The 288,358-nt window shown below is 39.1% G+C and overlaps 5 protein-coding genes, 1 long non-coding RNA gene and 3 pseudogenes across 19 annotated transcripts in view; 7 read left to right on the top strand and 2 right to left on the bottom strand.

Annotated features, from left to right (window-relative positions):
• The window catches only part of ATP6V1A (ATPase H+ transporting V1 subunit A), a 57,206-nt gene extending 10,202 nt beyond the window's left edge, over positions 1–47,004 (top strand). The window contains exons 1-15 of one of the 2 annotated variants that reach the window (XM_045785158.2): positions 10,425–10,606; positions 16,758–16,852; positions 19,566–19,694; positions 21,647–21,861; positions 22,144–22,281; positions 24,491–24,642; positions 28,185–28,347; positions 29,102–29,210; positions 33,874–33,996; positions 34,091–34,205; positions 35,218–35,281; positions 36,662–36,865; positions 40,048–40,142; positions 41,474–41,645; positions 44,647–47,004. In XM_045785158.2, the coding sequence (XP_045641114.1) occupies positions 16,768–16,852; positions 19,566–19,694; positions 21,647–21,861; positions 22,144–22,281; positions 24,491–24,642; positions 28,185–28,347; positions 29,102–29,210; positions 33,874–33,996; positions 34,091–34,205; positions 35,218–35,281; positions 36,662–36,865; positions 40,048–40,142; positions 41,474–41,645; positions 44,647–44,739 (1,857 nt within the window). In that variant the 5' untranslated portion in view covers positions 10,425–10,606; positions 16,758–16,767 and the 3' untranslated portion in view covers positions 44,740–47,004. Of the gene's footprint in view, positions 1–10,424; positions 10,607–16,757; positions 16,853–19,565; positions 19,695–21,646; positions 21,862–22,143; positions 22,282–24,490; positions 24,643–28,184; positions 28,348–29,101; positions 29,211–33,873; positions 33,997–34,090; positions 34,206–35,217; positions 35,282–36,661; positions 36,866–40,047; positions 40,143–41,473; positions 41,646–44,646 lie in introns of those variants that run through there. The other variant, XM_045785157.2, reaches the window with a different exon arrangement.
• Positions 47,005–69,248: 22,244 nt separating this feature from the next.
• Positions 69,249–156,227, top strand: GRAMD1C (GRAM domain containing 1C). 5 transcript variants are annotated; one of them, XM_087861614.1, is made up of 19 exons: positions 69,249–69,384; positions 74,484–74,633; positions 87,713–87,797; positions 96,263–96,366; positions 96,973–97,068; positions 103,171–103,251; positions 121,099–121,217; positions 123,871–124,003; positions 127,134–127,299; positions 128,502–128,534; positions 133,686–133,823; positions 140,783–140,901; positions 142,306–142,448; positions 143,222–143,325; positions 144,650–144,826; positions 146,165–146,222; positions 148,637–148,747; positions 148,963–149,068; positions 154,414–156,227. In XM_087861614.1, exons 1-19 carry the CDS (start codon positions 69,358–69,360, stop codon positions 154,492–154,494), a joined length of 2,031 nt encoding a protein of 676 aa, XP_087717740.1. In that variant the 5' UTR covers positions 69,249–69,357; the 3' UTR covers positions 154,495–156,227. The 5 variants fall into 5 exon arrangements, with proteins under 5 accessions (XP_087717740.1, XP_045641109.2, XP_045641108.2 ...); XM_045785153.2 differs by lacking the exon at positions 128,502–128,534; XM_045785152.2 differs by lacking the exon at positions 128,502–128,534 and having other exon boundaries at positions 144,650–144,829.
• Positions 156,228–156,789: 562 nt separating this feature from the next.
• On the top strand, positions 156,790–169,047 carry ZDHHC23 (zDHHC palmitoyltransferase 23). Of its 5 annotated transcripts, none has more exons than XM_045785144.2 (5): positions 156,790–157,084; positions 157,689–157,871; positions 159,909–160,619; positions 162,370–162,537; positions 164,389–169,047. In XM_045785144.2, the coding sequence occupies exons 2-5, from the start codon at positions 157,711–157,713 to the stop codon at positions 164,654–164,656; spliced, it is 1,308 nt and encodes a 435-aa protein (XP_045641100.1). In that variant the 5' UTR covers positions 156,790–157,084; positions 157,689–157,710; the 3' UTR covers positions 164,657–169,047. The 5 variants fall into 5 exon arrangements, with proteins under 5 accessions (XP_045641100.1, XP_045641102.1, XP_045641098.1 ...); XM_045785146.2 differs by having other exon boundaries at positions 157,598–157,871; positions 162,379–162,537; XM_045785142.2 differs by having other exon boundaries at positions 157,598–157,871.
• An 821-nt stretch (positions 169,048–169,868) lies between these two features.
• CCDC191 (coiled-coil domain containing 191) lies at positions 169,869–251,916 on the bottom strand. 2 transcript variants are annotated; one of them, XM_045785140.2, is made up of 17 exons: positions 251,672–251,916; positions 249,259–249,297; positions 242,676–242,817; positions 238,572–238,715; positions 235,221–235,399; positions 233,528–233,751; positions 230,556–230,709; positions 219,314–219,504; positions 210,525–210,774; positions 206,170–206,627; positions 205,275–205,387; positions 203,213–203,295; positions 202,188–202,289; positions 187,540–187,683; positions 183,858–184,010; positions 183,196–183,341; positions 169,870–171,007 (listed from the first exon to the last, which is right to left on the bottom strand). In XM_045785140.2, exons 1-17 carry the CDS (start codon positions 251,762–251,764, stop codon positions 170,863–170,865), a joined length of 2,760 nt encoding a protein of 919 aa, XP_045641096.2. In that variant the 5' UTR covers positions 251,765–251,916; the 3' UTR covers positions 169,870–170,862. The 2 variants fall into 2 exon arrangements, with proteins under 2 accessions (XP_045641097.2, XP_045641096.2); XM_045785141.2 differs by lacking the exon at positions 251,672–251,916 and having other exon boundaries at positions 169,869–171,007; positions 238,572–238,710.
• Positions 187,679–193,226, top strand: LOC148110241 (tubulin-specific chaperone A pseudogene; annotated as a pseudogene).
• On the top strand, positions 193,610–194,770 carry LOC148110240 (ATP synthase peripheral stalk subunit b, mitochondrial pseudogene; annotated as a pseudogene).
• Positions 210,735–219,394, top strand: LOC123784048 (uncharacterized). Its single transcript, XR_006777373.2, has 3 exons — positions 210,735–213,565; positions 216,054–216,129; positions 219,331–219,394. It is a non-coding gene; the product is annotated as an uncharacterized LOC123784048 (long non-coding RNA).
• A 123-nt stretch (positions 251,917–252,039) lies between the features above and the next one.
• QTRT2 (queuine tRNA-ribosyltransferase accessory subunit 2) lies at positions 252,040–276,721 on the top strand. 4 transcript variants are annotated; one of them, XM_045785148.2, is made up of 9 exons: positions 252,040–252,164; positions 257,102–257,322; positions 258,079–258,134; positions 259,825–259,901; positions 261,449–261,661; positions 267,184–267,383; positions 269,795–269,946; positions 272,267–272,384; positions 274,639–276,721. In XM_045785148.2, exons 2-9 carry the CDS (start codon positions 257,123–257,125, stop codon positions 274,868–274,870), a joined length of 1,248 nt encoding a protein of 415 aa, XP_045641104.1. In that variant the 5' UTR covers positions 252,040–252,164; positions 257,102–257,122; the 3' UTR covers positions 274,871–276,721. The 4 variants fall into 4 exon arrangements, with proteins under 4 accessions (XP_045641104.1, XP_045641105.1, XP_045641106.1 ...); XM_045785149.2 differs by lacking the exon at positions 257,102–257,322 and having other exon boundaries at positions 252,054–252,164; XM_045785150.2 differs by lacking the exons at positions 257,102–257,322; positions 258,079–258,134 and having other exon boundaries at positions 252,054–252,164.
• Positions 263,886–264,693, bottom strand: LOC123784047 (large ribosomal subunit protein eL8 pseudogene; annotated as a pseudogene).
• Positions 276,722–288,358: the final 11,637 nt, after the last annotated feature.

Genomic DNA, 288,358 nt, shown 5'->3' with positions numbered 1-288,358 from the left:
TCATTAATTCAAAAGCAGGCTGACACACACCAAATTCTTTAATGGGATCCAAAGCAGACACTTACAGTACAGAATCTGCTCAGGTCCCAGCCTCGTGTACCTACAGTGCTCGAACATACCTACAGTACTAGAATGCAGATTTATGGTACTTGCTGTTGTTCAGCGGGATGTGAGTGTGTGTGTGTTTAAATATGATCTCATCCTCACCCAAAGATACTGTTGGATAACGAGGGTGGGGGAAATACCTATAAAGAGGCAGAGATAAACAGGCTCTCAGTTCTTTATTGTGAACTATTTCTACTTCAAATTAGAGCAGTATAAAACAATAGACAGTAACTCTCCCTCTTATCTTTATCCTCCAAATGAGTCATTGAACCATAGCAACTTTGATATCCAAAATATTAGAGCTTAGCCTGTGTCTTGGAAGACAAACCTTTCTATATCTCATATGTCAAAAATTCATTCAAGATAGGGTTAAGATTTTCCCAAATCTTCATCCAAGATACTGCTTTAAGTCCTGTTCTAAAAACATAGACGAGTAAGTACTTTGAAGGCATATCTGACTTCTGTATTCCTGAGCTGTTAAGTATTCCCAGGCTTTGCTGAGCTTGACAATATTGAAGTGTGCTCATACAGCCTTATCAGGAGCCACATCAATTCATTCTAAACAGACAGAAACTTGATTGGCTGTTTTCCATGGTTCCTCCTGTGATTCTCCTGGGGTTAAGATTCTCTTATGAGTTTCATAAGCCGTGTTGTCTTTTATAACTATTAGTCGACAAGTAAAAGCAAAAATGAATGTGATATATACTGTGTAAGCATTTATGCCCTATAGGAGTCATATTGCTAATATTTTGTGCTTTTGAAATAGTTTTATTGAGTATAATTGACATAATTGCACATATTTAAAGTGTACAGTTTGATGTTTTGATGTATGTATACACCTGTGAAACGATCACTGCAATCAGTATAGTGAACATGTCATCACCTCCAAAAGGTTTTTTCTCATGCTGCCTTGTGATTCCTTCCTTCCATACCTCCCCACTACCCATTTCCAAGCAACCATTGATCTTTTTTCTGTCCCTGTAGGTTAGTTTGCATTTTCTAGAATTTTACCTAAATAGAACCTTTTTTTTTTTGGTCTGCCTTTTACTTAGCATAATTATTTTGGGATTCTTCCAGGTTTTAAGCATTTCAGTGTTTAATTTTTTTCATTGCTGAGTATTATTCTGTTTTGTAACTGTACCACGATTTGTTTATCCATTCATCTATTGATAGATATTAGGGTTGTCTTTCCAGGTTTTGGCTGTTATGAATAAAGCTGCTATAAACATCCATATAAAAGTCTTTGGACATAAGTTTTCATTTTTTTAAAATTGTTTTTATTTTAAGGTATTTTTTAAAGATCTTACTATTTATTTTTTTTTTAAAGATTTTATTTATTTATTCAACAGAGATAGAGACAGCCAGCGAGAGAGGGAACACAAGCAGGGGGAGTGGGAGAGGAAGAAGCAGGCTCATAGCAGAGGAGCCTGATGTGGGGCTCGATCCCATAACACCGGGATAACGCCCTGAGCCGAAGGCAGACGCTTAACTGCTGTGCCACCCAGGCGTGCCAAGATCTTACTATTTCTAAGTAATCTCTACACCCACTGTGGGGCTTGAACTAATAACCCCAAGATCACAAGTCTCGTGCTCTACCAACTGAGCCAGCTAGGTGCCCCCATATGCTTTCATTTCTTATGGGTAAATACCAAGGAGTAGATTGGCTGGATCATATGTGGGTGTATGTTTAACTTTTTAAGAAACTGCCAAATTGTTTTTCAAAATGCTTGTATCATTTTACATTCCTGCCACCAGTATATGATAGTTCTTGTTCTATATCCTCACCATTTCCTATGGTCTTTTTAATTTTAGCCATTCTATTGTGTGTGGAGTGGCATTTTATTTTGCTTTTAATTTGCATCTTTCTAATGATGTTAAGCATCTTTCATGTAGTTATTTACCATCCATATATTTTCTTTGGTGAAGTATATGTTCAAACCCTTTGCTCATCATTTTAATTGTTTTTTTTTAATCCAGTGTGGGGAGTTTTAAAATATATTCTAGATATGTCCTTTATTACATTTATGCTTTGCAAGTATTTTTGCCCAGTCTGGGACTTGGCTTTTTTTCTAACAATATTTTGAAGAGCAAAAGTTTGTAATTTTCATGAAGTACAATTTATCAATTTGTTCTTTTATGGATTGTGTTTTGAGTATTCTATCTAATAAATCTACCTAGTCCAAGATCACAAAGGAAGTTTTATGGTTTTAGGTTTTACATTTAGGTATACCATCCATTTTTAGTTTATTTTTGTATATGCTACAAGGTGTGGATTGAAGTACCTTTTTTTTTTTTTTTTTTGCATTTGCATATAGACTTGTTCTACCACTTATTAAAAAACTAACTTTCTCCACTGAATTCCCTTTGCACTTTTGTCAAAAGTCAGTTGTCCACTTATATCTGTATTATATAGCCCTTTTGAGCTAATAAATGTTTATAAAATTTTAAATAATAATACCAGGAAGAATAGAGATTTTATCTATTCTTTGTAGAATGATTTGGTGTTCCAGCAATCATAATCAAAATAGCCATTAAAATTTCAAGATTTTCAACTTCTAACAAAAGTTTTTACATTAGAAGGTCATTCTGTGATGATGGTATTTGGTTTTAGCTTTGGCCTCAGCTAAATACTGGCTTTTTTAGATCTTGGCCATTGGGCATTAGGCCAAAATGTGTATTTAGTGCACTTCAAAGATGGTGTATCAGTTTTCACTCGGCAATGAATGAGCGTGCTTATATCCCACACAGCCTTTGCCAGTATTGTCACTGAGCGATATTTAGTAATTCTCTACTATGTGTCAGTGTGCTTTACTATGTAATTGGGGTACTCAACGAATGAAACAGGTATAGTCCCTGTTTCCCTGGCATTTGCAGTCTGGCAGTGGAGACAGACATTGAACAACTCTGTTCACAGATTTGTAATTACAGTGGTAGCAAGTATGACAAAGGAGCACTATTGAAGACTGAACACATGCCAGGAGGAACTGGAAGTTAATTCCTTAGCAAACCATACTATTGAAAACCTCCATCTGTGATTAAATCCTTCTCTCCCCACAGCCACTTTAGTTAAATAAACCCTGGTTGTTACAAATCATGGAATACTAGGCAAACCATTAGAAATGCAGCTTCTTGCCCTCTGAATTGGAAGTGTCTGTGAACTTTTGATTGAAGTCATACCTTTAAGTCCATGTTGTGAAGTGTTTTCTCACCTATACTAGGCAGCATTCTTTCCCACTTCTTTGCACACTTTATCCTTTAAGTCATATTTTCATTGCAGAGATTTTATGAACTCCTGAGTTGAAGGTGAACCTGTTTATGGTGATGCTTCTTTTAACATTGGGTTAATGTGTCTTTGTACACTTTGTAAACCTTCTATCTCTTCTGTTCCATCCATGAAATAAACAGATCTATTTGAATACATAAATATCACTTTATAATACAAATGTAATAGCATTTTCACTGCAACACTGTTGGTGCTGACTCTTCTATATACATTGTTCTCAGATATGTGTATTGCTTATATTTGGCCATGTTGGCTGTTTGTGGTATGTTTGCTTGGCTAAACAATCCAGAAAATTTCTCCTTAATTAACATTTCAAAGAGTGATACGGTAATTGTAGGCAGTTTTCAAGAGAGGTTTCTTATTATTTTGAGCAGTGGCCTTTTTTTTTTAAGTAGTTGAAAAATTTCTAGGTTGATTACTTTTAAAGGGGATAGTTCTCATACATGACTGCTGACATTTTTTTAAATTGGTACGGTCACTTCAGCCACAGTTTATCTGAGACAACCTATCCAAAAGCCAAACAGCCATTGCAGTGCTCAGAGGCCACGAAGGTTGAGGATCCTCTCAGAAGAGAATTTGCTAAGGACAGTGCTTGGTACTGTGAACTTGGACTTGCGGACTATTTAACACAAGAAATTTCATTATTATTAAATACACTGGGGTTTGGGGGAAGACTGTAAGATTTCAGATAAACTAACTTCAGTTTGTCATTAGATCTTAAAGATATTTCTAGTTTTTCACTTTTGCAGTGTTTAACACATATGTAAATAAATCCTTATCCATATGTCAAATATATTCCCAGAGGTACAATTTATAATCACAGGGTTTGAACATTTATTTTAAGGGCCTTGTTGATATTGCCAGATTGCTTTCTGTATTTCTTGAAAATAATAAACCCAAATTGACCTTTCCTTGATGGTTATAGGTCATTCTTATGACCCTTAATTCACAGTCTCTTTCATTATCTACTTTTTATTTATTCTTGGAGTATAGCTCTCTAATAATTTGGTGTTTTGTTACTTTAAATCTGTAGTAATCTAAAATATTAGGTAATAATTTTTAATTGTGCATAAATTGAGTCAAGACAATATGAAGGTCTCTTGAAACATGTAGAAACTTAAAGACAGTCATTTTAGCAGTTTAGAAATCTGTTTTTCTATTTCTTAGCCTTGGTTCTAACAACGATTGACAAGTCTGACCTCCTTCTGTATAAATATTATTGTCCTGTATTCAGTTCTGATAACGGTATATTATTGTTTCTAGGAAATACGTTTTTTTCCCCCACATTTTAACAACTGTGAAATTAATGCCTGTCCTGAAATTTCTGGAGTGTAATAGAAGAGTATGTTATAATTGATGGTATCTTAGATTAGATGAAATATGGCATTACTTCTAGGTAGGAGTGTGTCTGTAAGAATTGCTCTTATGAGACATCAGCATAAAGAGTATCATTATGGATCCTTAGTTGTTTGCCTTACCTCGGCTTCCCCTAGTCAGTAAGTTAAAATCAATAAAAGTATACTAGCAAGTGTAAAAAACAGAAATAGCAAAAAGTGGGAAGCTGTCTTGGTACCCAGTAAGGAGAATTATTAGGTAAGCTATGGTATCCCTTTAATGAAATATTTTACAGTTTGAGATGATACTTATGAATAACAATATGTGAGAATAGATTACAGTATTGATTATAAGTATGTCAAAAATTGTGAGGAAATAAGTCAACATTTAAGTGATGAGACTTGGAGTATATATTTTTTTAAGATTTTATTTGTCAGAGAAAGACAGAGGCAGGCAGAGGGAGAAGCAGGCTCCCTGCTGAGCAAGGAGCCCTATGTAGGACTTGATCCCAGGACCCTGAGATCATGACCTGAGCTGAAGGCAGACACTTAACCAACCACCTTTGAGTATGTTAAAAATTGGAAGCCTGTTGCTTTTGAAAATAAATTTTAAAGAAAAATATGTAATAAATGCTTATTTTCTTTACTATTTATATCATTTGGCTCTCTTGGCTTTTATATCCTAGATAAATTCAGGATATAAATCAAGGGACTTTCCTCAGGGACTCATTTTTTTCAACCTGAAATCGAGAAAATGTTCTAAAAATTCACAAAAAGTCAAATGGGATATTAAGGTCAGGTTCACCAGAACTTTTTTACACTCTAGTTTAAGTTTTATCTAAGAAGTAAGAAAAATAAGAGGAATTTCTCACTCAGGTACTATTTATATAGCTTCATTGTTCCAAATTTATGACAGTCTATTAACCAAGTTTCCACTACTATTCCCTGTTATTAACAGTAACAGAATTGGGTGTTTTCATTAATAGTCTTATTTGCTCCAAAGATGTTCATTTTCCACTTAGATGTGCCCATTTATTTTGCACTTCATTGCCCTTCTCTCTTCTCTTTTCTTTCTTTCTTTCTCTTTCTTTCTTTCTTTCTTTCTTTCTTTCTTTCTTTCTTTCTTTCTTTCTTTCTTTCCTATTATCAGTTGGTTAGGTTTGTATTATAAAGCTAGGCACTAGTAAAATATGGCATTATGCACTGTTCCTTAAGAATCTTAATTTTGGGGGACACATGGGTGGCTCAGTCATTTAAGCATCCAACTCTTGATTCTTGCTCAGGTCACAATCTTGGGATGGTGGAATCGAGCCCTGCACTGGGCTCCGTGCTCAGAGAGGAGTCTGTTTCTCTCTCTTGTTCTCTCCCTCTATCCCTCCCTACCCCTACCTCAAATAAATAGATAAGTCTTTAAAAAAAAATCTTAGTTTTTTGAGAGATGGATATTTTAGGAGCAGTCAATTCTTGGTCTACTATTTATTCTTTAGTTTGTGAATAATCTGTCACCTTTTTTTCATCTCCCTTTTGCCTGCATATTAACCTTTAACCTTTGTAATTCTAGTATAGAGTCAGTTACTAATGAAAAACAGGCAACTTTGGTTTTAAAAAAGAAAAGGTAATAGAGCTGTTGGCTGAAATAGGTCTTTTGAATTATTTGTTGTAAAATGCCTACATGTTAAAACCAGACTAAATCTGGTCTTCACCACTCTGTAGCTGTGTCGTCTTGAGTGGGTGACTTAAGTCTCAAAACCTATTTCCTAGTCAAACACCACTAATGTCATAAGGCTGTTAAGTATGTGCCCATTTTTTAACATAGTGCCTGGAGTGTAAATATGTGTGTAATGAATAGTTGATATTACCTATTTTCATTTTCAGACATTTTTATCAAATTACTGCTGTGCAAGGTACTTTGCTGTGTGTAGGGAGAGGCCAAAAAATAATAAACATGCTCCTTGAAAGCAGGGATACTGAAGTATATTCATATAATAGCTTACCATTGATCATAGGCTTCTAGCCTATAAATTCAAACATAGAACTTATAGAGTAAATACAGTATTTTGTTTTTTTTAACTAAAGCTTTGGACTATCACACTCTATAGTACAATTTTATTTATAAAAATTTGAAGTGAAAGGAATCTAATTGCTAATTTCTAGAAATGCTATAAAAATTGTTTGTGGGCGGGGCACCTTGGTGGCTCAGTCATTAAGCATCTGCCTTCGGCTCTGGTCATGATCCAAGGTACTGGGATCGAGCCCCGCATCTGGCTCCCTGCTCAGCAGGAAGCCTGCTTCTTCCTTTCCCACGCCCCCTGCTTGTGTTCCCTCTCTCGCTGTCTCTGTCTGTCAAATAAATAAATAAATAAAATCTTTAAAAAAAAAAAATTGTTTGCTGGCAAGCCTGTCAGTAAACGTATAGGTATGTAGCTGATAGTTTGAATTCTATTCCCCACTTAAGTGTCCACCTTAGCTTTTATATTTACTATTTCTTTTACAAGAATGCCTTTATTTTGATAAATGGAGGGGTGTAGTATGCATGTCCTCAAAAAGTTTTATTCCAATAGGAGTAAATTTTTCCTGATTCGGTTAATCCGGTTTGCCATCTGTGATTTTTCTGTACTTCTCTACACTTTGGTTCTCAATTTTGTCTGCACGTTTCCTTATTGTCCATCTCAGTAATTTTTGTAAGCTATTTAAGTAGTGACCTTATGTTTGCCTTTATTCTTAACTTTTTGGTCTATCCATTCTTATCTATCTATCTATCTATCTATCTATCTATCTATCTATCTATCTATCTTTTTATTTAAGTAGGCTCCACGCTGAGGATGGAGCTCAATGCAGAGTTTGAACTCATGACCTTGAAATCAAGACCTGAGCTGAAATCAAGAGCGGATGCTTAACCGACTGAGCCACGCAGGGGCCCCCATTCTCCTTTTTTTAAATAGCAATATGAAATATATATAATATAAAAATATTTATTCTTGAAACGTTTTCTTTTCTTCTTAGATTGGTTAATTTAGTAGACCAGTAAAAGCAACAGGGACCCAAATGCAAAGTGGCCTGTCTGCTTAGATTAGCGCCCTACAAGGTCCCAGGTTGGCTGTACATCTCGTGCAGATGAGCACATCGCAAGGGGAAAAACGTGTTTCTCATGGCCTGTATCTTTTAAAAGAGCAAAGAAATTAGGGGCGCCTGGGTGGCTCAGTTGGTTAAGCGTCTGCCTTCAGCTCAGGCCCTGATCCCAGGGTCCTGGGACCAAGTCCTGCATCGGGCTCCCTGCTCAGGGGTGAGTCTGTTTCTCCCTCTGCCTGCCACTCCACCTGGCTTGTGCTCTCTTTCTCGCTCCCTCTCTCAAAAAAAATTTAAAATCTTAAAAAAATAAAAGACCAAAGAAATTATTTCCACAAGCTTTCCAACGGACTTTGCCTTACCTCTTTACTGGTCACAACATCATTATATGCTCATTTCCAAGCCAGTTATTCTCAAAGAAACTAGAATTACCTTGATGGGCTTACCAAAATTGGAGCCAACTTAGGGTTTTGTTGGCAAGATAAAAATAGAAACTAGTTAAGCATAGTCATCTGCTGCATAAACGTTTCTAATGGAGTTGCTGGGTGGGTAGATTAAATAAAATGAGTGGGAAAGTGTTTCACAAAATGATGTAGTACTGTACTCTATAAATACTAGGTAGTGTTATTAGCTGGAATTCTACTTCTTTTATAACTTTTGACTAACCATAAGAATATCAAACAGATTTATGATGCCCTTTTCTAAGAAGGTAAACTGTGTACAAAATGAAGTATTAAGTGCCCCAGGATTTTATATGTAAATAATATTGTCCTGGAACCTTGGTATATAGCTCTTACATAACACCTCATACTTGCCCCCCAGGAACCCCTATTATTTCTGGAATGATGAAATTACTATACAGTGCACCAACCAGTAGCAATTTAGAGAGGACCTTGTAAAATGGAAGAAACAGAATTGGGCCTCTGGTGTTGTGATTTGCTACTGCAGTGTTCCGCAGCGTGGAGAAGAGACTGCTGACTCATTAGAGCAGATGGTTGCCTGTGCTAACTTTCTGGATTTTTCCCCTTCTACAGCAGGGTTTTGTTTTTAATTTTTTATAGATATGGGTGGAAAACCCTACAACTTGTCACTGTAGGAATTTTAGTTGTAAATTGCATTTACTTTTTATCCTCAAAGTAGAAATCAAACAAGTAAAGGCAAAGTTTTTATATAATCATTGAGTTGATTTCTCTGGGTGCAGCTATGTATGCCACATTGTTTTGAAGTTTTTTAAAGTAGGTATCATGCTTTTTTTAAATGATGGAAAGCAACAAGAATAAGTGTATATTGTAATAGGAAGGAGTTAATAAATAGCATATAAAACTTAATGTAGCATGAAATCATATGTTACTTTGGATATTATGGAGATTTGGGATAAGATTAACTTACAGTGTAATGTAACTTGCAATATAATTTGCTTATTTCAAGTTAAAATGTTTTGGGATGTTGTTGTCTTATACATCTTTAAAAAGCCTGTGCTTTTTCACGTAGAGGCATAAGCATTAAATAATGAAACGGAAGATTTTAGTGTGGAGTATTTTTATTTTCACTATTTTCATACATAACAATGAAGGGTGATTAATGGATATAAAGTAGTATGTTGTGTGACCGTGCTTATCAAACTGCTATGTGCTTAGTCTTTTTCAGTGATTAAGTCAATATAAGTCTATCTAACAAATAATTTTTATTTTACCTGTGGGAAGGAAGCAATTTCATATTTATCTTTTAAAACAGATACTATATATAATAGAGTGCAAAACTTACTTGGATTAAGAGAATGTACAAGAGCATACACAGAAATTTTTCTGGGGAGTACCTGGGTGTCTCAGTTCGTTAAGTGTCCAACTCTTGATTTTGGCTTAGGTCATGATCTCAGGATCTTGAGATGGAGCTCTGCATTGGACTCAGTGCTGAACGTGGAGCCTGCTTAAGATTCTGTCTCTCCCTCTCTCTGTGTGTCTCCCCTATGCCCCCCTCACTCGAGTGTGTGCATTCTCTCTCGCTTGCTAAAAAATGAAGTTTCCCTGCTTATAGTAGACTGCTGTAACATCCTGTTCTCTGTCAAGATTGGGAGGAGATAGAGGGGTATTTATTCACTGTTTACTTGTTTTTCTCCTACTGAGGTGCTTTGGTAAAAAATATTTGGAAGTACAATGGGAACCCTTATCTCAGTGCTGTGAGAATTGAAAATTTAATGTTCAAAAAAGCTCATTACCTTGGACCAGTCTATGGAAGTTTCTTAAAGTGTTTTTGAAGTGTTAAGAAGTTGGAGCCAAAAACTTCCGGACCTGCAAAACATATTTTCCAACTCTATCAGAAAAAGTACTTCAGAAGTTAAATAAACTCTTAATTGGGACTTCTTTTCCTATAACTACTGATGGTGGGTTCTATCTAAGTTATATGTTGAGTTCCTGGACGAAACTAAGGCTTTGGTTGTATGGGAACCTGACCTCTACGTTAGTTGCTTGACTTAGCCCAAGCATTGTCCTAAGTGCCCTACTTTCTAAAGCCACTTTTGTATTTCTTTCCTCCTTTGCAGAATAACTAGTTATAAGATAACTAAGAAAACAGGCCAAAGATCGTTGTGGTTCAAGTGTGAGTCTAAGTTTCATTATCCAGGGAGCAATTATTCACTTTATTCATTATTTGAGCATTTTGGGTTCTCTGGAATCAGATGCCAAGAGTCTATTGTATAAGATGTTTGTTGGGGATCAACACATGTGAAGGGAAGGGGGCAGACGCCGAATTGCGCACAGAAGAAGTTGAAATGCAATTCAGGTCTGGAAAAGCCTTAGCTGACCCTGTGGGGAGATCTGAAGTGAGTAGTAACTTGTGAAAACATCCTACATCCTGTTGACATGGCTGGGTCTTTATACCTGCGCTTTGCTCGGTCACCAGGTGCAGGTGGCCAGCGAAGGATGTGAAGGTGGGCCAGGCAGCTCTCTGCATCTGAGGCCAACCCTGGGGTGACAGCTGCTGGCTATCTGCTGACGACATTTTCTGTCCTTTTTTGAAGGGGAATCTGGATGTTGCTTCTCCCTGTCTAATTTGTTAACACTGTTGCCCTGAGGCAGAGACTGCTGTCCTTCCTACCGGATAGGATTGTTTAGATGCAAATGTTAGAAATCAGCCTAGTTAATTGAGGCAGAGAGTGCAGGGCTTAATGAGCAGAGGCATTGGAGTCAGACTGCTGAGATTCAAACCCCACCTGTAAAGCTTGCCAATTTTGTGATCTTGGGCAGTTACTTAAATCTCCATTTCTTGGGTTTCCCATTTGTAAAATGAAAGTGGTATTAGTGGGTATGAAGTTATTAAGTAACTATTCACTGAGTACTTATTTTCTTTGCCCAGGCACTATTTTCTTTGCCCTCGTGAAACTTGAATTGTAGGGAGTGACACATGTAATAAAGTGAATTAAAAAGAAGAATTATGTTCTTTCACGTAGTTAGTTATAAGTGCTATGAAGAAAAGCAGGGTAAGAGCATTGAGTATAATAATGGGATCGGGGGACTATTTATGGGAGTGAGGAAACTTTCCAGGCAGGAGCACACCAAGCAGAAGGGTCTGAGTTGCTGGAGCTGAGATTAAAATTTAACTGTGTTAAAACATATAAAATGGACAAAAGTCCTGAAAATTTTTTCATTTTATATTTTAAAAACTCAGTTTTAAAAGTTTTAAAAACTTTTCATAATTTTCTTATTTTGTCCTGAAAGATAGCTGGTTTGGGGATGTATTTAACCACTTCTGTGCATGTAACACAATGGTGTAGAAGAAGCTAAGTTACACATAATCATTATCATATATTTCTCCTCTTAACATTGACTTTTTAAAAAGTAGAATCATCTTGATTTGCTATATAAGAATATTAATCAGATGAATGCAGGTTTGTGGATCTGGTAAAAGTATCTAAATTTATAGAATTATTATTTAGGCTCTTAATTCTCTTACTAGTTTGATGTCACTGTTTCTAACGTCTGTTGTCTTTGGCATAAGTTAAATAATATATGCCTAAAAATAATACAGTTAAAAACTATAGAATCATTAGTTTCCATGGTGGCTAGGATTATTCAGCTGAGTGATAAATCCACAAGGCAGCTGAATCACGAATAACCCCTTTGATTTCCACTAATCATTGCTCATACATTTAGAGGTTCTCACTGTTGTTTTAAAGGGAACGTATATAAATACTTATTTTTAAAAATCAGAACAGATACCTGTATTGCCTTCTGAACTCTCTCCAGAATACCTTCATGAACCCTGGAAGATTTGAATCATCTATGAAGAAGCTCTACTCTAATGTCTCCTTGTTCATCCTTCAAGACTTTGCTTACCCTTTTCTAAATCATTCCTGTCCTGCCCAAGTCCAGGTTTGATGCCTTTGTTTTGTGCTCTTCCAGATCAGCCTGACAGCTCCTATGAGAGTATGTGTCACTTGTTATAACTACCTATTTGCCTTTTTATCCCACCAGGCCAGAAGTTCCTTGGGGGAGAGATTGTATCTTACTACTCCATTATATTTTATATTTTCAACCTGTAACACACAGCACCTGGCACATCCTGGATGCCTAAAATCTACCTAGTTTTAGAAAATAAAGTTACGGTAAAATACACTTAGTAGCTAAGAAAAAAACAGCCAAGTGACTAGATTTTGTTCAAGTAAAAGGAAGGTAGGAATATACTAGGTGCTTTTTAGAAATTAGGCAAGATAAGCTTGTATTAACAATACATTTAGTAGTCATTGCTTTTACTTTTCTGTTAGGCTTACTTTTACCTAAAAGTAAAAGTTACCATGCAACAACCCCATTAGATTTTACAGATGAAACTGAGGTTCAAAAGTTTGAAAGAATTTGATTTGCCTGAGGATATAATTTATAAATTCAAACTTAATCTGTCTGACTCAAAACCTTGTTTCAATAAAAAGCAGCCAGGACAGATGAAATTGTACTCTTCAGTTCTTACTTGTATAACATTTAGAATACTATTTTTTATATTATTTGCTCCCCTTTAAAAGAAACATTGAGGGGCACCTGGGTGGCTCAGTTGGTTGAGCACCTAACTCTTGATTTTGGCTCATGTCATGATCCTCTGGGTTGGGTCATAGGATCAGGCTGCACGGTTAGCGCAGAGTCTGCTTGTCCCTCTCCCACTGCTCCCCCCCCCGCCCCTCCCCGCTTCATATACTCTGTCTCTCAAATAAATAAAATCTTTAAAAATAAATAAATAAGACAAACATTGATATTATGAAATCCTTCCAGAAAAGAGTAGCCTTGGGAGAGAAAGATCTGAAATTTTTTTTTGAGAGTTAAAGGCACTACAGAGAATTTCCTTGGGAGAGGGACATCCTCTGTGTGGCCACAGCGGTTGGAAGAAATAGGGCCAGAGGGTAGAAACGATGGGGAAGTAGATTTATGTGGGATATAAGACACTAAGAGGAGATTTTTAAAAAACAGAATGGCTTTTTCAACATTGAAGCCCTGCTTAAATAGTGGTATTACTGATGAAATTCTTATAAGCATTTTACATTTCACAAGGAACGTTCAACAATTTGTAATTCAGTCGCAACTCTGGGATGGGTATTAGCATTATTCCTACTTTTCAGATTGAAGGTACAAAGAGATGATTTGTCCAGATCCTCCTGCATCATGTCACTGGTAGAACCAGGGTGTTCAAAGTCTGCTGACTCAAAATTTCATGCTGTTTCCACTTTGATAGGCAGGTGACCATGTATCATGCATGCTATGTAGGAAATACCCGTATTTGAGGAAGAGGTTAGACTGTTATTATCACGTTGTCTTCTGACTTTGAAAATCTCTTTTTCTGAAGATTAAAATTTGAACTTGTTTGTTACTACTTCTTTGAAGACTTTGCCCAGCCCATTTCCCAAATAAATGTTTGTCTTTAAACTTTGTTTTTTTCTTATTATCTAAGTGGTTTCTAGAAAAATTTGTTCTTTTTATAGTCCAGTCATTTGCAGTTCCATACCTGCTTACTTAGCAGTCCCTTCTGCATCTTTAGGAAGCCGGAAAATCCTAGTAAACCAATTTCCCCTTTTCTTTACTTCTTCCCTCAACTGCCCTTCTTCCAATTTAATTTTCCTGTTGAGAACACAAAAATCTTTTGTCTCTTTTATTGTGACACTTGTGACTGTGATATGTGGTTTATTTTTTTCTTTCTAATTCAATTCCATTGTTTCCAGTGGATTTAAGTATACTCCAACTTTTATCAATAAATTACCAGCCTTGGTAGTCTCTACCTTATCACCAAGGCCATCTTTAAGTTCTTGGTACTTTTCTTGACCCTTTGATCATATTCTTCTTACTTTCAAGTCTCCTCTATCTCCATGTGGTTTCCATCTCTGTTTTCACTCATACTTGTTTCTTTAATTACTTGGTTCTTTCTTGGTAGACTTATCTACCATTCTCCTTCTGAAGAGCATCAAGCCAGAACTCCACTGTTAATGACTTCATTGTTACACTCTCCTCCCCAATTCTTTGATAATCTTGGTTAATGGATTATAGATTGTGCCCTGTGGAGTATATGGTTCCATAGTGATCCTTCAGTGGCTCCAGAAAGACAAAAACACTACTCAACCCTGCCTGAATTAATCCCCAAATCTCAGGTTTGTTTTTCCTTTTTCTTTCTGTATTCTATCTGGACTCAACTTAGCCTCAGAACTTACTTTCCACCTACCTGTTCGCCTTACCTCATCCATATTGGTTTGCACTTCTCCCACATCTGAATCAATTTCTCCTCTGCTCCCAGTGTGTTGTTATTTTGGAAGGCGGCTGTGCTTACCATTATACTGCTAATGCCCAGTGTGTTGTAATTTTGAACACTAAAGTCATTTTGCTTTATAGTACATTTGTTTAAAGCCAGTGAAAACTCCTTTATTCACAATCTTTATTCCCTAAGTTCAACACAGTGCCTTTTCAAGGTAGGAGCTCAATAAACATTTAATAAGTTGAATTCCATTGACATTCAAGCCATAACTATTTCCAGAGCTTTTCAACTTCTCAGCTTGCCTGCATTCCCTCCCCTACTTAAATCTGTTAGTTGAATTAAACATCATCCTTCTCATAACAGTTTCCCCTTGGTTGTTTCCTATTGTTTATAGGCTTAAAGTCCACTTGGTATTCATTTCAAGACCCACACATTAGTCTCTCTACCTTTGCATCCTTATTTTTTGCTGTTGCCTTAGTATAAACCTTTTACTCCAGTCAGACTGATCTGTTAACTGTTCCTGCAAATTTTATTTCCATTCTTTTGTGCTTGTTATTTCCCCCACCTGGAATGCCTTTGCTGTCCTCCTTAGTTTGTGCTAATTCTACCTCACCTTCAAGAAGTCTTCCCTAAACATTCTAATCTTTGTACTTCTGGTAAATAAGTGTGTATTATTTGGTACTCAATTACTTATCGATCTGTTACCCTTACTTTATGGTTGTTTGGGGACATTATTAGCTTTTTATATGTACATATACTTTATCTTCCTTATTAAATTGCCAATAATTATTAAGTTAGACCAGCAATCAAAAATAAACTTTCTACTTTGGGATCTGCAACCAGTTTTCTGTTTGGACTTGAATATTTCATTCTTTGGGTTTTTGAGATTGCACACCTATAAAATAAAGAAGTTGAACTGAATTTCTTAAACTGTTCTGTGTTCTGCTTTAAAAAAAAAAAGAAAAAGGAAAATTGCTTCCAGAAAAATTATAAAGATAGATAATACATTAAGATTTTTTTATTATAAGATATAATTTGTCAGAAATGTTATAAAGATAGATAAGATATTGTAAGATATAGTTTATCAGAAAAATTATAAAGATAGATAATACATTTAAAATTTTTGGGGCGCCTGGGTGGCACAGCGGTTAAGCATCTGCCTTCGGCTCAGGGCGTGATCCCGGTGTTATGGGATCGAGCCCCACATCAGGCTCCTCTGCTATGAGCCTGCTTCTTCCTCTCCCACTCCCCCTGCTTGTGTTCCCTCTCTCGCTAGCTGTCTCTATCTCTGTCAAATAAATAAAATCTTTAAAAAAATACATTTAAAATTTTTTTATTGTAAGATATAATTTGTCAAATGGTGAAAAGTAAAGCAGAGAAGGAGAGAGGTATGTTGCAATTTTAAATAGGTGACCAGAGAAGCACCTCAGAGAAGGCGACATTTAGTAAAGACCTAAAAGAGGTATAGGAGTGGCTATCTGGGAGAAGAATACTCCAGGCAGGGGGATAAGTACAAAGATCCTGGGGCAGAATGCCTATGTTTTTGAGAGATGGCGAAGAGTTAAGTATGTGTATGCAGAATGATTAAGGGAAAGAGTAGCTGGAGAGGAGGTTAGAGTGGTAATGGCAGTGGGGACAAGATGTGTTGGGCTGGAAAAGCCATTGTTTATTATGCTCCTTGGTATTTTCTCTGGAGTACTTTGCATAGGAATATGTGATTTTGAATTTTAATAACTTAGACCACCCAGAAATGAGACACATTTTTTAAATAATTTTTATTTTGTTATATTAGTCACCATATAGTACATCCCCAGTTTTTGATGCAATGTTCCATGATTCATTATTTGCATATAACACCCAGTGCACCATGCAATATGTGCCCTCAATACCCGTCACCAGCCTATCCCAATCCCCTCCTCCTCCTCCCCTCTGAAGCCCTCAGTTTGTTTCCCAGAGTCCACAGTCTCTCATGGTTCATTCCCCCTTCTGTTTACCCCCCCTTCATTCTTCCCGTCCTTCTATTGATCTTCCTATTTCATACGTTCCATAAATGAGTCAAACCATATGATAATTGTCTTTCTCTGCTTGACTTACAGAAATGAAATACTTTTAAACAAATTTTAAGAATTTTATATTTTACTCTGAAGAAGTGGTAATAGCTCAAAAATAGACTGATGATGAGAGTTGACTACTTATGTCAGTTCTTTTGCTTTAGGGTTTGTAATTATAACTTTTTTTTTTAACCGTAGGTAAATTAACATGATGGATTTCTCCAAGCTACCCAAAATACTTGATGAAGATAAAGAAAGCACGTTTGGTTATGTGCATGGGGTCTCAGGACCTGGTAAGTAATATGTAATAATCTCAATAGTAAAGATTCCTAACTTCAATTAATGTCTTTTCAAGGTGTTTTAGGTAAAATACACAGGTTTCTGTTCACCCATATAAATTCTATTTGTCCCTAAAAGATTTCATAGTTGCTATAACACTGAGGTAATACCTCTATCATAAGATCTTCTCTGGCATTCATTATCTTAATTTGATAATTATTGGGCACTAATTTGTGATATCCTATTTATTATGTAAATGTATAATAGGTGTTCAGAGTTTTAGATATGTCTTAAATTTTTTTCGTTAAATTTGGGGTAAAAAGGCTATATAAAGTTTATAGATGTTAGTATGTAATACCTTGCAGATAATGGGCATCCAGTAAATATATGTTTATGTGGTTTGAACTTAAATAATTTTTTTCAGAGCATTTCTCAACAATATCATCCTTGGCTCTTTACATGTATAAATCCTTCTGAACGTTTATTTCGTATATTGCATAACTAGCTATCTGTGGGAAAGAAGTTTTATGACGTGAGAATAATAGAAAGCAGTTTAAAAACTTTGTTTATTCTGCCAAAACTTGCGGTACTGCATTTTAAATGATAAATCTCATTCTAGTATTCATTTTACTCCAACTGCAAAATATGATTCACAGTTTTCCATAGGTAAACCTGCTCATTGATTTATAGTTCTTAGTGCCATGGATATTTTTCCTTATGTCTTTTTATAAACCTCATGCTGTGGCTTTTTTGTTTTAAGCACAATAGACGTGATGACCCTTTTTTGGTGTTTATGCAAATGAAGTCAGTCAGTCACACTGTTTATTTCTCCCTACAAAGCTTCTACAGCTTAGAACTTGGTGTTTGAGCATGAACTCACTGGCAAAAATACATTTCACTGTTTTCAGTCTCTTGCCATTCTGAGAAACAGTTTTCCCTTTGATGATCAGAAGGGTCTTTAGGAAAGTTGGGCAACACTCAAGAACTTTTAGGGAAAAGACAAAAAAGAACACCATCAAAAGAGTTTAGGTAAAAATATTTTTCTGAAACTTGTAGTAAACTGCTCCTGGAACCTTTTTATTATTCTTAAGTACTTAATGAAATGGTAGAGAAGTGGAATATTTTGGGGTTTATGAAATATGACATAAAATTTTAGGGGCATCTGGGTGGCTCAATTGGTTAAGTGTCGAGCTCTTGATTTCGGCTCAGGTCGTGATCTCAGGGTTGTGAGATTGAGCCCAAAGTCGGGATCCGTGCTAGGTGGGGAGCCCGCTTAAGATTCTCTCTCTTCCTCTCCCCTCCCCCCTTAAAAAAATAATAAAATAAAATTTTAGTTGTCTCTATCATTTCAGTTCATCTTAACTATTCTTCTTATATAGTAGGTATAGAGGTAAATATTTATGAAATTAGCAAATCTTCATTATTCTAATCCAAGTTAATTAAATATTAATACTTTAATTGTTTCCATTTGAATATTACCCAATACATAGTTCTAATTAATTATATCAGAAGGCTAAATATTAAAAATACGGTTATTCCCACACATATCGGAAAATGTACAACTTTCCCTGCCTACCAGAAAAGTAACTTATTTACTAGACAGCATGATCTAAAATAGTAAGTAGAAATTCTGGTTCAGTATTCATAAGATATAGGGATTCTTAATCAGGACTTCACCCAGTGGTGATGACTGATTATAAAAATCCTTATGAAAGGATGAAAGATCTAATAAATAATAAATAAAATATATTTTATATATTTATATATATATAAAATAATAAAATAAAAATAAAAATAATTTAAAAAATTATTTTTTAAAGATTCTATGTTTTAGGTAATCTCTGCACCCAACATGGGGCTCGAACTCACAACCTCAAGATCAGGAGTTGCATGCTCTGCCAACTGATCCATCCAGGTGCCCCTGAAAAAAATTTTTAGATGCATATGTGAGTTTTTCAAGGTAGTGCTGTCATTAGTTTATCAAAGGGGTCCTTGTTGCAGTAGAGTTTTAAGAACCACTAATATGAAGTGTTAGAAATGAAATTAAAGATGTTATTTTAAATACTATTTCTCAAAGGAATGGTGACAACACAGCAAACTGATAATTGTGTGGCATTCTACCATGCTACTAGCTAAAGCTCTTGTTCCAATTTTAAAGTTTTTTTTATTGTTCACAAATCCATCATTCCATGTTTTATAGCAACTTGGGTTGATCAAAATGTGTCTCGGGGCGCCTGGGTGGCACAGCGGTTAGGCGTCTGCCTTCGGCTCAGGGCGTGATCCTGGCGTTATGGGATCGAGCCCCACATCAGGCTCCTCTGCTGGGAGCCTGCTTCTTCCTCTCCCACTCCCCCTGCTTGTGTTCCTTCTCTCTCTGGCTGTCTCTCTCTGTCTAATAAATAAATAAATCTTTAAAAACAAAAAAATGTGTCTCAATGCTGCTAGGTAAGATTTTACCATATAGAACTTCAGACTTTTTGAAAATAATTTTCATGTGTATTATGTAAATGAAATAAATAAGCTTTAGCCTAACAAATTTATTTTGTTTACCTGTATATCATATGCTAAAAACGCATATTTTCTTGAAACTGTATGTATGTTTCATAGCAGGTGTTTTATTTTTCTTAGTATGTGAGAGAGGTGTATTATTGTATTAATCAGATATTTCAATTATCTGTAACTATTCCCAGAATCTTAAATTACCAAATACTCATTTGTTCTTTTCAGTGGTTACAGCCTGTGACATGGCAGGTGCAGCCATGTATGAACTGGTGAGAGTGGGCCACAGTGAGTTGGTTGGAGAGATTATCCGATTGGAGGGTGACATGGCTACTATCCAAGTGTATGAAGAAACTTGTATCCTTTTTGGTTCAATGTCTTGCTACTTTCTACAAATCAGAATTTAAGGACTTATGGCAAAGGTAGAAGCAGCAACAACCAATAGTATCAAAAGCATGAAATGTTGGTGTTATAAAGAAACCTGATTTATAGAGGAATTTGAAGAAAGGTACTAGGAATGAATGACCTTATTTTAAGAAATTAGTATTCTCTTCTGAACTTTCATTGCTCTTAACTTTGAAGACTTAAGATAAAAACAAATGAACATGTATACTGTGACAACCCTCTCGACCACTGTCATCCTATATCTGGCCAATTTTCAAAACATACAAGCATGCACGCAGCCATTTTTATTAATTCCTTTTATTGTATATCCTTCTAGTTTGTTAATTGCATATATGAACCAATATAAATATGTTATTTTTCTAACCTTTTTTCCCAAAAGACCTCATATTATATGCACTGTTCTACACCTTGCCTTTTTTACTTAAAATATATGTATTATGGAAGATAGATAGATATGTGATAAAGTATAGGAAAATGTTAATGGTAAGACCTAACTGGTAGATAAAAGAATTCACTGTAGGGGCGCCTGGGTGGCTCAGTCCTTAAGCATTTGCCTTCGGCTCAGGGCGTGATCTCAGAGTCCTGGGATCATGCCTCACATCCGGCTCCTCCGCTGGGAGCCTGCTTCTTCCTCTCCCACTCCCCCTGCTTGTGTTCCCTCTTGCTGGCTGTTTCCATCTCTGTCAAATAAATAAATAAAATCTTTAAAAAAAAAAGAATTCACTCTAAAATTCTTTCAGCTTTGCTCTAGGTTTGAAAGTTTCATATTGAAAATGAAAATACATTTTGGAGATCTTTCTAGAGCAATTCATTGAAACTCCTATTTTTTTTTTTTACAACTATATAGAATTCCATCATATGAATATACCGTAATTTATTGATCTCTTTAATGATAGAAATTTTGGTTGTGTCTAGTCTATATATGTTATAAACAGTATTATAGTGTAACTGTAGTGTGAATTCATGGAAGTTGGATTCTTGGGTCAAGGTTTATGCGTTTTAAATTTTGATAGATTTTGCTGAATTGCCGTCAGTTAAAGTTGTACTGATTTTACTCCTGTCAACAAGTATGTGAGAGCACATGGTGTCAGTGTGTTTATTTGCAGGTTTTATTCTTTTCCTTTTCAAAACCACTTCTTAATTCTTAAGATTTTAAGGTTTTGCCCAGGTACTAATATCCTTTCTAGGGGACTGATATTCCTCAGTAGTATAGTTGAAACAATGCATTAATGATGTATTGCTTTTTTAGCTCTGTGGTTCCCAAACTGTGCAGAAGGCCCACTGGGCAGCTGCTGCAAACACATGTGATGTGCCAGGATATTTAAAATTTTTGAGGTTAACACAGGAATATCAGACATGTTGTCAGACATCATATGAACCAGTAGCTTCAGTTAATAGACACTTTTCATTATTTGGCCACACTATACTCTTGTCAGTGATGTCATGTCTTTGCAAAGCTGAGTGTTTGGTGATTGTTAAGCTAAAAAACAGGTATCATACAAAAATGAATGTGGAACAGGTGTTCAGTCTGATTCTAAGGTTTGAAAATTTTACAGTGCCCAATAGGCACATTTGAAGAACTGGTGTTACTTAAAAATGAAATTAAGATACCATTTTTTTCTTTCAATCTATCTATATATATATATATTCTTCTCTTAAAGTGACAGTTGTTAGACATACATATTTATTGGTTGGATAGAACTATTTAATAAATGGAATTATTAAATATATCTTTTGTCATAGGTCACTGTGAAAAAGTTAAACACTGAGGAGGTTGCAAACTAAGAAAGTTTGAGAATTTCAGCTCTAGCTTCTTAAGTATCATTTCCTGTTCAGCCGTGGTGTTTCCTTCTTATAGAGTCTCTAAACTTACATAGTGAGTTTTCCTCAACTACTGTTTCTAGCTGGTGTATCTGTTGGAGATCCTGTACTCCGCACTGGTAAACCCCTCTCGGTAGAGCTTGGGCCTGGCATCATGGGAGCTATTTTTGATGGTATTCAGAGACCTTTGTCAGATATCAGCAGTCAGACTCAAAGTATCTACATTCCCAGAGGAGTAAATGTGTCCGCTCTTAGCAGAGATGTCAAATGGGATTTTACACCTTGCAAAAACCTACGGGTATGTCTTTATAACCAAGATTTCTTAAGTTGGTGAAAGAATGTGAAATGGATGTTTAGTGAACTATTTTGTACTTTAGTCAAATAAAAATAGACCACAGAAGCATAGTTTAAATTTTTCTTTAAATCTACCAGAAGAATTATAGAACTAATATGTTTTATTGATAAATGAGGCAAATGATTTAAATAATAGCAGCAAGGATGAATCTACTTGACATTAATTAAACATTAAACAGCTTGATGTTTATTTGAACCTTAAACAGCAGATGCATTTGTTCTCTAGGTTGGTAGTCACATCACTGGTGGAGATATTTATGGAATTGTCAATGAGAACTCACTCATCAAACACAAAATCATGTTACCCCCACGAAACAGAGGAACTGTAACTTACATTGCTCCACCTGGAAATTATGATACTTCGGTAAGTATTTATAGTGTGGCCCTACCTGATAATTGTCCCATTTTAGTCCTGAATAGTCATAGAATTGATACTTAATGTGTAGGTTTTAAATGGTCCCATAATTTTTTTTTACCATGATTTAATACCCTTATCTATTGCAAGATGATTACCACAATAGGGTTAGTCAGCATTTCCATCAGAACACTTCATGTACTTAATTTGTGTTTAAGATCTACTCTGTTAGCCGCTTTCAAGTATATAGTACAATACTGTTAACTACAGTCATCGTGTTGTACGTTAGATTCCCTTATTCATGTTTTTTCAAGTTTTATTTAAATTCCTATTAGTTAACATACAGTGTAATATTAGTTTCAGGTGTAGAGTTTAGTGATTCACCAGTTACATACAACATCCAGCACGCACCACAGCAAGTGGCCTCTTTAATACACATCATCCATTTAGCCCGTCCCCCACCCACCTCCCCTCTAGTAATTCTCAGTTTGTTCTCTACAGTTAAAAGTCTGTTTTATGGTTGCTTCTTTTTTTCCCCCTGTGTTCATCTATTTTTCTTAAATTCCACATATGAGTGAAATCCTGTGGTGTTTGTCTTTCTCTGACTGACTTATTTCGCTTTTAGCATAATATTCTCTAGATCTACCTACATTGTCACAAACGGCAAGATCTCATTCTTTTTTATGGCCGAGTAATATTCCAGTGTGTGTGTGTGTGTGTGTGTGTGTGTGTGTGTGTGTGTACACATACACCACCTCTTTTTTATCCATTCATCAGTGGATGGATATCTGGACTCTTTCCATAATTTGACTATTATTGATAATGCTGCTATAAACATTGGGGTGCATGTATCCCTTTGAATCAGTATTTTTGTATCTTTTGGGTAATTACCTAGTAGTGCAGTTGCTGGGTTGTAATGTAGTTCTATTTTTAACTTTCTGAGGAACCACCATACTATTTTCCAGAGTAGCGGTACCAGTTTGCATTCCCACCAACAGTGCAAGAGGGCTTCCCTTTCTCTACATCCTTGCCAACACCTGTTGTTTCCTATAAATAATTTCTATAATTATTCTTTTTAAGATTTTTATATGATTTTATTTTTAAACTTGGGCTTGGGAATACAAAAAGCAGAACTTACTGAGGTTTTTTTTTTTTTTTTTAAGGGAAATCAATATGTAGTATAACATTTTCCTACCTTCTTAACTTATGCTACATTACTTAAAGCCCTGATTCTTTAGGCATAGAATAGACTTACTTTGATTTTAACTGTCAGTCTATATTTACATAATAAGTTGTATGATGGATTATATGAATTCTAACTATGGATGAGCTAGTTAAAACTTAGTCCTTTAATGTTATTGATAGTCACATCATATCAAATACAGTAGACTCATAATAGTCTTTGTGGGTATGAAGATAACTTTATTGAGAAGACCATTGTAACAAATAATCTGTTCCCAATAAAATGTGATAAAAGAATACTTTCTAATCATTTCACAAGAGTAAGTCTATTCTCTATAAAATATGGAGAACAAAAGAGTTAAGATTGGGATTCTGGGCAGTCAGCCAGCCTGACTCACTCACTACCTTAGAAACTCACACACTCCTACATGGAAGAAACACTCTGAAGTAGATAATTCAGATTCACGTATCAACAAAATTACTAATTTCTATAGGTCTGTGGACGTTGGGATTGTTTGTGAATAGTTGAAACCATCTCAGTGTTCATAAATGTTAGAGTATTACTCACCTTTTTGCTTTTGTAAATATTTAATATTCAACTTTATTAAGTATTTTAGGGTTCTTAATAGGTAAGTATTTTTAATTAAATCAGTATAAGAACATTGTAATAAAGTAAACAAAAGAAAGAGTACAAGTAAATTATGAAAGTTTTCATTTCTTCCCCAGTCCCAAGACTGTCTTCTATATCTTTTAAGACTTGTCCCTGTGCATATCCATATAATTTAACTGTTCCTCTGTTACTTGAAATACCTCTTTCTCAAAAACTTCTATATTTTAATTTTTGAAACAGTAATAAGTGCACCTGCTTAAAAAATGGGAACTGTATATAAAGATTTGCAATAAGAAGTACAGATCTCCTTCTCCACTTCCATGTACCACCTCTCCACCCCCAAGAGGAATCTGGGATTACTTTGATTTTAGAGGAAGGAGTGTTTATAAATTTGATTGTACTTAACATCCCGCTGTATTTTTATAGGATGTTGTCTTGGAGCTCGAATTTGAAGGTATAAAGGAAAAGTTTAGCATGGTCCAAGTATGGCCTGTACGTCAGGTTCGGCCTGTCACTGAGAAGCTGCCAGCTAATCATCCCTTGTTGACTGGCCAGAGGGTCCTTGATGCCCTTTTTCCGTAAGTTTGAGCTGTTGTCCTGTGCGTTTTTTTCGGAGGATTGTATGTGCTTATTGTTTCAGTGCTTTATAGATAAAGATTTCATGTGCTAATCCTATAATAAATTTTATCTAGAGAAATAATAGTGAACTAGTTAAATATATTCATATATTGCCAATGCTTATTATAGAGTCAAATCATTGAAGACTTATTATTTCACAGTTGGCAAAAGGAAAGTTTTTTTTTTCTAAAACTTCCTGAAAAAAATAAAATTTCCAGAAGAAAATCTGTGCCCAAAGATATAACTATCTTTATTAAGCTATCCTGGAATTAGTAGATTGGTATCACTGTAAGTCGATGGTTTCTAAAATCAGCGGAGCTCCCCATGCTGCCCAGGACTCTTTCTTAATTTCTAGTCTGCTCTTTGCCATTTTCTTCGACTGCTTAAAAACCTCTTTAATTCTCAGGCTTCGCCATACCCTGCTTTACTTTCAACAAATGATTTCATTTACTTCACAGACAAGACTGAAACCATGATACAGTAACTCCTTCAACCTTGATCACCAACCCACATATATACCACTGATCTCTGAAACCTACTCTCTCAGTTGTCTTTGCTGTTTCTCGTTAAGATCTTCGATCCTGTGACTTATTAGTCAGCACCTCCTGTTTCCATTATCCTTCAGTATATATGTAGCTTAAGCTTACTCGTCTGTCAATTTCCTGCGTATTTGCCAGTATACTAAATTTTCTTGTTTCTTCGTTTTTGTTACACCCACCTGGCAAAATCCCAACAGTGAATCAGTCCAACTATCCCCTTCTCCTAGGTCTACACACAGGCTGCTGAGAAAATCAAGCAAACAGTGCAAGTTAGTACCTCACTGCTGGGTCGCAGTCCTGCATTTCCCTGTTTACCATTTTCCTCCTCTCCTCAGCAGCAGTTTCAGACCTCTGCACCTGCGTCAAGGCCTCAGCTCCATTCTTCCTTCTTTGTTTGGCAACAAATGATCATGCTAGAGCCTTCACAGAGAAGTTAGAGGCCACCACATTTGAAACTCCTTCAATTAATGTACACTTCCATTCATTCCTTCTTCCTTTCCTCTTTCTGGAGTATATCCCACCTCATGTCTCCTCAGAGACCTCCCTTTAGGTTATCTCCCTTTAGGTAACCTTCAAGGTTATCTTCCCATTATCTCCCATCTATTGAAAAAATCTACCCTTCACCCTTCTCCCCTTTCTACCTTCCACTACTTGTCTTCTTATCTTCATAACCAGACCTCTTAAAAATAAATTGGCCATCTCCACTTTTCCCAATCTAACTCATGTTGCTCACCCAGTTGAAACTGCTCTCGTTGACATCATCATTCACTCCCATACTGATAATTCAATAAATAAGTTTAGTATTTCCTTAATTCCTACAAATTCGGATATTGCTTTCTACTCTTTCCTCCTTGAAATACGCTCTTTCTTTGTTTTTCCTATTAGCTTCTGTCCACAAGTTCTTATTCTCCATTTCAGGTCCCTTCTCCCTTAATTTTGATATTTCTTGGAGTTTATTTCACTCTCATGACTTAAATATTAAATATTAATATGATGACTTCCAAATCTATATCTTCCTCCCAGATCTCATGTGAGTTCCAGACTCACATGTTCATTTCTGTTCATACTTCTCCGTTTGAAGCCTTAGAGGTGCCTCAAAGTCAGTATGTTCATAGCTAAAATCATCATCTTACTCACCACTCTCTTCCTTGAAACTTTTTTGTTGCCTCTTTGAACAGATGTCACTGTGGTCCATCCAGTAGATGCCAAATCTAAAATCTGTGACTTTTCTCAATGATCATTCTTACGTGCCCACATCTAGTTATTGAACAAGTGCTTTTATTTTATTACCTGGATATTTTTTAATCTACATCTTTCATCCCTACTCCATGACTTTAATTAAGGATCCTACCCTAATTCCTGCAATAATCACATTTAATCAGACTACTTCTCTTCAGTCTTGCCTTCTTTCTAAATGATTGTCCATATTACATAACGATCCATCTAAAACACATATCTGGTCCTGCACTGTTTTGCTTGAAACCTCTAAGTGCACTTCATTGCTCTTAAAGCAAATACTCCTTAACTCCTTACAAAACCGTCTGTGATCTGGCAGTTGCTCACCTTCCAGTATCATCTCAGCCACTTGACTGCCCAAGCTCCTTGTATACCATCTTCCAGGCATCCTGAAGGACTTTTAGTTCCTTAGGCAGTGCTCCCTCTTGCCCCTGGGCCTTTGGGTATGCTGTCTCCTCTGTTTGGAACATCATTTCCCTTCGTCTTGCTAGTGTCTGTTTCCTTTCAGGTCTTAGCTACTGTCAGAAGGCTCTCTTAACCCCACTCCAATCCAGTGTCAGACTTTGCATCCCTTCCTGTGTTCTCCCATAACATTTTGGATGTTCTCTATGATAGCACTTTTTTCACGTTGAATTGCTGAACTTCCAAACTGGGTCTACCCAGCCCTGCCTCCCCACCCAAGTTAAAAGTGATTTGAGAGAGGTACACAAAGCCATTGAATGAATGGACATGCCCTCTTAGTTTATCGAAGTCCTGAAAAGTTTGAAGGAGAAAAAACTTTAATGCATATTAGTTTTATATTGAAGTCTATCTATCTTTATTATTAAGGCAGTGTTTCTGTGAATTTTATAACAAAACAGTATCACCAAGAAATTTTCCTTAGCATTGCATTTCATTTCTCCTCTCCACATCCTTCTGCTCTACATACACACTTAGCATGTGCACACACACACACGGACACACCACAACATGCACTTTCCTCTGCCTTTAAGGGTGGTTCATCCTCGGTGCCACTTTGTAGGGAAAGTTTGAACGTAGCTGCTAAATGGCTCTGTAATCACCAGCTGCCTCTTCATTTTACCCCACTGGAATGTGAGCTCTGTGTGGACAGAAACATGGCTGTCTTGCTGGTGTCTCTCCAGTATCTCCAAGCAGTGTTTAGCGCCTAGGAAGTACTTTATAAGTAGTTCTCAATGTGTAAAATGGGATTGACGATGACACCTTAACACGTCTTCGTTCATTAACCTTTATGGCAGGATATGATTTTCTTAGGTCTTATTTTTTGCCTCGGAAGACAACTTAGAAAAGTTGTTTAAATTTGTCTTTTAGCTTTAATTCCTATATTGTGCTTTCATGAACTAATTTATATAAGCATTTCAAAGATGATCATTAGTACTGTTTTATTTATTTTCATATTCCTTTTCCCCAGGTTTAGATTATGGCATAGATTCTCACTTTCCATCTATTAAAGATGGTAGAGATGGTTAATGATAATAAAAAAAAATACAGTTATAGGTATCAACGGGGGAGTAATTTTTGTATCTGTATCTGTATATCTATCTGTGTGTATATAGATAGATAGATAGATAGATAGATAGATATAGATACAGATGAAAGTATTTCGAAGTGTTTTCTTTCCTTAACTTGGTATTTCTGTGTCACTTATCTACTTTATTTGTTAGTATTTATTAGCAAGGAAAGTAATCTGCTTTGTTTTCTTCGCTTAGATGTGTACAGGGAGGAACTACTGCAATCCCAGGGGCTTTTGGCTGTGGAAAGACAGTGATATCACAGTCCTTATCCAAGTATTCCAACAGTGATGTGATCATCTATGTAGGATGTGGTGAACGAGGAAATGAGATGTCAGAAGTCCTCCGGGACTTCCCAGAGGTCTGTATATATAAAGCTTGAGATATAATTCTAGAGAAAATGCCACTAATCAACTTTCAGTAGCAATTAATAAAGCTTTGTGTTGGATCTGGAGCAATGCTCTCATTTGTCAAGGATCTCATTAAGGAATTTTCTAATTATATTTGTGATTCAATTTGTATGTTCAAGGAAAAGAATTTGAATTGATCAGTCAAATACTTTAAAGTTTCTTTTTGCGGTCTGGTGGTTTTCAGTTCTTAGGAGAAAGATAAAATAGACAAAGCATTTATGAATGGGAACTTTATATAGGTTTTATATGATCTAGGTTGCTAAACTAATATTCCTTTTTCCATAAAATCATGGATTTCATTTATGAACTAGAAATAAGGTCTTGGGGTGCCTGGGTGGCTCAGCTGTTAAGTGTCTGCCTTCAGCTCAGGTCATGATCCCAGAGTCCCGGGATCGATCCCCACATCAGGCTCCATGCCCACCGGGAAGCCTGCTTCTTCCTCTCACACTCCCCTTGCTTGTGTTCCCTCTCTTGCTGTCTCTCTCTGTCAAATAAATAAATAAAATCTTAAAAAAAAAAAAAAAGAAAGAAAGAAGGTCTAACTTCTTACAGTACAGTGGGGCAGGGAGAAAAGGTTAGAGTGATGGGAAATATTACTTTGGGAGAACTGAATATAAGAGGGATTAAGTATGGATAGTTGTAAAAAAGGGGACTAAAATGTTCTATTTGGAAATCAGAGAATCTAAATAGATTGTTTGTCTCTAGCTAACGATGGAAGTTGATGGTAAGGTGGAATCAATTATGAAGAGGACAGCTTTGGTAGCCAATACCTCCAATATGCCTGTTGCTGCTAGAGAAGCTTCTATTTATACTGGTGAGTATATGAATTGGAATAAAAGCAGTTTATATCTGGGGGCACAGTTGGTTAAGCATCCAGCTCTTGATTTTGGCTTAGGTCATGATCTCAGGGTCCCAGGATCAAGCATCAAGTTGGGCTCCGTGCTTGGTGGGGCGTCTGCTTGGGACTTTTCTCCCTCTCCCGGTACCCCTCCCCCCACTCACTCACCATCTGTTTCTCTCTCTCTCTCTCTCACTAAAATAAATAAATCTTAAAAAAAAAAAAAACGCAGTTTACATCTGTTCTTAAGTTAAAGCTAGCATGAATGTAAAATGATACATTTTCTACTACTGGTTTTTTTTTTTCTTTTTACTACATGTTTTACCATTGCTCTAACTCCAAATATACCTGTATCTCTGTAACTTGTATTATCAGTTTTGAATTATTGTGCTTTGATGGCTGGATATAAAAGATAAGAAAATCAGTGTGTTTATATGTATTACTTCCCATCTTTGTTCCCACTTCTATCCCAGCTTTTGGTACTCTTATTTCTACATTTTCAGGATTTATAATATTCACATTCTGTTGTTTAACCATATATACAATATTCATATTAGCCTTAAACCTAGAGTAAAATGGAGTCAGTCCACACAGCAGTCCTTTGGCTACAGTTTCTCCATTTGTTTCGTGCTTGTCTAAAATCTGGCTTTCGAAGTTTCTTCAAGAAAGGCTCAGAGAAACTACATTCCATGGATTCTTTTTTCTTCATAAGTTTTTTTTTTTTTCCACTGCCTTTAAATTTTCTTCCTTTTTCTCTTTTCTCTTTAAGTAATCTCTACACCCAACACAGGGCTCAAACTAATGACCCCAATATCAAGACTTGCACGCTCTTCCAAGTGAGCCAGTCAGATGCCCCTCCGCTGCCTTTAAATTTTAATAGTAGTTTGGCTGGGTATACTTTGGATCAATGTTTGTTTCCTTGAGACCTCTTATTCTAGCATTAAATGGTAGGGAGAGAAGGGCATCTGGGGGGCACAGTCAGTTGGCCTCTGATTCTTGATTTTGACTCAGGTTAATATCTCAGGGTCGTGGGATCAAGCCCCGCATTGGGCTCCACACTCAGCACAGAGTCTGCTTGGGGTTCTCTCCCTTTTCCTCTGTCTCCCCTGGTGTGCTCACTCATGTGAACTTTCTCTCTCTCTCTCAAAATCTTTAAAAAAAAAAAAATACCAGGTAGAATCTGAAGCTGACCTGCTTTTTTTCCTTTTATAGATGATTTTTCTTTTTGCCCAAAGGAATTTCTCTTTAAATTTAAAGTTTTATAACTTTATTAGGATATATGCCAGTATTGATAGTTTCGATAAATTTTTCCTGAAACGTACATACCTTTTCAGCCTATGAATGTGTCTTTTATTTTTTTTGAAAAATTTTCAAGAATTATTTCTGAAACGTTTTCTCTTATAGTTATCTTTTTCAAACTAGACATAGTGGATCTCCTTTGTCTATTTTCCACATGTATCTTTTTTCTCTGATCCTTTTTATTTAGCCTTTTGTCCATTTGTTCACACGATAATCAGAGTTTATTCTCTGCTTTGCTTCTAATGAAACCTTCATTTCTGTAATGGCTTTATTTTTTCTTCTAGCTCTTTGTTGAGTTCTGTTGGCTCATGAAACCTCTTTTCTGAGCTTACTGTATATTCCTTGAGATTTTATTTTGTGCTAGGATGCATTATTAACATTTTCTTTCATTAATTAATTGTGGTCACAGTTTTCATCTGTTCTTTGGCAGGTTCTTTGACCATCATTATATTTGCTCTTCTGTCTTTTTTCTTCTTGTATTTTTGTGTAGTTCCTCTACTGATGTGTATTATTGCTATTACTCACCTTGAGATGGGAGGGGGTGGCAGGGTTTCTTTATGGGAATCTGTGAAGTTTGTTATGGCATGGAGTTGTATAAGTAAGTTATTCTGCTCCTCTCTCCTGCCAGCGGAAGTGTACCGCTGCAAGGTCACTTACAATGAATTCTTTCTCTTCTACCCTGCCTCACCCACTTTTTGCTTACTGTAAAGGAGTGCCTACATGTGTTTTGTTTGTTGCCATCTCCCTGCTTCTCCTTGATGCCAGACTGGACCCGAGAAACCCTGTATCCCTTGTGCTGTGTTCCAAACAGAGGATTCTTGGTTTTGCCCTTGTTTTGCAGAAGCTTAATCTGAGATGTGCAGCTTCTGATGAATTCTTGTTTGGGTTTTACCTCATTTAGGTGGCTTTCCTCATTATTTTGTTGTAGGGCTAAACATGTCCCCTAGTTTTTGATAATAGAGTTTTTATATTTCTTGTTTTCCTTGTTTGGTGATTACTTGTATGAGAAGGGGAAAATGACATATTCATCTACTATTTTAAGATAAGAAGTCTTCTTTTAAATAGCTGCACAGTATCCCAGCTATATGGCTACATTGTAACCGATTTAACCAGCATCTTTCTGGCGGACCCTTGTTATTGATCGCTTTTTTGCTATCACAAACCTTGCATCACTAAAACATCCTCATGTGTGTTTTTATAGTTTCTTTTCATGTTTTGTGCATGTTTCTTTGTACATTTTTGTAAGGTACGTTTGTAGAAGTAAAATTGCCAAGCATACAACTGTTAACGTAGATTTTACATTTTGATAGCCCTTCAAAAGTGGTAAGCGTGAACAAGAGTTCTGTTTCTCCACATCTCCACCAGTGCCAGATTTTGTACCACTTTCTTAGGATAATTATCAAACACATAGACATTTGAAAGAACACTGCAGTGAACGCTGATGTTCTCAGCACCTAGATTTGACAATTAGCATTTGCTATCCCTCCTTTATTAGATACCTGTTCAGTCTGTGGTTCTTTCAGTGAGCTAGCATCTTTCCTGTCTGTATTAACCATTTGAAAACTGCTTTCTGTCCATGTTCCTTTTTTTTTTTTTTTAAAGATTTATTTTATTTATTTATTCGACAGAGATAGAGACAGCCAGCGAGAGAGGGAACACAAGCAGGGGCAGTGGGAGAGGAAGAAGCAGGCTCATAGTGGAGGAGCCTGATGTGGGGCTCGATCCCAGAATGCCAGGATCACGCCCTGAGCCGAAGGCAGACGCTTAACCGCTGTGCCACCCAGGCGCCCCTGTCCATGTTCCTTTTGGATAGGAGTTCTTTTTCATACCGATTTATAAAAGCTCTTTGAAATTAGTCTTTTATCTGTCATGAGTTGCCAGTGTTTTCCCAGTTTGTTCATCTGTTGATTTTGTCTGAGATGTTGTTTTTTTTCCCTTTAACTGGTAGACACTGTTATCGTTAGGTCTGTGAAACTCCTTTGAAGTTTACTCATGGGTATCTGTTTCTTCCACCAAGTCTTTCTAATACACACACACAAGCATTAATGAACATCACCACAGAGACTGAAAATGTAGCCATGCTGGTATAAGAGAGGACCTGATCCTATCATCAGATTGAAATACGTGATGACGAATGTGTTTTTTTAAGCCTTAATAATGAGAGGTGATACTTTTTGAAGACATTGATCATGGAATTATTTTTTTAGAAGCCTCAGGTATCAGTATTTCTTATTCTGAAAGATGTAATATGATAAATAGTAAAGTGCTGAATTTTGGGGCACTTTACTTATATATTACTTATATATTGTTTTACTTAATATTCCTCTGTTTCTTTACTGGTAAAATAAAGGAATCAGGGCATTAGATTTTGGGGTTCTTACAATGTAGTAACAACTATAATTTTCTAATATCTTAGAATGACATGGTACTTTGTACTCGTCAGAGGGCATTTGTACATATCATTTCATCTGGTATGTACAGATAGATGGAGCAGGAATTTAACAGAGTAAGAAACCACACTGAGAAATGAAGCTAGTTTGCTAAGGTTAATGACAGAACAGAAACTAGAACCCGGGACTTCTTTCTGTATATTAGGCTCTTCTAAATGGTTTACCGTAAGTGATTTAACAGAATGGAACCTGATATGCACAGCAGAATGATCTGGATAATTAAGATATTACTCAGGTTAATAACATTTGCTACTTTTGAAAAATAACCAAACAAGCTAATTAGTTGGGGGGTTTGGGTATGTGTATGTGTGATATGTAGATAAAAGCTACAGTGGAAATTAATTTCAGACTTAATTATCTCAACAAGGAATAGGGAAAAAGTCTTTTCCTACTTTTTAAAATGTGTATTATATTAGAATAGGCTACGGCAACAAATAAACCCAAACTTGTCATTGCTTAATATAATAGATTTTTGTTTTCAAGTGGTCAGGGAACTCTTTTTTTATTCTGTCATTCCGGGCCGAGACCCAGGCTGAAAAGTACTCTTCCATTTTCAACTCATGACTTTTCAGGGAACCTGGGAGTCCTCTCTATCTCAGTAAGTCAGAAGGAATAAAGAGCATGGAAGGGTGTGTGGCTTGCCTTGTGATGGAACTCATTACTTTGACTTTCATTCTGTCAGCTTGAGGTCAGTTACATGGTCATATCTAAATATTAAGGAGGCCAGGAAACATAATTCAACTGTGTGCACAAAAAAAGAGGGAAAACAGATTTTGGTGAACAGCTAGCAGTCTGCCTCATGTACTTATTGTTTTAAAGTTTTCTCAAGGGTGACAAAGTTAGGATTGTATATTGTAGAATTGTAACTTGCAATATTCTTCCCAATCTAGGAATTACGCTGTCAGAATATTTCCGTGACATGGGTTATCACGTCAGTATGATGGCTGACTCTACCTCTAGATGGGCAGAGGCCCTTAGAGAAATCTCTGGCCGCTTAGCTGAAATGCCTGCAGGTAAGTCTTTGTATTGCTTATCACGTAAGAAGGCTGATAGGATTTTTAGGACTAGCTTAGAATCTCTCTTAAAATTTCTCTTCGTTTTTTTCAGATAGTGGATATCCCGCGTATCTTGGTGCCCGTCTGGCCTCTTTCTATGAGCGAGCAGGCAGGGTGAAATGTCTTGGAAATCCTGAAAGAGAAGGAAGTGTCAGCATTGTAGGAGCGTAAGCACCTCAACTGTTTACTTTTCAAAAGACAAATTAAAAGTCATTTATTTTAAAGAGAAAAAATTCAGCTTCCTCTGAGGGTAGTAGTTCTTAACCAAGATTGCACTCCAGGGTCATCCAAGGAGCTCCTTACAGTGTATATGTTTAGGTTCTCTCTGCATATTCTGGTTATTTGACTTCACTGATTTATTATATTTAAGTCACAATGTCTTAAGAACTTAGAAAATTAGACATGTTAAGGGTAAGATTGTATCATGGTAAAAACAAAATGAAGATCCATGATCACTACATAAAGCCATACTTTGTTTTTAGAGCTTTTTCTTCCTTCCTGTTTCATCTTTTTGTTTGTTTGTTTTTAAAGATTTTATTTATTTATTCGACAGAGATAGAGACAGCCAGCGAGAGCGGGAACACAAGCAGGGGGAGTGGGAGAGGAAGAAGCAGGCTCATAGCGGAGGAGCCTGATGTGGGCCTCGATCCCAGAACGCCGGGATCACGCCCTGAGCCGAAGGCAGACGCTTAACCGCTGTGCCACCCAGGCGCCCCATCATCTTTTGATTATAATCATGAAACTGATTATATCTCTCATTTCTAGAACTAGAAGGTGTTCAATAGTTACCATTGTTATTTGCAACTTAGTACTGATTTTTATTAACATTTGTATGTAAGTTTTTCTTAGTTCTAAAGTTTAGTTCTAAAGGTTAGTTCTAGGGGCGCCTATTGGCTCAGGTCATGATCCCAGGGTCCTGGGTTTGAGTTTCGCCTTGGGTTCCCCGCTCAGTGGGGAGCCAGCTTCTCCCTCTCCCTTTACTGTCATACACTGCCCTCACCCCTCGCTTGTGCTGTCTGGCTCTCTCTCTCTCTAATAAATAAATAAAATCTTAAAAAAAAAAAAGGTTAGTTCTAAAGTTATTTACATTAATATTGACTTTTAAACAATTTTTATTTTCATATGCCAGTTACTTTTCTTAAACTTCTCTAATGACTTTTATTTTCCCTTTAAATTTAGGGTTTCTCCGCCTGGTGGTGATTTTTCTGATCCAGTTACATCTGCTACTCTTGGTATTGTTCAGGTACATCTTTTCCTAGGTAGTCAACTTCTGAGCTTTCCCGCCCCAGCTCTGCTCTAATGTCACCTACGTCATCGTGAAGTATTTAACTTACTCACTACAGGAAAGTCTGTTTTAGGAACATTCTTGTCACGGAGAGCTTTTAATACTGTCCATTCTTTCTTAGCTCTTTGCCTAAGATTTATAATAAACTTAATTTCTACAAGTGGAAAATACATCCAGAATAGCAAAGTTTTTTTAGTGTTAGAATAATATAGCCTTTAAGTGAGAGTAACCCTAGTTGTACAAACAAATAGGCCTAAAAATGCGTAATGGCAGAAACTCAGTAGAAGTTTCTTTTTTCTCATAGTATGGTTTAAAGCAGATGATCGTATCAGAGGGCGGCTCTTTTCCACTCACTGGTAATTCAGAGACCAGGGTTACTTCCAGCTTGGGGCTCCACCACCACCTAGCCTGGTAGCCGTCTGCATCTGGCTGACATGAGGGAAACTGGAGAAGGCACACCCACACTGTGAACTCTGGGTCAGATGCAGTCACCCCACTCATTCTGTTGGCCACACCCAGATGAAGCAAAGCTGGAAAATGTAGCTTCTACCTACGCAGCTGCTTCCCAGTGACAAGGCATGAATTGTAGTGGATAGCTAGTCAACTTGGCCATCAAAAGAAGCCTAAATGAAAGATGTATACAAATCAGGGCTATAGTAAAGAATAAATGTGATATATTCATAAGCGTGTGTATTATTCATGGGGGAAGAAGAGAATATTTGCTTGTGTTTCTGTCATGTCTGATAAAAAGAAATGGCAGAGGCTATATTTATAACTCTCAAGATGTTTAATCTTTGCTAACATTTTGAGTTTCAATTTCAGGGAAAGGGCAAGCAAAGTTAAGAATGCATAAAATAATACGTGAACATTTGGCCTCAGAAAAATGACTGTTAGATCTTATTGGATTGGCCCTTAATCATAGGGAGTTGAATTTAGTCAGAATGTTTAGAGATGTTTAATCAAAAGTGAAGAATCTATTCTATCTGAGTAAGCATTTTCTGGTTCCTCTGTTTATACGGCACCATAATAAATCTTCAGAAGAGTCCATTCATTTTTCTTCTAACTATCAGATTTGCCACACTATTAAGGAAATTCAGATACAGTTTGAATTTGATTTATAGATAATATCCATCCTGAAACTAAAAGGAATATGTTTTTTAATTGTAAGTTGTATTCTATTTCAATTATATGTGGGATAGACTAAAAAGATTGATAATTTGACCAAAATATTAGAATTGCATATTTAGGACAAACAAGTATACTTTAAGACTTAAAAAAAAATTTTTTTTTTTTTTTAAGAAAAATCATTGTATTTTGTTTGTTTTGTTTTTAAATCAGGTGTTCTGGGGCTTAGATAAGAAACTAGCTCAGCGTAAGCATTTCCCCTCTGTCAACTGGCTAATCAGCTATAGCAAGTACATGCGTGCCTTGGACGAGTACTATGACAAACAGTTCACGGAATTTGTTCCTCTGAGGACCAAAGCTAAGGAGATTCTGCAGGAAGAAGAAGACCTGGCAGAAATTGTACAACTTGTGGGAAAGGTGAGTGGTTAAGTCCCATGGAGGACAGGTCTGTGAGTTATATCGGCAGGTTGTAAGGACAGATAGAACCTTGGATATACAGATTCTTGCCTAGCAAAATGAGTACATATTAAATATTTTTTGAACTAATAGAAGTTTAGCTTGTCCTTTATCCAGCAGATATTTGAAGGTCCTATTTGTGTTATGGAAGGTAGAAAGATGATTATTGTTTTGATTATCTATTGTTGAGTAAGAAACCACTCCTAATACTTAGTGGTTTGAACAGTGTTTTACTGCTCATAGTTTTGGGGTTGATGGACCATTGAAATTCTTGCTCGGCCCCTCGTACAGTTGCAGTCATATGGTGGCTGAGGCTGGCATCATCTGAAAGTTTCTTCCCTCATGTGTTTAGTGCCTGGGCTAAGACGGCTAGAATAGCTAGGGGTTGGCTGGGCATTTTTCTCTCTATGTAGTGCCTCCATGTGACAGTTTAGGGCTCTCAGAGAGAGTAACTAAAAAGAGAGGAAGTGGAAACCAACAGCCTCTTAAACCTGGGCCCTAAAACTAGTATATCACTTCTATCTTACGTTCTGGTCAAAGCAGCCACAGATCTTGCCCAGATTCAAAAAGAGGGACTTGTACTTCAATATGGTCAATCAAAAGGAGTAACTAAATTATTAGGGCTTTGTATTCGTTTTGATCCTTTGTAGCACTTGGCATAGTCCTGGTTATACTGTAGATGAGAAAGAAACACTTGATTTACTTTTATTTCTTGAAATAGAATGTTCCCATCACCAGCCAAATTAGAGGTGGCATGGTTTGGATATATTATATTTTTGCAGGAGCACCAGGGCTAGGAATCAGAAGGATTTATAAAGTCACTTCCTAATTTCTTTTTCCACAAATGATAGTATTATTACATAGCTACCACATATCAAGTACTCATTATTTATAAATGAGTACTGTGGCCATAGGTAAGAGGAACTAGAAACAGAAGACTTCCAGAACCAGACAAAGAATATAAGACCAAAAAATCTCAAGCTAATTTTGTTTATGAATGTAGGTATCAAAAACCTAGATTCTGTAGGGTATTAAAAAGAATAAAATAATGTATCATGAGCAAGTAAAGTTTATCTCAGGAATGCAAATATGATTCAACACAGAAAATCTATTATTGTAACTCACCAGTGTAATTAATATAATGGAAAAAGGACATCTCAACCAATGTGGAAGAAATATTTGAAGTTGATTAGTTATTTATAATTGTTTGCTTTTTTTTCTTTTTCCTTTTTTTTCCTTTGAGAGAGAGAGAGAGCAAGAGCGAGCAGGGGGAGGGACAGAGGAAGAAGGAGAAAGGAGAAAATCCCAGGCAGGCTCCATGGTCAGCACGGAGCCCAACACAGGCCTCCGTCCCACAACCCCAAGATCATGACCCGAGCCGAAATCAAGAGTCGGTCGCTTAACCGACTGAGCCACCCATTGCCTGACTCTTGATTTCAGCTCGGGTCATGATCGCGGGGTCATGGGATTGAGCCTTGCATTGGGCTCCATGCTGGGTGTGGAGCCTGCTTGGAATTGTCTCTCTTCCTCTGCCCCTCCCCCACTTCATGTTCTATCTCTAAAAAAAGAAAAAAAATCGGGAAATTGCATACCATGGAGAATGATGTGGCATACAGCAACATGGATGGATCTGAAAAAGTGCCAAAGACACAAATGGGACTGCTTCACATAAAGTACTAATCCAAAGTAAAATACACATTTTACATGAATTTATGCACATAAAAGGTTACACATAAAACACATTTTAATACTTCCGTTTGAAGAGGGGATTAGGGATAAAAGGGAGTTAAAAAACAGGAGAAAGAAAAGAAAGAAGACCTGATCCTTACCTCTAAAGAGCTTAGTTGCACAGAGATGACAAATGACTGCACTTACCTTACTGGGCCTGTCTTTGCCACAATTTCCAACAAATCTTTACCGGCTAGGCTGTTTAGGCTGGTTCCCAAAGTGATTGCTTTTGAGACAGTGATACTTAAAGCAGCTCTAACAGCACTCAGACATAGAGAAGTACATGCTTACTATACTTTGCATTTACGTAATTTTTCTTTTTTTTCTTAAGATTTTATTTTATTTATTTATTTATTTTTTAATTTATTTATATGACAGAGAGATAGCCAGCGAGAGTGGGAACACAGCAGGGGAGTGGGAGAGGAAGAAGCAGGCTCCCAGCGGAGGAGCCCGATGTGGGACTCGATCCCGGAACGCCAGGATCACGCCCTGAGCCAAAGGCAGATGCTTAACGACTGCGCTACCCAGGCGCCCCCCTTAAGATTTTATTTTTAAGTAATCTTTACTCCCAACATGGGGCTCAAACTCACAACCCCAAGATCAAGAGTTGCACACTCCACTGACTAATCTAGCTAGGCACTCCATGCATTTACAGGGTTCTAAACACCATGTAATTTTTTTTTTAAAGTAACTGTTTCTGGGATGTATAGATTTTTTTTGAAACAAAACTCAAGACTCAGAATTCAAATAGTTAAGCTAGCAAGACAAGATGTGAAGAAAGAGTATCAAAAAAAGAACGTTAATCTATTTGTATACCCATGTTCGTAGCAGCACTTATTCACAGTAGCTAAGAGGTAGAAGCAGCCCACCTGTCTTTTGATTAATGAATGGATAAACAGAAGGTGGTGTGTGTATATATATGCCATGGGATATTATCCAGCCTTAAAAAGAAAGGAAAAATCTAACACATGCTACAACATGGATGAACCTGGAGGACATTATGTTAAGTGATATAGAGCAGTCACAAAAAGAGAAATACCATGTGATTCCATCTAAAGTAGTCACATTCATAGAAACAAAGTGGAATGGTAGTTAACAGGTTCTGGGAGAGAAGGAAAAGGAGGACGGCTATTTAATGGTTGTAGAGTGTCAGATTGGCAAGGTGACCAGTTAGGGAAATCTGTTTCACAACAATGCGAGTATACTGAGCACTCCTGAACTACACTTAAATGGTTAAGATAAAAAACTTACATGTTTTTACCACAATAAAAAAAAAGTCAACAAGCAGTTACGAAGTGAATTTGTTAATGGTAGATGATTGTGTGTTGATTATGTAGTTTTTGCTTACTTAATTGATTACAGTCACTGGTCCTATATTATGGAAGTAAATTTCTAAAAAATTTTTTTTCTTCTAGGCTTCTCTAGCAGAAACAGATAAAATCACCCTGGAGGTAGCAAAACTTATCAAAGATGATTTCTTACAACAAAATGGATATACTCCTTATGACAGGTAACCTATCCTGATTTTCCTTTTTTATTTGAGGATTTTCTATTGAGTTTTGAAGAAAGAGCTGCCTCCACGTTAGAAATCCTTTTTTTTTCCTCCTACAGACACAACTCTGACTAAATATATAGGTTTATTTTGTATTTTCATAACAAATATCTAACGATCTAATATGTCCCCTTATCTTTGATTTTGCTCATTTGTGCAGTTATGACAGTATTTTCTTCACTCATTTTCCAGCCATCCTTAATTAGATTAGATTGTGGCATAGGGTGTGGAGCCCGGGGATCATTGCCTCCTTCAGCTGCTTTTCTCACTACCTCCATCTTACAATTGCCCATGGCACTTCTACTCTTTTCCGAAGTAATTATGTCTTACTTTCCTGCCCCATTTCCCAGTAGTCCTAGTCTCTTTCTTTCTGCCATAGTCTCTGTTAGATGTCCCACTTGTGTCTATTACTGCTGTGGCTTCTTTAAAGTCTCCATTTCTTTTAAACTTTGATAAATTGAGCCCTTTCATCATAGGCTAGCTTTTCTCCCTCAAATCATATTTGGACTGAAGAGGGAACTGAACACATAGGAAAATTACCAGAATGTAGGACAAGCAGAAAATACGGCAATATAATCAGTAAGCCTCAAAAATCTATATCAGGAACTTAAGAAGTTCTGGCCACCCATACAAAGATAATTCAACCAAGGGAAAATTCTTCAGAAAGCATAATACAGAATGTACGTGAAATTATGTATGCAAGTGTGTTTAAATGTGTCGGAAAGTTGATAAGCATGCATGTGATCCGTGTTGAATATTAATTTGTGTGTCCTCATTATTAAAAGGTGTGGGTAAGTGAAAATGAACACATTAATGGGGGAAGGGACTGCTATTCACTTTGGGAAATTGCAGTTTTCTGCTTTTCTGTTACTCAATAAACCTTAACTCCACTATCACAAGGAGTCTTTGCAACTTGGTTATTTTACCATTTGGGTTACTCCTTTAACTACGCTGTATAAAAACAAACCTTCAGAGAGTTGTTAGATTATAGCAGTACTGTTTGATTTGTTCTTCCTCTTTGATTGTTTTAAGATAAAAATAAACATCACTCTTAAATAAATATCTCCATCTACCCATCCCCATATTCCATCTCTACCCAAAAGCTCTGGTCAGGTAGTTGTTAGTCTTTTCCACTTTTTTTTTTTTCCATTCATTATTATCATCCAATAAAGATAAGTAGTCTGCATCTTCAAATAAAGAAGCTAATGTTCTGGTATTTTATAGATGAAGTATGAACCTGCTTTGGATTTTATTTTTATTAATCATTTTGGTTTTCATTTATACACTAGGTTCTGCCCATTCTACAAGACAGTCGGGATGCTGTCCAACATGATTGCATTTTATGATATGGCCCGTAGAGCTGTTGAAACCACTGCACAGAGTGACAATAAAATCACATGGTCCATTATCCGTGAGCACATGGGGGAGATCCTCTATAAACTTTCCTCCATGAAATTCAAGGTATGTTTTGTTTCTACTTAACTTTTTTTGGTAGGAAATGTTTCTTTTTGTTTTTTTAACTCTTTACAACCAACCTATTTATTCACAAACCTGGTGTGTGAAACTTGGGTTTTTCATTTCACCCATGCTCAGGTTATGTAAAACCAGAAGAGACTGCGAATTTACATTCAAATAGGAATTCTAGAGATAAAAATTATAGTATGTCATGTCTAAAATAAATGCTGACATGTTTTCCCTTTTGTCTTAACTGCCAGGCAATTTAGAGCTAAAATCATGGCTGAGCGGCAATTATTTTTCCTCAAGTATCTATTACCGTCTTACCTCCATACCGTCTTACGCTGTTTACTTCTAAGTATCCTGTTACACATCATTTTTGACTTTTAGGTGGATTCTCAGTTTTTTTTTTTTTGAAGTACACAACGTAAATAGATAATTAAATGAAATTATCAGTAGAAGCTCGAATGTGTAAGATTTTTTTAAAATATTTGATCAGTTGGGTTGTATTTAATTATTTCTAAGTCATGACATCGAAGTATATTTACTAATCACCTATTGAGAAATTGAGAATGATTTTCTGACCATGTGTTATATATAGTGTTTGTTTACACTATAGGTTGAAAGTAAATCTGTAAAAATAGATACTCTATCAAGAATTTTAAAATAGTCACAGTCTTTGAGTACTGTCATTCCAATTCAAAACATATATAACCCAAGGAAATAATCAGAGATATTTTTTTTTGTTTAGTTGAAGTATAGTTGACACACAATAATCAGATTTTTTTATATGAGTGTATAAAAGATTATTAAACTTCTTAAATGTCATTCAAGAGGGAACAGGGTCAACAGTACGTTATGGCATGTACAATTATAGCAAGAATACTATGAAGACATTAATACTGCTTTTTTCAAAGAAAATCCAAAGATAATGGGGAAATGTTTATGATGTAATGAATGAAAATAATCAGGTTGCAAAAAAATTCCGTATGTAATTTGATCCAAATTTTATTTTTGAAAATTATGCATTCATATGGATAAAATATGATACACCCACACATACCATGGAGTATTACTCAACCATACAAAAGAATGAAATCTTGCCACTTGCAACGTGGATGGATCTAGAAAGTATGATGCTACATGAGATAAGTCAGAGGAAGGCAAATACCATATGACTTCACTCATATGGAATTTAAGAAACAAACAAGGGAAAAAAGAGACAAACCAAAAAACAGATTCTCATATAGAGAACAATCTGGTAGTTGCCAGAGGGGTGATGGGTAGGGGGATGAGTGAAATAGGTGAAGAGAATTAAGAGTACACTGTTATTGGGGCGCCTGGGTGGCTCAGTCAGTTAAGCATTTGCCTTCAGCTCAGGTCACAGTTCCAGAGTCCTGGGATTGAGTCCCATGTCAGGCTCCTTGCATAGCAGGGAGCCTGCTTCTCCCTCTGCCTGCTATTCCCCCTGCTTGTGCTCTCTCTGATAAATGAATAAATAAAATCTTTTAAAAAAAGATTAAAAAAAAGAATTACTGTATTGTACACCTGAAATTAATACAAAACTGTATATTAATTATACTGAAATAAATAAAATTATACATTCATAGGAAGAGGATACAAATATATGCAATAGGGGTGCCTGGGTGGCTCAGTCGGTTAAGCATCTGCCTTTGGCTCAGGTCATGATCCTGGGTTCGAGTCCTGCATCAGGCTCCCTGCTCAGTAGGGAGCCTGCTTCTCCCTCTCCCTCTGTCCCCCAGCTCATGCTCACTCTCTCTCACTCTATCTCAAATAAATAAATAAAATCTTAAAAAAAAAAAAAAAGTGGTGCTAGTGGACCTCCTCCTCTTATCCTGACCTGAGGGGAAAAGCTCTCTTAAAAAAAAATAAATTTAAAATAAATGAATGAATAAATAAATAAGAGATAGTAATATAGTGATGATTTCTAGTAGTGTGATTCAAGGTGGTATCTTTTTCCTGTTTAGGTGCACACTGTATCAAATTCATATCTCAGGTTTTTTTTTTTTAAGCTCTTGTTTTCTTTTTAAAGATTTATTATTGATTTGAGAGAGAGCAAGAGCACAAGTAGGGAAGGGGCAGAGGGAGAGAGAGTCCTCAAGCAGACTCCTCACCAAGCGCAGAGCCAGGCACAGGGCTCGATCCCAGGACCCTGAGATCACGACCTGAGCTGAAATCGAGAGTCGGCCGCTTAACCAACTGAGCCACCCAGGCGCCCCTCAGTTATTTTTTTATGCCATTAAATATTCTTCTGTAGCATTATTTTGTGGCTGGAGAGTAATATTTTTCTATTGTTAAGTATTTGGGAAATTTCCAATTGTTGGTATGGACAGCTTTGTTTATGTAGTTGGTTTTGTGTATTTTCCTATTACAGGTTCCCAGAAGTAGACCAATTCGATTAGAAAATTAAATATTTTAAAGTCTCTTTTACACATACCGCTCAATTAAGTTGTTTTCCATAGGGATTTAAAATGTGTTGCCTTTTAAGATTATTTTAGAAATTTTACTTCCCTGTGCCAACGTGATATTATGAGACCTTGAACAGTAAATTATGTTTTGACTAAATGAATTCCAACTATCATGTACATGCAGTAGAATGCATCTGATATGTGATACTGCATAATTTCCCCATATTTTGCATATTGTTGAGGACAAATCCATTGGTCTTTGAATACAGTTAGCAAGCCAAATACAAAACCAAACTTTTGTCTTTTTTTTTTAAATTTTGTATTTAAATGCAATTTAGTTAACATAGTGTATTATTAGTTTCAGGGGAATCAAAATTTTGTCTTCTTTCTGTTAGGTTGGACTATTCCTCCTTACATACATTTCTACTCTTAAAGGAAAATAAGGATAATTTTGACTCCTGCCTGCGTTTTGCCAGTATATCTCACTTAACCTAATACTCCAAATATGTTCAATATAAGTACCTGTTCTGAAAATTATTTTCCAAAGGTCAGTTGAGTTCTGTAATGTCTTTCTTCAGGATCCAGTGAAGGACGGTGAGGCAAAGATCAAGGCCGACTACGCACAACTTCTTGAAGATATGCAGAACGCATTTCGTAGCCTTGAAGACTAGAACTGTGATTTCTTTCCTTCCTTTCCTCAGCAAGCTCCTCTCGTATGTGTGTATTTTCCTAAATTTCTCATCTCCAAACCCTTTGCTTCTTTATTGTGCAGCTTTGAGACTAGTGCCTATGTGTGTTATCATTTGTTTCTCTGTTTATCTGGTAGGTCTTATATAAAACAAACATTCCTTTGGTCCAGTGTTTGAAGGGCCTCCATGATCCTTTCTCCGAAGTGGTGAATGTAGTAAATATGACATATAATGGCTACACTACTGTAAACTTGTCTGTAGAGTGACATGCCTCCTTGTCCTAGGTTTCCCTTTCCTCATCGCCATGAAATTCTAAACAGGACTACTGCATGTACTCTCTTTGCAATAGATTTGGAATGGAAGGCCAGATTTCTATATATTTTGACAGGTACTTTGTGAAATGACTCAATATCTGTGTGGTAAGGTTATTTGCAGCTTAGCATTTTGCTAAGTAACTGCTTTGCAGGATATAATTGCTTTTTTAAAAACATGAATGATTAATGTTCCAATTATGCATTGCTTTCCCCAGTGTAAATCAGGAATGTTTATAGGAAACTGTTGGGAACTCTACTGTTTTTAAAACAGGCATTTGTGGGACTCAGCACAGTATATGAATCAGTACCCTCTAAAAAAAAAGTGGAAAAGGAGCCAGGTGGTCAAACTTAAACATCATCTTGTTAAAGCATATTTTATTTCAGTATGAAAAATTCAGTATCAAGGACTATACTCCTACGTTACTAGGAAATTCTTTTTAAAATCACATTTAAAACAATCACCGGGAACTTGATCCACATCACACCCTTTTCTTTTCCTTAAACGTCTTAGAAGCCTGAGCTTCCAAGAATCACGTGGCAGTGTGATGGGCAGTAAAATGCCACAGAGAAGGTATTCAGTGTGGTTAAAGGCTGTTTGCACCATTAAGGACCAGCTGGACTGTAGTAATTCTTGGGGCCAGAGTGGCATTACATTTTTACAAGATAATGATATGTGTCATGTGTTGGTATGTTTGTTTGCTTAGTGAACTTTTGAACACCCAGTTTACCAGTTTACTGGCTCAAAAGATTTCTCGGAATATCTGTAGCAATAACAGCATAACAGTTTCCATTCTGTTTAATAGGGGCGAAATTAATTCTTACATCTGCTGATGACAGAATCTGGGTCATGTGAAAAAAAGATCATTTCATCCTGTCTTTTCAGTATATGTTCTAAAATAATAATTTCTGTGTCTGTATAAGGCACACTGCAGAACAGCTCTGAGAGCAACAGTTTCTCCTTAACTCTTTCTGACCAATAGTGCTGGCACCATTGCTTCCTCTTTGGGAAGAGGAAAGGGTATATGAACATGTCTAACAATCTCAAATACCCAAATAGCATAAATAAAGTATTTATTTTATGCCTCAGTATATTATTATTTAATGTTTAGGTAACATATTTCTTTTGGTCCGTTAAGGAAAGATGCCGTGAGTAGAGAATTCAGCTGTAGTTTGTTGAAATCCTTGCAGATTGCATGTTTTTACAGTGGCTTGCTATTCTGGGTAGATATTCTTCCATGCATCTTTTTTTTTTTTAACCTTTCCGAATATTGGAAGATAAAAATTATGCAGTGATTTGTTGAGATGCGGACTTAATGGTGCTGCTTTATCAGTTTGCTTCCAATGTGGCCTCCTACCCAGAGGCCCTAAGACCAGTGGAAATGAAAAGGATTTCAAAATGTTCTATTCCTACCTTAAACCTACCAGCAAACTAGGATTGTGATAGTAATGAATGATATGATGAAGAAAGTTTGACCAAGTTTGTTTTTGTTGTTCTGAATTTACAATGTAATTCCTACTCCCTTTTAAGAATGTTGATGTATGGGTGTGAAGATGCTGGAGATGGAAGATGCTCTGATATTCATTGTAAGTGTCCCTCCACCTATATGTTGTAGAATTTCAAATTGGTCACTGATTATATTTCTTTGGTAAGAATGTGTTAAAATTACCACAATCTTTTAAAAAGATGATGTAGTTCTATATTTATTGTGCTATGCCTGGTCCTAAGTGGAGCCAGTTAAACAAGTTTCATATGTATTTTTCCAGTGTTAAATCTCACACATTGTACCCTTTGGAAATTTCCTTCCATCTTGAAGAACGAATAGAAGAGACCATATATATTGCCTCCTTATCCTTGAGATTTCACTATCTTTATGTTAAAAGTTGTGTATAATTGTTAAAATCTATGAAAGAATAAAAAGTCGATTTAAATTAACATTTTTTTGTGTGTGTGTATATTTGCTAGAAAACCTACCACCTATTTGTATTTTGACTTACTGTTTTCAGTATGAACTTTAAAATTTTTCGTTTCTCCCTTTCTTTATAGATTATTAAGATCATGAAATTGAATTGGGGCCCTCACGATAGACTGCAAGAAGTCCTATAATCATATACCAGTATGATTTGGAAGTGTAGTACACAGCATCCCATGCCATCCTGAATATTACTTTAAATTGAAAAGGTGAATCGTTTATAAAAATGCACTTATAAATTAAAGGATATCAGTGGTACTCATTTCTATTTTTGACAAATGAACTAAAGTCTTGTGATTCATGATTTTGCAAGCCAAATCATTAAAGATCCAATGTAGCAACATGTTACTTGGGACATATTTTATTTCTTTAAATGTATTTTTAAAATTTCCCAGGGAGTAAAGAGGAGTGTGAAATGAACCACTCTGTATTAGTATATTACTATCAAGTGTCAAAGTTATATAGAGAAATACTTAAAAATTCATAGGAAAGCTTATTCATTATATAATGTTTGGGTAATTTTTAGTCCGCTTGGTAATATCCCAGTATCACTGGGTTATTCTTTTAATGTATTGCTATAATATAAAAGCACAGGGAAGGAAAGCAACTTTCCCAAGTGGGCTGTGATAAAATGCCACTGAAGTTGTTCTAAGGGCCCCTCTTAGTTTGTGTTACCCCAGAAGTTAACTCTGAGACAAGTAGTTGAGTACAGGAAGTTTATTTGGGATGTGACCTCAGGACACACCCATAGGGGAGTAAAGACAGAATTGAACGAAGCCAATAAAAATTCATTATTAAATGATATAACACTTTGGACTATTAAGCACAACGCTGCTGTGGAGTTCTGGGAGCAGCCGAAGACTATGCACCTCAGTTATCCCACCTGTGGTGCAAGAGAACTGGAGTACTTGCCTCCATCATTGATTGACAGCCAGCTCGTCAGTCATCCAGTGAAGGCTGTTCCCACAAAGACGGAGAGTCAATGCCCAGCACTTGCATACAGGTAGATGGGGCACTGGTGGCCACAGAAAACCCCGCAAAGAGATTTGGGTGCAGGTTGTTGGGAGGTTGGGCTGGTGTGCAGTGAAATGGTAGTCACGGTCAAGATTTAGGTGGGACACAACCAGCAACTGCTTCAGACTTCTCAAGAACCCAGGGCAAAAAGCTCATTCAATCAGTAACCGAAAAGCCATTGTTCTACAAAATAAGGAAGCACCCTGTAAAAAAATCTGGACACTCCTTGAACCCAGGCAGCCTGATGCCAGAGAACATACTCTTAATCAGCACACTACATTCTGCCTCTGTATTGGAAGTTTCTAGAAGAGAAGATGTTCTTTAAACAGCAAACAGTACACCTATTACGGTTATAAATAGGCAGGTGTGGGGTTTAATACTTCTGCAATAAAGCAGCATCTTAGATTAATAAGGATTTGGGTCATGTATTCCAACCTTCTCGTTAACACAGAAGAGGAAATTGAAGTCCAGAGAGGTTGACTGATTTGCCTTATGCTGTACTGCCACTTAGCTGAAGTTCAAGCCTTCTGATTTCTAGTGTCTCTTTGTACTAAATCATGTATGTACTACATACATACATACATACATATGTATGTACTTTTCATTCAGAACCGGGAAGTTGGTTTGAATAAATGTGACATAAAAAGACAGATACACCAGAAGAAAAGTGGGGAGAAATGACTGGCTGAACAAGGTAGTCATAGACAGTGTGATGACTCATTTTAAGAAGAAGGAAAACATGACTGAGAAACAGAGTTTGAACCAGAGTTTAGGGAGGTGAGTCTGGAAATAAATAACCATTTTTTTCAAAATTACAAGAAGTCATCAAAGTATGGAGGAACAAGAACAATTAATGACAAATACCTTAAAAGGACTTGTATTCAGGGGCGCCTGGGTGGCACAGCGGTTAAGCGTCTGCCTTCGGCTCAGGGCGTGATCCTGGCATTGTGGGATCGAGCCCCACATCAGGCTCCTCCGCTAGGAGCCTGCTTCTTCCTCTCCCACTTCCCCTGCTTGTGTTCCCTCCCTCGCTGGCTGTCTCTATCTCTGTCGAATAAATAAATAAAATCTTTAAAAAAAAATAAAATAAAAGGACTTGTATCCAGAATGCATAAAGAACTACACGTCAAAACAAAGACAAAACAAAAAAATGACAGATTTTGGTAGATAAATGGGTAAAAGACCTGACAGGCACCTCACAAAATAGCCCATTAATATATGAGAAAAATGCTTCTAGTCACCAAGGAAATGCAAATTAAAATTACAATGTGATAGCATTTCATACCCACTAGAAGGACTAAAATGGAAAGAACAGAAGCCAAGTGTTGCTGAGGACGAGGAGCAGCCAGAACTGTCATACGTGTGGGAATATAAATTTGTACAATCAGTTTGGAGAACTATTCTGGTAGTATCTACAAAGTTGAATTAGGAATACCTAATCGCCTAGGAATCCCATTCATAGGTCTATCCGATTTCTACAACAGAAATGAATACATATATGTTCACCAAAAGACATGGACCAAGATGTTCATAGCAGCACTATTTGTAATAGCCCCAAACTGAAAACCACCTAAACGGTAGTTTGGAAGAACGGACAGGAAAATTGCATGTTCACACGATGAAACAGTATATAGAAATGAGAGTTAATGCAGCAACATGTATGAATCTCACAAATAATAATGGTTAAAGAAGCCAAACCAAAGATCACACACTATATGATTCCATTTATATAGAATTCAAAGCCATAAAACTAATACGTGGTGTTTGAAGTCAAGATAGCAGTTACACATGGTGGGGAGGGGGATATTACAGTAGGAGGCTAGCATATGGGGGATTTCTGGGTGTTGCCGCTCTGATTCTTGTGGGTCCTGCTTACATGGGTGTGCTCATTTTGTAAGAATTCACACACATGATTCAAGCACTTTTCTGTACCTATGTCATATTTAGTAAGTTTACCAAAAGAAAAAAACTTAACACTGAAGGATTTCTATTTAGTTAAAGTAGCTTTGTTGGGCTCCACTTAAAAATTTTTTAAAAATTAAAAATTAAAAAAAATAAAGTAGTTTTTCACTGAGAAATGTTTAGAGGTGGTTTTAAAATGCTTTTAAGTTCTACCTAATAATCAAATCATGTTTTTGTTTGAATTTTAAACTTGCACTTTTCTAGAAGCGGTGATAGATTTGAATTTTTCAGTTCAGGAACTCTCAGTTCTCTTTGCGACCAGTAATTTACTTTGTCAAACAGGTGACCAGGATTTGGGGAATAGTCCATTCATAGAGCAGCGAAGCTAATGAGACCACACAGACATGCTACAGCGAGTCACAAGTATGTGTTCAGACGTCCATGAATACATATCACAGTCCTCCAAGTAGCAGTGGACGACTATAAAAAGAAGGTTTGATGTTTTAAATAAGCATATGTGTCTTGATCAGCTGTTTCTGAAACCTGAAACATATGGGGCTGTATTTATGATAGATTCCCAGACCCACCCTAAATGGACTGAATTGAAATGTATTCTAGGGGAAAGGTACAGGAGTCAATTTAACAAACATCCCAGGTAATTCTTAGCAGGGGGCAAATCTCGTGAAACAGGTATCTTAGTCAATGCTTAGACCTGAAAGGTAACAAAAGAGACTAAGTAAGTAGCCTCCAAATGTTAACTAGTTGTGCCACAATCTCAGAGTTACAAAATTTTACTGAACCATGTATCCTATTTAAGACATCCCTCGTTACTGACCTTAAACACTGCTGTGCTGATTTACATGTATTCTGACTGATTTAGATTCTGAATAATCTGACAGGAGGACAAAGTATTCCAAAACCATGGCATTTGAACAGTAGTAATTGTTATATGTACGGATTTCAAGCAGCATCGTTAACAGTATTTACTGAATAGACGGGCAGTTTCTCTTCTGCCCATTTCTTTATATGCAGGCAAATTCAAAAAGGAATCAAAATTCTGTGACATATTTGAATTTTGTCATACACAGGCTTAGTTTGTGAATATAATTACAAAAGGTATAATTTAGTTCCATTTTTTAAAAACAGCATTTGTCTTGGGATTCAAATTCTTCTTTAAAAAATCCATTAAGATAATTTTTTAGGTTGATTTTTCAACCGTCATCTGAATAGCTCTTATACTAGTATAACTTCCAAATAGCTAATAACATCTAGCATTTACTAGATGACTTAAAATTGCACTAAAAGTTTTGGATACCCTGTATAAAAGCCAAATTGCCTTCAATCACATAAAATCATATTCGTGGCCTTTATTTTTAAGTTTCGTGCCTTATTTTAAAGCCATTATGAAGACCTTTGATACTTGTCCTGAAAACACGATTTAGGACCGTATTTCCTCAAGCGTGGCATTGCAGGTTAGATTCTCTAGAGACAAGCTGAGATGGAGATGGGGGTGCAAGTCGTTCCTTCGGAATCGACATTGAGTAAAGAAGGGGCAAAACAAGGTGTGCACGGTGGAAATCAAAATACAAAGCACGCCTGACAAAGACTAGGCCACTCCCGTGAGGAAGCTCTGGAGCAAATCCCGCCAATCACAGTTGACACGCATCTGGCTGAAATGGCCGACCCTTATTACTCCTGCCTCCCTTGGACTCCAGGTTGAGGCTGCCCTGTGAGGACATAATCTCAGGTGAGGTGGCATCTGCAAACCTGACCCAGAAGGAGCTCACAGCAGAAGGCTGTCCACTGAACACTCCTGGCAGCTGGTCAACATGTTACATGCATGGCTTTCCTTGAAGGGAGATCTGCACAGCACAGCTCTGTCCATGAATTGGTTTTCAGAGAAAGACATGAATAGCATACATGCCAATGTACAGAGGTGAACTTTTAGTACTTCATATCCAAGGCTTCAAGGATTTGCTTAGGGAGGTAGCCAAACAGTAATTATTAAAAGTGAGTTATTGTTAAAGAAAAATATGAAGTATAGAAAGTTCTACACAGTAAGAAGATGCAACAAAAATCATGAAGGTGGTCTTCAGAAACCACAGCAACACTGCCTGTAAGTTAGCAGCCAGAACGACTGTTGTAGTGCCTGTTAAAATAGAAGTGCTTGCCAAATACTTTTTAAAAGGACCCTGAATGTTGGCTTGATTCCACATAGAAACTCATCATCAAACGCAAAACTCTCCAGATGTGACATTCAAAAATAATAAAACATATTTCTCAAGGTTGGAATCATGTGACTGTTAACTTACTCAAAAAATTAAAATTAAAAATTAAATGAAATAGAATAACTGAACAAGACACGATTTCAAATAAATTTTTTCCTGTAGGAGCACTTATCGCTACTACCTTGTTTAAACTACTTGCAGGTAAGCTTGAGAGTTCACTCTTAGAATGCTCTTTTTAATAACCCTAATTAAATAAATCCCTGTTATTTACAGAGCTGCTCAAGTAGGAAATTGCACAACGTACTTCTAAAGCTGCTTTGTTTCTTCAAGGTGTCTTTTTGGGCTTCCCAACGGGAATTATGCGTGTGCCACATTGCCTGTATTTTATCCCAAATTCAGTGATCAACTTACTTGGACCCTCAAGGCATTGATTAGATTATAACTTTAGTTACAATTCTTTGCCCATAAAAAAAATGGCCTATATAGAATCACTAAGTTGTATACCTGAAACTAATATAATGCTGCATGTTAATTATACTTGAATAATTTTTTAAAAATGATCCATGTCGCTTTACCAAATCCTCAAAATATACGTTCATGAGAAGATTAAACTAACCCTTGAAACTTTGTAAACAGAAACACAATCCATAGAGTCTATATATTGAGCAGAAAGGGAGAGATGCACCTTGATTTTACAGCAAATTGGGATGAAGTATAAATCCTGTCAATTTAAATGTTATGAACTGAAAATTAGATACTTCATTAAAATAATTTGCTCCACACATGACAGGAACAATGGGCTTGCTTTTTTGAGAGAAGAATTCCTGAATGACAGTGACAATAATATGTTTAATTAAATGTATATATATGTGCATTTCTTACTAGAGCTTTAAACCACGGCTGTTTTCAATATCATCCCCATCATCCATTGCTCCTGTTCCAGTAGGCTCTTGCCCCTTTGTCTAAGAGCAGGGACAAAATATCATGGTCAGTGAGAGCATAAGATCTCAAGTTAGACTGTATGGTTTTCAAATCCCAGCTTTGCTACATACTAGCTGTGCAACCTTGGGCAATTAATTTAACCTCTCAGTTTTTTGGGTTTTTTTTAAAGATTTTATTTATTTATTTGACAGAGAGACAGACAGCCAGCGAGAGAGGGAACACAGGCAGGGGGAGTGGGAGAGGAAGAAGCAGGCTCCCAGCGGAGGAGCCTGATGTGGGCCTCGATCCCAGAACGCCGGGATCACGCCCTGAGCCGAAGGCAGACGCTTAACGACTGCGCCACCCAGGCGCCCCGAACCTCTCAGTTTTCTTATCTGTAAAATAGGGATGATAAAAATATCTGTTTTAGTTAGGATTAGGTTTAACTTGAGTAACAGAAATCCAAAATAATGTGGTTAAAATGAGGTCAAAGCTTATCTCTTTTACAAAAATGTAAGCATCCCAGGACTGGTAAAATGGATCATGACTTTCAGGTACTCAAGTTTGTTTGTTCTTCTCCATCCTCAGTACATGTCTTTCATCCTCAAGTCTAAAATGGCTGCTCCAGCTCCTGCCATCAAGCCTACAAAGCATATTCCATCCATCAGGAATAAGAAAAACATCCTTTTCCGACATAAAACTGGCCCATACTTAGTTACAAGGCCATATCTATCTGCAAAACAAATTGGAAGATGTAACCTTCATTCCAGGAAGCCATGAACCACGATCATGACTTTCTCATGATGGTAATCTCATCATCATCTCAAAGATCAGTTTCTTAGTAATGGATGATGGTGGCATCATCCCTAGGGATGTTTGGGAAATTTATGAAGGTCTTTAAAATGAGTCACAGTGAACATGTGTGTGTGTGTGTGTGTGTGTGTGTGTGTGTGTTTGTGTGTGCCCATGTGCATGTTTTGAATGGGGACTTCTTTGCCAGTGGCATTTAGTGGGCAGGGCCAAAGACACTAGATATTTTGAAATGTGAAGGAATAAAAAGTCACCCTGTCTTCCTCATGAATCTCACATGTTCCACCAGACATTTACATAGGTTAAGCACTTGTTTATAATTATCTGTTCCTACATTAATAAAAGTTTTAAATTTAATATCATCAAATTTACTTATCCTTCATGATTGGGACTTTTTTGTGTCTTGTTTTGAAAATCCTGGAATTCATGAAGACATTCTCTAATATTATCTTCTGAAGTTTAAATTATTGGTCTTTCACATTTAGGTGTGGTGGAAGGTAGAAGAATCCAATTTCATTTTCCACAGGAATGCGTGATATTTGCAGAACCAGTTACTGTAAGCCCATCCTTTCCCCATGGCTATGCAGTATCACTTCTGTCCTAAATCAAGAGTTCACATAAGTGAGGAATTTCTGAGTTGCCTATCAGTTTTCATTGCTCGTAGTTGTCTATCTCTGTACTATTACTACTCTGTTTTTACTAATGCAGTTTTATAATAAATTTTGATATATAACAGAACAAATCTTACCACTTTGCTGTTCTAATTTTGGCTGTTCCTTGCAATTCTAGAATGAGATTATAATTTTAATTAGATGTCTAGTTAATCTAAATATTTTAGAAGATTTTATTTACTTATTTAAGAGAGAGAGACAGAGCGCGCAAGCGGGGGAAGGAGCAGAGGGAGAGGGAGAGGGACAAGCAGACTCTGCAATGAGTGTGGAGCCTGAAGTGGGGTTCGATTCCAGGACCCTGAGATCAGGACCTGAGCTGAAACCAAGAGTCAGACTCTTAACTGAGCCACTGAGTCACCCCTATATTTAAACTAAATTTGAGGGATATTTGACATTTTAAAATACTGAATATTCCAATTTATGAACATGCTACATGATTCCATTTATTTTTATCTTCTTTAAAGCTTCTTTATATCTATTTAAAAAATTTTTTTAAAGAAGTCCAGTACAATTCTTGTTAGATTTATTCTTAAGCATTTAATATTTTTATAGGCAATGCATGTATTTAGCTCTCTAAAAATATTTTTGTTTCAAAAAGACATAAGGAACAGGGACTTGAAGAGATATTTATTTAAATACCTATGTTCATAGCACCATTTTTCACAATCACCAAAAGCGGGAAGCAGCTCCAGTGTCCACTGGATGAATGGATAAATAAAACATGGTTTGTACATACAATGCAACATTATTCAGCCTTAAAAATGAAGGAAATTCTGATACATACTACAACATAGATGAACATTGAAGTTATTTTGCTAAGTGAAACAAGCCAGTCACAAAATGAAAAATACAACAGCATTCCATTGATGTGGGGTTCTCATAGTAGCCAAATTAATAGAAAGTATTCTGGTGGATGCCAGGAGCTGGGAGAAAGAGGTATGGGTATCATTGCTTAACGGGTATGGAATTACAGTTTGGGAAGATGAAAACAATTCTGTAGATGGCTGCACAACAACGTGAATGTACTTAATGCTGCTAAACTGTATACTTAAAAATAGTTAAAATGTTAAGGGGTATCTGGCTGGCTCGTTTAGTAGAATATCTGACTCTTGATCTCCAGGTTGTGAGTTCAAGCTCCATGTTGGGTGTAGAGCTTACAATTTAAAAAAAAAAGTAGTTAAGGGGACACCTGGGTGGCTCAATTGGTTAAGCGTCTGCCTTTGGCTCAGGTCTTGATCCCAGGGTCCTGGGATCAAGTTCCACATCAGGCTCCACGCTCATTGCAGAGTCTGCTTCTCCATCTGCCTGCCACTCCTCCCGCTTGTGCTCTCTCACTCTCTCTCTGACAAATAAAAAAAATAAAATATTTTTAAAAATAATTAAATGTTAAGTTTTGCATTTATATATGTTTTACCACAACAAAATTTTAAAAACAAAAAACAAACAAAAACAAAACCCTAGCATAAGGTATACTTCACAAAAGCAACTACTTTTTCTGTTTACTTCCGGAAATTTCCCATATACACAAATACATACTTAAAAACCTTCAGAAGCATAATATACATGTTATTATATATCTGGTTTCTTTTTTACTTAATAATACATGTTAGAGAGCTAACCATTTGTCTGCATAAACTTCTGTATCACTATTTCTAAAGACCTGGTATGTTGCATGGCTATGTCATTGTTTTATTTTTACTTATTTTTTATTTTAATTTTAAATTAAACTTTCTTTTAGATAATTGTAGATTTACATGCACTTGTAGGACATGATGTAGAAATAACATGTACCCTTTATTCAATTCCCCCCAGTGGTAACATCTTGCAAAACTATAGTATAATATCATAACCAGGATAATAGCATTGATACAATTCACCAGTCTCCTTCAGATTTCCCCAGGTTGCCTTCTCTTGGTGTGTGTGTGTGTGTGTGTGTGTGTGTGTGTGTGTGTGTGTGTATTTAGTTCTATGAAATTTCATCACATATATAGGTTCAGGTATCTACCACTAGTCAAGATACAGAACAGTTCCAACAGCACAAGGATCCCTGCTATTGACCTTTTGTAACCACACCTCCTTCCCTCCTACCATCCCTTTGCTCTCCAACCCATCCCTAACCCCGTATAACCACAAGACTCAATTTTTACAAAATTTTTTCATGAAAAATTTCAAATATTCAGAAAAGTGGAGATAATGGTATAATAAACTCCAGGGGTGCCTGGCTGCCTCAGATGATCGAACACTGGATCTTGGAGTCATGAGTTCAAGCCCCACGTTGGGGATGGAGATTACATTAAAAAATAAAATTAAAAACAACAACAATAAAAAGACTCAAGATGTCAGTTAACTAGGTTGAACAATTATTTATATTTTGCCACATTTTATTTATTATTTTTGCTGAACTGTTTTGAAGCAAACCATACCTGTCATGAAATTTCTCCACTAAATATTTCAAAATCCATCTGCAAAAAGTAAGGGCCTTTCTTTCTTTCTTCTTCTTCTTCTTCTTCTTCTTCTTCTTCTTCTTCTTCTTCTTCTTCTTCTCCTTTTTTTTTTTACATAACCACAATAACTGACAGTTACATAACCCCATAACCACAATTATCATGCTTAGCAAAAATAATTTCTTAATATTAGCTAATACACAGATGGTATTTACATTTCCCCAATTGTTTTTAAATAAATTCTTAGGATTTATTTTTTTTCAAATCAGAATACAGAAAAGATCCACACATCACATTTGGTTCTGATGCCTCTTTAGTTTTTTAAATCTAGAGTGGACCTCTTTTTTATTCATGTCATAGATTTGTCTTCACCCCATATTCTGGATCTAATTGCTTCCTCATGGATTCATTTATTTTCTTCTTTCATCCACTTCATTTATGCATGTCAGTATATATGGTATCTTTTTAAGTAAACTTCTCTTATTAAAGTGTACAAACAGAAAAGTGCAGCTTGGGTTTTCACCAAATGACCACTCATAAGTAAATAACAACCAGACATACAATCAGATCATTAGGGGCACCCACAAGACCCTCCAAGCCACCAACCCACCCGAGAGGTAACCATAATACTGAGGTCTAAAGACATGGCATTTACATTTGAATATTTTATGAATGGAATTATTAGAATGTTTCCCTATTATCTGGTTTCTTTCATTCCGAATCCTATTTGTGAGAAGCATCTGTGTTTTTGCAGGTAGCCATTATTTTATTGTTATTTTCATCCGTCTATATATTCAATTGTGTGGCTATATCATTATTTATCAGTCTTGCTGATAATAAATATTTGAGTTGGTTCAATTTGGGGACTACTGCATATAATATTGCTATGAGTATTCTTTTATATGTCTGTTGGTGTACATTTGAATGCATATTTTTGGCATAGCCCAAGGAGTGGAAGCACTATGACATAGGGTATGCTTATGTTAAAACTTTAGTAGTTATTGACAGTTTTCCAAGTGATTCTACCAATTTATTCTCCTAACAACAGCAAATGAGAATTCTAGTTCTCTACCTTCCATCAACACTTGGTATTGTCAATCTTTGTAATCTAATCCATCTGTGGGTAGTTGGTGGCATCTTACTGTTTTAATTTGTCTTTTTCTTATGGTTAATGAGACTGAGGGCCATTCCTATGTTTACTGGATGTATGAAATACCTGTTCAAGTAATTTGCCTATTTTAAAATTGAGCTGTCTTGCTTTTTCTTGTTGACTTGTAGTTGTTTTAGATTGTGAATGCAAGTCCTATGATGATTATGTGTTTAAACAAATCCTGTGTGTGTGTGTGTGTGTGTGTGTGTGTGTGTGTGTGTGTGTGTGTTAAAACTGATCATGGGTTTACATGTTGTCAGCCGATCTTGACTATAAGATTCTTATATTTCACCTAATGATCTTAGCAGCCATTGATGATTATTGCCTTGATCGACATTGCCCAATAGAACTTTCAGTTAATGGAAATGTTCTAAATCTGTGCTGTCAGTATGGTAGCTACTCAATCGAGCACTGAAATGTAGTGCTGTGACTGAGGAGCTGAATTCTAATATTAATTAGCTTAGACTTACTTATTTTTTAAAGGATTTTATTTATTTATTTATTTATTTATTTATTTATTTATTTAGAGAACATGAGCTGGGGGAGGAGCAAAGGGAGAGAGAGAATCTCAAGAAGACCCTGTGCTGAGCTTGGAGCCTGATTTGGGGCTCGATCCCATGACCCTGAGATCATGACCTGAGCCAAAATCAAGAGTCAGATTCTTTTTTTTTTTTTAAAGATTTTTTATTTATTTATTCGACAGAGATAGAGACAGCCAGCGAGAGAGGGAACACAAGCAGGGGGAGTGGGAGAGGAAGAAGCAGGCTCACAGCGGAGGAGCCTGATGTGGGGCTCGAGCCCATAACGCCAGGATCACGCCCTGAGCCGAAGGCAGACACTTAACCACTGTGCCACCCAGGCGCCCCAAGAGTCATATTCTTAATGGACTGAGCCACCAGGCACCCCTTAATTAATTTAAATTTAAATAGCAAATTGTGGTTAGTGGTTACTCTATTGGAGAGTACAAGTGTAGGCTCATTATTTCATGCTTGTGATATCCAATTTTATCATCCCTTCTACACTTGTTAGGTGAGATTCTTCTAGAAAAAAGGACATCCAGGATGGCTTTATATTAAATTCACAGCTTGAAGTTTCTTTGGACCAATGAGTGTGAATATGGTCTGCAAGACAGAATAATGTTTGGTTTATAATTACAAACTTTCACGTATGTGCTCCCCAACTACCTTCTAATTTCTTGTAGGTGAGAATATGGGATGGGTTTTCTTCAAGTTCACTCCCTGCTTTGTGGGAAGATGGTTCCCATTAGAGTCTCCACACTGGGATTTTGTCTTCTGTCATTCTCTTCACTGGGCCTTGAAAACTAAACCTTAGAGTTTGGCCAGGTTCAGGGCAAAAGCAGCTGCATTACTCAACTCATTTTTCTGTGTTCCTTAGACATTGGCCTGATAACTCTTATTATCTTGTCAGATCTCTGATGATTTGCAGAAGATTTCTGAAAATATCTTACGTTTTTAGTTATTCTTAGTGGGAGTTTTGTCCAATGATGTGGCCCACCTTATTTCCAAAACTAGAAATGGAACTCTGTCATGTATTCTTTAAACCTCACAACAACTTTGAGAAGGAGTAACTATTATTCCTCTTTTTTCCCCAGATAAGCAGATGAGGCACATAGAAGAAACTTGCACACGATCACACAGCTAGTAGACATTGGAGCCAGAATTTAAACCCACTTCTATTTGACTCAAGCCTTTTCCCTTAAACACCCAACTACATACATTATTTAGATTGAAGACTTCCAGTGGCTTTTATGAAAAGTAGTTTAACTTTTCAATTTTGCTTTTTAAAAGTATTAGATAACAAGGAACCCAGATGCTAAATAAAGAGATGTTTAAATACGTATTAACAGCTACTACCAAAAAAGTTCTGTAGTTAAAATACATACTTGAAGTAAATGGTGAGGTGTTAGGATAAAAGAAGAAAGAGCACAAATAAAAATAATATTTGTAGTTGTCCCAGTTGGTAAACCGGCCATAGCTCCTTTACCAGACCAACTGAGTGTTGGCAGCCAAGAACTCACAGCACACTTGTACTGAAACTTGCCCTCAACCAACAGGAAGTGGCCCATCTGGCAATGTCTAGAAGGCTATGGACTCTGTGTCCGTGCTCCCCCGGCCCCCGTACCCAGTGGTCACAAGCCAATATGAGAGTATTAAAGACCAATCTTCTTGCCTCAAGGAGACATGAGTCTGTGAGAACATTCATTCTCTAGAGCTCCCTGTGGAATCAGGCTCAACATCCCTCATCAGTGTCTCCTCTGCTTTCCTGCTTCCCTCACTCCCTTACACATTTCTTCAGAGCAGTACTCCCCTCAGGAAATCACTCACATGATTCTGCTCACACTCAGCTTCCAGGGAACCGAACTGAATACATTGCCTTCCATTTCCTCCCTCTGCTCCATTTTCTTTTCCACAGAAATCCTCACTGAGTAGAAATGACTGCATACTCTGATTTTTCCAGCCATGTTGAATATGGTCAGGCAAGCATCTTGTTCTGAGTTTTCACTAAAAGATGGTCTTGCAATTTTAGCCTTCAGGGTGTCTGGGTGGCTCAGTCTGTTAAGCGTCTGCCTTCAGCTTCGGTCATGATCTCAGGGTGCTGGGATAGAGTCTCACATCAGGCTCCCTGCTCAGCAGGGAGTCTGCTTCTCCCTCTCACTCCTACTCTCCCCCTCTCACTCAAATAAGTAAATAAAATCTTAAAAAAAAAATAAATTGTAGCCTTCATTTCAAGGGAATTGAGAATTCATGTCCACATCTTTTTCTTCTATATCTTTCTTCTGTTCTAGGATTTGAATCACATATAGATGCTATTTTACAAGGGGTGTACTTACTTTTAAATGCACCATCGTGTGGCCAAGGTAAGTTACGCACTGGTATTAGTAGTCTCTGCTTCCGACAAACATAGCCACACAAAAAATACTACCTATTTTAAAATTTGAATGTATTTATCATTGAGGTCTAATCTCAATGAACACAGTTTCTAGTCTTACCTTTAGTAGGCAGAATTAACACTTATCCATGAATTATAACTGCTAAATTGCAAATGATCTCACTAGAGATTTTTTTAAAAATGATACTCCTATGGCCTGTTAGATTCAATAAAATGGATAATGTAGTTTCTAAACATATCTGATTTTCAGGAAGAATATTATATGAAAGAAAACATTGTCTCAATATGTTTGATGATCTCTAAATTTAATTACACTATCAGTAGTGTGAAACATTTGCTTATATCTTTGTAAAAGCAAAGTGTTCCTATGCGAAATAGCAATGCTAAAACTGCGAAGTTATAGATGTGGTTAAGGCACAGGGATAGGAGAGGGGTGAGAGGGATGACGGGTCGAATTCAGTTATGTTTATTTATTTAACATCATAAGTTATAGTGCTCCATTAGATAATTAATATAAGGCATCCCATTTCAGAAATTGGCTCCAGGCGGATTTAAATAATTCACAGTTTAATGAAATGCAATCTAGAAACCCAATACCTTTAGCAAATGACGTAGCCAGTCTCTCAGTTTGCACTTCTCTCTTTTACCCCAACACTAGCTTCTATTTCACATGTATCCTTCACCTTGACCAGTCTCTAAAGTTGTTCTGTCCAGTGGATCTCTTCCTCCTCTCCCAGAAAATGTAATCTTTTCTTGGTCTTTAACTTCTTTTGGCTCTCTGTTAAACTTCTCTACTGGCTTTTCCCTAGTAGGTTAAAAATATATTCCAGCCACTTGCACCTTACAAAAACCATTCAAATCAAAACAAAAACTTTTCTGTCAATCTAATGTTCAATAAGCAACACTATAAATAAAAGGATAATTATTTCTGTTAATTGTTTTCTAGTTACTTAAAAATACCATGAAATAAATCATGCATATAGAAGAACATATAATATTTACATGGACAATTTAACAATATAGATATATATGTATCCATTACTCAGATTAAGAAATAGAATATTTAAGTATCATAGAAACCTGCCATGTCCGTCCATCGATTGCATCCATCTTCCTTCCCTTAAAGATAAACATTACTCTGACATCTGTGTTGACCAGTTCCTTCTTTTAATTTATAGATTTGCTGGGGACCTGGGTGGCTCCATCAGTTAAGCGTCTGCCATTGGCTCAGGTCATGATCCCGGGGTCCTGGGAGTTGAGTCCCGGGTTGGGCTCCCTGCTCTGCAGGGAATCTGCTTCTTCCTCTGCCCCTCCTCCCACTCGTTCTCTCAATCTCTCTCTCTCTCAAATAAATAAATGAAGTCTTTAAAAAAAAATTCATAGATTCGCCACCTACATATGTATCTCTAAATAATATATTCCGAAGTTTAAAACAAAGAAAAAGAAGAGAACAGCAGAGTAACAAGCAAGCAGCAAGCAGCAATCTTTCTGTGGGAGGGAGGATAGTGCTCCCACCATCGGCTAATGGCTTCCAGGAGAAAATCGACTCAACAGAGCCTACGGGTCATGATAGGGCCTCAGTTTCCCTGAGCATTTATAGAAATCCTTTCTAAGGAAGTCAATGGGCAAGGGTCTTCCAGCATCCTGGCAAGCATAGGGCTCACCATAATTTGGGCCCTTAGACCAGATACAAGACATTTAGCAAATATGTGGTAGGAGAGGGGTGCCTGTGTGGCTCAGTCCGTTAAGCATCTGCCTTCTGCTCAGGTCATGATCTCGGGGTCCTGGGATTGGGTCCTGCATCGGGCTCCCTGCTCAGCTCCCTGCTCAACAGGGAGTTTGCTTCTCCCTCACCCCCTCTTGTGCCTGTGCTCTCTCTTTGTGTCTCAAATAACTAACTGGAATTTAAATACAAACTTAAAAAAAAAATTAATGTCCTTATCCAAATTTTTATGAATTTTGCCAGGTGAGAAACAGAATGAGATTCTTCTTGTCACATTGTTTACATAGAGCTGACAACTCTTAATTGTAGCTGTCTATTACCAGCCATACTTTAACCCCAACTAGATTTACCGGCCTTTAAGCTTAGTATTTTTCACTTGTCTTTCACACTCGTATAACCTTACATTGCCTCTGACTCAGTTTGGATTCCATGGACAATCATTACTGACACACACGCATGCACACTCATCTCCCTTGCTCCCCTCTTGCTTTAGCATATTCGCCTGGTAAACTTCAACTCTAATGAAATCCAGCTCAGCCCTTTCTGTGATTATACTAGTGCAACTGCAGAAAAACACACACCTGCGCAGGCTGGTTTGGCTTTATTTTGACAGGTTGTAACAGTTCTTAATTTTATGAAATAAGGAAAGTTGAAGAGTAGTATAAAGATTTCCCATATACCCTTGACTCACATTCCCCAATTATTAACATTTCTGTGTTTGCTTTATTTGCTTAACTAATCTCTCTCTCTCTGCACACACTTTTTTTCTGAGTCATTTGAGAGTGAGTTAAACCTAAGTACATGACTTCAACATAAATAAATATACAACAGTATATTCCCGCAAACAAGGACATTCTCACTGTAGTATTTTAGTAATTTCAAAAATGGAAATTCATATTGAACAAATACTATCACCTCATCTGTAGACTTTATTCAAAGTTTTCCAGTTGTCCCAATAATGTCCTTTATAGAGAAAAAAAAATCCGGTTCAGGATCCAATCCGAGAGCATACCCTGTAGTTAGAGTTAGTTGCCGTATGTCTTTCATCTTCTTTAGTTGCCATATGTCTTTCATCTTCTTTAATATGGAGCAATAGTATACTTTCTATGGCTTTTAAGAGCTTGATATTTCTGAAGAATTTAAGTCAATTATTTGTAGAACGTCCCCCAACTTAAATTTGTCTTATGTTTTCTCTTGGTTAGGTTCATAGCATGCACATTTGATACTATCTGTAGTTTTGCACCTCACTTTTGTTCTTTAACAATATATTTTGTAGATCTTTCTATAATCAGCAAAGAGTTTCCTTATTCTTTTTTTTTTTTTGACCATTATTTCTTCAAATATTCTTTCTGTCTCTTTCTCTCTCTCCTTTCCTTCTGAGACGTCCATTGTATGTATGTTGGTCCATTTGATGGTGCCACAGATCCCTCAGATTCTGCTCATTTTTTCTTTCTGCTCCTCAGAAATGATAACCTCAATTGACCTATCTTTAAGTGTGCTGACTCTGCTGGCTCAAATCTGCTATTGAATCACTCTAGTGAAATTTTCATTTCTGTGATTGTACTTTTCAACTCCAGAGGTCCTATGTGGTCCCTTTCATAATTTCTTTATTGATAGTCTTTATTGGGTGAGACATTGTTCTCATAGTTTCCACGTTTGTATATAGTTTCCTTTAGTTCTTGGAGCATATATAAAATAGTTGATTCAAAGTTTTGTCTGTTCAGTGTCTGGGCTTTATTAGGGACAGTTTTGATTAACTTTTCCTGTACATGGGCCATGATTTCTTGTTTCTTCTTACAGAAGCCTTGTAATTTTTTTTGAAAACTAGACATTTTGAATATTATAATGTGGCTACTCTGGGAAATCAGATTGCCCCCCCTTCCCAGAGTTTGTTGTTGTTCCTCATTCCAGTACTTCTTGTTTTTGTTATTGTGATAAAAGATACATAAGGTAAAGTTACCATTTTACCCATTTTCAGTGTGCAGTTCAGTGCCATTAAGTACATTCATGTTGCTGTGCCATCGTCACCACTGTCCCCCTTCAGGACTTCTTCATCTTTCCAAACTGAAGCTCCATACCTCTTAGACAATAGCTCCCCATTCTGCCCTTCCTCTAGCCACTTGAAACCACCATTCTATTTTCTGGCTCTATAAATTTGACTACTCATAAGTTGAACTAATTTTGTAAATTTATGCTCTTCATCATGTGTGGCCATAGAAATCTCTGTTCTGTTATTTTAGTGATCAGCTAGTGATTTGACAGAGATTTTTAAACTCCAAAAACTGAAAGAAGGAAGGAAGGAAGGAAGGAAGGAAGGAAGGAAGGAAGGAAGGAAGGAAAAGAAAGAAAGAAAGAAAGAAAGAAAGAAAGAAAGAAAGAAAGAAAGAAAGAAAGAGAAAGAAGAGAGAGAGAGAAAGAAAGAAAGAAAGAAAGAAAAGAAAGAAAGAAAAGAAAGAAAGAAAGAAAGAAAGAAAGAAAGAAAGAAAAGAAAAGAAAGAAAGAAAGAAAGAAAGAAAGAAAGAAAGAAAGAAAGAAAGATCCATCCGTAGTCTCTGCAGGTGGTGCTTTGGCCTGCCTACAACATTCATTCTGGCAGTTTACAGCTCAGACTTGCTTTGCCTTCCTGCTGTGCAGAGCCTCATGGCAAGAGTTTAGGGCCTTCTTAGGTCACTTCTGTGCATGCTTCTGTGCATGTGTGTGACTTTCTAGATTCCCTGGAATTTGGAGGAGCTTTTCAAAGACCTCACTCCCCAGCCTTTCCTCCCAAACTTTTCAGATAGCCCACTGTTTGCCTCAACTGTTTTCCTTTGCTCCCAGTTGCAGTGGCTAATTCATTTGTTTGCTACCAGCCCTCCCCTTTAAGGTGTCTGTCCCATCCCTGCGAGAGTTGTGAGTTAGGTGAAATAAAGGCAAATCATTGAGTTGTCCTTCAGGGAGCCACCAGACAGGTCAAAGCAAGCAACCCCAATTCTTTATAAGTTCTGTGCTACCCCTTCCAAGGCTAGGAACTTGAACCAGGAATGTGGGCTGTTGTGGAGTGGGGGATGGTAGCAGAGTAAAAGAAAATGTCACAAAGCTCTCTTACTGAGACCCAGCTGGTTTTTGTTTTTTGTTTTTGTTTAGAGAGAGGGAGAGGCAGGGGGAAGAGCAGAGGGAGAGAAGAGAGTGAATCTTAAGCAGGCCACATGCCTAGCACAGAGCCCAATGAGGGGCTGGATCTCACAACACTGAGCTCATGGCCTGAGCCAAAATTGAGTTGGACGCTTAACCACTTAACCAAATGAACCACCCAGGCACTCCTGCCTTTTCTATGGTTAGGTATTTTAATAAATCATATGTAGAAGGTGGGAGGAACAAAGTGCAGTGAAAACTGTGACTGACAGAGAAGCAGCAGTGACTCCAATAGCCAGCACGGGGGGGTATTTGGTCCTTTTTGTGGTTTGAACCATGTCCACATTTTTTCTCTGTTGACATGATTATGGACTGGACTTATTTTGGTCTTGCTCTATCATGGTCGTAGAGTGGCTTTTTAAAAACACTGGTGTTACGTGTGACTTTTTGTGTTCAACAGACCACTGTGGCCTGCTAGGAGTACCTGCCATCTCCCGGCTGTCAGGGATTACTGAGAAGCGATCTCAAAACAACTTGCACAGACTCAACTCTTTGCATCTATTCACTTACCTGCCCTTGTGACATATATTCTTTGGTGATACTAAGGATGACCAGTCCACGTTCCTATTCTAGGCCCGCCCATTCATTTGCACAGCAGATCCTACCCCTTTATCCATTCAAGATCTTCACTCCAGCAGCCCTCTCTACCTCTCCAGCATCCGAAATTTTACTTCTCTATTGGATCACTCCCATGAGTATTCAAATATGCTGCTGTTGTTCCCATCTTAGAAAAAACAAATAAAAATTTGAAAATGAAGCAAAAGAACAAATCCTCCTTTGACCCTAAATCTCCCCTCTAGCTACCACTCGATTTCACTGCCTCATTTAGAGCAAGACTCTTCCAAGTAGTTGTTTATACATACTGCCTTCTACTCCCTTTCCTTTTCTCTTGAATCTCCTCTGTACCAAAATTGTTCTTGTTAAGGTCACTAATGATCTCCAGATTGCTAAATACAGAGCGATACAGAACTATTCTCAGTTCTCACCCTACTTGACCTGTTAGCAATATCTGACATCTCTGATTTTTTCATCCTCCTTGAAATACTTTATTTGGCATCAGGCTGAGGTTTTTACCTCACTGGCTATTCCTTTGTAGTCTTTGCTGTTTCCTCTTTATCTCCTCAACTTCTAAGTCTATATTTAAAAACTATGTCATCCTTGGGTGCCTGGTTGGCTCAGCTGGTTAAGCGTCTGCCCTTCAGCTCAGGTCATGATCCCAGGATCCCAGAATCCTGAATCAAGCCCCACGTAGGGCTCTCTGATCAGTGGGGAGCCTGCTTCTACCTCTCCCTCTGCCTGCCACTCCCCCTGCTCATGCTCTCTCTCTGTCAAATAAATAAATAAAATCTTTTTTTAAAAAATAAAATCTACGTCATCCTTTAAAAGTTGGGTCTAAAACCTAAATAATGATTCACCTAGCCCAACCCTGGATCGTTATTCTCATTTTTTTCCTCCTTTACAAATACTTTAAACCATTTAGTGGGGTGGCACTGTGAGGGGTTTTAGAATCTGAGCAGAGTAAGAAGGGTGTACATACAGAATGCAGTGACCACGATTCCCGGGCAACGGGTGTTAGGGTGGGATGGATGAAGAGGGAGTCTGTGCAGGGGGCATTTAATATTGCACATTGAAGGAGATATGGTAACAAATGGTAACATGTGATCTGGGGCTAGATTCTCTTACTACAGAGGATATCACTGGGATAATTGGTTGAATTTTAATGTAGTGTGAGAATTAGAAGAGAGTAATATAATATTAATTTCCCAATTTTGTTGGTCATATTATGATTGTTGGGGAGAAACACTCATCTCAGTATTCAGAATTGATAGGGCACACTGTTGATTATTTTCAAATTGCTCAGGGAAAAGCTTATTGTAACATATTTGCAACTTTTCTGTAAGTTTGAATTGTTTCAAAATTTAAAAATTTTAAATAGTTTTAAAATATTTTACATAATAACCACATTCATCTCGTACCATTAAAAAAATTTTGGCAATATTAAATTCTTTCAATCCAAAGTAGAGTTCTTGGCATGACTTCAATTCGAAAAATAGGCATTTTTGATTCAGCCTACTCTTGTACACAACATTGAAGGAAAACACAATTTATGCTAAGTTTTGCAGGACAAAGACAAGAGCATATCCCTTCTTGATTACCTTATTTGGTAATTATTCTTTAACATGTAATACATTTTTAAAAAATATGCAGTATCTGACTTTTCGTGAAAGTGGATTTGACTCTCCCTCTGCAACTTTACATTATGATTATTTTCAAACATACAGAAATAGAAAGAGTACAGCTGAATAGTGGTATACCTTCCACATAGATGGAATAATTGTTAACATTTTGCTATTTTGCTCTTTCTTCTTTTATCTATTGTCTTAGTTTGTATAGGCTGTTAGAACAACAGATACCATAGGTTAGGTGGCTTAAACAACAACATTTCTAACGGTTCTGGAGTCTAGGAAGTCCAGGCTTGAGACACCTGCAGATTCTGTGTCTGGTGGGAACCCACATCCTGTTCATAGACTGCAGTATTCTTACAGTGTCCACATATGGTGGAGGGGGATTACGTGTCAACATATGAATTTGGGGAGGACACCTTCAGCCTATGGTATCTATATTTGTTGAAGGATTTGAAATCAAGTTGCAGGCATCATGACATGTCACTCCTAAATACCTGAGCACGAATTTTTTGAGAATAAAGACATTCTCCAATATCTCCACAAAGTATTAGTTATTCACAAATGAATATCAATAACTTTATCCACAAATTGTAACTTCTTCCATAACACTAACTTTCACATATATTTCATATTTGATATTCCTCAATTGCTCTAGAATGTCTTTTATAGCTGTTCTTTTGGAAGGGAGGGAACCAGGCTCTGCAACACTCAATAGCTTTTAATGAGTAACTTCAAGCCCTTATTTGAAGGAACAAGACTGTCACGCAATTCACTATTTTGCACATTGGAGCAGAGTACGTATTGTGAGAAAGAGAGGGGAAGGGGTGCTTTCTGAAGAGTGACTTGTGCCCGGAAGTCATTTCACCACAGGCACGGGAGTTTGAGATTGGGAGGTAGGTAAGGACGGGGCCTCATCTTGATCCCTAGTAAGGACTGGACTCCAGGCTGACAAAGTAACATTACATCCTTACGAGTTAGCCAAAGGCAACTGCCGCCAGAGGGCGCAAGACACGCCGCCAGGACCCCAGGTGGCCCTCGAAGATCTGGCTGCGGGGGCGCGCGGGGCCCAGAGTCCAGAGCGCGCGCCGGGGAGGCGGAGTGGGGGTCGGCGCGGGGCGCGCGCGGGGCCGCCCCCTCCTCGCGCGGGGCGCGCGTGCGCGGTTCCGCTGCGGCGGAGGGAGCCGCGATGGAGGGCGCGTTGACTGTCCGCCAGGTAAGCGGCGCCTCGCTTGGGGCGGCTTCCCTAGGGTGGCTGGACCGGCAGTTTTCTTCACGATAGTGGTTTGAACCCTCTCAAATTATGATAATTAATTCCTCCCTTCCCTTATCTTGGTGCTCTTTGGAGTAATTTGGAAAGTTGTTACCGAGGAAACGGTTTCCTGTGCTTCCTACGAGCCTTCCCCTCCGGGCGACGGTGGAACATCTGCTTCTCTGTGGGCGCGGAGAGCTGGAATTTGGTTCCGAAAGTCCTAGTCCAGACGTCTCAGCCTCAGGCCCCACTGACCCAGGCTCAGTGGTCGCGATTCTGACCCAACATCGCGTCGATCCAGTCTCACCCGCTTCCCCTATCAGCTCTTGAATAAAGGGCCCAGAACTCGAGTTTAAATCACTGTGCTGTCAACCAAGCTTTTGGTTTCAACTAGTTTTGTTATTTGTTTACTGCCTTATTTGGTAAACGGAAGAACTTGCTGGTCAATCTTGGGGTGAAGGCCTACGTTTGTTGCAGGAGTACCTGCATTTCTGAACACGATGCTCATTACTTTTATATTGGTTGTGTGTATCGATTTTACTTTTAGAGAATTGCAATCAGTGCGATACCTTTTATTTGAGAGGCATTTTACAATTTACACAATTGTAGAGGCATTCAAATAATTGTTGAATGAACAAATGAATGTACTATTTCAATTGATTCTCAAGTCATTACTATGAAATAGTCATGATAGATATTAATGAACCCAATCAGTTATTTATTCACCCCAGTCGCTGCCACTGGGTGTTGAGATAAGATGGTGAGCAACAGAGACATGATCCCTGCTCTCAATGAATTTATAAACCAGAGAGAGTTATTACCCCTACTATAGAGTGGAGAAAATAGATTTAGACTAACTGCCAAGATCACACAATCAATAAGTTAAAGAGGTAGGATCCTATTGCAGGCACTCTATAAAGCCAGAATGAACCTCCCCCTACCCCCCCCCCCCCGAATTTGATTTGGGTATAGAATGATCACACACACACACACACACACACACACACACACACACACCATGAGTGTATGAAAAGGCTATTACTTATATATAATGTCTTATTAAATACTTACATAAGAAAAGTGAAGAGCAGGACAGCCTTCTCAAGCAGATCCAAAATGACTTAAAAGGGCAAGGAAAGGAAGCCAGATCTGGGTTTTTATTGAGGTTAAAACTGGGATCAGGGTGAGGGTTCGTTCCTCTGTGTGTACTAGGGTTTGCTTGGTTTGACGCTCTCACCCACACCAAAGGTAAGATCACCCATGCTTTCTTACCAGCTTGCCCATTTGAGGGATAGAAGAGGAAGAGGAGGGGCTTAATAGCTGTCAGCAGGCAAACATAAAAAAATTGAATGAGACTCCTTTCTATAATTCACCCCGCATGTTTGGCTAATGACTGAAATGTACTATTTTTCATTTAGTTTTTGAAGTTTTATAAGTAAGCCGTCATGAATGTCTATGAGGCCTGCAGCCTGTGCCCAGTAGGAAGATGAAAGTTCCATTGAATGCCTTGTTCAAGAGCCCAACCTTGTATTTTGAGAAATAAAATGAGTGCCTTGGTCACCGTTAGTAATGTCTGGATAGGGATAACAGGGATAGGAGTGTCTTGGTGAGGCCTTTTATTATGGCTTTTGTGTATGTAGAGACATGTGTGATCCTGATTTATTTTGAATATCTGTGAAACAAGAGATTTCCAGAGTTCTTTATCCCTAAAGGGTGCAGCTCTTAGAAAGTGCTCCAAGAGTCTGTAAAAATGTGCAGATGGAGCCCATTGTTGGCCCAAACATCCAGTAAGATGACTGTGGGAAGTTCGGCCAGTTGTGCTGACCTTTGGGTCCTTACCTTTATCAAGGACACCTTGGTTAAGGGGTGAATAGCAGTAAATATCTTGTGGGCTTCATTGTGTGTAATGGTGGTGATGCTGTCCACTGAGTGGAAAGTTTGTCTATCGAACTTCGGTTGAACTCAAGTCACTCCTCAGGTTTTCAAGGGGTCCAGAAAAGTGGTAACCTCTTCCAGCACATGACATCTGACAAAAGAATGAGGATGGGGGAGAGCATGTCCTCCTGCAGGTGAGATATGTCATGGGGCCCAGATTTGGTTTTATCCTGTAGCAAGGAGGCCTTGGTGGTTGTGCTGAGCTGCAAGGTGTTGCTTTTAGGACCCAAGGCATGAACAGCTGGGTGTGAAGGATCACAGGCACAGGTCTTGTAGATCTTCTGTTTCCAGGAGAGTCCTTATGCTGTCAGTAACTGCTGCTCTAATGGCATATACTGTAGGGCTAGGGAGATAGTTTCTTGCATCAGAAGCCTATGGACAACTTACAGACACTGTGGGTGGTCCAGAGACTCCAGGAATCATGGAAAGAAGCTGCTAAAGTCTCTATGGTGAAGAATTCTTTGTGTGTATGTGTGTGTGTGTTTGGGGGGGAGGGGAATAGCACTAATGGGAGTGTCTGTTATAATTTTGACAAGTATTAGAATCATTTTTGGGAGGGGTCCTTATTCAGCATGACTCATTTGCAAGTAACAGTGTAGATAAGCTTAAGTAAAATTTGTAAATGAGGAATGTATTCTCCAGACCCCCAAAATGCCTAGTAAGTGTTGAGCCTGTTTTAATGTTGTGGGTGCTGAGAGGGTTTTCTTGACATTGTTAGGGGTGGAGAGGCCCTTGGTTTACCAAATAATTTTCAGGAATTTATCTAAGGTGGCAGTCCTTATGCTGTGTTTGGGGCAATGATCCATCCCCCTTTCGTGAACTCCTTTGTGCATATTTGTATGTCCCGACTGAGTATCTCAGAAGAATGTCTTCAGAGGAGGATGTAATTAATGTAATGTCATACTTGTGCTCCTGGAGAAAAATGGATACAATTACGATATTGCCTGTAAAGTTTGCATGTGATGGCAAGCCTTTTGAGATATCCTGTACTAGGATACTACCTTGGCTAGCTAGGTAAAGATATATTGTGTCCCACTAGAGGTGAAGGCAAAATGTGACTGAGAGGTTATTGAAAGAGACATTGAATAGAATATTAGCCAATTTAGAATATCAAATATTTACCAGTTTCTAATTGGATAGAGTCAATAATTGCCATAGTACTGGGGACAGGGGCCTTCATGGATAAGAGCATAGTATCAAGGGCACAGTAATCAACTGTGAGGCACCATTCATTTTTCCAACTTTAATAGGCCACATTAGGCTGTTAAACGGAAAAGCTGTAGGGATAATCACTCTTTCACAAATTAGGTCTTATATAATAAATCCCAATCCTCGAAGGCCCTGTTTTATGTTATATTGGGTTGTATTTACTATTTTAACTAGGGGTTGGGGGGGTGGTCCATGGGGGTCCCACTTTTTAAAAAGCCATTTGTAAGCTCCAAAGACTCTACTTAAATTTTTTTAGGTCCGAGCATCCATTGCCAATATGGGATATTTTAGGGTGATGTGTACTATACCATATTACCAGGGAGAATTTAGGCAAGGCTGTACTTCTGGGGGTTAAAGTGATGCATACCTATTAATGGTCCATTTTATGTTGAGTAATTCCCTTAAGGTTATAGGAGGTGCCTTGTTTAAATTGAGTGGGATCTCCTGGTGTAGCTGTAGTTTGAGCCCAGTATTGATTAAAGCCATGAAAATTTGCCACTTGATACATTTCAGCAGATGTTGAAGTTAATTCAAAAACCTATGCTGTGGAGGTACAAAAGCCAATCTTTATCTTTTGTTGTATAAATTATTTTAATAAGTTTTGGATTTCCAATTAGGCCAAATTGTGGATTTCTGTTTCAGTTTTTTTGTTTGGTTTCTTTTTTGGATTGTTGCTTTGTTTGTTTCTTTGTTTCTCTTTCTCTCCCTTTTGGCAGTGTGTGAATATACTTCAAGTGGAAGGAGTCCTCTCTACCATTTCCTATCTATATATTTGAATCTCCAGAGATCCTCAAGTCAGTATCACCAGGGTTAGGGGCATGTGGTTATTTTATAGAGTTTAAAAACCCTAGCTTGGGGCGCCTTGGAGTGGCTCAGTTGGTTAAGCGTCTGCCTTTGGCTCAGGTCATCATCCCCAGTGTCCTGGAATCGAGCTCCCACATCGGACTCCTGCTCAGCTGGGAGCTTGCTTCTCCCTCCCTCTCTCCCTGCTTCTCCGTTTCTCTCTACCTGCAGCTTCTCCTGCTCGTGTTCTCTCTCTCTGTGTCAAATAAATAAAATCTTTAAAAAATAATAAATTAAAACCCTGAGCTAAGTTGAGTTTGCATTACCACTTCGCTGTGCCACATGGGTGCCATGGGTGGTGGATCAGGATTTTTGTTACAGCAGCGGCATAGGTGGTGGCAGCAGCAGCCCCAGCAGGGCAACAGCACGAACAACAGAGGTATTTAAGGGACCTGGCAAGCTCTAATTGTTCTCACAATGGCTGCTCCCTTCCCTCCTCCCAACCCTTTTCTCTCTTTTTTAGAACTCCATAATGACTCTTTCATGAGTGACCACCCACTGGGCCCATATCTTGCACAGGGTATACTCTTTCCCCCAGTGCTCCATAGATTGGGGGCCAATGCCTGATTCATTTTATTTTTAACTCTATTGTTTGTATAAATCAGAGTGAGTTTACCAACTTCCCACAAATGGTTAGTAAGGTTGCTTCCACTATCTTAGTATTACAAACATTGTTGACTCCATGTACACAGGGTTTTAGGCCTTACTAGGCATTGCAGATTACTCTCCACAAAGAGGTTGAACTAATTGTCATTCCCATTACACAGTATTTTTTGCTGTTTAATGTTCCTCTAGCTGACTATGAACTTCTGGAGGCTAAGGTTTTATTGTTTTAAGGTTTTATTCAGTTTTTAATCCCCAGTGCCAATTAAACTACCTAACAAGTAGAAGTAGTTGGACAGTATTTGTCACACGTGTAAATATATGAACTATAGAAGAAAAACATATTAATTACTGTTTTCTAAAAGCTTAAATATTGTTTTCAAGTTAATTTATCTAGTTTGAACATTAACTCTTTTCATTTTAAAATGAGCCTTTTTCAGTAAGTAATTTAAATTATTGATACTTGTTTCCAGGTAATAAACGAAGGGGAGTCAAGCTTTGCCACTGAGACACGGGAAGAATTAGAGGAGAATCCTAGTCCCGTTGTGGATGAGAATAATGTAGTTTCAGCAAGAAAACAGGGGCTAAATTTACATAACTGGAGTAGTGACTGGAGCTTTTGGGTAATATTTTTTCTTTCTTATATCTTCATTTTAATCCTAAATGCAAATTTGCTTTAAGTTTATAGCAATTTGTATAATATTTATTATATTGTCTTATTAGCTTCTAGATTTGAGATATTTACATTTTTAGTCCAGAGTCCAAGACATGTCTGACTATGCTCTCCTTTGGCCACTAGAATGCACTGTTGTCTGGTTTGTTCGAGTGGAATTGTCTGCTTCAGTTTCCCTGGGAGAAAACTACACCACAGAATTGGATTCCACTGACACTGTTGTTCACTGTATTGGCAAGACTAATGTTATGCAGAAACCATATTTCTAGATGTTACTGAAACATCAGCTATTTTACATAATTTTTATTTAAAGAATTAGTTTCGTTCCTAAAAGGAAGTTTAACAATGTTTGACCTGTGGTATATAATAATTATAAGACAGGTTTTATTTTTTTTTATTTTTTTTTTATTTTTTTTTTTTTAAAGATTTTATTTATTTATTTGACAGAGATAGAGACAGCCAGTGAGAGAGGGAGCACAAGCAGGGGGAGTGGGAGAGGAAGAAGCAGGCTCATAGCGGAGGAGCCTGATGTGGGGCTCGATCCCAGAACTCCGGGATCACGCCCTGAGCCGAAGGCAAACGCTTAACCGCTGTGCCACCCAGGCGCCCCATATAAGACAGGTTTTAAAGTTAAGAGTTTCACATTCTATTTGCACTGTACTTACTTGGTTGTATAATGTGAATATGGTTCAGGTTTCCCCCACTGTAAAATGAGACTCCAGCTTGTTGATTAGGTGTACGGTTTTTTGGTAAGAACAGAATTTCTATTGCTATATGAATGCTAGCATTTGTTATCTTAAAGGGCTCGTTCTAAATCTAGCAGTTCCTACGAGAGTTATGAGATATTTGACAGAATCTGGTATAATGCAACTATAAGTGAAATTTATATACGATTATAAGGCATTTGTAGTTCCAATATTAATTCATTAGAAAGCTGATCTCTTGACAATTAGGTATACTTGGTAGCAGAATTTCTTAAAATTTTAGAGTAGCCTAAAAAAGACATGATATTAACAGGTTATAAAGATTAGTGAAAGTACCATTATTCTGTTCATAATTTATTGAATCTTAACATGAATAACAGTTTTTTAATTCCTATTAAAAAACTCAATGTAAGTTTTTAAAAACCATATCCTAAGGCAAATGTTTAATTCTAAGAAATATACCAAATAACTACACATCCTGAAAATTATGTCATCTATATTGATTATATTATTTTTGGTTACATACAGAGAAAGTTTATGACTACTATAGTGTTTTGGCCCTTCTGCACTATGTTTTTTTAGCTTTGCTATAGATTGGAAAACCTTTATAGTTCCAAGAGCTATCTACAGGGCTAAAAAGCCACTGTGTTATTCTTGGCAGACTTAAAGCAGGAAGAAGGGTAAAGCAAGAAAGGGAACAAGCAGGGGAATGAGGATTTAGTAATAGGAAAGAGGAAGAAAAAGAGGTATGTGTTCTAGAGCTTTGCTACTACTCAAAGTGTAGCATGTGGGGCCAACAGACTTGGCATCACCTGTCAGCTGATTAGAAATGCAGTGTCTTGGGCCCAACCTCAGACCTACTGAATTAGAATCTTTACTTCACAAGAATTCAGGAGATTTGTATGAACATTCAAGTTTGAGAAGCACTTGCTTAGAGCGTTGAAAGTCTACTTTGGCTCATCTTAGGTCTCTGTGTTGATTACAAGCACTTTATTTTGAGGAATTTTTTTTTGAGGAATTTTTATATGTTTTCAAGCAGGGGGAGTGGGAGAGGAAGAAGCAGGCTCCCAGTGGAGGAGCCTGATGCGGGGCTCGATCCCAGGACCCTGGGATCATGCCCTGAGCTGAAGGCAGACCCTTAATGACTGAGCCACCCAGGCGCCCCCTCATGGAATAGATTTAAAGACAAATACAACATCTTAAAAGTTTTACTGACTTTCTCCCAGGTCACTTACCCAGAAACTATGCTATCAGAGCTGAGAAGCAAACAAAAACAAAGAGCCTGAATAGCTAAATCAAAGGTCATGCTGATGTATTTTGTGGAGGAGAATTCCTCAAGTATTCATTTGGAATATCTTTAATATATTTTTGACATATTTTTAATAAGCCTAAATTAGTTGGTTCCCATTTTATAGTTGAATAGAATATTGGAGATAGGGGAATTACTTGGTAATAACATATGGAGAGAAGGAAGAATTGGTATCAGAAGCTCAAAAAGTGTAGCAACCTGGGCGTCTTAATGTGGAGGCCAAAGGTCTATGCAGATTAGTTGGCTCTAATATAATACAGTTATTGCTAGAAGTGATGGTTAAGAAGTCTGCAAAATAATGCACTTTTTCTCTGCCATTTTAAATCCATCTACTTCTACCACTGACACCACCCTGTTGCTGCTTTCATTCTCCTGGCAGTAAAGTTGAAATTGAATGAATGACTGTGTTCACTGAGGGATCCAAGATCAACGCAAGAAAGACTAGTACCAAAGCAGGAAAATATTCGTGAGGCACATGACCTGGTAGTTAAGCAAAGAGTTGAAAAAGCGCCAGAGCCGTTTCACTGGAATACCCAAGGAATCTGGATTTGTGCCTTTACACTTATGGAAGGTTTCTACCAAAAGGAATTGATAACTTTTTAAAGTTTTGGTATTTAAGGAGTTAAGCGCCAGGGACCTGAAAAATTCACTGGTGTAGAATAACTCATATATTCTGGCCTGGCTAACTCAGTTGTTCCCCAGTAGTGAATTTAGAGGGCAGCGTGATATCATTAAGTGAACTGGAGATTGGGAACAAAAAGTGATTTCACTGTGTGGAACTCTTGAGTGTGTTGTTTAACCTCTCAGGTGCCTCACTTATAAAATGAGAGATTGGGCCATAGTATTGCAGTATTGGTGTGTCTTGAATCAATATGGGAAAAAAGGTGGAGGGGGTGTTTGGCTAGCAAGTGCTCATAATTTACATTCCTGGTAGCTGTGTATCAGTCATAAAAACTCTGGGCGTATACAGTGGGAGTATGTTACATGGGGGACACCTTTCCTTAAGAGTGGTAAAAAGGGTTGAAAAGTGCTGGATAAGAGAACCTTCTATTTGTAATATTGGAAAATATATTTTGATGATTCCCCAGAAATAAAAAAAATTGTGAAAACTTGACAAAAGGATGCAAGACAGTGAAATAGAGTTCATTAAAGGTTTTTTGTTGTTGTTGAGGCTGGTTTCTTTTTAGACCTTATCCATTTAATCTTGTGCTGCTTAACAGATTGGCTAGTGAGTGTCAGAATTTCTGACAGTAGGGCTTTGTTTTTTAAGTTTTATTGATTTATTTAATTCCAGGGCAGTAAGACTTTAATTTAAAGGAGTTTGATTAGGGTGTCTGGGTGGCTTAAGTCGGTTAAGCGTCTGCCTTCGGCTCAGGTCATGATCCCAGGATTTTGGGATCGAGTCCCACACCAAGTTCCCCAGTCAGCGGGGAACCGATTGCTCCCTATGCCTCTGCTGCTCCCCCTGCTGTGCTCTCTCATTCTCTCTCTGTCAAATAAATAAATAAAATCTTAAAAAAAAAAAAAAGGAGCTTGATTGAATCACCATAGACCTGATGGTGAGATCAACAGCTATAGATTTTCTATTTCAATCCTGTAATATAGAAATAGGAATCTTAGTTGTTGTATTTATTTTCTTTTTTATTTTAAAATTAAAATATTTAATCCTAGTATGTGGTAAATGAGTTTTAATAATAACTTTTAAGTCCTAATGTAAAAAAAATTATGTGAAAGGAAAAAAAAAACTTGAAATAAATTTAATGGCAAATAAATACTTATGCTTTTTTGCTCTTTAACTATTAGTAAAAATACATAGCAGAAACAACAACAACAAAACCAAACCCCAAAAACCCCACAAAACAAAAACTCTTCTTTTTTTCTCTAACTAAAATAATGATATATTCCAGGTGGATTAATGTCCCAGAGGAAAAGCATACAGAGATTTGCAACAGACACATTGATTTAATGTAACTTCTCTTATTGATGTAGGGCTAGTAACTATTGAGAGTAGAAAAAAGCCTTTGAGATTTTCTGTTCCTTATGTTTAGAAAATCACATACTCGGGTGCTTGGGTGGCTGAGTTGTTTAAGCGCCTGACTCTTGATTTCAGCTCAGGTCGTGATCTCAGAGTTGTGAGATCAAGCCCCACACTGGCTCTGCACTCGGCATGGAACCTGGTTAAGATTCTCTCTCTCCCTTTCCCTCTGTCCCCCTCCTACCCCCCTACTTGCATGCTCTGTCTCTCAAAAAATAAATAAATAAAATAAAAATAAAAAAATTTTTTGTTCTAAAACATTTTTTTAGAAGATTTTATTTATTTATTTGAGAGAGAGAGAGAATACATGAGCAGGGGGCAGGGGAAAGGGGAAGAGGGAGAGGGAGAAGCGACTCCCTGCTGAGCACAGAGCCTGATGTGGGGGCTTGATTTCTGGATCCTGGGATCATGACCTGAGCCAAAGGCAGATGCCTAACCGACTGAGCCACCCAGGTTACCCTATTCTAAAATAAGAATAAAACAGGTCTAGATTTTGAACCATTGTATATGTACAAATAATAAATACTATACTTATGTTTTGTTAGAGAAATATTTAAAGTTGAATTTTTCTCTATCATAATCAAGTTTTTTCTAATTATACAAGAAAGCAGAAGTCTTGACTGTACTTTATCATTGGCTTATAGCATGATCATAGTCATGTTATTCACAAGTAAACTTTTCTGCTTATAAGTGGGGGATAAAACTTGTCACAAACCTGATTTAGAGGTAGGTACGTTATGAGGATTAATTAATGTTGCACTGTTAAATAACAATAAAAAAACCCCAAGAGGATTAATTAGTGTGTTTGTAACATACTTTGGCAACTTTGGAGAGTCATTTTCCGTAATCATATGTTAGTCTTCCCCAACGTATCTTGGATTTATTCAAGCTAAAGGGTATTTTAGACTTTTACTTTGGTAACTGATAGAAAAGAATAAACTTATTTTCCAATTTCTGCTGGATTTGAAAATCACATTTTATCTAATTAAAGTTTAATTATAGGTAGATTTTGCTTGAAAACCTAGATATCTTAATACTTTTAGATTTAATTATAAGGGAATAGGAACTAACATTTCTGGCAATATGGAAAGGGGACCATTTAACTTAAAAGCTCTTCTGCTACAAAGTACCTAGAAATGCTGGATGAAATGTTACAAACATGTTTTTAAAATGAATGTCTGGGCTCACAAAATAGCAAGGGAAATACCCAAGGACTAAAAAAGAAGAGGGAACTGATTACCAGAGTTGTAAGTACATGAGGTAATGCTGAGGCAGCCCTGAGGAGTTTATTTGTTTCAGTAACGAAAGCTTTAATGGCCACAGTGGGATCAGAGATGATGCCTTGGACTTGTATGAATTGGAACTGGTAACTCTTTATAGAGCCATGACTCTTGAAGAGTTATACATTCTGTGAAAGGTAGACTAGAAAAGAAATTCACCTACTCCTGCCCATTTGAAGACAAGGAAGCTTACCTGCCTAAACTCGTGCTTGGAGTGGCGGAGGAGGAAAATCTTCTTGAGAGTACACAACTGTAGTCAATCTCTCATGATGTTTTGGGACCTGAATTTAATACTTTATGAGTGAGCAGAAGGAGATTCAATAAGTAGCATATTAGACCCTTAAAACTTAAGATAAAACTACCAGATAAAGACTATAAAACCATCATTTGATATTATTAAAGACTTAATAGAAGGAATTAAGCATGTGATAAATGAATACAACCTTTTTAAAAAAAAATTTAGATTGAGCAGGGGGAGGGGCAGAGGGAGAGGGAGCAGGAAAGAATCTTAAGCAGACTCTATGCTGCACACAGAGCCCAACACAGGACTTGATCTCATGACCCCCAAAACATGACCTGAGCTAAAACCAAGAGTCAGACACTTAACCGACTGAGCCACCCAGGTACCCCTGGATAAGACATTCTTAAAGACACCAGGCAGATTTGGGAAACAACCAAATACAACTTCTAGAAATGTGGTCATTGAAATAGTAATTTAAAAATTCAGTGGACATGAGAAATAGCCGCTAAAGAGAAAAATTAGTAAACTGGTATATGAGGAAATTGTTACACTGTGCCACTGAGAGATGAAGATAGAAAAATTTGAAAGAGAATGGCTTAAGTGATAAGGAGAAAAGTAGAGGAGCCCAATATGAATCTAATAGAAGTTTCAGAAGATCAGCATTAAAGCCATATTCAGAAAAGTATGCCTGAAAATTTTCTACTCTTGATGAAAGACCAGAATTAGGAAGTACAGTGAGTCTCTTACAGGATAAATGAAAAGACTATATGAGCAGAGACATTATTATCAAACAAGTGGCAAAGGTAGATAGATATACATGAATTAAGATAGGAATAGATTTTTTTAAAAAGTTTATTTATTTATTTATTTTTAGTAATTTCTATACCCAGCATGGGACCTGAACTCATGAACCTGAGATCAAGAGTCACATGCTCTTCTGACTGAGCCAGCCAGACACCCCAGGAATAGTAATTTATTAATTCATTTGAGTGTCTTCTATGCAGGAGGCTGTACTAAGTGTCTTTGCTGTCCTAGAGCTGATTGGGAGATGAATAGTATACACATAAGCAAATATGTAATGTATTTCTTTTGTTTCAAGTTTTTATTTAAATTCTAGTTAACATATAGTATAGTATTGATTTCAGGGGTAATTTAGTGATTCATCACTTACATACAACACCCAGTGCTCATCACAACAAGTGCCCTCCTTAATACCTATCACCCACTTAGCCCATCCCCTGCCCACCTCCTCTCCAGCAACCCTCAGTTTGCTCTCTATAGTTTATAAAGCTAATAGTCTCTTATGGTTTGCCTCCTCTCCCCACTCCCCCCCCCCTTTTTTTTGCAAATGTGTAAGATTACATCAGGTAGTGATAGAAGACAATAGAGGAATGTAAGGTAGAGAGAATCACATGGAAGGGAGTAGCATTTTTCAGTTAGGATGGTCTGGAAAAGCTTTTCTGAGGAGGTACCATTTGAGAAAGCCGTATATCAGGGACAAGGAAAGAACATAGATGAATCATGTGAGGAAGGGGAAAGGGAAGTGGTGTTCTATGGAAAGGCAAGAGGCAGAAATAAGATTGGCTTGTTTGACAAAGAGCTTACTGATGGGGTCAGATGTAGTGAGTGAGGAAGAAGAAAAAGGTCAAGGGTAATGATTCCTAGGTTTCTGATTAGTGCAACTAGGTGCATGGAAGCATCACTTAGGAGAAGAGAAAGACAGGAGAGAAGTAATTTTGGGGGTTTGGGAAATCAATTTGGAGATGCATATTTGATAAGCAAGTAGAAAAGTCTAGTAGGCTATTGCATTTATAACTTGAATCTCAGGAGAGAGATTGAAGCAGGAAATAAATTTGGGAGACTTTGAGTGTGGATGATATTTAAAGACAGATTTATAAAGATGAGATGAAATCACTTAGGGGAAAATATGGATAAAGGATGGAAATGGCCTCTCCAATGTTTAGAACCTCTCTCTGATGTTTAGGTGGTGGAGCAGGAACTAGCAAAAGAAACTGAGATTTGGCTAATGAGATAAAATCTTAGGAGGTGTGGCATCCTCAAAGGCAAATGACGGATGTCTTTTAAGGACAGAGTGGCCTATTGTGATAGGTAGAGTAAGGTGAGGCCTGAAAATTGACTATTGGATTTGCAAAGTAGAGGTTACTAGTGACATTAAAAAATACAGTTTGGGGGTGCCTGGGTGGCTCAGTCGGTTAAGCATCTGCCTTTGGCTCAGGTCATGATCTTCAGGTCCTGGGATTGAGCCCTGGGTCAGGCTCCTTGCTCAGTGGGGACCCTGCTTCTCCCTCTCCCTCTGCCCCTCCCCTCTACCCCTCCCTTCCTCTCTCTCTCTCAAATAAATAAATAAAATCTTTAAACATGTATACTTCTTTATTTTTTATTTTTATTTTTTTTAAAACATTTTATTTATTTATTTGACAGAGAGAGACGGCCAGTGAGAGAGGGAACACAAGCAGGGGGAGTGGGAGAGGAAGAAGCAGGCTCCCAGCAGAGAAGCCTGATGTGGGGCTCCATCCCAGAACGCTGGGATCACACCCTGAGCCAAAGGCAGACGCTTAAGGACTGCGCCACCCAGGCGCCCCTAAACATGTATACTTCTTTAAAGATGACAACATCAACATAGAAAAATATTTTGGAAAAGTAACATGACTACTAAGAAATTATCAATAAATTAACATTTTTAATAAATGACATAGAGAATATAGAAAATAACTGAAATAGTAATGTGTTATTGGGATATTAGTAAAGGCTTCATCCTAAGTAAATCCTTTCAATTATCTAGTATAATGAGAAATTTTAAAGATTGGAAAGAGCCCAGATATCCTTTGACAGATGAATAGATAAAGAGGATGTGGTGTATATATACCTAATGGAATATTACTCAGCCATCAAAAAATTGAAATCTTGCCATTTGGAGCAACATGGATGGAACTAGAGGGTATTATGCTAAGCGAAATAAGTCATTCAGAGGAAGACAATTATCATATGATCTCACTCGTATGTGGAATTTAAGAAACAAAACAAAGGATCATAGGGAAGGGAGGGAAAAATAAAACAAGATGAAATCAGAGAGGGAGACAAACCGTAAGAGACTCTTAATCATAGGAAACAAACAGGGTTGCTGGAGGGACGGGGTTGGGGGGATGGGGTAACTGGGTGATGGACATTAAGGAGGGCAAGTGATGTAATAATGAGCATGGGGTATTATGTAAGACTGATGAGTTACTGAACTCTACCTCTAAAACTAATAATACACTATATGTTAATTAATTGAATTTAAATTAAAGAAATCAAAAAATAATGTGGAGAATGACCTCTGAATCAGCTTTAAAAGCACTTTAAACATTTCTGCCTCTTATGTAGAGTTAACACATTTATTCTAACCCTACAAACTTTCTTTTATTTTATTATTTTTCTACTTTTAGTTTGAGATAATTTTAGACTCACATGCAGTTGTAAGAAATGATACAGATAGGGGCGCCTGAGTGGCTCAGTTGTTTAAGCACCTGCCTTTGGCTCAGGTCATGATCCCAGAGTCCTGGGATCGAGCCCCGTGTGGTTGGGTTCTCTGCTCAGCGGGAAGCCTGCTTCTGTCTCTCCCTCTGCCCCTCCCGCTGCTTGTGCTCTCTCTCATTCTCAGATAAATAAATAAAATCTTAAAAAAAAAAAAAGAAATGATACAGATAACCTGTACCCTTTGAATAATTTGCCCCAATGATAACATATTGCAAAAGTATAGTATAATTTCACATTGATATGACATTGATACAGAACATTTTCATCACAGCAAGAATCCTTTTTATAGACATAGCTTTTTTTTAGTGCCCCCTCCCCTTACTCAACCCTTGTCAACCACTAATTTATTTTCCATTTTTATAATTATGTAATTTCTTTTTTTTTTTTTTTTAAAGATTTTATTTATTTATTCGACAGAGATAGAGACAGCCAGCGAGAGAGGGAACACAAGCAGGGGGAGTGGGAGAGGAAGAAGCAGGCTCATAGCGGAAGAGCCTGATGTGGGGCTCGATCCCAGATCGCCAGGATCACGCCCTGAGCCAAAGGCAGACACTTAACCGCTGTGCCACCCAGGCGCCCCTATAATTATGTAATTTCAAGAATATTATATAAATGGTATCATACAGTATGTAACCCTTTCAGTTTTCACTCATAATGCCCTGGCAATTATTCTGTTTTGTTTTGTGTACCAAGAGTTCATTCCGTTTTAAAATTTGTGTGTGTGTGTGTGTGTGTGTGTGTGTGTGTGTATATGTGTATAAAAGTAGTCTCTATACCCAGTGTGGGGCTCGAACTCATGACCCAGAGATCATGAGTCACACATTCTTCTGACTGAGCCAGCCAGTGCTCAGTTCATTCCTTTTTAATGCTGTGTAATATTCCATGGTGTGGAAGTACCACAGTTTTAACCATATACCCATTGAAGACTGTCTGAGCTATCTTCAGTCTGGGGTTACGATAAATAAAACTTCTGTAGATATTCATGTCCAGGTTTTTGTGTGAACATAAGTTTTCCTCACTAGGGGTAAATGCCTTCGGAATGCAATTGCTGCGTCATTGATAGTTGCATATTTAGTTTTTAAGAAATTGCCAATCTGTTTTCCAGAGCGGCTGTACCATTTTACATTCCCACCACAATGTATGTGTGATCCAGTTTCTCCATATTCTTGCCTCCTTGCTGAGTGTTTTTATCATGAAAGGAGCCCTTCCATGTAAATTTTAGAATAATCTTGTGTCAGATATTTTTTAGGATGCTATTTTAATTCCTTTTGATATTTCCACTTTTGGTGCTCTTCATTTCTTCTTGTAGATTTGAGTTACCATACTGTAACATTTCTTTGCAGCCTGAAGTACTTCCTTTCGCATTTCTTTAAAGCAGGTCTGCTGTCTCCATTGTTTATGATGAGAAGTCGGAATTGTAGTGGTTTTTACCGTATGTTTTTACCTGTATTGCTGTTTTCATGTTCTCCTTTGTCTTTAAACAATTTAACTATGATACAGTTCTTTAAAATTTTGTTTAATTTTTAAAATTTTTCTAATTTTTAAATTTTTATCTATTTTTTATTATATATATATGTTTTAAGATTTATTTATTTATTTTAGAGAGAGAGCATGCACGTGCAAGTTGGGTAGGGGCACAGGGAGAGGCGGAGAATTTCAAGCAGACTCCCTGCTGAGTACGGAGCCCACTGTGGGGCTCCATCTCACGACCCTGAGATCATGACCTGAACTGAAATCAGGAGTCAGACATTTAACCAGCTAAGCCACAGAGGCACCCCAGAATCTCTCTTTCTCTCTCTCTCTCTCTCTCTCTCTTTTTTAAAGATTTCACTTATTTAATTGACAGAGAGAGAGCACAAGTAGGGGGAGCAGCAGGTAGAGGGACAGGGAAAAGCAGGCCCCCTGCTGAGCAGGGAGCCCGATGTGGGGCTTGATCCCAGGACCCTGGGATCATGACCCGAGCTGAAGGCAGATGCTTAATGACTGAGCCACCCAGGCTTCCCTCTTTTCTTTATCGTACTTGGTTAATTGAGCTTCTTTGATCTATCAATTAATGTTTTTCCTCAGATTTTGAAAGTTTTAACCATCGTTTCTTTAAATGTTTTTCTGCCTCCTTTTTCCTCCTTAACTCCCATTTCATGTATTTTGAATCAACTAATGTTTCACAGGCCTCCGAGTCTGTTCATTTTCTATAGTCTTTTTCATCTCTATTCTTCAAATTGGATAATTTTTGCTAATCTGTCTTTAAGTTCACTGATTATTTCCCTGCCATGTTGAATTTTTTGTTGAGCCCCTCTGGTGAATTTTTTATTTCTATGAATGTAGTTTACAACTCCAGAATGTCCTTTTTTTTTTCTTAAAAGAATTTAAAAAATGTATTTGTTGAGATTCTCTACTTGTTGAATCATTACTGTCTTATTTTCCTTCCTTTTTTTTTTTTTAGACTTTATTTATTTGAGAGAGAGACAACATGAGGAGGAGGGGCAGAGGGAGAGGGAGAGAGAGAATCCCAAGCAGACTCCACGCTGAGTGTGGAGCCCGATGCGGGGCTTGATCCCAGGACCCTCAGATCATGACCTGAGCCAAAACCAAGAGTCAGATGCTTAGCCGACTGCACCACCCAGGTGCCCCTTCCTTTAATCTTTGAGCATGGTTCTTTTCAGGTGTTTGAACAAATTTATAATAATTGCTTTGATGTTTTTGTCTGCTAAATCTAGTATCTGGGGACCCTAAAGACTCTATTGCCCTGCTTCTCTTTTTTTAATATGAGTCACATTTTTCTGTTTCTTTGCATGTTTCATAATTTTTGTTAAAAATTGTACAATTTAGATGATGTATTGTAGCAACTATGCATTCTGATCACATCCTCTCTACCCCTAAAGCTTGTCATTGATCATTTTTGTTTGTTTAGTAACTTGCCTAGAGTAAATCTCTGAAATCTATTTGTCCGGTCTCTGCTCAGCTTATTGTTGTTGTTGTTGTTTTTATTTTTAAGGCTGGCTTCCCAGTGGTCACCTCTTATGTCAGCTGGTGATTGGTCAGAAATTGTGCTCAAATGCATAAAGCCAGTAGTATTTTCCCTTCTGCTGAGAGATCTGTGTATAGTTTGGGGAATGCTTTCAATGTTCAGGACATTTTCAAGTTTATCTCAATTTTGATGTTTTCCTGAGACTTCTTAATATCTCTGGCCAGGAATGTGTGGATAGTTTGGGAATTCCCTACTCTCTGCTAGACATGCATGCAGCTTCTCTTTAGCCAGGAATGCATGGAAGGTTTATCAAGCCCATTTATGGCTGTCTCTCCTCCAAGATCTCCTTGTTAAGTCCCCTGATAATCTGCCAGTGTGCTTGTTTCTTGCCTCAGTTGAGACTGCAACCTCACACTCTTGCAGATAGCTTCAGAATTTTCCCTTTTACTTCTGGGCATAGCTTTTCTGCTCTCTACTCTGAATCAACTCAGCCAGCTCTGTCAGCATAGCTGCTAGGTTTCATGGCCTGTAGAACTGTCACATTGACTTAATAGATGGAGGAGGAAGAGTAATGGGAGCTGGCCAAGGAAACAGTGCCGCAGACTTCTGCTGCTCCTAAGTTCAGTAGATTTTCATGAGCAGATACTTCTCAGTTTATTGTATGCCTTTGGTCAGTTTCCAGTAATTTGAGATGATGTTTTTGACAGTTTTTTTCCAGCTGTATATTTGCTTTTGCAGAGAGAATTTGCTGAACTCCTTACTCCAACATGTTTGCTTCCTTTTGGTGGTTTTTGAAATGTTTATGTATGTGGTTTTTCATATAAAAACATAAAATAGTGCATACAAAGCACGTTATTTTACAGCCCATTTTAAATTTATTTTCTAAGACACTACATTTCCGTTAATCTAATGAAGATTATAATTAAATGGAAATTTAATCTTTTTATTGTTGCAGATTTCAAGTTCCACCTATAAAGACAGGAATGAGGAATACAAAAGACAGTTCACTCATTTACCTGATACAGAGAAGCTGATAGCAGGTAAAAAAGACAGGAAGTGGTAAAATACTATTTTACTACCTCATTATCAAAATAGAACTGGCGAGTGTCAATATTTGTAGAAAATTGAAGCCTTTTGCTAGACAGAAAATATTTTTCAAGATAAGCTCCATAATTAGACAATGTAAAACTAAGTTGTAATTTGGGGAGGAGCGATTTCTGACTTATAAAAATACTAAGTACTAGTTAAGAAAATAGAACTAAAAGAAAATTGTCATGATTTCTTCTGGTGCTTGTTTCATATGGTTTTGTAGGAAAAATTTTAAATTTGATGTTCAGTATATATTACCTTTCCCTGGAATAAAGGTACTCCTTAACAGATTATAGAGCAAAAATTTTATAAAATTTTCTAGGGCTATTATTATTTTCATGTAATCTTTCATTTCTTAGAAAGTTTATTTATCCTTTTAGTAAACTCTATACCCAACGTGGGGCTTGAATTCATGACCTTGAGATCAAGAGTCACATGCTCTTCCAACTGAGCCACCAGGTGCCCCTCATGTAATCTTTCAGATAGATTTTTTTTGAAATAGACTTTAAGAGGAAAAATTTAGCCATTTTTCTTATAAAAGTGCTTAATTTTTGATACAAGCTTAAGATAGATTCTTTGTAATCAGAATATAGAACTAGGTTTTAATTTTTTTTTTTAAAGATTTTATTTATTTATTTGACAGAGATAGAGACAGCCAGCGAGAGAGGGAACACAAGCAGGGGGAGTGGGAGAGGAAGAAGCAGGCTCATAGCAGAGGAGCCTGATGTGGGGCTCGATCCCATAATGCAGGGATCACGCCCTGAGCCGAAGGCAGATGCTTAACCACTGTGCCACCCAGGCGCCCCAGAACTAGGTTTTAATTTTAGTGTATATTTCATTTAAAACATTTATTCATAGAAATTTCTGATTTCTGGTACTGTTGGGCAATATTCAATAAAATGAAACTGAATTTCTAGGTAGTTCTGCTCGGTACCTAATCGTTATAATGAATTAAAACAGCTTCTAAGAACATTTGAAAGTAATGCATTCTCATGAAAAATATTCAAACACTGTATAAGTGCATATAATGAAAAGTGAGTGGTCCTTCTGACCAAGACCACTGCAACATTGTTCCTGGGCTATATAACCACTTTTAGTAATTTTTTTTGTATATTTCCAGAAATTTTCTGTAGGTATTTCAAGAGGCATATATGTATATTCCTAACAGAATTTAGATGGAAACATGCTGTGCTTACTCTTTGAACCTTGTTTTGAGCTCTTTTTATTAGCATTACTTAAGGATCCACTTCATTCTTTTAAAGCCTGCCCAGTATTCAGTTAAATGAACTTTGTACCATAATTTTTTTAACAAATCCTTTATTGATGGACATTTTGATTGCTTCTTGTCTTTTACTATTTCTGCTAATGTTACATTGAAACTTTTACATTTGTTTTGGCACACATGTGTACACATATTGTAAGATAAATTTTATGAGGTGGAATTGTGGCAAAAAAGTAATGAGCATTTAAAAAGTTTACTGTTGCCAAGTTACCCTCCAAAAAGGCTGCACCAATTTGCATTTTTATTAACAGTGTATGTAAGTACCTGTTATGTCACACCTCAGGAACTTTGCCTTAGTAAAATTTGGTAGGTAGAAATGGTACTTAATCATTGTTTAAATATGCATTACTTTAATTATAAAGGAGGTTGAACATCTATTCATATGTCTATAAACCATTTGTATTTCTTTTCCTGTGAACATTTCTCTTCATAAACTTTGCCCATTTTTCTGGTGGTTGTTTGTCTTTTTCTTAATTTGTAGTAGCTTGTTAGATGTTTGAATAATTAGATCTTTTTCATGTTCATTGCAAATGTTTCTTGCCAGTTTGTCACTTGAAATCAAATACTTTTCATGGAAACCTTTACAAAATTTATCATACTTGTCATTGCCATCTTGAAAGAATCTGATGATACAGTGATATATACTCATTATAAAACATTAAAGCTATGCAGAAAAATATAAAGAAACAAATTGAAAATTATTGGTAATCCTAACACCTACATATAATTTTGGTTAAAATTGTTTGGATAACTTTCTAGGTATTTTTCAGTGTGTAAATTTGCTTTCAAAAATTTACATTCTGTGGTTTTCTCTCACTGATACAATAAACCTGTTCATTGTATAAAATTTGGAAAATACAGAGTTTTACAAAGTCGAAAACTAAAACCACATATAATTGTACCAACCTACAGACTGAGAGAAAACAGTTGATAATCCCATATCTGATTTAAAAAAAACCCTTGTCTTTAGAATAAAACTATTCTTAAAAGTCAACAATAAAAACACAAACAACCCACTTTAAAAAAACATCAATAGACACTTTACCAAAGATATATATGGATGGCAAATAAGCATATAAAAAATGCTCATCATCAGTTATTATAGGGAAATGCACATTAAAGTACAAGTAAACTGCACGCTAATGAGAATTGCTAAAATTAACAACAACAAAAAAACTGACAACACCAAATGATGTTGAGGATGCAAAGCTACAGGGCTCTCATCCATTAGTGGTGGGAATGCAAACTGGTGCAGCTGCTTTTGATGGCAAGTTGGCAGTTTCTTGTAAAGTTAAACGTACATTTAACCATATGACCTACCAGTCCTAGTTATTTTCTCAAGCAAACTATGAACTTGTGTTCACAAAAGTCCTGTACATGATTGTTTATAGCATCTCTATTAACAATTGGGAATAACCAAGATGTCATTCAATTGGTGAATGAATAAACAAACTGTGGTCCATCTGTACAATGGTATACTACTTAGCAGTAAAAAGGAACAAGATGTTAATATACACAGAAACATGGATGAATCTTCAATACATTTTTCTTTTTTTTTTCATATTATTCCTTTATTATCCTTTTACTTTTTATTGGATCGGTAATGATGACCCCTTTCATTTCTTTTTTTTTCTTCATTTTTTAAAAGTTTAAATTCAATTAATTAACATATAATGTATTATTGGTTTCTGAGGTAGAGGTCGGTGATTGAAAAAAGCAAAATTCTAAAGGTTACATATTTGTTGATTTCATTTATATGACAGTCTGGAAAATGAAAATATATAAGGATGGAAATCAGATCTGTGGGCACTGGTGGGGAGAGAGTGGTTTTACAAGGGAATTTTTCCAGTGATGGAATGGTTCTATATAGTACTGTGGTGGTGGTTGCATAATTGCACGTTAAACCTTTTCAGAGGTAACTTTATTGTGTAAAAATTAAATCAACCAGGATATCAGGAGATCCCAGGTTGAAATGCCATTGTTAAAAAAAAGAATCTAACTGTATTACAAATGAATGACATAATTGCACTCAAGGGTGTATTAGCATATATACTTGTATTCCCTACCTTTGTCTGTTGCTAGGGCCTAGAAACAGTGATATCCCAGTAGCAGTAAGCATGTCCAGGGCCCAGATACTGGTCTCTAAATACCATTCCCCAATAAAAGGAATGAGAGCTCCTTGAAAAAATGGTCCATTCTGGGGCTAGGACAGTGAAAATACAAGATGAGTGACTGTGGCATATCTTATAGTCCTATAGTGCCAGAAAGTAACTAAGTGCTAAAAAAAAAAAAAAAGCCAACTTGAAAGAACTCCCAATGGTCAAAGACAAAATAATTTGAGCAATAAAATAAATAATGACAATATCAGATTATAACCTGAAGAATAAAATAAATATCCATGAGTCCATGTTGATATAAATGCTTGAATAATTTAATGCATGAGGGAAAAGACACAAATCTTCCTCCAGTAGTATTCTCAGGTAATTTATATGCACATTAAAGTTTGAGAAGCACTGATGTAGGATAACACTTAAGTGCCATACCTAAGGGTGAGGGCTTACTAGGTTCTTATTCTCTGTGCATATAGTAATGATGATGAAGAGGATCTCTAAAAGATTTTAACCAATCCATGTATATTTATACAAATGATCTCACCAGTGTGACCCCATGTGTAGCATCCAATATAGTGATAAACAAGCCACTAATTTCACTAAAGAAAACCCTTTTCTAATGTGTCTATGCTAATTAGCCAAACATTTGTTGTTGAACAGTAATAAAGGTAACAGAAGGGCTTATAGTAGCCCCTGAAGGAGTGTAGTCCTAATTAAATTGTTAGCTGACTTATTCCAAGTGTGAATCCCTGATTAGGACAACTAACTATCTCTAGAATATTTCTAAACATCTGTTTTAGCTGGAGTCCACATTTTCACTTCTAATATTCATTCGTGCCTTCTTTTTTTCTTGCTTAATCCTGGCCAAAGAAAATGTTATGTTGGGGAAATATGATCTAAAAAAACATATCCTACCCATCCAGAAAACTCCACAAAAGTAGAAAAGAAAGAAGACAGTTTTATTATTGAATAAGCATTCAACTGGAATGGGATGTGCATCACAGGTAATCTGTAAAAGAGATTGTGAAGAAAGAAAGAACTCTCACCCTTTTAAATGACCAAACAGATGCAACCCTTTACACATGTTCTAAAGATAAATGATAACTAGACCTCAAGTAAGAGGACTTAATAGTACTGTATATTACATATAGTTCATCATAAATTCACCTGATAATTGGGACTACTCTCTGTTAGTTAACTGGCTTTTTGCAAAGGAAAAATAAACTCATATCTTTATTACAAGAGTTAGTTTTGCAACTTGGAGCAAGATGCCCACGAAAGTGAAGCTCCTACCCCATCACAGAACCTGGGAGATAAGGGTGCTATTTCTCTCAATGTTTACATTTCAAAGAGATGACTACTAGGTCCTTGAGAAAACATTCCTGGGTTGTAAAACTGTCAAGGGTCTTATTTTGCTTTTAAAAAGATTCATGGATATCTCAAAGGAGCAAGAAAGAATTTACAAATTTTCTACAGAAAATAATCAAAGAGAAATGTAGAGGGAGTCTTTTTTCCCATTTTACATGAGGGAACATTAATTTTTTTCTTTTTCAATTTGTATGTACCTTTACAGTTGTCTCAAGTAAAAAGCAAACAACACAAAAAACGTAAAGTATAAAAAAGGAGAAGGGTTGGGGCACCTGGGTGGCTCAGTCCATTGGGTGTGCAACTCTCGATTTCGGCTCAGGTCATGTCTTGTGGTTGTGAGATCAAGACCTGCCTTGGGCTCCACGCTGGGTATGGAGCGTGCTTGGGATTCTCTCTCTTCTCCCTCTGCCTCTCCCCACTCGTTCTCTTTCTAAAAAATTAAAAAAAAAATAAGGAGAATGGTTTTTTTTATAATTTAAATATTAAATCTGAAAGCAATCCTAAAAATGTTGCTCCAGAGAGTCTTTTTTAAAGCAATGTTAGCACTACTGGGCTCCCAAAGATGATTGCTGCTAAAAAAGAATACTTTGGAATGTGTGTTTCCTGACATGATTGTTTAAAAACACATTCTTTTAATTCACTGTTATCTCCTTTATGGATAGATGATGCCTAAATTCTTTGATAAAACTATAAATAGGACATCTTGTTTATTTATTGTGCAATCTTACTCTAGAAGTATATGGTGCTGATTCACTCCATCTGTATTTCCATACTATTGATACATATTTCCACTGTACGCTTTGTTATGTTAGAGTTAATAAAATTGATCTTTAAGAATTGGAGCCATTCAGTTGTTCCAGAATTGATTATGTAATAACTAGTTAGTTGATGTTAACACACACATCAAAGTGATCTATGTTGCTTGGTTAATTTACTTAATTTTATTCTAACTTTCTAGTCACTACCTATAAAGTTATAAAATCCATAAAACAGTTTTTGATAAGCATTTTCTTATTCCATTCTAGATGAATCAGATTGTTTTTTGACTCAAATCAGATAGAATATTGGCTTCTGAAATAATAATTACATGTTTGCTTATCAGTAGGGAAATTGGGAGTTAAAAAAAAAGTAAAATCTCTTGGCTTAAAAAAATTTTTTTTTCATTTCCTGCATGGGCCATATTGCTAGAAAGCCATTTTATAAAAAAATTTTATTGAGGTATATGTTTATTCCAATAAAATATATCTGTTTTGGGGCTCCCACCCTTTTTTTTTTTTTTTTTAAGATTTATTTCTCCATCCTAGAGGTGGGGGGAGGAGCAGAAGGAGAGGGAGAGAGAAAATCATCAGCAGACTGCTCACTGAGCATGGAGTGGGACGTGGGGCTGGATTCCACCACCCCTAGACCATGACCTGAGCCGAAATCAAGAGTCAGATGCTTAACTGACTGAGCCAGCCAGGCGCCCAGGGAAACCCTTTTTTAAACCACTGAAAAAAGTCTGTCAATCTATGTCAAATAGTCTTCAGTTAAAAATAGTCCGGTTGTTTGCTATAGCTTTGAGCATAGTTAATGTAAAATAGTGCAGTGGTTCTCATAGTGTGGTCCACAGGCTAGCAATGTTGGTGTTACCTGGGATCATGTTAGACTTGAAACTCTCTACCCTGCTCCAGACATGTTTAATCAGAAGCTCTGGGGAGGGGCCTAGCAATCGTGTTTTGATAAGTCTGCCAAGTATTTCTGATCTGAAATGCGAGAAGCACTAAATTAATAAAATGTTTCAGTGGCTTAGATAAAAATTTCAGGACACCTCGAGGTGACCCTGAGCCCAATCCCTGTTTTAGAGATGCATACTAGTAATGAGTATCTTAATCTACTTAATTATTTACTAGGATTTTTGTTTGAGGGCATCTCAGTTTTGTTCCGCTGAAGGAAACATTTTGAGAGACTGAATTACTCTGCTCAATTTTTAGTATTTGCTTAGAAATTTAACATGATTAAATTTTTTTTAATGGTTTTTTATTATATTATGTTAGTCACCATACAGTACATCCCCGGTTTCCGATGTAACATGATTAAATTTAAATATTTTGAGGTTATACCTCAACATTTTCCTAAAATTGCTAATCACTTTATATAATTTTTAAAGTTATCAGTTAAACTAAATCTCTTCACAGTGATGGGGGAGCAGAAGGCAAGCTGAAGACAAAGCATAAGCTGACACCCTGCAACCTCCCTCCACCCCCCACCCCAGGGTGGGACATGTGTGACATTCTTCCAGGAATCTCCCAACTGTCTTACTGTTAATAGCTTGTTAGAGGAGAAAACAACCTTAACTTGACATTGTCATGGCCTGTCATGGCCTTCTGTATCTTGTAGGTATCTTGTAGGCCAGTCCTCTTTAACATATGAAAGTTGTTTTGAAACCTCCCTTTTCCTTACTTCCCCCAACTCCTGAGTATATAATTAGCCACCGCTCACAACCACCTACAGCAGCTCTTTCAGTCCTGTCCCCGTGCTTTAATATATTGCCATTTCACACCAAAGACGTCTCAAGAATTCTTTCTTGGTTGTGGGCTCCAGAACTTCACCTATATTCCCAAACCCCATCAACAGCAGCCTTTTATATCTTGAATTAGTGATAATTTAGCCATACTATTTACATTAGCCAAAGAGCCAAATCTAAATCATGGTATTAACTTACTGGTGGATAGTGGCATTTACCAGAACACTCATGATTTTGCTGGATTTTAGTGCTGAGGCAGAGAGGATCAACTTTCAAATTAACTTAAAATGTATAAAATTTTGGTGGTAATTATTGTCCCCTTCCTCACCCTTTTCCAATGTCTAATTAATCACCAATCTCCCATCAGTACTACCTCTTAAATATTTCTGAATCTAACTACTTCTTTCTCTTAATACTGTCATTTCTTGGTCTGAGCCATCATCAGTTTCCCCCTGGACTTCCAACTCATTTATATGAATCCAGTCTCACAGTATGAAAAAAGTAGTCTTTAATAATATACATCTGATCATTCCCCTTCCACTTAAAACTCATCAATGGCAAATAAAACAAACCAAACCAAAACAAAACAACTCATCAATGGCTTCTTGTAAAGTTCACAGTCTACCATAGCCTATGAACATTACATGATCTAGTTTCTCCAGCTTCTCTAGGCCAGAGTTCTTTGTATAGTTACTCAAATGTGCTTTTTCTTTCTTCCATGGGGTCTTTGCACCTGCTCTTCCTCATGGTCCAGCTGACCATTTATTGACATTTAGTTTTTAGTTTAAAGACTACTTTTTCTGGAAAACTTATTCTGATATACTCTCTCCCTGCCCAGTCCCCTCATACCTGTATCCTCTTTGTTATAGTCTCTCACAGCTTTCTCTACACTTTGATCATTATACTTATTTTTGTCTTTGTTTATTGTAACCTTTCCTTCTAGACTGTTCCGTGAGGGCAAGGTCCATGTTTGGTCATGCTAGTTTCCAGCAAAATATCTGGTGTATGGTGCCCAAAGTATCTGAATGAGTGATTGAATGAATAGCAAACTAATGAACAAAGAGTGATGACTTTTCATGTGTTAAAGTAGGATAAGATTATAAAGTTGCCAAATTTTTGTGAATAAGCTGTTCCTTATTCTTGTGTATCTAGATTATGCTTGTGCTCTTCAGAGGGACATTTTGCTTCAGGGACGTCTTTATCTTTCAGAAAACTGGCTGTGTTTCTATAGCAACATCTTCAGATGGGAAACTACAGTAAGATGTATTTGGATTTGATTTGTTGATACAAATAATTGCATAGGTAGAAATATATACAGTCCTCCTAAAAACAATATACTTTGGATTCCAAAGTAAATTTATGTATATTTGTGTATAATACTTATATATACATGTTGTAGATATATATACAATATATGTATATTGTAGAAGCATGTAATCTATTTTCTTAATACTTCGAGCTCCATTTGTACATATTTAATACAGTTGGAGAAAGAGATTTCAGGTTGAAAAAAGCTTGAACATACATCTATTTGACTGCCAAAATCATGTCGTATGTGACAGACTGTCTGAATTTTGTTTGTGTGTGTATGTGTTAATATGGAACACGAACACCCACATGTCTTTTCGCACTCTATCCTAAACTTAGAGATAAGAGCTGTGGAGGAAATTATTGGTGGGGGAGAATGTCTGACTGCTTACTCTGTTTTTCTCAGAGAATGCAAGCATGTGCTTATTATTATTAACTCCTTCAGGTTTTTCAATGGAATATTCTGGATTAGATTGATGTAATACTTGGTATTTTGTGCTGTATATGTTTCTGAAAAATCCATTTAATAATTTTTCATTCTTTTGTGTGTTTAGATTTGTATTGCATTAAAGAACATAACCTTCATGACTAAGGAGAAAACTGCTCGACTCATCCCAAATGCTATCCAGATTGTTACTGAGGGTGAAAAGGTGAAAAGCTTTTTTTTTTTTTTTTTGAAAAGCTTTTTTTACCTTTCCTTTATTATATTATGTGGAGATAGTCTGCATCATACTGATTCATTGGTGTTGGTAATTCTTCTTGGAGTTAGGAATTTGTAATAGAAATATATTTAATACTAGATTTCTGTATAAATACTGCTAATTAAATGACTGCTAACATTTTTTTCAACATGTAATCAATGTTTTTTTTTTATTAACTCTGCTAACATTCTTTGTGCTTTATAGTTCACAGAAAACTTTCCCCCGTATTTTTCACTTCTTCATTATAAGAGGTTGATAGGGTAAGCCTTAGCGAAACATCATTATTTTTTAATACTGTAATAATTCCATGATATTGTTCCGTCAATAATACCTGCACAGTAGCAACTAATAAAAACAAATGGTTCTGGTGAGCAGAGAGATTTGGGTAGCATATAAGTAAACACATAATCCCTATAATATTTTTTTAGGATGACAGTTATCTTTAACTGCCATTGTTTTTATTGTCTACCTATAAGATCTGCTGTTTTTTAGTGAGGATATATGAAGGATCTTTCTGAACCCACCCGGAAGATTGATTAGGGCTCTGTGTGTGACATTAGAAGTATAATGCTGAGAAAGAAAAAGCAAAAAGGAAGGAAAAGAAGGCAAGTATGGAAGAGAATGAGAGAGAAGAAGAAGGAAGGAAGCACAGAAGGAAAGAAGGGAAGCAATGAAAGAAAAAAAGGAGAGAGAAAGGAAAGAGAAGCAGGGGAGTGAAACACTATCATAACACTGAATCATTGTAATGATACTTTTAAATCTTGTAGTTTCTTTCAAATGTACTTTACATTTTATTTTTATTTTTAAATAATCTTATCCTTACAGAATACTTTCCGGTACAGTACAAAAAACTTTCCCCTCTGAACTATTTGAGAGTAAGTGGTCACTCTGTAGCCTGATCAGTCCAGATATCACCCCAGATATTCTAGCATGTATTTCCAACAAAGACATTCTCCTGCATAAGCACAACCCAGCCATCACAATCAAGAAGTTAACATTGATCATCACCACAGTTCAGTCCTCAGACCTTCTTCGATTCCCCCAGTTATTCCAATAATATCCTTTATAGCAAATAGACATAGTTTAGAAATAAATAATTACATTTAATTGTCATGCTCTTTAATTTCCTTATTCTGGAATAGTCCCTTAGTCTTTTTTTTTTTTTTTTTTTTTTTTTGACTTTTGAGCCCTGTAATCTCTTTTGAGATTACAGGTAAGTTATTTTGTAGGATATCCTTCAATTGTGTTTGTCTGATATTTCCTTGTAATTAAACTTAGGTTATGCAATTTTGGCAGAACTGACATGAAAGTGGTGCTCTGTCCTTTCCATTGCATCCTATCAGATGACCCACGATTTCAGTTTCTACCGTTACTGGGGATGTTCACTTGGATCACCTGATTAAGATGGTGTCGGCAAGACTTTACTGTAAAGTTCGTCCATTTTCTTTGTAGTAACATTTTGTGGCAAGCTACTTTGAAACTATGTAAATATACCATTCCTTCTCAGACTTTAAATTTATGCATCACTTACATCAGCATGTCCTTCAGTATGTTTTATTCAGTGAGTTCTAATCCATTACTATCATTATTTATTCTGATGCTCAAATTGTCCCAAATTTGGCCATTGCAAGGCCATCAGTGTCCTTTTGACTATTCTCAGCATTATTTGAGCATTTCCTTGCTTTTTGGCATGTTGCAGGCTTTCCCTGCCTCAGCCCTGGAATCAGTCATTTCTCCAAAGAGTTCTGATTTCATTTAAGGGGAGACTGATATTAGAAGCCAGTGTGTTTATTGCTATTGGGGTGTCACTATTTCTAAGCCCTCTAAATGGTCAGATTAAGGGTATATGTAATTATATATATATGTAATTACATATCATACACACATACATGCCCACTTGTACATTAGTGTCTGTTTACTTACCTGTCATAAACCATGAATTTACCTAATATCTCCAATTCCTAGCAAACACCACGGAGTTCATTTTTGTTTTCTCCTTTCTTATTTGTAACTCCCTTCCCTGACTGTGAGAAACCAGACTCCCATTACCCTCAGTATATTTACCTACTTGATCAGTTGGCTTCTATGTAACCAGTCTTCCTCTCCTTTGCCACTCCTTCCCCACATGGATGCCCCTTAAAAAAAAAAAAAAAGATTTATTTATTTATTTGAGAAAGAGAGGGAGTCTGAGCACAGAGCCTGACACAGGGCTTGATCTCATGACCTTGACATCACGACCTGAGCTGAAACCAAGAGTCAGATGCTCAATCAGCTATGCCACCCAGGCGCACCCCCCACATGGATGTCCTTTTACCTAACTTGGTTTCTGACACTTCAAGTCAGGCTGCTGCCCATTCCCTCATGACACAGATACTCTCACCATGTGAAAGCTTTCCTCACTCTGCTTAGGCTGACACCCCATACTAAGCACCTTCCCTGCATTCACTTTACCCTGTGGCAGGCCACCCATCTAAAGGGATGCCCTCCATTCCCTGCTTGTGCTTGATATTCTGTGACAGTTTGTCACTGTGTGTGGTCGCCCCCCTCACCCCTTCAGGCTCTGTTTCTCCAGCACAAAGCCACCCTCACGGACTCCGTCACACTATGTCACCCTCACCCTCTCTAGCTCTGACGTGCTTTTGTAGGCTGCCCCCATTCGTGGTCACATTCTTCACCATGCTTGAGTTCTGACCCCCATGCCAGGCTACCCCTTTACACCGTCACCCTCCGTTGGCTCTGACTCGTGCCCCTCACCCTGTTCTTGTTCTAACACCATGCTCCAGATCGCCCTCATACGTGGAGGCCCTTCTTACCTACTTGGGCTCTGACACTCCACATAGGGCAATCCTTCTATGTGGACAACCTCCTCTACTTTTCTGGTTTTGACATTGTTTTGGGCTACTGCAACTCTTTCTCCCTATCCTCACCTCTAGTGTGGATGCCTACTTTCTCTGTTCCACCAACAGCTTTAGGGCTGAACTGTTCAGGAAGGGAAAAGAGCTAAAAAACCATATTCTTAATTTTACAATCAATACATGAATACATTGCATTCCCTAACAAAATCATCAAACAATTCTTTTTTTTTTTTTAAAGATTTTATTTATTTATTTATTTGACAGAGAGACAGCCAGCAAGAGAGGGAACACAAGCAGGGGGAGTGGGAGAGGAAGAAGCAGGCTCCCAGGGGAGCAGGGAGCCCGATGTGGGGCTCGATCCCAGGACCCTGGGATCACGCCCTGGGCCGAAGGCATATGCTTAACGACTGAGCCACCCAGGTGCCCACTCATGAAATTCTTAAACTAACATCTTCCTTCTATGCCTATAATCCCTAATCCCATTGTTTTTCTAGAGGCAAACACTGTTATCAGTTTGGTGTGTATCTTTTCAGACTTTCCTCCTTTGTGTGTGTGTGTGTATATATATATATACACACACATATATATCTTTGTGTGTCTCTATAAATATATAGACATACGTATATATATGTATGTGTGTATACACATATATATGTGTATTTATATATACACACATATAGTTTTGCTTTGTCTTTGAAGTAAATGCTGTTTTATACATGTTGCTTTTCAGTTCTTTCTTAAAAAGAATTTAATATCTTGGGCAACCCTGTCGGGACCCCTCTCACTCTTGAGAGTTTTTTCTGTATCTTCACTTAATAAACTTCTATCACTCTGCTCAAAAAAAAAAAAAAAAAAAAAAGAACTTAATATCTCTTGGAGTCACAGCTTAGCACATATAGATGGAGCTATTTCTGTTTATTCATGTGCTGTATAGTATTTCATAGAATGAATTTACTGTGGTTCCCTTGACCATTAGTTCATTTCTAATATTTTGTTATTATTGACAGTGCTGCAGTGAACAGCCTGACCATGCCTTCTTAAGCCCAATGTGTGACTGTTTCTCACATATATAGTGAAATTTCAGAGTCAAGCATTTTAATTTTAATAATGATAACAACAACTAGCATTTGCTGTTTTAACACTGTTTAAAGTTCTTTATAGATATTTTCTCATTTAATTCTCACAAAAATTTGTTACTATAATTATTCTCATTTTTCTCAGATGAGGAAACTAAGGAAAAGAAAAGTGACCCAAAGTTGTAGAACTCAGTGGTAGATTGTATAAAAGAGTGGATAGAATTGATAAGTTATTTAGTTTAAGAAGTGGGAACTAGATGGACTAGGAGATTTTTCTTATCTATATATCTGAACAACAGGTTATAAGATTATTATAATACAAGAAAGCAAAACAGTTTGGTCTAAGAAAAGGAAATACAGGATAGTAAGTAGTCATCATTATTTTGTGTGTATAATTCCATTTGGAAAATCTCCTCCATATATCCTTGTTATGAAAAGTTTTGCTTTGTGGAGAGTATTACATAGCAACATTTCAATTTATTAATTGGAAAATAGCACTCTAAAATCTTTTTATGAACAGTGTAAATATCCAAAATATTATTTGTTTGACATTTTATTTAGCAAATCAAACATATAACTGAGCTTTCTCATCCCTAAAAATAACTACTCAGTCATGAAAAGTCACTAACTATGGGGTCGGAAGAGATGATACACTGAGAGACTGTATTTAGTGCTGTCACTTGTCAGATTTTCTCATAAAAGCCTATTTTAAAACGTGACTTTGCAAAATCAGTTAAATGCAGAGGAAGAGATAGGTCTAAAAGCAAACATAGAATTATAGATTGAAACATGCTATTTCTTTTTTATGGTATTCAAAGCAAAGTTAAGTTTTAACATGGGTGTTTTATATCTATAATTAGTAGAAATTAAGCATTTCTGGATTTTTTTAGAAGACTATGAAAGATGATATGATTTGAAATTAAGATCCTTAAAATAAATCAATCTCTGAAATCCACTTGAATTTTTTTAAGATTTATTCATTTATTTATTTTTAGAGAGAGAGAGAGTGCGCATGTGAGAAGGGGGAGGGGCAGAGAGAGAATCTTCAAACAGGCTCGCTGCTGAGCACAGAGCCCAAGGTGGGCTCCATTTCATGACCCAAGAGATAATGACCTGAGTAGAAACCAAGAGTCGGTCACTTAACTGACTGAGCCATCTAGGTGCCCCCACTTGTATTTTTTTTTATTCTTTATGTATACTTGGCTCAAATGGTCACCAAATCATGTCTCTTTGGAAAGTTCAGAATAAATAAAATTTTAATTTTTTCATAAACTTTTAAGATGATGGTAATAAATTATATGTACATAAATATTTACCTATTTCAAGCTCCTTTTCTGAGTAACTATTGATAAAATTGTATTTCCTGTAAGATAAAGTTTTTAAAGGTTTTATTTATTTTCTTTGAGAGAGAGAGCATGTGAGTGTATGTGGGGGGGGGGCAGAGGAAGAAGGAGAGAATTTTAGCAGACTCCATGCTGAGTATGGAGCCCAATGTGGGGTTCTATCTCATGACCCTGAGATCAGACTTAATAGGCTGAGCCACCCAGGTGTCCCTGCAGGATAGTTTTTTTTTTTTTTTTTTTTTTAGAGATTTTATTTATTTATTCGACAGAGATAGAGACAGCCAGCGAGAGAGGGAACACAAGCAGGGGGAGTTGGAGAGGAAGAAGCAGGCTCATAGTGGAGGAGCCTGATGTGGGGCTCGATCCCAGAACGCCAGGATCACGCCCTGAGCCGAAGGCAGACGCTTAACCGCTGTGCCACCCAGGCGCCCCCCCCCTTTTTTTTAAGATTTTATTTATTTATTCGACAGAGATAGAGACAGCCAGCGAGAGAGGGAACACAAGCAGGGGGAGTGGGAGAGGAAGAAGCAGGCTCATAGCGGAGGAGCCTGATGACTGCAGGATAGTTTTTAAAGACACCTTGTTCAAGCACCAATTACCTGTTTTTCTTCTATTGTAGCAAAGAATGAAACAAAAATAATATATGAAGTAGGCTATGGTGTCCTACTAGTTTGCTTTAACCATAGCAAGTGCCAACAGATCTTCATGACAAATACTCTTCCCCACCCCCACTTTTTTTTAATGACACTAAAATTATCTTACTATTTTTCTTTGCAGTTTTTCTTTACATCTTTTGGTGCCAGAGATAGAAGTTACCTCAGTATCTTTAGGTTGTGGCAGAATGTACTGTTAGACAAGGTAAGTGTTCATACCAGAGGCAGGTGCTTCTTATAATAGCATCCTCCCACTGTGTACCTCAACAGTGTTTATGAGTTGAATATTTCTGGAGTTTTATTTTTCTGGAGTTAATTTTGACTAGAGTATTCAAATTCCAAGATGAAACTTGAAGCAAAACAGAATCCATGGCTATGTTAAGATATTAGTTTTACAGTAAGTCTCCCCTTTATCTGCAGGGAATATGGTCCAAGACCCATAGTGGATACCTGAAACTGCAAATAGTACTGAACTCAATATAGATGCTATGTTTTTTCCTATACATCCATGTCTATGATAAAATTTAATCTATAAATGAGGCATAGTAAAATATTAATAAAAATAAGTAATAATAAAGTAGAATAATTATAATAATATACTGTAATAAAACTTATGTGAATGTGGTATCTCTCTCAAAATATCTTATTGTACTATCTATACTCATCTTCTTCTTGTGATGATATGAGATGATAAAATGACTGCATGATGAAATGAAGTGAGGTGAATGACAGGCATTGTGACATGTTGTTAGGCTACTACTGACATTCTGGTGGCATGTCAGAAGGAAGACAATCTGCTTCCTGACTGTGGTTGACTATGGGAACTGAAACTGGGGAAAGTGAACCTGTGGATAAGGTTACCCTGCAATCCCCAGGGTAACCACCAAAAAAAATAACTTTAAAAATATGGTAAATTAAAATGGGAATTAAAATGATACACTAGAACTATCTATTTAACATATAAGAAGGTGGTAATGGAAGACATAAGATACATAGAAAACAAATAGCAAAATGGCAGACATTACATTAAATCATTAAACATAAATAGATTAAGCACTTCAATCAGAAGGCAGAGATAGACAGAAAGAATGAAAAAAAAAACATGATCCGGGTATATGCTGTTGATATGAAACATGTTGGATTTAAAGATACAAACAGATGGAAAATACTGTACCATGCAAGTAGTAACCAAAAGACAGCTGAAGTGACTGCAGTGGTATCAGACAAAATAGATTTTAAGACAAAGATTAATAAAGACAAGGAATAATATTTTATAATAATAAAAGGGTCAATCCATCTGGAATTTATAACAATTATAAACTTATATGCACCTAATAACAGAGCCCTAAATTACATGAAACAAAACTAGCAGAACTGAAGGGGGAAATAGATAATTCAACAATAATAGTTGGAGATTTCAATACCCCACCTTCAATGATGGATGGAACAAGCACAGAGATCAACAAGGAGATAGAAGATTTGAACAAAACTGTAAACTAACTAGAACTGAAAGACATCTATGGGACACTCAAAGCAGAATATACGTCTTTCTCAAGTACACATGGAACACTCTCCAGACAGACCATATGCTAGGTTATAAAAGAAACCTTAATAAATTCAAGAGGACTGAAATAATACAATGGACTACAGTGAATGACATTAGAAATCAATAATAGAAATTTGGGAAATTCGTAAAATGTGAATATTAAGCAAAACATTCCTAAGTTACCAATGAGTGAACGAAGAAATCACAAGAGAAATTAGAACATACTTCGAGTTAAATGAAAACAAAAACACAACATACCAAAACTCATGAGGTGCAGTTATAGCAATGTTTAGAGGGGATTTTATAACTATATATACCCATATTAAAAAAAGGAATGATCTCAAATCAATAACGTAACTTTCCACCTTAAGAAATTAGGGCAAGGAAAAGAAACTAAACCTAAAGCAAATAGAAGCAAGGAAATGCTAAAGACTAGAAGAGAATGAATGAAATAGAGAATAGAAAAACAGATAATCAACAGAATAAAAAGTTTTCTTTGAAAAGATCAGTAAAGTTTAACTAGACTGACCAAGAAAAAAAGATTAAAATTATTAAATTCAGAAGTGAAACTGATAACATTACTACTGAACTTGCAAAATGAAAAGGGTTCATACTACTTTATGGACATTGTATGCCAACAAATTATTTAACCTAAGTGAAATGTATAATTGTGACTAGAAAGTCATAAACCATTGCAACTGACTCAAGTAGGAATAAAAAAATCTGAATAGACCTATAACAAGGAAAGAGATTGAATTAGCAATAAAAAAAATCTACCCACAAAGAAAAGCTCAGGCCCAGGTGGCTCCATTGGTGAATTCTACCAAATATTTACAGTAGAATTAACATCAATCCTTCACAGAGTGTTTCAAAAAATAGGAGAGAACACTTTGCAACTCAGTCTCTGAGGCCAGTATTACGCTTTGATAACCAAGTCCAGACAAAGAACATCACAAGAAACCTACAGGACAGTATGTTCACTGTGTTTATGTCATTTTGTCTGTGAATATCGACAGAAATCCTCAACAAAACCAAACCAATTTAGCAAAACAAATCCAGCAACATATAAAAACAATTATATGCCACAACTAGGTAGGATTTATACAAGGTAGATTGAACATATGAAAATCAGACAATGTAATACACTATATTAGTGGAATAAAGGACAAAAACCACATGATCATCTCAGTCAATACAGAAAAAACATGTGACAATACCCTTTCATGATACAAAAAAACAAAAACAAAAACAAAGTAGGACTAGCAGGGAATTTCTTTGACTTGATAAAGCTCACAGCTAACATAATGACAAGAGACTAATGCTTCCCCAGCTTTGGTTGGGAACAAGACAAGGATGTCCTTTCTTGCCATTTCTATTCAACATTGTATTGAAAGTTCTAGCTGGGGAAAATAGGCAAGAAAAGGAAGCAAAGACATCCAGATTAAAAATGGAGAAATAAAACTATCTCCACTAGCAGACAATATGGTTTCATATATGTAAAATTCTAAGGAAGTCAGTAGAAACCCATTAGAACTAGTAAGTTCAGCAAGTTGCAGAATATATGATCCAAATACAAAAATCAATTATATTTTATACAGTCACAATGAACAATCAAAAAAAAGTTCACTTATAATAACATCAAAAAGAATAAAATACTTGGGAATAAATTTAACAAAAGAACTTAAAGATGAACAGTGAAAGCTACTAAATATTGTTAAAAGAAATTAAAGAAGACAAGTGAAAAAAATCTCATGCTCATGGATTGGAAGACTTGATATTGTTAGGATGTGATACTCCCCAGATTGATCAGCAGATTCGGTGCAATCCCTATCAAAATCCCAATCGTCATTTTTTTTTTTTTAAGAAATTGAAAAGCAGATCCTAAAATTCATATGGAAATGCAAGGTACCCAGAATAGTCAAAACAGTCTTGAAAAAGAAGAACAAAATTGGATTAATTATTCTGTCAGGGCCTGCCATAACAAAATACTACAGACTGGGTGGCTTAAACAGCATACATTTATTTTCTCACACTTCTGGAGGCTGGAAGTCCCAGATCATGGAATAGGCAGGGTGAATTTCTGGTGAGACCCCTCTTGTTGGCTTGCAGCCTTCTCACTGTGTCCTCACATGGCTTTCCCTCTGTTCATGCTTGGTACCTCTTCCTCTTATATGAATACCAGTCCTATTAGGGTAGGGCTCCACCTTCACAACTCTGACTTAGCTCAGGCTGCAATAACAAAATGCTGTAGACTGGGTGGCTTATACTACAGAAATTTATTTCCTCGTAGTTCTAGAGGCCGGAAGTCTGAGACTGGGATTCCAGCTTTGGTTGGGTTCTGGTGAGAACACTTCCTGGCCTTCTCATTGTGTTCTGACACAGCCTGGAAGGAAAGAGAGAGCCGGAGCCAGAGCAGGAAAACTCTCTGGTGTCTTCTTCTAAGGGCACTAATCCCGTCATAAGAGTCCCACCCTCATTTACCTCATCTAAACCTAATTATCTCTCAAAGGCCCCACCTCCAAACACCATCACATTGGGAGTTAGGATTTCAACATATGAATTTTGAGGGGACACAATTCAGTCCATAGCAACCTCATTAACCTTAATTTTCTCCTTAAGGTCCCTAACTCCATATATAGTCACATTGGGGGTTTAGGGCTTCACATATCAGTTTTAGGGGGATGCAATTCAGTCCATACCATTGGAGGAGGTGTACTTTTTGTTTTGATGTTTACTACGGAGCTGCAAAAATCAAGTAGGTTTACTGGTGTAAGTCTAGACATATACGTTAATGGAATACAATTGAGAGTTCAGAAATAAAATCTTACACTTATCAGCCCTAATTTGATTTTTGACAAGGGTGCCAAAACGGTTCCACAGGGAAAGAAGTCTTTTCACCAAATGGTACTGGAATAACTAGATAACGCATACAAAAGAATGAATTTTGATTCCTACTTCAGACCATATATAAATATTAATTCAAAATGGACCATAGTCCTAAATGTAAAATCTTAAAGTATAAAACTCTCAGAAGAAACTGTAGCTATAAATCTTCATGACTTTTGGATTAGACAGTGGTTTCTTAGATTTGACACCAAAAGCTCAAGTGACAAAAGAAAAAAGGTAAATTGGATTTCATAAAAATTAAAAACTTTTATGCTTGAAGGTGTCCATCAAGAAAGTGAAAAGACAACTCACGACTGGGAGAAAGTATTTGCAAGTTATATATCTGATCAGGTATTTATGTCCAGAACATGTAAAGAACTCTTAAAACTCAACAAGAAAAAGACAAATAATGCATTAAGAAAATGTGCAAAGGATTCGAATAGTCATTTCTCCAAAGAAGATATACAAATGGCCAATAAGTGCATGCAAAGATGTGCAATGTCATTAGCCATTAGGGAAACATAAAATCACAAGAGATCCCACTTCACACCCCCTGGGATAGCTGAAATAAAAAGACATTAACAAACATTGAGGATATGGAGTAACTGGATCTCTCATACATTCTGGTGGGGTTGTAAAATTTTGAAAACTTTGAAGAACAGTTTGGCAGTTTTTCAAAATGTTAAACATAGTTACTGCATGACCCAGCAATTCCACTCCTAGGTTTTTATGCAGGAGAATTGAAAGTGTATGTTCACACAGAAACTTGCGCTTGAATGTTCTTAGCATTATTCGTAAAGCCAAAAAGTAGAAACATCCTAAATGTTCATCAACTGATGAATGATGAGCAAAATGTATATTCGCACAATGAAGTATTATTCGTCAATAAAAAGCAGTGAAGTACTGATACATGTTACAACATAGATGAATCGTGAAGCTTAATGGTATGTGAAAAAAGCCCGTCCCCAAAGAACATATATTGTATGATTCTGTTTTTATGAAATGTCCAGAATAGACAAATTCATAGAAGTAGAAGTAAATTTGTTTCTAGGAGGAGAGAGGAATGAAAAGTTGACTGCTAAATGGATTTGGGTATCTTTTGGGTAGATGAAATATTCTAAAAGTTGTGATAGTTGTACAACTGAGGATATGCGAAAAACTTCTGAATTGTACACTTAAAGTGAATTTTGTGGTATGTGAATTATAGCTCAATAAATCTGTTATTTTTAAAAAATGGCTTGGGGGGGGGTTGAGTTGAGATTTCCAGCTGATAAGGAAGTCTCCTTTGCTGCTAGAGCTCAAACACTGCAGGCCAGAACTTTACCTCCTCCTTTCTTCCCACTCTCCAGCTAAGCCCCTCACTGGAGTGGACAAATTGTGGCCTCTGTGGCTCTTAGGGTTGAATGGTTTTCCAACTTTGGGGCAGCTGCTGTGGTCAGGGACTTCCAAACAGTGCCCCGCTGGGATGCTTTCACTTTTCCAGAGTTCTGGGAACATGGAGAAGTGGCCTCGAAGTCCCCAGGTGGAGGAGAAAGATGGGAGTGGGGGTTTGCCAAGCCCAACCCCTCCTTCCTCCTTAAGGGAATAGACAAGGCTGGGAGTGAAGCACCATGTCAAAGCTTGTGCCACTCTCACGAGTCTTTCTGGGTGTTTGGGCACCCTGGCTCCTTGGAGCCCCATGCCCATAGTCCCGGCCTGGGCGATGCTTAAGGGTGGCGGGCCACGGGGTCCTGGGTCTGGTGGCCCGTGGCAGCCACCTGCAGGAGTACGGAACAGCTGCACAAAGGCTGGCTGTCCTATAGCTTTCTGCGTTACCCTTTCCAAGTTGTGCTGCGAGAAGCCTCTTTCCCGGCGTTAGGCCCGCTATATTCGGATGCTTTGTTACAGTTACAGTGGGCTGCTCCTACCGGCGTGGGCTGAAAATTCCAGTATTGCCCTAGGGACCTGGCTAATGCTACCCTCTAATGCCAAGTTTTTTGAGTGCTCTGGAAATCCCCCAGGTGCATTCCCTCATTCTAACAAGGAGCCAAAGACTGCTACTGCATTTGGTTTTGGACCTGATCTGAGCGTCCTCCCCAAATCCCATTTGCGCTTATCACAGGCAAGAAAGTTGGGATACATCCTTATGAAAACAAATAACTCCAGGGAAGTGATAAAGTTCAGGTTTACAGATGAGCCAAGGAAGAAACTGGGATCTGAACTTTAATAAAAAAAATTTTTTAAAAAGCTGTTTGGTTTTTAAAAGATTTTATTTATTTGAGAAAGAGAGTGTGTGAGAGAGAGCATGAACAGGGGGGAGGGGCAGAGGGAGAGAGAAAAGCAGGCTTCCTGCTGAGCAGGGAGCCTGTCGTGGGGCTGGATGTGAGGCTCGATCCCACTGGGACCAATACCAGAGGTGAAGGCAGATGCTTAACCAGCTGAGCCACCAAGGTGCCCCATCCTTCTAGTTTTTTAAAGCGATAAAGCCACACTTTGTGGCTTTTGTAATACTATTTAAAAAAAGCAAAAATCCATAAAATACACAGCATAACTACAAAATTCTTTAAAACAACACATCATTTAATAATACATCTTATATATATTAAATATAGTTTAAGAGAATTTAAGTTCAGAATATTATATTCATGTTTACTTGTAATTGGGAATCTGAGAGTAAATATGTCTAGTTAGCTTACTTCTTACATGAGAAGGCCTTAAAAATAAAGCACATTAATCTAGAAAAAAGATTAAGGTAAATATAACAAAATGATTTGTGTGTGTGTGTGTGTGTGTGTGTGTGTGTGTGGTGTGTGTTTTATTGATTTCTCCAATAGATCCACAAAAGGAAAAAAAAAAACTGGAGACAAATATGGCGTCTTTGAGAAAGAATGCTTTTAAAAGTACATATTTTTTCGGGGTGCCTGGGTGGCTCAGTCAGTTAAGTGTCTGCCTTCGGCTCAGGTCATGGTCCCAGGGTCCTGGGATCAAACCCTGAGTGGGGTTCCCTGCTCAGCAGGAAATCTGCTTCTCACTCTCCCTCTACCAGCCCCCCTCATGTTCTCTCTTTTAAAAAATAAAAGTACATGTTTTCATTCATAAGTTTCTCTGATGCATTACTTCAGAAAGAACAGTTTATTTCAGATATTTAACTTAGTTTAACATAAATCCTCATTGTTTAGACATGTGTTTAGCCTGTCACTATGGTTATTTGTGTGGTAATTTATAGCACTTCGGCTTAGTTCACAACCTCTGAGCTTAGTACCCTTTTTCTAGACAGCACATTGAGTATCTGGGATTTGTGTGGCCAAAAGACAGAGGCAGTTCCATTCTTTGATGCAAACAATGGATGGTTTCTGTCTTCTGTAAATAACTGTGCAACCATGGTTTTAGATAAGACTCTAGGCCCTTCCCCACCCCCAGCTGTTTTGTTTAGTTTAAAGCCCTTACCCCTTCCATGCTCTATATCAGAGCCAAACAATCTTCCACCTTTTTTTGTAAGGTCCACAAAGTAGGAATGACTTTACATTTTTATTTTATTTTTACTTATTATTATGTTTTCGGGGGGGGGTGAGGGGTAGAAGGAGAGGGAGAGAAAGAATATTAAGCAGGCTCCATGCCCAGCACGGAGCCCGATGTGGGGCTTGATCTCACTACCCTGCGATTGTGACCTGAGCCAAAATCAAGAGTTAGACAATTAATGGACTGAGCCACCTATGGCCCCTGGCTTTACATTTTTAAACTGTTTTTTTAAAAATAAAAAAAGGAATAATATTTCATGACAGAGTAATATTTCATGACAAATTCAAATTTCATGTTCATTAATAAAATTTTACCAAAACACAGCCATGCTAATTTGTTTGTATATTATATGGCTGCTTTCACACTGTAGCAGCAGAATTGAGTAGTTGCAATGGAGATCGAATGGTCCACAAAGCCTAAAATATTTGCTGTATAGACTTTCACAGAAAGTTTTTGACCTCTGAATAATACTACAGCCAAATTTATCTTTTTAAAAAAATGTATACCTACTAATATTAGCTTCCTGCTTAATACCCATCTCCCTTGGAATAAAAATCTAAAATTTTTTATAGGGACTCCATGATCTTTCAGCAGCCCACCACATCAGCTTCATCTCCGTACGTCTTCACTGTTCTTAAGTGTTCTGCCTTTTTTTTTTTCTTCTCTGCACTAGATCTTCAAATGCAGTCCTTGTTCCTGCTTCTTTTCCACCCCTAGTTTGAAGTGATAACTCATTCATAAAACTAAGTCAGGTCCATTCCTTCACCTTTCTATAACATCTTGCACTTTTTCTTTGTAACATTCATTACACTTATAATTCTTTGTTCTATTTCTGTTCTCCTTGCTTGACTATAAACATCTTGAAGGGGGCGCCTGAGTGGCTCAGTAGTTGAGCATCTGCCTTCAGCTCAGGGCGTGATCCCAGGGTCCTGGGATCAAGCCCCGCATCGGGCTCCCTCCTCTGCTGGGAGCCTGCTGCTTCTTCTCCCACTCCCCCTGCTTGTGTTCCCTCTCTCGCTGGCTGTCTCTCTGTCAAATAAATAAATAAATAAAATCTTAAAAAACAAACAAACCAACAAAAAACAAAACAAGACACAACATCTTGAAGATAAGAACCATGTCTGTCTTGCTCATTGTTTTATGTCCAGGGACAATTGCCGTGTTTACTGTAGCTGGTTTGGCATACCTCTGTATTTATTCACTATCGGCTGGCACTCTGTCAGTAGTGCCCTTTACTCTCAAAAGTGGACAATAAGTTATAGGGTTATATTATAAATAGCTGATGCTCAGTAAATACTTTTTGACTCAATTTAGTAAAAACTCAGTGATTTAGACTCCCGATAATCATCATATTTAAGTAACAACAACTTTTCACCTCTCTGCTCAGGGAAAAGGCAAATGATGGGGAGAAAACACAGGCATTTAGTTACAGAAATAGCATTCAAAGTATGCCCGAAGTTGAATGTTCATTTAACTCAATTTCTTAAACCTCTATGTGCCATGAGAACAAATGATTATCTTGAAACACTAAAGAATCTTTGGTTGCCAAAAGAATGTTATTTTCTGTATACTTGAATTATTAAGAAAACAAGATGTATATATACGGTTATTACTTTTAACAAGGCATAAAACTTAAGTTTTTTGTTTAAAGCTCAAATCTTAATCCTTTCATGTTTCTAGTGATATTATCATATTATTGGATTTAGGATTATTGATACAATACAGGTAGGATGTGTATAGAATCAAAATGTTCTTTCTGCACTATTTTTCTCTCAGTGAGATAATACTGGTCTGTCTTGCCAGTACACCAGGGCTGCTATGAAGCTAGCTCTTCATGCAAATTTAAGAGTACATTTGAGAGTGATTATTATTATTATTTCTTTTTCTTGAGAGAGAGAGAGCACGCAAGTGGGGAGAGGGGCAGAGGGAGAGAGAGAGAGAGAATCCCAAGCAGGCTCCATGTTCAGCATGGAGTCCAAAGTGGGACCCAATCTCACAACCCTGAGATCAAAACCTTAGTCGAAATCAAGAGTTGGACTTTAACTAAGTCACCCAGGTGCCCTGAGAGAGTGATTACAGAGTGATTATTTAAATCCCGTGCCTCTGAGAGCAGAAATCTGTGCATGTTTTAAATTCTAAGGCTTAAAGAGACAGAATGGCTTTCAGATTTATTCCCTAAGGGCAGAAGAAGGTACAGAATTAGGGATGAGGTGATGAGAGGTATACAGACCCCTCCCTCACCAAATTGTGAAACCTGTCATCCCAGCTTCTATTTTGGGAATTGCTAATAGGAGAATGAGAAAAGGGTGTCCTGTTCCTCAGGTGTGCTGGGGGAAAAATGGGTTTAAAACAGTTCATTGATTGTGTTAGTATATATAAAGAAGGAATATGTCAGTCTGAAGGGGGTTTGGCTGGACTTAGGCCAAGAATTTAGGATTTAGGGCAGAAAAATAGTCACAGAGGCAGACTGTGATCACTAGACAATGTACAGAGATGAATCATCAGGCCACACCAACATCACAGTCGGTCCTTGAAAACTGTCCACCTTTGCTCTGATTCTGTGCTTATCATGCAAATTTCCGATACCAATACCTGACTGCCAAGGTCTTGAGGCACCCTGTGTGGCAGAAGGAAAGATTTTGGGTGATTAGAAAGGCCTGTCCCCCTATCGTGCATTAGTGTATTTACTCCTGAGTTGAGTATATGCAGTCTGTGAGTTTGGCTTGTTAAAGTCAGCCACTCTGCAACTCCAGGGCTCTGACAGTTCTGAGGCCATTCTCCAAAAAGTGGTCAGTTTATGAAGTTAATGTCAAATTCTAAAACCTCGTGGAAGAGTGTCATCCAGCCTCCTTCAGACACCTCAGCCTTATCAAATCCACTTATTCTTTCTTGGGCCTTTCCCCAGTGATCGCTTCTTTTGGAATTACTTGGAAATCTAGAAGTGAAAGTAGTGATATTAATCTAGTAAGTGCAACATTCAAGCCTACCTGGAAAAAATAAATGTAAAATTGCTAACTATTTTAGTCACATTTTCTATATAATAGCCTGGTAATGGAGAAGTATTTGTATTCTTATATTCCCTCTTTTTTACTTTTTTGATTAATAGAACTCCTCCACCTCTTTTCCCTTGGTCAGTGAAGTGTCCTCCTTCTACCTGGTCATCCAAGCCAGAAACCTGGCTGTATCCTTGTTCTTTACCTCTTCTTTTCCAACCGTGTCCTGTTTTTTAGGAAGGCCCTCATCATTTCTACCTTGAACCGTTAGAATAGTCTCTCCTAACGATCTCTTTTTAACATTGTAATCTGTCCTTTAGATTGTTACCAAAGTGGTAATAGTTTTAAAAGTGTATCTTTCAAAAACATAGTTCTGAACTTTTTTACTTTTCTTTTCTTTTTTTTTTTTTTTAAAGATTTTATTTATTTATTTGACACAGAGAGAGACAGCCAGCGAGAGAGGGAACACAGGCAGGGGGAGTGGGAGAGGAAGAAGCAGGCTCCCAGCGGAGGAGCCTGATGTGGGGCTCGATCCCAGGACTCTGGGATCACGCCCTGAGCCGAAGGCAGACGCTTAACGACTGAGCCACCCAGGCGCCCCTGAACTTTTTTACTTTTCTTTGTGAAACTAGTAGGTGGCTTTTTATATTTTAACAGTGTAAACCCCATATTCTTCTTCAGCATGGCATACATGGCTCCTCATGCTCTGGCTGCTTCCCCCTTCCCCAGTGACTCTTTCCTTCTCCCGTCCCCTCCTTTTCCCACTGCCCGTGCTAGTCACGGTGAACTAGTTCACGAGGCTGTTTGACTCCTTAGCACACTTGTACTTGCCGTGTATGTGCTCCTTGTATTTGATCTGTCAGCAACATTCCACACGATACACTCCCTCCATTTTGAGCACCTTCTTCCCTTGATTTCCATGACATCATTCCTTCTGGACTTCCCTCTTATCTCCCTGGTATTTCCTTCATTCTTTTTTGCTGGCCACTCCTCTTCTACTGAGCCTTTGTGTGCCAGGTTTTCTTGGGGCTAAGTCTTAGGTTCTATATTCCTCCTTAAGCCTACTAAATTTACTGTGTAGTCATGGTTTACTGTAGGGATTTTTATATTTAGCAAAGGTATATAAAATCATTTCTAGTGTAGCTAATGTATATTTTTCTCATAGCAATTTGGTTATCATAGTAGAGTAAGGATATCTATCTACAGTTTCAACCTGTAAGAACTACCATAATATGTCAAAAGCACTAATTTTTAGACATTAGACTCTAGCCCCCATGTGTGCTTTCTACAGTTTGAGGGAGTAGTATTCTCCAGTGTCGCTCTGGTCCTTCTTTCTGCTATTGCATAAAATAATTAGGTTTTAGCAGCCCCCCAAAAACATATCCTTGCAGTTCATTGAGTAGCATTTGATATTGTCTACACACCTTACTAAATTAAACGGAATAACTAGGTAGAAATTGGGGCAAGCTGTGATTTTTCATTTAGAAGAAAATTTTTCTTCAGGAAAATAAATTGGAATTGGTAGATGAGACTCTCTGTAGTGTTTATTACAGTCCAGGTCCCTGCCAGGAAATTATTCTGAAGAAAGTAAAAAATATTTTTAAAGGAAAGAACTATTGAGTAATGAAGATGTAAACTTTTCAGTGATGAATGATGTGCTGAGTGCTTATTGGAATTGCTCAACCTGGATAGCTTGCTCGTCCTGCTATTTCCTGGCATTCCATTTATAATACTCAAGAAATAACAATCTTTGCAAGTTGTAAAGGGTTAATGCACAAGTCTGGTGGGACTGCTACATCGATACTGAAGAAGTGGCCTATGAAGAAGTAATAATGACATTGCCATAGTTGAACAGAAAGTGTTAGCATGCAGAAAAAATTTAACCCTTAATATATTTAATCTCTAAAATGAGATTAGAATAATATTGTGATAGGCATCTTACATAATTGAGCACAAATAGATATTTTCGTTGGCATTTTATTGTTTCTAATCTTGTGTGGAACAGAAGAAATTGAGAACTGTCCCTTTAATAAAACCCTGTTTACCTATCCTCTTCTAGTAGGAGTGGCTTAGGAACCTGTAGAGTGAGGTATAACTACCACTTCTGCATTCTGACCTGCAACCTTGGAAAGAGTGCTGATACTACAGACCAGGAAGTGACAAATAATGTGCTTTAAACTCAATAGAACATGTCTTTCATAAGGAAAAGCCTCTCATACCAAAATGAGAAGATTGAAGCAGTGATTTCACATAGTTGTCGTTAAGTATTTGGAACTCTGCTGCAGATAAAGACTGCAGAATACTTAGAATACGAAGCTTTCTGGGCCAGAAATTGATCTTCTGACTTTTGAGTCTTATCTGATTGCTACTTGGTTCATCTTTATTTTGTTGGAGTACTCTCTTCAGGCTGAACGGGACAGACCCTCCATTGTTTGCAGGTAGGTGGTCAGCCTTTGTTTAAAATTTAGGTTGTTTTTTAAAACAACCTAATTTTGAGAATTATTATTATTCAGAGAATTATGAATATCAGTCTGGGTATATGTTTCAATGTTTAAATATTTAGCACTACAAATAACCACATTTTTTGCGACTTCTGACTAACTTTGTAGAAAAAGTTATTTTTAACAAATTAGCAGATCTGTAACATGGTGAATTTTAAAAAAGATGGTTAAAAAAATGGTGAACTAAATGAGTTCTATTTTGTTTTCCATTATTTTATATATATATATATATATATACACTTTATATATATATGTATATGTATATATACACACACACTTTATACCTTTATATAAGGTGTATTTACCTTTTATATTTGTATATTTGTATATATAAATATATGCTTTATAAATACTTTATGTATGTGTTCATATATATATATATATACACACACATATATATAAACTAATAAATTAAAAAGTATATTACCCTATTTACTGTTAACTTCCTGATAGTATTTGATAATATATTTTAAACTTTAATTTATGTAGTCAAATAAAAAATTGTGTTTTGTTGTTAATATTTTACGTCTAAGTTTAATGTCTTTCACTCTTAGGAAGCTGCCTGAATATTTATCATTGGTTTATTTATTTCCTTTAGTGTATTTTTGGAATACTTTGATATTTATTATTTCAGAGAAGTTTTTATAAAAGGTTAACCTTCCATAAGTATATTGAAATATTTCTTGTTTCTCTTTATAAAGTTAACCATCCATTTATGACACTAGAAGTATTTCAAAGATAGTGGCTTTGAGAGACTGAGTTACTAATATGAGCTAATTGCTATTCACAAATGGCTTTTCTGGTGTGGGAGTCAGAAAAGAAATGTGTGGGGGTACCTTTAAGATCAAGGACAGTGGTTCCTTAACTTTCTCTGCCACCAGTGATCTTTTTTATTTTTCTTTTATGGACACTAATCTTCAAAAGACTTTGTCCACCAAACAAGTGGTGTATATTGAATAATAGAATGTTAGAACATTATCATTTATTAGACACACGTTATTTACAATGTGAGTTTCTTATCAGCCTTAGATAAAACTCTAGGCTAATGTAATTCAGACCCAAAGAGCCCTGACATTTTACTTAGCTTGAATAACTTTATTGTAGTAACTGTTTGGATATTTTTGATTTTTTAAAGTACTGATAATATCTGATTTTTCATCAATTACTCTTGTGGAAACCTAGTAGTATGTGTATGGCAAATTGAAAACTAGTGGTCTAGTGTAGAAATTTTGTTCTTAATCTCTTTGAGATTCCATGAAATATAATGAAGGTCATCTAGTGTAATGTAACAAAGATTCCATAGCCACCAGACAGGCAGAAGAAACAAGGAGAAAGAAAAAGGAAGTGGCATTTGTCAAGGGGAGTATCAGGGAGTAATTTAAGGCATATGTATGTTTTGGCCTCATTAAATCTCCCTATCTTTATTTTCCGACTTAAAATCTGACAAAAATTTTTTCGACTTAAATTTTTTACTCCAGTTAGGTCAATAAACTATTAACCGACTTCTAAACAAGTATTACCTGGGACACCTGGGTGGCTCAGTCAGTTAGGCGGCCAACTCTTGATTTTGGCTCAGGTCATGATCTCAGGGTCCTGGGATCAAGCACTGCGTTGGGTTCTGTGTTCAGTGGGGAGTCGGCTTGAGGATTCTCTCTGTCCCTCTCCCTCTTCCCCTCCCCCCCAACATGAGCATGCACACTTGCTTTCCTAAAATAAAAATTAATAAACCTTAAAAAGAAAAAGCAAGCATTACCTATGTTCTTTATGTATTTATTCTGTATTTGTATGTTGGTTTCCCTCTCCCAAAATTTCCTCATTTCTCCATTTTTCCTATTCATGTCCTTCCTTCAGCTCTGCTGAAGACCCTTCTCCAGTGTGTAGCTTTATCTGATCACCGTAATCCACAGTAATATTTCTTGCTTTTAGACTTTTATAGTATGTCGATTCTATCAGTACTTTAGTACTTAATAATATTATAGCCTGTCATATTTAACTTAAAAGTCTCCTATGTTTCTTCAACTATAAGTTGTTTGGGAGCAAAGAGCTTCACTTGTACATTATTTTTTTATTATTATTATGTTCAATTAGCCTACATATAGTACGTTAGTTTTTGATGTAGTGTTCAACGATTCATTAATTGTGTATAACACCCAGTGCTCTTCACAACACATGCCCTCCTTAATACCCATCTCCGGGTTACCCCATACGCCCCACTCCCCTCTCTTCTGTAACCCTCAGTTTGTTTCCTGGATTCCAGAGTCTCTCATGGTTTGTCTCCCTCTCTGATTTCTTCCCATTCAGTTTTCTCTCCCTTCCCCTGTGGTCCTCCGTGCTATGCCTTATGTTCCACGTATGAGTGAAACCATATGATAATTGTCTTTCTCTGCTTGACTTTTTTCACTTAGCTTAATCCCCTCCAGTTCCATTCATGTCGATGCAAATGGTAGGTATTCATCCTTTCTGATGGCTGAGTAGTATTCCATTGTATATATGAACCACATCTAAGAAGATCCATTCATCTGTTGAAGGACATCTCAGCTCCTTCCACAGTTTGGCTATTGTGGACACTGCTGCTATGAACATTGGGGTGCATGTGCCCCTTCTTTTCACTACATCTGTATCTTTGGGGTAAATACCTAGTAGTGTAATTGCTGGGTCATAGGGTAGCTCTATTTTTAATGTCTTGAGGAACCTCCATACTGTTTTCCAGAGTGACTATACCAGCTTGCATTCCCACCAACAGTGTAAGAGGGTTCGCCTTTCTCCACATCCTTGCCAACACATTGTTTCATGTCTTATTAATTTTTGCCATTCTAACTGGTGTAAGGTGGTGTCTCATTGTGTTCTTTTTTTTTTTTTTAAAGATTTTATTTATTTATTCAACAGAGATAGAGACAGCCAGCGAGAGAGGGAACACAAGCAGGGGGAGTCGGAGAGGAAGAAGCAGGCTCATAGCGGAGGAGCCTGATATGGGGCTCGATCCCAGAACGCCAGGATCACGCCCTGAGCCGAAGGCAGACGCTTAACCGCTGTGCCACCCAGGCGCCCCTTTTGTGTTCTTTTTTTTGAAGATTTATTTATTTATTTGAGAGAGAGATTGAGAGAACGAGTGGGGGGAGGGGCAGAAGGAGAAGCAGACTCCCTGCAGAGCAGGGAGCCTGAAGTGGGACTCGATCCCAGGACCCTGCGATCATGACCTGAGCTGAAGGCAAATGCTTAACCCACTGAGCCACCCAGGCACCCTCATTGTTATTTTGATTTGTATTTCCCTGATGGCTAGAGATGTTGAACATTTTTTCATGTGTCTGCTAGCCATCTGTATGTCTTTTATTGAGAAGTGTTTGTTCATGTCTTCTGCCCATTTCTTGACTGGATTATTTGTGTTTTGGGGGTTGAATTTGAGAAGTTCTTTATAGATCTTGGATACCAGCCCTTTATCTGTAATGTCATTTGCAAATATCTTCTCCTATTCTGTGGGTTGCCTCTTAGTTTTGTTGACTGTTTCCTTTGCTGTGCAGAAGCTTTTTATCTTTATGAAGTCCCAAAAGTTCCTTTTTGCTTCCTTGTACATTATTTTTTTCCTCCTTAGCCATCTAGTGCAGTGATACATGTATGGTGGGTTCTAAATAAATATTTGTTGAATGAATGAGAGAGGTAAAGAATCTTGCCAACAGTTGCCTCAGGTGTTATGCTGCCTCCCTCTACCTTGCTTAATCACATAATTAACTACCTAAAATATTTCTAAAAATCAGACCGTTGGTTATCATACTAGAATTGTTTTTGTTTTGCTATGTAATGCATGAATTTTTTGTATTAGATGATTTTAACTCTGATATGATACCTACAAAGAAAGAATAAGCTGGATTTTGTTAAAAATAAATCAAAGAAAATACTCTGAATTCTAGCCTTTTGCCTTTTATATTTTAGGAAAATATAACTTACAGTTTACTGATATATAATTTTTTAAAAAAGATTTTACTTATTTATTTGACAGAGAGAGAGCACAACCAGGGGGAGCAGCAGGCATAAGGAGAGGGAGGGGGAGAAGGAGAAGCAGACTCCCTGCTGAGCAGAGAGCCCAACGTGGGGCTTAGTCCCAGGACCTTGGGATCATGACCTGAGCCAAGGCAGATGCTCAACTGAGCCACCCAGGTGCCCCTGATATATAAGATTTTTTAAACGGTTGAAATACTCAGGTACATTATGGATTAAGAGGATGGTTCTGAATTAATAATTAGAACTCTGAATGTTGATCCAGTGGTCACGGTAGACTGGTTGGGTTATAGAATTTAAATTCCAGATTGGTGATTGCCAGATACCATGAACAAACTATTCTATGAAAAAACCATTTTAAACATCTTACTTCCCACTTACAGTAGTTATCCTGTTATACACTTTAAAATCAGCATTTTATCCACTCTCACTATCAACCCAGTTGGATAAGTTTTGTTTACCCATTTTTTACAGATACTGAAAACTGACATCTAGAGAGGTCAAATAACTACCAAAGTTACACATTTAGAATCTGCACAACAGGTCATTTTGACTTCAGAATTCATGTTTTGAATCACTATGTTATCCTATCCTGTATTTTCCAACATTCAGTGTAATTTTTTCTGTCATTTTAGAGCTTGACCAGACAGGAGTTCTGGCAACTGCTCCAGCAGAACTATGGCAATGAGCTAGGCTTAAATGCTGAAGAGATGGAAAACTTGTCTCTGTCGATCGAGGATAATGTGCAGCCAAGGTAGAGCAAAATGTTTTGAAATTTTGTGATTTATTAATCACTAATTCAAGCAGAATGATTTTAGACTGTACTAATTTAGAATTTCTATTAATTCATCCTTTGGTGGAATTTGCCTCTTTGTTCTCTGTAGCGGAATGCAGTGAAAGGTGAGGACAGTGAGTAGTTTGCTAAATTGGTAAGCAAATACAGGGCATACAAGGAAATGTTAATTTTGTAACTCTGTCATTTAGGATTTGCTTAAAGTGTGGTTTTGGTAAAGGTTTTTATTAAGGATCTGGAGAAGTACCTAGTGACATCTCTGATCTTATAGATAACAATAAAATAAATTAGCTGGTAGGTATTTTGAGAGATACAAAGATAATAGGTTTCCTCGAGGAAAACCTAGTGTAGTGCTTGACATGTAGTTGGCACTCAATAAATATCGAATGCATTAATGAAAGGAACTGATAGTATATGGGGAATGCAAATATTTATAATATGAGATTGAAATGATAAAGGCCAAAAGGAGCAATAGATAATGTGATAAAGAAATTCAGCGGCGAGAGAGATCATTTTTGACTGATGGGGATTCATTGGGAAGAGTGGACATTTTTATTAACCTGTACAAGTAAAAGTGCATTTTGTCCAATGGTAATTGAGGTCATAGCAATAAAAACAATTAGGGATAATACATTAAACTTCTATAGTAGCCACTATAAGTGAAAGGAGCAAGTCACTGAAGACCACATATTGTATGATTCCATTTATATGAAATGGAATCCAGAATGAGTAGAGCCAGAGAGACAGAAAGTGGATTAGTAGTTGCCAGAAGTTGGGAGGAAGGGAGAATAGGGAGTGATTGCTAATGGGTACAGGATTTTTTTGGGGGGGTGAACATGTTCTAAAACTAGATGGTGGTGATCATGACTGTGCAACTCTATAACCACTGTATTGTACACTTTAAATGGGGTGAATTTTATGGTATGTAAATTATATCTTAATAAAACTCTTACTTAAAAATTCTATAGCAAATAAATCTTAAAATAGTAATCTTTCAGAAATCTTACTGTGTACACAATTTTTCCTTTATTTAGGTAGCCTTCTAGCTATGCTGATCCTCTTTATACCATTTCAACTCAGCATCAATATTTTAGTCTCTTTTTTTATGTGGTTGCACATGCATATTTTATCAGTTTTCTGTGAAGTTAAAAATTTCCATTGTACTACTCTTCTTGTAAAGTTTACTAGTCTCTCTTAGGTATTGGCGCCGGGTAGAAAAGCAGTTGACGTAATGCAGAGAGCCTTGGACTTTGGTGGAGAAGATCTGGATTCTAGTCTGGACTTGGCCACCAAGTAGCTGCACAACCTCAAACAAATGTCTTAGCTTTCTGATCCTCGCTTTGCTCATCTCTGAAATGAGGCAGTTAAACTAGATAAGCGCCAAGGTCCCTGCCAACTTGAGGAGTTTCTAGTCTTTGAAGAAGAAATGAATGAATATTTTGGACCAGATTCTTTATACACTCTAAGGTACAGATTTTTGAAGTCACCAGGGAAGCTGTTGTTTTCTTCTGGTGACTGAGTGCTTTCTTAGAGAATATGTGGCCAGATCCTCATCCCCTCTTCTCCTTTCCCCTTTCTTCCCTTTACTGAAAGAGTGTATCTGTCTCAAACCTTTATTTCCTCGGCTCTTCTTTCTTCTTTATTTTCATTCTCTCCATCACTCTCCCTCATCCTTTTTCCTTTCTGTATTTCTCCACAGCTCACCCCCATCCTTAAAATCCTCAGCTGCTTGGCTAGTCTCAAGGGGCCATTTTTCTTGGTGGGTACCCTCAGCCCTGCCATTCTGCCTGGCCAAGAGTGACTTGGCGGCAGACCTAAGTATTATTTGGCTGGGGTAGAATAGGAGTGTTCCTTCCTCAGGGTAACATGGCTAAAGATGATAAGCTGCTACTTTATTTTAAAAAAGCTTTGAGTCTCTATGTAGCAAAGATTACATAGGAATAATTGCTTAGTAAGTTTGAGACCTGGACATAGATCAGTTATACTCCTTTTATGTTTCATAGATTGTCCTTTCTTTATGTTCCTTCCCGAGAGAGGAAAAGTAGGTGTCAGGACATTTGTTGTAGTCATGTTCCTATGACCATATGAAAGCTGTTCCTTAAACTTTGTTCTTAGGAAGGAGAAGAGCAAGAAGGAGGGCATGGACTGATTGATGGGGTCTGTGCTCAGATATCAGGAGCTCCCCCTTCTGGGAGGGACTCACCGCCTCAGCTGGAACTGAATCAGAAGGAAGATCTAAAACTGCCTTCTGGTGTTGACTGGCATCCAACCCAAACATCTACCCGGCACCTTTCAAAGCTTCGTGGTGGTCCATAGCTGATATTTAAACAAGCTATAATATTCATTGTATTAGTTGTTGTTACAACCGGTTGTACTTGGTTAATTTTTTAATGGTTTCTGAAATTTATAAAATCTCATGTGAGCATTTTCTGTTTTCAGAAATAAAGTCAATTTGCATGTGATTTAAGAAGATGGCCTTGTTATAAGTAGGGCTTATTTGTTACATTACAAAAAAATATTTGTTGTCAAAATGCTTTGTAATAGGGGAGACTAAGTCACTTATTTGTGTGGAATTGACCTTGATTATATTTCTATAATGATGTGTTTCTTACAGAAGTCCAGGAAGAAGTAGCTTGGATGACTGTGGGGAGAAAGATGAAAAAATTTCCAAGTCCATCAGTTTTACCCGAGAATCAGTTCATCGGGTTTCAGAAGCAGAGTCAATAGATGGAAATCCACCAAAAGGGGTTAGTGCATGATATCCCTTTAAAAATATATCTTATGCTGCCGTGTGTTAATCATAATGCAAGACCAAATAAAAATACACTGTACAAAATGTTTAAAAATTTAAGATGTCAGGCTGCTCCTTTGTCTTAGGAGAAAGGTTTTAAGTCTATAAGTAGTAGGGGTTATGGGAATAATATATGGTTTTGTTCAGAGCTGGATATGGTGCAGGATTATTAGACAGTTTCCTGAGCATTGGTCTATAAGGGGGATAGACATCATTAAAAATATAATAAGATAGAGGAGTTCGTAGTTAGCAGAATTTTTCTCAGATTAAGTGGTATGTGTGGTAGAAAGAACCTGTTTTGAAGAGGGATGAGAACCCTGTACTGCATGCTTGAGTAACAATAGGGCTTCTTACGTTGACCATGAAAGCAGGTACATCCAGTTAATTCATAGTTATTTAGTTTCTTCCTCTATTTTTTCAAGTATCATTATAAGCCCGTTGCTTTTTTTCTTCTTCTTTTTTTTTTTTTTATTTCAGTGAGTTTCTATCATTTGAGTCTTCTTTTTTTTTTTTTTAAATACTCAGTTTGTCTCCTCTGCCAACAGGAGTCCCTTCAGGTTGGCTTCTTATGTTTTTTTGAAATGACCAATAATCTTTGATTATTCCTTTCTTTCTAGCACAACAGTGTGTCCCAGGCACGCTTTGTACACTTACTGCCCCAGACTTAGTATCCACCATAGTTCTTAGTGAAGAATGGTATTTGGAGACCACATTCTGAGGCGGAGAGTGCTCCTACTGCGAGCTTTCCTTCTGCTGACTGGGGAGGAGAGTCTGGGCCACAGCTGAATTTCTTGGTTTAAAGCAGAGTGTTGCTTTCAAATCCTACCTCTGCTGCTTGCTACCTGAATGCCCTTAAAGAAGTTAACTTAATTGCTTAACATTTCTATGCTTTTGTTTTCTCAACTATAAGATGAAGACAATAAAACCCCGTAGGGTTTTTTAATAAGGATGAAATGAGTTAATATAGGTGAAAGTGCTTTGAACGATCCCTAACACACATTAAGTATTCAAGAACCATAAGCTATTATAATTGAAGGTGAACCTGCATGTAACCAGCAAGGGACCTTTGCTACCTTCTCCCATGGAGCTCCCAGCATCTGTGAATAAGTGTTGGGCAAACATCGAAACAAAATGTGTGAAGGCCACCAAGTTATCAGCTTGTTTCAGGCAACCGTCATGCATCTATCCCAGTCTGATTTTGTATTGTGGATTTCTTGCAAAACTATTCATCTGTAGACCCTTAGGAACTTACTCCTGGTACAAGGGAGCTGATTCTGGGTGCTAATCTCTTTATTTGTTCCATGCAGAAAACCAAACCACTCAATTTTAGGGAGGTAACAGGACAGGAGATCTCTCGCAATCTCCTGATCCTTTTGCAAAACCCTGACTTTGAGGACTGGCTTCTCAAAACCACTAATCTTGAGTCTTTCTTACTACTGCCTTGACAGTGTCCTCTGTACCTGCTCTTACGAGAGTTAATCCATTAGTTCTTGCTTCTATTTTTGTCCCTAAAGGATGTCATATTTCCTTTAAGGAAAGAGAATGGAATATAGAGGAAGACTTTAATGTTTTAAGATTGATCAGACATTTATTGATGTTTAGTATAGATGTTTTCAGGTTATGGAATACAAATAATATAGAAGTTCACTCCTTTTTTTTCCATTCAAGAACAGTATAGCAAGATTCTCAGATGTCAGCAAATATCATGTCACTTACTTTGTTTCATTTTTACTTCCTAGAAAGTTGGAAATAAAAAGAAGTGAAAAATAACATTTTTAAACATTTTAAAGATGAATTATAATTTTCTTAAGTTATAAAATTAATATTCTTGGGAAAAATTCAGGAAATATAGAGAAGAATGCAAAGAAATAAAAATTGTCCAGATGCCAACCACTCAAAGATAGTGACTGTTACTTTTCCTAAAAATATCTGTCCATATTCTTTATAATAGGAACCATACCTTAATTACAAACAACAAGAGAAATACGTGTGGAAACTTACTGTACTTAGCGTCTGCTAAAGAGGTTCTGGGTCAGCTAAGTAAGCATGCTGCTTTGTAGTGTAGAACTCCCAAATAAATCGAATCTCAATTTTAGCAGTAATCTCTGCTTAAAGAATCAGTCCTCTGACTAGGGTAATATAATCCTTTCATAAACTGTATCTTGGGTCCCACTTGTTATTCTGCTGTCTGAGTGGCCGATAGAAACCTGTCTCCTCCTTGGAGCTTCTGCCCTTCAGTGCTGCTCAAAGATCTCACAGAGCAGGAAGTGTAAGAATTAGAAATATGCTCTCTTTCATCTGCTTACACACAGATAATGCAAGAAGGTACTTTGTTGTATGGTTTATATTTTTACACTGTTCTCTTAAATCCAATTATAATACGATTCTACTTGAATACTAACATAGCAATAGCATTCAGACTTTAATGCCTAACCTTAAATGTATTATAGAAATGATGTATCTTGATTAAATCATCCCAGAAAGTATAGATAGTATCATATATTGAATATCTTTTAATGCCCAATTCCTTAGTCCCTTAACAGCAGAGCCAACTGTATTCTTACAAGTTTGTTATGAAATTAATGTTTCCTGTTAATCTAATCTCCTCTACTGTACTCTTGTGTGACTCTTATCTCTCTATTTTCTTTCCCTTTCTGCTGTAGTTACTGGTCTTGAGAATGGGGGAGTTCTTTTCCTTGAGATGATGGGGCAGGTATTGTCTGGGGACACTAATCGGGTTTGATTCCTCTCCCTTGCCCACTCCAAAGAACCTGTTGTTCCATTATTTTTGTTCTCTGCTCCCCTTTCCCTTCTGCTTAAGTGATTTATATGATGTTAACTGTGAGTTCTTTTTGTATGAAGTTCTTCATAAATCTATTGTTCATTACTGTGTAAGAAGATGACTTTAGAATATAAGATAACATTATTATTTATCAATATTTTATGGACTGTATTGGAAATGTGATGTACACATAACAAACATATTTTTCAAAGAGCTGTATTTCAAAGCATCTTTATTATTAAAGATCCCTCCTTAAAATCTAAGCCAGGAATCTGTTTTTTTAACTGGATTGTTTGCCTTTTAGGGGTTAGGGAAAGAGGAACCCCAAAGTGAGAAACAGATAAAAAAGAGTCCTTTACTAACTTCAGAAAAGAGGTTAAGTAGAGTGCCGTCAAAATCACTGGACTTGAATAAAAATGAATATCTTTCTCTGGACAAAAGCAGCAGCACCTCAGATTCTGTTGATGAAGGTAAAGAATTTCTTATAAATTTTAATAAAATTTCAGTTGTGTCTTTTAATGTTTATCTTTGTATTGGGTGAGTACAGATTGAGAATTTAGTTGCATTAGACACTTTCTCACTCTATAAAGAACCAAAAGAAAGGTGGAAGTTAGTAGGAAATAGGGGAAAGAAGCTGCTAGGTCTAACCCATATTCACTTTCAGAAGCCTGGAATTTGAAAATCTCCATCACATTTAGCTTTTAAAATTCCAAGCCTTAAGTCAATGAAGATGGCACAGCAGCAATGAAAAAGCAAATCTGAATAAAAATCTGCGTGGTGTTATAGGCCATAATTGTACTTTCTTTTAACTACTAAAAAAAAAAAAAAAAAAAAGAAAAGAAAAAAGGAAGGAAAAGAGAGAGCGAGAGATACAAAAGTAGAGAATATAATAAAAATAAAACCCAGTTGCTTAAAGGGATCTTTATAAGATATCATGTTCTCTCTGCCTTCTCAAAGTTAACACCTGGAGCTTGCTGTACTTATTAAGTGGGCAGTCTAAGGAATTTTTTTTTTTTTTTAACTGTAAGTTTGTTGACATCTGAAGTCAGTGAAACGGGGAGACATTGGGAAAGATACAGAGGAGTGACTACTTTCCAATTTCAGGAAAGGGAGCAATGCCAGTGAATTTTGCTCGATCTGCTTTCTGTCCAGCAATGCTCAGGATATTAGCAATGGGGACATTATAGTGGTTTGGATCTGTGGGATAGGATTGTATTTGCTAGTCCAGTATTTGTATTTGCTGTTCAGATTAGACCTGGTGTGGGAACCCCTGAAGCCTTTTCCTATAGTGAAATCCATGAAATCCAAATCCATGAAAACCAAAACTAAATCCAAATCAAATTTAAAATCAAATCCAAATCTAAAAGCAAACTAAGACCAAATCTATGAAAACCAAATCTTAAATCAACTTTGGTTTGGGAACACTGTAGCAAGTATCTTTAATGAAAACTAAATCCATTGCTCTTGAATACATAAATAAAAATTCAGTAGTTCCTAAAAATCACAGAATGCATTAAGAAGACAATTGTTGAGTTCTTTTGAAAAGATAAGTGAGAGTAAGTTTTTCAAAAGGATTGAGCTCCATGAGTGACTTAACTCTCTTAGTATCTTTACCATTCATGCTTTGGTATGCAGCAGTATGAATTAGTAATGGCTGAACCTCTGACTTTAGGAAGATCTACTCTGGCACCCAGTGGCCAGATAGGTAAGTGACACCAAAACAGGAATCTCCTTTCCTCCTCTTTCTTACCTGTTCTTTTATAAGAATGGTCCTTAAAAAGAAGTTTCCTTATTGATCCTGTCAACTTAACATTAATGATCAGCTTCATAAAGGATAATATTAAATCTCCTATAAGCTGCATTCATATCTAGAAATAAAGAATAACAGTGGTGTAGTTGCTGTATTGCATGTGAGCCCTGATGCCATTTCCTCCCTTGCTGGTGTCCCTTTAAAGACTGGTTTTACAGCAGTAAGACCTTACATGTAACATTTGGCCTTCTTTTGTGGAGGTGTTCTTTAAGGTGCATGGGATGACTTCTTTTTTCTTACTAGATTATCATTACATAACAAATCAAGTACTTCCATTGCTTTCGCTAAGCAGATTTCAAAATCTCAGGCTTATCAGACATATTAAGTGCATATTATAATGAATCTATTTTTTATTTTCTGGAAGTTGTGAGGTTATGAAGACACTTGAAGTCAGTGAACTGGGGAAAATAAGAAAGGTTAAAAGAAGTAAACCATCCCAGGAAATTTGTGTGTGGATTTAGAGGGAGTTAGGTAGATGGCAGATTATTTTAAGCCCAACATCATTTTATTTAAAATGACAGTATTTTGATCTACCATTGTGAGCACTGAGTGAGAAAATGAGAGGATTTCCTTCTTTCCTCTTTTCTGCCACCTATAGATTATAATCTTTGGGAGGGGGGCACTGGACCATTTTGAAGTAGAGACTCCCTCTAGACCCACATGTCCCTGAGAGGAATCAGCAAAGCAGAGAATCACGAAATACCTCATGGAGGGACCGGAAACAACTAGGTCAGTCCTTTTGATGTGGAGTTTAACTGAAGCCCGGATAGGGAAAGTTAGCCTAGAATCTGCTTTGACCAGCTTCTTTTTTTTAATGTTCTTACTCTATGGTGGGCAGTTTAGAACCCACCAAGATTGAAGGGTGCCTTTTTGGGGATATTTCTGTACTTCCAGAAATGGGTTCTGGGCCGCCAGCTCCCCAACAAAATGGCTAAGCCTTGCTGTTTTAATCTGTTAAACCATATACGAACTTAACAGAAGAAGCTGTGGAACCTTGTTTATCTAGAGTGTTGTTGCTGATAAGCTTTCTTCAGCTTATGAACTATGTTCCCAGTTTTGGGGAGGAGTTCAGAGCCTGTGAGAAAGTGCTAGGGATTTCCTGGCTGGTGAAGATGAGTTGACACAGTGTAGCCACATCTACAGGTATAAGGAAATTATGGCCATGTTTTCGGCCACAGTAATATTTCTGTTGCTGTTAGAATTTACTTCTTTCACCTGCCCTGCTCTGTCATGTCATGGATAGTCTGTGAAACATCTGCCCCAGGAGGTAGAGCCTCGAGTGGAAGCTGACAAGCTGGCTGATGGCATGAGACACCTGGGCTGTGTCATGACAGAGTTAAGTTTAATTTTATATAGCTGGGATTAGAGCGTGTGACAGGATTCCCTAACCAAAGTCACTTATGTTGAGAGTGGAAGCTAAGTCAGGCAAAGGTTAGGCTGGGAGAGGGACACATTAGAATAGCAAAATTGGAATCCATGACCTGTAGCTAACAGAACAAGATGAATTGGAAAGTCAAGCAAAGAAAAACAGGAATCACATATCAGGTGATGCTTATTAATTACTGAAGGTGAGGACTAGTAGACCTCTGGAGAAAGCTGAGAAAAAGCCATGAAATAGTCTAACACATCAGGGAAGCAGCCACGAAACTAAACCAGGTAACCCTGACATAGTTACCCGAGTCAGGTTTTTGAACAACACTCTCAAATTGAACTTGGGTTTTCAGATGCAAACAAAGCCCTCAATTTGAGTCAAGAAGACAGTAGGTCACCAGTTTTTAGAAGATAGAATTATGTGTCCTTAGTTACTCAAACTCCAAATCATCTGCTGTTCTTGCATACCTACCTCTGAAAACACTGTCAACAGATATTTTATTCCTTTATGCCCATGTCCTTCTCATATTTATTTGTCTCACTTTTCCCATCATTTCTACTGGCCACTTTCAAACCGATAGGTTTGAATATTTTCAATTCAAGAAATATTTCTTCTTTATTAGAAATAGTAACTTGCTATCAGGTTGAGTGGTGTTTCTTTCCCTACTTGAAATACCACTTGCTAGCTTCATATGTTACAGCAATATTATTGGTGATGTTACTTGGACAGGAAGCTTTAAAGCACTGTGAATGTCATAATTAATTTCAAGTGGAAATAGTTTATTTCATGTCTTACTTCTTTGAATTAATTTACATATAAAAGATATTATTAATTTCCAGTAGTTGTACCACAAATTCTATTTTATCAGTCATAATACAGAACAATTTATCTAAAATGGAGTTTAAGTGAAATATGAAAATACGTTAAAATGTTTATATGAGTGTACTTTTCTTAACTTCATAAATGCAAACAAGAAACTTACTTTTGAAAAATTACAGTTTGAGAACTCCTTAGAGAAATGATTGCTTCTAGGGCTGAGGTGGGGATTACAAAAAATGAGGCTGGAGTTTTTTGTAGGGCCAGAAAGAAAGAAATGCTTAAAAAAGAAAAAAAAAGAAAGAAAAAGGAATATCAAAAGGGCATAGGAGTCAACCTGAAAGAGCTCCTAATGGCCAAAGTAAAAAAAATTTGAGCAACAAAATAAGTAATAATAGCACTGGATTATAACCTAAAGTATAAAATAACTCTTCATGAGTCCATATTGATATAAATGATCAAATAAATATGTAAATGGGGGAGAAAGCACAAGTCTTCCTTATAGAGTTTCAAATAATATACATACTTCCACTTCTAGGAGGTGGAGCTTAATTCTTCTTCCCTTGAGTGTGGGCTGAACTTAGTGACTAACAAGCAGAACGTGGAAAGGTGAACGTGGTAACTTCACAGTGGAAGAACCTGCCAGACGCCACCTTAACCAAGTAATCATGGTTACCATTATAAATCACGCTGATAGCCCGGATCCCCTGAGTTTGATGAGAAGGGCACCTCACCTATGCGGGCATTCTTCCCCAAACCCACAACCCCAGGCTAATTGTGAAAAAACAGATAAGCCCAAATTGAGGGACATTCTACGAAATACCTGACCAGTGTTCTTCAAGTGTGTAAGGCCATTAAAAAAACAAGGAAAGAACGAGGGACTGTTACAGTTGGAGGAGACGAGGGAGATAAAACAGCTAAATGCAATGTGGCATTTTGGATTGGATCCTTGTACAGAAAAAGGACATTACTGGGAAAGGGTGGGAATAACACCCACCTTCATTAATTGTAAATCAAAAATTATTCCAAAATAAAAAGCTAAAAAACATGATTGTAAAATGAAAGTCCTATAAATAAAAATTGATCCTAAGGTACTTTTTTTTAGCATCTTCAGTAGTTATTCAGAAATAGTTATTTAAGAATTAAAATGCCAAGTACATAATGTATACAGTTGTTTAAAATTGACATGGTCCCTACTCACATGGAACTTAGACTTTTATGCAGGAGAGGCAATAAACAAGTCAATAAGCCAATAAAGATATAATTACAAATTGGGATAAGATCTGTGAGGGAAATGAGCAGGATCAATAGAATCATCTATACTTCTCTGCTTTCTTTGTGAATGTATGAATTATTTTTACAATGAACATATATCTATTTCGGAAAAAGCTATTTCTCAAGCCCAATTGGGAAGTTATCTCACAAAACCTTAGCACATTACCTAGTGTCAGTGATTTATTTCTACTCCAAAGGAGCCATTATTTGAAATTGCCGTGACTAGCTTCTGCCTGCTCATGGTATTGCTGCAGGGACAAGGGAAATCAGTATCTGCCTGATTGCCCTAAGTTCTTTGCACCTGTAGTAAAATAGACACTAATCATTTAATGAGGAAGAAAAAGCAATAGTAGGGATGAAGGCAGAGCTAGAAGAATTGTTCTGATTCTTAGACTCCTGCCTTTACTTGACCAGACTGCTTCCCAATGGCTTAATATTGACAGATGTTCTACACAGCTAATTCTTAGAGCATGATACCAGTAATATGGGGAGGTTTTGTCACAGGCTTTATTCTGTACTGATGGAGCATAATCTTTGAGATAACAGGTAATCCCAGTCCTGAAATCATTAAAATTTCATATTGGATTGCTTTACTCTATTTCCTTTACCAGGCTCTTATTCCTGGCTGTCTTTTTCCTTCTCTTGCTCTCTCTTTTTTTACTCTTCTCCTCCCCTCCCCTCCCTTCCCCTCCCCTTCCCCTCCCTTCTTCTAAATTAAACTCCTGGCAGTATAAAATAGAAGTTAAGTTTGTGCGCCCTGGAGCTGCAGTGAATTCAAGTTCCATTTCAGTCACTCACTAGTTATGGAGCTTTGGCAGTTCCGTTCCTCAGTTTTCCTCATCTATACGATGAGATGATGATAATACCACCCATCTCCCAGGATTGCTGTGAGGATAAGATGAATGGATACTTGTAAGGTGCTTAGTACAATGCCTGACTTATAGTAAGCACCATATAAACATGGGTTCCCAGAAAAATGTAATATTCCATTACTTAGCTTTGAACAATACTTTTCAGAAGGATTTCTTAGTTCTTTTAATGTGTGGTATTGAGAATAGGTTGTGAATACAGTGCTACTTGTCTTGGGGCAGTCAGCTTTAAATCAGGCTGGAAACATTATTCAGGCTCCCGAGTTAGTGAGTGCAGCAGATGTGAGAGCCATTCGTGACTTAATATTTACTGAATGTATGAGCATTCAGAAATAGGACCTGCCAATTGCTGTGGTAGATACACTCCTATGTGTCCCAGTACTAATCTTGTTACTTTTGAAATTCTCTTGAGTAGATATATTATGGGAGTTTGATATCACTCAAGTTAAATATTTCTATATCTTTTGGGTTTTGATGACTGAGATAGTGATCATAAATAGTTTAATTAGATACATATTATGTATACTTATATACAGTACCTATGTATATAATGCCAATTTAGAGTTTTAATAGTGTTTGGGAATGTGCTGATCATTGTAATCACATTAAAAACCATTTTGTGCCAAAACAAACAAAACAAAATCTTTAAATTACCTTTCCTTGGTTTCTTCCCTTTCAGTCCTATGGTTTTTTTTTGTCTGTTTGTTTCCCCAGAAAATATTCCTGAGAAAGATCTTCATGGAAGACTTTACATCAACCGTGTTTTTCATATCAGTGCTGAGAGAATGTTTGAATTGCTCTTCACCAGTTCACGCTTTATGCAGAGATTTGCCAATTCTAGAAATATAATTGGTTGGTCTTGTGTTTATCTGATGATAAATATGGGAGAATTTTATTATCCTTTAAGAGTTGAGCCTATTTTATGTTGTCGGGGAAAATTAGGCTTTGGTTTTATTTTGGTGATATATAAACTGGTATTTAAGCATTTTGGTTAAATTTACATGTAAGCATTGATTAACTGTTCAGTTAGATCTTACCTACAATTAAGTTCAAACTCTTTGAAACTTAAACTCCGTTTATTTATTAATGTAGGAATTCGGTTGGATTGAACCTTATTTAAAGGGATTCCATTGTGGAACAATTGGATTCTGGTAGGGTATAAATTGGCATAGTCACTTTGCAAAATGGTTTGGCAGTAAGCTGAATATAAAAATTCTCTCTGACTCAACAATTCTACTAGTAGGTATGTATCCTTCAGAAATGGATACATGTGTACTCTGAATGCCATGTACTACGGTGTTCGTGGCAGCGTGTTTATAATGGTCCCAAAACAAAAGAGCCCAAATATCCACCCATTACTAGAATGGATAGACGAATTGTGTATGTTCACACAAAAGAGTACTATATAGCAATGGAAAAAAGCAAATTGCTGCTACTTATAACAACATCAGTAAATCTCACAGATTTAATGTTAACCAAAAGAAGCCAGATACAAAAGAGTACATACTATGATTTCTTGATATAAATTTCAAAACAGGCAAAACTAATTTATGGATACAGAATCAGCATAGTATTTACTGTGTGGAGAGTTGAGTGGTTAAAAAGTGGGAGGGAACTTCTAGGATGTTGGCAAAATCTATCTTGGTCTGGGTAGTGGTACACGTGTGTGTGTGTGTGTGTGTGTGTGTGTGTGTGTTTTGTGCAAATTCATGGAGCTATACACTTCAGATTGCAGTCTCTATGTTATAGCTCAATGAAAATACAAAAAAAGAAAGAAAGAAAGAAAAGATTCTAGTTAGGAAATTAGTTATACTCATAAAAAGGATTTCATTGCTTATGTATTAAAACTACTATTTTGAGGGGCGCGTGGGTGGCTCAGTCGTTAAGCGTCTGCCTTCGGCTCAGGTCATGATCCCAGAGTCCTGGGATGGAGCCCCGCATCGGGCTCCCTGCTCAGAGGGAAGCCTGCTTCTCCCTCTTCCACTCCCCCTGCTTGGGTTCCCTCTCTCGCTGTATCTTTCTCTGTCAAATAAATAAAATCTAAAAAAACAAAACAAAAAAACCAAACAAACAAACTTTTATTTTGGTAAACATCTCAGATAAGCTCATAGTTAGTTTGAAACTGATTTTATCCTACATATTCCAAAGTATTTTATAAGATTTGGGAGCACATGGTTTAGCTTGCTATGATTTTATATAGCAAACAGTAGCAGCAGAGAGTCATATAAGTCGAGTCATTTGGTATAGTCAAAGAGGAAGTTATTCTACAGTCAATTTAAATATAGTTCATAATTGAGCCACTTTATTAACCATTAAATATTATGGCTTTATGTGAAATTTTTATATAACTACAAATTCGTAGATTATGTCATTGATATAGATTCTAGGTACAAAAAATATTTTTTTCTTATTATCCAGAGTATAGCGAAGTGATTTCTCATTGATAACTATTGAGTCCTGTGATTATGTGAAGAACTTTACGTTTGAAAAAATCATTTTTTTCTGTTCTTTTAGTTTTAAGAATGTGGAATATTTGAGGGATATAAATTTTCCTTTTCCCTGAGTAGCTTATGTTTAACTATATCTCTTCTGAATCTATTTTGTATTTTCTTGCTATTCATGTCTGTCTGGAGAACTTGGTATTTCAGAAGAGTTGGATATGTTATTTTTCTTAATTTTCTAAGATGATGCCTGTTGATATTGCACTGCCATTTTTATGGCTGAAAAGGCCCAGGAGGAACTAGCTGGTACCAAATGAAGTTTGTTCTTTTTTTTTTTTCTTTCTCTTTCTTTTCTTTCCGTTTTGTTTGTTTGTTTGTTTGTTTGTTTGTTTTAAAGATTTTATTTATTTATTTGACAGAGATAGAGACAGCCAGCGAGAGAGGGAACACAAGCAGGGGGAGTGGGAGAGGAAGAAGCAGGCTCATAGCAGAGGAGCCTGATGTGGGGCTCGATCCCGTAACGCCGGGATCACGCCCTGAGCCGAAGGCAGGCGCTTAACCGCTGTGCCACCCAGGCGCCCCTGTTTTTTGTTTTTTAAATAGATTTTATTTATTTGAGAGAGAGAGAGAGAGCAGGAGCGGGGCAAAGGGGGAGGGAGAGAGAGACTCAAGCAAACTCCACACCGAGTGCAGCGTCCAACTCGGTGCTTGATCCCAGGACCCTGAGATCATGACCTGAGCCTAAATCAAAAGCAGGATGCTTAACTGACTGAGCCACCCAAGCGCCCCTGAAGTTTGTTCTTTGACTCACAACTGTATTAGGTGTCTGATATCAGATCTAGCTTTGATATGGATGATTATATTTGCTATCTGATGTTATTAGTGGCTTTTGGAAGTAAAGGCTTCTGGCTAATTACAAGTATAAACAATAATAGGAATGTTGTTGCTATTTAGACCTAGAATTAGTAAGAAAGTTTGCTCCCAAAGAGATAATTTGTTTATGATTGCACACCATTCTATCTTCTGAAATTGTTATCTGGTAATCAAAGTTCAATTTCTTGAGAATGGGTTTCAAAGGCTTCTTTTTATTTTTGTTATTTTTATTTTTTAAAAAAGATTACTTATGTATTTATTTGAAAGAGAGAGAGAGAGAGAACAAGCAGGGGGAGCAGCAGAGGGAGAAAGGGAAGCAGGCTCCCTGCTGAGCAGGGAGCCCAGTACAGGTCTTGATCCCAGGACTCTGGGATCGACCTGAGCCAAAGGCAGACACTTAACCAACTGAGCCAGCTAGGTGGCACAAAGGCTTCTTTTTAATAATATTAAGAAGTATTTATTTTTTTATTTTTATTTATATTTTTAAAGATTTTTATTTATTTATTCGACAGAGATAGAGACAGCCAGTGAGAGAGGGAACACAAGCAGGGGGAGTGGGAGAGGAAGAAGCAGGCTCCCAGCAGAAGAGCCTGATGTGGGGCTCGATCCCATAACGCCGGGATCATGCCCTGAGCCAAAGGCAGACGCTTAACTGCTGTGCCACCCAGGCGCACCCTTCTTAGGCTCAAGAAGTATTTATTTTTTAACAGAAAGATTTGTGTATAGTCAATTGTTTTAACCTAATTCCAGCACTAAGATGGTAGTATTGCATTTTTTTTAAATTAGGGAGCTTTTAAATAGGCATTCATTTAAATCTTTGTTACAGCTGTGTGACACTACTTCCATAATTCAAAACTCAGTGTTAAGTCTTTCTATTCAACTTTTTAATTTTGAAAATTGTAAATCTTCAGAAAAGTTGCATGAATAGTATAATAAAACCCATATAGCCATTCCCAAGATTCACAAATTTTTTTGTGGCAAAATGTACATAACATAAAATACACCATTTGAACCATTTTTAAGTGTTCAATCAGTGGCAATAAGTACATTCACATTGTGCAACCATCGCCACCATCCATCTCCAGAACTGTTTCATCTTCCCAAGCTGCAGCTCTACCTATTAAGCCGTAAGTCTCCATTCCCCCATCTCCCAGCTGCTGATGACCACCATTGCACTGTGTGTCTTTATGAATTTGACTTCTTTAGGTACCTCATGTAAGTGGACTCACACAATTGTGTCTGGCTTATTTCACTTAGCATGTCTTCAAGGTTTATCTGTTGTAGCATGTGTCAGAATTTCATTCCTTTTTAAGGCTGAGTACCATTCTATTGTATGTATATAGCACATTTTGCTTATCCATTCATACATTGAGGGAGTTTTGAGTTGTTTCTACTTTTTAGTTGTTGTGAATAATGCTGCTATGAACACTGATGTGCAGATATCTGTTTGAGTCCCTGGTTTCAATTCCTTTGGGCATATACCTAGAAGTAGAATTACTGGATCATAGGTAATTCTATGGTTAGCTTTTTGAGGAACGGCCATTCAGTTTTCCAAGCGGCTGCATCATTTTACATTCCCTCCAGCAATGCATAAAGTTTCCAATTTCTCCACATCCTTGCCAGCACTTGTTATTTTCAGTCTTTGTAATAACAGCCATCCTAATAGATGTGAAGACTCACCAGTTTTAAAACTATATTACATCAAAGGATTTGTAAAGTGTTCTACAATTTCTGCTTTATATTACTTTAACTCAGTATATCAAAATAGCGCATGTGTCCTTTGTATATTGTTGCCATTTTTCTTATAATTTCATCACCAATATTTTTCTGTCATGATGACCTTTACTTAGGTATTGGGGGCTTGATTATTCCAAAATATTGTTAATTATTTCATGTTCTGCTACATGATATTCAGTAGGATTGTTGGCAACATTGGTGACAATATAAGTGGAAGACACACTTTTATCCTTGTTAATAGTTCCTTTGTTAAATAGTATGCAGTTTTAACAGCAGAATTCAATGATATCTTAAAATTCTATTGCTAATCAACAATGGATTATTTGTATAATTTTTCTGAAACAGACTGACATATGATCAGAATAATTTTTTGAAAATTATTTTAGAACAAGTTTTGTATCTTCTTTCATGTACAACTAAATAAATTATTTTTTATAGCAAATCCTGTACGGTAGGGGTGCCTTGCTGCTCGGTCCAAAGAGAATGCAACTCTTGATCTTGGGGTCATGAGTTCAAGCCCCATGTTGGGTGAAGAGATCATAAATAAGTAAATAAATAAATAAAATTTTATATTTATATATATATATATATATATAGGCTATATCATAAAGCTTGGTTCATTTTTTTTTGATGATGGGTAATGGGTTAGATAAAGCCTTCTATATTTTAGGATGTTGACAAATAGCAGTCAAGCATACTACGTGCCTAAGTCCGTGAATGCTAACAGCATTAGGTGATTTAGTCAGATCTTTGAAAAGAGTTCATGATGCTGTTACCTGTATATTCCTAGTCTTTGGCTTGTTAAATGATCTTTGCTGAATGGTGCTATGTTCTAAAATACATTTCTGTTCAAAGCATGTTTTTACTGTGTTATTATTTTTTTTTAAATAAAGATTTTATTTATTAGAGAGAGAGAACACGCACATGCGGGAGGCAGAGGGAGAGAGAGAAGGAGAAGCAGACTGCTTGCTGAGCATGAGCCAATCCCAGGCCCCTAAGATCATGACCTGAGCCAAAGGCAAATAAATGCTTAACCCACTGAGCCACCCAGGCGCCCCTCACTGTATTATTAAGCAAATAAGAGAGAATTTTAACCAAGATCTTGGCATAAATACAAAGAGATTTTCTTATAGCTTTCTTAGTTTAGAAATGTTATTTAGTTATTTATATTCCATAGTCCCTTCCTTGATTAAATATTTTGACAGATAAGCCATTAACATTACATGATTTCTCATTACATGATTTCCTATTAACATGATTTTTCCACAAGTTGGGATCAAGGTCTTATTTTTTTTTTAAAGATTTTTTTAATTTATTTATTCAACAGAGATAGAGACAGCCAGCGAGAGAGGGAACACAAGCAGGGGGAGTGGGAGAGGAAGAAGCAGGCTCATAGCGGAGGAGCCTGATGTGGGGCTCGATCCCATAATGCTGGGATCACGCCCTGAGCCAAAGGCAGACGCTTAACCGCTCTGCCACCCAGGCACCCTGGGATCAAGGTCTTATTTTTGCATAATGGAAAATGTCTTTTAAGGTTTTGTCCTCAATAATGGAAATGTTAAAATGTTGTTCTGTTTGTGTTTGATAAGGCAGGTGCCTTTACTTCTCTTCCCAGGTACTGGGAACTTCAAAATGAAGACTACAGATGAAACAACTTTTGATTTTCTTTTCTAAAGAAAAAAAGTGTATTCATAGACCACAATTTAGAAGTAAATGGATTAAAGATGGGGAACATGTCACATACAAGAATAGTGCCTTACGTTTAATTTTATTTTCCTTTGATGTTGAAATGATAATACAATTGTAACGAAGTTAGGACTGGCCAAAAATAAAAATTGAAATAATTAAAAACTACTTCTTTTCATTAATTATCAGGGAAATGCAAATCAAAACCACAATGAGATATCACCTCATACCTGTCAGAATGGCTAGAATCAAAAACACAGGAAAGAACAAGTGTTGGAGAGGATGTGGAGAAAAAGGAACCCTTGTGCACTGTTGGTGGGAATGCAAATTAGTGCAGTCACTGTGGAAAATAGTATGGAGGTTCCTGAAAAAAATTAAAATAGAATTACCATATGATCCAGCAATTCCATTACTGGATATTTACCCAAAGAAAATGAAAACACTAATTCAAAAAGATATATGCATCCCTGTGTTTATTGCAGCATTATTTACAATAGCAAAGATATGGAAGCAAACCCAGGTGTCCATCAATTGATGAATGGATAAATAATGGTATGTATGTACGTGTGTGTGTGTGTGTGTGTAATGTATTTATATATATATGTGTGTGTGTGTGTGTGTGTATACGTATATATAATGGAATATTACCCAGCCATAAAAAAGGAATGAGATTTTGCCATTTCCAACAACATGGATGGACATGGAGGGTATAATGCAAAGTGAAATAAGACCGAGAAAAACAAATACAATATGATTTCACTCATATGTGGAATTTAAGAAAACGAAAAAACAAAGAACAAAAGAGACAAAAAGCCAGAGCTAAGTACAGAGAACAAGCTGCTGGTTGCCAGAGGGAAGGTGGGTAGGGGGAAGGGTGAAATACATGAAGGGGATTAAGAGTACTTTTGTCATAGGTAAAGTATAGATTATAGAATCATTATATCATGCACCTGAAATTAATATAACACCATATATTAATTATAATTAAAAAACAAACCCTACCTCTGATTCCATTTTAAGTCATACTCTTCAGATTTTTAGAACCAACTGTCTTTTTATGTTTGCTGTGATTAGATGTAGTGTCCACCCCTTGGAAAGTAGAACCTGGAGGTGATCAACTGAGAACCATGACCTACACTATAGTTCTTAATAATCCACTTACTGGAAAGTGCACCGCTGCCACTGAAAAGCAGGTATGTCTACTCTGTTAGTATTCCAAAATAATCGTATGTGTGGAACGAGAGAAGATGCCTGTCCTAGTCACCAGTTTACAAGACAATTTTAAGAAATAAGTGGCAAAAAAAAAAAAAAAAGGGAGGAGAAACCGTCAGATTAAAAGGAGACTTAAGAGGCATACCAACCAAATCAACTCAATCCTAATTCAAACAAACCAACTAAAAATATATTTATGAGATTTAAGGAATTACTAATTTTTACATGTAATAATGGTATTGTAGCTATATTTTAAAGAAAAGAGTATCTTTTAAAGAGACCCAATAAAGAAATTATAAAGAGATACACTGGCATATTTATGAATAAAATTATACTGATGTCTGGGTTATCCTGTAACAGCAATCTAGCCAGGCAGAGCATGGTGGTGGAGGGAGGAAATGTGGAGATGGGGTACAGATGAAGCGGGACTGGGCAAGAGTTAATGTTGAAGCTGGTTGATGAGTTTATGAGGGGTTTGTTATACTTCATTTCTATTCTTGTGTATGTTTGAACTTTTCCATAATAAATGGTTTAAAAAAGAGCACTCCTGGAATCTGATATACAAGATCACGTCTGGAGTTAGGGCCAAATAACTAGAGGGCTGCGGTGGTGTGTGGGAAGAGATTATAAGATACTTGGTGCTCTACTCAGTGGCCAGCATGGCACTGTCTTTATAGTGGAGTTTGTGTTTGACCAAATTGTGTTGAAGTAGAGTGTGTCAGTTCTGCAAATAGTTAGAAAATGTCTTAATATCTGAACTAGTTATGTGATTGTGGCTTTTATCCAGTGTTAAAAAGGACTTAAATTTTTTTTTCAAAAGATTTTCAAACATATAAGAAAAGTTTGGTATTTTGATATTGGAGCCTTTGATAACCTTGAAAAGCTGTGGTTAAAATGAGGAAGGATTGGCCAGCAACCACTCCAAATCCTGTTTAGGGAAAGCAGTGTGTTCTTTGGTTGTCCTCTTCCTTCACTCTTTTGGTGAAGGGTGATTGTTCCATTTTTAAGAATTTTGGGGTGGATCCTTGCTTCGTTCAATTGAATTTTGAATTGTTCCCGTATCAGGAACATTTACAATTCTTTATAAACTAATAACATACACAAAAGACTATATGGTTTCTCTCTCCTCCTCAAACCTAAAAGAAAGAAAAAATAATTGTACAATGAAATGAGAGGCAGCACATAGCATTATTTCTGCAGGCCCCATCTTCTCAGTTCATAGATAGCACAGCCAACATGGCGGCTCTCCTAGTGTGTATGGAGGCTTCTCATGTCTTTTATAATTTTTGAGAAGGAATTCTAGTTATATATATATTCTAAACTGGCAAGGAATTTAATGTATTAAATTTGAACATGCAACCATTTTTTAAATCTTATTTTGGCAGACGCTGAATAAAGAAAGTCAGGAAGCACGGTTTTATTTGGTAGATTCGGAAGTACTAACACATGATGTTCCCTACCATGATTACTTCTATACCCTGAACAGATACCAGATCATCCGATCCTCAAAGCAGAAATGCCGGCTGAGGTGAGCTATGGTATATAAGTATTTTAGTCACGTGAGGTGAGTTTATATTCTGGAACACATCAATCCTAAAATCTTAGTATCCTTACACAACCAAGCTTTATTCCTTGCTCAAATTACACATCCCCTCATGGTCAGCAGAGGGATGGGATTCCTCACGCAAGGCTGCATGCTGAGGAGTGCTTTACATCCTGGAGCAACATAATCCAGAATGTGTGTCGTTTCAGTTGCTACAGGAAGAGAGTAGTTGTAGAACTGGTTTCACGTCCAGTGGCCAGGACTAGTCACAGGACCCTATCTAATGTCAGGGTGGCTGTGAGATCTTGAGGAGCACATGGTGAGCACATTGCTGCAGTGGGAAATAAGAAATGGTGGTGCATCAAAGACAGTGATGGGCCACCATGTGCTTTGCCTGGTCTTAGCCAATGTAGTTATTTTCACCAATTTATGACCACTAGAGATTTTTTATAAAAGGCATTTAGAAAATTTAGAATTTATTTTGAGCCTTTATTGCTATTTAAGTTAAGAAAATTCAGGGCTAGAGAAAGAAAAGAATAAAATGCCAAGTACTTAGAAGGAATATTTCATGAAGTTATTAGCAGCATACAGCAATTTTTTAAGAAGTCATGATCAGTGAACAAATTTTCTTTTATAATCTAATGACTTTCAGTCTTTTTGGCTTTCCACTGAATATAATCTTACACTTAATTGCAATGTTTATAGAATTAAATTCTTTCCTTTAAATTAATATTCTTCTTTCCTCCTTATTTTATTAGAGTTTCCACAGATTTGAAATACAGAAAACAACCATGGGCCATTATCAAATCTCTAATTGAAAAGAATTCCTGGAGTTCCTTGGAGGACTATTTCAAACAGCTTGGTTTGTAAATTTCTTGGTTTATCTATTTTTGTAAATATAGTATTTACTAACAAAACAGATTGATTCTTCATTTCGGATGATGTTGGATTGACTCCTATTGAAGTGGTTCTAACTATACCCTACTTGGAATTTGAAAACTTTTTAATTTTCATTGATCTAACAAACACTTTTATTATGTTTGTTATATGCCAGAAGTGTTCTGTGTGCTTTATAAATATTAGGCCCTGGGGTAGGTATTGTTATTTTTTCCCCCATTTTACTAAAGAATAAAAACTGGAAGAGAGAGAGAGAAGTTAAGTGACTTGTCCAAGATCACACAGTTAGGAGTGATCACAGCCTCTTCAAAGAGCCAAGGAAGCTGACGGCAATGAGAGACTGTGTAACTTGATCACAAATACGCATTTGTGCTCCTTGGGCCCTCCCCCCTGCCCCCCCCCCCGCCCCCGCAATCCTTATGAATGCAGCTTCCCTGGGTTTATGGAAGCCCACTTAGCAATAGTAGGTATCATGTACATATATGGATTTGGTGGTGGTGGGTACTAGACTGGGGAAGTGATATAGTTGTTCTGTTTGGATATTCCTTAAAATAAAACATGAGAAAAAAAATATATATGTGAATATAATTAATTCTGATTAAAGAAAAGCTGGGGGTCAGACAGCTCAGGGTAAATTAAGTCTTCATCATCAAATTTGTTGAATATTTTCCCTGCTCTTTTCTCTTGGCTATTCATTATTAAACTCCTAATCAGGAGCAAAGAAAATGAAATTCAAAAATTAGTTTGGCCACTGGATAATGAGCTTCTAATAAAAAATCTGGTGAAGGAAAGGTTGAGACAAATGACAAAAATTAGGTTTTTAGGTTGTTTGCAGGTTTTCCTTACCAGTACTTACTTTTTTGCAAACCCTCATTGAAAACTAGAACTATTATATGCTACTTCTTCCTTTGTTATTGACAATCAAGTACCACAATCTATCTTGGAAATCTTTCTAATGATCCAATGTAAGTGGGTAGCCTGTTGTTTTTGTAGCTGAAATCATTATGTTAATATTTAATATAGCACATGGTGAATTTGCTCTGATGATCCCATCATTTATTAATACACATAATTCTTCCTAGAATAGTGAAGCCTCATTATAAGATCCCTTTACCCTCCAAAACTTTTTATTAAGAATAAGGTTTGAATCTAGGCCATAAGAACCTAAGTAATAGTTAAAGTTACCAAGGCTTAAAAAAAAACCAAACTAAAAACAAAACAACTCCTCCTGTCCCTGTATCTTATAGTTGAAGTTTCTCTACTGTCTAAAGATTTTTTTTCCTTCTTAGAATCCGACTTGTTAATGGAAGAATCTATGTTAAATCAGCCCATTGAGGACACTGGAAAACTTAGTGGCCTGAGAAGGAGAAGGCGAACATTCAACCGAACAGCAGAAACAGTTCCTAAACTTTCTTCTCAGCGTTCTTCTGGAGATGTGGGCTTAGATGCCAGAGGGGATGTTTCAGGTAGTTGTTATCTGGTAAACAGACATGGAAGATTTTAGTTTACTTACATGAAGCAGTATATGTGTCTTGTTTATAGACACATCGGTTAAGAGGTCTCCCCTTTTCCTCTCCTTTTCTGATAATGTTTATCAAACTCTGAGTTCCTTAAAAATAACTAATGTATAAGTGTAAAGAAGCAGTCACAAAATGGCAGGCATATGGCAAGTTGATGTATTTTATTGGGCCCAGGCGATATTTTAAAAATTGGACATTTATATATAAAAACTCTGATCTGACAGCTCTGCACTCAAATCCCTTCACAGCAACAATCAGTCGGAGCTTAGCAGTAGCTGCTCCAATGGACAGACCATGTGCGCCCCAAGTCAGCGGTACCTACCACCGTCCCCAGCTACTGGATGCTTCACTCATGAATTTTTTTTTTTTTAAGATTTTATTTATTTATTTGAGAGAGAGAGAGACAGTCAATGAGAGAGGGAACACAAGCAGGGGGAATGGGAGAAGAAGAAGCAGGCTCCCAGCAGAGGAGCCTGATGCAGGGCTCGATCCCATAACACCGGGATCACGCCCTGAGCCAAAGGCAGCACTTAATGACTGAGCCACTCAGGTGCCCCCACTCATGAATTTCTAACCTAGCATTTACAGACATTTAATTTCTACTCTTGAAAGTACTAAACTGATTATATGCTTTTAATCCTTATCTGCTCTCAGGTCCAGCCCAACAAATTGCAAAGATGGAATTTGACTTTTATTATTCCCACTCTTAATTTTGGAGACAATTTCCCTCTACTGTTACTCCCTCCCTCTCAGAACTATAAAACTGCCTTCCTTCTCATACCTCTACATTATCAAATCCTCTTCTAATTACATTATCTAATCCTCTTATATCTTAGTGTGAATGTTTATCTGCTATTTAAGGTTAATAATGATTTAGTTTTGGAATTTAAAAGTTTTGGCAACAGAGAACAGGTGAGGATGATTAAAAAAAAAATTTTTAAAGGAGAGAAGCAGTGTACATAAACCCAGCTCAGATATTATTTGCAGAGGTGGAACTTAGCTAGAGATCATATATGATGCGTTGAATCGCTTATTTTAGAGTAAATTAATTTGTAATGTAAGCCGAATTTGCAGGACTGATGTAGGTTTTCTTTTTGTAGATTTGTTTCAAATTAGTCAAGATATTCGAAATGCAAAAAGGGTGCTGGGATTTTACCCTACATCAAGTTGTCTTTACAAATCATGTAAAAATTTTCTTTTCCAGTTCTTTTCAAATGAAATTAAATTTTAACCAGTGTTAATCACAATCCTATTCTAATATATTTGTGTGTGTGTGATCTGCAGGAAAGAAAAAGGAAATGGAAAGCTGTAACATAGCCCTTATTGTGGTGATGAGTATTTTGTAAGTATTTGTTTTGAACGCTTATTTTGCTTGTGTCTTCACTTATCTCTTAATAGTTTCCAAAAGGATTTGGATACATTTGTATGTTATTGTGTAGAAATTGCCACTATTTGACTGATTTTGGTCTACAAAAACATGAATTTTATATGCTTAAGTCTGATAGTTTTTGGTTTTCAGGAGAATTATTAAATTTGAGGGAATGCCAAGTACACATTCAGTAAATGTTTTTTAATTAATTAGTTAATTTTTTTTGAAGATTTTATTTATTCATTTGACAGAGAGATAGAGATAGCCAGTGAGAGAGGGAACACAAGCAGGGGGAGTGGGAGAGGAAGAAGCAGGCTCCCAGCAGAGGAGCCCGATGTGGGGCTCGATCCCAGAACGCTGGGATCACGCCCTGAGCCGAAGGCAGACGCTTAACGACTGAGCCACCCAGGCGCCCCAATTAATTTATTTATTAAGTAGGCTTTGCACATGGAGCCCGATGCAGGGCTTGAACTCATGACCCTGAGATCAAGACCTGAGCTGAGATCAAGCATCAGATGCTTAACTGACTGAGCCACCCAGGCATCCCTAAATGTTTTATTTGTTAAATTAATCTGACTTATTTCTACCATCATAGGTTTTTATTGGAAGTTCCATAAACTTAAAGAGAATATTTATATATGTAGGCTGATGAAATCTCAGTAGTGTTGTTTTGCTCTGTTTGATTAGACCAGTGATCCTTACCCTTTAGGATCACTTTCTAAAATGCAGATTTCTAGGCCTCAGTCCCAGAGATTGAGTCAGTAGGTCTTGAGCAGGGATCGAGAACCTCAGAGTATTCGATAGGAATCTCTCAGGCAGACATATTTAGGTGACTGTTATCTACATGGCTGTATTTGAGTATTGAGGTAGTCAATTAGATTTAATTGAATTGGTTCTGACTGGGTGATATACTCTTGGTGAATATTTTTTGGAATGAAGTTCTCATATCAGCTGCTTTCTCTAATTACAGATTTCTTTTTTTTTTTTTTAATATTTATTTTATTTATTTGACAGAGAGAGAGACAGCCAGCGAGAGAGGGAACACAAGCAGGGGGAGTGGGAGAGGAAGAAGCAGGCTCCCGGCGGAAGAGCCTGACGTGGGGCTCGATCCCAGAACTCCGGGATCACGCCCTGAGCCGAAGGCAGATGCTTAACGACTAAGCCACCCAGGCACCCCTAATTACAGATTTCTGATTGTAGAAAATGTTTGATATACCTTTGAGTTTTACAAAAGGTTTTCATATCCTGCTGAAGTTGGTTTGCTGCAGCAATTTTGAATAATAAATATTGTCAGTGATCTTTTACAGCACTCTGCAGAAAATTTATAGTCAGATGTTGAAATGTTGACCTACGTACCATTTCAGTGCCACAATAATATCATAGATTTTATTTTGTTGCTCCTACCTTAGTTTTCATTTTTTAAAAAATCCTCTTCTGGACAGGTAAAGATGAATACGATATGTTTGTAAGGGTAAGCCAATATTTTAACAGAAAAAATAGGAGAGATACGATGCCACCTATATATTTGCATATATGTGTAATAAGAAATATATCCATTCAATTGAAAAGCTGCTATGAGAACCAATAGAGTAAGTTCATTTAGCATGTCACATTTTATGTATGATACCATTCACGTATGTTTGGGATTTGATACTTCCTTTGTCTAAGTTGAACTAGAATAAATTTTTGCTGACTAGTAATTTAAAAAATTTGTTGTGGCTTTCCATGGGAGGAAGGTGCCTGTTCATCTATGTAAGATCAAGTCCATATTGATCTTCATTTCCTTCTTGAAGTGCAGCATTATGGGTGCTTAAGCTGGAGGCATCCAAAAATAGATCTCGAAAGCTTCCCTGGTAGATTTCTAAGCTGGTGGTCGCACATCAGCACTGGCTGGGATTCCTCCCAGAGAGGAGAGATATCAGGGACAATCCTAACCTACTTTCTTTGAGGTTTACTGTCACTCTAGTTACCTTTCAACTTTTTCCTCACTGTCTATTTAATACCTAAATGTAATTATTTCATACAATAAAATAGAAATAACTAATTTAAATAATAACAATTGGAAACTAGTCTAGACAGGGGCGCCTGGGTAGCGCAGTCGTTAAGCGTCTGCCTTGGGCTCAGGGCGTGATCCCGGCGTTCCGGGATCGAGTCCCACACTGGGCTCCTCCGCTGGGAGCCTGCTTCTTCCTCTCCCACTCCCCCTGCTTGTGTTCCCTCTCTCGCTGGCTGTTTCTGTCATATAAATAAATAAAATCTTAAAAAAAAAAAAAAGGAAACTAGTCTGGACGACATACGTTTTCGGAATTTTTGCGCGCATATTCTGCACGAGCCGCGCTTAGGCCTGGGTAAGAGTGGGCTAACCAGCTATGATTTGTTCTGCCTAGTTTGCTGTTGCTCGTTCTGTTGAATGTGATGCTGTTTCTGAAGCTGTCAAAGATAGAATATGCAGCTCAGTCCTTTTACCGTCTGCACCTCCAAGAAGAGAAATCTTTACAGTAAGTCTTTCCCTCCCAACCTGTTGTTATTTCAATAATTCTTTAGTTGTAGAAAACTTAATTCTAGTTTAGACATTCGGATCTGCTAACCATTCTGTAGTCATAAACTTTTTTTGTTTAATTTTTGTTTTGTTTGCAAATTTATAGGACATGAATGATTTCTAGAAATGAAAGATCAGATGCTATTCCCCTGATTTTTAAGATTTTTTTTTCAGTTTAGCCTCTGATATGGTGTCAAGAGCGGAAAATATTCAAAAGAAAAATGATCAGGCCCGTCGTTTAAAAGGAGTGCTCCGAGACTCCATCGTGATGCTTGAACAGGTAGGCAATTCAGTACCATAGTACTTAGTACTTTCATAGCAGTATGAACCAGTTGCTTCCCCTGTTGTGTGAGAATATTCACTATACCGTTATTTGAAGACTCTCCCCTCCTAGAGACAACTACCCTTGCCAGTTTCTGTATTACGCATTTTATGTGTACAGTCACTTGTATTTCTTTTAAAAGTGGAAGCATTCTGTACACACTCTTCCATACCCTCATTTTATGATTAGTAATATATTTTGAAGATCTTTCCTTATCAGCATGTACATTTGACTCTTGAATAATGGTAGGGTTAGGGGTGCTGACCCCTGCGCAGTGGAAAATTGTGTATAACTTTTGACTCCCCAGGAACTTAACTACAAATAGCCTATTGTTGAGCAGAAGCCTTACTGATATCAGTCAATTAACACATAAAAGAAAATGTTATTAAGAAAATCATAAAGAAGAGAAAACACATTTACAGTGCTGTCCTGTAAAAAATCTGTGTACAAGTGGTCCCATGCAGTTCAAACCCGTGTTGTTCAAAGGTCAACTGTATACATCTACCTTATTCTTTTTATTCATACTTCTATATAAAAATTTATACTTACTATTAACTCTTTTTCTAGAAATGGTAGATACTGCATACACTGTTGATTACTTTATCTATTAACCATATATCTTGGAGATGTTTCCATATTAGCACATAAAGGTCTTCCTCTTCTTTTAACAACTGCATAGAATTCAACTGTATAAATGTGGTATAATTAATTATTTTACCAGTTCTCCATTGAAGAATGAACATTTAGGCTATTTTGATGTTTTGTTATAAACATTTATCTCTTGAACACAGTATCATCAATATGTGCTGCTCAGTTCCATGAACCAAAACACAGGCTTCCCTTTGAAAAATAAAGATTACTATTTCCATTATGATATAGCATATGCATACTTTCCAGGATTGAAAACTAGAGAGTGGTAGAAGAGAAGAAAACCTATAGTTCTAGCATTCAGACAGTCACTGTTAATATTTTGTTTCCTTCCGTTCTTCTCTTCTATGCATTGGTTTGTTTTTTAGAAGATCTAATTATTGAGCATTTCTCAGGATATCATGTGGGGCATTAAAGGTGACACTTCAACTAGGCATTCTTCAAATGCACAGTATCTACAGCTCCTGGTGACATTCTCCACCCCTCCCCACCCCCAGCAAGAGTGGGTCATATTTTCCCCAACTCTCAACTGATAACCCTGCCTCAAGGAGAAAAGAGAGTTTTCCTTTCCTTCTATAGCCAAATGTACAGACCTTCCAATCACTGCAACCCGCCCTCCTGTCCATGCCTGTCAAGAGCATTGCTCTGCCTGTAGGGAGAGTCCCAGCAGGGGTTAGTGGGAGACTCCATCCATCACCCTCTGGCATTCTGTTTTCAGTCTCCCTCAGTCAGCTGGATCTTTCCCATCTGCACATGGCCCTGCTCTAGTCTTTCCTATATTAAAGCACCCACACCATCCACATCCTTCTCTGTCTGCCCATTTGTCTCGCTCCCTTTCACAGTCTGGCTCTTTCAGAGTTGTCTGCTGTGGCTGTCACTAATTTATCCTTCATAACGCATTCATTTTTTAAGGTTTTATTTTCACCAAAGTGACTCCTTCACATGGTTAACTTTTCTACAAGGTTTGTTCAGAAAGACAGCAATCCCACGATCTACTTTGCCAAACACAACAATCTTTAACTCTTTTAGTTTCTTTTTGTGTTTACCTCCATATTTATAAGCAACAAGCATGTATTGATACATCTTGATTTTTCAGTTTTAGACATGATCTTTCAGGGCGCCTGGGTGGCACAGCGGTTGAGCGTCTGCCTTCGGCTCAGGGCGTGATTCCAGCGTTACGGGATCGAGCCCCACATCAGGCTCCTCCGCTGGGAGCCTGCTTCTTCCTCTTCCGCTCCCCCTGCTTGTGTTCCCTCTCTCGCTGGCTGTCTCTATCCTGTCAAATAAATAAATAAAAATCTTTAAAAAAAAAAAAAAGACATGATCTTTCAACCTCCTATTATGGAGTATAAGGGTTTTCTTTTCTTTCATCTCTTCTTGTCCTCTTTTCTGATTCCCCCATCCTCCCAAAGAAGTTATAATTTTGGTTAGATCAGTATCCAGTGTTTGCTTTGTTTGGACTAAGTTTGCTATTCTGAGCTGAGCCATGAAATAAACCGTGCTTTTTCTTATCCCTGAAAATGTCTTATGACAGTTGATTAGCTTATTGCATTATTTATAAGTATCTCATCTCCTAATGCTCTGTTGTGGACGTCTCCTCCCCTAACCTTCATTCTCCTCAGGTATTCTATGAGTGGCGTCTTCTGACTGGCTCCAGTCGGGCCCAGGAACCCTCTCTGCAGGTGCACAGCTCTCCTCCCGGGGATTCCTGTTGAGTTTCCTCTGTTTCCTATATCCAGAATGTTTTCTGATTTCTTGGTTTACTCCTTCCTTTTAATGAAGCATATCTTCCAGTAGCTTCCTGAGAAAGAGAACATGGAAGTAAATATTTTAAGACTTCACTAGTGTGAAAAGTTTTTATTCTGTCCTTCCCCTTGATTCATAGTTTGGCTGGGGATAGAATGCTAGCTTGGAAACAACGTTCCTTCAGAGCATTGCTCCATTGTTTTTCAGCTTTCAGTGTTGCTACCGAGAATTCTGAGGCTGTTACCGTTCCTCCTCCTTCAGTCTGGAAACTCCTGCCCTTTAGTTCTGGGAAATACTGAGTTACACAGTTGATGATCTCCTCCGCTCCACTCTGTCTTCTGACTTTCTATGGCTCCTGTAATTCAGATGTCTGCCTTCTTTTGGACAGGCTGTCTAATCTTACTTTTTCTTTCCAGCTTCCATCTCTTTGCCTTTTTGTTCTGCTTCCTCAGAGTTCCTCAACTTAATCTTCACATTCTTCTGTTTTTCAATTTTTGCTAACAAGTTTTTAATTTCAAAGACCTATTACTTTTGTGAATTTTCTTTTTTATGGCATTGTGATCTTTTAAAATGACTATAGTGTCTTCATCTCTCTGATCATATTACTGATGGTTAAAAATTTTTCCCCTTCTTCTTGCCTATTCGGTTTCCATCAAGATCCTTTCCCCCTGATTTCTATCCTTAGAGTAAGAGGATTTCATTGGATGTCTGTAGTCCTTGGTTGTCTGCTTGTGTGGACCAGAAACTCTTAAGCTCTTAACATGGGTTGGGTTGGTGTACCCTGAACCTCTCTGTAGATCTGGCAGGGCTGTTGGCTGAGAAACCCTGGTATCACTATCTTTAGGTCTTTCTTCTTAGATTGGTCAGTTTCTGTAGAGAATAGCCTTCTAGTCTCCTGAAGGATTAAGGGCTGGCTGCCAGCATTTTAGGAGCAGAGTGAAAGTAGAGGGATGGAGGAGGACAGGTCATAGGGGGATGGTCTCAACCTTTTTTTTTGGTATAATCCTCATTTTTAGTCCCTTTCTCTTTATTCTGACTTCTAGAGATTCCTGTCAATTCCCGAGGCTTTTGAGGATTCTTCAGGGTAAATCTGGTTGGCTCTCAGCTTTCTCCACAGTTAGTTTAGGATTCCACTTTTTCTGGTCTGCTAAGTCATCCATCTGCCTTCTAGCTTCCGATGTTGTGTTGCTGCTTTTGCCGCTTCTGTTCTCCCTGTCCTCATGGATTTATGCCTTAAAAAAATCCCTTTATTGTGCTTTTAGTGGGGTTTCAGGAGGGAGCAAAATTAGATGCCTTTATTTAAGCCACTCATTTGCTCTTCAGCTCACTCCAGCCTTGTTTTCTTCCCCCATATCTTCCAGTGATATTCCTTAAGTGAAGGTCCCCAGTGACCTCTGGCTTTTAAAATTAATATACCTTTTTTCAGTTTACTATGTGAGCATTTGATAAGAGCTGACCACTCCTTTCTTGAAGCGTATCTAATCTTTCCTTCTTTAAAAACCATAAAAACCCCAGCTTTATTGTGATATAAATGACATACTATAAAATTCACCTTTTAAAAAATTCTTAGCATATTCACAAAGTTGTACAACCTTCCCCACTGCCTAAATCCAGAGCATTTTTATTACCCCCAAGTGAAACCCTGTACCCATTAGCAGTCTCTCAGTTCCTATAGTCACTAATCTACTTTTTATTTCTATAGGTTTGCCCATTCTGGACATTTCATATAAATGTAATCATAGACTATATGGTCTTTGTGACTGGCTTCTTTTACTTAGTATAAATAAAGTAAAACTGCTTTTTGCTGGTTAAAATCATCTCCTCTTCCTAACCTCTTCCCGGCCTAGTACTCCAGGCTGTGTTAGATTCTCTTCTCTTCTCCTCTACTCCCTGTTAGGTGGTCTCATCCACTCCCCTTACTTGTGCTACACGTGGCAGTCACAAAGACCATATAGTCTATGATTCCCAAATCCGTCTCTCTTACCCTGGCCTCTTCCCTGCGCTCCGGGCTCACATAGTCACCTGCTGACTTGGCATCTTCACCTGGATGCTAAGAGGCGAGCACTAATTGATCATGTCCAAAACAATTCAGTTTTCATCCTGAGCCAGACTGATTCTCCTCTAGCTGACGTATTTCAGAAAACGACACTGCCATCCTCCAGTCAAAAACTTAATGCATTGTGGAAGTATATATTTATATATGTGATGATTAGTTTTAGTTCTTTATCCCACACTAGTCTGTAAGCTTCATGAAGGCAGGGATAGTGCCTGTTTGGTTTACCATTGTATACCCAGTACTTGGCTTAGTACATTCACAGCATGTAGTAGGTAAGCAATTAACATTACCTGAATGAATGAACAAATGAATGAATATAAAGAAGCATAAGACATAATTCTTGCTGTCAAGTTGCCTGTTAATTTTATTAGAGAAATCAGATGTCTGTGTGTATTGTTAAACACTATAAAAGTACAAAGTGTCAAGTAAGTAGTAATGCTTTGGGAGTTTAAAGGCATGATGACCCTCATGGAGAGGGTAGGGATGGGTAAGTTTAAATGGGTGAAGACAGTGTGAGCATAATAGCAAGCAGAGGCCTGGAGGTAGAACTTGAGTTGTTTAGGGGATAGCGGAGAGTCCAGTGCAACTTGGGAAACAATTTAAGAAAAGCACCTGCTGGGAGGCGGAATGCACAGCAGGAGCGTGGAGGGGGAAGTGCAGGACCACAGCCGACAGGAAGAGCTCCTTCTTAGTCATCCTGATGTGAACCCTGAGCAGCCACGTGTTTTATAAATTCAGTCTTTTATTTTGGCATCAGTATAAACAAAACTATATTGAATATAAATGTAAATTTTTGGCATAAAAATAAGAAAAATATAAACAATCTGATTTTGAAAATTAATTTTGTTTGCAGTTAAAGAGCTCACTCATTATGCTTCAGAGAACTTTTGATCTACTAAATAAGAACAAGACTGGCATGACTGTCAAAAGCTAGTGATCTCAAGGCCTGAAGTTGTGGAGATACTTGGAACTAAAAGAAAACATCTTAAAGAAAACCAGAGGATGAAGGATTTTAATTGTCATAGGAACATTTCCACATTTTCTCATTATTGGTACTTCTAATATGAGCATTCATTTTAATAACATTAATTTGATAACTAGTTTCTGATGGCCTTAACAATCCATTCTTTCACTTCTTATACAAAATTCTAAGCAGTGACTTTCTCCAGTGAAGCATGAAATATGTTGTGGATTTGAATTTCTGATACAAAAAGAAAATGAGACACTCTGAACTGAGTAGCGTGGCCTCAGTTTTACAGTGAGGTTTGAAGTTTGATGCTTTATCTGTTAGCACAGAATCGGGAGGTGTCCAATAGGCTGCTTTCCCAGTTGAGATACATTCAAGAGGCTAAAGAAGACAATAGAAGAATAAACCTCTTTATCATTACTACTTTTGAAGGACCAGTTTTCAGGCATATATTATAACATTCCTAAGTTTGTGTACTATAAATATTACAGTGTCTTCACTTATTTAGCATGCAAATTCAATGGTCAAACCTTTGAATCTGCAAGTTGGTAGTTATCTGAAAGGTTCTCGAGCCATGGTGTATTTTTTTGAAGAAATAGTTGTTTCTTCTTCAGGTAGCTCTCAGAGGTGAGATTATCTTGCCCCTTCATGTATCAAATGGCAGAAGAGTCGATTTTGGAAAAGGAAACATTTAGGATACCAGCACTCAAAATGAAGAACCATGCTCTGATTTAAAAAACCAGAGGATTATGTTAAAGTCTGGGCATTAAGTGACAGATCAGATGAATACTTGAACTAAGCTTGGCTTCAACTTAGCAGTCTTTCATGGTGGAAGTGAGCCACGTGGTCGAGAATAATTTGTGGATTACTTTTCAGTATCCACATATGTCTTCATTTATTCATTCATGTGTGCGGCCTGTTTCGGCTGGTAAGTTATAACCAGACACAAACTTTAGCTCTTCAATAAAAACTTTTGGGAGCACTATGTACCAATAGTAGGGCACTGACTGAAGTTTGAAGCCAGAAGAAGCTTTGGCTCTTTCATGAAAAATTTCATATATGTCTCAATACAAGTGATGTCTCTGGAACAAGTGAAAGACAGTGCCGAATAGTTTGTATATATTCTTACTGTTTAGATGATGCTTGCCTTTAGTTAAATGTTTCTTTCTTTCCCCAGAGCCACAGGAGATTGCTAAAGTCATTTTTGAGATGCCTGTAGAGAATGAAAGTATTGACTTAATTGCAGAGAAAATGGATTTCTCTGGGTGATTCCCAACAAACCTACCTTGGGGTACCAGTGTGCTTACCTGGGGGTTTTTTGATTTATGCAGTGTGGCTGTGAGCAAGAGTCACTAGATTATAAACTTGAAGACTTTGTTCAATTCACAAAAATGATCAGTGGCAGGCTGAATATTTTTGTGATGTTTCTTTAAAACTTGTACTTCATAAATATACCTCAAAGAAAATGACCAAAGTTGCTTTATAGATTAAACATGTATGTATGCAGAACTTAATTGCATTTGAGCCTGTTATGTAAATTGAATATCAATAAAACACAAAATGTGAGTTGTAGTTTTTCTGTTAAAAAAAAAACCCAAAACACAAATAACTAGAAACTGCTATAGCGAAAACGTGTTTATGGGCCTACACTCTTTAAAAAATTTTGTGCAAAAATAAAACCCAAAGAGGACTCATTTCAATTATGCAGACTGTTTCATTTCAAATATGCAGACTCTTGGAACAAAAGTACTAGTAGGCCTGCCGGTCGAATGTAGAATCTCCTCGCCAGAAATCATGAAAATGAACAAGCTTTATAAATGAACAGATCCCAGACAGCGATGGGCCTTTAAGGGAAGGCTGGAGAATTTGGGGGCGGTGCCTCGGTAACAACTTGCGGCGGATATCTCCACCTAAGCCTGTTGCCCGCGTCCGAATGAAGATTGGCTGACCCCCGGGTCTCCGGTGCTTAGGGAATCCTCCGGGTTCCCGGGTTTCCCGTCTTTCCGTTGGCACCTCCCCCGGCCCAGGGCTCTGGGGTTGCCCCGCCCACGTACCGCCCGCAGGCACCCGCGGGGCCGCACTGGGGCCGGGCGGGGCGAAGGTGCCGGGCCAGCCCTGGGCCCCGCCGTCCGCACCCACTCCAGGTGCGGGTCCTCAGGTCCTCGCTTCCTCCGGGCGCCAGGGCCTCGGGCCGGGGGAGGGGCCTGGCCGGCGAGCTCCGCCGGGCGGCGGGCGGCGCACGTGCGGGCGGGCGGGGAACCCCGGCGCCGGGGGCGGGCCACCCGGAAGAGCGCGCGGACTTGCCGCGCCGAGCCGGCGGGCAGGAGGGCGGCGGGGAGGCGGGCGCGCTGCCCGAGCCGCGGCCGCCTATGCTCACAGGTGGGCGGCGGCGAAGGCGCGGCGGAGCGGAGCCGGGATCTCCGGGACTCTAGCCGTCACACTGAGAGCCCAGCGGAGCAGAGCTTGGAAGACGCGTCCGCGCCTCGGGAGGAATTGACCCTTCTCCCTTCCACCGGGGCCTCTTCGGTTGCCGCCGCACCTCGGCCCCGGAGCGCAGGTAACTTCCCTTCCAAGGTCATTCTTTGGGCGGGGCGGGGCGGCGCTCGCGGTCCGCCCACGTCCTCACGGTCGGCGGGGGCGGGAGAGGTGCGTCCTGTGCTGAGCCGGAGCAACGTGGCTGGACGGCGACCCCGAGCGCTGCACCGGCGTCTGGTGGCCTCCCCGGAGCCGGGTGCATGCGCCAGCCCCGGCAGCACGCGCTTTTCTCCGCCCGCAGCCTAGAGGGCGAGTTTCCACCTGTCCCCGGGCTTTGGGCGGGGACCGCTCGGCCCTCCCCATGCTGCACCTGCAGGTGAGCGCAGCCGCCCGCGCCCCGGGGCTGTTCGGGGCCGTGTGGTCGGCTGTCACCATGGGAACCACTGGTACCCAGACGGCGCCAGCCTTGGTGGGAAGGGGCGGTGAAGGCGGCTGGGAGCCCGTAGAGCTCCCTGTCTGGCCGAGCGGAGCAAGAAAAGCCTGATGAAAATGAGACTCCCCCTCCCCCTCTTTCTTCTCCTATTTGATTTCTCAGGCGTTGCTGGATAATCAGAGAGAGGCGTGGATGTGTTTACAAGATGTGAGTCGTGTTCTTTTCACCTTTACCCACTGAGGACTTCTTACAGCTCGTGGTGACAGGTGGAAATCATGGCACAGAAGGGCAGTATGAAGCCAGGGAAGAAAAACAAAGCAGAAGAACCTGAATTGGAGCCCCTGTGCTGCTGCGAGTACATCGATCGAAATGGGGAAAAGAACCACGTGGCTGCTTGCTTGTGTGATTGCCAGGATCTCGATGAAGGGTGTGATAGGTAAGGGCAGAGCGTTTCTTGAAGCTCACCCCACTGGCTCTTTTAAGAACTGCCATGCTTACTTTAAGTTTAGCCATCCAGAACGCTAGAATTTGCTCCTGATACTATTTCCAAGAATCTGAAATTGAGAGCTGTCTTCTATGCCAGGTGTGGGGATTTTATGAAGGTGAATTAGTAGTGCACAACTGTGCGGCTGTCTATTCCGCTCAGTTTAGTAGGACATTACTATTTTTCACTTCAAGGGAGGAGATGATGGAGAGAACAGGCAAAGAAAGGGATAGTGGCAAGTTAAATGTATAAAAAATAAAGTGTAGAGCAGCAAAATCTGGACATTTAAAATGAACACATTGGTACCAGGAAGCTCCTACACTCTCAGTGTTCTCAGCCTCTGGAGATCAACTACTTGAGGTTGGACTGCACCTGGCCACAAGGGGTCTTGAGGGTTGGAAGATGATGTTCCTGCTGTTGGCACTGGTCTCACCCCTTGTCCCTGGGGAGGAAATCCAGCCAGCATGCATGTCCCTGCGCTGGACTGGCTGTTTTCAGCATGGGCAGCAACATTGTCTTGACTGATAATCATCGTATTTGGCTTTTATTTTCACTTTGTTATCCCAAGTGTTGAAAGTTACTATCCAAAAAGATGATTTTTAACATCAGAGGAAAAATCTGTACCAAATAGTGATAACGAGGTTTTAATCCATTTTCTAAATAATCACATACCTAAAAATTTTTGCCATATGGAAAGCACAATGTGGGAGGACAGTAAGGATGTTGGAAACTTGCTTTTCCTATTAATAATTACTTCTGGTTAAAAAAATTCACTGTCATGGCACGTTGCTGACTTAAAGCTCAGTGCATTCATCTAGACATGAAAAGCATCTTGGGACCTCTGTAGTTTACTACCAGAGTCCTGAAGACCCTATAGTCCTTTTGTAATTCTTCCTTGATAGTGTCTTAGTCTTTTTTACAGGTATTTTTAAACAGACTTAGTCTAAAATCCATATGGAGAAAATGGAGCACTCTGCTTTAATGAATGGAAAAATGATGCTGTTTCCATAACCTCCATCACTCGAGACCACAGCTCTTCCATTAACCTTCTAACTCTTTACCTCTTCTAGCCCTTGAGACCTGGGCCGTCCCTGAGCTCTCTTGCCTCCTCCCGCTGTACCCCTCTCTGGAGACAGGCTTCCATTTTTCCCTTTGTCCTGCTGTTCTGTATGACTCTCATGTACTTACCTCCCCTCTCGTCCAAGTTGTCACCTTACTCTTCTAAATTGTTTGTCTGCAATCAAGAGTTATCGTTCCTTGTCTTGCTAGCCTAAGTGTGCAAACATGTCAACAAATACTGTGTGTCCACGAAGCTCAGTCATTGTGCTCTTAACTAGTTTGCTCTCCACTTTTTCTCACGAAACTCCCTGGCCCTGCTAGACTGGTGACTCCCTGGGCTCAGGACAGGTTTGTGCTGCACAGGTGCCGCTCCACTGGAACGCCTCCCTGCCTTCCACTCCCCCCCCCCCCCCACACACATGCTAGCCCGCCGTCGAGGTGGGGCCCAGAACCCACCTTTTTCACAGAGATCCCTCTCGTGACTCCACCCAGCAGTGTCCACTGTCCTCTGAGCACGCCTTACAGTGTTTGGCCACAATAGTTCATCGGGCAATTTTGCTGCTTTGTCTCTTCTGTGATCCTTCTGGAGTTCCCATGTTGTCTTCACAACAAGATTATGAATTTTTTTGAGGATCTTAAGTCTCTATGCTCATCCAAGTCTGAACGGTACTTGCACAGAGTGTGTCTGTATTCCTATGTGTTTGCTTCGGGAGAAGTAGTGTTAACTGTTACATTTCTAAACATTATCTTCTTTTTCGTATCAAGTAAATGATATGTGATCCGAAGAGCTCGGGTTTAGGAGTATGGAGATAGAGTACTTGGCCTTTGGCCTCTTTTGTCATTTATCGTGCTGTTTGGCCTACAGTGTTCCGTGGTTTTGAATTTAGCAAACCCATGTGAAGTGCCTTCTCTTTGTGCTCTTCTGAATAGATGGATTACATGTAAATCCGTGCAGCCAGAGACTTGCGAAAGAATCATGGATACTATTTCTGATCGCCTCCGAATTCCTTGGCTTAGGGGAGCCAAAAAAGTTAACATTAGCATCATCCCCCCACTCGTCCTGCTGCCCGTCTTCCTCCGCGTGGCTTCCTGGCATTTCCTGCTGGGGGCGGTGGTTTTGACCTCCCTCCCTGGGCTGGCTCTGTGGTACTACTACCTCACTCACAGAAGGAAAGAACAGACTCTGTTTTTCCTGAGCCTCGGACTGTTCTCTCTGGGCTACATGTACTATGTGTTCCTGCAGGAAGTGGTCCCCAAAGGGCGTGTGGGGCCCACTCAGCTGGCCCTTCTTACCTGCGGGTTATTTCTGATACTCTTAGCCTTGTACAGAGCCAAGAAGAATCCAGGCTACCTCAGAAATCCAGCAAGCAATGCCAGATCTCTCAGCAGCAGCCAGACCGAATGCCTGAGCAGAGACGGGCAGGAGAAGACCAGAGGGCTCCCTAGTGCGGAGTCGTCGGGCAGTCTCAGCAACCGCACGCCGAAGGATGATCTTAGGGGCTCTTGCAGGGTGTTGGCCGGAAGCCCCGCCAAGGTGAAGGAGGACTGGTGTGCCAAGTGCCAGCTAGTGCGACCGGCCCGGGCATGGCATTGCCAGATATGCGGCATCTGTGTGAGGAGAATGGATCATCACTGTGTCTGGTATGTTGGAAAAATTTGGAGGCTTGCAAAGTGTAGTCACATACGACCCTGGCCGTGTTTGATCTTCCTTTGTGCCATCCTAAAATTTCACTCCTTCCCAGCTTTACACCTTGCAGTTATTTGTGGGCTGGTATGAGGTTCCCACTTAGTCATCCGTTTCCCCAGTTTCGCAGATGTAGGTCCTTCAGTCATTTCCTGAAGGGCTTCGTTGTTGTCGTTGTTGCTATTTTGCTGTTCTCTTCCGAGCCGCCCCTCAGTTACTTTCTCCTTCGCAAAACAGAAGTCCTTGCAGTTGAGTGATATTTTTTAAAAAAGAGTGGATCAGAATCCTAGTTCCCTGTGCCATGCCTTTTGAACACGGAGTTCAAGAAAGTGTTCCCATATTCGTAGGTGACTTTGTCCCTTCACCATACGTCCTTCATCATTCTGATGACATAACTAGTCTGCAATTTTGAGGTAAGGCCCTGCCAGGTAACTCCCTATTTTGTTATTTGCTATTTGCGGAGCAGTGGGCTTTTTTGGTGCCTGCCAGCTGGCCAGTGCCTAATGAGGACACGTAAGTCCCCGGCGATATGAAGTGCGACTTTGAAAGATAATATTGCTGCTTCACTGAGTACACCTAAGACGGGGTAGAGTTTATTGCGATGTGATGCTGTATGTAGCATGCTTGCTACTCTCTAGCTCTTAGCTCTCCTGGTGCTCGCTCAGGGTGAGTGAGGTATGCTGTTTATGGCTAGGATTCTGGTCAGGTAGCATACCCTCCTCCCCCCGTGGAAGGGGACGTAGGGGCCGGAAAGGGTGCAGGAAGGCCAGGAGGGCCTTGGAGTGGACCTCAGGTGGGGGCTCAAGCACAGGGACAGTTCTTTTCTGGGGCTTTCTTTAGGAATAAACGGGTCTTTTCACTTTTAGATTTTAACTTCTGAGTCTTCATCCTGTATTCATGAGTGTGTGTGTGTGTGTGTGTGTGTGTGGTGGTGGTGGTGGTGGCCCATTTACAAGTGCTGGTTTGCAGAGGGCCTGACAGCTCCGCATAAAAGATCTCGGCCCACTGGGGCCTCCTGGTGTGCAGTGGGCCAGAAGGACGCCCGTACACTCTGCCCGACAAATGGCCACAAGACAGAACTCTTTCTCTCTGACAAGTAGTCTGCATATTATCGAGCTGTTCTCCACCCCACACCACATTTCTAACCTCTTGGGATCTTTGTGTTAATATATGTATTTAATATATATTTTCCCATAGTGTGTAATACTTCTGGTTTTTTAAGTTTTCCTAACTAATAGCACCCTTTCCTTATCATGGTGGGTACAATATTAACCCTCTTCATATTAACCGTAATAGACTCATTACGATTTAGAAAGATTTGTTAGCCAGGTTCTGCTTTTTACTTAGTTTTGTCCTAATGATATGATTTCACTTTGAAAAGAGCAGAGAATATAAGACTACACCTCTCCGTGGGCAAGTTTTTAATTCCCTAGAGTTGAAAAATAAGAGAACTTACTTTTTAATTACCGAAATTCACATTACCCCTGTTTTTGAAACTTTCTTGTGCGTTGTGTGAGTTACATGGAGAATTTTTTTCCTTTTATCGAACTATAGCGGATCTACAACGTTATGTTACGTTCGGGTGCGCAGCATGGTCGTTCGACATTTATATTCATTATGCAATGATCACCATGATAAATTTAGCTTCCATCTGTATCAAGAACTTTAAAAAATGTTTGCTTTTTCTTCCCTCTCTGCTGTTTTGAGGATAAATAGCTGTGTTGGAGAATCAAATCATCAAGCATTTATACTTGCCCTTTCGATCTTCTTGCTCACCTCGGTGTACGGGATAACACTGACCTTGGACACCATTTGTAGAGATAGAAGTGTCTTCACAGCTCTCTTCTATTGTCCTGGAGTTTATGCAGATTACAGGTGAGATGGGACTGCCAGAGCATTGAGGCCCAGAGACGAGGGAATGGGCATTGCTGTTAATGTAAGGGGCTGTGATTTGCTGCTGGGTTAGGAGTTTTCAACCAAAACATAGGACATGGCTAACAAAATTGTACATTTTTCTAGGGTAATGTCAAAAGGACCCTTGATCCTTACAGAGTGAGGAACTAGTACCCTGCAGATAGGACCAGGCTCGGTCAGGGCCTTCCAGAGTCACATGACCACTTGCACGCCGCGGTAGCGATGGTGAACCCACGGCTGTAAACGAGCGGGCCCAGGAGCTGTGTGTGGTCTGTTTTGTCGTAAATTATCGCGGCCAGTCCTCACTCGATCGTGGCTTTCTTGTGCTCTTTAGCCCTGTCTTGATTTATTGCTCTGGCCCTTTTGTGGACCACTCACAGTTTCCGTAACGTTTCTTTACTTTTTAACCTCCATTGGTTTTTCCTGTTCTACTTTTCAAAAAATCACCACTCCTGATTACTGTGGTATGTAGGTCAAAATTTCCTGTGTTAGGTTGGGGCACATTTATATGTTGTGAAGATCTCCATGCCTTGTCAGAAGCTGGGGTTTTGCAGCTTTGGCCCCAGCCAGCCCCTGCCCAGGTCGCTGCGGGCCCCTGGCTGTGTTCTTTGTGCCCTCCTCCTCGTTTTCCTCTGATGCGGATGCTGTGTGGTATCTCTGGTCCCCTGCCCCCATCTGAGCTAGGACAGCGCTGCCCCCAGAGTCCTTTTCTTTCTTCTCACTCTTCGCTCTCAGAACAATCCGTGCTTTACCCACCTAGCACCCCTGTGAAGATATTTGTTTATTAGTCTGTCGACAGATCTCCCATTGCCATTATAGATGTAGGTATTTGTGGGCTTATTAGAACAGATCGGTTCTCCTCCTCAGGGTAAGTTCCTTTTCTTTCTATAGTGAGAGTGTCAGTAGGTTGTGAAATTCTGCAGTCACACTGTGCATGATAAACGTCCTGCAGCAGAGCTTGTCTGTTTGTCACTAAGCACAAGTTTTGTGGACTTTCTGGGGGCCGCCGACGTGGAATGAGGAACACAGTCCGCCACTGGTGCCCACCCTCTGTACGGGTGCTTCGCGTCACCCTGTTGAGCCCTGGTGTTCCTCATCTTTATGGTGAGGTAATCATCTCCGAGTCCCCTTCAGCTTAACAAATGAAGATTTGGGACGGGTTCACGTCCAGCTCTTCGTTTGCAAATGTTTGCAAAAATAATCATTTGGCAGACATTAATCAGCAGCCTCTCCTGTCTTAGTAAGGAGCTGAAAGGACCTTTCCTGTCCTGTGTGATTCTGTTTGGCTGAAGAAGCTGGACCTGAGATGTGACGCTCCCACACAGAAGTAAAGGACTCGCGGTGCTGGGAGTCGTCGTCTCCCTCGTGTTCGCCCACGTTGTACCGAAAAGAGTGGAGACGGATAGCGTTAGCACCGTTCCTGCGTTCCCCCGCACAGCGTCCTCGAGGACGTGTGTAGCAATGGCCCGGTGCCTTCGTTCTCCCGCAGTTAAGAACAATGTAGGAATTGTTCATTCATTTGATGGATTTTGAGTGCTGTTATGTCAGGCACTGTGTTGGTTGCGTGGGGGACACAAACTGCAGAAATGCCCCTGCTGTTCTCACACAGCATACCAGGGGAAGAGGCGGCAGGAGTGACCGCGACCCACAGGACACGCGGATAGTCCCAGGTGTGAGGGTAGAAAAGTATCTCCAGGTGGGGTAGCTGGGGAGGCACCAGATCCTCGGTAATGAGCCTGTGGGGGATGTTAGGATGGTGCCGGCTTTGGGACGGAAGCGATCGCGGTGCTGACCCGCCCTTTGTCCCCCCAGCTCCGCCCTGTCCTTCACCTGCGTGTGGTACTCCGTGATCGTCACGGCGGGCATGGCGTACATCTTCCTCATCCAGCTGATCAACATCAGCTACAACGTCACCGAGCGGGAAGCCCAGCAGGCCCTGCGTCGGAAGACGGGGCGCCGGCTCCTCTGCGGGCTCATCGTGGACACGGGCCAGTACAACCGGGGCTTCCTGCGGAACTGGCACCAGTTCTCCACCCTGGGCACCCGCCCCTGCCCCCACCCCGCCGAGGACATTGTCTGAAGTGCCTTCCGTGTGGCTCTGCGAGGGGCGCTCCCCCCGCCCTCGTACCCGTCGGCGTCCGTGCAGGGTGGTCATTTTTATCCCCAGTTTCTTAAAGGCTATCTAGGGCCATGCTCAGGTTTAGACACAGGACTGGGAAGAAATGAATTTTTCTGACTTCACCGTAAGAGATTTTTATACCGAAGCGGTAAAAACAGAGCCATTCTTTTCCAGTCACCTTGTTCACTAACTGAGTCACCAGGAGTGGAAGAGGATGCGGGTTGCTAATGCACAGACTGATAGAAGCCATTCCCTCCCCTTAGCGGGGGAGAAGGAGTTTGGATCAGGATCGCTGCCAGTCCCTCTTCAGTTCCCGATAGCCATGTGACCCTTCGTGAGTCACTTTCCCGAGTCTCAGGTTCATCCCTAAAGTGGGGTAGCGCCGCCTGCCCTGGCTGCCTCACGGTCGTGAGGGTCATGCGAGGGACGCGGCGTGCGGAAAGCACTGGAAAGTGACTGAAGCACCCAAGAGGGATGAAGTATTATTAGGAAAACTCAAAGACCGAGAAAAATGTTTGTAGGTCAGAACACTGAAGCCAAAACTATCAGAGTAATCCATTTTCAGCATTTCAGAATGAAAGAAAGATCCTGAAATACCACATTGTACAGATATGGTAATTTCTCTTTCTGAAGTATTAGACATTAGCTACTCAAACAGAAGATGATCGGATGGATTCACGCTGTCATCTGACCCTGAAGGGACAGTCGCTAACAATTATAGTTATCGGTAGTATAATATACAGTGGTCCTGAGTTTAGGTGATGAGTCCTTATATTTATCTCATTTCTTCTGTATTTATTGTTTGGATTTACTCTAACTCCAAACTCCAATAGGCATTACTGTTTTTTCTTCTCCATGTTTCACCTGGGAAGGTGCTAGCACGCTTACGATGAGCTGGAAGAGGAGAACAGTTTACTCCTGAGGGGGAACAGTTTACTTTTTCCTGGGTAGGGTGGCTGTGGGGGAGCAGTTACTTTTTCCTGGGTAGGGTGGCTGTGGGGGAGCAGTTACTTTTTCCTGGGTAGGGTGGCTGTGGGGGAGCAGTTACTTTTTCCTGGGTAGGGTGGCAGGTCAATATCAAGGGCTTGATTTTCCCCCCTGTAAATAATGCAAACACTGTCAGTTACAGCACTCGGTTGCAAAAACCAGTTTTCTGGCATTTACATTCTCCGGCAGGAAGTCTGAGGAGCTGATGGACATCTTCCTACTTGCACATTACTTCTCATCACCTTTCCCCTAGACAAAATATCTCACTGGGAGAGAAAAAACAGGGTATATATGGTTTCCACTAATTAGTGGATTATGGTTCTTCTTTAGCTCTTCCTAAAATCATAAGTTATCTTTTTTATCATATCTTAAAACTGAAAATGTACAAAAGATTAAATATAGAGAACGGGTCTGTTCTGCCATAGAGATAGGATGAGGCAATTTCGGATGGGGAAAATACCCTCTTAAATATTTGGTTTTATACATGTACTTATTTTGCAGTCCCAAAGAAAATTCATGAGTCCTTAAGTTTGCTTTGGTTTATAGCTTAATATCGGGGAAATATTGCCAGCTTTTTCAGTCTTTCTGTGCATGCTGCTGTTGTAAGAAGTTTATAAATGTTGAGAGGAAATACTGCTTCTTCCTGCGACTCTCTCCTCTGCGGCTGGCACCATCCCTGGTCCTGCCATGACACAAAGCTGTCCTTAAGACAGTCACCACATTTATACAGGCGTGTCTCTGCTCTCCCCAGAGACGGATTGTTTAACCAGTGAGAGGCTCCGTATTCCACTGGGTTGAGCCAAACAGCAAGTCTGGGGATGTTAGCAGTCTGTGGTTTCTACAGTGATGCCCTTGCTCTGGCCTGGAGTCAGACATTCATTTGGAATTTACGTTGGATCTGATAGAACTAACTCCTTTCTGCTAGGTTTGCGATGAGAGAGAGGCGTCCCAGGACAGCACATGTGGCCAGAACTCTCTAGTTGTGGTCTCTTAAATGCCAGATGTATAGCCAACTCTGATTGTCTAACAGTTGATAGTAGAATTCATAGAAACAGTAGTATAGTTGGCAGTTTTGGCCTCTTGCCAAATCTTTAACAACCATCAAAATATGACATGATAAAGATGAGTAGCGCCCAAGAGACTGCAGTCATGTGGGAGAATTAGGAACAGCTGCCATTTCTCTAACAGCACACCCCTAGTGGTTTATCTACATGGGGCCTCTCAGGTTCCCTCACCTGTGTAAGGACCCCTTGTATATTCTGGCTGGATGGAATGAAGGTGCTTGTTTTAAGTTCCTTGACATCATGATTGGCATTTTACAGAAGAAAGCTCAAACTTCTGAGAAGTTCCGTGGTTTTATGGGGGTAAAAGCCTACTGAAGTATTTGCACCAAAAGGAGCAGCAAACAAGGGGCTCTTTGTGAGCCGGGTTTCTGTAGGCCCCGGGACACCCTAAGTCTACACTCGTAGATTCTTACACCTTTTTATGATCTGGAACTATTTGAGGGATTTTGTCCTTTTAAAGGACAAGGCCTCTGTGAACGAACGAGTCCCAGAGAAACCTGCGGTGGTGGTGGCCGTGTGGCCATGGGGGGAATTGCTCTGCAAACGTACAAACCAGCAATTTATTGGCCATAGAGGCAAGCCCGCCCCGTCCCCAGCATAATTCCCTTTTCTCCACCCCGCCCCCGCCCCGTCCTCAGCCTGCTAATAAACATATTGGTACGGCTCTTTAGCAAACCATCTACCGTGTTCTGACCGCTTACACTGTGGTCATGTACTGTTCCTGGGGAAGAAAAATGGGTCCATTTGCAGGATTTAAGGGAAAAATAGTTAAGAATCAGGATTGCCTGAAAGGAGAAAAGTCCTTCAGTATTGAAAATGTTTTTTATGATACCCAAAGAGTACTTTGTGGTTATAGCTGGGCCCACCTGAAATGAACTGACCATTTACGAGCCTTAAGTGAGTTTTAGGGACACTGCTGGTCATCTCACCTCAGCCACCTCTGTGTCTGCTTAGGATCCTGGAAATCTTTGCCATTCAAGCAGTGCTGTCCTTTGGTGAATGAAGTGATTGTTGTCCTCCACTGTACCACCTGCCCAGCAGAAGGACTGCTACCAACTTTCTCTTATGCAATAGTCCTTGGTACTTCTCGTATTTTTAGTAAGAAAAAATTTTCTATACTAGAATCTTCCACTGCCAGAAAACACAATGCCAGTAAGGTTCTCTAGAACACTGACCATCTGCTTCATAGACTATATTTCCTTTGGGTAGGACATTAGCTTTCTATTCCGAAACTCAACTAACATAAGCAAAAATATGACACCTAGAAGCACAGTTTTAACCAGGCTGTTTAACAGTGTTTTGTGAAATTTAAGGGTCTCTTTAAATGAAGTAAGTAGGTTTATATGACTTCCTTTTAGCCATATTTAGGTACCCTGCATTTGAAAAAAGAGAATTTCCTCAGACAAGCAAGGGAGGATAGAGACTTTTGCTTGAGGCACCTGTTTGGAATCTGGTTTTCTCTTCAGCCGCGTGGCAAGTACACCATCTTATATTAAACACTGCCAAGGTGATGCAGGGGAAGGAGAGCAGTGCTTAACTTAGTGCTGAATAGAATTCCCTGTGTTCTTGTGGGTGTTTGCTGTGATTAACGGAAACTTTTTGCAAGCTCAGCTAAATGTAATCTTGTTGCTAATGGACTGTTAGCCCACTCGAGTTGGCACCAAGGGCTTCACTGAGGTACCAGCAGCAGCCAAAGACTGACTGGTTCATGGATACAAGTCTCTTAGAGGTTGCGGCTATTTCCAGCTGTTTCTGAGTTGGGCTTCCAACTTACTGCTACTCTAGCCTTCCGGTGGCACCTTCACTTCTAGAAAATTCATACTTCAAAGGCAAAGCTTTAAAACCAGAGCCAGTCGATTCTAGTTACCGATGCAACAACCATCCTGTATTTCTTTCCATGGCACCACTGACGATGCCATGTTCTAGAACTTGCAAGCTCGGCCTGCTCTGATCCTGTGGTCTGGGTGATTTGATGATTTGCATTGTTAGGGCTTTTGAAACTTTTCATTTGGTTACATTTCTGGGTCTGATGTTAGGCTAAAGGAAACCCAGGAATATTTAATGTTCGATATTTAATGCAACTGGCCCGGCAACATTAAGGGGTTCCTGACGCCAACTCTGCAGGCTGCGGGCTAGATGTTTTGCACTGTTTTTATACTTGTATTCATATCCTCTTATCACCTCAGACTCCGATACAAGGCCTTTTAAATGGAGATTTAAAAAATTAGTGCCATTTATGTAAAATAATGTACTGTGACCAAGTTGCTTAAATGGAAAATAAAGTGCTTTCTTTAAGGGAAATAGTTGGTGTTTATTAGTGTGTCTCCTCAACTCTTTTGCTTTAAGAGAAGTCTGTGTTAGCGCTGGGCTGCTCCCCTGGCTACCGAGGTGTCCCCGTCCTGCGGACCTGTTACCCCTGGCCCTAAACACTCCGTTTCCTGGGCGTTACTTAGTCTGGTTTCATAGGCCAGGGATACTGCTTATTTGGGCATTTTGTTAGCAGTATTTCTAGCCATGTCTTTAGGACAGCCCAGCAAGAACTACAGGGTATTTACTAAGGGATTTTCCTGTGGGTCTTTAGGAAGTTCCATCAGTAGGTAAAAAGTCCTAGTCAGAATATGGGCTGCTAAAGACTCAGTGGCTAATTGATGCTTGAGGTGAAGTAAAAATGAAGGGAAGCTTAAGAGAGGAAACTTAAGCTTCAGGGGATTTCTTTAGGCCCTTGGCATGTTTACTTAAGGGAGTCACCCTTCCTTATCTGCAGGCTCGGCACGCACGACATGAACTTGGTAGTTGATGTCTGGGGGCTGATGGTAGCCAGTACTCTGCCCTGCACTGCAGGTCGGGATAAGCAGATCGGGATTTGGGTGGAAAGAGATTAAAGATGAGTTACTTTTAGTCCTGTTTTCATTAGTGGTTGTTAGTCTTAAAAAGAGTTTTTAGATGACAACTGTATAATCATATTAAAGGCAAAGAGGTGTGGGGACGGGGACACTGTAGAAGGAATAAAGTTCAATTTCGGGTGTTTATGTCATTTCTGAGTAAATCCTCACACATGTTCCACAGAAAAAGGCTGTAAGTCATTGTGCAGGCGGTGGAGCTGGAGAGCCCTTCTAGGGAGTAAGGACAGTAACAATTTATTGAACACCACACAGAATTTTATCTTACCAACTCGAATACTAGCAAATAGTAGTAGTTACCTCAGGGCTGTAAGGGACTTTCTTGTTCTACTGGGTGCACTTGTCTATTACTTAAATTTGTTACGACGAACATCTATTCTGTAATGAAAAATTTTTTTCTCTAGCAGGTAAGTCAGACAATTCACAGGAGAGCATTCTGTCAGTCTTTATAGTCATCCGCACCTTAAAGATGAAATCGTTCTTTGAATTCATCTCAATATGTGGATCAGACCGATCTGAGGACTAGAAGACAGACGGCGGATGTTATTTAGAAGTTGCAGTTGGGAGCACGCACAGACATTTTAATGAACTGCTGGATTGCCCCTGAGAGAGTCATTAGCTTTTGGAATTCCCTTCGTGCTTGTCAGGATGCACTGAAGAGAAGGAGCTTTGGTGCCAGCTTCCCTGAATTGAGGAGACGGGGCTGCCCTTTGCAGCAGCCACGTTGAGTCCCATTTGATGTGTGGCTTTGGGTCAGGGGTCAGGGGTGGGTGAAGGGCCTGCCGCTGCCACTAAGGTTCCACCAGGTCACCCACCACCGGTGCCCCCTTTTCTGTGCGCACTCCCTTTAATTCCTATTACGGTTACGTTTGTCAACAACTCGTGTTTAACCGTAAGGATACATTTTCCTTCAGAGACTCGGGCAAGCAAACACTTGTCCTCTTTTAAAGTTTGTGATGCTAAAAATATATAGGATGCATTTGAATACTTGAGCTTTACACTGTTTCTGAATGATCCTGCTGTGATAAATGCTTTAGTGAACTAATTAGCAATCCAAGAGAAATCAAAGAAGGAAGTGAAAATTCCCCAGATCATTCCTTTGATCCAAGAAGTATCCGGCCGGCCACAGAGGTGTCTGCGTGCGTGCGTGCGGGTGCCCGTCCCGCACGCCGCGCGCTCACGCAGCGCCCGTGCCCACTGGCGCCGCACGCTGGGGTCATGGGGGCGCCAGCCTCTGGAAGTCTGGGAGAATTTCAGCCACCTTCCGACGGAGTTGCTCTCGCCTTTCTTCTTTTATTCTTTCCTCCTTCATAAATTTTACAAACTTCTTCCATGTCTCCAGTGTGATCCAGAGAGTCCGCCTTTAAACAGAAAAGGAAAAAAAGTTAAACACTAAGGAAAAGTTGACTTTCCATCTGAAGTACATTAAAAACTGTAGAAGAATAATTCTTTGAATACAATGTTATATAAAAGATACGGAGATCAAAATTGGAATTTAGATGGACATGCTATGAAGAAAATAAAGCGGCGAAATAGGGTGGAGGGACTGATAGGTTATTTTTATTTTCCATCAGGCGGTCAGGGAAGCCCTCTGTGAGGTGACATTTGGGCAGAGCCCCCAGGGGCCCCTGAAGATGCAGGCCATGACACCCCCCGAGGTGATCTGATCACAGCCCGCGTCTTATGCTCAAGGCAGGACCAGTGGACCCACGGCTCCAGCAGCCAGAGCCCTCAAGGCCCAGACGCTGGAGAAGCAAATGCAGCACCACAGTTACAGGCACCGAGGCCCAGGGACTTCGACGGACAGACGTACTTTGTTGTACTGCACTTCGCAGATATGCTGCCTTTCTTATAAACTCAAGACTGCAGCGGCAGCCCTGCACTGAGCAAGTCTGTCGGGGCCACTTCTCCCAACAGTATCTGCTTACTTTGTGTTCCTGTGTGGCATTTTGGTAACTCTCGCAATATTTCAAAAATTTTTGTTATCATGGTATTTGTTACAATGATCTGGGATCAGTGACCTTTGATGTGAACATTGTAACTGTTTGGGGCACCACGAACCATGCCCAAATGAGACAGCAGACTTAACTGATAAATGAATGTGTGTGTTCTGACCGCTCGACTAGCTGGTCCATCTCTCTCCCTCTCCTCAGGCCTGAGGCACAACGATACTGAAATTAGGTGAGTTAATAAGCCTGCGCTGGCTTCCGTGTGTTCAAGTGAAAGGAAGAGTCACACGTCTCTCACTTTAAATCGAAAGCTAGAAATGATTAAGCTTAGTGAGGAAGGCATGTCAAAAGCCAAGACAGGCCAAAAGCTAGGCATCTTTTGCCAAAAAGCCAAATTGTGACTGCAAAGGAAAAGTTCTTGAAGGAAATTAAAAGTGCTAGTCCAGTGAACACATAAGTACTAAGAAAGCAAAACAGCTTTATTGCCGATATGGAGAAAGTCTGAATAGTCTGGATAGAGGATCAAACCATCCATGACATTCTCTTCAGCCAAAGTTGAATCCAGAGCAAGGCCCTAACTCTCTTCAATTCTAGGAAGGCTGAGAGATGAAGAAACTGCAGAAAAGTTGGAAGCTAGCGGAGGTGGCTCATGAGGTTTAAGGAAATAACCATCTCCACAACATAAAAGCGTGAAGGGGAAGCAGCAGATGCTGATGGAGAAGCTCCAGCACGTTCTCCAGAAGATCCAGCCAAGATCATTCGTGAAGGTGGCTACACTGAACAACGGGTTTTCAATGTAGATGAAACAGTCTTACTGTGGAAGATGATGCCATTCTAGGACTTTTTTAGAGAGGAGAAGTCAGTGCCTGGCTTCAAAGCTTCAAAGGACAGGCTGACTCTCTTGTCAGGGACTAAGGCAGCTGGTGACTTGAAGTTGAAGCCAGTGCTCCTTGACCATTCCAAAAATCAGGGCCCTTAAGAATTCTGCTAACTCCACTCTGCCTGTGTTCTGTAAATGGGGCAACAAAGCCTGGATGACAGCACATTTATTCACAGCATGGTTTACTGAATATCTTAAGCTCACTGTTGAGATCTGTTCCTCAGAAAAAAAGATTCCTTGCAAAATGTGACTGCTCACTGACAATGCACTTGGTCACCCAAGAGCTCTGATGGAGACGGACAACGAAATAAATGTTTTTATGCCTGCTAGCACAACGTCCATTCTGCAGGCCATGGATCAAGGAGTCATTTTGACTTTCAAATCTTTATCATTTAAGAAATATATTTCTTAGGGCTATACCTCTCATATATAGTGAATCTTCTGATGGATCTGGGCAAAGTAAATTGAAAACCTTCTGGAAAAGATTCACCATTCACCATTCATTAAGAATATTCATGATTCACGGGAAGAGGTCAAAATATCAACATTCACAGGAGTGTGGAAGAAGTTGATTTCAACCCTCATGGGTTGTGGGGTTTGAGACTGGAGTGGAGGAAGTGCAGATGTGGGGGAAACAGCAGGAGAACTAGAATTAAAAGTGGAGCCTGAAGATGGGACTGAACTGCTGCGATCTCGTGATAAAACTTGAATGGATGAATGGCTGCTTCTTACGGATGAGCAAAGAAAGTGGTTTCTTGGGATGGGATCTACTGGTGAAGATGCTGTGAAGACTGTTGAAATGACAACAAAGAATTTAGAATATGACATAAACTTAGTTGATAAAACAGCAACAGAGGATGAGAGGATCGACTCCAATTTTAAAGGAAGTTCCACTGCGGGTAAAATGCTACCAAACAGTATCATATGCTGCAGAGAAACTGTGAAAGGAAGAGTCAGTTGGTGCCGTAAGCTTCATTGTTGTCCTTTTTAAGAAATTGCTGCAGCCACCTCAACCTTCAGCAACCACCATCCTAATCAGTCAGCAGCCATTACCATCAAGGCAAGACCTTCTACCAGCAAAAAGATTATGACTCCTGAAAGCTCAGATGATGGTTAGCCTTTTTAGGAAGAAAGTATTTTTAAATTAAGGTATGTACTTTTTTTTTTTAAACATAATTCTGCACATTTAATAGTATCGTATGAACATAACTTTTGTAAGTACTGGGAAATAAAAATTCGACTAATGACGATATTTGCTTCATTGCAGTGGTCTCCGAGGTGTGCTTGTGTATATTGTTTAAAAAGGCCACTGGTAACATCACCTCCAACAACGAACACCACCACCCTTGAATCTTAGTTGAGAAGGGATTACCCTAGTGTCAGGTTCTGGAATCATGGTTCTGGAGGATCACAAGTTGAAGTGAGGATCGTCTGCGGTCAGAGGGGAGAGATGCAATGGCCTCCTAGGATAACACAACTACCTGCACACTGGGGATGTGAAGGTGAGCCGGACAGTCTCTGCCCACAGAGGGACTTACCCTGGTGAACAGATCGCTTCAAGGCAGTGAGGAGCCATCATGGTGCAGATAAGCACCAGTTCCTTCCCCAGTCTGGTGGTGAGGGACAGCACAAGTTTTTGAAAGAGATTATCTGAATTTTTGTCAGACAAAAGGCTTTTCTAGAAGGGGCCATGTCTTGAGTAAAGGCAAAAGAGGCAAGAACAGCATGGTGTGTGTAAGGAATTATAAGCAGAGTTATGTTGCTGAAACAAAAATGCAGAGTAGCTAAGTTTGTATTTTCAGAACTCGAGGCACAGATGGGATTTATTCTAGCTTCTTGACCTTCTCATGAAACCCTGGAATGCATCACAGTCCCCATTAACTTTATGGCTGATGGCTGTTTGCTGTTTGCTGTTTGCTAATGTTGGTTTTCATTGGTGGAAGTTAACAGAAAGGCTGCAAGGAGTGCAGCTGCTTCATTTGCTTTCTTCCTTCGTCCATCCAGGCCTCCACTTAGAGCCGCCCGGCCTCGGCTGTCTCTCCGCTCCGGCCTCGCCCGTCTCCCACTCTTACCTCCGTTCACATCTTTCTCCTGGCTACCCTCCCACTTTCTGACTTCCACGTTTCGTCTCCTACTGTTTTTCCCCTAATGGAAATGCTCTGTCCCCTTGGAGGAAATCCTCCTGGACCATCATTGCCTGCAAATATTTATCTTTCTTTCTTCCGAACTCCTACAGCACGTGGTCACAGTCACTGGTTTGGTACTTACTTACAGTATGTAAGGTGTGCATCTAATCTGTTACATTTCTGCGGAATTATGAGAGCCAGACACCACGTTATTAGGTCCTTTTTATGCTTGGCAAATAGGACTTGAGAGATGACCTGTGAATGTATTATGTAATAAATGTGATTTAAGTCACAATATAAGAGGTCCACAAACTCCTTGACATTTTATGTAACACTGTATGGGATGTGCATAGGTGCATTTTGGGGGTATAGGTGTGTGACTTATTACCACGAAGAGGCCTGACTCCAAAATGCTTCAGAACTATAGTACTGAGGCAATACTGGAAGTATATCTTCCTTGTCGCTTGTTACAGTCTTTGTTTTAAACTCTTTTGTCTGACGTAAGTATTGCTACCCGGTTTTCTTGTCACTTTCGTTTGTGAGATAACTGTGTCTCCATCCCCTCACTTTCAATCTGTAGGTGTCTTTAAGTCTGAAATGAGTCTCTTGCAGGCAGCATATAGATGGATCTTGCTTTGTTATCCATTCTGTCATCCTTTGTCTTTTGACTGGAGCATGTCCATTACATTAAAAGTAATTATTGATAGGTATGTGCTTACTGCCATTATTTTATGGTTGTTTTGTAGTTCTTTGTTCCTTTCTTCTCTTGTTCTTATCTCATGGTTTGCTGGCTTTCTTTAGTGATATACTTGGATTCCTCTCTATTTTTTACATATCTGTTACAGGTTTTTGATTTGTGGTTACCATTAGGTTTATATGTAACATCTTCTACTACATGTAGCAGTCTATACTAAGTTGCTGGTTGCTTAAGTTTGAAGTTATAAAGGCACTAAACTTTTACTCCCTGCTCCCCTCAACTACCATGTTTTATGTCAATGGTGTCATATTTTATATTCTTTTATTTTGTGAATCTCTTGACCGATTTTTATAGATATACTTAACTTTACTGCTTTTGTGCTTCCTGCTTTTCTTACTCCTGCTTATGGTCTTTCCTTTCCACTCAAAGAATCCCCTTTAACATTTTTTGTAAGGCTGGTTTAGTGGTGATGAATTTCTTTAATTTTTTTCTGGGAAACTATGTCTCCTATTCTGAAAGATAGCCTTGCTGGATAGAATATTTGTGGTTGCAGATTTTTTTCTTTCAGCACTTTGTCACTCCCTTCTGCAACGTTGCTGAAAATATCAGCTGATAGCCTTATGGGGTTTCCCTTGTATGTAACTGTTTTCTCTTGCTGCTTTAAAAACTCTTTATCACTACCTTTTTGCCATTTTAATTACCATGTGTTTTGGTGTAAAAAGAGACAAGGACACTACATAATCATAAAGGGAACAATCTAACAAGAAGATATAATAATTGTAAATAACTATGTACCCATCATGAGAGCACCCAAATACATAAAGCAGCTAATAAACATAAAGGAAGTAATCGATAGTAATACGATAACAGTAGGACACTTTAACATCCCATTTATATCAGTGGATAGATCATCCAAACAGAAAATCAACAAGGAAACAATAGCTTGGAATGACACATTGGGCCAGATGGATCTAACAGACATATTCAGAACATTCCATCCTAAAACAGCAGAGTACACATTCTCTTCAAGTGCACATGGAACATTCTCAGAACAGATCAGATGTTAGGACACAAACCAGATCTCAACAAATCCAAAAAGATCAAAGTCATACCATGCATCTTTCCTGACCACAATATTATGAAACTAGAAATCATCCATAAGAAAAAAATCTGGAAATAACACAAATATATGGAGGTTGAATAACATGCTACTGAACAATGAATGGGTCAACCAAGAAATCAAACAGGAAATCAAAAAATACATGGAGGCAAATGAAAATGAAAATACAGTGCTCCAAAATCTTTGGAATGTGGCCAGAGCTGTTCCAAGAGGGAAGTTTACAGCAACACAGACCTACCTCAAGAAGCAAGAAAAACCTCAAACCTAACCTTACACCTAAAGAAGCTAGAAAAAGAACAAACAAAACCCCAAACCAGTAGAAGGAAGGAAATAATAAAGACTAGAACAGAAATAAACGAAATCAAAGCTAAAAATAAAATAAAAACAAAACAAAACAAAAACACCCCATGATAGAACAGATCAATGAAACCAGGAGCTGGTTCTTTGAAAAGATCAATAAAATTGATAAACTTGTAGCCAGAATCATCAACAAAAAAAGAGGACTCAGAAATGAAAGAGGAGAAATAATAACCAACACCACAGAAATACAAAGGATTGTAAGAGAATATTATGAAAAGCTATATGCCAACAATTGGACAACCTAGAAGAAATGGATAAATTCCTAGAAACATATAACCTCCCAAAACTGAATCGAAGAAATAGAAAATTTGAACAGACCAGTTACCAACAATGAAATTGGATCAGTAACCACAAAACTCCCAACAAACAAAAGTCCAGGGCAGATGGCTTCACAGGTGAGTTTGACCAAACATTTAAAGAGGAGTTAAGACCTATTCTTCTCAAACTATTCCAAAAAATAGTAGAGGAAGGAAAGCTTCCAAATTCCTTCTGTGAGGCCAGCATTACCCCGATACCAAAACCAGACAAAGACACTACAAAAAAGGAGTGCTCAGTCCATTAAGCATCTGACTCTTGATCTCAGGGTCGTGAGTTCAACCTCTGCACTGGCCTCCACGCTGGGCTGGAGCCTACTTCAGACAAACAAACAAACAAACAAACAAAAAGATACTACTAAAAAGACACCTACAGGCCAATATCTCTAATGAACATAGACACAAAAATCCTCAACAAAATACTAGTAAACCTAATCCAGCAATACATTAAAAAAATCACTCACTACAATCAAGTGGGATTTATTCCTGGGATGCAAGGCTGGTTCAATATTCACAAATCAATCTATGTGATACATTAACAAGAGAAAGGATTAAAAACCACATGATCATTTCAGTAGATGCAGAAAAAGCATTGGACAGTGTACAACATCCATTCATGATAAAAACTCTCTACAAAGTAGGTTTAGAGAACATACCTTAACATAATAGAGGCCAGACATGAAAGAAAGGGAGGAAGGAAAGAGAGAGAAAGAACAAAAGGCCATACATGAAAAACCCACAGCTAACATCATACTCGGTGAAAGATGGAGTGCTTTCACCCTAAATCAGGAACAAGATAAAAGGATGCCCAATCCCACCATTTTTATTCAACATAATACTGGAAGTCTTAGCTATAGCAATCAGACAAGAAAAAGGAATAAAAATCATCCAAATTGGTAAGGAAGAAGGTAAAACTTTCACTATTTGCAGATGACATGATACTATCTATAGAAAACCCTAATGACTCTACCAAAAAATTAGTAGAAGTGAGAAATGAATTCATAAGGTTGCAGGATACAAATTCAATATCAGAAATCCACTGCATCTCTATACACCAGTAATGAAGTAGCAGAAAGAGAAATTAAGAAAACAATTCCATTTATAAGTGCACCAAAAATACTAAAATACCTACTAATAACTTTAAGGAGGTGAAAGACCTGTACTCTGAAAATTATAAAACAGTGATGAAAGAAATGGAAGATGACACAAGCAAATGGAAAGATATTCCAAGCTCAAAGATCGGGAGAACAGGTATTGTTAAAATGTCCATACAAGTCAGTTAATCTACAGATTTAATGCAATCCCTATCAAAATACCAACAGCATTTTTAACAGAACTAGAATAATCCTAAAATTTGTATAGAACCACAAAAAACTCCGAACAGTGAAAGCAGTCTTGAAAAAGAACAAAACTAGAGGCATCACAATCCCAGATTTCAAGATCTACTACAAAGCTGTGGTAATCAAAACAGAATGGCACTGGCACAAATGGAACAATCTAATCAATGGAACAGAATAGAGAGTTCAGAAATAAACCTATGATTATATGGGCAATTAATCTTCAACAAAGGAGGTAAGAATATGCAATGGGAAAAGGACAGTCTGTTCAACAAATGTGTTGGGTAAAGAAAGAAACTGGACCACCTTCTTAAACCATACAAAAAACTCAACATGGATTAAAGACCTAAATGTGAGAACCAAAACCATGAAAATCCTAAAAGAGAATATAGGCAGTCATTTCTTGGACATCAGCCATAGCAACATTTTTCTAGATAGGTCTCCTAGGGCAAGGGAAACAAAAGCAAAAATAAACTATTGGGACTACATCAAAATAAAAAGCTTCTGCAAAGGAAACAATCAACAAAACAGAAAACCTACAAAATGGAGAAAATACTTGCAAATAATATATCCAATAAGGGGTCAGTATCCAAAATAAAGAACTTATACAACTCAACACAAAAAAATGATCCAATTAAAAAATGGGCAGAAGACATGAAGACATATTTCTCCAGAGAAGACACACAGATGGCCAACCAGCACGTGAAAAGATGCTCAAAATCACTCATCATCAGGGAAATGCAAATCAAAACCCTAAGAAATAACAAGTGTTGGTAAGGCTGTGGAGAAAAAGGAACCCTTCTGCACTGTTGGTGGGAATGCAAACTGATGCGGTCACTGTGGAAAACAGTATGGAGATTCCTCAAAAAATTAAAAATAGAACTACCCTATGATTCAGTAATTCCACTGGGTATTTACTCAAAGAATATAAAAACACTAATTCGAAAAAATAGAAGCACCCCTATGTTTACTGAAGCATTATTTACAATAGCCACATATGGAAGCAACATGACAGAACAGATTGAGAAGATGTGGTATATACACAATGGAATATTACTCAGCCATAAAAAGAATGCAGTCGTGCCATTTGCAACAACATGGATGGATCTAGAGGGTATAATGCTAAGTAAAGTAAGTCAGAGAAAGACAAATACCATATGATTTCATTTATATGTGGAATTTATGAAATAAAGAAGAGACAAACAATAACAACAACAAAACCCAGACTCTTAAATTCAAAGAGCAAACTGGTGGTTGCCAGGGGAGAGAGGGTATGGGGATGGGTGACATAGGTGAGGGGATTAAGAGTGCACTTACTGTTCAAGAAACAAAACAGATGAACATAGGGGAAAGGAAGGAAAAATAAGATAAAAGCAGAGAGGGAGGCAATCCACAAGAGACTCTTAACTATAGGGAACAGAGGGTTGCTAGAGAGGAGGTGGGTGGGGGAATAAGGTATTTGGGTGATGGGCATTAAGGAGGGCACTTGATGTAGTGAGCACTGGGTGTTACATGCAATTGATAAATCACTGAACTCTACCCTTGAAACTAATAATACACCATATGTCAACTAAATTGAATTTAAATAGTAAGTTTAGCAAAAACTACACACTTATTCCCTTAAAGACTCACAGTGCACATTTAATATATTAAAGGCTCTGAGATTTCTCTAATAAACCCCTTTAATTTTCATTAAAAAAGTGCACTTGTTCTGAGCACTGAGTAGTGTAGAACTGTTGAATTCTATATTGTACACCCGAAACTAACACTGTGTATTAGTTATACTGGAATTAAAACAAAACAGTGAGGATAACAATAATAATAATTGCTCGGTCATGGAGATGTCATTTATCCAGTGCCATCACATATGTAAAACAAACAGAACAGTATCTATAGGATTAAAACAAAAATGTAAGTACTGGTTCATGCGATCGGAGCTGGACAAGCATACAGCTGAGCTCTGGCTGCAGAGCCACACAGGAAGTACTGATGAGACACTTAGGTCTGGCTGAATCTCGTCGTCCTGTCAAGTATAAAATTCCAGATTTATAGAATTGTAAATCTATATATCATTATAAATTAACATATTGAGGAGTGATAATAAATCTGTAAGATTACACCTCATGTTCTTATTAGGATCATCTTTCTCAGTATTACTGCAATTTTAAGATGAGGCCTCACACTAATAAATGTCTGTCCTTCCTTCCCTTTCACCCACAGCTCTTCTAGCTAATATTCTTTCATTCATGTAACACTGAATAAGAACTTGAATATCAGTTTTTAAATGTTAAAGTTCCTTTTAAAAGACCCGTGACTAAATAATAGTGTCTCTCCTGTAAAAAAAATAGATCCATTCATTTATGTGCCAAGTATCTACTGTGCACCTGTACTGGGCATGATCCCCCCGAGAACACAGTAGTGAGCAAGATGTAGTGCTTCTGTGGGGGAGGGCAGATGACAAATGTGTAAACAGTGAAGTGTGTAATTTCAGAGAGTCTTCAATGCTATGAAGAAAACAGGGCAGGACAATGGACAGACAGAGATGTGGAGATGGGCTGGGCAGGGAGGCGCACTGATCCAGGTTGTGTGGAAGCTCTGAAGAAGGCACGAGGCCTTCTGAGGAACGCTAGGCCAGTGCGGCTGGCCATGGAGAATGGAGCAAAGACAAAGCCATGAAGTCTTGGCGATGCTTTTTAAAAAAAAATTTTTTTTTAAGTTTTTATTTTTTGAGAGAGAAAGAGACAGAAAGAGAGAGAGTGCATGGGCGGGGAGGGAGCAGACTCCCCGCTGAGCAGGGAGCCCGATGCAGGGCTTGGCTGGATCCCAGGACACTGGGATCATGATCTGAGCGGAAGGTAGACAGACACCCAACTGAGTGAGCCACCCAGGCTCCCCTTGGTGATGCTTTTATATCAACTAGACACTGGCTGAGAATTTATTTCTTGTTGAGTGCATGGATTCCCACCCTGATTTCATAACTTCAGACCCTGAATAGGACCACTACCTTACTACTGTATGTTACAGTTTACAAATAAGACTGAATTAGAAAACTGGGGAAGGAGACGGGCTTCAGCAAGAAGAGAGTGGGTGGGAGTCCGAAAGCCTGACTCCGAGCCCAGGCTCCACCATTTGTTATTTGTGTACCTTGGGCAGTCGACCTGCTTGCAGCTTCAGTTTCCTTGCCTGAAAATGGAAAGACTGACACTGCCCCCCTCCTCTCTGGTGTGTGTGAAAGCCCTCTCTAGCTGTCCTGTGCCACATCAGGCAGCCGCCGCAGGGAGTCTTTCAGCTGAGAAACAGAAAGAAGATAAAGGTGGACAAACAGGATGTTTAACAACAACACTTGAACAATGACATTTGTTAAGCGAGGTACTATGTTACCTGTTTAGACTACCCTGTAGTCTTCTCAGCGCCATTTAAGATGGGTTCTGTTGTTATCCTCACTTTACAAAAAAGGAATGGGGAGGCTCCGAAAGGTTATTTGTCCAGGGTCACACAGACCCCGAGTCTTAAACTTCAACCTTCAAAGTGAAGCATTTATTCAAAGGCAAGTCCTCTGAGTACCCTCCCTCATTGCTTATTTTACTTCAGACCACATTAGAATCAACTTGCTTAGTGTCTTCTCAGCCCACAGATTTCAGTAACCTGTAAACAAGGGTGAGCAGGGTTTGCTGGTGGTGGGCACCTTAGCGGTAAGATAGGAACACTTTTATAAAAGCCAGACATTCGCACAGGCACTTACACGCAAATGACAACAAAGCAACCAAAAGTTAATCTGGGACCCGCCCGGCTAGCTCAGTCGGTAGCGCATGAGACTCTTGGAAATTAATCTGGGTGTAGTGAGGAAGGGGTCACTTCTCCACCTAAACGACAGTCTTCCCCCCTCAGAGCCTGGAGGCTTATGGCCACCACTTGTGCTCGTAAGCAATGACTACTGATCATCAAAACACAGATCATTTGTTTACTCTCAAAGGGAAGAATGTAATGAAATTTAGAACGTTTCTATCCAAAATACTTAAAATTAGAAAAGCAAGAATAAACGTATATAGAAGAGCTTATTCCCCAAGGACACTGGATTAAATGAGACATCACTGTATTATAAATATTAATACGGCATACACTATGATTCCACTTATATAAAGTTCCAAACCCAGCAACACAAAATTACAGCCTTGAAGGCTGCATCCTTAGGTCAAAGTGAAAAGAAACCCAAGGACGTGCTCATTATAAAAGTCAGGAGAGCAGTTTACCTTTGGGAGGGAAGGGCAGGGCTTGTAATTGGCAAGGAGCCCGTGGGGATTTCTAGGGGCCAGCAGTGTCCTATTTCTTGACCTCAGTGGTGGTGACATGGATGTCTACTTGACAGTAATTCATTAAGCTGTATCTGTATGATTTAAGCACTCTTCTATATTTGTGTTATTTTTCATAGTAAATGTTCACAATTGAACTTCAAAGAGAAACCTATGCGACTAATAAAGTACCGAGTACACTTTGCTCAGGTGTGTTTATGTATTTCTTATCATTTTACCCTCTGGACAGCCCTTGTAAAGGCAGGCATCCTCCTCCTCCCCATTTTAAGATGGGGACCCTGGAGTTCCAGGGGTTTCCACACAGTCAGTGGGTGAGCTGGGACTCTCCCTGCTGTCTGGTATCTTTGAGTGTCCAGCTCTCCCAGCCCCCACCTCATCTTTCAGCCATATGCTGGGCATAGAATACACTGCAGAACGGTTGTGAAGTCTGAATTTCCTCAGCGATCGCAACCTCACCTGTCATGATGCTCCACTGCAATCTCATACTTGCTCTGGGAATCGAGCTTGGCTTCCCCGACCACATTAAACCAGGCCCTGAATATCTTCTTCCGAAGAAAACGTACACGTAGTTTTCGTACTTCCTCCTCCACATGAGTCAGATACTGGGGGTGAGGACGGGAGGAGACATGAGACAAACAGTATCACAGACAAAGAATTAGAGCAAATAAACAGTACAAAAGAGAACTGCAACAAATATAAAAGAACAAAGGACACTGGGGGCATAAAGAGAAAAAGATAACATGGCAGCCAAGATAATATCCTTTGCAATGTATTAAAACAATGGAAGCAGAGGTGTGGAAACAGTTCTAAGCCTGAGGGGATAGGTTTCTAGTAAAATCACTTGAGCAATTATGGGACAAGAAACAAGAAATGAGTATAGAAACAAAAGCTATATAATGATACATTACAGTTTATAAACAGTTTATGGACACTTTGTGAAAAATGTTTTATACTAAGAATTGATTTGATGTTTTCATATTCATTTCAAAGCAAGGAACTGGACTATTCTATATTGTTCTTGCAAAAACAAAGGTTATGGACATCTGGATTGCATCTAACTTTCTTACACAGAATTGAGCAGAGACATGTATTTAAAGCTTCCTTCCCTGTGGCCTTACCTGTAGCCAGCTCCGGATAACTCTCCTAAGCAATATTTGGCAATAGAATTGATCAGCCCGGGCTGTGTTCCTAGACAGGATTTCTTGACTATACTGGAACCAGGACAGCAGGCATTTCCTCTGTAGAGCCAAACAGTGATGTTCTTTGGCCACCTGGACAATTTTTCAAATGAGAAAAGGAAATTATTCCTTATATGTTTAGTCATTTAAGGAAATATATATCACCTTGGCAAATGAGACTATAAACTACATGTAGGCAGTTATAGAGGGAATAATCTTAAGGACATTCAGGCTATGTCCTAAGAGCTTTGACTACTGACCCTATTTTATGGGAGTTTTAGATTCACATCACGCATAGTCTTTCAGCGCTGACTCCCCGAAGACCACAGTGATGGGCTGGTCATTAGGAAAATGGAGTAAACCTCCAAAGCCATTATTTCACTTGCATCAAGTTTGAAGTGCACTGATGATATTCTCAGTTTGTTCTCCTGGAGCTTGGACAGCAACTCCATAATAAACCTATTATGTACTTAACCACCATCTAATTGAGGAAATGCCAATTCTTTCAATTAGTTTTATAATATGAGCTGTCACCAGCATTGAAATTTAGACATTATCAATAAACCACAAAACCATTTGATAGGAAAATAACATGATGAATAATTTAATGTCTTACCAACTTAAAAGGTTCAGAGACCATCATTCTATCAAAATAAACATGTAACTCAGAGTTTATGAGTTTTAAAAGGTAACTGTTACACTCATTTAAGAGGCAGGAGGGAAAAACCCTTCTCTCTCAATCCTGCAGACAATTTCACATTTTTCTAAGCCTTGCCTAGCCACCCGGCACCGTGAACGGGAATGATGCGAGTGAATCTCTTGACAGTCCTATTTATCAGACACGATGACCATCCGGGAGGCCAGTGTGGCACCTGAGACTGCTTATGATTAAGTGAAGGACTGTAAAATGGGGAGATTATCCTGCATGATATGCCAGAGCCCCGAATGTAATCACAAGAATCCTTGTCAGAGGAAGGTGGGAGGGTTCCACAGTACTCGTGACATGAAAGCAGAGAGCAGAGTGATTCGAGGAGGGGGCAGAGGGCAACAGGACGCAGGTGGCCACCAGAAGGTGAGAAAGGCACGGAGACAGATTCCACCCCCCTTGGAACCACCAGAAGGAACGTGCCCTGCTGACATTCTGACCTTGGTCCGGCATGTCCAGTGTTAAGTTAATAAATGTGTTATTTTAAGCTGCTAAGGTTGTGGTAATTTGTTGTAATAGCAATAGGAAGCAAATACACTGGTTATAAGCTAGAGAGGTGATTCCCAAAATGTGTTGCTCAGACCACTCAGAATCCCCTGGGCTACTGATTAAAAATGCAGATTCCCTAACACCAGCCAACAACTCAGACCTACTGAGAATACCTGGAGGTGGGACCAGGAACGTGTCTTTTTATAAGTTCTCCAGATGAACAGAAAACAGGTTTTACGAACAGAAAATGCTGGTTTCAGATCTGTTTTCCTGTTTTTATTTTAATTGGGTTTTTCTATATTTAAAGCCTATAGTTGGTCACTTTGAGCTCAAACTCCTGTTTCTGCTTTTTATTCTAATAAATTAAAAAAATTTGATTTCGTTATTCACCCATAGATTCAATTTTGTTTCAGAATTTTATACCTTTTTAAAATTGTATTCAGTCAAAAACAAGGACCAAAAAAGAAGAGCTGATAGGAATATAAGAATGAATCTTTCCACTCCCTGTCTGCTTTTCCTTTATGTATTAATAAATGAAACCCCCCCCCAAATATACAAAAGCCAGATAACACAAACTAGAAGCATTCAGTTGGATAGCAAGTGATCTTTGTAGTAGTGTACTGCAAGAGGAAAATTTCAATTCAAATTTCATTTCCAGATTCATTCACTCAGAAGACTAGAGAGTGAGACCTGCCACTAGGAAAAAGCCACAGCAAAATAGCAATGGCTTGGGGCACAGATGGATCCTCTTGCCCTCAGGCCTGATCACCACAAATGGGCTTCCTCACCAGTCCGGAATCCTCAGTAATTCCAGAACCAATGGTAAGGAGGCTGAAGACAAAAAATCAGGGACAGAGAAAAAATAATGGGAAGGGCATTTTGGGAAGGAGGAAGGAAGGAAGGAAGGAAGGAAGGAAGGAAGGAAGGAAGGAAGGAAGGAAGGAAAAGTTAAGGAAAGAAAGAAAGAGGAAGGGAAGGAAGGGAAGGAAGGAGGGAGGGAGGAAGGAAGGAAGAAAGTGAAAAAACAGAAAGAGAACAAAGAGAATGAAGAATGAATAGGCAGGGAGCCTACCTCACGCTCACAGAGATATAACCTGCAGCATTACTCAGTTTAGTGGGACTCCTATGATATTTGGTTTTCATAACCCAAAATGCTAGTTTTACTTTTTAATACTAACCTGGCCAATGCGTAAGTAAGAGTGGTCATAACTAGAATAGATTACTGTGCTTATTTTTAAATAATTCTAAAAATAACATTTCATCTATTTTGAGCTTCTGATCATTTAGTTTAGAATGCCCTGTCCTTTCAAATAAATAAATAAAATCTTTAAAAAAAAAAAAAAAGGGAGCCTGCTTCTTCCTCTCCCACTCCCCCAGCTTGTGTTCCCTCTCTCTCTGGCTGTCTCTATCTCTGTGAAATAAATAAATAAAATCTTTAAAAAAAAAAAAAATGCCCTGCCCTTTGCACTGGGTAAGTCTGAAATTTAATGTTATTTAATTTTATATATCTCAGGGTGGCAAAGTAGGTTATTGTTCCCTATAATAGGATTATATATCCCTACTCATCCTATGTGATTTCACAGTGCCTTCCAATGAAGTAGATGGAACCTTTTCCTCCTCTTAATGACCTTGAGTTTGGCTGATTTGCTTTGGCCAATGAAATGTTAGTGCACATGATACAAGCAGAGGTATCGTGTGGGTTTGCGTCATTGGGTTTAGTTGTTGCCCAGGAGACATTTGCCAGGTGAAAAGCATGGCCCGAGTTATTGCTGAAGCCAGAAAGAGGCTGTGGAGAGACCTGAATGTAATCCACAGCTGGCCCACAGATGTGTAAGCAATAAATGCCTAAATTGCTGATTTTTAAAGATTTTTAATTTATTTATTTGACAGAGATAGAGACAGCCAGCGAGAGAGGGAACACAAGCAGGGGGAGTGGGAGAGGAAGAAGCAGGCTCATAGCGGAGGAGCCTGATGTGGGGCTCGATCCCAGAACGCCGGGATCACGCCCTGAGCCGAAGGCAGACGCTTAACCACTGTGCCACCCAGGCGCCCCCCTAAATTGCTGATTTTTGAGGGCTGTTTGTTATGCAACTTTATTGAAACAGAAACCTAATATGGTAAATTATGGTAATTATTTCCTCTTTATGAGAAACATGGCTAAAATTGAGAGGACTCTATTCATTTTACTTTGAAAGTCTTTAATAAAAAATCTATTCATTTTGTTTCCAACCTATCTAGTTACAGAAATCCTTTTCTGTCTTGGAAGACCAAATCTGAACTCTTATCCAAAACAAAGAAATACATACACTCAGTTAGCTTATATTTTTGGCTTTTAAATCACCAAACAACCCTCATATCCTAACTGGGTATTTAATCCATGTGAAAAGTCCACTTTGTAATTTTGGGAGGAAGTGTGTGACACCATACCTGGATGTTTTGCTTGCTTTTCATTCTCAATCTCTTCCAAGGCTCCAGGCCTTTTTTTCTTAGCAACATCCTTTCATAATGTTCTTTGGCTACTGCTTCCAGCTGCTGGTTCCTCTTAATTCTCTTCTGCTTCTCTAGTTCTTTCTGGGAAAAATTAAAAAGTGAAAATGCTGAGGAGGGGACCAAGATGGTGACATAGGAGGTCCTGGACTTCCCTCCTCCCTTGGATGCATTCAACGTATAGCTACAAATGGAGCATTTTGCTTTGAAAGAAATCTAGAAACCAGCTGAGGGACTCTTCCCTATCAGGTGAATGAGAAAATACCCACATCAAAGTGTGTAGGAAAGGCTGCAACACACTCTTGACATAAACTCCATCCCTAGCACAGCACCATACAACAGGGAGGGAACTCCCAACTCGGAGCTTCTCTCTGAGGAATGAAGGGTTTGGACTGCACATCTACACCTCAACTTTTAAAATAACTACCCAAGGATGGACTCCTAGAACAACTGGCTCTGAGAGCCCCTGGGGCTTGTGTCCGTGAGATACACAAAACTATAGGAAACAAAGACATGGTTCTTAATGGAGGTGCGAGCACTCCCTATGGGTATCCCCCTAGGGCTCAGCCCAGAGGGAGCGGACAAACATGCCCATCTCCTAGTCTCTCTGAAAGCAGTCTGACTGAATACTTTATCAGCTAATGCCTGAGGGTCCTTCTAATTTAGCACATGTTTAGGGGCTGGCTGTGATCCTCCCCAAAGGAAGTGCCCAACAGACCCTCATCCTGCCTTCTCCCTCTAGCTCACTCCAATGATCAAACCAAACCACTAGCATCTCTCTGGAAGGAGCTTGGACACAATCTCGTTACCCAATATTTATGATTACCATTTGAGGGATGGGACCCTGGTTTGCCTGGCTCTGAAAGCCAATGGAGCTTACATTCACAAGTCCTACAGGACTCTAACAAAGAAGTAATTTTTAAATGGGTATAGGAGCACCCCTCTCCCCTTGTGGCTGTATACCTGGATTCAGTACAGAGGGAGCAGGCAAAACACATCTCATAGTTTCTACCTGGAAGGGTAGAAACATTCTCAGCCGCTGCCTGAGGGTACAGTTTTTAATCAGCCTACGTCTAGGTGCTGACTGAGATTCTCCACTGTGGAACACTGACAGGTTTTGGTACATGCTCGACTACTGGGAGCTAAGAACAAGGACAGCAGATTGGATGTTCACAAAGGTTTGAGAGACAACCAAGAACCTGGGTGAGGCTGACTAACAAGGTTCATCTTCCACATGAGACCACTCTGTTAAGACTAGGAGAGGTGGCTGCTTTATCTAATGTGCAGAAACCAACAGGGAGAGTCAAGAAAAATAGAGAAATGGGAATATCTTCCAAACAAAGGAACAAGATGAATCTCCAGAAACCAATCTTAATGAAATAAGTGATTTACCCAATAGACAGTTCAAAACAGTGATCACAGAGATGCCCGCTGAGGTCAGGAGAGCAATGAATGAACAAAGACAGAATTTCACCAGAGAGATACAAAATAATAATAATAAAAAACCCCAAACATAAATCATATAGCTGAAGAATACAGTAACTGAACTGAAAAATTGAATAAAGGGTTTAATAGCAGACTGTATCAGGCAGAAGAAAGGATGAGCCAACTTAAAGACAGAGCAGAGAATTCATCTAATCAGAGGAAAAAGAAAAAAGAAGCTAGTGTAAGGGACTGATGGGACACCATAAGGGTACAAATACATGCATTACAGGGGCTCCAGAAGAGAGGAAGGGGCAGAGACCTTATTCAAAGAAATACTGGCTGAAAACTTCCCTCACCTGGGGAAAGAAACAGATATGTATATCCAGAAAGCCCAAAGAATACCAAACAAAATGAATCAAAAGAGGAACACACCAAGACACATTAAACTGTCAAAAGTTAAAGACAAGGAGAGAATAAAAAAAGCAGCAAGAGAAAAGCAACTTGTTACATATAAGGGCACTCCCATAAGACAACAAGTTTTTCAGCAGAAACCTTGCAGGCCAGAGGGAGTGGGATGATATATTCAAAGTGCTAGAAGAAAAAACCTGCCAAACAAGAGTACCCAGCAAAGACGTCCTTCAGAATTCAAGGACAGATAAAAGAATTTTCCAGACAAACCAAAGCTAATGAATTCATTACCACTAGACCAGCCTTATGTCATACCCAACACTGAAAAGGACTAATTCAAGAGGCACCTGGGTGGCTCAGTTGGTTAGGTGTCCAACTCTTGCTTTTGGCGCAGGTCATGATCTCAGAGTCCTGAGATGCACTCTGCGTTGGGCTTCCTGATCATCGGGGAGTCGGCGTCCCTTCTTTCTCTCTGCCCCTCTCCCCACTCGTGCACTCTATCTCAAATAAACAAATAAATCTTTAAAGAAAAGGACTTCAAGTTGAAGTAAAGAACACTAAATAGTAGCATGAAAACATATGAAACTACAAAATTTAATGGTAAAAGTGTATATATAAATTGTTTAATTTGAAAGTACTCTAATATGGTAGTGGTGGTAGGTGAATCTCTTATAACTCTAGTATAAAGGTTAAAAGACAAAAGTATTAAAAATAACTATAATAATAATTTGTTAATGGATACACATTATAAAAGATGTAAATTGTGGGGTGCCCGGGTGCTGCAGTCAGTTGAACATCTGACTCTTGGTTTTGGCTCAGGTCATAATCTCATGGTTGGGAGATCAAGTCCCATGTTGGGCTCTGCACTCAGCACAGAGTCCGCTTCAGATTCTCTCTCTCTCTCTTCCTCTGCCCCTCCTGCTCATGCTCTCTCTCTAAAATAAATAAATCTTTAAAAAAAAAGATGTAAATTGTGACATCAAACACAAACTGTGGGAGCAGGAGTATTAAAATGTAGAGGTTTTGTACACATGTGAAGTTATGAGCTTAAAAGAGACTGTTAAAACTACAAGATGCCTTATGTAAGCCTCACGGTAACCACACAGCATAAACCTATAGTAAATAAATAAAGATAAAGGAATCAAAGCATAACACTACGGAGAATCATTAAATCACAAAGGAAGAAAGCAAGAGAGGAAGAAAGGAACTACAAAAGAGCTAGAAAACAATTAGCAAAATGGCAATAATAAGTCCATGCCTATCAATTATTTTAAATGCACACAGACTACATTCTCCAATGAAAAGCCATACAGTGGCTGAATGGATGAAAAAAACCACGACCCAACCTGCTGCCTATGAGCCGCTCATTTCAACTTTAAGGACACAAAGAGACTGAAAGTGAAGTGATGGAAAAAAGATATTCCATGCAAATGGAAGGCAAAAGACAGCAGGAGTAGCTAGCCTACATCAGACAAAATAGACATTAAGCCAAAAACTGTAACAAGAGATTAAAAAAAAAAGGTCATTATATCATGACAAAAGGGTCAATTCATCAAGAGGATATAACAATTATAAATATTTATACACCTGGTCTTCCTCCACGGTTCCTTTGGCTCTCCACCCCTCCTTCCCATGGTGCTCAATGGATCACGGTCAGTCCTTGGCTGAGGCAGATCAAGATCGAAACAGCCATGGTGAAGCGATTGGTCAAAGAAAAATGATGTATGAAAAAAAAAGCAAAACAAAAAGAAGAAAAGATTGCAAAAAATGAAAGCTGAAGATGGTGAAAATTATCCAGTTAAAAAGCAGACAGAGCTCCTACAAGAGTCGTGGCTAACGATCCCAGATTGCCAGCACAGGTTGGAAGCTGCATATACTGATCTTCTGCAGTTAGTAGAGGGTGGAAAAGACTTGCAGAAGCTGAGGAATATAAGGAAGCCCGTTTACTACTGGAATCAGTGAAGTGAGGAGCCTGGTTTTCTGTACAGAGTGTTTTTTGCCTTAAATCTTGGGAACCATTCCACAATTCATTATTTTTGACCACTGCTGTATGTTCATGTACATGAGAATGTGCTTCTTTCTACTCAGTTGAATATATTTTTCTTTGCCTAATTTAATGTATCAAATAGATGAGTTCATCTAAAAAAAAAATTTATGCACCCAATTTTGAATCACCTAAATAAATAAAGCAAATACTAACATTCTGAGGGGATATCTAGACAGCAATACAATAATGGTAGGAAACCTAAATAACCCAACTTTAAACAATGGATACATCGCCCTGACAGAAAATCACTATGGAAACATTGGACTTAAATTTTATGTTAGAGCAGATGGACCTAACAGACATATACAGAACATTTCATTCAACGACAGCAGAATACACATTTTTCTCAAGTGCACAAAGAACATTCTCCAGGATAGATCATATGTTATATGCCACAAAATAAATCTTAATAAATTGAAAAAAACTGATATCATATCAAGCATCTTTTCCAACCATGATGTTATGAAATTAAAAATCAATTACAAGAGGAAAAATGGAAAACACACAAATACGTGGAGATTAAACAACATGTTTATTAACAACCATTGAGGCAAAGAAGAAATCAAAAGGGAGATCAGAAAACATCTCCAAGCAAAGGAAAATGGAAACAAAATATACCAAAACTTATGAGACGCATCAAAAGCAGTTTTAAGAAGAAGTTTATAGCAGTAAACACTTACATCAGAAAAAATGAAGATCTCAAACAAACAGCCTAACTATACATCTCAGTGAACTAGAAGAAGAAATAACTATGCCCAGAATTAGCAGAAGGAATGAAATAAAGATCAGTGCAGAAATAAATGAAATAGAGACTAGAAAAACAATAGAAAAGATCAAAGAAACTAAGAGCTGTCTTTTTTAAAAGATAAAATCTCTAGAAACCTGTGGCTAGACTAAGAAAAAAAGAGAAAATCAGAAAACACAGAAATAGTAAGGATCATAACAAACTACTATGAACAATTATATACCAACAACTTAACCTACAAATGAATATCCTAACTTTTACTAAGACTGAATCATGAAGAATTAGAAAATCTGAACAGACTGATTACTAGTAAAGAGACTGAATAAGCAATCAAAATCCTTCTAAAAAAGAAAAGTCCAAGACCAGATGACTTCACTGGTAAATTCCACCAAATATTTCAAGAATTAATACCAATCCTTCTTAAACTCTTCCACAAAATATAAGAGAAGGGAACACTTCCTAAATCATTTTACAAGGCCAATATTACCCTGATGCCAAAGCCAGACAAGGACACAAGAAAAGAAAAATATAGGCCAGCATCCCTGATGAATATAAATGCAAAAAATCTCAACAAAATATCAGCAAATCAATAAACAATACATTAAAAAGATCATACACCATGATCAAGTGGGATTTATTCCAGGGATGCAGGGATGGTTCAACTTCCACAAATCAATCACTGTGATACTCCCACGTTACAAAATGAAGGATAAAAATCCTATGATCATCTCAATAGATGCAGAAAAAATATCTGACACAATTCAACATCTTTTCATGATAAAATCTCTTCACAAATAGGGTATAGAAGGAACATATCTCAACATAATAAAGACCATACTTGAGAAGTTCACAGCTAACATCACACCCAACACTGAAAAGATTTTCCTCTACTATTATGAACAAGACAAGGATGCTCGCTCTCATCAATTTTATTCAAAATAGTGTTGGAAGTGCCAGTCATGGCAACTAGGCAAGAAAAAGAAATAGACATCCAAATTAGAAAGGAAGAAGTAAAATTGTCTCTCTCTGCAGATGACATGATATTATATATCAAGAACTCTAAAGACTCCACCAGAAACTGTTAGAATAAACTAATTTACTAAAATTGCAGGGGGTTGGAGAGAGAAAATTGGAGAGAGAAATTAAGAAAATAATCCCATTTACAATAGCATTAAAGAGAAAAAACTATTTATGAATAAAATTTAATCAAGGAGGTAAAATATCTGTGCACTGGAAACTATAAAATATTGGTGAAAGAAGCTGAAGAAGACACAAATGTTCGATATGGATAGATATTTTCTGTGATTTGTCCTGCATATTATTAATAATATTAAATATAAATTTATATATATTTAAGATTTTATCCACCTATTTGACAGAGAGAGAGAGCACAAGTAGGGGGAGCAGCAGAGGGAGAGGAAAGTAGGCTCCCCAGTGAGCAATGGGATTTAAGACGGTTTAGATTTTTATTTTCAAAAGGTCATTGAATGAGACCCACAAGTTGCCATCATACTGCTACATCGGATAGGCTGTCCTGTCAGGGCCACAGGAATACTAAGCCACATGTGCACATCAATGACCATGCTGTCCCAGGTGGTACTTCCTGCCATGGCTACAGTGGCCCCCTCTGAAGAATGCAGCACTTCTAGGTCCAGGAGAACTGTAGGTACCAAGGATCTTTCATAGAGGGCAGCCGTGTCTTAACCCCGAAACACTTCCTGAAAATGGAAGACAAATTTGTCATGGGCTTATCCCTGAGGAATTCTTCCAGTTCTCTTATCCTCTAACATGTCAGAGGACTTATCTTGTATTTTCTATCCAAAGAAATACATGTGATTGCCCTAGAGAACTTCTCTACCATATTGACAGCTCATCTATATAATTAGAAAGTATGGTACCTCACACCATAAACTGATAATGAATAGAAAAATGCCCAACTAGAAGAGGTGAAGCAGGCTCCCATCAAACACATCCAGGATGTGACTATTCAGAGAAGTCATAGCAGGTACTGGCTCAGAAGTGTAGCTTTTTGATGTCCAGAGGAATAATGCTGCCATGGCCTTGGTGACTGCTTACTGGGAATGGCTATAGAAAGTATACAAGGAGGTAAAAAAGTCACCTGTGCAGAATATGATGCAGCAGATGGGAAAAGGCCCCATGATCAACTGGGTGGAGAAATATACTATGGAGAGCATGACTGCCCAGAAAAAAAGGAAACAACTGCCAAGGGCATTTTTTTGTTTTGTTTTGTTTTGTTTTGTTTTGTTTTGTTTTGTTTTGTTTTGAGAAAGAGCACATGCAAATGAGGGGTAAGGTAGGGTAAGGCAGAGGGAGAGAGAGAATCTTAAGCAGGCTCCATATCCAGCACAGAACCTGACTCGGGGCTTGATCCCGTGATCCCAAGATCACGACCTGAGCTGAAAGCAAGAGTTGATGCTCAACCGACTGAGCCACCCAGGCTCCCTGCCGAGTACATTTTAGATCTGAAGTGCTTGCAAAGAAAGCTCAAACACCATCTATTTGTACGTGCATCTATCTTGATTGAAACGGCTATAGTTTATTTACTAAATGGAAACTAGTCTATGTGACAAAATCTTTTTGTCTACTGTTATGGACTGAAGTTGTAGTTTACACCTGGGGGTCATAGTCATAGGGACGTTCCCGCCTTTTTGCAGGCTTTTGCTCTAGAAACTCCAGAGTTCCCACCTTTTTGCAGGCTCTCACAGAGGGGATCAGGGAGAATCCAGATAAAGTTCCTACCATGGTCCTGACTGGTGGACAGGAACAGCAACCACTATAAAATCCGCCCAGACCATTCTCCCTTGGGAAACAAAAACCTTCAGCTGGCCCCACCTGAGGGCACTAGTGGAAAGCTACTGCAGCTGCGGGGAAGGGCTCTCCAGACTCTTAATTGGAGAGGGAACCTCGCAGAGGGAAGAGCTTTAAGGTTACAGACTGAGCCAATGGATACAAGATGGGAGCAGAGGAGTAGGAGCAGATATTCTTCTGACTGCCCCGTACTGTGCACTCCAAGGACTGAGATTTAATCAGAATGTTATAGAGTGCTTCCCCTCATCCACACCCCACCAACATGCAAACAAACCCCCAGTAATAACAGTGCGTACGAGTGAGAGACCCGCAAGAGATAGACTCTCTCTGGGGAACAGCACAAAGGGAAGACCTGAAGCCAAAAAAGGAGATGAAAACAAAGTTACTAGTGTAAATTGAAGTCTGTGGTGCTCATAGCAATAGCAAGCCTCAGCAATAGTAACCACGGCACCAACAGACTTGAAATGTAGTCCAACTCCTGGCTAGATTAGCACAAATCTCCACGCTAAAGGCCTATGTACCTCAGTTTCTACTGCCCTGTACAACAAGCCTGGCTTTCAACAACAACAACAACAACAACAAAGACATTCCAAAAAATAAGCAATAAACACAGTCTAAAAAGATAAATCAATCTTTAGAACAAGACTCAGATATGACAGAGATTTTGGAACTGCCAGAGAAGGAATTTTAATTTTTAAATAACTTATAGTAACAATAAAGGCTCTAATGGGCAGGTAGTCATCATTCAAGGTCAGATATGTAATTTTAACAAAGATATGGAAACTATAATAAAGATTCAAATGAAAATGCTAGAAAATAAAAAACATATGGTAACAGAAATGAAGAGAGCCTTCAAAGGGTTCATCACTAGACTTGACATAGCTGAAGAAAGAATCAGGTAACTTGAAGTTAAGTTAGTAGAAATTACACAAACTGAAAGGCAAAGAGAAAAAAGAATGAAAAACACAACAGAGCATCCAAAAGCTGAGGGATAGTATCAAACAGTGTAATGCAAGCATTGCAACTGGAATCCTGGAAGGAGAAAAAGAATGGGACAGGTGAAATATTTGAAGAAATAATGGGTAAACATATTCCAAAATTACTGATAGATACAAAGCCATATATCTGAGAAACTTAGAGACCACCAAGGAGGGAAAAAAAAAAAAAAGAAATCACATTTGGGCATATCATAGTCAAACTGCTAAAAACCAAAGACAGGAAAAGCCTTGAAGGCAGCTGGGGAAGAGAACCCTTACATACTATTATAGACTGAATGTTTATAAGCCCCTCTGGATTCATATGTTGGGCCCTAACAACCAGCATGGCTGTATTTGGACATGGGGCCTCTAAGGAAGTAATTAAGGTGAAACAAGGTCCTAAAGGTGAGATTAGTATCCTTTTAACTCACCAGAGAGCTCATGTACTCCCTTTCTCACTAGGAAAGGTCTTGGGAGGACACAGTGAGAAGGTGGCCATCTACAAGCCAGGAAGAGAGCAGTCACCAGAAACCAACCATGCTGGCACCCTGATCTCAGATGTCCAGTCTACAGAACTGGCAACCTAAGTAGACTAAGACACCTACAATAAAGGAACAAAGATAAGAATTACAGCAAACTTGTCAGAAACCAGGTAAGCAAGAAGACAACAGAAGGACATAGGTAAAGTGTTGAAAGAAAAACTATCAACTCAGAATTCTATATCCAGTGAAAAGACCTTCAAAAGTGAAAGAGAGAGGCACCTGGGTGGCTCAGTTGGTTAAGTGTCCAACTCTTGATTCAGGTCATGATCTCTGGGTTATGAGATCAAGCCCCATGTAGGCTCTGCACTGGGCATGAAGCCTACTTAAGATTCTCTCTCACTCCCTCTCCCCCTGCCCCTCCCTGCCCTGCTCATGTGCTCTCTCTTAAAAAAAAAAAAAAAGTGAAGGAGAAACAAAAACTTTCTCAGACAAATGAAAACTAAGGGAATTCACTACCAGCAGACCTACCCTACAAGAAATGTAAAAGGAGGTTTTTTAGGCAGAGGGAATATGATATAGGTTAAAATCTTAGATCTACACAAAGAAATAAAGAGCATCAGAAATGAAAGAAATGAAAAACCATAATCTTCAGTTTATTTTTTTTTTTAATTTGAGAGTGCGCACATGTGAGTGGGGGTGGGGGAGGGGCTGGAGAAGGGGCACAGGGAGAGGGAGAGAGAGAATCTTAAGCAGGCTCCACACCCAGCACAGAGCCCAAACCAGGGCTCAATCTCACGACTCAGATCATGACCTGAGCCGAAATCAAGAGTTGGATGCTTAGGGGCGCCTGGGTGGCACAGCGGTTGAGCGTCTGCCTTCAGCTCAGGGCGTGATCCCGGCGTTATAGGATCGAGCCCCACATCAGGCTCTTCTGCTATAAGCCTGCTTCTTCCTCTCCCACTCCCCCTGCTTGTGTTCCCTCTCTCGCTGGCTGTCTCTATCTCTGTCAAATAAATAAATAAAATATTAAAAAAAAAAAAAGAGTTGGATGCTTAACTGAATGAGCCACCCAGTTGCCCCCAGCTTATTTTAAATCACATTAAAGCATAATTGTTTAAAGCAATGAGAGTAATAAGGTATTGGGTATTTATAGTATATATAAAAGTAAAATATATGACATATATGAGAGTAAAGATGAGAGACTGAATCTTCCCCTGAGATCTGGAACAGGCAAGGATATCTTCTCTCATTATTCCTATTCAACCTTGCAGGGGAATTCCTAGCTAGTCCAATAAGGCAAGAAAAATAAAAGGCATACAGATTGGAAAGGAGGAAATAAAACTGCCTTTATTGGTAGACAACTTGTAGAAAATTCCAAAGAATCTACAAAAAAACACCTAGGACTAATAAGTGAGTTTAACAAGGTTGCAGGATACGGTCAACATACAAAAATGAAGTGTGTTCCTATATACCAGCAATGAACAAATTGAATTTGAAATTTTAAAAAAGCATCATTTATCACAGCACCAAAAAAGTACGTAGGTATAAATCTAACAAAACTTATACACGATATGTGAAAAGCTATAAAACACTCATGAAACAAAGTTCTAAATAAATGGAGAGATATACGAGGCTCATAGATTAAAGACTCAATGTTGTTAAGACATCAATTCTCCCAATTTGATCTATAGATTCAGTATGATCCCAATCAAAATCTTAGCAGGTTTTTTTGGTACACATTGATAAGATTAGTCTAAAACTTATATAAAAAGGCTAAGAAACCAGAATAGCCAAATCACTCTGAAAAAGAAGAATAAAGTGAAAGAATTCACATTGCCCAATTTCAAGATTTACTATAAAGGTACAGCAAGCAAAGGCAGGTGGTAGTGACAAAGGATTATACATAAAGTGTAATAGAAAAGAGATCCAGAAACAGACACAAATGTGACAAATACAGTCAACTCATTTTTGACAAAGGTATAAAGGCATTTCAATGGAGAAAAGATAGTCTTTTCAACAAATGATAGTGAAACAACCAAATGTCTATATGCAAAAGAAGTAAATTTATTACAAATAATGAAAGGAGGTGGGGAAAAATAGAAGCTGACCTAAGTGACTAGAAAACCAAATTTTAATTGGAAAGTATAGGTTAAAAGCAAAAGAAACTGTATAAATACTGTACTCCAGTTGGTAAATGTTTTCATGGGGGTACAGTTCTGAACTTGCTTTACACGTACAGCAGAGCTGAATGAGTTAGGTAAGAGGATGGTGAATTGTGGGAACCAGATCTTATACTGTTAAATAGGGAATTTACAGATAAGCAAGAAGGGAGGGGAAAAATAAATCATCCAATGTGGGATCGAAGCCAGAGATATTAGTATGAATTCATGTTCATACGAATGTTTACTCAGATGGATAGATACAGAAATAATTATGGATAGGTGTGTACATGGTTTAGTATGCATATGTATATTACTTAGCTCTCTCTGCTGAGGTGCTAGAATTAATGACATCCCAGAAGCAATGATACCCTCACTGCCCAGATCTAGGTTTCCAAATACCATTTAGAACCAGGGCACCTTGGAGAAATGGCTGATTCTAACGTTGGGGCAGTGAAAATACAAGATGAACAGTGTTGGAAAGTAAAATACCCAAAAACCAAAAAAGGAAGAAGACATGTCAGAGGGACACACGAGCCAACATTAAAGAGCTCCCCATAGCCAAAGTGGGAACAATTTGAGCCACAAAATAAATAACATTTTTTAGAACTCAGAGTATAAAAGAAATATACATGAATCCATGCTGATGTAAATGACTGAATAATTAAACAATGGAGAAAGAAAAATAAATCTTCCTCATAGCAGAATCCCAAATAATATGTGTAGATACCCCTTCAGGAGACAGAGCTTAATTTCCACTCCTCCCTACCCTGGGAGTGGACCAGACTTAATGAAATGCCTCCAAAGAATAGAGTATGAAAAGGGAAAAACAGGAACTTCACAGTGGAGAAACTTGTCAAACAAGTCATCAAAGTATCACGAGAGATAAGTCATCTTCATGTCATGTATCCCCTACTGTGATGAGATTAGGAGGGCCCTTCATCTAGGTAGCATTCTTAAAGACCATAATCCCAGAAGAATTTAAGAAAAACATCATACCAACACAAATTGAGGAACATTCTACAAAATACCTTATAGGTACTCCTCAAAATGGCCAAGGTCATAAAAAACAAGGAAAGATTAAGTACTATGGTTTGAATGTGCCCCCCCCCCCCCGCCCAAATTCATATATTGAAATCCTAATGCCTGTGTGATGGTGTTAGGAAGTGGGGCCTTTGGGAAGTGCTTAGGTCATGAGGGTGGAGCCCTCGTGAATGAGATGTGCTGTCATAAAAGAGACCATATGAAGCTCCCTAGCTCCTTCCACCATGTGAAGACACAGTGAGACGTCAGAAAAACTGGAAAAAGCAGTGAAATCTGCACAAAGTCTGGTCTTAATACTAACGTTAGTTTTTTCGTTTTGACAAATGCACCATGGTAATGTGAGATGATAATATTAAGGAGAAACTGAAATTGAGTGAGGGGTATACGAAAACTCCCAGTACTACCTTTGTAACTTTTTATAAACCTAAGTAAACCAAAATAAAAAGTTTATTTAAAAAAAAAATGAGTATTAAGGAGGGCACTTGTTGCAATGAGCACAAGGTACTGTATGTAAGTATAAATCACTAAATTCTACACCTGAAACTAATATTACACTGTATGTTAACTGGAATTTACATAAAAACTTGAAAAAAAGAAAAAATTTACCATCAACATATAAATAAAAAGGTTTTGAAGAATTCTGAATGTTAAGTGAAAATATTCATCAGAGACTCTTCAATACAAAAAAGCAGATTAAAAACTATATACAACCCCTCCCCCCCCACAAATTATCAATCTATTAAGAGAGAGATACTTAGGGAGAAGGAGTAAATATACTAAGATATTTAGTTACCTCTTATTGCTGAGCTCATATTTCTCCATTTTTTTGTAGTTCTCAAATGTTCCACAATGAATAGTAATATAAGATGTACTGACTTTGTATCATTGTGTTTAAGTATTTTTAATTTTATATCATAGTATTTAAGTTATGAGATATCAATGAGAAGAGTAAACGTCATTGAAGGACTTTACCGTCTCTTCTGGGGAAGGGGTTAGTACGTTTTTGATTGTATGCAGGATAGTTGTATCATGTTAAGCAGAATTAGGATCTTCTTGTCTTTATTTGGAGATCAACTATGGTTTAAGGAGATGTGTATGGGTGCCAAGTAGATAAGGGGTAGACTTGTGATGGTTAATTTTATGTGCCAACTTGAATGTGCCACAGGGTGCCTAGAGTAAACATTTATGGGTGTATCTGTGAATGTGTTTTGGGATGACATTAGCATTTGGATCCATGGAGTCTGTTAGACTGCCCTCCCAAATGTGAGTGGGCATCATCCAATCCCTTTATGGGCTAAACAGGACCAAAAAAAAAAAAAAAAAAAACGAAGGAGGAATCTGCCCCTTTTTTCCTCCTGTCTGCCTGCTTGAGCTGGGCCATCGGTCTTCTCCTGCCCTTGAACTAGAGTTTTTACCATCAAATCAGACGAGGACTGGAATGATATTGCTGGCTTTTCCTGGGTCTCCGGCTTGCAGATGGCAGACTGTGGGACTTCTCAGCCTCTATAATCATATGAACCAATTTCTCATAATAAATCTCTTCCTACACATGCAACCAATTGCTTCTGTTTCTCTGTAGAATCCTAATACAATTTCCAATTCGAATCTCTTTTCTATGAAAATGTCTCTACTATTCCCTCAATCTTTATAGGTCTTGCCTTCTATGGCTCTCTTGATCTCCTTTGGTCTTTTTTTTTTTTTTTTTCCTTTTTTTAAGTAGGCTCCACGCCCAGCATGGGGCCCAACGCAGGGCTCGAACTCAAGACCCTGAGATCAAGACCTGAGCTGAGATCAAGAGTTGGACGTTTAACTGACTGAACCATCCAGGCGCCCCTTCTTTGGTCTTTGCGGCACAAGACAACATGTGCTGTACTATATTGTCTGACAGGTGTGCATTTTCAGGCCTTATCTTTCCAACTAGAATTTAATAATCTTGAAAGTAAGAGCTTTATCTCTTATTTCTCAGGTGTGTCTTTTTCTCCCATTTGTTCATTTATTTGTTCATTCATTTACTCATTCATTCAACACGCTTGCTGAGTTCCTAGAATATGCCAGGGACACTGCTCACCAACACAACAGTGAGCAACACCAGACTGCCCCCTTTATTCTGAAGGAGATTCCAGCTTAGTTGGAGATGCTGAAATCAATAAGACAACCACAAAACACATGCACGATTATAAGCCCTGGTAATGCTTTGAAGGAAATATATTTCAGAGTCCATAAAGGGGAACGTAACTTAACCTTGGGTGGAAAAGAGAACGTACGAGGCAAGAAAGTCTAATCTGGGAGAAGCCATGTTTGAGCTACGATCTGAAGAATGAGCAGGTTTTCACTAAGATGGGAGAAAAGGGTGGAGGTGCAAGAAGAGTGTTCTGGAGGGAAGTTCGGGGATAGAGAAGGTGCACAGGGCCACAGTATTGCACACAATACTGCTTTAAGAGACAGGCGACTGACCAAACAGACTCTACGAACCATTTTCTGCAGTCTCTTCTCCTCTCGTTTTTTCTTAAGTTGAGCCTCCTTTTCTTCTGCTTCCCTCCTCTGACGCTCCTCCTCATGGGCCTTTAACTGGGCCTGGTCAAGATGAGAGTCAGTAAAAAATTAGAACGCTATGTTTGTATGGAAATGAGATTTTTTATGTTGAGGAAAGTCAAGTATCTCCCAAGAGTGCCCGCCTTATCTCTGAAAGAAGCCCATACTTCGTGATAAAAGCAGAAAATCCAACCAACAGGTGATCAGTTGTGTAACTTAAAAGTTTCTCCAAAATAATCCTCTTCTACTTGGGAAGGTGATACTGAGCAAGAAAAGAACATTAATTTTTCATCAAAAAATGATTCCTTTTTAGTTCTTATTTTCACCTGTGAAATACTAAGTCCAAACTCCATATAGTGTAGGACACATTTTTTCTTTCATTTCATACACACAAAATCCCCAAATTGTTGGAACTGTTTATTTTTTCTTAATAGATACATTTGTTTTTGATAGCCTAGGTCAAAACCACGCAAGAACTACTCACCTTTGCAACTTACCAGGTTGGATATCTAGATCTAAATGTGTAAATCTTCCTCATTGCTGGCTCCTATCAACTTTTATAACATTTCCTTCTTGCTATACTAATGGTGTTACTGTTTTCTCCCTTTCTTTTCCTAAAATTTTCAGAGTTCAGGCCAGTGGATAAAAAGCTATTTCCAAAGCTGATCTAGCTCCATTGTCTCAAGACACTTAAACAAGCTAAGCTTAATATTTTTTTTTTTTTTTTTTAGAGGGGAGCGGAGAGTCACAGGGAGAGAAAGAGAGGGAATCTTAAGCAGGCTCTATGCCCAGTGTGGAGCCTGATGCAGGGCTTGCTATCTCATGACCCTGAGATCATGACCTGAGCTAAAATCAAGGGTTGGACGCTTAACTGACTGAGCCACCCAGGCACCCCTAATCTTCATTTTTTAAATAAAGACCTATACAAATCCTTTTTCTTGCCTCAGGTTTCATTCTTGATTTACCAATTTCTCCTCTTCTTGTTTTTTCTTCCTCTCTGCCAAGATCCGCCTACGTTCAGCTCGCTGAACTGCTCTCTCTTCCATGGCTAGAAAATAGTAACACAGTTCCAATATCAAAAATATAAGGAACACTGCAAGAGAAATGTCTCCACGTTTCGTGTTATTGTTAGGGTTTTCTTGCAAGTTGAGTGTTTACAATTTCAGAAACATTTATTTGTTTATAAATATATAAATATAAAATTTATATTTTAAAAATATAAGTTGTAGTTGTATTTATACATATATAAGTATATATATGTTATTTATATACCTCCTTACAGGTTAAAGACCTACAATCCTATCCTCAGCAATGATGAACAATTTGCAAATTGTTTTTACTTTTCTATTAGAATAACTCTTTACTGGTTTAAATAAGATAATGTGCCTGGATGATACTTTTATTACTGAAACCCAGAAACCAGAATTTTAATTTGATAATTCTTTAATGAATGGAGAAAACTTTAATTACATCTAACAAACACTTTGACAGTACAATCAGTCCTCAAATCCCATTGAGGGGATTCTGCTATTTTTTCCCAAGTCATTATACATATGTCTACATATGTTTAATGGCAACAACAACAACAAACAAACTAAAGTTTAGGGTCATGATGAATACATTAAAATCTAGTTTTAAGGCCTGGACAGATATCCAGATGGGCAGGAAATGGAATTGTACTAGGCATTTGGAGAACTGGCATCTGAACGAATTCAAGTGTCAGACTCCTGTTCTTGACAGTCTATTAAATATCGATCCAAAAGAAGCAAATGTGCAAGATGGTCTGATAATACGACTCTGTCATCAGTCGGGGCTTTTACAGGAAGAGGGGAATGGGTGGGAGGGGTATCAAGTTCTGCTCACCTAAGTCAGCCAATAGTTACTTTTGCTTCCTTGTGCCATGTTATTGAGAAGAAAATTTAAGTCCAGGTTTCAAGAATTAATAAACTCACCAGGCTATTTCTTAGAGATATTAAGTGTTTGCATTGCTGAAAAAAGAAGAGTGGGGGTGCCACAGATGGCGGCAGTGAGGCTGTCTTTAAAGAGGCAGAAATAGACTAGAGGATTAAAGTGAGAGCCCTGAGAAGCAGTCTCTGGTAATAAGTGCGTCCCCCGTCTTTCCTAGAGCTAATCGTTAAAGACTACTTGAAAAGTAGCCTGGAGTTCTAAATTATGGTAACTCCTTGATCAAACAATAATTTTTTAAAAGTAATCACACCAAACTGGGCATTTCCTGATCATTCTCAGTGGCAGGCAAAGAAGGCATAAACTGCTGTCCTGGCAGAGAGTCAACGCAAAGACTGCTAATTTCTTCATGAAAAGGAATGGACTTCGGGCATAGCGTGCTTCAGATGACATCACTTCGTGTAAGGGCAGCAATCTTGCCAAAGATAAAAAATCAGACTTGCAACCACAATATAATTGCCAGTGTGCCTACCTCCATATACAAACATGCATAGTGCGTGACTACGTATACAGTAAAAACAATTAGTAGGTTCACTAGGTGGTGAATGCTTTTCTTCTCATTGTATTGTTTGGTTTAAATAGTGATTTCTACATGCATTATTAAATTAAAATGTCTGGTTTGTAGATTTCATTACTAAAAGCCTATCATCAAGGTATAACTCGTAATATGATGTGGATTGCTGTAAATGGATCAATAACTTAAGGTTAACAAAGTATAATGATAGGTGATCTATATCAGTGTTTGTCCTTAGCAGCTACTCAAGAGTTTTCTCATTTGTGCAACTGTCCAATTTTTTTTCATAATCCAAACCAATCCTAAATGATACACCTTTCAGCATTTTTTTTTTTTTTTTGTATTCTTTGGGAAGGCCAAAAGGTGTGGCAGAAGGGGCAGGAAAAAATGCATGGAACTCTCAGGTGCACTGCACTCCTCACTCATAGCCATCTTTGACCAAGTTCTGCCAATTCTCAAAACCTAAGAATTGCCAAGATTCAGTCCTAGCATATTCTATTTCAGGAAGGAAGATAACCACCACCAGACCACCACCAAGACCGCCCTGCCTTTCAGTATGGGGTGGGGGGCCATCAGCTGCCTTGGGTTCCTTCTGGGTCCAGAGAGAGAATGTGGGGAGTCACTTCCTCTGCCATCAGTCTCAGGTGGAGCAACAGGCGAACTGGGGGTAAAAAAAAAAAGGAAAATAGTTCAGACCAATAACCAGCTTTGTTCAAAGCTCTTGAGCCTGAGAAACTCAAAGCAGTTCATAAATTTTAATTAATGTTTACTCTCTTAAGATAATGATACATGAAATCCCCTCAATACATTGGTGTAACAAGGCATGGAAAGGCTGAGTGACTGGCCTGAGTCTGCTATGAGTCAGGTGCTCTGACTCCCATCCCAGGGCTTCAAATCAATAGGTATCTATCACCCACTTCTTAGTCTTATCAAAGTATAGAGTATGTCTCAAACATGTCTGAAACCATTGTAAGTGGCTTCTGAGACATTTGGACTCTTATTTCAGGCTCAAAGATGTTTACCTTTATCCAAAACAACTACAGATTTAAGCTAGGTAATTAGCCAGCCCCAGGGCTGCTCCATTTGTACCTGACATTGTACAACCCGGCTTCTCGGAACTAAATATAATCAGAAACCCAGAAATTGAGGTAGAGCAAGTAAGCATCGTTCTCTTTTACTGGTATAGTAACAGCTCCTCAAAGGGAGCACAACACAAATGCTAACTGTATAACTCACAGGTAGCCAGTTGCCTCAAATACTATCAGTACCTGTCACGGACCAATCGCAATGTAGGGGAGCTTCTTTGTCTTGAAAGTATACAATAAAAGAAAGGGAGAGATCATGGAGTCTGGAAGCTGGGTAAAAGAAGTTCAGGGGCCTCTCTACCACAAGGTAAAAACCCAAATCATGAGTCCAAAGAATGTTCTGATATAATAGACATACTTTGGAAGCACCTGGCAGGTACTTTTGGGTTCTTTTCCTCTGGGATTCGACAGCAGGCCGTTCTGGGCATCTGTGACTGCCGCAGCTCGCTCTGCGGCCCACCGAGCCTCGGCCAGCCGCTGGCTTTCCTTCAGCTCCAGAATTGTTTTCTGCTGTTCCTGAAGTTTCTTCTTTTGCTTTTCAATCAACCGTTGCTGGAAGACATGGCGGTTGTGGAAATGACCCATGCAAATGGCTTCTGTTTTCTGGCTGGTGGTTCTGAGCTTCTTGTTGCTTCCAGGCTGTGGGGAGGGCTCAACATTCCCGGTCTTGTGCTGCTTATTGTCAGATGTGTTCAGAGGGACATGTTGGAGGGGAACCTGCAAGTCACTCTTTGTTGGTCTTCCTAGGTGGGGGCTGGGCATGCAATCACAGCTCCCTGAGGGAGGCTTTTCCCACAGAGGTGGCCCAGCAGTCACCTGAGAGAGAAGGAGCATGTTACAGCTCAGCTATTGACAGGACTGTGTTGACGAGATCCCACCTCATCTAATCAGCCTTGTTTGGTTCAACGGCACAACGGCCTGTGTGCCTGGCCTGGCTATCTCAGAAGCTACCAGCCTTAGCTCTGTGAGCTATTCTCAGAATATGTGCTGCTGCTGCTCGCCACAGAACCTGCGTGGGCGAGTGGCTGCAGTGTACGGACCATTGCCGTGGGCCAGGCCATTTGCAATAAGGAAACTGTGCTCTTAGAAATTTCTGATTTGGATTGTTCATTTGTGAATGAGGCAGGATTACTCCAGATACATATTTCAGGAATTTTAATCTGCATGAATTAACTCTGAATTTTGTGGTGAAGGACATATTCTCCCTCAAGAATGTTTGAAAACTAACAAATACCGTAACAAATCAATAATAGCTCTGTTCTCTCAATGCCTCTCTTGCCACTAATAAGTTAATCACAGAGTATGTATGTATGTATTTATTCACTCATTCATTCATTCTCAGGATTACAGCCTGGATTAAAGTTTACAGTCTCCAGATTATTGCCAGACGATCTCTGGGAAATATCTGCAAGCCCAGGATTACTGGGCAAATATTCGCATTACGTAAGAATATTATCAATAATACTATATTTTAGCATATGGCTTAATAGTTTTCAAAGCTTTATCATGTAATGGATCTCATTTAATAGACTGAGGTATCATACTCAATTTTAAGTTCTATGTAGAAGGGGAGGGAACAGAATTCTTAATCAGAAAAACTTTTCCTCGCCAAAATAATGCACAGCTGAAATGTCTCTTCTACAATGGTTTGATTCCCTGGCCTAAGGTCTGACCAGCTTTTGATCCTGCCATCTGAAGCGGTACAAGGAGAAAAATACTATGAACTATCTCGTATCTTAAAAGCTTCTTGCTCTAAGGTACTCAAAGATATTTTTTCATGATGATGGAAATATTTCCTATAGATTCAGCTGAAGTGAAAAATGTGATATATGGAAACTCTGACATGCTAAAGCCTAAAAAATAACCTTCTGTTTCAGAAATGTCAATGGACATTTATTCATGAGAACACCTGCTTAAGTAATTTAGCATCCAGCAGGGTATATACTTTAGGCCCTTTTAAACTTTGTGATAATGGTAATTAACCCAGCAAGGCTGTAAAAGCCTTGAGGACAGCAAAAAGATTTCTTTTGGATCATGGTAACTTTTCAAGGTGAAAATAAGAGAATGAAACAAAGCTTAACGGTACAGATTGTACTTACTAGAACAGGACTGAACAGTCTGACATAATTAGCGTAAGTCATCTATTAGCTGATAATTCTGAAAATTTTCAAGATATAATGTATGCATTTGTGGTACATGCATCCCTATGATTGTAATTCGTGGGCATCTAACTAAAGATTTCATATTTTATTTATTCATGTTATACGCTACACTCTGGAAAAAAATTAGGGTTTATCTAATAACCTAGAGAGTCTATTATATCCTTTTATTTTCACTTGCTCTATTTTTTATAATATCCTTTCTTGATAAAATTATTTTCAGAGTTCTTAATTTCAGAGATTTAGAGGTCTTTCTTTCTTTCTTTCTCTTTTTTTTGAAGATTTTATTTACTTGACAGAGAGGGAGCGCACAAGCAGGGGGAGTGGCAGAGGGAGAGGGAGAAGCAGACTCACTGAGCAGGGAGCCCGATGTAGGGCTCGATCCCAGGACCATGGGATCATGACCTGAGCGGAAGGCAGATGTCCAGTGACTGAGCCAAGCCACCCAGGCTTTTATTTCTTGAGTCATATATATACACACACATTATACACACACACACACACACACACACACACATATATACACTATATATACTATATATACATAGTAATTTTTCTGTTTCATGCAAGTAAAAAATACTTTGTTCACTTTTTAAAAATTTACAGATAACAGTGTACCTTTGTAAAGTAAAAGGTTCAGACAGCTGTTTCTTAAGATAGAAGACTCTGGGGTCTTAATGGAAACAAAATTATCTAACTGACGTAAAGATAGATAAATTGCCTAGAGGACATAAGTCCCAGTAAGGATCCTCATGATACCCCTTTGCTGAGAGGCTAGACTTAAATTAAAACCAGCCTACTTGCTGGCAGTAATCAGGGTAAAAAGCAAGACAGGGGCCCCTCTGGTGCCCAATTTAATTTTACATTGTCTGAGTTAAGTACTCAACAGCATTATGTGGAGGGGTCTGGGATGAAGGTGAGGGGGTAGAGGGTATTCTCCAAGGGACTTTTCAAATATGACAAGTGCAATTAAGAAAGAAAAAACCGATAGGATTCACTTCATAAAAACTTAACTCTGTATAGTACCAAAACTCCCAAAATTATCCAAAAAGACAAATGAAAAAATGAAAAAAATTTTGCAAAATATAGAGTAATAAAAATACCAATATAAAGAGCTCCTAAAAATAAGAAAAAGATATCTAATTAAGTAGAAAAATGTATAAGGGCATGAATAGACAAGTCACTAAATATCTATCTTTCTATATCCATTTTCACATATATATATATGTGAATGGCCATTGCAAAAAATGTTTACCCTCACTAGTAATAAAAAATGCAAATGCTGAAGGAATAATAAGATGAAAATATTTTACTATCAACTTAGTAAAAATGAAAAATGTGTTACTGGGCAGGAAAATAGGCAATTCTTTGGCACAACCTTTCCAGAAAGGCAACTTGGTAATAGTCTTTAAAATGTGCATTCTATTTTTAGGTATTTATCCTAAGTAAAGCATTTAAGTAAAAGTGTATGTGTGCAAAGATTTCATTACAAGGATGATCACTGAAGCACTATTTGCAATAGTGACAAACTAGAAACAATTTAAATGTCCAGCAATACAAAAAAGGTAAACAGATTCTAGCTTAGGGGGTTCATGATTGAATATCTGAGAGCCATTACAAAACGATGGCAGAGAACAGTAGTCCTTAATCAAGGGGTATTCATCAGGTTCACCTGTGAAACTTAAAAAAATAATAATACAGGTGCCCTAAAACCAGAAATTCTAATCAAGCAGGTCTGATCTGTGGTTTACGGTCAGTTGAGAACTAATGCTGCAACAGATTCAGTGACACAGAAAATTCTCATGTTATATTGTGAAATTGCAAAAATTTTTTTTAGAAAAACAGAATAGTTACATTATTAAGAAAAAAAAAATGGCCTTACTTTCTCTGTATTATGAAAAAGTAGATATCCTCAATAACTTGACTAAAGAAAATTTAAAAGCTAAATAAAATATTCAAGAGAAAAATTTGCATATGCCCGAATAGAGAAAAGACTATATGGCTATTCAGCATGTTACTGGTGGTTATCTCCAGATGATGGAATTACAGGCTACTATGCTTTTCCTCTGTCATTTTCTATCAAATTACCATAATTAACACGATTTTTCTTATTAAAAAATAAAAACTTAAAAATTTCCCGTATGTGTGTGTGTGTGTGTGTTTGTGTGTGTGTGTATACATATATCCCAAGCTCATTTAGATAGGAAATGTCTGATGATCAAGTAAGGGGAGTTCAAGAGTTATAAACAATGCTTTATATAACTGTTCCTGAAGGAGTCTTTCGCTTAGTTGTTTTAAATCCCTCTCTATATTATGTCCCTACCAAGTCTCAAGTATACCAAAGTTCATATGCGATACATAAGAAGAAGATTCAGTTCAAGAAAATCAACACTAACTGAAAGCTAACCTTTGTGTACTGTACACAGCTCTCGTTTTCTAGATAGTCCAGGCAAGGCAATCTGACAGCGGCCAATATAACCCAGGCTATACAGGTGCAGAGCTCAAATGGCAGTGTTTAATAAGCAGAAGACCAAGCAAAGGAAAAACAGTGTACCTCTCCGTTTCTTATAGGCGGATCCACCACAGCGGCTGCCTCCCCAAGGAGACTGATGCCTGATGCCCCATCTGTGCTGAGCTTCCCTAGTGATGCCGCCTCCAGCAGCTCATTCACTTTCTTCCTAGTTTCCTCCTTTGTTAGAGCCAGCTCCCTCTTCAGGCTCTCTGCACGGTGCCAATGCTGCCATTCAGTAAAGCCGCGTCGGAGAACTTGTTTCCTGTTATACTCCGTGGCCAGTTGTTGTTTTCTAAGCAACAAAGTATTTCCCGTTAAAAAGAAGCAGCCATTTACAGCTTATTAGTTGATAATATAAAAGAAACACAAGTCTAAAAGAGTCCCATAAATGTTCCATCTTAGATCCGGCATTTCCTTTTATTTAAGCTACATGGAATCGCTTTGTCAAATTCCCTGGAGCAAAAGGTCTGCTTGTAGAGGGCATTGGCACCTTAAGAGATTACCTCAGAAGAAAGAGTTCTATCATGTCACACAGGCATACTACATTTTAAAAATTACCACAAAATAGTTTCTGAGAGCTTTTGGAGGGGAAGGAGCAAAAGAAATAGGCCTATAAATAACTACTTTTAAAAGGATGAACACATGAGGGAGATTTCAGGCATGCCTGCAAATCCAAGGAAGACAGAGGTTTGGGAGAAAGGGAATGGAACAAGATATAACAAGTGAACTGTCAATAACGAATTAAGTATAAGACTTATAAAAAGTCAATAAGAAACCATGAGGGTGGATCTTATGAAAGAAGGACTTGATCAGGGACACAGGATCTCCTAAGAGAAGGACTCATTTATCAAATCCTTCAACTGAATGAATGAAAAGCACTGCCTTATGAGGATACCTGCTACACACTGGAAATGTGCGAAAGACATGTCAGAGACAACTTGCTCTCATGGAACCCATTCACAGTCCAGTAGTGGGTCTGGTTTATTCACTTTGTAAGGAAGAGCTCCTTCTGATTCCTGGAAACTTCACGATGTTAGGGGACATCACTGAGTAGAGCTGGGAACTGCCTGCTACATTCCCTTCCCAAAGGGGATCTCCATTAGGGGACATTCTTGTGGTGGCCAGTTGAGAATTCAAGCATGGAGGTCTCTGAGCTCTATCTAGAAGTGGATGATTATTGTCCCTGAAGAAGTAAGTTGTTGAGTTTGGAACTTATTATATCACATCAGGGGTCAGTTTTGAGGTTTAAAATCGACTACTGTTTAGACACCTACTTGATTTTATTTTGTAAAGGTGACTCAAGTTCTCTATAATACTATTTGCATACCTGTTTCTGTTAAACACCCATAACACTTAACTTTCCTCATGGACTCTCTGGGGTTATATATATATTAAAAAAAAAAAAAACACCAAGTTCTTAAGTCAGTAAGTCAGGAGAACATTTCTAGAGTTCTTAAATGCTTAAGTCACTTAAATCTTTTTTGACTGTCACCTACAGTAAGAAAAATGTTACACTGTGACACAATATACAAGTTTAAGTATATATGTGTGTATGAAACAAAAGTATATATAATTGAAACAGAAGTTTCACCAAACAATATCTACCCTTACTACCAGAAGTGCATTCTGGCATTTCTGTTCCATCCCATTTCTTTGAAAAATACAGCTCATTTGGAGCCTGATTTCAGGGACCCATGAATGGGTTAAAACTCTTAGTTTGAAAAAAACTACTCTAAAGTCACAGAATTTAACCTATGTCAGAGGAGTTGAATGAAACAGCCAATTAGTGAGAGTAGAGTCAACTGAAATAGTGAAATTCAGGATAAACGCTAACAACTCTGCCAACAGCATATTTCATTGTATTTAATTGCTTCCCTCTACTGTATTAATGATAGGTGCTCAATTAATACTTGATTAACTGATGTTTTTCTAATAAAAGTATAATATAGGTGGTAATATAAATATTTATACATGGAATTTAATTTGATGGAAATAAATTATCTAATATGGGACTGAATAACCTTAACATACAAATTTTAGAGGAAATAAAGATAACAAATCAGGTAGCAATGCAGGTAAGAAAAAAAGCTCCAAAAAATATCAATGTTTAAATAGTGAAACAAATAAAAAGCCTATAGCACTTTTCTTAAGTAAATGAAAATCATAAATTTCCACTGCATAGAAGATGTATACTGCTCTGTCTGATTAATGTGAAATTCAATTTACATCAATCTGCTCAGGAAGGGGGAGTGTGAAATTTACCTGATGTGTTAATTTCATGTTTTTAGAGCATAAACAGCCAAAAGCAGCACTAGAGTTTCAACTGTGATGGAAGAGATTATTTGGACACTATAAAAAGACAAAGAGAAAAATATTTCTGCAACTATAACAAAAAGACTAAAGAAAATGGGTAAAAATTGCATGTTGACCATAGTGCTTAGAGCCCACTCTATAATGGTTACGTAGGGGATTTCCAAGTGTATTTAAGATATCTACATGCGTGCGTTGAGCTGGAAGAGTAGAAATGCAGAAGCTCCAGACGCAAGGCTGGGTTTACTCGGGCTCCTCTGCAGTTCACTTCAGCAGGGCGATAATATTCCAAATAAGGTGGTTTCCATACTTTTTAAAAGATGACACTAAAAACAAATATTTCTGAAAGTGAAAAATCACTTAAACTTCCTAAAACCTCAATGTGATGCAAAACTTCGGTATGCTAACCAAAAGAAATGGTTTCAGACACAGTTCCCAGATCACGATAAAATGAAGGACAGCATTCCCTTATGGAAAACACCCTGTCCCAGTATGCTTCCAAGCTGAAATCTGGGAATTTCTGGCAAGAGTATATAAATTGATCATCATAGTTATATAACTGCATGCACAGAAAGGCTGTCCCTAAAGACCAAATATAATGGAAAAACTCCTTTTTTCCTTCCTATGCAGGGAAAAATCTGGTTCTTCCCCCTGTGTTTGTCTCCTGTGTGTCTCCTTTACCTTTTCAGAGAACACCTCGCTTCTGGCACTATGGTCACCAAATGTGTGGAGGCTTTCCCCCCACCAACAAGCAACTCTTGGACACGCAGCAGGTATCCACAAATTCAACTCAGTTCTGATATTATCTACACCAAGGACAGTGTCAGATCCCCCAGGTTAAGGGCTCAGTCCCATAAGATTCTCCCCCCCAACCCCACCCCCCAGCTTCAGACGCCAGTCACAAACCCAGGTTATCTATCACCTGTTCTTCTGATCAGTTGGCTACAGATCAGAGGTTCCGACCACCCCATCCACGGGTTTGATTAATTTGCTAGAGTAGCTCACTGAACTCACGGAAACATTTATGTTGACCAGTTTATTAAAGGATATAATGAAGGGTGCAGATGAACAGCCAGATGAAGAGATGCATAAGGTGAGGTCTGGGAGGGTCCTGAGCACAAGAGCTTCTGTCCCCACGTATCTGGGGACAGATGTCAATGTGGATGTGTTCATCTGCCTGAGTTCCTTGGACCCCATACTTTTGGGATTTTATGGAGGCTTCATCATGTAGCTATGATTGATGTTAACTCCATTTCAGCCTTTCTCCTTTCTCAAGAGAATGGGGGGCAAGGCTCAATATTCTAAGTTTCTGATCATGGCTTGGTCTTTCTGGTGACCAACCCTCATCTGAGAGCCATCCAGGAACCAACCCAGAGCTATCTCATTAGAACAAAGACACTCCTATCAGGAAATTACAAGGGTTTCAGGAGTTCTGTGTGGGGAGCAGAGGTCAAAGACCACTATTAGAACAAGAGATGTTCCTAGTACTCTTATCATTTAGGAAATTACAAGAGTTTTAGGAGCTCTGTTCCAGGAATCAGGGGCAGAGACCAATACGTATTTTCTACTATCTCACACCTAAGAATATAAAATATAAAGGTTTAAATAGAAATTTAAATATGAACTGTGCTGTTTAGAATCAATACCTCAAGTGATGCTTAGCGATCAGTGCATGTTCTAGAACCTGTAAGTCAGAAGAATACTAACTAGACGGGGCACTAGATAAGCACCTGGAAGTTTCTAAGCCTCAGTTTCCTCCTAAAAATGGTATCACCCTAAAAAACAAAAAACAAAACCTATATTGCCGATCCTACAGGATTTTTTTTTTAAAAGATCTAATTTAAAACACACATACACATATACCCCTGAATATACAGAACAAATTCTCATGGAAGATAACACTATCTTAGGACAGACCACTAGATATCTAAAAAATACCTAAAAGTTCCTTTTAAAAGGGAAATGAGAAATGATAAATGATAAATAAATAACCACACACTCGTGATCTGATTGATCACGAGTTCTGCCAAAACGTGACGCAGAACACGACGAGACAGCAGTGCGGACAGCTGAATTTGGGATGAGCGGGAATGGGGATGGATAAGCTAATGCATTCAATAATGCACCAGGTAGCCCCCAGGGAAAGGGTGGAAGCTAACGACATTCTGTTTGAAAGAGTTTTAAGGCGAGCCAGGCAGTGCAAGTGTGGGCCCCCTGCTGGTCTGACAGACCTAGGAGGAGCTTTACTGGCTTCGGATGCCATGCAGTTTCTGGTCTCTCTCCTGGATACCTGGGTGAGCATGGAGGGAAGGGCACCAAAAATGATTCCTGGGGGCTGGGGGGGGGGGCGCTCCTTAAGTGATTGCCCAAAAGAATGCTAAAATGAGGAGTGGGGATATGGGGATACCTGACCGTCTATTTTCAAGTCAGCCTCCCCACCTCTAGGCTCGCATGTGGGCTCACCCCAGCCTGCTCTCCCACAAGCTGCCTATGTGCTGGTTTACCAGTCTTTTCCCCAAATTAAAAAACGCCCTCTTCTACTTAGCTACATTTCTATCTCTCTCAGAAGATGGGGCCCAAGAATTCCTATTTTTAAAAAGCTCCTCGGGGGATTATAATGCACGATAGCCAAGTCTATGTCACTCCTAAGTATTTTTCTTATGGTGCCTTCTGTTGCAATTATTTTTAGTATTTGGGTACCATTTTTCACTTCACTTAGACTGAAAACTCCTAGAAGGTAAGTGTTTAACACTTTTTTTCCAAGTCCCCCTCTCTGTACTTAGGAGAGAGCCTAGTACCCAGTAAGCATCAGTAAAGCTGGTTGGCTGAAAGAATAAATTCTATCAAACAGAATGAAAGAATGAATGAACAAATGAATGTCATGGTTTGAGAGATGTCAAAGGGCCAGTCTGTCCACTGGGTCGCCACAGTACCCTCGAATCCTCAAATCCCCATCACTGACATTTTGGGCACTGTTTCCAGACAACACCTGTGAAAGTATAAGAAGTTTCCTGAGAGGGATAACACCAATTGAGGATCACAGTAAAAAAGCATGAGGGGCTTGAGGGACAAAGGGAAAAGATAAAAGCATATTCCAGGAAAGGCCCAGAGCTCTGGTGCAAGAGAGGCCAGGACTGCAGGCAATGTGGAGGTTAGTAAGGGAAGGCCAGAGGCGCTTCTCAGGGAAGAACTTAGAAATCAGGGGCTCAGGAAGGTGGAGGATGCTGAAAACAAACCCTGCTTCTTCCTAATTTTGTCCAGGGCTGGCCATAAATTTGGGAGAGAAAGGGAAAGAAGAGCAACAGAAGAACTCAAGCCAGCCTTGAAGGTGAACATGGTAAGCAAATTAAATATACAGTTCAAATTCCAATACCACCACATCAAAGGGCTTAACTTGGTGTGTGCACCGGGGTTTTGTTGTATTACCTAAGCAAGTGAATTCTCAGGGTCTGGGCATATTTGTGAATGCTGAGGTTGTATTAGGATATTGTATTGAAATTTTATAATACCATTTCCATAACTACTTTTAAAAGAAAAGAGATAATAAAAATAGAAGAGAGAGAGAAAGAAAGGAAGAAAGAAAGAAAGCAATGAAAGAAAATTAAAGAAAGAAAGGAAGAAAGGAAGGAAGGAAAGAGCCAGAAAAACTGGGCCCTGCACAGGGGACAGGCCAGTGAGGGGAAATTCCAGGTGTAAATGTGGATGCGGGAGCTGGAGGATGAGGACACAGCTGACATATGAGTAATGGGCAGAGCAAATGATTTCCATGTCCAGGTGGAGGGAGAACCGCCGTTTTGCCAATCGGATGAGAGTTTAGTTTCTACAGTGAGTAACCCGTTATATTCCTTGAGCTATTAGAAAAAAATGCTTGAGGGGCGCCTGGGTGGCACAGCGGTTAAGCGTCTGCCTTCGGCTCAGGGCGTGATCCCGGCGTTATGGGATCAAGCCCCACATCAGGCTCCTCTGCTATGAGCCTGCTTCTTCCTCTCCCACTCCCCCTGCTTATGTTCCCTCTCTCGCTGGCTGTCTCTGTCTCTGTCAAATAAATAAATAAAATCTTTAAAAAAAAAAAAAAGAAAAAAATGCTTGAAGACCTATCAAGTAAAATTGCTACAGAGGAAGAAATGAACTCATTTACTCACTGACTCACTTATTATGCAACAAATATATATTTGTTGTCCACTGAGGTACTAGGAGAAACTCTGATGAACAGAGGAAAGAGGCTCTCCAGACACGCTCAATCCCACTGACATTTCTTGGTTTCTGCTCACAGTATCTACCTCTGAGCTTTTTCCCCACCTTTAATATCCCAACCTTCTTTGAACAAAATCACCCGACGTAATTTCTAGAACAAAGAAAAACATGCAGAAAGGCACGGATTTGCAGGAAAGCAGCACAAAGGATGGTTTGTATTTAATAGCTCCTTTCTTCTCATGTGTTTCTAGCATGGCTTGTCATTTGTTAATTACTGCTTTATTTTTCATCTGCAACCATCTAAAGTGAATTGCCATATAACTGAAAAATATGGCTGTCTTCGGGAAGCACCACCTAGATACAATTTAACATTTAACACAGAAACAGGGTGGTATAGGAAAAAGCATCTGACTCAGAATCAAAAAGACCAGACTCTAGTCATAGATCAGCTACTCTTACCTCTATGACCTTGAGAGAGTCATTTACTCTCTCCAGGCCTTACTTTTAACATCTGTAAAATGACAGCAGGATTAGACAATCCTTGAGGTGACTTCCTACTCTGTAATTTTTTTGTTCTAAAGTTTCGTAGTAAAAAACTTATTATGTGTTTTCTAACTCTGGCACTTTAAAAAAATGTAGTACCCATTCTGAACATTTAAAAATAGACACCTGAAAATAATTCACAGATACAAGACAAAAAGTTCTAAGATCTTTAAAAAAATTGGCACATCATGCTATTATGAAATCCCCATTTAGTGATTTTTATATTTAAACAGTTTAATTGGAATGAAATCTCAAGTTCTAAAGATTTTTCTCCTATATGTTTCTTTTGGCATGTAAATTTCGCAGGCCACTTTTAACTTCACTCAGTTGCCACTCCCTTCATGCCCTCACTCAGGTTGCTTCCCCTCTACAGCACCTGCAGTTACCTTTCTTTATCCAGCAAATCCTGCTAGCCATTCCTTTTTCAGTAGGCTATTATCCCAATTCCTTATATCAATCACTGGATCCTGAGAACTTAGAAACAAATTATGGGAAAGAGTTTTCTATGCTGCCTTCCCCACCCCCTGAAGGTTCTCCCCCCTTGGATACTGGAAAGAAAGCGAAATTGACTAGGTCACCCTTCTGCTTACAAATGGTCAAGAGTTCACATTTACTTAACAACCAATCTCTAAACTCCTTGTCTTGGCACTCAAGGCCTTTCACAGGTTGATGAACTTGAGAACCACACGCTTGATGATATAGCCAACCTGGACGGCTACACTACATGCCATTACCTCAGCTCCCCATCCCCACCTAGGAGCGGCCTCCGTATGGTAGAGTCCAGTCACGACGCACCTTCCTGATAAAGCACTTCCTGGCACTCTGCAGGCCCCTCCTCAACCCGTGACAGTTGCTTCTGCTAAGGTCTCAGCAACAGAGGGGATGCACTACGCAGGTTAGGATGCTGCTCAACACCTGTCCTGTTTCTAGATCTTGCCTTCCCCACAGAACTGTGAGGCCGGACGTCAGGCTCCTGTGTATCCCCCCCAGGGCCTGATGCTGGCACAGGGTTGCACAACTCTAGGGGGCACCATTTCCTTCTACATAAGAATGATTTCACAGGCCATTCATCCAAGTTTCACCCTGAACGGCTAGCAGAGTTGCCGGTGAGAGAAGTGATTACACACAAGAACGTAAACTGTCCCGGCCCAAATAAGCAAATAGCTCCTTCTAAAGCCATGATTTTGGTTCAAGGGTGCAAAGTTGAACTTGGAAATGAAAAGAAGAAAATGTACTTAATTTTAAGATGATGGGGCAAAGCAAGTTTTATTTGAAGACAAACCTATGTCACTCACAAGCATAAGAGGGAGCGGATAGAACATAAAGGTATCAGAAACCGCTAAACAACGTGTGGAACAAAAGATGGGGGAGTGGGAGTAATCATCTTGGCAGGTCTGCCCTCCCAGGTGGATGTTCCCTGTGTCCCTAATTAACAGTCTGTGTGCAGACAGCGATTTCTCTCAATGGGAATTACCGGCATATAAACCAAACTGTCTTCTGAATTGTAAGATGGTCCAAGGTGCAATGCTCTGACATCAGAGGACAAGGGAAAAAGCATAATACTTGCTTCCATCAAAAAGGAAAGCATGGACATCAGCATATTTTAAATAAAATTTTTTTGCTTATAATTTTCAGTTACAATTTTCTAGTTTGGGATGTAATATAGAAAAACAGTGATTACCACATTTTATAATGGATGACATAATTTTTAGAGTTTATTTCAGAATTCTTCAGGAGGAAAAACGTCCTAAACACAAGGGTTTTCATGATACAAATACCAGTACCTGTTTGCTTCCCTAAGGTCGTTCTGCATGGCTTGAGTCTCCCGCGCCAACTTCTGGGATCTTGCGTAGTCTCTCCAGGCCCTCAGGACCTTCAGTTGGAACTTCCAGTTGGACAGGGTCCCAGCTTTTCCCAGCTTAATCCTGTGATCAAGGATCAGGTTGTGCCAGGCAGAGAAATACCGTTTTTGACACTGCAACGGCAACATGTGGAAAATCACCACTGATGAGCGCCAGTTTCTCTAAAATCTAATACTGAGAGCTGTCACCTCAGATTTCCCCCTCACGCTTTTTCTAACACATCTAGGAACCGGTGTCTTGAAGGAAAGGGAACAAAGTGTAACTGCTTTATGCTAATAATGACAACAAAAATTCAAGTCATGCAGCTGAGGTACTCTCAGGCTCATGACTTAAACTCCAGTACTTAGTTCTCCTTGTAAGGCATCAGTCCTAAGGGAAGCCGGAGTAACAGTCACATCTAAGACCCGAGTTAAGGGACTTGTTTGAAAAGCCTGAAGCACCTGTTTCCGGTAGGATTGCCAGCTTGTCCTGGAGTTTAAAATACCAACTGATTAATTCATTCCTATTACTAACGATGCTGATGTCCTGCACAAAGGAATGTGGAAGATCCCATGAGGACAGAATGGGGATCGCTGGTCCCTGGAAACAAGATAGCTAAAATAACAGCTTCAGCCAAGCCACCACTGACCATGTCAGAGCTCTGGCGAGCAGGCCTAGAGAGACGAGGTGCTCAGGATGCTTGCGATCTTCCACTACATGCAACTGCCAACAAGTGGGACCAGTTCCACTGAGCCTAAGGTCGTCCCTAGAGAAGTACTTTACTCACAGTCCTAGTCTAAGAAAATCTCTGAGACCTAGCCCTTGCCTACATCTCCTACCGTCACGGTAAACTTAATGTTCCCACTACATCACATAACCTTCAGCTCGTGGCCTTACATCAACCACAGTGTTTAACACTTTCCTATGTTCATACTAATTTCTCAGCCCTTCCTTTCTGCCCTGACTACTTCAGGACTCACTTCTCTCTGGAAGTTCTCCTGTTACCGACCACTCTCCTCAAATATATGGGTCCTTCCACTGTGTTTCCAGGGCAACCTCTGCTTTTTTCCATCAAAACACTCATTACACTGTATTATAATCACCTGTTTCCTGGTTTCCACTAGACTGTGAGCCTCCAGAAGGAAGGGACTGGGTCCCATGAATGGAAATGGCAAATATGAGAGTTGTACCAAGTGTTGGCAGCAATAAAACAGAAAGTAACCTCATAGAAGGTGACTTTGTGGGAGGCAGAGGGGGTGCCTGATGACCAGCACTTGCTAGCTCTACCAGGGTCAGCTGTATTTACTGCTTCTATCTGTGTAAGAACACTTATCTTTCACTACTTCAACATTTAGTAAGCAGCCACCACTGGGTTTAAATTGGGGAACTCTGAACAAAATTACGATACAATCTCTCCTTTGGAGAGGTTATAGGGAAAGAGGGCATATATATTAAAAGACTAATAACCTAAGGGAGCATATGTTAGAATTCTTAGAAATAGCCCATTTGGCTATGAATGGTTTTTTTTTTTTAAAAGAGTTCCTTTATTTTTGCAAGAGAGAGAGAGGGCACGAGGGGGATGGGGGGGGCAGAGGGAGAAGCAGACTCCCCACTGAGCAGACAGCCTGATGCAGGACTCGATCCCAGGACCCTGGGATCATGACCTGAGCCGAAGGCAGATGCTTAACTGACTGAGCCACCCCAGCACCCTCGCTATGAATGTTTATTTACACAAGAATTCAGTTCTAGAGGCTCCTGGGTGGCTCAGTCAGTTAAGTGTCTGTCTTCAGCTTAGGTCATGATCCCAGGGTCCTGGGATCGAGCCCCGTGATGGGCTCTCTGCTAAGCGGGGAGTCTGCTTCCCCCCTCACTCTACCTCTGTGCTCTCTCTCTCAAGGAAATAAATTTTAAAAATCTTAAAAAAAAAAAAGAATTCAGTTCTATTCCCATTTGGACAAATTACAAAATCATCTTTATTAGTATTTATTGGGAGAAACCATGGCAAACTTCAAAAAGCTCTCATTCCCTTTCCATTATGTCAAATGAGGGCATACTGTCTAGACCTTCACCTTAGATCCCACGGAAGGGAGGAAGAAGAGAAGAAGAGAGGGTGGAAGGAAGGGAGATTTACTGAATACAGGACAGGCCTGCAGTCATAAGAACGAAAAGACACACAGCTGACAGGTCGGGTTTTTGGATTATGAGTTGCCTGTCTAACCCACAACATAGAGCATGAAAAAACTATACTGTTAACTTGTGTGCCCTAGTCAAAAGGAAATATCCTCTGTCTACCAGATTCATTTAAGAGACTCCTCTTCATGTTCAGCTATCTCTAATTTTAACTCCCGGAATATTTCTAATGATGAAATAGTATAAACATAATCCACCTGGACAATAGTAACACTCTTAATAGTGTGCTTCTTGGATTTCTACATTCCTTGTCTATTAAGTTCAAGGCATTACTGTAAGCACAATATTACACACACTATTTTATTAATTTGTAGTCCATCGTTACAAAATAGAGAAACCACAGATATTATTGTGATTTCCCTTACCAAGCTGAACTTCAAGTAGAGAGGGTAAATTCGCAGAGTGAAAAGTTAGTGGTACACCTAAGGCTAAAACCGAAACATTCTGGTATCCTGATGGCCCAATCTATTAGGCAAAAAGTCTAAAACTGAAGGGCAAACTCTGCTTCTTTTATACCGAAAGAGAAAGAAGTCGGCACGTAACTAACTATGGTGGGAGAGCACTGCTAGAACATAACTGAATTTAAGAGGGGAAAATTTGAGTTCATAAATGCTATAGTCAATATATTTCTTTAAAATAGTTAAGTTTAGACTTTGAAAGCGAAATGATCAGTTTTAAAGGGCTGTAATTCAGTTTCACTACACAGAGGTTAGTAACAGCAAAGTGACAGACTCATAGCAACCGCTTTCTTGAAATCGACTTACTGGTTTTTCCTGCCTATTCAAAAGAGCAATCCCATTAAAATTGAAATAAAAAAATACAAGTGTGAACCAAGAATAGCCACTTAGTTATTCTTGATTCATAGCAAATGTTATTCAGGCAAACAGGAGTCCCATAAATGTGCTTGGAGGAGAATATTTGGGAAAGGAAAATATTCTGAGTCCTGTCTTCTCTAGAAGATGCTAGCACTCTGCTTTTATTTAGAAGGGATGAGAAGTGGCATACTTCCACAGTCATGATCTATTTATTCTTTCTATTACCTCTCCCCCAGAGTCCCCGCTGTCCCCAGGCCTGCTTCTCCTCCTCAGTATTACACTCTGGAGTGACAACCGTGCTCTACCTTTTTGCTCTCTGAAACTAGAACTAGTATTTAAAAGCACAGCCGGCTTGGAAGAGGAATACACTCTGTTTGATACATTCTTTTTAATAAGTTCTGTTTCAGGATTTAATGTCTTAACTAGCCGGACGACAAGTCTGACCTCCCTCCATTTCTTACCTAGTTCCTTTATTTCGGCACCATGTTTTATTTCTGATAGATTTTTCCAATATAGTCACGGAATCTTAACTTCCACATCTCTTTAATATAGTAGTGGTGGGGAAAATTAAGGCTTCCTCCAGGTAAGTAAAATACTGAAAATCACAGTGGGAAGAACTGTTCCTAAATACATTCTCTCTAATCATTTATAAAATAAAATACTACAAAGTGAAATTTAGGAAGTTTTTAAGGGAAATGCTCTTCTCCTCTCAACATCTTCCACAAGCCATCATTTGATCATTAAGGATTCCACTCAAGAGGAGAAATGACAGCTCGCCCTGCTAAATTTATTACCTGCACTGGAGTTGCCCTCGTTTGTTGGCAAGAAAAGCTCTTCCCTGAAGTGTAATCACACTGCTGTCACGGAGCATGACTGACATGAGGCGGAACAGCAATTTGCTATCTAATCTTCATTGTAATTCTAACCCTGTCACTAGAGATGCCTGTTCTGATTAATGAAGTGGGTAACTCATCAAAATTCCTCAGCTATTTCCCTTTTGTCAGAAAGCTCAGTGATAATTGCATCAAAATTCTCAGTCATGGAAAAATAAACAATGCATTGTAAAGAGGACAAAAATGTCAACAAGTTTACAATTTATTTCTGCTGAAAAGAACTGACTGTGGTGCAACCAGGGGTCGAGGGGAGTTGGCCAAGGCTTGCCTCCACAGTAGCAAGAAAGCTACAGGCCCCCCAGGTGCCCCCAGGTGGCTCCTTGCTGCTCCCTGCCCAAAAGGAACAGGCCCTCGGTAGCTACAGAGGAAGTAACTTTTTCCTTTTGGGGATCACTACAGCTAGGCACAAGCCCCACAGAACCTAGGCATCCCTGGGGCTGGGGAGAGGAGGATCCTATCAGGGCCAAACGAATGCCCCTGGGAAGGAGTATCCTGTGACCACCCTACTCCTGATTTTCATAATTACGCCCCAAAGAAAAGAGAGGAAGTCATTGTGCCCCCTACCCCAAAGCAGAAATACTGTGATAACTAATTACATTAGGGAAAATACATTCAGTTCTCTGCACACAGTGCTAAGACCTGACAATGCCTGGTTCCATGGAAAAGCCCAGAGGCCCAAACTTTGACAAGCACTGCTGTGCGAAACGCTAACAACACCGGTTACAGACAAAAAGCCACTTTTGTCATATCCCGGAAGATGCGATGCTCTTTTAACTTCTGTATTTAAATTTTTTTCCTTCCTTTTTTAAACTTAAAACAAAACCAAAAAACACCCTTATTACAGAAATTTAACAAACATACCCAAAAGTAGAACAGAAGAATGAACCCCTCATTCAACTTTAAAAATTACCAGCATTTTGCTGATCTTATTTTCTCTCTCCTTCCTCTATTTTTTTTTTCTGGAATATTTACAAATAAATCCCATACATCAGACATTGTATCACTTCACCCACAAATGTGTGAGTTTGTATTGCCAACGTAAGGAGATTTTGTAAATTCTTCTTAATTCTGCTAAGAACTTTAATCAATTATATTGCTTTTATTAATCTAAGTCTGTTTCACTTCAGAAATAATACAATTTCAGAAAGCAATTGCTTAGTCATACCATATAGTAAAGTCTTAAGCAGCAAAACTCTCTGGGATCTTTTAAAGAAGAATGATCGCAATAATGCCTATAACCTGACTATTCATTAGGATAGTGCGCCTTCCCCAATTAAGCGGAGCTTAGACCAGTTTTCAGGGCCTTGTGTCTTTAGGGAGGGCAGACCTGCTGCTTCCCATGACCTCTCTCCTTTCCTCTTTCTTCCTTCCAGACTTCCTTCCCCCCTCTACCAGTCCCCACTCCCTGCCCACTCTCCCCCACCCCCAGCCACACACATTCAAACTAAGCCAAGAGTAGAGCTCACCTCAGAATATATATTAGACAAATGTTAGGTTCCCCTCCAGGGTTAGTCTGACAGTGAGACAATGATGTGATGTCATTTGTTTCCACGCATATGGTTCTCAAGATCCTTAAAAATATTCACCTGAAATGTCTAGTGTTTAGGGGAAAATATTCTACGCCGTAAAATTTTATGGAACAGGCTCCGTCTATGCCAAAGGCTCTTTTCTTTTTTCTTTTTTTTTAAGATTTTATTTATTTATTTGACAGAGAGAGAGACAGCCAGTGAGGGAGAGAGCACAAACAGGGGGAGTGGGAGAGGAAGAAGCAGGCTCCCAGCGGAGGAGCCGGATGTGAGGCTCGATCCCAGGACTCTGAGATCACGCCCTGAGCCGAAGGCAAATGCTCAACGACTGTGCCACCCAGGCGCCCCCAAAGGCTCTTTTCTTATTTTTTTTTTCAAAGCAGAATTTAATCAGCACTTTTTCCAAAAGACAAAAAATTACTTATACATGAATTGGAAACTCTGGCTCAAAAAACAGCTTCGTGGCATTTTGAAAAGCAAAACACCAACACGATGTTTTGGTAAAATGGCCCTCAGTATCCCTCTGGGAGAATGGGAAACATAAGTGACTCACAGGGTGAGGGCAAGGAAGACTAGAACAGCAGAATAAACAATCTCCGTACCAATGCCGACAAAATTTTACCTGGAAATTTCCCAGAGTTAGCTGTATGAAGTAATATAGAATAATGTTTCCAACCCCTCCTAAAACGCATACCACATGTGTTCTTGGCAATAAGCTTGGAGGGGAACGTTACATGAATCCCAGTGTCCTTCGCACGTGTGCCCGGCATTTCTTTCTCTGCAGTTTTATTTGCAAAGAGGCTTTTCCTTCATTTCCTTCCTCAAACACAGACAGGATGGTTGCTATGTTTCCACTCAGAAATGGCTTTACTTAAGTGGCATGTAGGCAGTCCCGACAGAACGAAGATCTTTGGAGATGAATCGTGCTATATAAATGAGGTACTTAACTACAGTTTTCATCATCTTGTCAGGAAAAGCCAGGCTTCTTTTCCATGTATCTCCACGTTCCCCTGGTTTAGGTTGGGGTGGCCTTTTGGAAGATGCTATGCCGTAAGCGCAATATTAACAATGATTCCTTTGGGCCACTATGATCTTACTCTCTAAGAGAAAAACCCAACCAAATAAGCAAACCAAAACCTTCCCCCACAGAATTAAGATTTAAGTTAGTATCAACTCATCTTCCATTGTTCTCTTCAACTTTCACAAGCAGCAAAGATCACAGACTTTCCTATCTTCTTTTAAGAAAACATAAAATGTATTTCAGAACAGGGTGAGAATTAAGAAGGCCATTTTCCAAATAGTCTAAGAGTTTCACAGTTAATCCCTTGTTGCTTCTGCTAATTAGCAATGACATGAGGATTGCTGCATCTCCCCAAGAGATTTCACTGCAAGATCAAAGAGAAAATAGGAAGGAAAATGGAAGTAGAAAGTTTCTATACAAAACCAGATGTTTTTGATAAAACAAAGAGACCGGGCAATGAACTACGTGGGGAAGATGCACGCACAGGGCTGCACTTGAACCTGGGTTTGGATGAGAGGGCCTGCTCTCTCTCAGGAAGTCTCCTATTAAATAACTGCGCCCACATGGCAATGTGAAGAGATTGTTTGGGGGAACAAATACAAGCCAGAGTCAAAGCACAGAGCATTACAAGAATTAAAGGAGCTTGAACTGGAACTCCTCCTAGAAACAGATGCTTTAAAGTCTTCCTACAAATACTCTATATAGCTTGCCGTTGGGTTTGTGCCAGTGAACCATTCTGAGAGTGCTGACAAGAGTTTCCTGGTATCTAGCCGCTCACTGCAAGCCAGGCATCCCCCTTTTTATCCTGTGGTCATATTTAGGCTGCTGAGTGTTCAATTTCATTACCCAAGGGCAGCTTTAGGCTCCTTTAGAACCAGGCCAGGAATGTGGACTGGGGCCAAGGTAATGAGCCCAGGGGGCCTGCTACTCCGTGGCATTTACCAGAGGACTGTCCTGTCTCCAGCCAAGTCTACATAAAAACCTGAGGAGTCTGGTAGGTGGATTTTCCCCATGTCTCAGTTACACTCATATACACGGGGGAAATCAAAATTACAGGTTCACTAGCCATATTGCAAATGAATAACATAATCACACTGAAGGGGAAGGGGAAGGGGAAGAAGAGAACTAACCTAAGTAATAATATTCTGGCTGAGTAAGACTGAAAATGGACATAATGTACAAATACTGTAGTCTGGTTAGTGAATTTGTTTACATAGCAGTATGGGTTAGCAATTCTGCAACGACTTTTACAGTATATCAGGATTAAAAAAGTAAATATATTTTGGATAATAAGCACCAGGTTTCTCACTGCCAGAGAAAGGAATTACAAGTAAGCAAGGGGGAAAGGGTGCACTAAAACGTGTGATGCTGGATTAGGGTTGAAGGCATAATTATGAATTCATGATTATTTTAATAAACATACAGATAGTTATAGAAATAAATTATAAATAAGGAAGAGGAAAGGATACCATGACCCCTGTGTTACTGCACTGGAATTAGAGATACCTGTATGAACTCATGAATTTTAATATGTATACAGATAGACAAACTCAGAAATACACATCATGTGTATATATGTGTGGGTTAGTATACACACATTTCCCAGCTCTGTCTGCTGAGTAATGACACCCCAGTAGCAGTAAGAGCGGCCAGTATTCATATCTGGGTTTCTAAATACTATTTTTCAAAAAGAAACCAGAGTTTCGTGTAGAAGTGGTTGGTTCCAGGGCTAGGACCGGGAAAACACAAGATGGGCTTGGAATGTCCTATGGTGCCAGAAAGAAAGGAAGTGCTCAAAACAGGACGGAAGCATTTTGAAAGAACAAAGACATCAACCTGAAAGATTTCCCAATGGCCAAAGTTAGAACAATTTGAGTAATAAACAATGATAATAATAGATTATCACCCACAGAATAAAATAAATACCCATGAGCCCATACTGATAAAAGGACATAATTAAATAAATGAATAAATAAATAGGTGGGGGGAAAAGGAAAGGTTTTCTTTCTAGAATAATTTTAATTAATAAGTTGAGAAGAAATGAGGGAAATACAAAATCATCATTAGACAAATACATGAATGTTACAGGCAAGATCTATCAATGATGCTGAAATTAATAAGTGAAAGTTTAAGGAGAAACAGGATATTTGCATAGTTTTACAATATCTCCTCTAAGACATTCCAAAGGAGATACAGCAACTTTACAGTACAGGGGCACCTAGGTGGCTCAGTCCTTTAAGCATCCAACTCTTGGTTTCGGCTCAGGTCATGATTTCAGGGTTATAAGATCGAGCCCTGCATCAGGCTCTGCACTGGGCATGGAGCCTGCTTGAGATTCTCTGTCTCCCCTCCCCCCACTCCCAAAGCTCATGCTCACTCATGCTCGCTCTCTCTCAAAAAGATAAAGAAATAATAAATAAGTAAACACAATAAAAAATAAAAATAAAAGAAACTTTATAGTACAGAAACCCAGCACCCTAACATTGTGTAACCCTGACAGGATCCTGAGAAGGGCACAGCATCACTTCTTGTAGTTATCTTGCCAAGAATGCATAATCTCAATCTAAGCAGGAGAAAATATCAGAAAACCCAAACTGAGAGACATTCTACAAAATACCTGATCAGTACCCTTAAAAAATGTCAAGGTCATAAAAGACAAGGCAAGACTGAGGAGCTGTCACAAAGCTGGAAGAGGCAAAGGAGACATGACAGCTCTATGAAACAGAATTTTGGACTGAGTCCTAGACACATACTCCTAGGCCTTCTCTAATGTAGAATCATGGGCTGAGTCTTGGAATAGAAAAAGGCCATTAGTGGAAAAACTGGTGACGTTCTAATACGGTCTATAGTTTAGTTAATGGTATTTAATGGTATTGTACCAAGGTTAATTTCCTAGTTTCGATAATTATGCTATGCTTACATAAGATGTTAACATTGGGGAAAGCTGCGTGAAGGGAATTCAGGTATTCTGCGTCCTGTTTCTGCAATTCTTCTGTATGTCTAAAATTACTTCAAAATAAGAACTCAACAACTATAAAGTAGAGGTTTAGATCAAGCAGAATCTGTGAGGAGTGGAGATAATTTATTCATAATCTCGCATTTTTAAGTTACACTGGTCTTTTAAAAACTGAGTAATCTGTTTTAGGTGGACCACTAATTTTGTAAAACTCCTTACAAGTGCCTAAAATTCCTAGCTAGCCACTTCTATCTAAAACATATATTATTTCTTTCTGTACAGTGAACTTCAGTGAAATTTAAAAATTAAGTTTCTAGAAAACACACACCTTATTCATCTCTCACTGGTTGGATAACATATCATGGCAGGTTTTCCTCACTCCTTCTCTAGATGGCCCCCTGAGTACTCATCTCCTTTCCTATTTTCCTTCAGAAATCTGAACTGTTATTGTAGGAGGACACACCAATTCTGTCTCCTGAAGGATGCACCATCTGAGTCCTTGCCAATCTTTCTCAAAATGTTCATCCCAACTCTTAGCATTTCCTCCTGCTACTCTTCCCTCGCTAGTCCTAAAGCCAAAACTCTGACCAAAATTCTTGTTTTATATCTCAATAATTATGCCTTCTTGCCCAACAGTCCAAAATGCCTCCATCAAACATGTCTTTTTTTAAAAAAAGGATTTGAGAGAGAGAGAGAGAGCACAAGAGACAGGGAGGCGTAGACTCCCTGCTGAGCAGGGAGCTTGACACAGGGCTCCATCCTAGGACCCTGGGATCATGACCTGAGCCAAAGGCAGATGCTTAACTGCTTAAATGATGAGCCACCCAGGTGCCCCATATCTCTTTTTAAATTGCTTAGATTTAATTATACTATTACTATTAATACAATATTACTCTCTTGCTCATATCCCAGTTATCAATATTATATTCAAATTCCTGTTACTGATTTCCAGGGCTTCTGTAAGTCTGTCCTATATTTATCAAGCTCCCTCAGTATCATCTTGACATCGACTTTTCTCTTGTTAAATCAGTGCATTCCTGCATTCACTTCACTAACTTTCATTGAATTTCAGCAAAGCCTAAGGCTCTGGGTGGGTGTTGTAAGAAATATAAAATATCCATATTTATCTTTCTCATCCAACCTTCTCATTTTACAAATCTTCCAACTAATCCCTTTCACCTGAAATGTTACAAGTCCCAAATGCTTACTGCTGTCAATCCCACTTCACGCAAAGAAACTTCTGCTTTAAATGGCCTGGAAAGGATGCTCATTTCTCAATAAAAATTGACCAGTTTTTGTTTTGTTTTATTTTTACAAAACGTGAAAGTAAAAGAGAGGGAGAAAAGAGTAAAATAAAATGCAGACCATGAAAAGGAGAAGTCCATCATTGCTTTAAGATCCTAGCTACCAGAAGGCAAGTGACTTGTCCAAGTAATTTTTCTGAATAATCCAGAAGACTGTGGAAGCCAAGCTTTCAAAACCTACAAGAGATCTACATTAGTAGTTACATGCCATTCTGAAAAGAGTAATTTAGGAAGCCACCCTAAATTCACACCCGATTTCCCATGATCACACAGAGTATCTATAAGAATATCCCCTGGACAGGGGACTGGAGCACCGTCTCATGCCCTAGGCCAGCTGGGCAGCACAGAACCAGTGGTGTGGACAATTTGGTATTTGTGATGAGGCTCAGTTGGGCTCAGTGTGACACTGGCCCATCTCTGATGGAGCCGTCTGTCATTTACGCCACAGAATGCTGAAAAAAGAGAAATTATAATTCCTACCTGATGATTTTCCTTGTAAGTCTGGATTAAAAACTCTCTCAATTTCTTCTTTCTTTCTTTTGCCATTTTTTCTTCATCCAGAAGAATATAATCACTTTGAAACATGCCTTTTTCTGTATTTTTTGGAGAATTTTCTTCCTGCTTTCTCCTCTCTCTGTTAACAATTTTAAAAATACATGTATGAACAACAGACTTAATGATGGGTAATTACAACCTACTATAGTGAATGAACACTGAATTTTCCATCAGAAGACAGATTTTTATATCTGGTTCTAAAACTACATTGTAGGGTGATTTTTTTTTTAGCCTAAGTTTACTCCTTTATAAAATATAGATTAAATGAAATGAGAGACTGTTATACTCTGAAAAGTAGAAAGCCCTATAAATATTTTCGTCAAGTATTTTTATTGAGTTTATCATAGAGGGATACTTTGATCAAAATTTGAGAGTTAATAACATGCAGACATAAGTTCTCTCTTTTCTTCTAAGGGAGGCACAAAAAGAGGACCCTTAGGTAAGAAAGGGAGGAGATTTTTATCCCAAGGCTTTTACAAGGTTCCTAAGGAGAAAAATAAAAGAATCAGGTATTCTTTTATAAGGAGAGAGTGGAATTTATATTAATTCTAAAATAGCTCAAAAGAGAAAAAAATTGAACTTAACAATAAGGAAAAAGTCTTCAAGCAAGTGACAGGAATCACTCTAACTTTGTTGGTCATCTCTGGTCCTCCTCTGTCTCACCCATGTATCCTTTCTCGTCCAGGTCACCCCTCTTCCACATGCCAATTCAAACAAGCTCACAGCCACTGCCTTCTTACTGGAGTGTACAAAGAATATGTATGTGTATGTGTGGGAGGTATACATACTACCAATGATACGGTAAAAATAGCACCCAGTCGGGATCAGGGTTCATGGGCTCCGGCCACAAACCAGCTGTGAAAACTCACACAAGTCACCTTGTCTTTCTGAATTTCACTTTATAGTTGTAGGAACTCAAGTTGGGAGGGTTGCCAGAATACCCTATAGACATTCTCATATACCTACAGAGAACATGTTATATCTTATTATTTGTGATGTTAACCAGCACTTGGTTAAAGGGGACCTCTCCAGTATAAAGTTGCCATTTCCCCCTTAATTAATAAATTAATAATTAATAAATCTCTTACAGGAGATATTTTGAAACTACGCAATAAAGAAGATTTAGGATAGCTTACAAATGAATTAAAAAGCTCTATCAATAATAAAATTTTACTGGCTCTATCCAAATGCCGTAACAGTGTTATATTAGATAGTTATAGGCAGATCACAGTCGACATTTAAATACCGTTCTAATACCATGGATCTGATTTTCTAAAATAACATTAACATGTGTATCTGTTATGAAGGGAATAGTTGCTCACTGTGAAAAACTGGATATAAAAGCCATCCATATTTCCACCCAGAAAAACAACACTAACATGTCAGTGCTGTCTCATTGTATAACCATTTTCATTAATTTCTCCAGTATTTATTAATGTCCATTATAAATAACATTATATTATCTTTGTGGACAAATCTTTGTCTGGATTTCTGATCATTTTCTTAAGGGTGTTTTCCTAAGACTGGAATTTCCAGGTCAAGCGGTAATACCATTTTCATGGCTCCTGTTGTTTATTGCCAAATTGCCTTCTGGAACCTGAAATCAGTTCATCTGCTAGCAGTATAGCATGTTATCTGAACCACTGTAACCATGGATAAGATTTTAACTTTTAAAAGGAACGAGTGGTCAGTGAGCATCTGCTGCGTGCCCAGGACGAGCAGAGCTTCCCACTACCATCAACTGTTACTTGTTTTCACAATTTATTTTAGGTCAGCCTAGATTTTTCAGGGTTTAAAAGCAATCTGAAAAGTGAGGTCGACCTTAGTAAGAGCTCACTAAAACACCCGTGATTGCTTTCTAAAAGGAATGGTGTCTGGAGGAGGCCTAAGCCTGGCACTTGAAAGAGTGAAGCACTCGTCGGCTGCCGAGCGGTTTTAAACTGGGTAGAATCAGAGCAACCAGGAACACGGGGGAAAGCTGCGTAGGCTGATGGGGGCGGGAGGGATTATCTCATAGGTCTTTCTGGCCTCTGAGTCTAAGTATTCAGTCACTTCAGGCACGGTGCAGTTCATGCCTCAGTGCTGTTTCTCAGAATAAATACATTACTTCTTTCATCTAGAAGCTCATTTTCTGCATGAGGGTACGTAACAGTACTACATCCTGTGAGGACTATTTTGATTTTCCTCTTATGTCAGATATTCCTGCTCTTTATCAGTGGTTGGGAGGCAATGAGGACTCTGTATGATTACCAGAAGATAAGAAGACATAGGCTGAGGCACAATTAGCAAGCAATTTTAACAATGTTCAGGTAACCAAAGAAATGCAAACGAACCAACACAATACCTACTAAAAGTGCAAAAATATTGAAAACCACAGTACCCCCCAATGCTAAGAAGAGTGTGGTAACCCGGCCCACTGCCAGCAATAGTGTAAATAAGTACAACCCATTTGGAAAGCAATTTGGCAATGTTTCAAGAGTCATCAAAGGCCTATACCATCTAACTCAGTAATTACACGCCTAAGAATGTACAAAGCTCTATGCTTAAGGAAGCTCACTGCATTATTATATGGTGAAAAACCTGAAATAGTTGAAATGCTTATCAGACGGGGGAAGGTCATTACATAAATTATGGTTTAGGAACTCAATGGAGTAATAATATACAGACCTCAGGACTCTGGGCAATGTGTTAATTAAAACAAGCAAAATAAATGTACTTTATGGTTGCAATTAAGTATGTAAAGGGATCAAGATGCAGATGTAAACACTTAATTTGTTAAGATCGTGGAACAGTGATTTCTTCTTTGTGTTTCGTTATCACAATGTCCGTGTTCTTAAACTTCCAATATGACTGCTTAGACAAAAACAGCTCCACACGGCGCCCCACGGCGGGCTTACATTTTCCATGCTTCTTCCACAGTGCGTCTCCTCTCAATTATCTCCCTCCGCAGCTTTACCATCTCCCTTTGAATCTCCTCCTCCTCTTTTTTGGCCTCCAGAGCCTTCTTTTTCTTCTCTTCCTGCACCAAATACTGAGCCTCCAAGAAGACCGATTTTTTCAGGGTCTTTTCCATTCTCTGGCGCTCCAGTTCTTTCTCACGTCTCATGCGATTTTCTTTCACCTTACAGAGGACACAATGAGGGTGAGATGCAGCCTTTCAAGTAGGAAAGGATACGGAAAAGCTTAGAATACATTTTCAAGTTCACTATAGGCCCAGTTTGAAACATTCTGGCCCAGAAGCTCACTGTTCATTGGAAGAATAGGAAGAATTCATTTGTTTACTTGGGTAAGAGCCAATACAAAAGTCTAGATGAAGTCAGGTAAGGGGGCTCCCAGCACTCTGGGAATGATCTGCGCCATGGAAAAGCTGAGAATCTACTGGGTTGGATGCCAAGTTCTGGATTCTTACTTGGTAATGATTTTCCACTCCTAAAATTTTCCAAGGTGTACACTACTGCTCTTTATTTAGGCTCTATGGGCACGCCGATTATAATTTAAGAAAGAATATGGATATTTTGGGGAGGCTACATCATGAAAGATGCAACAGTGATTTACTGCCACGAGGAACACAACACTACTCATTCTGATCGTTATTTAAATGTATCAGTGATTCTGGCTCATATTTGGAAATCTAAACCATGACTTTCACAGATATTTCTAAATAAGCACAATCAAATTTTCAAATCTATTAATTCTCTGGAGGCTTTCCGAGCTATGAATTAAGGAGTACTCCTTTACCTCCCTCTTCACTTACCTTTACCCTTATCTTACTCTCCACTTATGATAAGACTTCTAGATATTGGCAGTCTCTTATTGAACCTTCTCTCCTCCTTTTTATCATGAACCAAACTTGGATCATACTTCTACCCCTTTTCCTAACATCCTCAGTGCTGATTAGGCACACTTAATACTTTAAGGCAATCAGAAATTCAGGGTTATAAAAAGACAACATACAATGTATAGACATTCATTCTAGTTCAGTCTTAGTTCTGGACATGTGGAAAAGACTTGGTCATTCTGATTTCCTGAAGCTCCCCTACAAAGAGTTGAGACGCATCTTTTTCCTATAACCCACTATTTATCCCCTTTGAAGAAAAGAAAGTTCCCATATGCCTTTCTAATTCAAAACAGCTGAACTAGATTTAATTCAGATCTGTCCTCCCTTTCAAATTATAATCACAAAATGAGTGAATTTTTCAGTTGTCTGGAAAAGAATTATCATTATAACATTCACTAGAATATTCATGATATTAATATTTTGATGTCACAGTTCAAAAATCAAATTCAAGCAAAACCAATCTACATATTTATAATAGTACTATATACAAACTAATAAAGTTTAGTTCACCACTCCATTGTTCAAAATCAATTATTCCTTTTTTGGTTTTCTTAAATAAATTGTTTCCTGTCCTCAGTTTATGAGCATTATTTTTCTTCTGAAGTTCTTATATTTTATTTTTATTCTTTCTAACCAAACCACAGATGGCACTCTTTTTCATAATAAAGCCTAAGTCTTTATTTAAGCTTATTAAATGTGCTACACAAAGATTGCTTCCTGTTACCCATTTTAATTTTGTTTTTCCCTCCCACCTGCTTATGTCTCATCTCCATGGTAAGACGAGGATCCTTCTGCTGCTGCTTGTCTTGGTTTCCATTCATTCCAAGATCTTCCAACATTCCAGAATCCACCACTTTTTTATGGAGCAGATGGTCTATAAATTTTTGAACGGTGGTACTTTCCTCTTCTTCCTCCAAATAGCCACACAACTCTGGGGGAGACAGAGCAACAACAACAAAAAAGGGAAAATTTTAAAAAAATTTAGTATAATTTCCATATTTATATAAATAATCCTGGTATAATAAAAATACGAAGCTGTGAGTGTTCAATAAATAGTAACTGATAATGCCAATTGGATGAGTATAGCCCTCAGCAATTAACTACCTTCAAGTGAGAGGAAAAACAATTCCACTCATAAGGAATCATCCTCACCCAAGTCACTAAAGACTCCTTCACTGCCAAATGTAAACGATACTACTTCAGTCTAAACATCCTTGGAGACTCCATTGTGTTTTTTTTAAATGGCTTTATTGAGGTATAACTGACATACAATACACTGTAAATATTTAAAGTCTACCATAAGTTTTGACATATACATCTACCAGTAAAACCATCGCTATAATCAAGATAAAGAACATGTCTGTCAGCTCCAAAAGGGTCCTCATGCTGATTTGCAATCTCCTCCTCCCACTCCTCCCCATGTTCTCGGTCTTATCCCAGGCAACCACAGATCTGCTTTCTCTCAGTATAAATTAATTTACATTTTCTAGAATTTCTTATCAATTAAATCATACACTATGTACTCTTTTTTTGGGGTCAGGCTTCTTTTACTCAACATAATTATTTCTGAGATTCATCATGTTGTTGTGTCAATAGTTTATCACTTTTTATTGCTGATTAGTATTCCACTGTATGGGTATACCATAATTTGTTCATTCATTCATGGATAGACATTTGGGCTGTTTCCAGATTTTGGCTATGACAAATAAAGTTGTTATAAACATTTGTGTACAAGTTTTTGTATGAACGTATGCTTTCTTTTCTCTTGGAAAAATGCCTAGGAGTGGAATGGCTGGATCATAGAAGTATCTGTTTAACTTTTACAAAAACTGTCAAACAGTTTTCCAAAGTGGTTACAAAATTTTATATTCTCACCAGCAGCATAGGAGTGTTCCAGTTCCTCTGATCCTCACCAATCCTTAGTATGCTCAGTCTTTGGATATAGGCCATTTTGATAGGTATGTAGTGGTTACTCAAGGTAGTTTTAATTTGCCTTTTCTCAACGACTAATGATATGAACATTTTCCCTGCTGATGTTTAGTTCCATACATTATTGAGAATAGGGTATGAGGTCTCCAAATGATTTGGACAATTGTGCAATTACCTATTTCTCCCTTCGACTTTGTCAGTTTTTGCTTCATGTATTTTGGGACTTTTTTTTTTTAAAGATTTTATTTATTTGAAAGAGAGAGAGATAGAGAGAACATGAGAGGGGAAGGGGCAGAAGGAGAGGGAGAAGCAGCCTCCCCATTGAGCAGGGAGCCTGACACAGGACTTGGTCCCAGGACCCCGAAATTATGACCTGAGCTGAAGGCAGACACTTAACCAACAGAGCCACACAGGTACCCCTATATTGAGGCTCCTTTGTTAGGTGTACGTATGTTTATACTTGTTATGTTTTCTTGATAGCTGACCCTTTATCATTATAAAATGCCTGTCTTTGTTCCTAGTAACAATTTTTTATGTTAAAGTCTATTTTTTTCTGATATTAGTAAGCTGCTCTCTCTTTTGGTTACTGATTGCATGGTATATCTTTTCCCATCTTTTTACTTTCAATCTATTTGTATCTTTGGATTTAAATTGTGTCTCCTGTAGACAGCATATAGTTACATCATATTTTAAAAATCATTCTGCCAATCTTTGTCTTTTAATTGGAATATTTAATCCACTTACATTAGATGTAATTCCTGATAAGGTACGACTTATGTTTGTCATTTTGGTATTCGTTTTCTGTATGTCTTCTCTAAATGCCCTTTGTCAGGTTGAGGAATTTATCTTCCATTACTAGTTTGCTGAGCATTTTTATCAGGAATGGATGTTAGATTTTGTCAAGTACTTTTTCCGTGTCTATTGAGATAATTACATGTTAATCAATATTTTTGGTAAACATTCTTTTTGAATGGCTACATAATAGGAATGTTTTAATCTAAAAAAAAAGAAAACAAAAAACTATAAGCATAAGATGAGTGAGGCTTGGTATGATACTAGATGATAATTGCCAATCTAAGAAATATAACTAGATCTATTAGCACCATATGAAAGGAGTAATAGTTTCACTATATTCCATATATGCTTCAGAATAAACATACAGTATAGAAATGCCTCACTTTAATAATGACATTAATAAATTAGAAAACTTCTAGAAGGAGGCAACCAGCATGATAAGATTAAGAAACAATGTGATATAAAGAATTGTTGTGAGAACTGGTATATTTAAGCTAGGAACACTGAAGTATATGAGAGATCACATATGATTATATCACCTGCAAACAAACAAACAAACAAACAAACAAACAAACAAACAAACAAAAACAACAATACTTTTCTTGGGAAAAGGAACACGGTATTATTTTCTCTTGTACTAAAGGGTTATGGAGGTCAGCCTCCTAATTCTCCCTGGAGAGAATGTATAAAGCCTAGAGCCCCACAACAGCTGAATGGGCTCCTCCTATCCTGAGAGATGTGCTAGCAGAGATTATCCCATGTGAGGGATACTACAGAAGGATCTCTATCTGAGGGGGTGAAGAGGGGAGATCAGACTAGGTGATCTTGAAGGATTCCTCTAACTTTAAGAGCTCATGACATTGTGATTCCTGGGCTGGGGATTTCATAGATTTTGTAGAGTCCTAAACGAGGGGAGTGCTGCCAGGTGAGTTACCAAGGGCGTATGTGTGAGTTACACATGAGAAGATGCCACTACGCTGAGGAAAAAAATTCCAAATTCTGAGTACATTTGAGGAACCCTCACTCACTAGTTCTGTGTACAAGTAGTAAACTCTTTTATAAATATAAAATGTTAATATAGCCCCAAAGTAAAGAGTCATCCAGCAATATATGGGAAGAGATATTCAAAGAGCATTAATTGCTATTATAATCATAAGAAGAATTACAAATGGAATATTTTAATTTAAAAAACACCATGAACATACTGAGGATATAGAGAAGTAATTTAAATTGAACCAAGAAAAATTAAAGCCAATTATAAAACTAAGCAAATCACAGAAAAGTCAAATAATACATCATTTATTATTTAAAATAATTAAAAGACTTCTTAGATACATTCATTAGATATTAAAGCTTAAAACAATCAAATACGTTTTTACCATCAAACTTGTCAAATTTCAAATGATCACTGGCTTCCGGCACAGGGAGGATACTTGACACAGTGTCTTCAGCATCGTCTTCACCATCACTTGCTAGTTCTTGCTTAAGTTTGGTGTCTAACCAGTCACTGACCAGCTCCTGAGCTATCAATAAAACAAAAAAATCTTTTTAATATTCCTATTACTTCAGAGACTTTTTTCATTCACTGTTTTCATTCCCTCAGTAAATACTGAGCATCTGTCATGTGTCAGGTACTGGGCCAGATGCTGGGAAAACAGTAACAAACAAAACAGGACAAATAAAACCTATCACCGATGAAGTTTACATTCGAATTGGAGAAGAGAGGCAATAAGTAAATCGGAAAAACAGCTGGCAAAGGAGAAACGGTGTGCAAGAAATGGAAGGTAGGTATTGATAGTTTTAAATTGCGGGTTCAAAGAAAGCCTCATTGAGAAGACATCTGGGCAAAGAAGGAAAGAAAATGAGGGAGTGAGCCATATGGGCATGTAAGGAAATATTATTCCATGCAGAGGGAAAGCAATTGCAAAGGCCCTAAGGAAGAGAATGTCCAGAGTGTTGGAGAAGTAGCAAGGAGGCAGTGTGGCTAGAAAGGAGTGAGTGAAGGGGGACTAACAGGAGATAAAGTAAAGAGGTAACGTGGGGATCAGATTTAGAGCAGTGGTTCTAGATCAGGGACGATCTTGCCCCCCAGTGGACATCTGGCAATGTCTGGAGCCATTTTTGATTATCATAACAGGGATAAATGATACTAGCATCTAGCAGGCAGAGGCCACATATGCTGCTAAACATTCAACAATGCACAGGATAGCCCCCGCCCCAAAGATAATTCTCTGCTATATCATCAACAGTGCTGAGGTTGAAAATCCCTGGCACACGAGCAGGGGACACCAACTGGGAGACAAATGCAATAATCCAGGAAAGAAGTGATAGTAGCCTGGACCTGGAGAAGAAGTATTAAAAATGGTCCAATTTTAGAAAGTATTGTTTTGAGGTGGAATTGACAGGACTTGCTGATGTAGTGGATATGGGAAACGAGAGAAAGAAGTCTACAAGGTTTCTGGCCTAAGCAACTGAAAAAATGGAGATGCCATTTATTGAGACAGGAAAGGCCGCGGGAGAAGCAGGTTTGGAGGGAAGACGAGGAATTCAGTTTTAAACTAGTTGGGTTTGAAATACTTAGGAGACATACAAACAAGAATGTCAAACAGGTACTGGCTATACCACTCTGGATTTCTGGGGAGAGGTCCAAGCTAAAGAAATAAATGTGGGTGTTGTCAGCATATGGATAGAATTTAGAGCCACAGAAATGGATGCAAGCACCAAAAGAGGAAGATGGATAGAGGACTGGTTCCAGAAATAAGCCCTAAAGAACTCCCATATTTAGGGGTTGAAGAGATAAGACAGAACCAGAAAAGCAGATTAGGAAGGAAAGGTCATTGAGGTAGGAGGAAAATCAAATAGTGTGATATCCTGGAAGCCAACTTCTATTTGAATTTCTTTCTTAGTGATATACAGAAAATCTTCTTATATAGGTATGAGAGAAAATGTCTACTTTAGCAATACCTTCATCACTATCATCATTATCAAACAGCTCTATGGGTAGGCATAGGGGTTTCAAAGAGGAAAAGTATACATTTCAGCCCTGTCTCCATCATTGTTACCATGATCACATAGCTCTGAGGGAATGGAATGTTTCTTACGTTAAGTGAGGCTAAAAGGCGTTTAATATAGAGAATGCAGGACATATAAAATAGAAGACAATGAATCAAGATAGTAGAAACCAAGTGTAAAAAGTATACTAGCAACAAATATTATTGGCTTTCAGAGGAAGGTAGAGAAAGGGGACAGCTATTTACTGAGTAACCCTGTGTAAAATAATTCAGACATTTATACATATAATAATTTATATGTAGAATAATTCAGATCTACTAAATGCCATTCATTGGTAAATAGGGGTTTGCTATGAAGTGCCCCAAAAGAACAAAGAAAGGGAACTGCCCTTGGAGGGTTCAACTGCAGGAACATCTCCCATTGGATGAGAGGCTCTAAGGCTACTTTAAGGCAGAGTTTCTCAAAGTATGTTCCTCAGAACATTGGTTCTTTTGAATATTAATAGATGATCGATGAGAGGAGAAAAAGGATATAAACCTTTGAAAACCATGTTCTGTTCATACACTAGTACTTTCTAATGTGTATCACTAATTCTTCAGGATATGAATATGGATTTCAGGATAAAAAGAATTTCAAGGTATAGGAAGCTTGGGAATTGGGGTAAGTAAACATTATTTTTTAGACAGCATGACTTCTCAGAAACTTTAAGAGGTTAAAGTATATTGTGTTCCCACGAGTGAGTTGGGAGAGGGGGTGGACAAGATGTAGCCTTGCCAATTTCTGAACCAATCTCCTTTCTCCACCTCCAATTCTACCAACCACCCAAGCCCAAGGGCCTTCACTGCTCACCCAGACCGCTGTGCCGCCCTCTCACTGATATCCCTCTTCCCTCCTTTTCTCCCCTATGATCCACTTTTCAAATATCTAAAATATTGTTCTGTTGTACCTCTGATTAATATCCTTCAATGATGTCTTAGCATAGTCAGAATAATCTAAATTCTTTTCCCAGGCCCATAGGCTCTATATAATAAACCTTCTGCTCACTCCTCAGGCTCATCTCCATTGGGAAGTTCCAGCCACACTGGTCTTCCTTCAGCTCCTGAAGCACACCAAGCTCATCTGTACTTTAACTCTCGATGCTCCCTTCCCCTCTGTCTGGGATGCCCTTCCTCCATTACTGCTTAGCTGGCTCCTTCTTATTATTCAGGTCCAAACTTGAGTGCTTGATCATTACCTAATAATTTTAAGTTTTCTTTATTCTCACACTAGAATGTATACCCCATGAAAGCAAGGGCTTTGCCTCACTTGTTCAAAACCTCTTCCTCCAGTACCTAAAATAGTACCTGGCACAGAGTAATAATTTTATACATACATATATATATGTGTATATATATATACATTTTAATTATAAACATGTACGTTTTTATTATATATACTTATAAATGCAATTATACATGTAAATAATTTTATATATATAAATATTTGAATAAAGACATACTATGAATAAATGGAGACATAAATAATCCAAAAGGAAGCTGGCTTCTAGGATATGGCCACTGTGACTTTCCTTTTACCTCTGTGGCCTCTCCTTTCCAGTCTTTGCTGGCTCCTTCTGATCTCTTCCTCCCTAAATGCTGGAGTTCCCAAGAGTATCAGAAATTAAAATACTAAATTCCAGAGGAGTAAATGTTTTGGGGAGGTAGGAAGGTAGATCAGTTTTAGACTCTCTTCATAAAGAATAAAGCGGATTTACAAACTAATGGTCAAATGATCTCATTTTTTTTAAATAAAAATTTTTTTTATTATGTTATGTTAGTCACCATACAGTACATCTCCAGTTTTTGATGTAGTGTTCTATGATTCATTACTTGCATATAACACCCAGTGCACCATGCAATATGTGCCCTCCTTACTACCCATCACTGGCCTATCCCATCCCCTGCCCCGAAGCCCTCAGTTTGTTTCCCAGAGTCCATAGTCTCTCGTGGTTCATTCCCCCCCTTTCTTCTGTTACCCCCTCTTTCTTCTTCCCTTTCTTCTCCTACCGATCTTCCTACTTCTTATGCTCCATAAATGAGTGACACCATATGATAATTGTCTTTCTCTGCTTGAGTTATTTCGCTTAGCATTATCCAAATGGTCTCATAATACTAGATCAAGCGGCCATGCTGCCCTCCACGTCACGGGACGGACACCTTCACCACTCACCAGTCAGCTGCATCATGATCAAACTGCCTCTGGATGTGGTTCCATTTCGGGAGACAAAATGGGCCTTAAAAATATAGCCTTACTTGTAATATTGGAATTCACCCCGGAATAGATAGTTTCAAGGAGGGAGAGAGACACAAAACTTAAGAGCAAGAGAAAGAAAAGTTTCCATTCTGTACTCTGAAATGCATTATAGGTTATGCTTTAATTAGCTATCTTCTAAAGAACTGTTACCATTGAAGCAAAAAAATGTATTCTCTTACCTTCTGCATAGACTTCATCATGATCCTCTACTTGCTCAGATGTTTCCAAATCTATGATTTGGCTCCAAAGCCTTCTGGACAAATTGGAATTTGTAGCAGAAAATGCTTTTGAAACTGCAAATTCTGAGGCTTTCTCCACCTTCTTCAGTATCGCAGGAAAAAAAAAAGCCCATTAAGATGACAACAACTTTGTTGAGGACTAAAGAATTTTTCTCCCACTCAAGAAACTGATTTTCTACCACCTACTAAGATACCTCCACAGTTCCATTTTTAAAGGAACTCTGAGGCTTAAACACCCCAAATAATTTCATTTTTTAAACACGAAATTAACTGCAATATTTTACCAAATTTTAACATGTATTCACAATGTTTATTTTTGAACAAAGGCTTATTTAGACTTTAGATTACTTTTGTTTAGAGCATTAGTGACGGGATCCTGACACGTGGATATTTTATTTTAAATAAAAAATACAATGTTTCATTAGCTCCCGAAGCCACTAGGATCTGCATACGGCTATGCGGCAGAGGAAGAGCAGCTACACTTCCTCAAACTCCTATCCCTGGAACGAACCTCCCATCATACATTCAGCAATAGGCTCAATAAAACTGGGATAGAGTCGCTGATAGTCATCCAGAATGTTTTAAATCCACAGTAAAAACATGGCCCAATTCACGGGATTGGTGGAGGTGGGCAAATGGTGTTGGCACTCTGGTTTACCTACACAATATAAAAGAACTTCTTTTACAGTTAAATCCCTGACTTTCTCCCTCCCCACAAACCTGCCTTCCTCCACATCTGCTGTGTTCCCAGGCTTCCAACCAAGGTGACAATGCCACTTTTTCAGTTCTCAGGATGAAAACCTTGGAGTCCTTGAATCTATTCTCTCCCTCTTACCCCATAACCAATCTGTCAGGAAATCTGTTGACTCTATTTTCAAAATACATCCAGGATCTGACCCCTTCTTGTCACCTCTACTGCTATCACCTGGTTCACGGCACAATTTCCTGACAGGTTTTCTGTGATAGTCTCCCACCACAGCAGACAGTCCCTCTGAAATGAAAGCTATACATAACTGCGCTCAAAACCTTTTCATGGTTTGCTGTTTCACTCAGAATAAAAATCGAAGTCCTTACCATGTGCTTCAAGGTCCTGCACCATCAGGCCCTTGTGAGCTCTCTAATCTTCTCCTCTGCTACATCCCACTGCTCACTGGACTTCAGCCACACTGACCTTGTGCATTCCTTCTCAAATATGCCAAGCACAGTCCCACCTCAGGGCCTTTGTGCTTACTTCCCCTCTGCTGGACTGCTCTCCCTCCATAGCCATACAATTCTTTCCCTTGACGCCTCATGCCTTTACCCAAATGTCACCTTCATAGTAAGGCTTTCTTGAACTACCCTACATGAAACTGTAACTACCCTCCTCACGGCACTCCCTATTCCCCTTCTCTGCTCTGACTTTCTCTATAGCACTTAGGACCTTATAACATCTTCTACATATATTGTCTCCCCTTAGTAGAATGTGAGCTGGCATGTTTGTCCTCTTCATGTGTGAAACCCCCAGTACCTATAACAGCACTTGGCATATAACAGGCACCCCAAAAATAAATGTTTGTTAGAAAATGAATACATGTAAAATTATTTTATTATTTTATTATATTTTTTAAAGATTTATTTATTTGAGAGAGAGTGAGCATGAGCGGGGGAAGGGGAGAGGAAGAGGGAGACAAGCAGACTCCCCACTCAGCAGGGAGCCTGACTCGGGACTCAATCCCAGGACCCCGAGATCACGACCTGAGCGAAAATCGAAAGTTGGACACTCAACCAAATGAGCCACCCAGGTGCCCCTAAAATTTATTTTAAAAAGCCGTACTTTTCCACAGTTTATATTGCTGCCTGACCTATTTTGAAAATGATTTTTCCCCTTGACCTTCACGGAGAGACTGGTAGGTCTTCTGCCAAAACTTGCCAGGGGCTGAACCTTCTCAATTCTCAAGGGTTTCACGCATTAAGTTTGAATTAGAAACAGAGGAATAAATTTGAAAAGCTAAGGGTAATTTGAAAAAGATGTAGAAAACAGAACACACAGGAAAAGATATGAATCAGAAGAAAACATGATCTAATCAGAGTTAGAATAAAGAAAATATCATTCACTCTTTATGAGGTCACTCCGGAGAGATCTGTCTTCCACATTTTTTCTTGGCCTCTGATATGCCCAAATTTATGATGGTTGATATGCCATTTATTGGATGGTCACAATATGCTTGGCACATTGTCCTTCCCTTTAAGGTTTTAAAATTCTAAGACAGCAAGATGAATTTCACATATATCGTGTATGTGTATGCTATATACGTATATATGTCAATAAGTACAAATAAATAGATCAACTTTCAGTTTTTAAACCAACATTCACAAACAAAAAATAAGCAAAAACAGGATTGTAGACTTAGTTCCCCAGGCTATGAGTGAAAGAAAGAACTCTGTATGATAGGTCATCTCACCTGAATTGGAATTGGTACAGATTCTTAACAAAGGAAGTACAGAGAGCTTGAACATAGGGGAAGACTGATTTGGGCACTCAAGAAGGACACAGGCTGGTACTTACAAGGAAGGGCGTAAGGAGAAACGTTTGCTTGGCTCTCACAAAGCAGGTGTTTGGGATATCACTTAAAATGAAGATTTTGGTTGAAAAAAATACTAGATATTAAGGATTAGAAATAATCTCTGTATTTCCTTGTTTAAAATAGTACGTCCTTACCATTTCATTCAAAATAAATATGTGAGAGAGAGAAGAGGTCTATCTTAAATTATATATCAAGAAAACAAAGTGTCAATTTAACAACTTATTCTTTAAACAAGTTGATTGAGGACTGAAGGCTAGCCCTGGTCCCACTACCTTAGTGGACATTGAGGGGAAAGCAAAACTAAAAGCGACCAAAGAGTTCACTTTTATCTACCTACCTACCATCTACCTATTTACTGCATCATGTGCCATGTATGCAAGACACAACTCAGGTACAGTTCTAAAGGAACACAGGGTGATTAGAAAGAAACCCCAAATACCTTCAAAAGTTTCCTACTTAGTAACTGTGTTACACGTAAATATATAATTTGTAAAGGAACCATCTTAGTTATTCCCATGATCTTATGAATGCTCAATAAGAGCTCCTCACATCTCATGACACACATCAATCCCATTGTCCACTCAACGGCAGGAACAGCGGCTACAATGTACTCCTTCTTTCCTCAAGGCTGGGAGGTACAAGCACAAGTTTCCTAAAACACCCTCAAGTGCAAACTGCATGTTTATATATAATAGTTTTGGGAGGAATATATTTTTGAAAGTGTCCAATTCTTTTTAATAAAATCACTCTGTCTACAAGCAAATGCTGGATGTGGTCTCTGTTGTGTATGAATGCCAACATAATTGCAAGAAAAAGTATTACAAGATGGGTAGGTGGTTGAGCTGGGTGAAGGGAAGTTGTTCACTGGGAGGGGCATCTCAAGCTGAGCATTAAGGGAAAGATCTGGATTGGCCTCCCAGAGAGGAATGGTATTCCTGGCTTGGGGGATCAGTGTGAGTCAAAGTGAAGGGAAGACAGAGGCGGAAGGAGACTGGCCTGACAAGAGTCACAGAGAGTATCAGCAAAGGGGCTGTTACAGATAGATTGATATTACAGCTAGATTGACAGAGGGCCTTAAATGCCCATCTGGTATTTACAGTTTTATCAGATGGCACACAGAATCCCTGAAAGTTCAAGGATAGAGAATCAATGAAAATGTTTAGAAAGCTTAAGTGTCAAAGTAACAGAATGCACAGGAGTAAAAAGATGAGTCAGTCTATCAAATCAGGATAAGGATAAATTATAAATCATGGCGAATTGTTGCATTTTGGTTGAGCTGCCCCAGAACTCATAGTTCTACTCAAGTATCTGCCTGATTCTAAGTGACTTCAGTATCCCTGAGGAAGACTCACCAACATTTCAGCCTCAAGGTTTGCTTGATCTCCTGTATTCCAACAGCCTTTCCCGAAATCATACATCTGCAACCCACTGACGTGGTCATCCTGAACCATATCATATGGAATTTTCCATTGTTCAACCCCAAAGCTGATACCCGCCCCCCCCCCCGCCAACATCAGCCTCTGTCCATCTCCCTCTTTTGCCCCCCCCTCCTCCACTACATTGTTGTTGCACCTAACCATGTCCTTCGTCACCATAGGCCTCCTCCTCCCAACCTAGGAGTCCTTTAAAGAGTCCCCTCCTTCCTAGTCTGCATGGATATTCAGCTACTCTCTTACATAAGCCTCAGATCACTTGTAGCTTTGCCTCTCCAGTGAAAACTTTCAAGCCCAGGTCAATCTGATCTACCAATTTTTGGTGCCACATAAGATTTTGGTTACCTGCTTCAGCCAAGTCCCCAGTGCTGCCCCAGTGATCTCTTCTGTTCTGAAGAAAGCCCTTTCTCAACCTTCACTATGCTCCACACACTTTCCATATTCTCCCCCTTCTGCCATGTAACAAGGTCTAAGCTGATTTTGAGAGGGTGGTGCACTCAAGGGGATCTGCAAGTCTTAGGTTCAGAAGTCCTTTTTAGGACACCACCAGAGTTGGGATACATTAGGGAACAAAATCAGAAAAGAAGACAGGAGTGAACAGAAAAGTAGTAGGAGAAGCAAGAGAAAACAGGGTTATAAAAAGATAATGAAGGAGAAGATTCGTAGAATAAAAAAAAGTGGTAACTATATTAAAAGAAACTTACAAAGTTTGAGGATGAAGAGAACAGTGGATTTGATCAGGAAGTCATTTATGACAACTGTTTCTGTGGAGTGGTGAGAAACAGAAACAGGAGGAAAATTACTGTAGACACCAGAGGATAATAAAAATGCAAGGGCAAGGAGTCTAGGCTATACGCTCAAAGACACTGGATAAGAAGAAGATGTTGTACCATAATCAGAATGGACTGCAAGGTCAAGTAAGGACTTACTGATTTTTTTTTTTTTTAGATGGGAGCTTTGAGGGCATAATGGAGACAGAGCTACCGCAGAAATTTTAGAGGAATGATAATAGGAATGATAAAAATCTAACCGGTCAAGCTGTCTGACAAATGCATAAAGACAGAGCAGAATTTTATTACTCTCTTTCACTGATATTCCCCCCGCCCCCCAGCAGAGGAGACAGTAACTAAATGTACAGTTGAGCCCTGCAGGGGCTTGGCACTGCGACACTCAGCACGGACACGGCTTAGTAGGAGGCTGAGGAGTGGGCTTCCCAGCGGCTGGCCTCCACAACAGCAGATCCATTTTAGTGGTGTTCTAAGTCAGACCCGTAGGAGCCAGAAAGCCTTCTCTGGCCCATCTATATTAGCGTCCCCCACCATATGCTTCTATGACATCCTTAATTCTCCCAACGGTTTTAAGTTAAGTTGTTTAATCTCCACCGGACTATAAACTCTGGGAAGGCAGGGATGATACCTGCCCCAAGCACGGTTTTATCTTCAGTGTTCAACAGAGTGGACTAGTACTTAGAAGGTACTTAATAAATACTGGCTGGATAAATAAATAGTTAACAGTGATTACATCTGGTCTCGGTTCCATCTGGAACTTATAATGCCTGTCAATTTAGATAAGTAATAGCTCTTCAAAATACTACCAGGCAGAATGATATTTTCCCAGGAAAATGCTGCATGATTTTGAAACATATGCTGCACAAATGAATTGAGCATGGCAAGTTGCCAAACTGACACTCAGAGGCATGCACCTGAAGTAGTTTAATAGTACTTTCAACTTAAATGGTACTTGGACTCAAAAATACATATCTCAGGCCTGGAAAAGAGCTCAGAAAGTTATCTAATTCAATCCCCCCCTCACAGAATGCTCAAACATATTCTTCATTAGTCCTAACATTAAGTGGCCATTTAGAATCCACTTGAATACTTCCATTGATAGAAAATACATCTCTTTATGAGAATGCCTACTCCATTTTTGGATCCCGCCAGTTATTAGAAAATTCTTATGATGTATGCACAGCTTTCACTTAATGCTCTGGTCCCACAGATCAATGTAACTACAGTACAGGCTTTCCAATATCTGAGGAAGGCCACCACATCCTCTCTTATAGCTTCTCCTCCCCTGTTCCTTTAGTCCTCTTCATGGGATCCTTACAGCATTTGAAAGAGCATGTCAAGGGGTACCTGGGAGGCTCAGTCAGTTAAGCATCTGCCTTCAGCTCAGGTCATGATCATGGAGTCCCAGCATCAGATCAAGCCCCAGTGTCGGGCTCCCTGCTTCTCCCTCTGCCCCTCCCCCTGATTGTGCTCTGTGTCTCTCCCTCTCTCAAATAAATAAATAAAATCTTAAAAAAAAAAAAAAAGAGCATGTCTATACCCATTTTCTTGTCATTCATATTTTCATGAGAAGTAACAGAATAATGAAAAAAAAATACTAAGGAATATAAAGCTAAAGTAACACAGTTACATGAGAATAGAAATAGCAAAATGTGCAAAATGGAGATCTATCAGTATTCCTTTTCATCAGATTATGTCTGACTCTTAACTTTCTATTTTAACTGTGCAATATCTTTACCTTCATCCAGTGTTCCACACTGTCAGGGTCAAAGGCAGGCTGTAGATAATATATACAGAATATTAATACATAGCAATAACTTTATCGACTTTGCCATTTTAATCTATCCTTCTGATTAAAGCATATGGAAGTGTCCTTTTTCTTTCCCCAAGCCATTTCATGAGCAAGTTCAGCAAGAACACACAATGATGGTCAGAGGAAGAAACATAAAGCATTCTCTGGGACATCTTCTGTCTGTTTTTATCTCCTGCCTAAGCCCACCTGGAGATTCTAATTAAATTGGTCTGGAATAGGGCCCAGGTGTCAGTATTATTATTATTTTTTTTAAAGCTCTCCAGAGGGACATCTGGGTGGCTCAGTTGGTTAAGCAGCCAGCTCTTGATTTTGGCTCAGGTCATGATCTCCGGGTCCTGGGATCGAGACCCATGTCGGTCTCTGTGCTCAGCAGGGAATCCACTTGTCTCTCTCCCTCTGCTCCTCCTCTCCTACTCCCCAATAAATATCTTAAATAAAATAATATCTTAAAAAAATAAAGCTCTCCAAGAGCCAAAATAGAGGAATGCTAGATATATTCCTTATAAAAAAAACTCAAGCAAGCACTGTTTAATGAGCCAGATTATTCATATATCATGGAAGCAAATCTGCTTGGAGAAGGGTATGCCCCTTTCCTCAGGTCCCTCTTTTCAAGAATAACCTGTAGCAAGGGGCTTTCTATCTTACCTACAGCAGGAATATTGTTTGGTCCAATAATAACTGGTGGGGGGGGTGGCGGTGGGAGGATGTGGTGGGGGATAATCAATCTTCTGTCTTACAAAGCAGAAAATGAAGTAAAGATCACATATATTTCTAGTCAGGTCAGTCAGATATTAATCTGAAATTAGAAATCAATAGGACACCTCCTTTCTTCACTCTGTAATTCTCAGAAGCTCATAGAATTTCCTCTAACAGTCACTTAACAAATAGAGGTATTTGCTTTGCTAATAATTCAGGTGGGTCGTTAATGAAGGTAATATCTAAACTAGCATACTGTCACATGGAGGAAGGAAAGGTATAATACTCTCTTTCACTTACATAACACTTCACCTTCAAAGCACCTTAAGATAACTAATTAATGCAGCTGTACTGCTGAATAATTTTGTCACTGCAACAAAGAAAGAGCTGATCCTATTAAAACACAACTGAACTTCAAGAAGCTCTTGTGCTTATTCCTTTTTATCTTCTAGGCAGTAACAAGGAGCACTAGCAGCAAAAAATCCTTCCTTTTGGAGTCTTAAGATAACTGTCCCAAATTTTTACCTTTCATCATCAAGTCTATACCCATAACCTATTTGGGATCCAATCTACTGTGGAGCTAGCACATTACAATAGGTACAGACTCTGTTTCCAACTCTCTCTAGTGCTCCTAGCTACACCCTCTGGTATCTGGGGCAAGATATTCACCAAGTGGAATATGTCCAGTGCATTATTTAGCAGGTATATTTAGAATAAACTGCAAGCACAATTGCCTAGAGCCCTAAGTATGCCACATGTCTGTAGAATTTTTTTTTTTAAGAAAGTGTAACTTAAGGGTGAAAACAGCTGGTGAAACTCCTCTGGAGCTGGAAGCTGAGAAGCCACTCCATTTTGGTACTGTCACTTACATTTAAAGCATTTATTTTTGTGACTGTTAAAAAGGTAATCTGTGGAAAGCGCACACCGTGTGACTGTAACTTTGCACATGACATTTATGTATGTTTCAAGTTTAAAATAGGGTTATCAGTTTTCCATGTCTGGATGCTAAGGCATCAAAGGAGGTAACGGATATAAAAAGGAAATGTTTGTTGAATTCAAAAAAATTCAAATGAATCAAGTACTGATATGTCTAATATCCACTTGCATTCCTGAGTTCATTTTTGATACTTTATGAAAACTTAGAAGGGGAGGAATATGAGGCAGAGGACTTAACACGAACATCTTCCCTCTCCAATAACGATCTCAAATTTAGAAAGCATAGAAAGAAAGAAAGAAAGAAAGAAAGAAAGAAAGAAAGAAAGAAAGAAAGAGAAAGAAAGAAAAAGAAAGAAAGAAAAAGAAAGAAATGTGCGGTAACTTCCCTAAAATGGGGGGGGGGGGCGGTGGGAATGGGAGACGAGGGAGCTCGAGAATTCTCTTCACTGGGATGGGCACTACCAGATCTCTCCTGTTTAAGAAGATGGAAACACTTCTTTCACGATACTGCCCACCAAAGCCATAAGGTATCCAGACCCCAAAGTTCGTACGCCTCCTTCCCCGGGGTAATGCTGGCTCCAGGGCAGTCCAGGCAAGGGGGAACCACGTAAGGATGCCCCTTGGGGAAGAGGGAGGTAGCGCAGCCCAGCCGGCTGGACTCGGGGCCGGTCCCCGCCCCCCAGAGTTCCCGATTGGGATGGATCACCTTGGCACTCGGCTTCCTTGTAAATTGTTTCCAGCGACTCGGCCCCGTCCTCTTTCTTGAGGAGGAGGACCTTTCCTGGGGCGCCAGCAGCATTTTCCAGGTTCAGGGCCGGACCACCGCAAAGCTTGAACGACCACTCCGCAGCCGAGGCTTCTTCGGGGTCATCCTGGGAGTTGTAGTTCCTCCGGCCGCCAGGAAGGCAGGTGTGGGGCGCCGCCGAACCACCACTCCCAGGAGGCTTTGCGCAGGCGGATCGGGTTAGCTCAGTAACCCATAGCAACCGCTGCGATCCTGGGGCCTTGCAGTCACCAAAGCTCGCTTTGATATTACCTTGCCTATTGCTGGCGCCCTGTGATGACGCAGTGCTCCCTGATTGGCTCTGCAGCGGAGGCGGTGGTTTAGGGGGCCGAGAATTCTGTAAGCCGGACACGTGGTAGCGAACTACGAGGAGTTTGAGGGGTCTCTAGGCCAAAAGAAGTTGCGAGGTGTGCAGGTAAGTGCCTCCTTTTCCTGTTAGAATGGGGGCTACCACGGGTGGATGAGTTGCGTCGCGCCCAGACGCGTACTCGTTGTGTTGCAGTAACTGTAGTTGTACTCGTGACATGTTTCTCTTTCCCTTTTCTGGCTCTCCTGGTCGATCTTGGCTTCTCTAAGTCCAAATTCTCCCAAATCGTGTAAGCTTCACTGCATCTCAGAGAGAGAAGGGCCTCCTCTCCACCAGCCTCTGCCCAAGAATCAGGCTCTTAGCCGGAAGTGTTTTCTGGACTGCACAGGATACTTAGGAGGGTTGGGCCGATCTCCAATCCTTGAGCTAAGGGCTCCGCGAGGTCTGAGGCCAGTGGAGGGGGCCCGTGGAGTGAAGAAAAATCGTCCTTATCGACTGAACTTAGATGTTCCTGGAGGCAGTACTTTCTAGGATACGTGGGTTTGTAAGGCAGGGTAGTGGTTTACAGTGGGAGCTTTGAACCCAGCTTTGTGGCTGTATGACCTGAGGAAACTTTAATAACGTGGACCCTGGATTTACTCAACCTAAATCTGGGAATGTTGTAACGAAGAAAAATCAGTGTAAACATAGCGCTTTGCCAGGAAACATAAACTAAACTAGACTTGAGGTTGGTGAAAATGAGATCAGGGAATTTGTGTCTTCATCCTATTGCATAGATCATAGGACCTGCTCTGTAACTTGAGTGTCCATCAGAAGGGTGATGGTTGAGTAAATTGTGTCACATCCAATTTATGTAATATCATGAAGTAGTTACTTTAAAAGGGTAAGTTCTGTGTCTCTTCTTCAGGAAAGATATCCATTTCCTCCTGGGAAAAAGCACATTGTAGAGAAGTGCATACAGTGTGGTATGTTTCCATTTTTAATTAAAAAAAAAATCCCCTCCCATATAGGAGTATGTTTAAATGTTTGTATGAGTATGGAGAAATGTTGTAGAGGCTGGGAGGATGGATAGAGGCAGAGAAGGAAAATAAGGGAAACAAGAAGAAAAGCAACAACACTATAGCAAAATGGAAAATATGATTATAAAATTGTGTCTTAACATTACAGTTAATATGTAAACATTGCATATGTGTATGGACAAGATGGGACTTCTAATAGGCTATTGGTCTATTAGAATACAACCTCTAAAGCCAGACTTCCGTGATTTAAGTCCTGGCTCTGCCACTTCGCAGACAGTGACTCTATTACCCTCCATTTTCTCATGTGTAAAATGCACTTAATAATAGCATCTGTCTTTCGAGGTCGATATGATGATACATTTTAGCAGGGTTAATACGTAAAAGACACTAAATGCCCAATAAATGTTAGTTGCTACTATTGTCAATATGTGAAATTGTTGACTTATATTGTGATCACTGACGTATTTAGGTTTACTTCTACCATCTTATTTTGTATTTTCTATATTTGATGTGCTTTTCGGTCTCTTTTCCTCTTTCTTGCCTTTTATCGTATTAACCAGTTTTTCTTTATCATCCCGCATCCCTCAGCAACGGTTTCAGAAATTATGCATTCTGTCATTAATCTTTTAATGGTTACTTTAAGATTTTTGACACACGTACTTAACAGTTGGACACGATTCATTATCTCTCTCGCCCTCCCAAATAGGGTAAGGATTTTCGAATATTCTACCTCTGAATAGTCTCTGTCTCATCTTCTGTTATTATTTTCTAGAATTTTAAAGTCTATCATTTCTGTGTCTTTCTGAGTCAGCTCAGTGCACCATATTGTTTAGAAGTCCTTCAGACTTTTTTCTATGCACGTACAAACATTGTAGTGTGTGTGTGTACGCATGTGTTTATAAATATGTATAGTTTTTCTTTCACAAAAAAATGTGCTCACCTAAGCTTCTTCTTTTCCCTTAACATATTACAGTCTTGACAGTCTGTAGAGAATTCATCTAAAAAACATTTAGAAATGCCTTCTTCTGAGGGAATGCTGGGGAGGCGGGGCGGGGCATGGTGGCGCTGGGAGTGTTAGGACAGGTACAATGCTACCAGAGGTTCAGGGAATCTGTTAGCCCTCCTGAAGGCATACATCCATTGACAGCTTATCACTTGCCCTTAAATTGATAAAGTTTTTTCCATGAACCATTTCCAGGTGGTTTTTTAAAATGGTTTTTCCTTAAGACTTACCCAGGAACTCCGTTTGTAAAAGTGAAGTGTGAATGTATATTTTGAAAAGCGTAACACCGCAGATCTTAGAAGTTACCTATGGTGCGTGACCCACAGGGGAGAGGGTGATGACGAAGGCAAATAAAAGTCAGTTGATATTTTGGAGACTTATGGTTTGTTTCTTGAGAAATTTGCTTGGTTTCGATTATATCCTTCCCACAGCAAGTTTTTAAAAAACGTGTACGTGAGTATGCATTTGTGTGTATTTATGTTTACATTACTCCGTAATAAAAAACTCGTATTTGAGCCCTTAGAAAATGGGTGCACTTATGAAAATTACCATAAACAGAAAGGTGAATGGGGAAAGGGAAGTGTGGTTCTTCTAACTCTGGGCAAGGTTGCATTTTTTTTAATGTTGATTTCCAGCTATTTTTGAATGAAATGAATATTTGTATTCATTCTCATGATACAGAGAATCACTGACAATAGCAGTTTATCTATTACAATACTTTTTCTTAAATGCAGCCATCTACTTTTCCTTGTTTGCTTTTTTCTTTGGTGACACGTTAATTTATCATCATTAGGATGGGACTCTTAAGAAGCCCAAACAGTGGATGTGAGGACATAGCATCAGAGTCCTGCACTGCAGAGAGAGCCAAGTGGATATTCCTCTCTAGCTGACCTAGTGGGTTCAGTATACTAAGCTGAGGATTTTGAATTTTATCTTTAAAAATATGGGTATTAGGGGCGCCTGGGTGGCACAGCGGTTAAGCGTCTGCCTTCGGCTCAGGGCGTTATCCCGGCTTTATGGGATCGAGCCCCACAGCAGGCTCCTCTGCTATGAGCCTGCTTCTTCCTCTCCCACTCCCCATGCTTGTGTTCCCTCTCTCTCTGGCTGTCTCTGTCTTTGTCGAATGAATAAATAAAATCTTTAAAAAAAAAATATGGGGATTAAACTTTTGTGCATTGTATCACAAGAGAACCTATCTCCTCATCTAAGAACATGGTGGCCAGTATCTTCTAGAGCTCCCAAGGACCTAATGACAGACCTTGGGTTAAGAATGAAGAAATCGGGGTGCTGGGTGGCTCAGTTGTTAAGCATCTGCCTTCGGCTCAGGGCGTGATCCCAGCATTCTGGGATTGAGCCCCGCATCAGGCTCCTCCGCTGGGAGCCTGCTTCTTCCTCTGCCACTCCCCCTGCTTGTGTTCCCTCTCTTGCTGGCTGTCTCTCTCTATGTGTCAAATAAATAAATAAATCTTTAAAAAAAAAAAAGAATGAAGAAGTCTGTTTCTTCAGTTGGGGGAACAGTGGGAAAGGGAGATAAGAGAAAATGCTTTCAAAATTGAGTGGATGATTAATCACATTTGAAACTCTTCTGTTAGAAGATGGGGACTCCTGGAAGGTGTTCATAACCTTCCACAAGCATAGGTCTAAGAGGTCCCCAACAGAAAGCTAAGTCTTGGAAGCCAAGAGTCTGGGCTTCCAGATCTAGCTGCTGCTTCCCTCTTGGAGAGTCCCTGTGTTTAACCTAGGGGAATCTGACTTTGGTTGTATCTGACTTTGGTTGTATTAGAGAACCAGTGGGTTTCCTTTCAGTTATCTTTACGTATCTAATCATTACTTACCCTTCCTATTCCAGATAAGGTGCTCACATGGCATTTGGATTCCTGTGTGGTACCCTATAGGGCATGAATACAGTAATTGGTCCTCCTTCCTTTTTTGGTTCTCAGATTAAATAATGTGCATTCTGATTTTGTTGTTCCTTCTTCAAGATTGATTTGTTTGAGCCTGATCTGTCCATCAGGTGATCTGTGGATGGACCTGTGCTAGGTGTATGGACAAGAGGGTGGATCTGTGCTAGGTGTATGGACAAGATCAGCCTCCAGGGCTTGCTACATAAAAGGACCAGGGGCTAGTCCACCAAGATCCCTGATAAAAAGTAATACAGAATTGCTTGTGAATTTCATGGATTCTCTATGTGGTTTCTTACTTCCATTTGGACACTATATAAGAACAAATTGGAAAATAATCTCACCTCTCAGAGATAATCTCTATATTTTAATGTATGTTTTTCCATATAGTTTAATAAACACCAGAATGCTGTTTTGGAACCTGCTTTCTTTACTTAACAACGTATTGGGAGAAATTGCTATGTTGCCTAGTATTCTTTCAAATTGGAGATAGGAAAAATAGATCAAATCAGTAATCAGTATGGCCTAAGCAGCGTGACCTTCTATATACATTTTCTTTTCTTTTTTTTTTTTTTTAAAGATTTTATTTTATTTATTCGACAGAGAGAGAGACAGCCAGCGAGAGAGGAAACACAAGCAGGGGGAGTGGGAGAGGAAGAAGCAGGCTCATAGCGGAGGAGCCTGATGTGGGGCTCGATCCCAGAACGCCGGGATCACGCCCTGAGCCGAAGGCAGGCGCTTAACCGCTGTGCCACCCAGGCGCCCCCTATATACATTTTCAAGGCTGAAAGCTAGTGTTTGGCAAAAGAGTGCACACTCTTTCTGTGATTAGTCCTTACTCCTGTCCTTCCATTTGTTTGATTTTCATCAGTGCAGACAAAAATTCAATGACTGAATTTAAATGTGGTTGATGTCATCATTTTGCTCTGGGCCTTTGGGGAAAGTTATCTTATTCTCTCTGTGTCTTCTCCCATTTCCTTTTTCCTGATATCTAAAACAATTGTAGACTGGAAATAGGAATAAACATGTTGTCCTTCATCATCGTGTAAGTTACTTTCCTTGTAAAATGCTTAGCCTTTAGATGTCATGGAGCTCCTGAATTGACTGTTCTTTTCTTATCAGGACCTAGAGGAGTCTCTTAGAATGAAGCTGAATCTTACCAAGGTAGTTAATGGCTGTCGCCTAGGAAAAATAAAAAGCCTGGGCAAAACAGGGGACCACACCATGGACATTCCAGCCTGCCTTCTGTACACCAAGACCGGCTGTGCCCCACACCTGACCCATCAGACACTGCATACTATCCACGGGCTTCCTGCCATGGCTCAGCTTACACTGTCCTCGTTGTAAGTGTTAGACCCGATCACTTAAGTGTCAACTCTGGAAGCAGCTCAGATAAGTTAATAAGGCGCAGTAAAGAGAAAGACTTTTTTGATTATATGCACAAAATTTACAGATTTTTAGAATGAACTCAGGAGATGTCAAGTGTTAGACATCATCTGGCCCTAATCTGGAAGCCATAGGCCAGACCTACATTTCAGAGCTGCTTCACTCTTCCTCTGATCCAACTGTGCCAGGATGGTGGCCCTCATTGCCACCACTCCCAGAGGTGATAGGGCAGGAAATGCTCTGTGAGAACTAAACTTGGACTCTAGAGGCAGTCTTCATGCCCCAGCCTCAAATGTTTCCCTGTATCTGCACACGTACTTGTAGGTTATGAAAACAAAACTAATGGAGTTAGAGCATTTTATGTAATGTACGTACTGACTTCATGCTTAATTGAAGAACCCGCTGTATGATGAAATAACTCTGCAAATAATAGTGATTTTAAAGGGGAGAGGGGAGGAAGAAAATCCGGGCATTTGGAAGCAGTTGATCTTTGCGTTTCTGTTCTCACAGAACTACTTGTAAATGGAAGACCTGTACTCTGGCTGAAGAACACAGCCTAATGAGTCGGGACTCTTGAATAATGGTGTATTTTGTTGTTCAAGACTACGTTTACCGTCACATAGCTTGTTTGGGTGCAGAGAAGTGGGTTTCAGTGTTGCATAGAGTGTCTGTAGAATGATTCATTATTATGTGTTTTTCTGTTTTGCTTACAGGGCAGAACACCATGAAGTGTTAGCAGAATATAAGGAAGGGATTGGAAAGTTTATAGGTAAAGATTAAGTTATTTGTGGTTGCCTTGTGATACATTAATATATAAAAGTTTGGAGGTGCTATTGACTGATCTTTCATTCATACATTTATTAATTTAATGAGCATTTACTGGGCATCTAAGAACTACCCATTGGGGATTCAAAGATGAGTAGGAACAGTTGCTTCCCCGGTGGAACGCAGAGCCTGTCTGGAATAAAGATAAATAGGTAATTCGAGTAGGATGCAGTGACCATGTTTGCAGGGTTAGGAATATGCACATGTACCAGGAGAGCCCAGAGGGAGGAGCACGTAACTTGCTGTGGGGCTCATGTGGACAGAGGTCAGACTAAGGGAAGGATTCTTGAGAGAGGGAGGAAGAAGGGGTATCTCATCTGAGTCAAGGAAAAAGAGGACTTAGCCAGGTCCGGAGGTGGGTGCGGTGGTGGTGGTAGACAGGTGAGGGCAGACATCCCAGGCACAGAACAAAGACCCAGAAGTAAGAGATTGCATGGGACATACCTAAGATCCAAAGCAGTCTAGCCATGTTTGAGCCTAAAACATAAAGCAGAAGGTGAAGTGTTTATCTATAGCTGTATTCTGGTATGTTAATATTATCTTTCGTTCCAGAAATAGGATTTTATATGCAGATGCATGTGTCCATTTGTTTATAGGAAAAGCTTTGCAGTAGCAGCTTGAGAATCCATTCTTCTGTAGACCACTTTCTCCTGAACTTTCTCCCAATATCTAAGACTCACCTAAGTGAATGAAAATTCTGTTTCCATTGGTTATTCAGTCCTCTGCTTCTGTGGGGAATTGCATGGTGACTTGTTGGTCACAAGGCCCTGTTTTTAAGTAGAGGGATTTACGTAATGTTTTCCTTGGACTGAATCCAATTTTAAAACCAGCTTTAAAGTATATAAGCATATAATTAAGTGAAAATAGCTTAAAAAGCTTTCTAGAGATAACTGTAATAATAGAAATTATTGAAAAATAGGTGGTGAACTGCAGGGTCGTTTTTTGTTTTTATTTTTTGCTTGCTTTGTTTTCTGGGTCTTTTCAGTGAAATCCTTTTTTTTTTTCTTAATGAAAATGTAGGGTAGCATAGGAAATTTAAGCACATATGGTTTAGTAAGCACTTTTTTTTATTTTTTTTATATGACTATATTTTTGACTAAAGAACCTAAGAAATTGTCATCTTGAGTCAATGAAACTTACTGAGAATTCGATCCATTTTCAGTATCCTGCAGCTTCCCTGTAATTCTGCCCCTAGGTGCCATGGTGTGGGATAGCTTTATTATTAATGAGATTACCTTTTGACCATATCATTTTGTCTTTCCAGTAGCTAGGTCCTTTGAATGGTACCTAGAATGAACATACTTGATACTTTATTTTTCTTCAAAATGAATCAAGTAGAGTCAAAATGCCACTAAACACTTTTATTGTATTTCATACTTTAAGATACACTTTTCCTTTGTAGTAACTCAGTCATTAGACGTGAACCTTTAATTCTTTTTTCAGATGAGTAGGTTTTAAAGGTAATCTTTTCATTCATGTTGCTGGGCCTCTTGTAATTCTAAGATCGGGTATGAACAGTTTACTACGTCTAGAGATACTTTATCCACAGTACACATATGAAGCTGCTGTCTGTTACAACACAGTGTAATTGGTGATGTAAGTGCTTTCAGGAGGTCTGTTTTATGTTTACACAGGCATGCCAGAATCGCTCTTGTACTGTTCCCTGCATGATCCAGTCAGCCCCTGCCCAGCCGGTTACGTAACAAACAAGGTGTGTTCTCAGAAGGGCCTCTAAGGCTGCAGCTTTGTCCCAGAAAGTTAGCCTATTGTATCCTTCCAGTTCTAGATCCCACTGCCTGGGATGCTAGCCCGTTCCCTACCCCTTTATACCTTCTTATGTCAATGGATATAGTGGGATGAGTGGTTTATAGGAATTAGAGTAGGGCTGCCTGCAGATGGGGTTAAGGTAAGGAATATATTCTCAGCATTTTCATTGTTAGGGATGAAGGAGGGTCAAGTACATGGCAAAAAAAGAAATTGCTATGATGGTAGAAAGCAATAGTTTTTTTATGCCGTGCTTTATTTGCAGTTTTAACCACCTCAGGAAGTGCTAGGAAAGTTGCTGATGAGTGTTATCACATGTATAACTATATATAGTGGAGTCTCAGTGTAATCCTGCTTGCTTTTAGAACAGCATTTGCAAAGGCTGGGTGCACAGCCAGAGATTTTAGCTAGTGAAGAGCAGTATCAAAAGGAACTGTGTTAAAAGTTTCCACCTGAGACATGGCACATTGAGGACTTCGTGCTGGCGAGGCCTCCGTATGTGCTGCTACTTTACAAATGCACCTGCTTTTCCTGCACCCACTATACTGATGTCAATGATATCTATTAATCTTACCTAAGATAAGTATTTTAGATTATTCTTCTGCTTTAAACTTTTTTATTTTGTAATTTTAATCCAAAAGTGAATATTTTTACCTCTGTTACGTACCCCATTTGTAAGGGAGAGACGATTCATTTAAACAGTGTTCTTAAGCCTTAGGCCAGAATAAAAAGACTCTATGTGGCTTCCCCATTTATGCCCTTGTCAATCTCTTCTAAGAAGAAAGATACGATAGGGGAAGGAGTAACCAAAGAAGGAACATTACAAAGAGAAGCTTACGTCCTGTCTGACTTCCTTATGTCTGTATCTAACTCATCCAGTAGACACTTACTAACCTTCAATAATGTGCGAGGCCCTAGACTAGGCTTTTGGGGCACAAACATGAATTGGGATACTCTAGTCGGACAACTATACAATGGTGTGATAAGTACTATCGTTTCTATAAAAGAAATAAGTACAAATTGCTGTAAGAGCTTAGAAGAGTGAGTGATGGATTATGCCTAGATAGTTTTGGGGGCACAATAGAGTAGATGATATTTGAACTTTGTCTTGAAGGATGCATGGTCTTTTACCAGGCAAAGAAGTAGGGGGAGGGCATTCAGCAAAAAGGAACAGTGTGATGGAAGACACCATGCATGGGGTAGGGTCTCGGAGAATGGAAGACTGGGCTGGAAAGGTATAACAAAGAATTTTGGGGGCTAGCTCAGAAGCTGGCTGTGCGGCCACTGATGGATTCTCTATGAGCTATAAGGTGCTCGGAGAATTGGAATGTAGTACAGGAAGCTGCTTCTACCTACCGTGTCTAAGATAATGAAATAACACCATCTCTCTATTTGTAAAGAAGAATTAAATTCGGTATTGCTTTATCATTTTACTATTTCCTTTTGATTTGCATTTTACTCTTGCTGATTCCTCATCATTTTGTTCCATGGCAGTCTGTGTCTGTGTGGGGTCTTGGGGGACGAGTGGAAATGACTGCTTCCAAGTTCATGGCAATTCAGCAGGCCCTTCAGCCAGACTGGTTCCAGTGTCTCTCAGATGGAGAGGCATCTTTCGAGGAAGCAACTTCCATGAAAAGAGCCAGAAAGTCTGTTGATCGGTCGCTTCGATTCCTGGATAATTGTGTACGGCTGCAGGAAGAGTCAGAGGTAAGGCTGCACTGCCCACCACTCCTTTCTGTTGGAAACTCTCGCTTACTGACGTTCCATACTTACTGACGTTCCATACTACTGCTTTCTCTTCTCCTCCTCCTGCTTCTCTGCTTCTCACTTCCTGGTATCTTTTACTGTCCTATTTTCTTTTCCTGAACCATCAGTATTCTAACTGTCTAGAATTCTTAGGCTCTCTTTTCACCCCGTTCTGGATGTTTTCCCTGGGCAGCCTCCCCTGGGATTCAGTTGTTGAGTAATTCCGAAATTGCGTGGGTAATCAAGCTCACTCTGCTCAGCTTCAGAATTATATAAAGTGGACTTCATCTGGGCTCTACTAGAGTATCCCTCACATGCACCTCAAACTCAGTATCTGATCTCCTCAAACCTATTCTTTTCCTCTCTTAGTTCACAGCAGCCACCAAGGTCCTCAACCCAGATGTTTGAGTCTTTCAAGACTCCTTTTTAAAAAAACTTCATTTAAAATCAATTAACATATAATGTATTCCTAGTTTCTGAGGTAGAGTTTAGTGATTCATCAGTTGCATATAATACATAGTGCTCATTACATCACATGCCCTCCTTAATGCCCATCACTCAGTTACACCATCCCCCCATCTCCCCTCCAGCAACCCTCAGTTTGTTTCCTATAGTTAAGAGTCCCTTATGTTTTATCTCCCTCCCTGATTTCATCTTACTTTATTTTTTCCTCCCTTCCCCTATGTTCATCTGTTTTGTTTCTTAAATTCCACATTCAAGCCTCCTCTTAATACCCAATTTAATATCCAGTTGTTTGCTCCTTCTAGATTCCATCTCCCTAAATGTATCTAGGATCTGCTCCCACCTCCCCATCTTTCTTATCACCACCTTGAGGCATAATAACCTCATCATTTCTTATGTAGACATTACCTTTTAATTATTCTGTCTCTTCTCCTTTCCATTCAATCCATCTTCAGCCCTGCTATCTGAGAGATCTTCATAAAACACAAATAGGAGCCCATATCCACTTCCCTAAGAAAATTTAATGACTGTTTCAACTCTTACGTGACATGGGCAGGCTGCTGTGACCTGGCCTCCGCCAACTCCGCCAGCTCAGTGCCGACTGCTTTCTCCTGTGGCTGTGGCCCTTCTGAGTCACCCGCAGTTCCCTAAGGTATTACCCTATTCCATTCTGCTGAGGCTGTACGCGGACTTCCTTCCAGACTGTTTCTTTTTTTCCTTATCTCCAGCTATACTGCTTCTCTTGCTTCCAGATCCAGCTCATTCCATTCATCGTTCTAGGGAACTGTCCCTGATCCTTCCAGGAAGTTCTGTTCATCCTTTGCCACTCCTTTAATTTGTATGTGGCTCTGTTACAGCCCCAGTCATATCGTAGTGCGATGATTTCTCTATGTGTTTGTCTTTATTAGATTATGACCTCCTTAAACTCAATTTCTGAGTGTCCTTTTTGTATCTCCGTCGTGTAGCAGAATATCTGCCATAAGTAAGCCCTCAGTAAATGCTTGCTAGTGGTGGCTGGTTATGACGGGGTGGGGAGGATGACGCTGTGGCGGTGGATCCGAGATCCTGGTAGGAGAGTGAATGAAGCTGAGAAAGGATGCAGTCTCTAGGAGAGAGCAGAGCTGGTGAGAGAAGAGAAGGTGCGACTGGAGGGGACAGTTCTGTGTTGAGATCACTTACATGGAGTAGTCCTGGGCAGTGGTTAGGTCCCACTGTGGCAAAGTGCGTTCAGGTTGAGGAACGTTGTTATTTTGAGTGTACCAATAAAAAACATAATTGGCTGATAAAGTTAGTAGACATAAAATGATTAGAGGAAACGTAGTTGTCACGCTGAATGGAACTCTCAGTATCTGCAGTAAGGGTTCAGCGTGGGGACATTGCCGTGGGTCCTAATTGTTAGTGTTGCTCACTAGCAATTGTTTTGAGCCAGTAATTATCCTCGTAGGATGAGTAGTGTTTACGTGAGTAGAAAGGAGGACAGGGAGTGTGACAGCATGATTATTAGAACAGCCGGATGAGCCTCAAGTCCCTCTTCCATGCTAGTCAGCCTTACCGTTTCACATTACTGCTGTGTGGTGGTCCCTCTTTCTATCCCTGTGATCATAGCTGTTGTCTTGATATGATTATTAGTAGCGTCCCCTTTTACGCTTCCACGTGTCCCATATTTTTTTTTGAAAGAGAACTATTTATTACTTTTACGTGCAGAAAATTCAACGGCTCGCACTTAGCCCAGTTTGGTGGCCAGTTCTTTAGCCTCTGCCTTTTTCAGCTTGGCCATGTGAACCACCGACTTTGGACCCGGGACACTGTCTCCCCAGTGATGGCAGCAGATCTCATCATATCTGTCATTGTAATTGGTTCTAATAGCTTCTAGCAGCTTAGCCCGAGCTCCTTTGTCTTCCAAGTTAACCTGTGTGACTGCAACAGCAGTGCAGGTCTTCCTGTGGACCAGACACTCCAGCCTGGCCTTCCCCTTGATAATGCAGTAGGGAACCCCCATATTATGACACAGCACGGGCTTGAAGACAGTCAGCTGAATGGGATCCACAGCATGTGTGATCACTACCAGCTGAGCCTTCTTGTTTCCCACCAATGTGGTGACCATTCACCCCAGCTGGAAGGACAGGCGGCATCTTAGTGGAGACATTCCCTTTGCTGGCTGCTTTCTTCTCAGCTCAGGCCATAATCTCTGCTTCTTCTCTTGCTTTGTCTCTGGTCTGTATTTGTGGGCCAGCTTAAGTGGTTGAGTAGTTGTTTGGCGGTGCAAGGCCAAGGTCTTGGGTGAACTGGTTAATTGCGGGAGGTACTTTCAGACGTTTATAGAGAAAAGCCCTTTGCCGCTGCAGCTGGATGTAGTAGGGCCATTGGACAAAGCAGGTGAGGTCCCTTTTGGGCTGGATATCCTGTCCAATGCCAGAATTCTTGGGCCTTTCCTCAGGCAGGGGATTGATCACCTTCTTGGCCTCCTGCTTCTTCGTGACAGCAGGGGCCAGGGCCACCTTCTTCCCCTTAGCCTTCTTTCCTTTTGGCATCTTGAGTGGCTGGCGGAGAGAGCACATGTATTCCATTTTAGACAATAAATTAGATGATTATACTTCTTAGTCCACGAACGGGGGTTTCCTAGATAGGGCTGTGCCAGTCACGTAAAAGGGCAGGCCCGTGTAACTACCTGCTTTGTATGTCTGCACACATCTTTCCCTTTTCCTGTGATTTCTTCCTTTTTTACTCACTAGATTTTCTTATGCTGAATGCCCTTGAATACTGAAGCTCCCCAAGGTTCTGGTGTCAGCTTTCTTTTCTTCTCCATATATTTCCTAGGCCAGGGATGGCAAATGGGTTTCATCCCAAGGTGCTTGGAGCTGTGCCTGGGTGCAGCAGGAAGAGAGCATCTGCCAGCCATGTCTGCCGTGGAGAGTGGCAGCGGTGTGCCAGGTGTCCGCTGTTCCAGCCTGGGTAGTCACATTTGTATCACACGTGTCCTCAGTGGCTAATGACCTCCAACTCAGAATGCACAAAACAGAATGATCCTCTTGCCTCACCGACCACTATCTTCCAAGGATTCTCTGTCTTTGCTCTTCCCATCATCTCCCTGGACTTCCAAAAGAGGAGCCAAGAGTCAGCCTAGACTTTTCATCCTCTCCGTGGGCAACTAATTGGTCGTTTGTTGATTACAGCTTCTTTTTTTTTTTTCCTTTTAAAGATTTTAATTTATTTGAGAGAGAGAGAGCCCGTGTGTACGGGGGGGGGCAGTGGGAGGGGAAGATGCAGACTCCCCACTGAGTGGGGAGCCCAGTGTGGGGCTCGGTCCCAGGACCCTGGGATCACGACCTGAGTCCAAGGCAGATGCTTAACCAACTGAGCCACCCAGACACTCTTGTTGATCGTACCTTCTGATGAAGTTTTGGATCCTGTCCCTCCCCTTCACCCACTGCCACTGCCTTAGCCTGGGTCTTCTTCGTTTTTCACTTGAATTACTAAACTTGCCTCCTATGTAGCCTTTAGCCATACTCACTCTTAATTCATTCTCCACACAGCGGCCCAAGTGTTCTTTCTGATTGTGTCCCTCCTGCTTAAACTGAGAAGCAAAATTCTCTCTTCACAGCATTCCAGACTCTCTCCCCATTCCTCTCTTCTACCAGAGAGCCACTATTGATTTGCATTTTTATTTTTTAGTTGCATACACATAGTTTTTACATATGTGCATTACTGTATGGGGTTTTAATTACATGAGTATGATCATATGTTCAGAAATGTGCTTGTTTTTGTTTAGCAATATCTCAAAACTCTTTCTCTGTCAGTGCATATATTGCCATATTTTTAAAACACCTGTGTAGGAAGCCATATTATGAATGTATCATAATTCATGTAAGCCTTTACTCTGTTGATGTAAAGAAGTTGAAGTTGTTGAAGTTGTTTCCAGTTTTACTTATTGTAAACATTTTGTAAGTATACCTTAATGCATATGAATGAATATATTCGTCGGAATGATTCTTAGAAGTGGAATTTAGGACATAAAGATAAAGCATTGGCATTTTGAAAAGTGTTGCCTACTTCCCCTACCAGGAAGCCGAACTAAGTTTTACTCTCTCTAGTTATCAGAGAAAGTCATTTCTCTAACACTTTTACCTCCACAGTGTTGCTATCTGTCTTTTAACTATTTTGTCAGAGTGATGGGCAAAAGTGGTATCTAACTGTTTCCAATTTGTATTTCCTTCCTGGTGAGCGTTAGTTACTCTCCATATGTGTACAGGGCATTGACATTTACTTTTCTGAAGTTCATATTCACATATCTGCCCAGATTTCTATGGGGTTGTCACTTCCATAGAAGATTTGTTAGAGGTTTTCTATGGTGTAAGTACTTGTCTATTCCAATAAGCAGTGAGCTCTCCTTTGCCTTTGTTGAGAGTGTATTTCACTAGAGAAGTTTTGTACTCAAATACGTTAGCCTTTTCTGGTAAGCTTTAGCTTGCTTAGGGAGGCCTTCCTTACTCCAAGATTATAAAAACTTGAACATATCTTTTTGAGACTTGTATAACTCTTTAGTATGTTTAGATTAGAGGGCCATGTGGGATTTATTTTTCAGGATGGTGTGCGGTGTAGTTTTATTTTTTTCCAAACGGATAGTCAGTTATCCCAACCACAGAGTTCTTAAAGTTAAATCTAACGGAGAGACTTGGAGGTAGCCTAAAGCAGGCCTGGATAGTCATTTAAATAAACGAAAACTGATCCTTTTGTCCTTCCCCTCTCATACTTGCTCAGTGTGTGTCTAATTTAACCTAAGCTCAAACATGACTGCATGTATTGATTGCTCCGTTTTCCTCAGTCTTTTCTTACCTATTTGGGTGGCTTTCAAGTTGTGTGTTTTGGAGGCCCTAAAGGTCCTCAGGGAGGAGGGAGCCCCATCCCCCTTTCATGCTTCAATTGTAGAAGCTGCCCTGAGATCTCTTCCATGTGATGTCCATTTAAACAAAGGTCTCCACTACTGGAAACAGTTAAAAGCATTCAGTCCTTTCTCCCTTTAGGTCCTTCAGAAAAGTACCATCATCGGAGTGATTGAAGGTGGAGACGTGATGGAGGAGAGGCTGAGGTCAGCACGAGAGACAGCCAAGCGACCCGTAGGTGGCTTCCTTCTGGATGGCTTTCAAGGGAATCCGGCCACCCTGGAAACTAGACTGTACTTGCTGTCATCAGTCACTGCAGAGCTGCCGGAGGACAAACCAAGGCTAGTGTTCAGTTGGGATGCAGACCACGCCTCCTGGGCCACAGAGCCGGAGTGCGGGTGTTCCGTATTACGCACAGTGTCTACACGGGCACGTCTTTTGATGAACTGATGATGTCCTTTCTGGGCTGAGGCAGACTGGGGGGGGAGTTTCCATCACGGCTGTTGTGCCTTTGATGTCAGAACTAGAGGAAGACAATTGCCATGTGAATTAGTTTATTTGATCCATATAAGTGAGGGCAAGTGTTGTACTGTTTCTACTCATTTTTGTGCCAAATGCAGATTTTGTTTTCTATTCATTATAACACGGTGTCTGGGGACAGGTAGAAAATTATGAGGAACTCTGGCCTTAATCAAGGAAAGTTGAGGACAGATGTGGGGTGCCTGGCAGAATGAACGTGGGCTGTAGTAATAATAAGGACGTTGAAGAAATTCTTAGACTGGAGGCAGGTAGTTAAGTCACTTCGAAATCAAGAGGACTGGCAACACTAATGGGGCTGGTTCTTTCCATAAACACAGGATTCACTATGTAGTAGTGTAGAGAAACGATCTGCAAGATTCAAAGCTCAAAATCCCAAGGTTCTGAGTGCAGCTCATGTCTTATTAGACTACCACATTTTTCTTTTTTTTTCCTTCTCTTTTTTGTTCTAAATCCTTAGTCTTTCATCCAATTTGGTATGAATATTCATGCTTTTTTCCTACAGATCTATTAAGAGGTTTGATTATAGGATGCTGCTTTTTATGCTCCTTGGGCTGTTGGATGGTATATAGTATATGTAAATTTTACCAATTTTAAAAAAATCTAGGTATAACTTGCAATAAAGTGTGTGAATCTTACGTACAGTCTGATGACTTTTTCCATACGTATACAACCCTGGAAACGTCAGCCAGAGCAAGATACTTCCAGCACCCTGGGCAGCACTTGCCTCACAGTTTGAACCTAGCTGTCTGTGTTCATTGCTCCGCATCCTGTGCTGATTTCGTTCCGGTGCAGATAACAATTCAGCACTAGTATTTCTAGTCATTTTCTAGACTTCTTTGAGCTAAGTGCTCACAGATGTCTGTTACTGGATTTGAGAGCTGGGATTGTTTTTACGTGCGTAGAAATGCCAGCTTCAGTTGGAGAGGAGTTCTAAAACATTACGTTAGTTGAAGGAAACTGTACTCAGGAAAACCGGCATATATTTAAGTGTTCTGGTTGTTTAATATTACATAAGCCTTTTTTGGACTTCTCTTAGAAATCAGGGAGTCTGTAAGCTTTTCTCTGCCAGTTCATAAAAGGGACTATGGGTAGAAAAACAAACATAAAAAATAGCAGCCAGCCAGCCAACCGTGATCTAGGGCACCTCCCCCTCTTGCTTTAGTGGCAAAACCTGGTGAAGTGGTCTGATCACTCCCAGAATGCCTTATCAATTACCTCTGAAAATACCATCTCATTCCACCATGCAGACTTTTTATTAATGGAGAAAATAAAAGAAGAATAAAGAGAGTCAAATAGAGTCTCAGATCCGTATGGGCCGAGTTGAAATTCTGAGAGCAAGAGTGGCTTTGTAAATGAACCTATGAAGAATACAGTAGATAAAAAATGTCTTTCTTGAGCCAATTATAAAAAGGAATTCTAGGCAAAATACAGTTAAAACATGGAAAGTGTTTGAGGGGGAAATAAAGCGCACGGCTTTGCACTCTTTAAAACAATTTTTTTAAAAAATTGACGTATAGTTGACATAGCTTTGCAACCTCAAAAAAATCTGTGTAGCGGATGGATAGGCTATAAATACAAAGTTGAAGACTAGGGAGGTTGTTTAGAAGACATGGGTGGGGAAAGGAAACTAAACTTTATTGAACTTCTCTTTGGGACCCAAAACTCCACAATGTGCTTTTTCAAATATCTCCTTAATCTTCACAACAAGTCTGTGAGGTATGTATTACTACTCTTATTTTTAAGATTAAAAAACTAAAACCTGGAATGGTTAAGAAACCTTCCCAAAGTAGCACAGTAAGTAAATAAAGGGCAGAGCTGGGATTCCAGCCCGGCTCTCTCTGCTGCCAAAGCCCTATGTTCTTTTATCATATCTTATTATCTGTTGCCTGCCATGCAACTGTGTTTGGTGTGTTTCATTATTATTACTTTTATTTTTTTTAAAGATTTTATTTATTAGAGCGCACATGAGCAGGGAGAGGGGAGAGAGGGAAGAGTGGGGAGAGGGAGAAGAGGACTCCCTGCTGAGTGTGGAGTCTGACGAGGGGCTCGATCCCAGGATCCTGGGATCGTGACCTGAGCCGAAATCAGATGCTTAACCCACTGAGCCACCCGGGCGCCCTCATTATTACTACATTTACCACCTTCTGGAAAGAGTCTTTACTTCGTTCCTGGCATTGTCCTCACGTCACTGTTCTTAATGTTGTTTTCATAGGCTCATCTGTGGAGTCAGCCGGCCAGATGAGGTGCTCGAGTGTATTGAAAGGGGAGTGGACTTATTTGAGAGTTTTTTCCCTTATCAAGTGACAGAGCGGGGATGTGCCCTGACGTTCAGCTTTGATTACCAACCGAACCCTGAAGAGACATGTAAGTCTTCTGAAGTTAGTCTCTGTGTTACCCTCAAGTTTCTATTTCCTCTCCATTACTGGCCTTGAGTCACAAGCCAGAAATACGTGCGTACTGTAACGCCAGCGTTTGATAAAACTACCACATTTGTTTCTTACCTGTGTGCTCCGGCACGTCGGCCCGCAGAGCCGGGTACTTGGTGCCGTGCCCGTAGCTGCTCAGTATTAGGAGGTGATCTTAGAGTAAGCAGAACCAAGAAAAACAAAACCCTTCTGTTAACAGTCTGAAAAAAGAACATCCAGAGTGAATAGTGATGAAAATCTAAGAACAGAAAACCTTTGAACTACTTAGTAAAAGTTAATTCAGTTTTTCACAAAGGAGTTCTTGTCTGCTTTTTACAAACCCCATGCTATCAAAATACAGGGAATCTCTCACCCCCTCTGATCCTAGTGTCACTTTTCCTTTTTTTGGTTTTTTTTTTTTTAATACACAGAGATGTGAAAGCTAAGATTGCTTTGAAGCACCACCATTTTCTTGTATTGCTTAGTTTCTCAGAAGTCAAGAATATCAGTTTCAGAGTCTGGCACTTGACTGACAGAAGAAAAAAAATTGGGATATGGGCTTTGGGCTGGGGTCCCTTAGAGCATCTACCCAGTTTTTCTGGAGAATGTTACATGCCAGGTGTGCCCTCTGGCTTTCACAGGTGTGATTTCCTTTCCTGCTTCCTGCTGTCCTTTGAACTCTTCCTCTGTCACCGCTGGTCATACATTTAACTCGGGCCAGAGACTTCCTTGAAGATTCATTTTATTCCCCACAAGTTATTAACATTTCATCCAGAAGATGTTAGAGTTTTGTAAATCAACCTAACCATTAACCTAAATATAATTACTTCTGGAAACAAAATAAATCAGATTGGTCAAGTTCTTATATATAGGTCAATTTTGCTGTCCTTTTAACTGACTAGAACATAACGTATATGGATGGAAAAGCATACCACAAACATATGTTCATTTACAAGCTTAATTATTTCCACAAGTACATGGGTAACTGGTAGTCATTCTGTACCATGAATATTCAGAACTTAAGAACCTGATATTGAGTTCTCCGGAACAAACAAATTCCTTTTTGGCTAGAGAAAGCTGTTTCTTTATGATTAGGAAAACTGAAATAGTTCGAACGTTTTCCATTAAAGTGTTATTATTAATCATCTTTGTGTGTGTGTATATGTAGTAAATTAAAGTCTTTTGTCAATTACAAAGTGAAAATTACAAAGGAATAAGTTGCCTAATACAGGAACTAATAAAAGTTCCTCCCAGTGATAAGGATTTTCCGGAAAGCCAGGGCATTATTGTAGTTTACCACGTCAACATGCAAATTCATGGCAGCAAAATTATAACAGCCCGCTGCTCAATGCTCAGGTCACTTCTCTTTTTCCTTTGATCTGGACAAAATTACCTTCTTAGGACTGTCTGTCCATTCTCCTTGGCCATCCCTGAGTTTGTTACTACTCCTCCCCAATAATGCTTCTCTATTTGCCCCTGTTCAAGATAGCTGGCTCTTTGCATAGTAACTGGTGTTTCCCTTATATATCCAGGAATGTTCTTTGTTAGAGTTCAGGGGCACAACTCAAGACCCCATTTAGTTCTGGATAATCTGAGTTCCCTGGAAGGCTAGGGTCCCGATACAGAATACATAAATTAAAACCATATTCTACTTTTAATCTATTTGTAACATAAGCAGTTGCAAAACACGATTAATTCGCATGTATATGATGATGCGACATGACTCTAATATACACACACAATTTTTTTTTCTTTTAAGATTTTATTTATTTATTTGACAGAGAGAGAGACAACCAGCGAGAGAGGGAACACAGGCAGGGGGAGTGGGAGAGGAAGAAGCAGGCTCCCAGCAGAAGAGCCTGATGCGGGCCTCGATCCCAGAACGCCAGGATCACGCCCTGAGCCGAAGGCAGACGCTTAACGACTGAGCCACCCAGGCGCCCCTACACACACAAATTTATCTCTCTCTCTCTCAAACACACGCATACTCTCCCCAGCTGATTTTTTAAAGTCACTCCTTGACAGTATGATTATATATTATGTACCTGTAACCATAGTTTGCTTAGACATTGTTGAATCTCCAAGTTTTGATATTATAGAGAATATGTCAGTGATCATCTTGGTCCATATTACTACTTTTCTTGTGTCATTTCCTTAGGATAAATTCTTATGAGTGGAATTACAAGGTCGAAGAGCATAAAATAGTAACTAAAATAATCTCCCAATGGCCAGTCTTTATCTGATTTTCATTCAAGACTTTTTATTGTTTTGTCCTTCAGTATTACAACAAAATGGGACACAGGAAGAAATAAAATATGTGGCTCACACGAAGAAAATTAAAACGACCAGTTACAACCAAGAAATGACATCATTTGAAATTAATCTGAAGGAAAAAAAGTAAGGTTTTTCTTTTAGATTTTGATTTCTGACTTTTTAATTTCAGTCTCTTTTAAAAGTTTATGTAACTGTTCCCTTTTCAGTTTATGACTTCATAAAATATTTATAGTTGGATATTATTTGGGTCTTCTTAAATTCAGTTCCAGAAGAACTCTTTTTTTCTGCAAATGAATTTGTATACTTTATTTTGTCAGAAAAGTAAGGCTAGATAACTGTTGTTTTAGAGAGCCGTCAGAAAGATTAGACCAAATCCATTGTCTGGTGTCTTTTACTCTTTCCATTTACTTTAAATAATATCAGAGCAAAATAAAGATTTCAAGATAAAAAACAACAAAGTGTTTCAATTCTAAGGAACTTAAGTCATCTTGGTTATATACAGGTTATAAATCTTAAAATATTTCCCTCTGTGGAGAATGAACTAAGAGATCTTATAACTTTGTATTTGACCCAAAGTAGTAATTATTAGTGAACCACTGAGAGGTTTTTCTGTGAGTTTGGTATTCTCACTTTAGTGCTGCGGTATTTCTGGGCTTATGTAAAGGAACATTCTAGGGATTCAGACTTAATTTATATCTATCTAAGAATAGTACAGACTTGAAAATTTATGAAAGAATGTGAAAATCCTAGGTCTAATCTGCATTCTATAGGGGCTTTTTGATTGTAGGTCCGAAATGGTGACGTTTACTACATTCAACATCTTGAAAAATAGCCAAGGAGATTCATTTCTGTTTTTAAAATGCTGGGATAATATAAATGGGTGACTACTAAACTTCCCTCACATTATAGATTTGACTGGAAATTTTAGTTTTCTTTTTTTTTTTTTCTTTTTTAAAGATTTTATTTATTTATGTGACAGAGAGACAGCCAGAGAGAGAGGGAACACAGCAGGGGGAGTGGGAGAGGAAGAAGCAGGCTCCCAACGGAGGAGCCCGATGTGGGACTCGATCCCGGGACGCCAGGATCACGCCCTGAGCCGAAGGCAAACGCTTTAACGACTGCGCTATCCAGGCGCCCCTGGAAATTTTAGTTTTCTTATTGTCAGCACTAGACTTAAAGTTCAGATCTAGCACTACTCATGGCTTAGTGACCTTGGTCAAGTCATTTAACTTCCTTTTTTTTTTTTTTAAAGTAAGCTCCGCACCCAGTATGGGGCTTGAACTCACAACCCTGAGATTGAGAGTTGCATGTTCTACTGACTGGGCCAGCCAGGCGCCCCTTAACTTCTTTTCAATAGCTGATAAAAAGTAATACATATATAGTGCGTATTATGTGCCCAGCAGTGTCCAAATCCTTTGTTTTTTTTTTTAAGATTTTGTTCATTTATTTGACAGAGAGAGAGTGCAGGGGGAATAGCAGGCAGAGGGAGAGGGAGAAGCAGGCTCCCCACTGAGCAGGGAGCACGATGGACCTGAGGCTCGATGCCAGAACCCTGGGATCGTGACCCGAGCTGAAGGCAGACGCCCAACAGACTGAGCCACCCAGGCGCCCCTCCCTGCCTTTTTAAAGATTTTGTTTATTTATTTGACAGAGAGAGAGAATCCTTTGCTATATTAACTCATTTAAATCTTGTAAGATGCTGTTATTATACTTATTACCATTACAGATGAGAAAACAAAGACACAGAGGGAAGTTAAGTGCCTTGCCGAAGTGAGTTGTGAGCCGGGCATTAAACGTAGGCCAGGTAGCTCTGGAGCCCTTTCTTTCGACCCCCTTAGTAGCCTTCATTGGGAAATGACAATAAAAATGCCTGTCTTCAACGGTGGTCGCAGAGATGAAGTGAGAACAGTGTATATCAAAGTGCTCTGCAGTCCACACACACACACACACACACACACACACACACACACACACACGCAAAGCTCTGCAAGTGGAAGGTCGTACCGTGTCTTCTGTACTCGTTCTGGTGGCGAGTGGGAGAAGTGTGTCATGCATCAGAACAGCATTTACTGTCATCGTGTGCCGTTACAGTGTGACTAAGAAAGCTCGGCATGAGGGAGTGAGCCCGTGACTCTTGATGCTCTTGTGTAAGGCTCAGTCCAGGAGGTTGTGTCTGTCGGGGAAGACTCCCGAGTCTCCTGACTTATCGTGCTCTAGGTTAACTTCTCACCACATTGTCATCCTAAGCAGGTGCCCAGCACTACATTTGCCGGGCAGGTTATTGATGATGGGTTATGTACCAGCGGAACAGATAGCCTAGGCTGTGATGTCTTGTATTCCTCGCTTTCTGGACTAGCATTGTAACTTCCTTTCTCAGGTACCAGGAGGACTTTGATCCGCTTGTGAGAGGGTGTTCCTGTTACTGCTGTAAGAATCATACTCGTGCGTACATCCACCATCTGCTGGTGACCAACGAGCTGTTGGCTGGGGTCCTGCTCATGATGCACAACTTTGAACACTATTTTGGATTTTTCCACTCCATCCGGGAAGCACTAAAAAGCGACAGACTGGCACAGTTGAAGGAGCTGATCCGCAGGCAAGCATCTTGAGACCTGGCATCCGCGAGTCTGACTCTTCACGCTGAGCCTGTCCCGCTGTTGGAATGTGGGAAGAAGAGAACAAGGAATGATCTTCGCTTTATCATTTATCTTCGAGGATAAGGTCTGCTCATAAATAAGGAACGTTTGAGCAAACTCTGCCGACTGGAGGCTAAAGAGATTTCTTCTAAAGACTTAAGTGACCCCGACTGATCAGAAAGAATCGAACCATGACCCTTAATATTTCCGTGCTAACTCTTCTAGTCAGTGGAGCTTCGTTTAGTCAAAGACAAAAGCTTTAGCTGCGAAGGGACAGCCCTGAAGCGGGTTGATGAGGTTGTGTGGGTTCGCAGAGCTGGATCAGAGCTTGAAGAGAGATGCTGGGTCACGAGCAGCATGACTTCTGTAGACACGTGACTGTTGACTGCAAAAGGAAGCTGGCTGATTTAAGAGTTTCCTAGTTTTAATCCTCACGTTCTCAGGAGCCGCTTGGACACTTCTGCCTTCCAAGCCGCCTCACCGCTGCGGTCAGTCAGGAAAGGCTCTTGTGACTTGACTAGACTTGCATCTTCATGGAATGTGGGGCTCACACATTGCTCCTGGGATCAGTTGGCCCAGGGCACACGCCTTCATTTGACCACATGATCTTCGTGTGACTTGTCTCCCGAGAGCCCATGCAGTTGCCTGTTAGGAGCCAAAAGTTCGCTAGATGCTTTCGTCTGCTGATGCAGATCCGCAGTGGTCTGCCCTTCAGGCTCATTCATAGTCTAACCACATAGGAACTGTAGCCCCATCACTTGGGGGGTTTCATTCACCATGTGTTCACTAGGATGAGCCCCGGCCTGGCAATTGGAAGCCTGGGTTTCAGTTCTACTCAGTGACACCGGGCAAATCACTTAGCGCCTCCATGCCTATTTGCTCCTCAGCAAACAGGGACAGGCATGGGGGTAGGACTACAGGAACTTCCAAGATTCTAGCTAGCTGTAACGTTGGGGGACCAAAAAGTTTTAGATTACTGTCGTAGCCATCTTGTGTCCTTGTTTACTGATCTCTGTTGGCCTGGTGAAAGATGCAGTGGTGCCGGGAATCAGGTAACAGTGGAGATAGTTGAGAGCCTAGGAAGAGGTTTGGCCTGTGACTTTTGATGTGGTTGGTGAATTGGCATCAGCAGATCCTGAGGCTGGGAAGGCCTTCCTGGATTATCTCTGATTCTATGAGTTTTTTCTGCTTTCACCAAAGGAGTGCCAATCGTGTTGATGGTGTGACAGGTGATTTTTTTTTTTTTTCCTTTGGGCTTTTCTGCATTTGTCATGTTTTCTGTAAGAATATATACACACACAGTTTTTGTAAAAACAACCAAGAAAACCAAAAAAATGCCTTTGTTTTTGTAGGAGCGTGGAACATATTTGTTTTACATTCTTGGGCTATATTTTGCTATTTTTTCATTTCAGTGGGCATTACTGAACATTGTTTTAAATTATTATGTTGTTACTATACTTTTATGTGTTAGGTATCTGTATGTTTTTCTTTTATTGTTGGTTTAAGAATGTCCATGACATTCCTATAATCTCTCCTCCATGAATCGCAAGGGTATTTGTGAAAGATTTTCTGCTCTCAAGGATCTGCTTACTTTGAAATATATTGGACTAGACTTGCTCATATGTTTATATTCCTGTTCAATGCCAAATCCATTGTTGGAGGAGTATTAATATCCCAGAATCCATATAAAATTTATGAGTTTTATTTATGTTCAAAACACTGAATATTCTGCTCAGCATTGTTCATTTTTCTGGGTCTTTTTCTTATTAGCACATTTGAAAAAAATGTTTTTTTTCCATTAATGTAAGTCTATTAAAGTCAATAGCCAATAAACATTTTTAATTAAAAAAATATACTATCTTATTTCCTGTAAATAGTAGTGAGTCTGTTAAGCAAACTATTAAATTTCCATGATACTGGAAATGTTCTCCATTGGAAAGGAATTTTTTTCTACATTTACTTCATCTCTGGTCTTTGTTTTAAGTGCACTCACACTAAATGCAGAATCCAAGGAGATTCAGCAATGTATCTGTTTAAATTATATGTTGTTTAAATTATATGATTAGGGGCCTTAAGGCCATGGTAGCACATAATAAAAATAATAATAACCATAACCTATGGAGAGCATTTTTAAAGTATCAGGCACCTGAGTAAATGCTTTCTTCATACATCTTGACCCTTAGAGCATGGCAAGAGGTGTTGCTATTATTCCTCTGTTAAGAACTGGGTTTCAGGAAGGCTGAGTAGCCTGCCTGAGGGTGTACCAGGAATTTCTGGAAGGTTGAGTGGTCAGCTCCCAAGTTAAACTTCAGCTGCATCTGACTAAAACTGTGCAGTTAAGCATTGCACTAAATAGCTTCTTGTGACTTGCCCCTGGCTTGAAGGGGCTAAGAGAAGGGAGAGAACTAGAAGGGCCACGTGACCCCGAGGCTCAGGGAGCTTCCGGAGCCTCACTGCAGCGTGGCCTGGCTCCCACTCCTGCCATGGAGAAGGGCTGGCGCTGGCCTGGCTCGCCCCCCGTCCCGTGCTGGCCCCCGCAGGTGCTCCACAGGAGGTGCCATTCCGCGTCCCCCACTTCCTCCCGCCCCCGGTCTGAGGACTATAATCCCACCCTGAACGCTGTGGAAAGGTTAGGGTCTGCAGTCAGTTCAAGCTGACTCAGGGACTCCGTGGGAATCTGACGTGTCCTAAATGCCTTGGAGGAGCGCTACTCTATTCTTCTCTGGGAGTAAAGGGAAAAGATTCTTCTAAAATATTTTTTAAGCCGAAGACTTGTGTAATTAAAGCATTTTAATAAAAACTTCAAACAAAGACCATCAAAAGGTCAAGATTGGAGTGTGTAAGCAACGATCTTATCCGGGATGGTTTTTTTCTGTCGCTGCAGCTTGGAGCTCACTGAGAAACCCCAGAGTTAAGTGATGATCCTGTGCCTTCCTGATTAGGAACCGGCTGCTCTCTGCACTTTGATTAGTCTCGCTCGTAGCTGTGGGATTACAGCTTATTAAAACTGGCAGTGCTGCGGAGGGCAGGAGCCGGGAAGGTCAAACTCACATGCTGCGCCAGCCACAAGCCAGGCCCTGCCTTTACCTGAAGGTTTTGTGTAATTGGCATTCGTTTTAATATTCTTTTTCGTTTCTTTCCCTGTTTTTCAATGTTCAGGTCTCATCCTCACTTTACACCTTTTCTCTCCCTTCCTTCTCAGGAGAGTCCCTGATTTATGACCACATAACCCAAAGAACAGTGGACAAAAAAGGAAAGCCAGCCCAGCATAAGCAACGTGAATTAGGGTAACTGTACATCCTCATTGCCTGTAATAGCCCTGGTTTGTGTCTGTGCATCCAGGCGTCATTACAAACAGCACCCTCTTTTACTTTCAAAAGTGCCTTAGTTTGGATGACAAATTATATGGTCACCATGATGAGTGGCAGAGATGGTCCAACCAGAGAGCAGGTGCCTCATGTAAATGGGACAGTCGCTACCCACCTCTCACCACTTGCTGATGTGGGGCCGGTGCCGTCCGATCTTCCAGTCTCTCAGCAAAGCCCCAAATCTGGATTTTCAGAAATCTCACACTTTGTAAACCCTGGTTCAATTTTTAAAAAATACTCTGCTAGCCAAACAAAACCTAGGTGCTCCGAGTTTGCAGCCTCAGGTTTAGAATTTGGAGGGAAAGCTTTGTGACATCTTTAGCATTTTAAATTTTCGCAGTGACTCATCGAAACATACAGAAAAAGCACCTCTGGTTTCTAGTGCCTGCAGCTGGTTACAGAGTCACACATTAAGATATCCCCACGTTGTCCCAGCTCCATGGCACGCTCCCCAGAGAACTCCCAGCACCACTTTAAACCTGCTCAGAGGGTAGAAATGCATCATCCTGTTCAGCCAATTCTATGGAGGAGAACTGGTAGGCCCGGGAAAGGAAGACCGGCAGTCAGTGGGTCTTTCCTCTCCAGGACTTGAAACAGACACATGTTTCTTTCCAGTTACCACTTTGGCTCTCCTACACTTCCCCCATTTTCTGCTGAGCTGTGCCCTTCCGGGGTCAGCAGTGATTTCCCGGTACTCACTTTCCAGTGATCCTTTCTGACTCACAAAACCGGTTGGTACCAGGACATAAGGGCCCCTACTGCACCTCCAACGTTAACAGCAATAGTCCTGGCTGACGCAGTGAGAGCTCAATTGTGGTTTGTCAAGTGAACGAACATTCTTGGAGCGGCCGAGGCCTTCTCTTCGGATTGTAGCCAGCTGAGCACTGGTTAGAAGTGACTCGCACAGCAGTGCGTGGTGGGACCTGGGCTGAATGTCTTGTCAGTGGTGGTTTTATCTCGCCCTACGCCAGGCAGGCTCCCAGTGACCTGGCACATTTTTTTTTCTTCTTTTACTTGGTTCGCTTTCTACCATTAGCATCTCCTAGTGCTGGCCTCAAAGCAATTTCCCCTGCTTTGACAAGAGGAACTCGGAGTGAACTTTGTTTTTGTTCTCCTTCCTCATGATGCACTTTGAGACCAGGCTGAAGCTGCCAAGGAGTTCAAACGCTGCTACGATTCAGAGGGATTAGCACGTCTCTCTGCACACTCTCCCTGATGGTCGCCTCCTTCCCTGAGCCGCTGTCCCCTGCTGTCTGCTCCTTTGTCTGAGAAACACATTTTCTCTTATTATCACCTAGTTCCCTGCCTGTTTCGGATGGCTTCAGCTCGCCTCCTAATGAAATCAAGATGTTGCTATTAATGGTCTTCTCTTTCCTAACAGCTTAGGGTCACTTCCTTTTATTTAGTCCTTTTCCCTTCCCTCCCAAGCCACATACTCATCTCTGCTTCAAATAAAGATTTCCTAACCCTTTCATAACTACTGCTTTACAGCCGCTGCCAATAAGGCACGAGAGGGAGGAGATAAAAGTAAGGGGAGAGAACCCAAAAGGTGGGGGCGGGGGGGCGGGGAGGGATCCTCCAATAATTGAGAAATAGGGCAAGCATCTTCAGGAGGCTTCTTGAGTGAAAAAATTAGGCAACACTCCCCCCCCCCCCCGCCCCCAGACTGAACATTATAAGCCCAGTGGTCTGGCGAAGTTTTCCTCTAGTTTTTGCAGATGGAATGGGAAGACGGTTACCCCTCTAAGGAGCTGTCTTCCTTCCAAATAGTTAAAATAATGCTTAGCACCATCCTAGTATCATTTATATAAGTCACAAATCCATTTATAGGATCCGGTGACATAATTGATGTAAGAGTTTTTCAAATCGTGCCCCCCAAAAGTTAAAATATTTACCCCCATAATCCAGCATTTTGCATTCCCTACTTATTTTTATTTTGGTTTGAGAAACTTATATAACATTTCCATCATAATTCCGTTTATCATTCCCCAGGCTAAAGAAAATACAAGCTATGCAAATATACTCAGTTCCCCCACATGGTAATTTACACATCAAAAGAGAAAAAAAGAGAGTGACAGAGTATGTTCAATTTTTTCTTTTTTTACCCTATATCTGATTTTGGTTAGACTCTCCAATTTCATGTTGTTTGAGTAGAAAAGTTGTTTCTAGTCATGTTGAAAAAGTCAGTTCAACTTTAGTTTTCACTTGAACATTCAGCTATTACCCCAAATCCCAAGTGTCAAAAACCAGATTTATTCTCCATCGTCAATCACACTGGTTCTCCACTTCAACTTCCTTGCCTCTGTCAGTGGCATCTGTCTTCCAGTCAATCCAGCTGGAAAACTTGTTCCTCGGATGAACGATATAGTTCATAGAAGGGATGGGGATGAAATATTTCAAGGGAGAGAGCAACAAGACTTGATGACTGGCTCAAAGGCATGATTCAACGCAGATTACCACCTGTCCTACCCTCATCCCCTTCCTGGCCTCCTGCTTCTCCCTTCCCCCTTTCCGTTTATCATTCACTGCTACTAGGCTAAGCTGTCATAAGTATCTTCCATAGGATACTCTTTGACTCAAAACCTTCAATGGCTCCCCAGTGTCATCCAGGGCAAGGGCGGGCTGGCCGATGAATTCCTAGGCCTGTCATCATCTGACCCTATCCAATCGCTGTGGCCTCTCCCACTTTTTCCCAATGGTCATATTGTTATCGTACCATTCTTCAAGGTCCAGCCTGAGAACCAAATCTTCCGTAAAAACTGGCTTTTCTAGAATCCTAGACTCTCAGGATTGAAAGAGGAGAGGCTTCTATTCTGGTTTCCTTGGTTCATCAAGGCACCAACAACCAGTGCTCTCTCTAGGCATTTGGTTTGCTCAGGTCTTCAATTCTGTAAGCCTCATCTCCCAACCAGACTATCAGCTCTGTGAGGGAAGGCTAATTCCTCACGGAGGAATATTTTCGCTGTCGGCATCCTCACTGCTGCCCTAGCTTGTAACAGTTGTGTCCACTGAAATTATTAAAGGGGGAGCGTGTGACTAGTTTCCTTCCCACCACGCATCTGTGGTGAGGCTGCTGCTCCCGTCTTAACATATTGCTTGTCCCATTCCTCTTTGCATTACGAAGACATTTGTTCCACAGCTCCCGTGTTTTAGCATATTACTTCTTTATTGCTCCCGGCGGACCTCCGAAGTGGGTATTCTCAGAGAAGAAACTGACTCGGAGAGCTGACGTGACTTGCTTGAGCATAAAAGCAGGAGACCCAGGATTTGAGCTGGATACTAGGACTCCGAACCCAGCATTTTTCCATTTCCCTCCCTGACCTCCCCAAACTGTGTTTTTCTTATACGGAGCATCTGCTCTGCTTCAGAACAAAGGCCGGAGGTAGGTGAAGGCCTAGGCCAAACAGAACTTCCTCCTGCGATCCCTCATCTCTCCTGTTGTCCTCCGGGCTACCCCCATAATTACTCCCTGGCACTCCAGGAGTGGAAAGTCAGGACGACTTAGTAACTGTTTTTCTTTTCCCTTTTTTGTTCCCGGCAATCTGCAGCTGCATTTTAATGATGAGAGGGCTGAGGAGTGACCCAGAGATCATAATTTTGTTTTGGTCAAAGGCTCATACATTTACATATAAATGAAAAGCAAAAGGACATGTAAATTGTAGAAAGGGGGGGAAATTAGCTTAGCCTTTCTCCTTTTCAGAAAGGAATCCTTTGGTGGCAGAGCGAATATAATTTGAGAACCAGAAGGGATGTTACAGATCATTTATAGGACTCCGTCATTTAACAGGGGTGGAACCCAGGCCCAGACAGAGTGTGACTAGCCCAAGGTCCAACAGGACATGAGCGGCAAGGCTTTCTTTCTCAGCCTCAGCAGGTCTCCCCATCCCTGTCTCTTGTTCTGCTTGGATGCGGCCTTCCTATGCCACAGCTCCTGCATCATGTGCGAGGTGCTTGTGACCGTTAGTTTTCTATGTTAACTGGACTGGGCTAAGGGATGCCCAGAAAGTTGGTAACACGTTATTTCTGGCCATGTTCGTAAGAGTGTTTTGGGGAAAAATTAGCTTCTGAGTCAGTCGACTGAATAAAGACCATGCTATTACCAGTTCACTGGGTTTCATCCAGTCTGTCGAGGGCCTGAATGAAACCGAAAGGTGGAGGAAGGGTGAATTTGCTCTTTTGCCAGAGCTGGGATGTCTGTCTTTGACGGATCAGTGCTCCTACTTCTTGAGCCTTCAGAACTCATACCATTGGCTCCCCTGGTCCTCAGTGTCTCTGGGCCCCCAGCTTACAGATGGCAGATCTTGCGACTTCTCGGTCTGTATAATCGTGTGAGCCAGTTCTTATACTGAATCTCTCCTTCCCATCTCTCATCTGTCTCCTATTGGCTCTGCTTCTCTCGAGAATCCTGACCGATAATATTTCACCACTCGAGCAGTAGCTCTAGTCCTCCCAGCTGCTGGCAGAATAGTGACTCTTGAACACAGAGGTTGTTAGGGTGGCCGGTGATGCGGGCAGCCCAGAATTGCACAAAGAGGGGAGCAAAAAACAGGACAGAGTTTATTCTCTCTCCAAGGGAGGAGAGGGGCCAGACATCTAGAGAAATGCCAGCGAGTTTCTGTCCAGCTGGGCCTTTTAAGGGGTTTTGAAGGATGCGAGAGGGTCGCAGCTGTGCTCATGGGGGGTGTGGGGAGGGGTCGACTCTTGGCCAGGTAGAGCAGGAGGTGGCAGGTTTCTCAAGGGGCTCTGTCTGGGACTTGTCCAGGATGTGGCCTGTGGTCAGGCTCAAGAAGAATATATTTTGTAGTTGTGGTCTATTCTCTGAGAATGTAGGGCCCCGTGACCTAGAAAAAGAAAAAGTTAGGGCTAAGTGCAGACATCTGTGAGTTTTGTCTGTCAGCTTGGCTGGGGGGTGGGGAGTGCTTTTGAGTAGATTCCTTTCAGAATTTCAGAGGTTATTCTGTTTGTAGATACATTCTTAAAAGACTTCATTGACCTCATTATGACTGGGCAGCATGGAAGTTGGCAAAGATGTCTCAAGCTCTTTCCAGTGTATGATGCCATTTATAATCTCCTTTGCCCCTCCCATAATTATAAAGGGCCCACCGATTTTTGTGGGTTGTTGGTTTGTCTCAGGGGAGGGGAAGGAGGGAGCAATGGTCCTTCTCTTCTAGGACCCCATCAGGTGATCCTATCTTTTTCTCGTGGGTTCTTGATGGCCTATGAAACTTAGTCCAGCCAATCAGTACATAAAAACCCACATCCTGATCAGGGACTTCCCAGATTTTGTCACCAGGGATATTGCTTGGTCACATACATCCTCCTTACCCTAATTCTCTTTAATACCTTGTATTCATTCTTGCATCCAGTCAAGAAAAAGTTGTCCGCTTCCAACAAATGTCAGGCACTCTTGACACTTGGGATTCAATGACAAACATCCCACAGAGAGCACCTGTCTTCTTGGAACTTTCAGACCAGGAGCAAACTCCCAAATTGCACGTATGCTACAGAATTAGAAAGTTTACTTCGCACATGTAATCTACTAAATCATATCCCACCTCCAGAAGATTATAAAAGTGTCCTAAGAGATGAGAAAACGTGGGAAATCACTAGATGACAATATTAGTAGATAAAATCAGCATGTTAGAGATTTTTACTATTCATCATCAAAGGAATAGAACTATGGGCCAAACCAGTGAGCTGAGTTTGCCTCTGAGCTGGTAGCTGGCTCACTCACGCTAGTTCGGTCTGCGTAGTCTTCATGGGAAGGCTGCCCACAAATCCATAATCCCTCAAAAAAGTATAATCGTTCCCATTTTATATTTGAGGAAACAGGCTAAAACAATCAAACAACTGCTTAAAATTACTTTGATTTCAGGAATATCTGGTTCCGAAGCCTGTGCTATTATCTCTACCCTCATCCCCTCCTTGCTTACTGGCCCTTGCACCCAGGGTAAGCCTCTGCAAAGGGTCTAAAGATAATATAACCTGCCTACTCTTAACAAGCGTGTTTCGGGGCACTTGACTGGCTCAGTCAGTGGAATGTGTGACTCTTGAGCTTGGGGATGTGAGTTCAAGCCCCACGTTGGATGTAGAGATGACTTGAAAATAAAATCTTTAAAAAATAAATAAATAAAAAAGTGCGTTTCTGTGGAGCCACGTCACTGATTTTTTTTAAACAAAATGTTGAAAACACAATTTAATCTTGATGTCTAAGAAGATAATCATGGGAATAGAGACCTTTTCTAATGATCCTGCAATTACTCAAAACCTTTTGGGAGCAACATCTGGAAATCGAGTTTGGGAAAGGAGTTCAGACCAGAAAGCCTATCAGTGAGTACTTATAATGATAACAATGTATACGTGCTGTAAGTTTTAGAAAATAACACAAGGTCATTGAAATCCCTGTTCCATGAGAAGGTCAAGCTAAGTAATTCTGGTTATGATTTTTTAAAGGGTGTGGGTATATGGGTTGAAGTGACTGCGAAGTAATGAACTGCTGCTTTTCTTGTGTGCTTTTGAAGTCCTTTAACGAGATCCTAGCCACGTAGCCACCTTCGGAGCGTTCATTTGGAGATTAAAAAAGCAAAAAAGCTGCCATTTCATAGTATTACCCTGTTTAGATGCTCCGTGGGATCTGTTGATGATCGATTCATTCCACAAACATGTGTTGCCTGCTTATATAGCCCACATTTGCTACACGGTGGAGATTCAAAGGTGAAAATGTCAGGGTTTTTGCATCTGAAATCACAGCTTACTGGAGAAAATAAACGCTTCATTGCAAAACAGCACAGCAACCGCGTTGTGGGTGGGTTATACAAAGCACCATGGTATGAAAGTGTGGAAGTTTTTCTCACCATGTTTTTGGAACCAAAATAAGAGCATGTGGTTTGTGAATCTACCTATGGGGGCCAGAGAGAGCATAGTTGACTTGGCAACTTATTTAAAAAGGATGTATGGAGTTTTACCAAAGGAAGAAGATTCCAGGTCACCAATAAAGTGGTCTGAGAATTCCTGCCAGACCTGCCTTGTGTTCTCCTCACAATGCCCTGTTGCCTCTGATTATCATTCTGTTACTCATCACAGACTCACTTGACCAAAATTTGCTGACTGACGAGGCAGGCAGTGTGATACAAAAGAAAGGAGCATTGCCTTTTTTGATCAAACAAAACCCAGAACCTCCAAAGTTTAGCACTGGAGGAAGGCGATGCTCCATGAGGGGATGGCGAGCTAGTAGTTCCAGCATCCTCCCTCTGAGATGTCACGTCCTCTGGAGGTCTCGGGCTGTCACCTTCCTGGGAGCATCTCCCAAAGAAACACTCTGGCTCACGCTGAATTTGAAACATTTGTTTCCTTCCCAGAAAGCAGTTGAAATTCCATTTTCTTCACATAACTGAGCAGATTTAGACCCACAATCTTTTTTTCCCCTTTAGCACTGGGGATGATGCAGGATGGCAGAGGGAACCCAGGGGGGTCAGTGCCAACAATTGGATGTCTGCTTCCAAGCCAGGGGAGGTCTTTTAGCCAATGTTAGACACTCCTGGAGTCAGAAGTATTAACAGCTGATTCTACCTTCATTGTCTTCCTTGCAGTGGGCTCGGTAAACAAGACCCTCTTCATTCTTTGACGGTAACATTAAACAGCAAACGGGTGCCATTTTCTTAGTGGTAGCCAATCAGCTCACAGCCACTCACATCCCTTCCCCTTACTCCCACCTGGATTAGTTTGAAGCAAATCTCAGACATATAACAATTTCACTTGTAAATATTCCAATATGTATCTTTAAAAGATAAGGACTCTTTTATTTATTTTTATTTATTTTTTATTTTTTAAAAGATTTTTTATTTATTCATTTGAGAGAGACAGACAGACAGACAGGCAGAGCACAAGCAGGGGGAGAGGCAGAGGGAGAGGGAGAAGCAGACACCCCAGTGAGCTGGGAGCCCAACACGGGGCTCGATCCCAGGACCTGGAGATCATGACACGAGCCAAAGGCAGATGCTTAACCATCTGAGCCACCCACGCACCCTAATAAGGATTCTTTTTAAAAATGTAAACACAGGGGGCACCTGGGTGGCACAGCGGTTAAGCGTCTGCCTTCGGCTCAGGGCATGATCCCGGCATTATGGGATCGAGCCCCACATCAGGCTCCTCTGCTAGGAGCCTACTTCTTCCTCTCCCACTCCCCCTGCTTGTGTTCCCTCTCTCTCTGGCTGTCTCTATCTCTGTCGAATAAATAAATAAAAAAATCTTTTAAAAAATAAATAAATAAATAAATAATAAAAATGTAAACACAGTACTATTATTTCACTTAAAAATTAATAATACCTTACTATAACCAAATACCCAGACAGTATTAAAATTTCCTCCATCATCTCATAATTTTTTGCAGTTTTTTTGTTTGAATCAGCATCCATACAGCTATTGAGTGTTTGAAATGTGGCTAGTCAAAATTGTGATAGGCAAGTATAAAAGATACAAGGGATGCTAGAAACTTTACACATAAAAAAGATGTTAAACATTAATAATTTTGCATTGATAGTATGTTTCAATAATAATACTTTATATATATCGGGATAACTAAAATATAGTATTAAAATTAATTCCACCTATTTATTTCTACATTTTAGGTGTGGCTAGGAGAAAATTTTAAATTACCCACGTGGCTTCTGTTCTATTTCTATTGGATAGTGCTGATCTAGAAGCTTGATCAGTTTCAGGTTTGATGGTTTTTTCGGCAAGACGATTTCATAGGTGGTGGTGTGCTCTATGTGGAGGCACATAATGGTTGGTTCAGTTTTTGTGCTGTAGTCCCAGCCCTGCAGCCTGATCCATCTGTTTCTAGTACTCCATTAGCTCTTCACCTAGTGTTTCGCGCAGCCACTAATGATCATTTCCCAGATCCACTCTTTCATTAGAGGATGCTATGGACTGAATGTCTGTGTTCTCCCCCAAATTCTTATATATTTATTTATTTTTAGGATTTTATTTATTTATTTGTCAGAGAGAAAGAGAAAGCACAAGCAGGGGGAGCAGTAGGCAGAGCGATGCAGACTCCCCGCTGAGCAAGGAGCCCCATGTGGTACTCGATCCCGGGACCCTGGGATCATGACCCAAGCCAAAGGCAGAGGCTTAACCAACTGAGCCACCCAGGTGTCCCCTCAAATTCTTGTTAAACCCTAACATCAATGTGGTGGTATTTGGAGGTGGTGTCTTTGGGAGATAATTAGGTTTGAGTGAGATCACAATAGAGTCCTCTTGATGGGGTTAGTGTCCTTGTAAGAAGACAGAAAATGAGTTCCCTCTCTCCACCCTGTGAGGATACAGGAAGAAAGTGGCCATCTACAAACCAGGAAGAAGGCTCTCAGCAGGCCCTGAATTTGCTGGCCCCTCCAGCCTCCAGAATTGTGAGAAATCAGTGTTTGTTGTTCAAGGCTATGATACTCTGGTACGGCAGCCTGAGTTGACTAAGACAGTCTGTCATTCTTTCTGCCTTTATTTATTATAAAAAAACTTTCCATCATCAAAGATTTTTTATACTGAAGTTCAAATTATATGGGATGAATGATTCTTTCCGGTGTTTATCAGTTGTCAAAAGAATGGGTTGGTTCTTTGCCGTCCTCTAAAAGTGACCAATGAGGATTTGAAAAAACTTCTGTTTTAAGTGTTATAATGAACTCACGAATTTTAACCATTTACTGTTCTAAAAACCATTCCATTTATCTTTTTTTGATGCTCAAATTGTTTCCATTTTGGCCAGCGGAAGGACCATCCTGTAGGCTTCTGATTCTGACCCAAACTCAATCTTTTTATTTTTTTTTCTTTCTGGTGTAAAAAGATGTTCCAGGATCACATTTTAAATTTCCTGTCCCCAACCAGAAATTAATTATTTTCCGAACAAGTTCTGATTCCTTTTATTGGAAAGCTTTTTCAGAGGCTCTAGTCTAGGTTCCAGGAGTATTTATTACAAACTTATGGTCATTGCTTCTAAGTTCTTTAGTGGAAAGAGAAAGGAAATACACATTTTTTTAAAGGAGAAAATACACAGTGAATTCTGGTTCAAACTTAGATGATGGGGTTTTTATAGAACTTTCGT

This window comes from Ursus americanus, chromosome 4, assembly GCF_024610735.1.
Source record: "Ursus americanus isolate L20-20 chromosome 4, mUrsAme1.1.p, whole genome shotgun sequence".
NCBI lineage: Eukaryota > Metazoa > Chordata > Mammalia > Carnivora > Ursidae > Ursus > Ursus americanus.
This window is presented reverse-complemented; position numbering and strand designations above follow the sequence as displayed.

What these genes read in the sequence shown, in the direction of transcription:
- GRAMD1C (XM_087861614.1), top strand. Translation starts at nt 69,358, where the DNA reads ATGGAGGGCGCGTTGACTGTCCGCCAG. An exon ending in GAGGATAATGTGCAGCCAAG is followed by an intron (nt 121,218 to 123,870) that starts GTAGAGCAAAAT and finishes TGTTTCTTACAG; the next exon opens with AAGTCCAGGAAGAAGTAGCT. An exon ending in ATGGAAATCCACCAAAAGGG is followed by an intron (nt 124,004 to 127,133) that starts GTTAGTGCATGA and finishes TTTGCCTTTTAG; the next exon opens with GGGTTAGGGAAAGAGGAACC.
- ZDHHC23 (XM_045785144.2), top strand. Translation starts at nt 157,711, where the DNA reads ATGGCACAGAAGGGCAGTATGAAGCCAGGGAAGAAAAACAAAGCAGAA. An exon ending in CTCGATGAAGGGTGTGATAG is followed by an intron (nt 157,872 to 159,908) that starts GTAAGGGCAGAG and finishes TCTTCTGAATAG; the next exon opens with ATGGATTACATGTAAATCCG. An exon ending in GGAGTTTATGCAGATTACAG is followed by an intron (nt 162,538 to 164,388) that starts GTGAGATGGGAC and finishes TTGTCCCCCCAG; the next exon opens with CTCCGCCCTGTCCTTCACCT.
- CCDC191 (XM_045785140.2), bottom strand. Translation starts at nt 251,764, where the DNA reads ATGCTGCTGGCGCCCCAGGAAAGGTCCTCCTCCTCAAGAAAGAGGACG. An exon ending in GAAATTTGACAAGTTTGATG is followed by an intron (nt 235,400 to 238,571) that starts GTAAAAACGTAT and finishes TGTCTCCCCCAG; the next exon opens with AGTTGTGTGGCTATTTGGAG. An exon ending in AACAAGAAGAGGAGAAATTG is followed by an intron (nt 202,290 to 203,212) that starts GTAAATCAAGAA and finishes CATCTTGACCAG; the next exon opens with GCCCAGTTAAAGGCCCATGA.
- QTRT2 (XM_045785148.2), top strand. Translation starts at nt 257,123, where the DNA reads ATGAAGCTGAATCTTACCAAGGTAGTTAATGGCTGTCGCCTAGGAAAA. An exon ending in GGCTGCAGGAAGAGTCAGAG is followed by an intron (nt 261,662 to 267,183) that starts GTAAGGCTGCAC and finishes TTCTCCCTTTAG; the next exon opens with GTCCTTCAGAAAAGTACCAT. An exon ending in ACCGAACCCTGAAGAGACAT is followed by an intron (nt 269,947 to 272,266) that starts GTAAGTCTTCTG and finishes TTTGTCCTTCAG; the next exon opens with TATTACAACAAAATGGGACA.